The sequence below is a fragment of the Tenrec ecaudatus genome, chromosome 1 (genome assembly GCF_050624435.1).
Source record: "Tenrec ecaudatus isolate mTenEca1 chromosome 1, mTenEca1.hap1, whole genome shotgun sequence".
In the NCBI taxonomy this organism is placed as follows: Eukaryota; Metazoa; Chordata; class Mammalia; order Afrosoricida; family Tenrecidae; genus Tenrec; species Tenrec ecaudatus.
Genome location: NC_134530.1, coordinates 38850749 through 39054720, shown reverse-complemented (window position 1 = coordinate 39054720; position 203972 = coordinate 38850749). Strand labels below are relative to the sequence as shown.

Below are 203972 nucleotides of genomic sequence, written 5' to 3'. Positions count from 1 at the left end.
GTTGTTATAGTCAAAGCTGTACCCTGTAACGCTCACGAACTCTAAAGAATAGTACCATCAATTTTGTGTTCTGCTTCGGTTTACACTTGCTTAAATCCTAGACACAAGATAAATGAGGTTTTTTTTGCCTTTGAAAATGGACTGGAATGTCCACTCAGGGCTGCAATCAAAGAATCGCCTTTAGATTCGAGCAGTCCGGTTCCAACTAAATAAAGACTTTTGTAAAGTACCAAGACATGAGAGCGGCTGTCATTTATTCGAATGCCCAGCAGCGCTCAGCCCCAGGCAGGTGGACCATGCGTGAATGCTACTGCTTGTGGTCCAGCCACGCGGTGCGGCACAGTCACGACGCCCAAAGCAAACACTCTTCAAGCTGCCGGCAGGGTGGCTCTGCACCAACCTACAGGCTTCCGAGAATGTGCCAGAGAGGGGGAAATGGCCAATGAGGTGTGGCAGTTAGATTTTATGTCAACTTGTACTTGTGTCACAGTGGCGTCCAACCTGTCCATCAGGTAACAGCCTGTTGGTGCCTCCTGGGAGGTATGGTCTTTTTATGAGAGACCCTGGGGGCCCCTCCCCCTTCTCTCTGCCTCTTTTGCCTCCGTGCTTGCTGGTGCTCTGTGTCTGGCTCCAGGGGCAGTTGCTCCCACCTCGCCCTTCTTCATCATTGGCCTTCAGCTGCCCAAGTCTGAAGGGGGCTCAGGCTATCACGGGACCCATGGACTTGAGTCAGCCAGACTGGACTGCCTTTCTGATGTAAGAGGACTTCTTGATAGAAAGCTCCTTCTTAGCTGAGATTAGCAGATTTCCAAGAGCACCCAGCTAGACACTCCTATGGTTAGGAGTTCAGGGTGCCAACCAAACGTCCCCCGTAATAACTATCCTACCCTCACTGGACACTGGTCACTCTGTTGGCCCTACGTGCCCCTAGCGTCCTCCTCAGGTGAGTGCTCTGTCTCAGAGTCTCTCACTGCACATGAAAATGCCCGCCGATCAGTCCTTTCTTTCCTTGCTGGGTCTCAGTTTCCCCACCTGTCTGGTAGAGTCATGTCTTTCCCCGTCTGAGCCATTGTGCATCTGAATGGAATCCACTGCTTTCTTCTAACTTGGGTCGCTGAGGCCTGAACTGGGTCCTCTCCCTCCCCCTGCCTCCCCACTGCACCCAGCTCAGGCTGGGCCTGATGGCAGCACTCAGTAGACACTTCTAGAAACACAGAGCCAGGCTAATAGCTACTGCTGGATGCATGCTGGGGAGCCCCTTCCTCGGGGAGGCAGTGGGTCTCCTCCTGGGACGAGCCTCTCGGGGCCGCAGGGAGCTGCTTTTGGGAAGACCTCACCCCGCCTGCAGCTCGGGGACCTTGAGGACCCACCAGAGACCACTCTGGAGGTCGGACCAGAGACAGGAGGGGGAGCGAGTGTCTGATGTGTCATATCCCCTTAAACTACCTATGTGTCTTTCTGGGACAATCCCACCCCTGTAGCTCCCAGAAGCTCCTCCCAATTCTTAGGCAGGCCTAAGAAACTTCACTTTGGCATTTCCAGTATGAAAAGGGGCGGTCCCTTGCAAGTCTGGGGACAGTGCAACCCTCTGCCATCTAGCAGCGTCTGACTCAGAGTGACCCTATAGGGCAGTTACCACTAGTCTGCGAATCTTTGCAGAAACAGTTGCCATGTCTCTTTCTGAGGAGCGGCTGGTGGGTTACCCCAAACATACACACACGCACACACCCCGCCCCCCGCCCCGCCCAGGCTCCTTGGGGACCTGCAGGGAGGCACAGACAAGAATGGAGGCAGTGGGCATGAGGAGGAAGGAGTTTATTGTTGTGGGGACTTGCTCCAGTAGATCCCAGGGACGTATCACTGCTGCATTTTCTGTAGGAGCAGAGGACAGTGTGAGGGGCTTCGGATGCGTGTCCCCTTCTGGGGTGGTGGGAAGCTGGGCCAGGAGCAGGGACACACAGGCACAGCAGGCTCCCCTGGGCTCTGACTCACAGCATCTCAGACCCCTGCTGCTGCGAGCCAGGGGTGGGGCTGGGGAGCTCAGAAGACATGCTGCTGCAGGCCCCCATGGGAAAGTTCCCAGCCCAGGGTGGCTGCTAAGATATAGAGTGACCACTCACGCCACCCCTCTCCCCTGTTGGGCCTGCTCTAATAGGACCACATCTCACTGTGGGGCTCTGGTGTGGAAAGCGGCCACTGAAGCCCATAGACCAGGGGTCCTCAAACTTTTAAATCAGGGGGCCAGTTCAGTTCACTGTCCCTCAGACAGTTGGAGGACCGGACTATAGTTTTTTTTTTTTAACTATGAACAAATTCCTATGCACACTGCACATATCTTATTTTGAAGTTAAAAAAAATAAAACAGAGCAAAAACACCCAGTGGGCCAGATAAATGTCCTTGGCGGGCTCCATGTGGTCTGTGGGCTGTAATTTGAGGACCCCTGCATAGACCAAGCCTTCTCCGCCCCCCCCCTCGTGTCCCCCCACCCCAGGGCCAGTGAACGCTAGGCCAATTCTTGAGTGAGCCAGTGGCAGGATGGAGGAGTGAATGAGTGAGTGAATGTGTGATTGAACAAGTGAATGCATGGAGAAAGGGGTGACTGTGGCACAAGGGGTCTTGGTAGCACAGTGGTTAAGCACTCGGCTGCTAGCATGCAGGTTGGAGGTTTGAACCCCTCAGCCATTCCGCAGGAGGATGAGGCAGTCTGTGTCAGTAAAGATGACAGGTGGGGCAGCTCTCTGGGGTGGTTCTCTGGGCTGCAGCGTCTCCAGCAGTCGGTGCTGTGTGTGTGTGCGCGCGCACATGTGTGTGAGTATGCGTACAAGTACGTGCTTGAGAGCACGTGCAAGTGAGCAATTGAAGAATGAATGAATGAGTGAGTGAATGAGTGAGCAGGGAAGTGACTGAAGAAAGGAGTGTGTGAGGGGAGGGGCCATGGGTGTGAGAAGGAGGGGCCCCAGGCTGGAAGTGGGCACGCACCTCGTTGATCCAGTCGATGTAGGCGGACACGCGAGTGTAGACAGCGGGCTTCTTGTAGGTGTTACAGCCCAGGCCTGAGCCGAAGCTGACGATGCCACGCACCTCCCAGGAGCCGTTGTCAGCCTGGCAGTTCAGCGGGCCACCGGAGTCCCCCTGCACCAGGCCCAGGAGAATTAGCCACCAAGCCTTCCCCAGAGGCCGGCTTGGGAAGCAGGGTAGGATGGGGGGAGGGTGTGTATAGGCTGGCCCTTCAGCCGCTGTCCCCTAGTCGATGCCTCAACCTGTCCCTGGTGAGGGAGGTGGGGGGAGACTAGGGTCTGTCTTGGCCTAGTTCTGGGGGTCCTGGGATGTCAGGCTAGTTCCTGGTTTTCTGTGTGATCTGGGGATGCTGATAACTCTCTGTGCCTCAGTTTCTATACCTGACCAGGTTCACCAAGGCTAAGCTTCTGTGAGCGGCTCAGAGAGGTGAGGGGGCTGGGAGCCATGTCAGAGGCCAGGGGCAGTGGGGGACATGGAGTAGGGAGGGGGTGCTGCGTTGAAAACATGGCAGCCTCTGATTGTCTTAAATGGCTCCTGGCTCCACGTCAGACCTCCCTAAGCCCTCTGTCTTCCTGGACAGGTGGAACTGACCATGAGAAGGCCTAACTGAGTGTAGGGACATCTATGCAGTTTCTTCTCTATCCCATTTGATAGGTGGGAAAACTGAGGCTCAGAGACCCTCAGAGGCTGTCCTAGGTCACACAGCTGGTTAGTGGTGGGACTGGGACTCAAACTCAGATTCTCTGACTCAGCTCCCCTGCCCTCCCTCAGTGCTAGTGGAGTGGGCTGAGGCCCCCCCACCCCGAGCCTGCTGGTCCCCATGGTGCATAGTCTCCTCCCAGACAGGGTGTGTTCTTGGCATCTTGCGCCTCTTGTTGCCGCTGCTCCTGGCCACCTGGCCTAGGCACGAGGTGAGGAGCCTGGACACTCACGTTGCAGGCAGAGATGACGCCGTCGCCGCCGGCACAGACCATTGAGTTTGTCACCATGGAGCCCCACCAGTCGCTCTGCGTGCAGGTGGCGTGGTCCACCACGGGCTGCAGGCCCTGCTGCAGCTCATCGGCGATGGGGCCACCGGCTGGGGACACAGGACCAGGAGTCAGCAGCGGTGGCCTGGCCCCAGTGCCACCCCAGGCTGGTCACCGACTGGGCCTTGGGAACCACCTGCATGCCTTTAGCTAAGAGGCGAGTTTCTGAGCCAATGGCCTGGACTTCTCTGAGGGTGAGGAGTGCCCATGGTTTATTTACTTAGCTTATCGGACACTTATTTACTTAGCTTATCCTGAGCACTTACCCCATTCTAACCCATGTCCTCCTTACCCCACCACTTGGAGAGGGCCTGTCACATAGCTCAGCCTTACAAATAGCCGCTGTTATCAGGACGACGATGTTTGAGCACGAAGGAAAAGTGATGGGCAAGTGTATGTGAGGGGTGGTTGTTGGGGCCGAACCCCCAGGGAGGCACCCGTGGTTTGCCAGACATGATGCTCAGGGTGCTTGGCTGCAGACGGAAAGGTTGCAGATCTGTGTCCACCCAGAGGTGCCTCAGAAGAAAGGCCTGGTGACCTTCTGAAACGCGTGCTATTAAGCACCCCGTGGAGCACAGGTCTGCACACGTGGGGTCTCCAGGAGTTGGGTCAGATCAGCGGCGACTGGTACTCACTCCAGAGGCGGCCCCAGCCAGTGACGTAGCAGGGGAAGTCCTGGGCCAGCACGGTGCCCGCCTTGGGCAGGCAGGACACCTGGATGGTTTCGCTGAGTTCCACATGCTCTGCCAGCTTGATGAGGGCGATGTCGTTGCTGGAATGCAGGGATAGGTAAGTGGACCGGGCAAAGCTTCTGAAACTGTGGTCATGCTCCCATGGGTGTGTGTGTGTGTGGGTGTTGCATAACCAAATGTGGGGGTAGCGAAACATTTGGCAGCAATGAAAGGTTTCTGAATGCACAATGACCGAAAGTTAATTGAACATCAAACGTGGAATTGTGTGGGGGGAGGTCAGACGCTCACAGACATCCTCCCTGAGGGCAATCAGTTGCCAGACTATATGGCAGCCCCCACTCCCTGCTGTTAAAGACAATGGACGCCTGCAGTCATCTATTTGGTTCCAGCAGGTGGGGTTTACACCCTACTGATGATGGTTCCTGTGGAGATCTAGGGAACAGGTCAAAGTTAAGCCGCAATCCTAAACCTAGAATCTGCCCATCTTGTCACATGTATAACCCCAATCCCTCCCCTTCTTATTGCGTGTATGTCCCTAGACCACCCCCCTCTCATTACTGTATTACCCATAGGATAGCCCCTTCCAGTGACGTATGTCCTCACCTGTAATTAGGGGGCTTGCATGTCCCCAGAGCATATAAAGGGTCTGGGCTAGCATTAGAGCTCTCTCTCTCTCCCTCCACATGGACCATCAGCGGGGCTGAGGTGAGCATGCTACCATGAAATGTGTCTGACTCCATTTATTTCAATACTTCTATCTCTCATGCTCTCAATTTAACTCTACTATGATCTTTACTTATTATCACTGTACAATTGCGCCTACCAGACCCGTGATGATGTGTTAGGGGCTGGCTTCCCCTGATAGAATTGACCTGAGGTGTTCTTGCAACGCTTGCCTGGGGTTACAAATCTCTCAGGTGAAGGGGTCTTGAGTGGAAAAGGTTTAAGAAGCCCTGAGGGCTTGAGTTGTGAATGGGGGTGTGGGGTGGCAGTTGTCAGGCCAATGGGAGCCAGGGACCCCACATAAACGTCATGGAGCATCAGCTCCTCAGTTCCTGATGGATGTAGGCCGAGCCTTATAAGCCGATCCCCTTTCTCTTTAAGCAGAAAGACTTAACAGAGGAAACCAGAAGCACTGTACACCCCTGCAGTTGATGCATCTATCAGAAGTTAGGCAGAAGGCCAGGGGAAGTTGTACAGATAGAGGCAGGATACGGGGAGTTGTGGTTTTTATATCTTCATTTCACCAGGATGAAGGTGGGCAGCCCTAGACAAGCTCTGGCTTGATTCTTGGCTTGTCCATTGCTGTGCAGTGAATTATTTCATACGGCTCATCTAGCTATCGTCTGGTAACTCTCACTAACAAATCAGGTAGGACTATGCAAATAAGGTGCTTGTGGCCCACCAAGGGGATTGGATAGCTCGCCAATACTACAAACAAGGTGTATGACGCTCTCCCGTGGTTGGAACCACGTGAACAAGGTCTGTGGGACTCTAGGGAGGGGACTGATCTTTTTCGCCACCCTGCTGCTACGCTCGGTAAAAGCCAATTTCAAAGCAGATGGGGGCCCTGCACCACAACCAAGAAGGAAGAGATGGGAGCAGAGCACACCCCTTGGGCTGGGGGTCCCTGAGCTGGGAACCTCCTAGACTGAGGAGGTAGGAGCAGTAAGATGGAAGACAGCATGGCATTTGCAAGAACGACAGCAGTTCGAGATTCTCCGTAGTGATGCTTTTCAGACCCTCGGAGCTTAGGTTTGTGTGAAAAGGCTCTCAGCAGGACCCAGTGGCAGCAAGGCCCCAGGAGGGCCAGAGTGGGGGTAGGGGCAGAGAGCAGGAAGAAACTGGCCTGATCAAGGACTGCTATATCTCGAGTAGTTTCTGTTATTTCCAAGTTGATCCCTTGTCAAGTTATACACTGTTCCTTCTCTAATAAGCCATTGAACTGCAAGGGCGACTTGGGAGTTCTGTGAGACATTGTAGCAAATGACCGAATTCAAAGCAGGGCAGGAGAAGATAAAGGGGGTGGGGGGAGGAAGGGGTGGGGGAGGTGATGTCAGAGGTGATGGAGTGGTCCAGCAGTTTGGACAAGTTGGGCACTGGGGGCTTCTTCAACCCCCATCTCATAGCAACCAACTTGGTGCTGGTCTTTATTGAAGAAAGGCCTGACTTAACCGTGTCCTGAGATGTGTGACCCAGTACATATTCCTTAACCTCTCTGAGCTTCAGTCTCTTGTCTCAGGCTGTGGTGAGGACTGACGAAGTGGCTGGGAAAGTGCCCGTTGCACTGTGACCACTCAGTAGGTGTCCAGTAAAGGTGGGGACTCTTGACAGAACCTTGGGTCCTCCGTGTCACTAGGCCTCATGCACCGCCCAGGGACCCTTGACCCATGATGCGGGGAAGGGTGTCTGTTTCCATTTAGTTAATTGTCATTTTAGTTCATTGTCAGAGTGAGGATGGGGTGCTAGGGGCCGGGTGGCGGCAGGTTCTACCGTTCTGTCTCAGGAGGCCCTCCCCTTCCTGTGCTGACCGCGGACACTCACCGCACCAAGAAGGAGTTCCACTTCTCATGGACGAAGATGGTGTCCACGCCCACGAACTTGGAGCCTTCCTCATCCAGCACCAGGTTGTTCTTCCCCAGGCCCACGCGATAGGTGCGGCCATTACTGGGTAGAGCAAGGAGACAGGGTCAGGGTCGGTTTGGTGGCCGAGCCTCTTGTGGCTCTCATAGGAAGAGAGCATCCACCTCCCATGACCCTTCCTAGTGGGGTGCAGGGAATGGACTCCAGACCTGGAGCCAAAGGACTTGGGTTTGCCACCCTCAGGGAGTAGCCTTGAGACTCAGTGCCCTCATCTGCAAAAACCTCAAACCAAATCCATGGTGGTCAAGTGGATTCACAGAGTGAAACTGCCGTAGAGGGTGTTCTGGATTGACTTCTAGGGAAGCGGATCACCAGGCCTTTCTTCTGCACAACCACTGGGGGGTGGTTTAGAATGGCCAACCTTTAGGTTAGCGGCTGCTGGCAAACTACTTGTGTTACCTTTTCCTCACCTGTACCGTGCAGATCATATGAGAACTTGGGTGCCGGCTGCTGTGAGGACAAACTAACCCACACTGCCATCAGTCCATGCCTTCACCGTGATGACGGCTGTCCTACTGCCTCCCCCCGAGCCCCGGCCTGTCTTCGATGGACTCAGCAGGCCAGTAAGAATCTTCTCCAATAGAAACCACTCAAGGTCAAACCCCAAGTCCTGACACCCACCGGCGCAAGCTGGGCCCTTGTTTGCTCCCTGGCTGCTCTCCTCCAAAACAAAACCAAGCCACTGGCCGTCCAGTCAGTTCTGACCCCCAGACCCTGTCTGTCTGAGTGAGCCATGCCCCAGAGGGTTTCCACGGGCAGACATTTCAGCTCACCAGGCCTTGCTTCCAACGCACCTCTGGGTGAACTCAACCCTCAAACCTTCCAGCAGCTCACTGAACATGCGCCCCCAGCTGGTGTGTCTCCCCTCCGCCTCGCCCTTGCAAATGGGTTCCATTGGACTTCTCGCCCACTTCCTGCCTCTTTCTTTCCCTCGCCACTTGCTATGTCATGAGTTTGCTCGACTGTCTGTTGTCTTGGCTGGCAGTGGGCAGTAAGCTCCCTGGGGAGCACAGGCGTGGGCTTCACCCTTGCGGTATTCCCTGGCACATATTTGCTGCATGAATAACTGGACATAAATGCTCATTTAGCCCATTACAAATGAGCCACAGAGTGACTGGGATAAGGCGCTTATCTAGTGCGGGCCTGTAGGGAGGAGGGTCCTCTGATAAGCCATCCCAGCTGACCTGATGCAGTGGGCGGCGGTGAGGACGTAGTTGCTGGCGATCAAGGTGCCACCGCATGTGTGCCTCCAGGTGTCGTCCCTGAGGTACTGGAGGGAGATCTGGAGAGGGTGCCGAAGGGCCACGTGTCAGGTTCCCAGGAACCCTTCCCCATCCCCACCTTCTGCCCCTCCCCCCCACCTGTAGTGTACTTACCTGCCAGGGCCAGCTATGGGGCCTGGCATTCTCTCCTCCTACCACGCGGGTGGAGAGGTTGGGCAGGAAGCTGGGGACCCCACAGCTGGAGGCTGGGTGGATAGGAGGGAAAGCTCAGGTGAGTGTGGTAAGGATCGGGTAGCAGGTGGAAAGAGCGCCGGCTTTGCACCGGGCAGACATGGGCTCATATTTCACTTCCCGGCTTTGGGAAAGCCACCTGGGTTCTGGGACTCAACTTCCCTCTCTGGGAAATGGGAAGACCAGAGCTAACCTGGCAGGTTGAGAATGGAACTAGACAATTTCTAGAAAGGGCTTAGCACATCAGGTGCTTAGAACATTGGGGGGGATAAAAAGGGGCCTGGGAGGTGTACACAACTGTGTCCGTCCCCTTACTCTGTGTGTGTTGGACCCAGAGTTAAGGATGTTGCAGCAGGAGAGCTGTGAGGCTGGGTCACAAACACCTAGACCTCAATATTGGCTCCACCACGAGTTCATCAAGTGATCTTGGGCAAGACATCGAGCACTGGGCCTCAAGGTCCTCATCTGTACGACGGAGACCATTCATAGAGCTACCTCTTGGGGCAGGAGCCCTGATGGCACAGTGGAGAAGGGCTTGGCTGCTGACCAGAAGGTTGACGGTTCCAGCCCTGACTCGGTGGTTTGGAGGGAGAAAGTCCAGGTGACCTGCTCCCACAGATGACAGCAGGGTTGCTGCCTGGCTTGCCTCACAGTAAAAATGCAATAGACAAGAGCAGCTACTTTTGCTTCTTGTCACTGATCTTAGCTGCAAGAATTCCGAATGGAGGGCTCTCTGTGAGACTTAGAGAGGTGATAGGACTTATCTAAGTCCTGTCTGGAGTGACATTTGATTCCTGATCTGATGGAATGCCCACCTAATTGGTGGGGGTGGGGTGGGGCAAAGACTCCTGAGGTGAGCGATCCTGCCTGGAAGGCTCTGCTCCCCATGGTTCCTGGAGGGACAGTGAATGTGGCCCTGGCTGTGACCCTGGCCCATGCTCCATGCTTCCCAAATCTCATTTCAGTCCTCAGCTGACCTGGGAGGTGGAGGCTGAGCTACAGGGGGGTGGGGGGGAAGGGGGAGGGCTGACTCGGCTGACCCTCAGTGAGTCAGAAGCACTGAGCCTGAGCCAGTAGAGGGCCTGGACCCCATCCTATGCCCACGATGCCACCCCGAGTCCCAGCCCCTAGCTGCCTCCAGTCACCACTCAGAGCTTACCGCAGGCCAGGAGTGCGGCGAGGACCGTGATGCTCAACATGTTGCCAGTGTCCAGACAGAGTGGCCAGCGAAGGGGCTCGGGCACACTTATAGGCAGGAGGGGGTGGGCCCCACCAGGCCAAGGTTGAGCCACCCCTGGGGAGAGACCTGTTTCGATAAGGCCTTTTCCCTGACCTTGGGTAGAGTCTGTTTGACTTGGACAGGAAGGCAGAGCTGGCCTGCCTTCTGATTTTCCAAACATTCTGAAGTAGGGCCAAATCCCGAGTTCTGCTGCTGGCTCTTAGGGGCCCCTAGCACTCCAGATCAAGGAGCGTTGGTGGTGTGATGGTTAAACTCTTGGCTACTCCGGAAAGGTTGTTAGTTTGAACCCACCAGCTGCTCCACAGGAGAAAAGACCTGGCGTTCTGCACCTGTTCAGAGTTCAGTCCAGGGGCCCGTCGTGCAGTTTACTCTGTCCTGCAGGGCTGCTGAGTCGAAGCCATGCTACAGCACACAAGAGCAATGCCACCACTCCCCCATCTCATTTCTTTGTGGTTATCACTAATTGGGCGCCCGAGGCTTCTTACACGGCCACGTCCTTCTCCCAACACCATGGAGTCGATCCAACTCTCTGTTCTCTAGAGATGAGGAAGCGGGCACACAGAGAGGTCAGAGACCTCAGGACCATCTGAATCGTCAAAGAGCTGGAATTTGAATTCAGCGTGTCTAACACGATGCCGCGTGTGAGCCCTGGTGGGGTAGTGGTTATGCATTGCCTTGTGATCTGCACAGTCCACAGTTCAAAACCACCAGCAAGCAGCTCCTCAGGACAAAGATAGGCTTTCTACTCCGTAAACAGTTGCAGGCTCAGAAACTCACAGGGGGTCGCGATGAGCCAGCAATGACTCGATGACGATGCAGTTGGTATTGTTTACCGAACACAAGGCCAAAGAAGAACTGGTCGAGAGAACCGATGATACCGAAGGAAGAATTTCAAACTGCACTGAGTGCATTAGCCAAAAACAGGGCTCCAGAATTTGAAGGGATACCAATGGAAATGTTTCAACAAGCTGATGAAGCACTGGAAACACTTCTTGATCTGTGTCAAAAAATTTGGATGACAGCTTACCTGGCCAACCTGCTGCAAGAGGTCCATATTTGTGTCTATTCCAAAGAAAGGTGACCCACAGAATGCAGAAATCATTGAACAATATCATCACTATCACATGCAAGTAACATTTTGCTGAAGATCATTCAATAATGGTCGGAGCAGTACATCAACAGGGAGCTGTCAGATTCAAAAACAGATGTGGAAAGAAGGATATGATTTTGATATCAGGTGGATCTTGACTGAATGCAGAGAATCCCAGTGTGATAGTTACATAATTTCATGTTAACTTGATAAATAAAAGTGTAGGGTGGAGTCTAGCCTGTCAATCAGGTTACAGCCTGATGGTGCCTCCTGTGGGTGTGTCCTTCTCATAAGGAGGATCCTGGGAACTTCCCCCCTCTCTCTGCCTTCACCTTCCTGTGGATGAGCCATGCTGAGGCCTGAGCAAGCCCTGTGGTGCTTCTACGGCCATTGGATCCACACAGCTCTGCACCCGCTGCTCTGTGATCCCCCTGCATTCGGCATCACTGCATGTGGCTGTGTGAGTCTGAAGAGGGACTAGTATCAGACTTATGGGCTAGTATTGGACTCATGGACTTGAGGTGGACTGGGCTGGGTTGTTTTATTGATGCATGGCTACTTCTTGATATAAAGCTCTTTCTTTTACATAAATGAGTGGCTCTGGATTTGTGTCTCCATTCAACCTTGCCTAACACAATCAGAAAGATATTTACTTGTGTTTATTGACTAAGCAGAAACATTAGATTATGTGGACCATAACAAACTGGATAATATTGAGAAGAAAGGTGATTCACACTTCATGGTGCTTATGTGGAACCTGTATGTGGAATGAGAGGCAGTCGTACAAATAACATAAATGAATACTTCATGATTTAAAATCAGGTGTTCATCAACTCTCATCATACTTTTTCAATGTGGATGCTGAACAAAAAATCTAAGAAGCTGGATTACATGAAGAACAATGTGGCATCAGGGTGGGAGGAAGGCTTATTAACAACCTGCGATGTGCAGATGACACAACCTTGCTCGCTGAAAGGGAGGAGGACTTGAAGCACTTGCTGATGGAGATCAAGGATCACACCCTTCAGTAGGGGTGAAAACTCATTGTAAAGAAGACCAAAATCTTCATAACTGGACTACCCGGTAACATCACGATGAACGGAGAAAAGATCGAAGTTGTCGAGGATTTTATTTGGCTTGAATCCACCATCCATCCTCATGGAAGATGCAGTCAAGAGATCAGATGCCGCGCTGCGCCAGATCAGTCTACTGCACGAGACCTCTGCAGAGTGTTGAACAGCAGGCGGTTACTTTGAGGACTGATGTGCCCCTGACCAAAGCCATATTTTCAGTGACCTCATATGCATGTGAAAGTTGAACACTGATTAAGGACGACCAAAGAAGAATGGATACATTTGAATTATGATGCTGGCGAAGGATATTGAAAGTACAGTTGGACTGAAACAAGAATGGAGAAATCGGCATCAGAAGAGCTACAGCCAGAATGTTCCTTAGGATGGAGAATGGCAAGACTACCCTGCACATACTTTGAACATGTTATCAGCAGTGGCCAGTCCTTGGAACATGACATCATGATTGGCATGGTAGAAGGTCAGTGAAAAAGGGTTGAACTGACACAGTTGCAGCAATAATGGGCTTGAACAATTGTGTGGCTGGTGTAGGATTGGGCAGTGTTTTGTTCTGTGGTACCTAGCACTGCCATGGGTCAGAACTGACTGGAGGCACCTGACATCCTTATCCACAACAGCACTTCCAAACATCACATTTGATAAAGCCCAGGTTTGGTGAAAACCAGGGACGCCTTCAATGGGAAGGAATAGCGCAATATTCACAACACACCGACGACCTTGAAGAGTGTGCAGGTGCAGGCAATGGTTAGTGCCCGTCACAAGGCAACTGATAGCAGCACCAACGACAGTGATCTAGGCTTCACATGACTGGGCCGCACTGCTTCCTTCTGTGTTGCTCTAGCTTTCTGCTGTTTCCTGTCTTTCTCTCTCTCTCATTCAGCTAATATTGCCTAGGCTTGGGGCACCTTTCACACCCCAGAACCTGCTGAAGGTCAGGCACACTTGGGGAGGAGGGTCCTTGATTGGTCAAATGCCTACTTGAAGTCAGTTGAGTTATCTCCCTGCAAGACCCCCCAACCTCCCAGTCTGGAATGAGCCACCAGGACCAGATGCATGCTCAGGCTCCTTTAAACTCTAAAGTTCTGTGACTTGCATGTCAAGGTGAATGGATGGATCTGGGTTTGTGGTACTTGGTGTGAGTCTATTCTGTGTGCCCAGAAGTTCTGTCCAGACCAGAGGCAGGTGGGGGACCATCCAGCTCTGGTTTAATCCATTTAGCAGCCTCAAGTGTGGTGGATTACATTCTGTTCTTCCTCCCCTCTCCACTCATTCCGCATTCTCCCTGAGTGCCACTTTCTGAGGGGGACCCATTCGTTTTTGTGACAGTTCGTATTTTTGTGCCAACATGGCACAAAATATAGGTGGAGTTTATCCTGGCAATCAGGTCACCTCTTGATGACTTCCTTTGGAGGTGCCACCGAGATAAATGGCTCTCTGGAGGTGGACCAGTCTCTCCCTCTGCCTTTCCCTTCCTGTGGATGAGCCACGCTGAGACCTGATCCAGCCCTGTGGTGCTTCCACCGCCATTGGCTCCACAAGACTTTCATCCACCTGCCTGTGATCTTCCTGCATTCTGCATCAATGCACCTGGCTGCATGGATCTGAAGAGGGACTTATGGCCTAGTTTTGGACTTATAGAGTCACTTTAGACTGGGCTGGGATGTTTTCCTGATATACAATTACTTCTTGATATAAAGTTCTTTGCTACAAATATATGAATGTCGCTGGATTTGTTTCTCTAGTCAACCAGCCTAACACAGTTACCTTAGGAATTCTTTACCAGATGGTTAGTGGTGGCTAGCTGGGGGTGGGAGTGCTATAAAGAGGATTCTAGCCCTTGTTTTTTTTTTTATTAAATGAAGTTAACATTCTTTTCTAAATCAAGCATGTGCTATTTTTGTAATATAAAAAAATAACAAAAGTATTGATTTTAATATTTTAAAAGTTTTGATTTTGAAAAGGAGGCATGGAGGCATCGGAGTGAGTGTGCACAGAGGGAGGTTCTGTCCTGCCCTGAAGAGTTCAGGCCCAGATCTGGGGCCCCGAGGGTCTTGAGGTTCAGAGACGTTCTATCTATTTTAGGGCCTGGTCCTGGCAGAGGGGGTGGCCGCTACTGTCCAATCCACCTCAGGTCCAGAGCTTTGGGCTGCCAAATCTTGAAAAAGGGTCACCCCAAATCCTAGGGACTGACATCATCACAGGGCTATGGACTGAGTCAGGCGAGGTTTGGGAGGTCACAGGACTCAGGAGGCAAGAGACAAGGCTCCTGATTTCCAGCTCTGCCAGTGACCTGCTGGGGGACCTGGGACCTTGGGCCACCTCTTTGTATCTCTCGAGCAGTCTGGAGAAAGGGTCGTCTTAGTTATTGAGTGCAGCTGTAACAGATACATTGCTGTGGGTGGCTTTAACCACAGAAATCTATTCTCTCACACTTTCAGAGGCTCCAAATTCAGGGCCCTGGCTCTCGGGGAAGGCCCTTGTCCCCTTCCAACATCTGTGGGTCTGGTGTATCCTGGAGTTATGTCCCCACATGTCTTGGCATCAGTGCTCCTCTGGGTCTAGGAGGTTCTCAGCATAGGAACTCCTGGTCCACAGGACACACTTCACTCCGACCCTTCTTTCTTGGTATTGGGCTCTCTCTCTGCTGGTTTCTCTCTTCCTTGATCTCTTTTAAGATAAAAAGTGATGCACCGTAGGGAAACTCCTCTTACACCCACCAGGACTGTGGCTTGTGCTACTCCCCCACCCTAATCCCCCGATTGGCTGATCACATCATTACAGACTCACCAAATTGCATCATTACATAATTGCCAAACGACTAAATCATGGCCCATCCAAATAGACAGCTTTTGAGAGGACCTACCAATCCCTATCTCAGCCCTGTGCACACACTCATGGATATAAAACTATACTAGGATAGGGAGATAAGCACCTCTCGACACACAGACACCCCTATATCTGTACGCATTCAGATATGCCCCTACACAAATAGACACACATGCCCATACACATATTCATGTCTGCACACATCTAGACACAGCCACCCCCATAAAGGGCTCAATACCGATAGATAGGAAAATATATACTGTCTCACAGATAAAGCATTCAGTTGTACATATGTAGACACACCTGAGCCCTCCCTGCACCACACATTTAAACAAATATGTCAACACACAAGCATAGATAAAACCACAGATACACCGATCGGAAAGCCCCAGATGGGGGGAGTCATCGCGACTGGCTTTTAGAAACGCTGTTATGGGTCGATGGCTGTCCCCCTACAGGGCTTGGGAGCATCATCTTTGCAGCTGTATCGACGTTGGCATGGGGTTTTACTGAAGCAGCAGGGGCCCTGACCTAGACTGTCTGGTGGCCTCATCAGGAGAGACAGCAGAGACAGAGACAGGGGGGAGACGGCCCCGTGATGACGGAGGCAGAGTGCGGGATGGTGCTGCCACAGCTAAGAAAAGTTGGACGCGCACAGGAGAGACGGCAAAGTTGGCCCTGCCCACACCGTGCATGCCGACTTCTGGCTCCAGAATCTGAGACTGCACCGTGAGAGGACACCTTTCTGTTGCTTTCAGCCTCCCAGGGTGTGCACTTTGCTACAGCGGCACGAGGAAATGAACGCAAATGTTCACAGAGCAGCAAGCCTTTCGTGCTGGAAGCTGAAGTTTCCTCTTCGGTCCTCTTCACGCCAGGAGGCAGGGATGTGTCACGGACACGCGGCAGATTGCTCCGCAGTCTTCCTCCAATCTCCAGAACCCCTGCCTGATTTTACCACACAGCATACCCTTGCTCTGTTTGGACGACGGCCTCTTGGTTCAGGCACAGGCTCAGAGTGAACACAGTGAAGCGGTCCAGAATGTCCCCATTCTTGGTAATGTTACCCATAGTTTGTGATCGTCCACACCGTCAAATGCCTCTGCAAAGTCAATAAAGCACAGCCAAAGCTCTTTCTGATGTTTTCTGCTTTTCGCTAAAATCCGTCTGACGTCAACAGGGTGTCCCTTGTTCCACACCCTTCTCTGAATGGCACTCGAACTCTGGCAGGTCCCTGTCAACATGTACCCGCAGCTGCTTTGGAATCACCCCAGCAACATTTACGTGCTTTTGATAGTAAGCCACGTGGGTGAAGGACAGGGCTTTCTACTCCCATAAAGAGTGACGCTCTCAGAAACTCACAGGGCAGCTCCACTCTGTGCTATAGGATCGCTATGAGCCAACATCAGCTGGAAGGCAGTGAGCATGAGATTAACGATTTTGTTCAATAATTTATTTCAGCCTGCTATCGGTTCAACTTTCTATGGATTGGGCACAACCATGGTTCTCTTCCAGCCAGTTGGCCAGGTACCTGTCTTCCACATTTCTTGGCACACCCCCCAAATGGCATTCGTCGGTTGAAATGTCACCATTGGTATTCCGTCAGTCCCTGGAGTCCTGTTTTCGCGAATGCCGTCAGCGCAGCCTGGACAGCCTCCTTCACCGTTGGCTCTTGTTCCCGTGCTATGTCCTCAGATGATTGAAGACAGACCAAATCTTTTGGGGACAGTGACTGGGTTTCTTCCCTTTTCTTTGGATGTTTCCTGCATGGTTCAAGATTTCAACCAGAGGCTTTCTTTTCCCTTAGTTCTTTCTTTCGGCTATTCCACCCTTTTGGGATCGTAACTCCGTGTCTTTGCACATTTCACTATAACACCTCACCTTCTCAAGTTTCCTTTTGAAAGTTCACCAACTCTCATCCTTCGTCATTTCTTCCAGACGCGGTCGCTTCTCTGCATTCAAGAGCAAGCTTCAGTCTCTTCTGACATCCATTTTGCTCTTTTCCCCCCTTCCCTGTCTTTTTAATGTCCAGTGGCTTTCTTCATGCATGATCCCTGGACATCATACCTTCATGCATGACCTCTGGACATCATGCCAGAATGGATTTGTCTGGCCTTTAGCCCTTAGTGTTCAGTGCATCAAATCTTTAGCCCTTAGTGTTCAGTGCATCAAATCTGTTCCTTTTGGGGGGAAAGTTTCATTGTGGTTCAGGTGAAAGTTACAAAGCAAATAGAATTCCATCAAGTCTGTGTTTGCGACGGTCTCCGAATTCGGTGGGATAGAGTCAAGCTCTTGTGGACTTGCTTTCATTTTCTTCAGCTTGGACTTGATCTTGCAGTTGGACATTGGCGGGGCCCTGGCCTTGATCCCATTGCCCCAAATGTGTTGACCATTTCCCTTTGTCATTCTTTCCTGCCCCGCGCTGCCCTTGGATCTTGTGTGATGACGGTTCTAGTCAGTGCATCGCTCACGTTATAGGGCTGTCTCTCCTTTGGCTCAGAGTTGAGTCATCCGGGACAGTTCAGCTCCAAGCTAGAAAGGTGTCTACTGGCTGTGGTCTCCCAGGGGTCCCACCAACCTCTGTCAGTCCAACTAAGCCTAAGCTTTGTTGTGATGTAAAGTTTTGTTCCCACGCCACTCAATACCTCTTCTTAGGAATCTTTACAGAGTGGTAGCCAGGCACCATCTAGTTCTGGTCTCTAGCTCGTGGCTGCTGCGTTCACACTGTCCATTAATCCTGTGGGTTTATTGCGTCCTTGCGGTTTCTCTTTTTTCCACCCTCCTTTGCTTTGGATACAAATGACGTTTTGTGTTTGTTCGGGAAGAAAATGAACTGAATCCAGGCCAGGTGACATTCACTGGGTTCCGACATTCCCCCTGTGTTGGTCCCCTGGTGGTATGTATGGTGGGCTCCAGGCACGGTGACCAGGTCCTTGAAGGACGAGAAGCCCTTCCCACGAGCTCTCTGCAAGCGGATAATGTGGGACTAGGGGGCTGGGCTTGACTGTGGGGACTTCCTGGGAGTCAAAGAGTGATCCTTCTCTGTGGCCTTGGAGGCTGCCTTTAGCTGTGCCCTGGGCCACCAGCGAGAGCCATGAGAGCCACGGCTGCTCTCCAGGAGTCAACAGTGGGAGGGGAGTGCGGGAGGGGTCTCTCTGGGCATACCCACAGCTGGTGCCAGATCCTCCTGATGACTGCCCTAGTGTGGAGCAGTCACAGCCAGAGGGCTCAAGGCCATGCTCCAGTGTCCCTAACTGCCTACGTTATGGGGACACTTGGTTGGTTGACCCTCTTTTCTGTCCATGGTAACCAAGACTGAAGAAGTCATCCCAGGATAGTTTGGGACTCTTTGAAGAATTCTGGCAGAACGGCTTTCCTGTTGAAGGGTATGGGAGACTAGAGTATCTAAAGTTGTAACTATTTTATTTCTCCAGACTGTGGTACACAAATATATCCATCCATCCATCCATCCATCCATGCCTCCCACATTCCGTGACCACCACTGTGTAACCACCCTGTACTAGAGCTGGGGATCTAGAGAAGACATCACTGCTCAGCTCAGGGAGAGCCCTTGCTGGGCCAGCCAGGACCCAGAACCCCGGTGAGCCTTTCTGCAGGCCTGGTGTAAGTGTTCTTTAGGGAGGCATACAGGGGGAGGGGTTGGATGTTGGAAGCTCTGAATAAGGGGGGATTAGTCTTGGATGCACTTTGGAATCCCCAAGCATCCTCTCTGACACACATCCTGAGCAACTCAAGCACTCCCCACTGTACACAGATACCCCAAGATGTATACACATGTTCCAATGGTCTCCCACCACAGTCCTCTCACACCCAGATCCGCCTATACTGAGCGCTTGCCAGGGCTTGGGAGGACCTTCCCAAGACCTGGGCCCTTAGTGAGAGGCAGAATGTGCTGGAAAAATACCTTAGGTGTTGTTTGGGAAGCCCCCGTTTGGACTAAGCTGGAGCAGGTCCAGGCCCTGCACGTGCTTCCCTGCACATCCCCAAGGTCAGCAGCTGGTGCCAGATAAGATAACCAGTGAAACCAGATGTTCCTGGTTCAAAGAAAGCAGCAAGGAGTCCACAAGCAATTCTCCCTTCTGGTTTCCAGACCCCATATGCTAATTTCCCTACATTCCTCACCACCCCTTTAAAAAGCCCTGGCCCCAGCTGCTGGGTAGATCATGGAACCTCGTCTGACCGAGAGCTCCCCACACCTAATAAAGCTATTTCTGTTTCTGCTCTCCCGTGTCCTGTCAGTTATGTCCGTCTTCCTCCCTGTTCCTCAGTTTCGCCTTTACAGGTGTCTTGGCAGAAGGTCCCTGCAGTGACCCTGGGGCCGAAACGGAACCCTGCAAAGCCCCGTGACCACAGCAGGAAAAGCATCGCCAAGGCGGGTGGTAGGTGGGGTGAGAGCCTGAGAAACGGGCAGGTGCCGTTGGCAGGGGCCAGATGTCCGGGCCCTGGGCAGGACTCTCTGGTGGCAGGTGTTGCACTTCAGGGGAGGCCCACCAAAGGGGCCGCCTGAGGGTTGACTTCTCCTCAGACCCAGATGAAGTGGGGCGGGTTCTGTGAGAGAGCAGTGTGGAGAAGGGCCCGGAGGAGCGCTGGGGGCCTGTGAGACCATGGCTTCAGGGACCCCAAGAGAGTCCAGAGAGGAGTGGGGCTGTAAGGAACTGCAGCAGGGGCGCAGGGAGGGGCTGTTTTTTGGTGATGGGCATCAGGATTTCGTCGAGGCAGGGGGACTCGCTCCAATGATGACTTGGGGCTTGAGCGAGGGTGGCGTGCCTCAAGGTAGGGAAAACCGAACCAGAAGGCAGGACCTGGGAGGGTTCCCGGGCGGGCCTGTTTGTATTTTCCGGGAAACTTGACACAGCGGTGCAGGCCTGGAAGAGTCTAGGGAACTTTCCCTCTCTGCACTCTTGGTCCCGGAATCACTGTGCGCCTCCTTCATACGCCCCTGACCCCCCACCCCCGGCCCCGCCTGGGCTGAGACCACCCCTGTAGGGCCAGCTGGTCTCTCCGCTCTCCTTCCGAAGGTTGGAGGCCCGCGTCCACCTCCAGGCCAACTGGACTGGCGCTCTGGAGCGTGAACGTAAGCCCTTCCCTTTCCGACTCCCCTCCCCCTCGTTTCTGAGACCCTCCCTCTAGGTGTTCAGATCCCGATGTTGCTCTTCCTTAGGGGGAGGGGCAGTGCAAGGCAATGCTTAACCCAAAGTCTGGTGTTAAGGACAGCGGCATCTCATCCCGGGCTGGCATGGGGGGTGGGGAGGGTACTTCCGAGAACCGCCCCCCGCCCCTCCCCGGAAATTCTCTGCTCCGGCTCAGCCTTCCCAGAGGCTGGCAGATGTAGTACCGCTCACCACCACCCGGGGGCAGTGATGCCCAGTCTAACGCCAACCCCCTGCCACCTCGGGTAGCACCTGGGAGAGGGGCGTGCCCAACCTGCAACCGGAGCTGGAAAGACCCTGCGACCATCGCCTGCGCTCGCTCACAAGGAGCACGCGGGGCACTGAGACCAGTTGGGTGTGCGATCTGTCCAAAGCCACCCGCGGAGCTGCAGCTGAGCGCTCTCCGTGCCACTCCACCTGGGGGCATTTCCTCGGTGGCTCAGGACAGCCTGGGGCAGCTCTGGAGGGGTGCAGCGGGGTCTTTGTGATCACTGGGGATAGCTCTGTCTGTTGGACATCTGTGTGTCTGATGGCTGTGGTAGGGGGCATTTGGAATGTGTGAGGGATGTTTGGGGTGTCTATGTGCAGCGGGGATACTTAGGGTGCCCCTGGGCGTGGAGCAGCTCAGGGAGGATGCTTTCGGGACCCAAGGTAGACCCATCCAGAGTCCCCACACCCTTGGTGCCACCAGCCACTGCCCCATGGAGGTTCCCTGGGTTCCCAGGGAGGGGGACAGGGCAGCTCTGCGGGTCAGGGCACACATGGGCTGTGGACCCAGCAGCTGAGCCTGCCCTCCATCTGGGTCTCTTGCTTTCTCCTGTTTTGTATTTTTTTTCCCCTCAAAGGGGATGAAAATAAACCCCGACCCTGCCATGGACTTAGCTGTGAGGACAGTGAGTTCACACACAGAACACCTGGTGCACAGCCTTCCCAGCAAAAACTCTCCCCGCCCCCCCACCTTCTGCGGAGACCCGGTACCTCCTGGGCTATTGCTGCCCAGCACCCATGTTCCCATTCCTTCCCGGCCCCTCTCCATCCCCACCCTCCTGCCCAACAAGAACCACACACACATAGGAATATAGAATTTTATCTCATTTTAGTTAAAAAAAATAATCGTACCACCAGATGAAGGAGCTTTGTGTGTGTGTGAGAGAGAGGGAGGGGGGAAAAACACAAAATGCCAAAAGAAATCTTTATATTCTTCTGTATAAACATATCCGCTAAGGCAAATGCCCTGCAGGGCCCCGGCTTCGGGACCTCATCTATGTAGGTTCTATGGCCAAAAAAATAACACCTCTGTCAGCCCGACGGGACTGTGGAGAACTCCCGGGGCATCTTACTAAAATAAAGAGTTATCGAGTTCAAAGCCGCGATGCTGCCAGGACACACAGACAGTTGCATAACTCTGGGCCTCGGGCCGAGCTGTGGTTCGGACTGGGTGACGGTCACAGTTTCACGACACAGCAAGGACACACGCACACCACATGGACACACAGGTGAGTGAGCACACAGAGGGGCGGGGTGCAGCTCGGGGTTAGCCATGCCCCCCCAGGGAGGGGTACAAGGAGGGCCCATCCCCAGTGGTGAGGTGGACTTCACTTGGGGCTGAATGGTGTGGAGGGGATGGTGGGAGACCCCTTTGCTCCCCACCCACCACCCAATGCATGCAAGACACATAAAAGCACTTTCTGGAAGCTTCCTGGAGACCAAGTGGTGGGTGGCTGTCCTTCTTAACAAGGAGTCAATCCTCCCTCCCACCCTATTCTCTCTGGGGAGGCCCACAGCACCCTCAGGTTGTTGAGGGTCGGGCTGGTGTTTCTGTTCCCTGACATGCCCCACAGAGGGTGGGCCTGTGAGGTAGATTCGCACAGCTGCCCCCTCCCCTGCCCTGAGGGCCCTGAGGTCAGGACTCTGTTGTCAGTTTGGGGTGTCAGGGACCTGGGTCTCTTCGGCACAGTGCACAGCACTCACCCACTCCCGCCCCACCAGAAGTAAGGGTGGCAGGGCTGCAGGTAAAGCCTGGGCTCCATCTGCCCAGGGAGCCTGGCTCTTTCCATGTCTGATGCCCCCACCCTGGTCTCCTTCCTCCGGAGCTCTGTGCAGGGGTTATTGGGGCCCTGGGGCTGGGAACACAGACTTGGGCTGAGAGATGGGGTGGGGAGGGCGGAGGAGGGGCAGCACACGAGCAGGAGTGAGAGTCCTAGAGCCCAGAGCAGGGCCCCACAAGGGCAGCAGCGTGGGAGCAGGTGGCAGGGCAGCTGGTGTGACACGGAAGCTAGAGAAACAGGAATAGCCAGGGAGGGCAGGCCGGCAGGGCACCCGCTGGAGTCATGGCCCAGGATCGGTGGGAGGGAGCAGCGGAAGCTAGGCCCCTCACGGGACCCTTTGCTTGTTCATTCACAGACATCAGCTTTTTCCAAGGGGTCCCTTCCGAGGGTTGAGCACCAGGCCCGGCCCCAGAGGGGCCCACCCCGCCTGCCCTTGCCCACTGGGCTGGGCGCTAGGCCACTGCGGGGTGGTCAGGCCCAGCTGCTGGCTACTTGAAGGTGGACTGTAACTCCTTGAAGGCCGCCTTCCGCTGCTTCAGCTCCTCGGCCTGCTTCTTCCTCTCCTCCTGCTCCGCCTTGATCTCCTCCTCAAAGCGGCTGGACACGTTGATGGCCTGGACCTGGGGTGCAGGGGAAGGGGCGGTCCAAGGATTTAGAAGGAAAACCAAAAAACAAACCCACTGCTATCGTATTAACGTGGACGCAGCGACACCCTGTAACTGTTTACAGAAATAGAAAGCCCCGTCGTTCTCCCTCGGCTGCCAGCAGCTGATGGTGCTGAACTGCCAACCATGCGGGTCACGGCCCAATGTGTAACCACTTCACCATGGATATTCAGGAGTTGACACAGAGGGGCTGTCATGGCGAGTGGCCTTCAAGTCGGCCTACACTGGTCGTTACGTCATGCACAGAGCAACCAAACTGCCTGGCCCTGCACCACAGCAAAACCCAACTGCTGCAATGCCTGCGGCTGCCAATAGCGATGCTCACAAGAAGCTCACCAGGCCTTTCTTCCGAGTCTGTCTCAGTCTGAGAGCCCCGCTGGACAGCATCATAGCCACAAATCTCTGCTGGCAGACAGGATGAGCAGGGGGCTTAAGAAACTATCAAAGGCACTAACTGATGTTATCATTTCCTGCCCTGGGCACCTCCAGGCCCACTTGTGGGTTCTCGCATGTTCCATTGACACTTGGAAGTCCGGATTGGAAGGCGGGGGTGGGGGAGGGGTGTAACCTTTGGGAGGAATGCTCTCAGTTTAAAGTGACCAGAGGGAGAAGCATGGGAAGGTGGGGCCCTGGGCACCGAGGTGTGTGCTGTTAAGTGGGGAGCAGGCACTTGGGGTGCTGGTGTGCAGGGGGCTCTGGGCTCAGGGTGCACCCTCTGGGTAGGTGAGGTCAGAGGCCCCGAGTGCAGCCAGTGGTGTTTCATGGGCCACCTGCTCTCTAGGTTCTTCCTTCTGAAGGCCTGGAGCTCTGGGGTGGCAGCCTGTGTGCCTGGTTGGTCCCTGTGCCCTATTCATGAGAACCACCCCTCACTCGGCCCCTGGGGAGGACTGGAGGCTGGAGCCTCGGCTGCACCAGGGGGCCACCCCTCGCTGCTGTTGGCAGGGGCGCGGGTCCGGCCCCGCCAGCGCCCCCTCCTCACCTTGGCTTCGAAGAAGCTCTTGGCCCCCTTTACGCCCTCAGTGGAGACGTCAATCTCAGAGAGGCGGGCCAGCACGTGGAGCCCGCTGTCCTCCTGCAGCTCGCCGGCTGCGGCCTTGCGGAAGATCAGGAGAAACTGCGCAGAGAGAAGCAGGAGGCGTCAGGGGCCAAGTCCCTGCCACACCAGTCCTAGCCTCAGGCCCATCCTGGGCAAAAGGCACCTGGGATCTTGCCCCTCTGCGCTCCATGTCCCTCTCTGGTCCCCCCTTTGCCCAACTGTACGAGGAGAGGCTGGATGACCATCTTTTGTATGCCTACTGTGTGGTGTTTAAGCCAGGGACCACCCACTACCCAGAGCCAGGTTGGCTCTGTCCACTGCCAACTTCCAAGAATCCTGGTAACATGTCTTCCAATGCCCCCTAGACACATCTTCTCTAAGAATTCCATTTATGGAAGACAAGGGACTTTTCCTGTGCCTACTCTGCAGATGGGAACCATCTTGTCCAAGGGACAGGAAGTGACTGAAGAGGGATTTGAACCTGTGTCCTCCTGACTTCAAATTGTTATCCTGTCCAGCCCACACCTTCCTCTCCGGAGACATCCTCCATAAGGACACCCTGCTAACTTTCTCTTTTAGGGCCTCTCTGCAGCTTCCGGCCTGAGTCGCTGTTCCTCTACGGCAACCCATTGGCACATAAGCCTATGCCACCTGGGGCCTGGGACCATGGCTGTCGGCCTTTGAGCCTCCATTACCTGCTCTGTTCAGAGCTCCTGCCTGAGGAGTGAAGAAAGCAACAGAGTGCCCAGGGCCATCCTGTCCTTTCCTCTCTGTCCCTGCCTCGCCTCCCGAGTCACAGCATGGGGCGACTCCATGCTCCCAAGTCTCTGCTTCTGTACCTGGGATTTTGTATCCAGAGGGCCTGGGTATTCAGGGACCACACACGACATGCTCGTGTAAGGACAGTCTCGGTCTCTCTGGGCCCCTGGCGGTGGGTGGGGCCTGGCAGCAGGCCTTACCTCCCGGAAGCTGAGCTTGCTGTCAAAGTCCTCGTCCACCTCCTTGATCATGTTCTTCAGGCCCAGGTGGGTCTGGGGGGCCCCGAGTTTCTCCATCATGAGCTTCAGCTCCATCAGGTCGATGAAGCCGTCCCGGCCGGCATCATACCTGTGGGCACAGAGCAAGAGCCTGAGGATACCCCGGCCCACCTCACCCCTGCAGGGATGAAGACATTCCCCTGGAAGAATGTGGTGGGACTCTAACCCTGGCCCTGTGGCTCTAATCCCGGCTAGAAAGACTGCTTCGTTTATTCTGTTAGCTACATCCTACTGAGTAGGGTCCTAAGTCTAATCACTCCTAAATTATACAATAGTGGATTTGATATACACACACAAGGATCATCACCAAGTCCAGGAACTCTGGACCAAGGAACGCCCAGGGCTGACAGCCAGGAAGCAAGCTGCCCAGGTAAGACCATTTGGACCTTTCCCCTTCGGCCTGTGCACAACCGACTTCTTTTCTTTAGAGCCCCCGCTGGTGGGTGGGATGGCGGCACCAGGTAACTAAGACACACGTGACTAGCCAGAGCAGTCACAGCCTGGACGCACAGAGCTGGGGTGGGGGTGGGGGGCCTTGGGGAGCGCCTCATCAGCCGGTAGAGTCTGTCTGCATGGTTATCTCCCGCGAGGAGGAGCGTGTTACCAGCGGTCTGTGTTGAAGAGCGCTAACCTGGAGACAAGCTGAAATCGCAGCCCGGGCAAAGAATTCATGACATCATGGGGGTGTGGACTAACCAGAAGTCACTGAATGCCTCAGGAATAGCTCGCCATGGACACTATTGGGACATTCTCAGCACTGTGGTGGTGGTGGGGGTATCTGCCTTGGGCATTGTGGGAGGGTTAGCAGTACCCTTGGTTCCCACCCACACTAGAAGCAGGGATCCCTCCCGAGTCATGACCATCACCATGATCAGATAGTATCAAATGTTCCCCGGGGGCAAAATGGTCCCCACTTTCGAACCTTGGGGACAGGCTGTGCTGTGCATGGAACGGGCAGCCTCTTTATGGAATTAACAGCTCCCGTCATTCAGGACCCACGACTTGTCTGTCAGTCTGTCGTGCAATGGCGGCTGGGGGTTGCTGTGATGTCGGTAGCTACGCCCGACAGTGGTATTTCAAATGCCAGCAGGGTCACCCACAGTGGATAGATTTCGGCAGGGCAGTACCCTCTTTTCTGGGGTCAACTTTATAGTAGCCACTGGGCGTGGGGAAGGGAGGAAGAGGACACACAGCCGGAGCTCCGCACGTGTGGAATGAACCCATCACACATGAATGAATACATGAAGTCAGACAGGGAGGCAGCAGGTACTCTGTGGCTTAGGGCAGGACTGGGGCTTTGGGGAGAAGTTCTTTCAAGCAGAGGGGCGGGTGTGAAGGCGTGGTGAGGAACAGCAGAGGAGGGACAGACTACGCAGGGTGTCGTGGTGTGGAGGGAGACCCCACCTGCTGGACGGTTAGAGAGGCCTTGGCAGGGGATCAGGTCTAACAATGTCCCTTCAGTTCTCTGGCTACCAACTGCCCAGCAGAGAAAAGGGTGGGAGTGGTAGGCAGTTTCTCAGTGTCCCTCTACACTGCACTTCTTAGGGCCCCTGGCTGGGGAGGTGTCCCCGGGGGCTAGGAGGAGTACACAGCCCGGTAGGCCAGGGCGTTCTGTACACAGCCTGGCTGTTTCCTGCTTATCAGGCTAAACAAACCAAAGCCTGCCCCGCTCTTCTCTCCAGCTGGCAGGGCGACAGCACTGTGACCCAGGGGGCTGAGTTCCAGAAACCTCAGACATCTTTCGTAAACAAACTGTACCCTCCTTAGGGTGGGTCCCCGCCCGGGTGGGTCGCCGCCCCCCACCCTGCTCCTGTTCTTCAAAGGCTCCGCAAGGCTATGGACACCTCATGGTGGAAAGGGAAATATACCAGTCGAGTCAGCTCCAATTCATGGTGACCCCCTGTGCTTCGGAGAAGAAAGACACCCAGAGTTTAAAATGGCTGGAGGATCCCTGGTGGCGCTGGGCTGCTCATTGCGAGATCAGCAGTTCAAATCCACCAGCTGCTCCTAGGAAGCGAGATAAGGCTGCCTGTTCCTGCACAGATCAACAGCCCCGGAAACCCCAGGGTGCTGCTAGGAGCTGGAATGGGCTCCGCGGCAGAGGGTTTGGAGCCTTTGGAGTACATTGCCAGGCCTTTCTTCCTACGCACTCCAAGGGCATACTCAACCCGCCAGCCTCATGTCAGCAGCTGAGCATGCAACCATTTGCTCTACCCAGAGGCTCTGCTCGCTTCCTAAAGCCTGTGCCCATGCCTGGGAGCATTCTGTACTTCCTTTTACTCAATTCTCCTAACAACCAGGCTGAGGCGACAGGGGTGGCTCAGAGAGCTTGGGTGCCCTGCCAGGGTCACGCAGCACTGGATGGACTGACACCCTCAGGTCCGCCTGGCTCATTTTCCACACCTTTGCTTTGTGCCCAGTCTGCCCGCAGCCCAACTCCCCGGGTGTGCCTGGGCCTGTCAGGAGAACACAGCCGGTGCCTGGAGCCCCGAGGTGGCATTTGTGTGAAGGGTATAAATAGTTCCCCAGCTAGTGAGTCACTGGTTGGAAGGGACACAGCACAGAAGCCAGGGTCTCTGGTGATGCCTGTGGGGAACACAGGGTCCGGAGGCCTTTTCCCCACCCTGGCGTGAGGGTGGGAGCGGGGACAGGCAGGCCGAGGGCCCTGTGGGCAATGGCCCTGGTTGAGGTACTCTGAGAGGCTGAGAGTTGTGGGGGTCAGGAAGCCAATGCTCCCATGGCCCAACCTCTACTATGAGTGGTGGGGCCTGCCCCACGGCCTTGGGACAGCCCTGCGAAGAGTGGCCTTGTCCTTCCTGAGGCAAGTCACACTGACCCCCACTTCAGCGCCCAACAGCCCCACCAGGTTCTCACCTGGGGCTCCGCCTGTGTAATGGCACTGCTGGGCACAGTTCAGGCTCTGCCAGGTGAGGCTCCCTCTCCGCCTCTCTCTAACGGCCTGCCTGGACACTTCTGGATGTCCTGACTGGATGGATGTGTGCGTGTGCACATACGCTACTGGCATCCAGTGGGTAGAGGCCGGAGAGGCTGCTAAATGCGTTGGGGTGCACAGGACAGCCCCCACACCAAATGGCAACAGTGCTGGGGTGGAGAGCCTCCCAGTGCACTGAGCCTCGCAGGGTCACTGTGAGGACTGGCTGAGCATTTTAGCAAGAAGCTTGGCATGCAGCCCACTCAAACAGCAGCTGCCACGGCCATGCTGCTGCTGCGAGCGGCAGTGGTTACATCCGCCCTGGCTCACGGTGACGCCACGCACAGCTGCTCAGCCCTGAGCCACCCTCCTGAGCAAGTGTGGACTGGTCTGCTGAGATGCGGTTTTCACCAAGTCTCTGAGCAGACTGCCAGGCCTTTCTTCCTACTCTGTCCTTATTGGGAAGTGCTGCTGACACCTGTTCAGCATCATCACAACATGCACAAGCGCCCACTGGCAGACAGGTGGTGCTGTGCACAAGGCGCATTGGCTGGGGGTGGAACCTGGCTCTCCCACCCCGACCAGTGAACTGCCTTGCCGCTGCCTCCACCACCACTGTAATGAGACCGAATTACATTTATTAAGCTCCTACTATGTGCTAGGCAGGGACCTGGCAGCGTAGTGGTTATACATTGGGCTGCCAACTGCAAAGTCAATGGAGAAAAATAAGGCTTTTGACTCCTGTAAAGAGTTAGTCCCAGCAACCCTCGGGGCAGCTCTACCCTGTCCGGAGGGCTGTTAAGATCCAGCATGGACTCCGTGACAGTGAGCTTGGATGCTGGACACATTCCTCACGGGACAGGGCTGGGTGGAGGGGGTGGGCGGGCGTACTTCCCTAGGCCCCAGGGATAGGAACCTCCTCCCTCTGCTGCCCCGTTGCCTCTGAGTCCCGTCCTTGCTTGACTGAATGCTTAAGCCAGCGGGTTGCTCGCCTAGCCAGGGTGGTTCCCGTTTCAGAGGAACCGCCCATGGAGTGTCCACACTTGGAGAGAACTCCAGACTAAGGCGCTCTCCATCCCTGGCAGCTCTTGGGCCTGGCTGGGCCGCAGCTCAAACCACAGGCTGCATCAATCAAGGGTCAATCAATTACTGGGCTGGGTTCATCTCCTGCGGGCGGGCCCCCCATGGGGGCAATGCAGGGGTTGGCGGCAGTGCCAGCCAGCTAGTCAGCCACCTATGGGGCCTCTCAGAGAGATGACACTGGGTGGGGCTGCTCCCAAGAGGCGCCCCCACCCCTCAGGAGGCGACATGCCAGGGACTCTGACGTAGGCGCTGGCCTGACAGAGGATGACCTTGAAGGTCGGTGCTCGTAGCAACTCCTAAGACTAACCTGCGCTCAGACTCCAGCTCTGCCACCTTTGGGCGACTCTGGCCACGTTACTTGACACCCCGAATCTCACTTGACCCACCTACGTCATGGAAACCAGAGGAGCACACTCAGGATGGAAGGATGACCCACGAGCTTGTCCCAGACCCTGCACCCCAGCTGCACTGCAGACACCTCCCCGCCACAATGCCAAGCAGTCCCCCATGCACATCTGCTGAAACTCACTCAGTGATGGTGGTGAGTTTAGTTTTGGTATGGTCCATTGAAACAAAAAAATCACTGCCATCGAGTGGATCCCACACATAATGACCGTATAGCACAGGGTAGAACTGCCCCTGTGGGTGTCTGAGACTGTCATTCTTGATGGACGTAAAAAAGCCTCAGCTTTCTCCAGCAGAATGCCTGTTGGTTTCCAACTGTTGACCTGTGGTTAGTAGCCTACCCATAACCCACTACACCACCAGGGCTACACACACACACACACACACACACACACACACACACACACACACACACAGTTGGCATCAAGTCAACTCTTGACTCACGGTGACCCAATATGTGTCAAAAAATCAACAATATTTCAGAAACAATCTCCAGGTCTTTTTTTTCTTGGAGTCCACCTCTGAGTGGACTTGAACTGGCAACGTTTCAGTCAGTAGCTGAGCCTGCCCATCATTTGCACCCACCAGGGTGCCCATCATCACAGTGGTTGATACAGCTGAGAACTTGTATGTACCAGATACTATTAAGTACATTGTAGCTAAAGTATAAAAATGAAGATCATACGAATAATAAGGACAGAAAAGTACAATGTACAAGGCGCCCCTTCCAAGGGCTCAAATCCAGAGAGTGCAGGTTGGGTGGAATGCTTAGTGCAGATATGCTGGAGGGCAGGGGCTGGACAAAATGACCAGGAAGCCCCCCAGCATTCCTCTTCTTGGAAAGTCCCACTACTTGCCCGCATGAGACCTTAGACCCGACTTGGTGGTGGCTGCAGAGGACAAGGGGAACTCAGACCTGAGTGGCTTTCTGGCTCCTCCTGCCAGTCCTCCTCTGACAAAGGGGCGACTGCCTCTCTAGCAGGTGGACAGTGGGCAACACAGGAGACCCTGTCCTCTACACCTTCCTCTATGCCAATGTGCACGCTGGAACGGAGGCTGTGTGGCTCAGTGGACCAGGAACAGAGAGCTCTGCACACAAGATCTTTCTAGGGAGCCTGGTCCACGCACGTTATGATACGTGAAGTTAAGCCCAGAGAGGGCAGGGAGCAGCCCAAGGCCACACTAAGCTGGTGCTCAGCAGAATCCCAATGGCTGGAAGGTGTTCTTCCCTCCCTCTCTCTCTCGCTCTTATCTCTCAGCCCTTGAGGGTCCTGAGTTCGTATGTTTTCAGGGTGGGTAGAGGGGTCTGGGTTCTCAGCCTGGGAACTTAATGCCATCCATCGGCAGGGCTACTGAGAGCTCAGTATTTCCCTCAGTACAGGAGGGAGGTGAGGCCTGGCTCCTTGCCCACATTCCTACCTCCTCCCCCTCAATAGCTCCCATCAGGGAGGGCTCAGCAGCTGCTGCCCGGGATGCCAGTGACAAAGTCCCCTGCCAGCAGGCTCCCCCCACCCCGACGGAAAGTGGAGCAGCCAGCCACCACCCAGGAAGAGACTGTCCCTTTGGCCTGAGCATGGCTCTGCCAAGCTGGCTTGCGAAGCTGGAAGAGGGCAGTGGCAGGGCCTACTGTGTCCAGTAGCCATGCCTTGGCCACATACTCAGGACTTGTCCCATGTCAGAGCAATGTGGCTGCTCTTTGCTGAGCACTTACTATGTGCCAGGCACGGGGTGAAGGGCTACACACCAGTCTCACAAGAGCTCCATGGACGGGCGTGCCCACCTCTATTACACAGGCGAGGAGACAGGCTCCAAGAGGAACTGACTTGGCCAAGATCAGAGAATCAGAGTTGGCAAGGGCACAGCTGAACCCAGAGCTGATCAAGAACCAGTTCCTGCAATGACGTCGCTGTGTCCTTAGGCCTTGCAGGCCCGACACTGGCAACCTTTGAAGGCCTGCCAATCGGCCTTGTAGCAGGGTCCAATGCTTTGCACAGTTTCCCGGCTTGCTGCCTTAAATGCCTCTGTGGATGGAAGACCTCCTACCTGAGGAGGTTCACTTTGGCTCTGGAGGTGTCATTAGAAAGCTGCTCCTGGAGCCCCTCATAGAGGGGTTTAGGAGAGGAGATGGGTTAATTAGGGTGTGAAGTAGTATCGATGAAGAACACAGCTTTCCCCCAGATCCTGGATGCTTCCTCCCCCCAACTACCATGATCTGAATTCTACCTTGCAGGGCTGGATAGGACAGAGGCTGTACACTGGTACATATGAGGGTTGGAGGTACAGGGAATCCAGGGTGGATGATACCTTCAGGACCAAGGGTGTGAGGGACGATGCTGGGAGAGTGGAAGGTGAGTGGGTTGGAAAGGGGGAACTGATTACAAGGATCCACATGTGACCTCTTCCCTGGGAGAGGGACAGCAGAGAAGGGGGGAAGGGAGACTCCGGATAGGGCAAGATATGACAAAATAACGATGTATAAATTACCAAGGGCATATGAGGGAGGGGGGAATGGGGAGGGAGGGGGGAAAAAAAAAAGAGGACCTGATGCAAGGGGCTTAAGTGGAGAGCAAATGCCTTGAGAATGATTGGGGCAGGGAATGTATGGATGTGCTTTATACAATTGATGTATGTATATGTATGGATTGTGGTAAGAGTTGTTTGAGTCCCTAATAAAATGTAAAAGAAGAAAAGAGAAAAAAATGATTAGGGCAAAGACTGTACAGATGTGCTTTATACAACTGATGTATGTATATGTATGAACTGTGAAAAGAATTGTATCAGCCCCAATAAATTGTTAAAAAAAAAAAAAAAAAAAGAAAGCTGCTCCTGGTTTGTGAGCTGTACTGTGTGGTCTGTGGGGAGCGAGGCAGTCATGGCTCAGGAGACAGGTGAGGAGCACAGAGACCCCAATTCTGTCCCCCTGATGGCCTCTCTGGACACGAGGGTGCCCAAGAGGGACATAGCTGGAGAAGGAACTGCTCATGGGCTCAGGGCCCCCCACCAGACCTGCCTGGCTTTGGTCTCAGTAGTCACATAGACGTGCCTCTCCCCAGGTCCAGGTTCTAACTTAGGAGGTCCTGAAGGCTTCTAGACTCCGACTTTATCTGTCCTGCAAGATGGGAGGGCAGGCCCCAGAGCCTGCACAACAGAGCAGCTCTGGTCTTGCTGGCCAGTCTGGCTCAATGGCACTGGCCTTCCCAGGCAGCCTGGCAATGCCTGCTTCTCCAAGGAGTGAGGAGGAGGGTGGGTGTCTGCATGCTTAGGAGTACCCACCCCATGCCTGCCTGCCTCACTGGGGAAAGCCCCGCCACTCACCATTTCCTCCGGCCCAGTGTGGAATCTGCTGCTCCGAGTCAGAGGTGTGTGTGTGTGGTATGTGTGTGTGTGTGTGTGTGTGTATGAGAGAGACAGACAGAGGGACAGAGTCAGAGACACAGAGAGAGAGAGAGAGAGAGAGAGAGACAAGCCCAAGCAGGTGCTAGTGAGCATGCAAGCACCTAAGCTAATGGCAATCCGCTGGAGTAGGAGTCCCTGGGTGGTGCAAACGGTTAAGGAGCTTGGATGCTTACCTAAAGGTTGGAGGCTTGAGCCCACCCAGAGATGCCTTGGAAAAAAGGCCTAGTGATTGATCTACAAACACAGACAGATGGACAGTATGTGTGTCAGGGTTCCCTGGTTCCCTAACCCTGGGTTCATCAAGAGCTCCTGTCTCCCTCTTGCAGCCGAAGCAGCCAGTATCCCACCTGCAGCGTCCTCTGCCTTGTCCCCAGGCCACGCTTCATAATGACAATTATGACAGTGATGCAAAGAACATTTGTTGCACGTCTGGTATAACACCGTGTTTACTGGGGTGGCTTCATGTCCATTCCATTCATCCTGCTGTGGCCGTCTACTCAGACTAAGTAACCTGCCCGTCCCTCTCAAAGCAGAGGTGAGGTAGCTGAGGGCTTCTCAAACTGCAAAGTGCACATGAATCTGGTGAAATTGCAGGTTCTATGTCAGTCGGTCTGGGGTAGAACACGAGGCTCTGTGCTTCTATCCAACAGGTTCTCGGGTGTTGCTGATGCTGCTGGCCCAGGGGCCACGTTAAGTAACCAGGGAGTGGGGTTGGATGGACCCAGGTCTAAGGTCTGTTCTCTGTGAGGAGCTGAGCCACACACACCTGTTCTTATCTGCCAAGTGGGTGATGAGAATCTCACAGGCTGTTCAGGAAAGGTCACCGAGGAGGCAAAGTGCCTGGAACCAGGTGGGTGTGCTGACCAGCGGTGGTCTTTGACCGCAGGCAAGGGGCCCAGTGCTGGGTGCGGCTGATACTGGAAGGCTCAGAGAGGACCCTTGTCTGGCAGTGAACCCTCGCTTCTCCAATGTCCTTGAACGGCAGACATTAGCCAAGGAGATGCTGCTTGGCACACAGGGAACTCAGCCGGAGGAGGGTACAGCAGGGACTGTCCCAGCTGAGGTTGCAGAAAGATTTGGCCTTCTCCCACCAGCCTGGCCCTGCAGATGAGGCTTCCCACCCCCCAGTGCCTGGGTGCTCACAGCTGAAGCCTGGCTCAGGCCTTGGCCCCCAAGGCAGGCAGGAAGGTGCAACCCAAAGGGGAACTAAAATCCACCAGTGGGAAGGGAGCCAGGAGGTGATTCAGATGCCAAGGGAAGTGGGAGGGGGGAGAGGGGGACTGAATCTGGGCAACACCCCCTTTCCAGGTCTTCCAAGCCCAGGGAAGAAGGTGTAGGGTACTTCCTCCAAAGCCAGGCCTTTGGAAGGAGGAAGGACCGAACCTCCTAGGGCCCACACAGGGTTTTGAGGCTCTTTGAAGTCCTGACCATAAACCAGCCGGCAGAGGCCTCTGGGATCTCCTGCCGGCTGACCTGCCTCTGCCACTTGTTATAACCTTGGACCAGTCTCATCTGTCTTGATTGCTTGTCTGCCAAATGGGCATCAGGATAGTTCTACCGCCCTGCTGGGAAGGGGACAGAATTCAATTCCTTAAGTAAGGACTAAACATAGGACCCCTGGTGGTGTAGTGGCTGCTCGTTGGGCTGCTAACTGCAAGTTCAATGGTTTGTAACAACCAGCTTCTCTGAGAGGAAGACAGGGCCTTACTCCTGTAAAGAGGCCCCGTCTCGGAAACTCACAGCGGCAGTTTTACCCTGCCCCGTCGGGTCACTATGAGTCGGCATTGACTTGATGGCAGTGAGTTTGGCTTTGGGTTTTGGACTGGTGCCCTAGTTAGCGAGGAGAGGGTGTGGAGGGGGGGAGCGAGGGGGGCACATTGGCATGGCGCTGTCTCTGCAGGCTCATCCTCTCTACCTGCGACCCTGTGAGAACTTACAGGCCGGCGGTCCCAATAGAGAAAGGCACCGTGGGATCACCCTCTCCATCTACCTTTGTTCTCTCTGAGACGTTCCACCTCTTAAGGGCAGGGACCTTAATCTCCACAGAACTCCCGGGACCCTACTGCGAGGTCTGCGGGCATGAACTGATGCTGCTCCAGCACTTGACCCAAAGATGGGCTCTGGACAGAGACACCGACTTCCCCCACTGAACTCTCAGGCCTCTCCCAGGGGAAACGGAGGTTCTGAGGAGCTGGGGCCCCATGGGGTCACCGCTCATTCGGCAGTGGGAGCCCCAGTTCCCTATCACTCCAGGGCCGCTTCTGCCCTTGTTTCGGCACCCGCCTGCTACGTACATGATTATGAACTCACTTCCCCATTTTGGTGCTTTTACAAAGCCATACTTAGGTGTCAGCCAGAGCTTCTGTTCTCAGAAGGAGAAGAGGAAGGTCCTCACACTGTGTCCCAAAGCAATGAGGCTGTTTCCAGCTAGGCAGGCCCAGGGGCTCCGTGGGGGTTAAGGCAGCGAGTTGCTGTGATGGGGTTCCTCGATGCCTCATCAGGGTCCTACTAGGGACCAGGAGAGGGTGTGTAGAGGGGTTGTGGGCTGGGCGTGAGGATGGCATCACTCACAGGTGCGTGCCGGGCCGGGCATGGGGGTAAGCGTGCAGTGACAGCCCTGCACAGTGGAGACTGCGATCACGCTGCAGGTGAGGCTCGAGCTCAGGAAGGTTTTGGCACCTTGCCCCAGGTTCCTCAGCTGGGGTTCACACCCAGCACTGCAGATGCCAGAGCACCACACTGCCTTTCAGGAGCAGCGCAGGGGTGAGGGTCTAAGGAGAAGCCTGGGAGCTCAGCAGGTGGAAGGCAGGAAGGGGAGGGTCAGCGGGAACTTGTGAAGGGATGAGCTATCCAGCAGGAAGGGGACATACGATGGAATGGCTGGGGACAAGGCTGGGGAAGAGGCTGGGACCTAGGGCACCGTCCTCGGGTTCCTTGGCTCAGTTATGTGGCTGCTGACCTTTCTGGCAGGTCTCAGCTTACAAACCCTGCTGGAGCCCCTCTTGGGCTTGCTGCCAGCCCAGAGGTGAGTTCCCCCGACATTTTTGAGGTCCATTCCAACGACCCTCTCTTGCTTAGGAGTAGATTCCAGAGACTGCCCTGGGTGGATGGACACAGAAGGCTGCCTAGGGAAGGGGTGGGGGGTGGGGGCTGGGCTATGAGACCTAGTGTTGGGCACCCTGCCATTTCCTGTAGGCCTTTCCTCCTTGAGAAGTGGGTACCACTCTCCCCATCATATAGACACAGATGTTTTGGGCTGGTCACTGAGAGCTAGTCATGGTGCCTTTCTGAGCCTCAGTTACCTCATCTGTAAAATGAGGTGAGATTCTGGAAACTGCACAGCTAGCTGTGAGCACAAGTTCAGGGAGGGTGGCAGCCAGCTTGTCTTCCCTGGGCACCCTGTGCGCATGAAGGATCTGCTGAGGGCATATGGAGCGGACGAGCCTGAAGGCTCTGGAAGACTGGCTTGCCACCCACAAGGGCTCAGGCTCCTGGGAATCATCAGAGCAGGGTGCTCCTTTAAGCCCACCCAGAGGTACCTCAGAAGAAAGGCCTGACCAATCTACTTTCCAAAAACCAGTTCTTGAAAACCCTCACTAGCAGTTCTCTTCCGACGCACGGGGTTGTCTTGAATTGGAGCAGACTCAGAGGGTTGGTGGTCTTGTCCCTAGGCACTTCCATGGCTCAGCCAAGATGGAAGTTCAGACTTCCATGTTCCCCGCTTCCCTTGCTTATCTCTGGTGGGTGGCTGACCAGGAGGGCTGGGCTCCCCTCCTCCCTTCCTGGGAGCTGGGGACAGGGTGGAATCCCTGGGCAGTGCCTGGTTCCGATGTCCTGGCGGCAAGCCCCATGCCCTGCTTGGACCAAGGAGGCTACAGCCCCACTTGGACAGTGGAAGCAGAATGGGGTTTTGTCCTCGCCGAGAGCCCGTCTGCTGGCTGTTAACGAGCTGGGCTGGCTCTCAGGGACACTGGAACCTTGTTTCCTGGTATACAAAATCTGCAGCCTTTCACTCTTGCCAGGGCCTCAGGCTCTGGCCACTTCCTTCCCTAGAGGGCCAACTCTCTGGCACCCGCTCCACCATCCCCCTCTTCCAAAGGCTTGCAGGGGCTCAGCATCCCCCACCCAGCTCCATTAAATTCCCTCTTCATAAACACCCAAACCCCTCCCATCAAACTAACTCCCAAGCAGCCTCTTGCAAGTGGGCTGATTTTACTATCGCAGGTTCAATACATAGTCGTGGGCTCCCTCCCGCTTAAGTGCTGCCTCCCAGGCCCCTCCTGACTTGGGTGTGGGGGGGTCTGGGTTCTCCCCAGGAGCTCCAGCTTTCGTTAGTGCGTGTGTGGTGATGGTGGTGGTGGTTGGGGCAGAAGGAGGGTCTTGGGGGAAGGCGGGCATGGGATTGGCAGTGGGGCCACAAGGTGGGACACTAATCAGATCAGGGGGTGGAGGGGTGGGAGGAGTGTGCTGCCACAAGGAAGCAGATGATTGTGCCTGGAAACCAGAGTGACTACAGAAGGGAGGCACAGGCCTGGGTTCAAATCCCGGCTCCATCATTTTCTAGCTGTGTGGCCTGGGTAAGCTACTGAACTTCTCCGGGCTTCCTGCTCCCCATCTGCACAATGGGATGGCACTTGTTCCAGATGCCTGGAAGTACTATTACTACAGTACTGTTAATACTAGCTGCATTTGAGTAATTTCCCTTCATTCCCCCTTGTGGGGGCACAAGCTCTACAAGGAAGCTTCAGCAAATGAAGCCGCACCCACCCCTGGGCTCAGGAAGCCCTGCATCTAGTCCCTCCAGGAATCTTGGGAATCCTGCTCTCCTGACTCAGCTGCCAGTTTGGGGCTGGGAAGAGACATGAGGCCTTTCCACCCAGGATTCACAGAGGCAGGCTTCTTGGAGCCCCAGAACTCCCACCCATGGGCTCAGCACGTGGTCAAGCTTGGTTTGCTCCCAGGCTGACCCCTGGGAAATAAAATAGGGTTCCCAGCACTTCACTGGCCTCCTCTGGGCAGGGCCAAATGCAGAAGCGGCAGCTGCAGCAAGAGGTGAGCCTTTCTCAAGCTGTGGGCTTGCAAAACAGCCCCTAGCTGGCTTCCTGCTTGGTGTCTGGGTTCTGTCGGCTGCCAGTGGTGTGTGACAGTGGCCATTGTCCGGGTAGGCTAGACATTCTGACTCCTCCACCCAAGACCTCCTCAGGATGAGTCAACCTCTGTACTCCAGATCGGTGGACTCCCTACCAGAGCCAGGGGCCAGGGTGTGGGCAACAGGAGCGGAGGAACTATGTATGTGGGGGGACTGGACCTGAACATGGCTGACCACATCACACCTCGGGAGTGGGGAGAACCCGGATGAACCCCTTGGGGAACTGGAGCCCTCTCTCTCTAGGTTCCTCCCCAGAGACGGGAAGTTTGAGGGGCTGAGCCCCAGGTCTGGGGTTAGCCATCTAACCTGCAGTGTGTGGAACAGTCCCCTTATGACTGGTGTGTGTGGGCCCCTCAGGGGGTAAAGGGACACAGGGGGACAGGAAAGACACAGAGGTGGTTGTAAAGTGGTCGGAGGGGTGGCTGAGAGCAAGCGGGAAGGCAGGGCCATATGTGGAGGGAAGGATTCCAATCCCAGAAGGCACTGGCATGAAGGGGTGGCTAAGGGGTGGGATGTGTAGTAAGTACCTGCAGGTGAGGCCAAGGACTGAGGCAGGGTGTGTCTGATGGTAATAGGCCCAGAAGGATCAGGAAGCGGCCTGGGCTAACCCTGAGGTCAGAGGTAAGAGAGGGAGTGGCTGGAGAGTCCCAGCTGAGGGGGCTAAGCGGGGCAGGGGAGTCGCTGGAAACAGGAGGGGAGGCTGCAGGTTATTCAGTGCTGGTGGGCCAGGGCATGCCACCATGTCTCGCCTGGACACGGGGTGGGGTGGGGGAGGTGGGGTGTGGTGAGGTGTGTGTGTGTGTGTAGGGGGTGAGGGGAGGGTGTACGGGGCTGATGATTATCTGGCGTGGCACAGATGGTGTCCAGTGGGCCAGCGTCACTAATGAAGGTGATCGCGTGCCAGTGGCCGGGGGTCCCCAGACCATCATGCGTAATGGAGTGGCGGATCACGCAGCCTCGGGAGAATCTGGAGCTGGCCACGGGGTCCCCAACCCAGGCGTGACTGCCTAGGGGCAGGAGTCCCGAGGCGGTGCGGAATGGGGGTTCGGGGCCCGGGGCCGAGTGGCGGGGTGGGTGGGAAGGCCGGGTGGCGGCGCGGGCACTCACTGTTTGAACATCTTCTCCATGTCCTTGATCTGCTTCCTGGAGAACTCCTTGAACTCGGTGTAGGGGTTGAAGACGCGGCGGCTGGGCGACTGGGGCTCGCCGATGCCCTGGTTGAGGTCGGCGCGCCGCAGCAGCTTGGCGCTCAGCTCGTCGTCCGCGCTGCCCAGCGCCTCGGCCCCCTCGTCGGGCGCGGGCGCCCCCGCCGCCGCCGCCCCGTTCAGGTCGGGCTGCTCGGCCGCCTCGCTGCCGCCCTCGTCCTCCAGCTGCAGCCGCCGGCTCAGCTTGGTGGCCAGCTCGTCCGTGGCCATGGTGGCCCGCGCGGCGCTCCCTCTGCCCGCGCTCTTCCTCTTCCTGACACTCGCCGCGCTCGGCGCCGCCCCGGGAGGCGGGGCTTAGGCCCCTCGCGGGGACCGCCCCCGCCCGCCCCCCGCCCGCCCCGCGCTGCCCGCGCGGCTCGCGCGTGATTGATTTGCATCGTCCCGCGTTCAGTATGCCGGGGTCTGCGAGCCCGTCACCCCCAACCCCATTTAGAGTTGCGGAGGGGGGGGCGGGGCGTGCCTGCAAAAACAGCCCCCCCTTCGCATCCTCGGCGCAGCTGAGCGAGCGAGCGCAGGGAGCCGGGGCGGTGGGAAGAGAAGCTCCGCTGGGTCCACTGAGTTAGGTAGGGAGTGAGTCAGGGGGGCTCGGGGGAAGTGGGGGCGCCGCCCCCCCTTCTCTGGAATCCCCACGCCAGGGAAGTCGTAATCTTGTGTCTGTGACACTCCGTCTGTTGTCATGGAGACGGACTCGCACACTAATGAGCGTTCTCAATGAGGGCTGCAGGGGTGTGCAGAAGGTGGAATGGTGAGCAGGAACCGAGTTTACATTTAACTGCGGTTGCAGCGCTTGGCATTTTTTGGAAAAAAGGATGGACCAATGGCAGCCAGCCAGCGAGGCAGGTGGGGCTGGGCCTCACCACTCCAGGGTGACCAGGGGGAAAGGGGCGTGGGATGGGGCTGCACCCGTCCCCATCCCCACCCCGCCGGACTTCCACCCAATGGGCATATCAATGACTTGGCAGAATAGCTTCGGACCGAATTTCATCTCCCTGGATAGTTTAGGCACACTGGTAGGAAGATTATTTTATTATTATTTTATAAATACTATTTGTTTGGGGTGGCAGTAGACACAAGCAAACATCCATCCCCTCGAAATTTCTACACCAACAGCACAGTGACATTGTCTGCATGCTTTGTACTGTGCCACCGTTCTGTCTGCCCACGCGGTCCCATCACCAGGCATTGAGCCTCTCTAGGATGAGGTTGGTGTGGCCATTTTGTGGGCGCCCCAGAGGGGAATCGCCCTGCCCGAAGGCTGAAGGGCTAGGACTGGGGGGTGTGGGGTGGGAGGCCAACGAAAATTTGTCTCTGACCTGGTGTGCCACCCTGACAATGGCAAAGCGGCGGCCTCCTGTATCGGAACCAGGGGTGCGGGGCAATGGTGCCAATTCCCAGACCCTACTCGGGCTCTGCATTTTAACCAGCACCCATCTGGGAGGATGGTGCTCTGCACCTCCTCTCTCATGGGAGGACTTTTCTGTAGCACCCATGCCCCACCAGCTTGACCCAGGCAACACCTGAGGCTGCCAAAGCCAGCAAGCTATCTGGAGCGATTTGGAGAGAGCGGCAATGGACATTTGTCTCTCTGCCATCTTTTAAGAGCATTGCTGAATTAATTTAAAACACATTTTTAAAAAGACTGAAATTAAAGGGATAACCCCTCCTCCTTTTTTTTTTTTTTTTGGTTCAGGAAATGGGAACTTTTCATTAACTTGATTTTGGGCTTGTTTCCGAACCCATTAAAACTGTTCAATTTAAATGGCATGACTTTTTAAAGTTCAGAGTTAAGTTTCCATTGGGCTTGGGCACTTTGGGCCCAATTATTTCAAAGTACATAGTTGTAAAAGTAGACCTTTCAAAGTAGACCTTCGGAGACTTAATCGGAGTGCAATAACCCTAAAACTCACTGCCATCAAATCCACTCTGACACAGATTCTGTAGGACAGGATAGAAATGGCCTGTCAGTTTCTGAGACTATAACTCTTTAAGGGGTAGACATTCTTTCTCTCGTCGAGTGGCTGGTGGTTTTGAACTGCTAACCCTTGTGATTTGGCAGCCCATCTTGTAACCAGGCCGCCCCCAGAGCCCCAAACTGGAGTACAACAGTGGACACTGTTTGTTGAAAGCAAAGGACTAGGGACAGAAAGGACCAGGGACAAGCTGTAGCGTAGGCATTTCAGCTTTCCGTCTGTAGGTGCTTGGGGTTGTCAAATGCTTAGTCATCCTCACATACCAGGTCACTACTTTGTTAAACAATCTGGAGAGACTCAATTTACCCCTCCCCCAAACCAAACCGGTTGCTGGTCTCTTGATTCCAACGGATGGCAATCTCATCTGTAACAGTGCAGGAGGAGCTCCCTATGATTTTCTTGGCCTGAATCATTACAGAAACAGAACATCGGGCCGATCCTCCAAGGTGTAGCTGGGTGGATTCGAGCGAGCTTTTTGGTTAGTAGCCAGACTTAAATGGTTTTCGCCACCAAGGACCGTCAACTTACCTCTAGCCCATGATCTGAAGGCGCCCGGATGGTGTAGTAGGCTACGAGTTTGGCTGCTAACCACGAGGTTGGTTGTTCAAAACCACCAGCTGTTCCATGAGAGAAAGCTGAAGCTTTCTACTCCCTATAGTCTTGGAGACTAACCCTGTAAAGTAGTTCTACTCTGTCCTATAGGGTCACTATGAGTCTGGAATCGACTTGATGGCAATCTTGTTTGTTTTGTTTTTGTTTATGAGTCTACAGAGAATATGGTCACTTTCATTAGGAACTCTGCATCTGCTTGCCCTGGGAGCCATCTTTCAATGGCCCAGAGATTATGTGGGGGGTTTGCCTTCTTAGAACAACAACAGCAAAACAACTTACGTATATGAAAACCCGGGCGCTTTGGTTTGGCCTATTCAGATGAGTGACGTGTCCTTATCACACTTCCTGGTCAATGACTCATGTGGCTCTGTGGATGCCACCCTCTGGCTGGCCGGCAGACCCATACACGCACACACACAATGCCCAGGTTGGGGAGCTCCTGTTCCTACCTCTGTGTCTTGTCAACGGGAGCTGAGGGCCAGGGCCTTGCTGTTGCCAACTCAGAGCCCAGGAAATGGTGTCAGGGTTGCTGTACCCTGCCACACCTCTTGAGCTGATGTTCTCACTCTGGGGTTCTGTGACCACGGGAGAGGGAGGTGGGGGGTGGGGGGTTGGGTGTGGATGGTAGGTGAGCTGCTCAGGGCTCTGCCCCATTTTGCCATGTCAGAGGCCTGGGTGTCCCTAAGGGGTACAAATGGTTGGCTACTAACGGAAAGGCTGGTGGTTTGAACTCACCCAGTGGAACCTCCGAAGAGAGACCTGCTGACCCGCGCGTGTAGATTACGCTGAGAAAGCTCCTGAAGCAGCGCCCCCTCTGTAGTGCATGAGTTGACATAGAACTAGAGGACGCTAGTGTCTGGATCTGAGGCCTTCCCAGGACAACTGCTGATCTGCCCCCAAACGGCAGGTGCATGCAGGGGCTATCTTTTAGTTGAACTTCCCCCCTTTTGAGGGCACTGGACTTCTGAAAACGCACTCAATGTAGACATCACAGTGGTCACCCGGGAAGGGAAAAGCAGGGGAAACTGACGCGCACTGATGGATTGAGAAATTTCCAGGAAACATCAGTTGCGTATTTATTAGGGAACATCACTTTTGAATGACCCTGGGTTCTCTGCCCGGAGCAAGGATCTGGCAGAAAGAAATGGCCTGGACTCCTTACAGCATTTGGTCATGTGGAAGGGATGATCTTCAGGAAAGGTCCACTCTCCACAAAGGCATGTGACATACAGGGGCCCGGCCGGGTACGCGCCAGCTCGGATATGTCACAGGGAGGAAGCTAGGCGGACTTAGTCATCTCTGACTGTGGAGAGCTCCTTCCGCCCCCATCTCCTTGTATAACTTTCTTTAGGGGAGGGGTGGAATCTTGGGAAGAAAAACAGCAGCGTGTTGACAATGGGGGGGAGGGGGAGGGGAAGGGCTGAGAAGAGCTCTTGGGTGATGGGGTGAACACTGGTAGACATTCCTGAGCCTGACCCAGCCTATGGGCTGAGATGCCGGGAAAACAAGGGGGGATTAGGAAGCCGGCAGAGAGAAAGCACTCAATTTAGCACTTTACAAATACCAGCTTACTAATTAATCACCACAAACACTCTGTAGTCATCAGGAAATCCTTGATGAGCAGGACGGAGAAGGATGGGCAGGGGTTCGGGGTTCAGGCGCTGCCCAGATACTCATCTGGAGCCATCGGGTGAGGGGAGCAGACAGGCTCACAGTCTGGTGGGTCTCTTGCCTCTTGCAAAGCTGGAAGCCCTGCAGGCAGTGCAGGTGCACCTGGAGGGAGTAGGGGGCATGCAGACGCTTGCAGCTCCGGAGGAGAGAGGATGATGGGGACAGTGGCTGTAGGTCATGAGAGGCCAGCCAGGAACCCTGGTGGTATAGTGGCTGGGTGCTGGGCTGTTAGCCACAATGGCAGCAGTTCACACCACCAGTCCCTATAAGGGAGAAAGATGAGTCTCCTGTAAAAAGTCACAGTCTTAGAAACCCACAGTGGGCCGTTCCACTCTGCATAGGGCTGCTATGAGTCAGATGACTCAATGGCAGTGAGTTTTCAGTTTGAGAAGCCAACCTATTTAGAATAATAATATAAAACAACCCCAGAAGAGTGACTGTCAAGCTACTCTGGACTCACGAGGACCCCACGTATTGCAGGGTTGAACTGTGCCATGGGGTGTTCATGGTGCTCACCTTCCTGAAACAGGTTGTCAGGCCATTCTTCCGCGGCACCTCTGGGGGGAGTCCAAACTAGCAACTTTTTGGTTAGTAGTCAAGTGCTTAACTGCCTGTGCCACCCAGGGACTCTGTAACCTAACTATGAAACCTAACCAAGCCACTGTCGTCGGGGAGATCCCTGTTCCCCGAGAGGCTGTCATCGCCCTAGAAGCAGATGGCCACCTATTTCTGCTGCTGAGTGGCAGCTGGACTCAAAACAACCAGTAGTGAAGCAGTCAAGCATTTAACTGTCTGTGCCATCGAGGGCTCCTTAACCTCTCCATAACCAACCAACCAAACCAACCTCACTATCATGGAGTCAATCCTAACTCATAGTGACTCTATAGGGTAGAACTGCCCCCACCCCCGTGGGTTTCTGAGACTGTAACTATGGGAGCAGAAAGCCTCATCTTTTTTTCTTGGAGTGGCTGGTGGTTTCGAACTGCTGATCTTGCAGTCACCAGCCAAACATGTAATCACTCCTCCACCAGGGTTCCTCAACCTATCTCTTTTTGTGGTTCTCTTGGATGCTCAGAAAAAAAACAAGATCATCTTTCAAAGTTGTTGCCTATACCTAGTAGGATGGGCTGGAGAGAAAGAGTGGAGCTTGTTTTCTCCTTGAGTTAAGTTACGGGTGGTTGCCATGCCGGACCCTTTCCAAAGACGGTGACAAAATATGTAGCTGAGTTTGGTTTTGATCCGTGCACCCACTACGCAGAGAAAGCAGCGTGAGTCTGCATCCAGCCCGGCAGTGCATGTTTGTAATGGCTTGAGCTCTCTTGCTCGTGGGCAAGGCGGGCTGAGTTAGGGGCTGCAAGGGACAGCCAGTGTGAGGGGTGGGATTTGTGTGACCCCACTGGGGAGACTGAGAGAGGGCCCAACTCCTCCAGCTAAATCCTTCTCTGACTTGGACCCAGCGCTTAATACAGAGCCTGACAGGAAGTTGTTACTGTCATATCTCCCGTCCCCAGGGAACACAAGCTTCCGGAAGATGACTCCGGGGGTCAACTTTGCATCCTCAGGGCCCTGTGCCGATAAGTATCTGATACGTATTTGTTGCATGAACACAAGGCCTGGCTCTGGGCTGGGGACAGCGTTTTCTCAGTGTCCCCTTCAGAGTGTCCTGTGGCCCACTTTCAGGTCTCAAGGTCACTGCCAAGAAAGAGAAGCTGCTAAAGCGTCACCCCTGCATGCCCACATGACTCAACCCCAAAGTGAACACGAGCTCTTCGAAAACAAGCCTCTCAGGTGTCTGCACTCCATCCTCCGAGGACAGTGTCAGCACCATCAGATTGGGATCAGGCCTGGTGACCTGATGGTCCCCGGGCAGCCATGTGGCCCAGAGGTCATCGGAGCAGGTCTGCTCAGAAAAGAGGTGGAAGGAGGAGATGGAAGCTCCGGGTCAACAGTGCTGGTGGCCTCTGACCCAGAACTGGGGCTGCTGTCCCAGTAGCACATAAAGGACCAACACAGAGATAGGCAAAGTCAGGCAGAAGAGCTAGGTCGGTGTCCAGGCCAGGGACACCTGACCTGTGGTATTAACTGATGAAAGCAGGTGGGTCTCAGCAGGGGGTTAGTGAACCAGGACGCCTACAGGAAGCTACCCTCCATCAGGGCTTCAGCCCCCTGGGGAGCTCTCCCTGTGGAAAAGATGCATCTCTTGAGCAATGAAAGGCAGGGCGGTGTAATGGTAAGGAGCTGGGTGGTCTTGGAAAAGTTACTTTCGTTTTCTGGCTTCAGTTACAGCGTCTATAAAATGGGGCTGGCTACTTAGCTCTCTCTCGGGAGTCCTGTTCGAGTAGTGGTTACGTGTTGGGCTGAGATCCACAAGGTCAGCAGTTCGAAATCACCAGCCACATTGCGGGAGAAAGGCCTTTCTATTCTCTACTCATGTGAGCAGCTAGTCTCAGAAACTCACAGAGGCAGTTCTACCCTGTCCTATAGGGTCCCTGTGAGTCAGCATGAACTCGATGGCAGTGAGATTGTGTTTTTGTTTGGTGTTTCTCTCCTCCCTGAATACCTCAAAGGGTGAAATGAGGAAACGCATCTCAAAGGTCCAGGAGGCACATAAAAAAGGCTCCACCTGCTCTCAGTCATGCAGATAATAAAGCAGAAGACAATTCCACTTCCCGGTTGTCACATAACCGGCAGCAGCCCAGCAGATGTCCATAGTCTGGGCTAGATGGGTGTTTAAATGGGGCAGGCTAAATACCGCCTGTGAGTTCTGTCTGGACCACTGTCTGTTTTTGTAAATAAAGTTTTATTGGAACACAGCTGCACTTGTTTGTTTACGTATTGTGCTGTACTAACTGTCCAAATTAGTAGAAGCAACAGAGACAGGATGGTGCCAGAGGCAAAAAGCATTTACTCCCTGGTCCTTTCAGCAAGTTCCTGGAGCCTGTCCTCCTGGATTGGTAGCCAACCAGCTGGTCCCCGGACTTTGATGTGGGCAGCACTCTATGGGAACAGCTAGGAGCAGGTCACCCGGGCTCTGACCTTGGTCTGTGACCTTGACCTGGTTGCCCAGCTCCTCTAGACTCATTTCTTTCCCAGGTAAAGCAGGGTGCTGCACACAGGGAGGATTAATTTGGATAACACCCGGACTGGGCCGAGCACAATGCCCGCAGGCCAGTGAGGGTGCTATAGAGTAGTTGCTATTATTAGCTGTTGAACTTGGGCAGTTGATAAGCCTATGCAAGTTCCTGGAAGCTGCCTGAAGCTCTCTCTCCAGACCCCCAGCCCATTTCCTGAATGTCTACATACCCTGGACATGAACATTTCCAATTGCTTCCCTGTGAGCGCTGCGGAGCAGAAGGTGCAGAGAAGGGGGAGTTGCAGTCAAGGCCATGAGTCTCACCCAGTAGCCCCAGAATAGGGCACAGGGCTGCACTGTTGTGAGCTGCCCTCACGTGGGCTCTGACGCATGGCAATCCCATGCACAGCAGACTGAAGTGTTGCCTGGTCCTGTGCCCTCTTCACCATCTGGCCCACAGTAGGTACCCAATCTTCCTTGCCCAGCTGGCATTTGGTTGCTTAACCCAGAAAGTAATTTATTGGCCTCAGGGGACCACTGACCTCTAGGGCACTAAGACCTCCATTAGCCAGAGGTGGGGATGGAGGGTTCACGGCGATCTGAAAGCAATCCGAGAAGCTCAGAGCCAGGAGGTGGCTGCTGCTTCCCTATGGGTAAGAGGCGCTGCAATGGATTCCTGGGGAACAGATGGGAAAAGGGGAAATGTTGAAAAACAAAAGCAGGCACATAAGGTCATGCATTCACCCAAAATAGCTTGGGGACACTGAGCAGACGGATGTGAGAGGCACATCTTGGTGGAAAAGAGGCCAAGTTGATAAGCTGAAATAGTCTCCCCTCTCCGGGCACCCAAGCGCCTGTTCCAGGCGGCCTCGGCACAGAGAAGGGGAGCACATTAGCACGGGCAGGCCCTGAATTTTTCCTCTGTTTTTATGTATTGCTTTCATTCCTAAAACCCTAAAAAAAAAAACTTACCAGGAGCGAGCTTTGGAATTCCGGTCTGGAAGCTATTTTTCCCCCCTCCAGACATTTCATGACTCTGGTTTCTACAACAGCAGGCTCCGGTGGCGCTGCCAAGTTGCAAGAGAAGGGCACCTTATCTGTAAAGTCACGAATCTGAGGAGCCACGTGGTCTGCCATCGGCGAGGGGGAAAGGATGCTGTCTCAGTTTTTTGGAGGATCAGAAGAAGACTGGGAAGTTTGGGGAGGTTGCCGGTACACTGTCCCTTGGGGACATCAGGGTGAGGTCTGCTGATCAACTCAGTATTACCAGTGACCCCCACTGGGTAGCCGAGTTTGACTGCAAAGCTCGGTTTGGTGGCAAAGAACAGAAACTCAGAGAGCTGAAGCAAGAAGACACCTATAGCCATGAAGACGGACAGATGGGGCCTGCTACTCCCATCAAGAGTCACGGTCTCGGACCCCCTCCTGCCCCCCCCAGGGCAGATGATCGGCCCTGTCCTATAGGGTTGCCATCGACTCGATGGCAGTGAGGATGGGGGTGAAAAGGATGTTCCTGGCTGCCTCTGCCTGGCTCTTCAGCTCTGTTTCCCCTTTGACCTTTGACTCTCTGACCTGCACCCTCCTTTCTGCTTCAGCTAGCCGCGGTAGGTTTCAGTGGTTTGCTGCCAGAGACTCTTGAGTGAGAGGATAGGTCATGGTGGGACCCAAGGGCATGGCTTGGGATTGACTTTCACAAGGAAAGGAATTCAGAACCAGAGAGTCATCAGGAATCCAGGACCCTGTGCTCCCTGCTGTGTCCATTGGGAAAGCAGTCGACTTCAGACACGAACACTTGATGTGGGTAGAATCAGAGATGGATTCTGTCCAGTGACTCACTTTGTCCAGTGGGGTACTAGTTAATACAAGGCGGATGGGGCTTGCTTTTGCCTGTGGATGTTGGGAATCTGTCACCTCCACCACGTGTTCAGTGAGTCAGGACTAGTCTGCTGGGTGAGGAGAGACCTGCGGAGGAGGGATCTCTCCAGCTGAGAAAGCTCTTCTAGACCAGGGCTTCTCAGCCCTGGCATGTGGGACCAAATAATCCATCGTCTTGGGGACTGTCCTGTGGGTGGTAGGATGTTTAGCAGCAACCTTGGCCTCTACCTGCTACATGATAGTAGCACACCCCCCTCCCCCAGTAATGACAAACATTGCCAATGTCCCCTGAGCGGTTACATCACCCAGGCTGAAAACCACTGCCCTGATCCACATGCATGCCAGCATAAACCATCTAGCTCCAGCCCAGCCAGCGCAGTCCAAGAAAAGCACACAGCGTAACCTATGGGATTGTGAATCGTAAGGAATGTCGGTTATTTGATTCCACGAACTTTTGGGGTGGTTTGTTCCATAGCACATGTGGATCTACTCGATGTCACCACTGACCTAGGCTGGGACTTATCAGCCAGGAAGAGCTCAGGCGTGGTGCAGGGCTAGTTATGCCACTGGGACCGGCCAGGCGCCTTTTGTCTTTCCTCTTCACTGTACCTGGAGAGTGCTCTCCGTCTTCCTGTGTGTTGCCTGAGGATCCCCAAGGTGGCAGCTGTAAGTCAGAGCTCCAAGAGTGAGGGCCAGGGGAGGAGGGGAGCAAAAGGCTGTTTCCCAGGGGAGTCACACTTTTTGTTCTGGGGGAGCCTTCCACAGGAGCTTCCACTGAAATGCCATTGGCCAGTCCTAGCTGTTCAGGAGCCTGGAAAATCACGCAGTCCAGCTTTCAGTCTTATAGGAGAGGAAAGCAAAGATGAGGGTCTCCGAGAAAGCCGTTGGGAACCAAGGTCCAGTATCTGCTGCACGGTCTCCTCTCTGGGCTCTCGTGACTTCCTGCCTCTACTTGCACCTGTACTGAGCCTTCTCTCTTTGGGACGCCTGGCTATGTTTCTCTGAACCAAAGCAGGGGTGGGGTGGTCTCCTCTCCAGCCCTGGGACTGAATCAAGACACCCAGCTCCGGCCCCATCTTCGACCTGAGTGGCACTTCAGTGTCCCACTCCTAAGTCTCACAGAGAGAGCTGCTGAGAGGCCCAACCTTCAGTTAGGAGAGAAATCGGATTGGCTTGGCTTGAGTTGGATATCAACCACTTCGGCAATCAGCTAAGACCAAGGGAAGAGTGAATACAGGGCAAACTTCAAGGTGGATGTGCATCCTCAGAGACAGGGAGGGCTTGGCTGAAGAGACACCTGAAGAACTATCTGGTAGTTCAGGGAGAGTAGACAAGAAGTTGCCCTACATCAGTGGTTCTCAACCTGTGGGTCACAACCCCCTTGGGGGCAGTCAAACGACCCTTTCACAGGAGTCACCTGATTCAGAACAGTAGCAAATTTACAGTGATGAAGTAGCAATGAAAATAATTTTATGGTTGGGGGTCACCGCAACGTGAGGAGCGGTATGAAAGGGTGGCAGCATGAGGAAGGTTGAGAAGCATGGCCCTAGACCCTCCAGACTCCATAGCCATCAGATGGAAACTCTGGTCTGAGCGGTTAAAAAAGGAATAGTCGAATTGAAACGGATTTAAGTTTTATTGTGACACATGGTCCAATTTCAAACAAAACGAAAGAAAGAAGGAAAGAAAAGAAGTGGCCCTTTAGGGACATCGTCTTAGGGGGCACTAAGGTCAGTTGCGCAGCGTCGTCCACAACATTCTACATACATCCTTTGTGCTGCTTTCTGGTAGTGAGTCGTGACTGGGGTCTCCCCCTGTCTGGAGGAAAGGAGAATGATGGAAATCACAGATGCAGGACACGGTCAGTCCAATGGACCCAGGGACCACTCAGACGTTGGTCTCCAGAGTCCAGCAGAGCCAAGTGGTGGCTGGTCACTACGACCAACTGCACTGAGCAGTCCTGCATAGAGCAGGGCAAGGATATGGAGCCAACTCCAAATCACGAAAGAGACCAGGCTTCCTGGTCACATAGAGCCTGTGGAACCATTTGGACGATGGTCCTGTACCTTTGGGTGTAGATCTGAACTGCCCCCTGTGGCTCCATTTTCAGCCAAGCAGCAGACAGGTCTGGAAGGGGATTGGTCGCACGACTGATGCCTGGAGACCTTAGAATGATTGACCGTTTGGGATCAAAGGGCAGCATTTCCCGAAGGACAAAATCCGGGAAGATTTAGGAAAGAGGGAGGAAAGGAGATAGGAAACACAGGGAGGAGGTGGGAGGGGTGATGCTACATGGAAGTGGTTGCGGTGAATGAGAAGGGACAGAAGGTGCATGAATCACTGACTGTAGAATTGATGATCTCAGCAAGCCTTCCCCTCCATTCACAAGAAAAAGTTTGTTTGTTTTTTAAAAAGAAAGTAGATGTAATGTTTGATTGAGTACAAAATGAACACGTCCTTTGAAAGACATCAAAGATGGTCAGGTCTTAAATACGGTCATCACATGGGCATTCTATTTAATGGAAGCACATTATAATATATGTGCTCAACAAGCAAAGACATGTGCATTCATTGGCTCTCAAGTGCTGGCCAGGTCTTCCGAGGTGCTGCTTAACCACAGCTGTCTATTCCAGGGCTGGGTGACAAACGGATGACTGAGACTTCGGGGATATAGTACAGTATATTAAATAATACTAGGTAGGATGGTATGGAAAATGTAAGGCACTTTCAAGAGTAGTTTTGCGGTCAGGTAATGTTCACCTGCCTCACCGACTTTACATCCCAATCCTGCGTACGATGTGTGTTTACTGGAATATCCCACAAAGGGTTTCTCCTATGTCCTTGTACTTTTAATCAGTAGAAAGAATACATTTGGTTTTGAAATATCAAAATATGTTTATTGTAGCTTTTAAAAAATAGAAGTACGTGCTATTCATGGAGTCTGGCTCTTCCTCCCATTTTGTCTGGCTGTCCTGGTGAGACCAGAAAGGGTGGGGGATGGATGGAAAGAGGCAAGGACATTGAGAGAAGCAGAGAGCGGATCACGAGGAGGGCGGGGTGCACAGTGGCCTCTCCAAAAACCATCAAGGAGGGGTGGGTCCCCCTGGGCAGTGTCTGCTCTTTGGTGACTGGGAACTTGGTTCATCCTTGAGGTCTTGGGGCTTCAACTACTGGGCCATCTTGGTGTAGCAGAACGGCAGTGTGAGATGAGTTCGAAACTTGAGTTCAAGACCCAGCTCTTGAATGTACTGTGTGATTTTAGGCCAGCCATTTAACCTCTCTTGGCATCAGCTGCTGCATCTGGAAACGGGGCACCTAATACTATTTTTCCTCCCAGGGCTTAGGGGAGGGTTAAATGAGAATATTTTGAAAACTGCAGAATGCCCTAGGAAAGTTAGTCATTGTTACAGAAGGGATAAAACTGACCGGCGATCTAAATTTATTATCCTGTCATGGCCCCGATCATCCTGAGCGTACCATCTGCCCTATGGCCGGAGAGTACAGCTTGAGTGTTCTCTGGAGCTCCCTGGAGGTGTGGATGTTTACATGCATCGTGACCCAACCGTGGAGCCCTGTACGTGTATCCACCCAGGCCTAGGAATCTGGGTTACAGAAGTAAATAGATCCTTCATATGCCCAAGTATAGATATACACACACACTCATTTTTTCAAAGAACCCCTCTCCCTGCACACTCTAAAATATAGTATTATACAAAATACCAGTCTAGAAAGCAAAACACTAGGTTAACAGTCTTTAAAGTCCTATAAAAGCATCTTAGTATTTGGACACAGAAGAGTCGGTCTGACTCACGGCCGCTGGTGAGAGACTGCTGGGAGGCCGGTTCTCTAGCTCCTCCCACCTGGCCGAGCAAGCAGGGGATCCCGGCTGTACTTGCTGGGCACATCTTTCTTCATCACCCCCCTTTCTTGGTCCGTCTTTGGGGTAGTTTTCCTGGCTCCAGCCTTCAACAAACAAGAGAAGCACACAGACTATAAAATCCTCCTCGCGAATGGCCTTCGTAGTTGTTACACAAGTTAACATGTTTGTTGTGGGGGGTGGGGGAAGAAAACAACAACACCCAATAGACAGAGAAAAGAATGGGTAAGATGATTCATTACTATGACCCTGGCCCTACTCAAAGATACGTATCATTCAGGTTTTGGTAATGCCCTTCTTGGTCTACATGTGTCTTTGTATTTATAGGCTAAAGGTCTCTCTCTCTCTCTCTCTCTCTCTCGTACAGCATCATGCTTTTGAGACCAGGGGCTCCTTGTGAGGGCTAAATCATGGGGGTGGAGTTTCTTTCTCCTCCAAAGCTGTTACTGAGTTGACGGTGTCTTATGGCTCTGATGTCCTGGAAGCAAAAACAAACAGCAAGCAAACAAACAAAAACCAAAAAACACTACAGGCTAGTTGAGGGATTCTGCCTTGTCCTCTGTTTAGCATGCTGCCCCCTCTCTCATCGCACAGGAAGAGCAGAGTGGTTGAGACCCAGCCCCTCGGCCACAGCTGACTGAATACGTGGCCCCGGCAGAGTTAAGATGATCACTCCCAGGCTGGGGGTCATGAGAAACAGTGACGTAACTCCTTCCTATCACATGGCTGGAGGAGAAAATTTAGTTGATGCATGGAGGGCGGCAGAGGGGACATGTGGGATGTGGGTGTGTGTACGTGTACACATGTGTGCGACATGCGAGTCAGGGTGTGAGAGCTGGTGGCTGACCCATTCATGTTCAAGTCCATGTTTCCTTTCAGGCCTTCGTGTTCATGAAGCACCCACTCCTGTTTGAGTCACCTCTCCTCCTTTCTAAGTGGGGTTCTGTTCGCCGTCAAGAATTTCCAAACCCGAAGCACCAAACCCACTGCCTTCAAGGTGATTTTGACTCCCGGAATTCCATAGGACAGGGGAGACCTGCCCATCAGGTTTCCAAGGCTATGAATGGGAACCGATTCCTTGCGGGTGAGTTTGGTTTGGGTGATATTTACAGAAACTGCCAGCCTCATCTCTCTCCCTTGGTGCGGCTGGTGGTTCAAACCATGACCTTTTGGCTGGCAGCAGAACACTCGGCCCGTGGCACTACCAGGCATCCTTTCAAGAAACACGCGCGCGCACACACACACGGTACAATTCTAACTTGCAGGCTTTGTTCCCACAGGGATGGACAGAATTGACTTGACGGCAGTGAGTTTGGTGGCGGTTTTCCAGCCTCATGAAGATTTTTGACTCCAACGTTAGGACACAAAAATCCTTGAGGGGAAGAAGGCTGCGCACGGAGCTCGAGTTTCAGCTTCACCACTGCGCACCTCCCCTGTGGCCCTCCATTTCCACCTGCTCTGTCTTCCTCAGAGAGCCGAGGGGGGAGAATCTGGGGGAAGTCAACAGAAGGGGCCTTGAGGGCCATCTCTTCAGCTCTTTTGACTTTAAGACAGGCTTACAAATCACCTGGCAGACAGAATTCAACAGGCATTTTCAGGCCACGCAGTGAGTATTGGTGGGGATGCCCAGGGAGAGAGAAATCAGGAGCACATTTGAATGCTTTCTACCCCGAACAACCTTTGCTTTGTTGGTCTTTTCCGATGGGTCTTGGAGGCACAGCGTCCACCCTGGGTGTGGGTGTGGGCGCATTTATGGGGGTTGGAGCCAGGGAGTTTGTTAAAAATAAAGAGCCCTGTGTCCCCATGCCATGCCCACCCCAACCCCCTCAGTTCCCCACGCCCAGGAATGCCGGGAGCTTGGGGTAGGAAGCCCTTTTTCACAGGGACAAGGGGGATGGGGCAAGGGGTAGGGGGACAGGGGGGTAGGGGCTGACCTGGAAGAAGAGGAGACTGGGGAATGTGAAAATGCAAATGCTGTGGGCAGGAAGGGCTGGGGAAGGCTCGCAGAGTCCACCGAGCAAAGACGGCCAGGGAACCTCGGGCCTCACCCTTGGACTGCAAAAGAGGGAGTGAAGCCAGTCACGTGCGCAGCGACACCCAGGTGCAAGGTGCTCCTAACTCCCCAGTCCCCAGACTCTTGGCACCCAGTGCCCAACGGGGACCTGACTGCTGTGAAACACAGGACTTTTTTAGGCGGATCTCTGGAAGAAGGGTGCCAGGCCTTTCTTCTGAGTCTTTGTACCTCTGGAAGCTTTGCGGAAACAGGTCCAACATCACTGCAATTCAAGGTACACAACAAATAGCCTCCCGCTGTCTAGCTGAGACCGAGTCACAGGGACGCCCTAGGATAGTGTCGAACTGCTCCGCAGGGTTTCCGAGGCTGCACGTCTTCACAGGAGCAGACAGCCTCCTCTTTCCCTCGTGCAGCGGCTCCTGGGTTCAAACTGCCCACCTTGCCGGCTGACCTTCTGGGAGAGTAGTCGCTGAGGACTTATCCTGCTGGGCCCCCAGACCCCACCCCAGGAGAAAGAAAGACCCCAGTCTGTTTCCACACAGCCTCAGGCCTCGGTTTAAACATCCCTTCTTCAGGCAGGGTGGGTGGGGGGGCCCTCTCCTGTTCCCTGGCCTGGGGGCAGGGTGGCAGCAGGGTGGTGCAATAGGCTTAGTCCACTGGCCTTTCCCTTCACTACAGACATTTGTATGACCAATTATTTAATTAATGACTTGTATTTACTTTAAAAAAAAGGCAGGAAAGCAGGAATTTTTTTCTGTTTCTGTTTGGGCTAATCTAGTCTTTCTCAACCTTTCCCCCCATTATCACCACCAATGAGCTGCTGCTTTTTTTTTTTTTAACTTTGCACATGTCACGAGCAAAGACCAGTTGTTAGAAAAGTCATTGTCATCATGGTTGTACAGGAGGGTCAGCGAGTACGGGCTAAGCCCGCCACGGAGAGATGGACTCACTCCACAACAGCTGGAACAATGAGGCCAACGCCTCCGAGCCATGGAGACCTGTGGGACCTGGGCAGCAGCGCCCCCTGATACTTGAGTCAGAGCCGACCCAGTGGCAGCTAACAACACTGATGACGGTGGAAAACAGCACCAGTGGGTGGCCTTTTGGAGGACAGGAAGCCAAACCCCAAAGGGCCTGAAGAAGAAGGAAGTCCCAGCGCTGCAGCTGGCCAGCTGGAGAGGGAGCGCTTTCCTGAGGGCACTTTGAGTCTGCTGAGAGCAGGTGTTACACGTCCGGTCTTTGTCAGGGGGTCGCAGTGACCCATCGCTCTGAGGGCTCAGGGCACACTGTGGTGCACGGGGACCCTGTTGGAGGAGGCTGGCGGGGATCCCACACTCCAGACTGCCCAGCCTCCCCCGGACATGTGGATGGACTGGAAGACCCCTCTTTCGCTCTTAAGCTTAAGCCCCGTTTGACCTCCGCTCTGTTAAGCCTAGCCCCAGTACCAATCACATCCGTGGCTGTGGAGCGGATTCCGACTCAGGGCAACCACACGACAGGTGCGACAGCTGAGAGCTGGGCTGCGGGGTTTTCAAGGCTGGGACCTTTCCCAACAGGGGCCAGGGCTTTCTGCCGAGCTGCTTCTGGCAGGCCCAGCATATGACCACCTGCTGTGAGCCCAGAGGCGGCTTCCAATTCCAGGGGGCTTCACAGCGCAGGGAGGCGCAGTATGAGGGTGAGTCTAAAAGTATCGCTATAAATACAGAAATACCCAAATGTGAAGCTGTTGCTTCTCCACTCGCCTCCCGTCTCGTCTGCCCACGTGCATCTCCCTGACCCTTCCCGGAAGACTCCTGTGCCCCACCTTAGGATCGTCAAACACGTGGGACCCCACGCACAGCATTCGCACATCTACCCAGAGGACAGAGTTGGGAAGGAGGAGGAACCACAGGGAGGCGTGGGGGCAGTGATGCCGGCCGTCAGGGAGATGGAAACAGACTCGTCTGGATCGTTGAAACTCATCAGCTCTGAAGTCTTCATCTAAGTCACAATAGAACGTTTTTTAAAGCAAGCAAGCCAGAAAGGTTCTGTGCGCCTCAGTTTGTACCCCATCAGCACGGCAGTGTCCACATTCTCGAGGGGGTGCGAATCGTAGACCTTTGAAGTGGCACAAAGGAATCTGCAGGCAACCTCGGGGCTGTGTTCCCGTGGGAGCTCTCACAGGAACCCTTGCTACCTTTGACGAAAGCGCATGTGCAGCGTTGGGATGGGGAAATTCCTTGACACATCTTTCCTGGCCCTTTTCTCAAGGATGCAGTTAACAAAATTTTTTTGGGAAAAAAAACAACCCATAAAACAATCTTCATAATCAGCCCCCACAATGGCTCGATGCCCTTTGAGAACATCTGTCAAGATAAACTTTTGGGAGGTCACAGCCTCTGTCTTGTATATAACTGGGTTCTAGCAAATCCCCTTGGAAGCCACCGTTTTGATTGGACTTAAAAATATATTTTTTGAAGGCTCCCTAATGAGACTAAGACACACGTTATCACTCAGAGAACATGTCTGCAGCCATCCACGGACCCCGAAGGCACGTATAAACACGTCGTGTTTAGAAGAAACCTGTGCAGGAGCAGCCCTTTCTGACGCTCCCAAGCACAAGGCCATCCCCTATCTTCTCTGTCATCTTAACTCCCCCGGTTGGCTCTCAGCAAGTCTCCTCCCGCTTCCCTCTCCAGTGCAGAGGGGCACCTCTCGTGCTCTCCCAGCACCCCACTTCTAGTCTTAGGACAAGGCTTGGGCTGAGATGAGCCTTCTGCTTTCCACGGCCTTCCTCGGACATAAAATATCTTTGCTTTTTTCCAACGAGAGTTTTGTCTCCGAACAAATGGTGGCTTTTTCTCACATTCCAACACATCTCCTCTCTCGTGCCTCATCTGGAATGTGTTAGTTTTTGAGTCTTGAGAGCTCGCCTCTACTTTTTCACCAAGTGGGAAAGCGACTTGGGCCAATTCCAGTTCCAGGGCGGAACTGTGGATGGCAACGCTTCAACCTGCTTCGGATTTCACAGACTGGATTCTCAACTCTTGGGGAAAGAACAAGCATTTCTAGGGGATGCTTCCTTGACATCAATGAGATTCTTACCTCTGAAGGAGGGTGAGGAGAATTCACCTGGGGGTAGGTGAGTTTGTTTTCCTTTTTCCTACTTGCCTATGTGACTCCGGACTTGCTATGTCTAGTCTCTCAGTTTCGGACACCTCATCCTGAGTCGGGCCAAGAACAATGCCCTCCTCGTCAGGCTGTTAAAGGAGGCTGTGCGTGTCCAGGGCTCAGCTGTATGCCTGAACACAGGAAGCACTCAGCACATTTAGGGGCGGTAGGCAGTGCTGCTCACCGGATCCCCAGAGATGCTTACTGTGGTGGTGCAGTGAATGACTTAATATGGCCCTTTAAGCCAGGCATAGTCTTGTAGCCCTCACAGAGTGAGTGGGAGGGACTGTGAAAGTTAGGTTCTTGTGGCCTCCAGGTGCATTGGACTTGCTGATAAAACCAATAGGCACGTGGCACCATGCTGAGGGTGGGGCTGTGGAAATAAGGTCCACGAGCTCCTCCACAAAACGACTGATCAGTTTTGGCATCCAGCAAGGCTTAAGAGGGCCAGCTCAGAGTGGGACCTCACAGCCATCAGTCAAGAAAGAAGAGCTGGGAGTGGACAGAGTCCACTGGTTGGGAGTCTCTGAGCTGAGAACCTCCTGGACCTGAGAGAGAGCGAGAGAGCTGTCACAGTCGGTGATGGCAAGAGGAAGTAGCCAACGAACGTGGGAGCATCCGGAGTCAGAGAAATGGTGACAGCAAAATCAGGAAGCTCACTTGAAATGGGGCCGGGGGTCTTCTCAGTCCATGAGCGAGGCATCACCCATGGGCATGCAGATGCGGGCATCAGAGAGCTGAGTGCCCCACAGCCTGAGACTCCAGGTGGAGTTAGGTGCCTAGGAGGACTTACTGGCCCAGCTGAAAGAACTTCCTAATGCTTGTTTCAGCCAAGTGGAGGCCCAACTTATGAAATGCAAGAGAGGAAGCCTGTCCTGATGAGGTCAAGTGGAGCCTTCCTCTGGGGGCCCAGAGGGGCTCTACATGGCCAAGAGGAGGTGAGAGAGCTGCCTGGCATTGAAGGAGGGAGACTTTGCCTGCATGCTTCCTGATCTTGAACCTGAGCTGTAACATGGTGCTTCCCTGATAAACTCCAGCATTCTGGGTATGGTCTGAGAGTTCTGGTGGCCCCTGACATGAAGTACTGCACCCCGAAGGGAAGGAGACAGTGCAGTGGGAGCGGAGGCATAGCTAAGGATGGCGCATGCCTGGGTCCCCCTGAAGGAGGGTGGGCTATAAGTAGCTTCCACCGGCCAATGAGCTATCCATAGCCGGCTGTGAGAGATCACACAGTAATGGAACTGATTGTCACCGCGGCTATTTGCCTTAGCGACGTCTTGGTGTGGGAGGCACGGCTGGTGACAAACGTGGCAGACAGGTTGGAGAGGGGAAGGTCTGTTTGAGGAATAGCCTTGGGGTGTTGGGTTTGATGCTTCTCCACCCTCATGGAGACACGGCGGCCGACACCAGGCCGTTGGCACAAAGTGTTTTCTCTCCACTCTCTGGCTCACCTGGACATTTGAGCTCTGCATCTTGCTCTTCACCAGCTCTACAAATATCCGTCTCTTTAACACAGAAAGAAGAAGGACAGAATTTAGCTGCTACTCCTCTTTGCCTACGGCATCAAAGGGAAACAAACAAAGGATGTGCTTCACCTTTCAGGTGCTTCTCCTTTGGATTGTGGGGCCTGGTGAGGGACAGGGAGTGAGAGCGTGGGGGTATGGTGTCTTCAGGGGGGTGGTTTGGGGGGTGATGGTACAGTCAGTGCAAGACACAAAAGAACAATAATAATATATAATTGATCAAGGACTCACAAGGGTAGGAGGGTGGGGGGAAATAAACGAGGAACTATACCATGAGCTCAAGTAGAAGGAAATTATTTTGGAGATGTTGATGGCTACCTATGTACAAGTGTGCTTACTACTATTGAATGATGGATGGTTATAAGATTTGTAAGACCCCCTCCCCCCCAAATGAATAATTAAAATATCCTGCTGAGTTTCTTGGAATCTCTGGGGATGGGGTGGTGGCCAACTGTGGTTCAGTAAGAAATGACACACTGTCCTTGAAGGGCAAATCCGCTTTAGCTGGGAGCACAATCTCAAAGAACAGGTGGAAGAGGCTGAGAGCCTCTGGTGGATTTCTACCTAAGGACCCCAGCACCCTAGGTCTCAGTGAGTGCAGGGATGTCCAATGAGAAGGTCCCATCACCCTACCTCTGAAGCATGTGCTGTCCCTGGGGGTTGATTTCCAGAGGCAGACCCTGGTTTCCTCTGGGCCCTGACTCTCAGAGACTCACCCTGAAGAAAGAGTGTCCCCCGGGTATGAGGGACACCACAGTGGACAAGAGACCTGGGGCCTCTTTCCTAGCCTGATACCCTCCATTGGGTGAGTGGGCAGAGGCACTGGAAAGAGGAAGTTTTCAGAGAGCCTTGGGTTTCTGCTGGGGTCACCAACCTGATGCCTACCTGGGCTAGGGAACTTAAAGAGGTGATGGAGTGATAGAGGGTGGCAAGCCAAAGAAAGGGTCCTTTCTAAGGGGGCTGGAAGGAGCCCTGGTGGTGTTGTGGTTATGGGTTGGGCTGAGATCCTCATGGTCGGCAGATAGAAACCACCAGCAACTCCCAAGGAGAAAGACTGGGTTTTCTACTCCCGTCAATAGTTAACAGTCTTGGAAACCCACAGGGGGCGCTGTGAGTCAGCACTGAATCAATGGCGGTGAGCTTGGTTTAAGGGGGCTGGTGGAGGACCTTGTGGAAATGCAAGCCTAGTATCACCAGATTGTCTACATCTCCAAAAGAAGCTCAGAATCTAGAGTGCTCCATGAAAATGCCCTATTTTGGAAGAAAGAAAGTGAAATACGCCATGGCCTGCCATTTTTGTGATATCTGCATCAGAGCCTGCCCTTGACATTGAATTAGTTCTCAGTAAATATATATGTGGTGGGTTTTCAGATAAGATACAGGATACCCCATTGGATGCAAATGTGACAATTAGACAGTTAAGTTGGCAGAAGTATGTCCCATATAGTATTTGGGAATACTTTTACAAAAAAAGTATCCATTGTTTATCTGAATTTGAAATGTAATGGAATGTCATGTTTCTCTCCCCATCCTCCCACCCTAAATCTGAAGTCCTATAGGTTTGAGTAACCAAAACTCACAAGGAATGAGTAAGGTTGTCTTTTGGAGCAGGGACATAGGTGCTGGTAAGTTTCTTTCATTCTCAAAAAAGGGTGCTGATTTTATCCCCAGCACAACTGTCCTGGAAAGACAGTTTATGGGCCCACATTTAACTGATAACTTTAACTGTCCTGGAAGGTTTATGGGCCCACATTTAACTGATAACTTGTCCTCCAGGCATTTTCCATGGAGGAGGCCTTAAGTCTGAAGCCACTTAATACTCATATTTGCCACAATCTGAGCTGAGAGGAATTAAGCTGAGATGCTAGTCACCATGGGATTCCCTAGACCTTATAAAACAGTATTTTTTGTTGGTTTTCCATTTCACCCATGATCCAAGCAAAATCCCATGTGGAATCAGACCTGTCAATAGACAAACAGGATTGTGTGTGTGTGTGTGTGTGTGTGTGTGTGTGTGTGTGTGTGTGAATAACCTCATCCCTCTGTGGAGCCCGAGGGCTTCAGGAAACCCTGGTTTAAATGCTGTTTCCACATATATTCCTGGTTGAAGTCTGCTTAGTGGACACCCAACCACTGAAGTACAGAGCTTGTTCCCTGCAGAGATGCTTCCACTGAACTTCTTTATTGAATTCACTGGGATGTGATGACATCAGTCTGTCTCATGGGCTACTGATCAGAGATGATCCAGCCACCGCATCTGTCTTGCTTCTGTACTAAGGATATGCTTACAGATGTTATGTATTATGTCATGCAATGCTCTGTCTAGGGCAGTGGTTCTCAACCTTCCTAATACTGCGACCCTTTAATACAGTTTCTCATGTTGTGGTGACCCCCCCCCACCATAACATTTTCGTTGCTACCTCATAACTGTAATTTTGCTACTGTTATGAATCATAATGTAAATATCTGATATGCAGGATATATTTTCATTGTTACAAATTGAACATAATTAAAGCATAGTGATGAATCACAAAAACAATATGTATATATTGTGAAATGTTTATTTCTAATTACAATAAATGAAATTTTGTCTTGAAGCATGGTGTAGCATGGGTATCAGTCTTAATATAACAACAGTAAACTACATTGCTACATTTTGCAACAATATGTGTAAAAAGTCAATGTCTAGGTTCCTAAGACCATTGGAAATATATGTTTTCCAATGGTCTTAGGTGACCCCTGTGAAAGGGGGGTTCGACCCCCAAAGGGGTAACGACCCACAGGTTGAGAAGCGCTGGTCTAGGGGGAGAGCCAGGAGTCTTCTAAGAAATTTCTGAGCATCATGTCCAATGGTCTCCTGGATACTGCAACTATGGGCCAGGTTGAATTGTCCAGGAAGCTGCCAGGAAGCTTCTCACTGGCTGCCAGGAAGCTCAGAGTCAATGCAGGGCTCCCTCTTGGTGGGTGTGGAGGCCATGACAGTTGGCACTTGCACCCCCACCCCTGGCATCAGTTTACACCCACCCTTTCCCCGTCTTTCACCCACTTCTTTCACTCCGAGGGCAGGAAGCCCCTTTCCTGGCGCTCCTCCACCCTCCCTTCTCCCCTTCTTTTTTTCTCTGTTTTTATCTCTAAGTCCCCGAGCATCTCATACCTGGGATGGTTCCTCTGCCAGTCAAACCTGCCTGCCTTGTCATGCCTCAAAATACTGGGCTGGGTGTCTGTTTGTCTCTGGGTCCATTTGTTTAAGTTGCAGGGGAGGGAGGAGGCAGGGGAGGGAGAGGGACTGTGTATGTGCGTTGGCCTGTACATTCTGTAAGCTCTTACCTTTTGGGTATTCTGGGTCTATTTGGGGGCTAGCTGTCAGACTGAGAAACGCTTCCATACCTGCCTCTCTTTCTCTTTGAACGAACAGTTGCAAGATGTCGATTCTTTTGCATTTCTCTGTTGGTGGTCCTCTAAATGCTCCTGAGTGGAAATATCAGGTGGGCAAGAAAGTGTTTAAGGTACTCTGGCCTGTGGCAGCCTGTGAGACAAGTCTGGGCTTTCTAAGATAGGTTGACATTCACAGGAATTGGGGTGGGGGATGGGGTGGGTGGAGGGGAGGCCAGGTGGGTTTCGCTTCAGCCATCATCTGCCCCTACTGTGCTACGCCACTGGGTTTTATTTCTTTATCCTTACGTGGGCCCCAGGGTACCACCCCCAAGCCTCATTCCATTCTCATCCTACACAGCGTCTACCAGTTTATCAGCTTCAGCCCCAAACAGGCAGATGGCGCCAAGAGAACCCGGCCCTTGAGCCTATTTGGGAGCCAGTGAGCCTTGGGGAATTGAGAGTTAAGGAGCGTAAAATGTTGATAAAACACTCTTGGTGGTCCTACTTGCTAGGTCCTCTGCTAAGGGTTTATCTTCAAGATGAAGGGTCTGAGGTAACTAAGCAAAGGGACCCTTAGGGGTCCCTGGCCCCAGCCAGAATCACGAGGACAAAGCTCCTGGCCAGGTTTGATGGGCAGGAGCCCGGAAAGCGGCCTGAGCTGCTTCCTCAGCTCGCAGCAGTCCACGCACGTCCGCCTCTCTCACACTTCAAACCCGGAGACAGGGCTAAGGACAGGCGTCTGTGCCTCTGAAATAGCAATGTCTGTGTATTTAAAGATCGATCGAAAACCCCAGCCTTGACCCATTCACAAAACTGTCTTGGCTGAAATTACCAAGGGCACATGAGGGAGGGGGGAAAGGGGAGGGAGAAAAAAAAAAAAAGAGGACCTGATGCAAGGGGCTTAAGTGGAGAGCAAATGCCTTGAGAATGATTGGGGCAGGGAATGTATGGATGTGCTTTATACAACTGATGTATGTATATGTATGGATGGTGATAAGAGTTGTATGAGTCCCTAATAAATGTAAAAAAAGAAAAGAGGAGAAAAAAATGATTAGGGCAAAGACTGTACAGATGTGCTTTATGCAATTGATGTATGTATATGTTTGAACTGTGATAAGAATTGTATGAGCCCCTAATAAATTGTTAAAATTAAAAACAAAAACAAAAACAAAACTGTCTTGGCTGAAGTCCTTGTATTCACCAAGCAGAAAAGTGGGTTCACAGAACCCCTGCGGGCTTGAGGAGACTAAGGGAAATGTTCTCAGGGTTTGCTGAAGCATCAGCTGACGTCTCTGGAAGAAATACAGGTGGACCCTGCCCCCTCCCAGCCCCTGCACCCAAAGGTTGCCACTGAGCAACTAGCTGTGTGTGTGCTTTGGGGAGTGTGTGCATCATGTCATTGAACCTCCCCGCCCTCCCAGGAAGTAGGTCCTGTGATCATTTTGTTGTTGAGAAACCTGAAACCTGGAGATAAGGCCACTAATGGAAGGTCTCCCAGGGACAGCGGGAGGTGGAAACTCAATTTTGTTTGACTCCCGAGTAGGCCTCTTCATGCGGAGACAGACTGCTGCCTAATTTGGTGATGCAGAAAGTGCATAGACTGATCCCACTGCCACGGGGGGCAGCGGGAGGGCCCGGAACACTCCAGAGTCAGGAGGCCGACGGCCACGAGGGTCTCTGGGAAAGCCCAGCAGAGGGTTACGGCCGCATTTTCACAGCCAAAGGCGTTATTCATAGGGAAGCATGGCTCAATGCCGGTAAGTTCTGCTCAGCAATGAGATGATGTGATGCCCAGATATTGAAACCACCTCAGCTTCAGGGGTGGTGTGGGGTGGTTCTGGGGCTCAATCATGATTTAGTGAAACACCAAGGTGAGTAACTGCACTTCCATCACCCCATCTTTATGGGGGTGCACAGTTCTAACATTTTATACAAAGGCTTTAAAACCTCCAGTTTAAAAGTGAAGTATACTCCCAGGAAGGAACCGATAACAATAAAAACCTATAGATGTTCCCTTTAGAATTGTGCAAAACTTTAAAATCAGTCTGTCCATCCATCCATCCACCCACCCATCCATCATCCATACACCCATCCATCCACCCACCAACCCACCCACCTATCCTACCTATATCTAGATTCCTGGCAAAAGAATTTCTCTGATAGTATAGTAAGACCAAAATTGACCCACGGACTGAGGCCCCAAGAGGAATGGTGAGTGGAGTATGAGGGGGTACCTTACAGGAGAGATGAAGGCAGGACACAGGCTGGAGAGTCAGGAGATCTTGGTGGGCTCCCATCCCTATGGCTGGGTATCCTGGTAACACTATCACCTCCCCCACCCCAGCTTTCTCATCTCTCCAGTGGGCTAGCCCTCTGCAGCCTCTCTCAGGGTGCTGTGAGAGGAGGGGTGTGGAGAGAGGCGCAGGTGCCTGCCTTGGAGGAGCCAGCAGTCAGCCACACCATCGGGGTTGATGGGATGGTTTTTGGGGATCTTACCTATTCTTCCCCCACTTGTTAATCCTGCAGGCCTGAAAGTTCCCAACTCCAGCTTCTGTATCCCTGGCACACCCTCCCCTCAATGAGTTTCACGTGGCCACTTCAGCTCCTTCTCCCACGGAGAGGTGCCTAGTGCCATGCCGGCTGGCATGGCCCCTGAATTGTGTAAGAGCGAGGCAGCCCATGCATAATGCATCTGTAGCCTGATTATGTAAATCCTCAGGCTTCTTATGTCTTCAGCCAGCACATGACAATGGGCTTTGGGGGGCCCTCTGCTGTCCCATTCTGTGGTTTGGTAGGTCTGCTTTAGGGGCTAGCCTGCCAAGTGGGATGGGGGTGGGGATGGAGTAGGAGTGGAGTGCGTGGGACAGAGTCCCCATCAAAGGGGAAGTCAGGTCTCTGTTATTATTGTCCAGCTTGCCTGGCAAGAAAGGAGACCGTTCCTGCCTGAGGCAGCCCCAGAATGCATGCAGAGGGAGGCCTGTGATGTTTAATTCAGGACCTGAGTGCAGGGCCCTGCTTTCATTCCTGGGGCTGGAACTGGGGAGCCAGTCTGCTGAATGGAAGGCAGGATTCTGCATGATGCTCCCATAACCAGAGTCTTTGGCTGGGGGTGGGGTGGGGATGAGGGAACATCCCTCTATGCGGGCTTGGCCTCCTTAGAACTCATGTGAGGGCAACACACTCACACACGTGCACACATACATGCAATCATACACCCTTACCCACACTCAGACACACATGCATTCAAGTGTATGCATTCCCATGCACATGTTCTCACACAGTCATACACATGCACAGAGGACAGCCGTGCTCATACAGACACACAACCACATGTCAGAAAAACGAACAATTACAAGGAGGACAATTGAGGCTAACCCAGCACAGAGCATAGGAACTCAGGCCAAAGAGAGCTGGGCTCAGGGGACCGTCTACTGCACTCAGCTGCTGCGTGGGGGCTCGAGTCCACCCAGGTGCCTCAGAAGACAGGCCTAGTGATCTTGTTCTGACTCGCCAGCCATGGGAACCACCCTCTGGGGCATAGTTCCACCGAGGCACACGTGGGGCTGCCGCTGAGTTGGTATCGATTCTGGTGCTATTGGTACTTGTGCGAATTTGGGTCAATCACTTAGTTCTCTGGGGCTCAGTTTCCGCGTCTGTAAAATGGGGATCGCTGTACCCATGCAGCAGGGCTAGTATGGGCATCAATAAACTGGGCACGGCTGGAGCCCTGTGTCTGCCTGTAGACAGTTGTGAGAAATGGGGGTTAATTTGCCTGCATGCATGGTCCCAGCTATGAGATTTGCTTTACTTTGGGCAGGAGTTAAAGAAAAGGAATGATTTGCTTCCACTTAGAAGTGAAGCCAATATCATTTACCAGCTCTACCCGACTACCCCTTTGGAGGGCAAACTCTAACTCCTTTGAAGCACAACGCCGACATTGTTACTGTGGGCAGTCTTCTGCTCCAGGCTGGCATGAAAGCCTTTATGTGGTTAACAGATCCAGGGAGCCTCTGGCAGAACACTTACCCAGTTAAATTAACCTAAAGTCAGCTCTTCGCCTGTCTGTTCCCCACAAAAAGGGCACTCATCCATCCACCCACCCACCTGTCCATTTACCTACCATCCACTCAACAACCATGTATTGGTATCTACTATGTACCAGGCACTCAGAATAGTGAACTAAATCCCTCCTCTCAGGAGGGTCACTTATCTAAGCAGCCCTGGCACAGGGCATGACAATAATTATTCACTTAATAGTGTGGTGCAGTGAATTACTTAGTATGGCTATCTGTATTATAAACCCCACTAAATGGGTGGTGCTATGCAAATAAGGTGTTTATGCCCATCAAGCAGATTGGACAGTTTGCTAATAATGGAAATAAAGTGTAGCACCCTTCTGGGAATGGGACCATGCAAATAAGGTGTATGGAACTCTAAGGAGGGATGGGCCAGTTTTACCACCCTGCTGGGCTTCAAAGAATGTCCATCCCAGAGCACAGGGGGATGAAAGTAGATGAAAGTCGAGCAGGTCCTTGGACCTGAGGTGCCTGGGCTAAGAACCTCCTAGACCCAGGAAATGCAGAGCTGTAACATGGAAGGCAGCAAGAGAGCGTCAGAGCCGCGTCAGGAACATGGCCGGAGCGGAGGCAGCAGGACCAGGAGAGGCTGGCAGAAGGCGGGCCTGTGGGCCTTGCAGCCGACAGCACGAGAAAGCTGCTGTAGGTGGCAACATGGCCATGTAGACCCGGCCAGGCATAACTCCTCCAGGCTGGAGGCCTGCCGGCAGAGTGGCGGCACCCTGACTTAAAAAGCTCTGTGATACTTGCCTGGGCAGGACAGAGACCAGGCTGAGGACCAGAGAGAGGCCTGTCAGCTGAAAAGATGTTCTCTTGAGTCATTTCTAATCCTGACCTGTAAGGTCCTACTCCCCACCCCCCAGCCCCCCAATCAACCCCAGAATCCTGAGTGTGGTCTGTGAGTGGCCTTTGCCGTGAGTGATCGAACCCAGAAGAGAGACAGGAAGTTCTGGGGGAGGGCCAGATGGTATCCACATCTGCTGGAAAGGGGAAATGTGTCTGGCCTTCCCTCCAGAGGATCCGCCTGGGGCTGTCAAGGCTGATAATGATCCTTCGCCCACCTCGTGAAGTTAGAAGTGGGATACTGTTTTTATAGATGCGGATGCAATACCCTAACTCTCAGAGAGGTTAAGAAACCTGCACATGGTCACACAGCAAGGGGTAGAGCCAGAGTCTAAATCGAACACTACAGCCGCTCTGCCACCCTCCATACGCCAGCAAATGCCTTCCGCCCTCCTGGGCCCCTCCTTGGGCCACGCTGGGCTGTTTCCAAACCGGGCCTCTCACCTTCTGCTGCCGGATCACTCTGTTGGTTCTCTTCTCCTGACACAGCTGCTGCTCCGTGCGCTCCAGGGCCTCCTTCAGCAGGGCCTTCTCTTCAGCCTCTTTGTAGATCTCGTCCTCCAGCTTGGCCACCTGCGACTGGTACATCTGAATGGACACTTTGCTCTGCCTGGGCAGACGGGAGGGACTCAGGCTCTTCCCCTCCTAGACCTGGGGGGGCGGGGCTCTCAACCTACTTTCATATGCATCTCGCTCATTGGTTCCATTAGGAACACATCTGGCGGTCAGAGGGTGGGATACCTAGCCAAGGGGTGGACTGTTTAGCATGAGGGTGGCAACAGGTATGAAAACCGTCTCCACTAACTTCCTGGAGCGGGAGCCACAGGTAGGGCTGAACGTAGGATTGGATTAGCAAAAGCTCTTCCACTCACTGCCATCCAGTTGATGCCAACTCATAGTGACCCTGCAGGACAGGGTAGAACTGCTCCTGTGAGTTTCCGAGTCTTTACGGGAGGGGAAAGCCCTGTCTTTCACCCGCGGAAATGGTTGGTGGTTTTGAACTGCTGGCCTTGAGGACCACAGCCCAACTTGTAACCTCGACGCCACCAGGGTTCCAGGAGCAAAAGCACACACCTGGTAAAACCGAAGTCGTGGCTCACAGGAGACTGAGCTTGGGCATGAAGAGAGTGGAGAGAAGAGAGAATGGGTATTTCAAGGACCGCTTTCTCACAGAGAGATTCGCCTCGACCAGGTCCAAGCCATCCTCCCTCCCCAGTATCTTAAGAATGGCACCCTGGGCCTTCTGTCCTCTGTCACAGTCCTTGGTTTCTGCTGCTTCCCTGAGGGTCAGCTAGGAGAAGGGCGACTGGGCGGTACCTGAGCTGTTCAATGTCTTTCTCGTAGCCTCTCAAAAGCTCCTCTTTCCTCTCCAGCCGGTTCTTGAGTTGGGTGATCTTATCAAACACAACGTCCAGGTCCCTCTGTCGGAGCTGGTTGACTCGCTCCCTCTCTTTGGGGGACAGGTACTTCATGGACACCTGGCCTGGCATATCCTTGATGTTCATCAGACTCATGAGTGTTTTACTCATATCCAAGTACTGCAAGGCAAGCAAAGGATCCCTGGTGGCGTAGTGGGTTTCACATTGGGCTGCTAACCCCAAGGTCAGCAGTTTGAAACCACCAGCTGCTCCGTAGGAGAAAGATGAGGCTTTCTAACCCTGTGAAGAGTTCCAGTCTTGGAAACTCCCAGGGCAGTTCTCCCCTGTCCTATAGGGTCACTTTGAGTCAGAATCCACACTCGGTGGCAGTGAGTTGCTGTTGAGTTTTTCTGGTTTGCAAGGCAAGAGCTCAGGTCAAAGACATTGCCCATGACTGCTGGTGGCCGCGCTAAATAAATGAATGCCTAATTCTAGCTCATGCAGCTTCTACGGTTGTAGAGAACAAACACATGCTTTGGAAATGAGTGCCATTGAAGCCTCTAATTCCCTGGCCCCGTCCCCTCCCCAAGCCATTTACACTGGTACCTTTTTGTGAACTGAGAGTGTGGGGAAATGACAATGGATATAAACATTTATTCTAACTACCTAGACTTTCAAGGGATTCCGTTAGGTGATTCCTGGCCCACGCTGGGGTAGTCAATGGGCCGTGTGGAGTCATTATTACAACTAAACAGGTGCATAAGCTCCAGTGAGCCAACCCCCTGGTGAACGCTGACTGCAGGGGCTCTGGGCGCTGGGCAGGAGAGGCAGGGTGTATTTACATACCAGCTTCTCGCTGAGATCCAAAGCCTCCACTGCGTCCGTTTTCCCTGCCTTCTCAATGGCCGGGATGGGCCCCAAGTTGGAAGGGCTGTTTTGAGACTGAAAAAAGCAAAAAGCAAGAAAACATTCTCTCTTGGATGCCATCATGGCCTCTGACAGCCAGATGTTACAACCAGCTGTGGCTAGGGAGCAAGGGAACCTAAAGGAGTTGACCTTCATTTTCCATCCCTGACGACTCAGTCCGAATCAAATGCCTTTGTCACCTGCTTTCTGAGATCGGGCCCGCCAGAGTCCAGCTCTGATTGGAATGCTCCACACCTGGTCTCATTCGCTGAGCCTAACCCCCTCTCTACTGGACCAGTGGCGCTCAACACAGGCCCATTTTAACCCCTGCCCCCAGAGAGAGTTGTGGCTTTCACAACCGTGTTTGTGTAGGGGTGGTGGCGGCTGCTATTGGCATGTCCCAGGGGTACCGCCAGGCACACTGCAGGACATAGGGCAGTCCCCACAAATAAGAATCGTTATTGAGTATTATTGAATTAATTCTGAAACTCCTCCTTTTTTTAAATTGCCAACCTTGGAGGAGGGGGTGTTACTAACGAGCCAGGAGGTTTCATGCTCTGTGGGTCAGTGGTGGGAACAAGGTCCTCACCAAGAGGAAGGTACAAAGTGCTGAGTCCCAGCCTCCTAAATGGGACACTCGCAGCCCTGGAAAAAGCATGTTTGTCTTGATCAAGGAAACCAACACATTTCCTAGGGCCCCAGGATGGAGGGAAGGCCACTACAGACAGGGTGGCTCTGATACTTCTTTTAAAAGCCGCCGTATGGTTTACGTCTAGTCGTGGTTGGTGCAGACCTGAGCTGTTAATCACCATGTGTTACACAAACACCCATCCACCTGAGAACTGAATCACTTCTCAAAATCCCGGCACATAAAAAGCCACACAGCCCCCAGAAGACAGCAGGTTTGCTTGAGTAAGGATACATCAATGGTAATATTGAAGAACAGCCACCACCATTGAGTACATGTTTCCCATGAGCTGGCCACTAGGCTAGGTACGTTACACAGATGCCTCTAGTTTCTCCATCCTCTTTTGGCAGCCTGGGAGTGGTGGCCCAGAAAGGTTGAGAGACTTGCCCGAGGCCACTCTCAGCTGGCAGAACTGGAATCTGGACACAGGCCTCCTTGACTCTAGAACCCATGTCCTCTGACTCATGGCTCCTTCCTGAGACCAGTTAGGCCTTCCTGGTTTTCAGTTTACCGCAAAAAAGCAAATGCCAGGCAAATCCATGGCCTCTGTTCTAAGTCACCCTGCTGGGTATCCTGGCCATGGCTCCCTGTTCAGCCTTCTATAAAGTAGGCATCTCTCTATTCAAATTCTGGACAGTGGGTTTGGCCAGGGAAAAGGGAGGTCTTGGCCCTGAACCCCCAGTAGCACAGCCATGTCAGGGCACACCCCAGGCACCAACCCTCATGCCCACCCTTGGCACACGGGGCCACTGCAGAGGCAGCTGCAGCACCCGGACTTTCTCCAGGCTTGCTTACCCCTCGGTTCTCTATCCTTGAGAGAGTTGGAAAATCACTTCTGGAATCCAATAATACTTTCTGGACATTCTTTTCCATTCTGAAGGTCTTTAATTCTAGATAGGGGTCATCTAGTCGGTCCTTATGATCTACAGGAGAAACAAGGCAGACTCAAAAAGAAGGCCCAGTGGGAAGTTATTTTATGCAATAATCATAGCTGTGGATTTTCAGAACGAGGCAAGACTCTGATTCCCGGCTCTCACTGTGGGAACAGGACTTCCCTGGCTGGGACCGTCCAGAAATAAGTCACCAGGGCTTTCTTCTGCGGGCGTCTGAGTGTGTTCAAGTGCTTCACTGTTTGCAGCACTCAGGGATGCCTCTCTGCTAAAGAGCCCATCCTAAAATGTTCCCCAGTGTTCACTTGTGAACGGTGTAGGTTCTCGGTAAAGTGTCCACGGGGCAAAGGCGGGCAAGTACGGATCATGCAGTGAACTGTTTGGAAGCAAGGGCAGCACTTGACTGTGAGATCAGATCCTGCCCACCTTTTGGTTGTCAGATTGTCCCTTCTGTGATGGGATGGTGGGGATACAAGAAGGGACTCCTGGCAAATTGGTCTGTCCCCTGAGTGAACCCCCAGGGTCAGGTGTCCACTGCTCTTGGCACGAATCAAAACCTAATCCACTGCCACCCACTCAATTCCAACTCAGAGCGACAGGGTAGAACTGCCCCTCTGAGTTTCCGAGACTTTACATATTTAAAGGAGTAGACAGTCTCATCTTTCTCCCATCGAGTGGCTGGTGGATTCAAACCACTGACCTTATGGTTAGCAGCAAAGAGAGAGGAAAAGAAAAAGCCAAACCCAAATCCATTGCTGTTCAGCGCGCAGCATTCTCTCTCGGACTGGGTGGAACTTCCCCATAGGGGTTCCAAGGCCTGACCTTTATGAAAGCTAGTGGGTTTGAACCATCAACCCTTTGGTTCACAGCTCAGTGCTTTAAACCCCGCACCACCAGGGACACTTACTCAACAAGCAGGCCTTCTCAAGTTCTTTAATTCGCGCTCGAAGTTCAGATAGGGCCCTTTTCTGACGCTGGATGACTTCCTCATGCCGAGACCCCTTGCATTTGGCTCCCAGATCACTGAAGGCTTGCTCCTGTGGCCAGAATGGTGCAGACAACAGGTTTATTAGGGAACGATCTGGTGGAATAGTGGTTATGCACTGGGCTGCTAACCACAAGGTCAGCAGTTCTAAACCACCAACCGCTCCTCAGGAGGGAGATGGGGCTGTCTACCCCTGTAAAGAGTGACAGTCTCAGAAGTTCAGAGGGGGCAGTTATCTCCCTGTCCTCCAGGTCATTGGAAGTAGGCATTGAGTGGATGGCAGGGAATTTTATTCGGAGGAGGGGCATGATCTACACACAGCAGACGCCAGGATCTTAGCACCATGCGAAGGTTTTGCAGAAAAGGACTTAAATTTTCATCTCAAATATAGTGCTGTCTCAGGAAGACTGACAATTTCTGACCTACTGACCTTCCCTGTAAACAAAAGATCCCTGTTTGCTCATTGATTTTTGTTCTCCTGAACTTCTTCTCAGCCCGAGTTTCCCTGGATGTCATCTTGGTCTCATCTCCAAACAATCAAATCGATTTCTATGCATGACTCTTGCTTCTCACGGGGTAGAAGGATGATTGCCTAGTACTTTCTAGGGACATCTGATAGCCTGGCTCTTGGCTGGTCTAAACCCCCAATGCCATCGAGTTGATGCCAACTCATGAAGCCCCTCTAAGGTTTCCGAGGATGCCGCTCTTCATGGGAGCAGGCAGCCTCCCCTGTCTCATGAGAAGTAGCTGGTGGGTTTGAACTGGCTACCTGTGGTTAGCCGTCTAATGCTTGTCTCACAGTGGCATGAGTGCTCCCTTCGGTGAGTGTAGAGAAAGGAAAACCACTGAGCACCCCAGGGCTCCAGAGCAGCCGTGCCAACAGAACTCTCTGCAGTGGGGTGGGGGGCTCCAACCAACGTGGCAGCAACCGTCACTCGCACCCCCGGAGCATCTGGTAGAGCACTGGCAGAGCACAGTGCGTTGTCACTATTCCAGATAGCAACGGTGGCTAGCGGCTACCGAACTGTGTGGCATGAGGCTAGACGTGCTTTTATGGAGGACACAGACAAGGTTATCTACACGCCTTAACGAGACTCACAAGGAAGGGAGTCTCCTGCCAGAAAAATTCACACACACAATTGCATGCAACTCCCGGAGGCCCAAGGACTCCCAGAAGGCCGTTTGAGGACCCCAAGATGAAAACTGCTTCTCTAGGCGACGTCATTCATTCATTTCACCAAGCTTTATTAAGCAGCCAAGAGAAAGAGGGGCTCCATCTCCTCTGGCTGCACTTAGTAGGACCTCCTTTGTAGGACCTCTGGATCCTGGTTCCAACCTGTTTCGAGGCTGCAAGGTTGTTCTGCCTCCCAGGGAGGTCCTAGACTGGCCTGGCTCATCTCACCCCAAGGTGCCTGTTTGCTCTCGGAGTGAATGATCTGAAGTATGTGTGTGTGTTGTTTGCCAATGTGTGTGGGCAGGTGGTACTGAGCCCTGGGAAGTGTGGGGACAGCCACAGCAGGGAGGCTGGGTGACAGCCTCAAACTCTGAGGAGCTGAACGTGACCCTTACGCAGGGCTGCTCTGGGATTTATTTACTTAGAGGATAGAGATTCTTTCTCATACAACTTTTAAGCCCTCTGACCCACCCCTGGCTTACAGAGCAGGAAGTGGCCTGAAAGTGGAAAACTGTTCTGAGAAGCAACAAATCCTTCCTCCGGCCCCTTTCATCTTGCAGCCTTCCTCCCTCAGCCTCCACAACCACGCCCCTGCAGCCCTCCTCCCTCCCTCCCCCATCATAAAAACTCAAAACCATGGCCTCCCAGTTCAACAATCCAATTCAACCCACGTGACAGTGCAGAGTTCCAGGCAGGTGGGCGTGGGCATGGCTCCTGTGGGAACTCCTTTCTCTGTGCCCAACCCAAAGCAAAACCAAACCAGCGGCAGCCTTGGCGTCCCTTCTGCGCGGTGCCCAGCCCGTGTGTGCAGAGAGAGCGGTGCTCCATCGGGAGCTCAGGGCGGGGCTTTTCAGAAGCAGCTCACCGCCAGGCCTTTCTCCCCAGGTTCCTCGGGGAGGGCCTGACCAGCCAACCTGTGGTTCAGTGGAGAACTGCCTAGCCATTTGCACCGTGGGCCGCAGGCCTCCTGGGTCTCGCATCCAAGAGACACTAGTGGCAGTTGAGAGTGACGGAGTACAGGCCAAGTCTCACTCGGAGAGTTTCAGATTCCAAAAGAGTGACCCAGGCTCCCTGCCCCATGGGGCTTCGGGTAATGAGTGTCACCCCCACCCCCACCCCCCCCCCCCCCCCCCCGCTGCTGCTTTCCTGGTTGCCCTGGGAACGAGGAGACACTTCTATCACAGGACCCTGGACAATGACTGCTGACAGAGACTGGACCCCAGAGCCTTCGAGCTGCGGGCTCTCTGCAGTCCTGCAGGGAAGAGGCACCTCTGAGAAAGCAAGAAGGCAAACAGACACCTTTGAGCCTGTTTCCAACAGCAAGTCCCGAGCCGAGCCTGTGACTGAAATGCTGGGCACTCCCAGTTCAGAGAGCGCTTCTATGCACAGCCGAACCCCGGTTCTCGGCCTCATTCGTGCTCGACATCATCGGATTTCAACGCGAAAGGTCGAGGACATTTTGCATCGGAGCTCGAACAAAACCTTGAAATCCGACTGACTGTACGTGAGTTTGTAAACCAAAGCATTTGTGCGTCGGTCACTGGGTGTTAGTTCGCGTTGTTAGTACATGTTGTTTAAACCTTTTGTGGCTGCATTCCAAGCGGTTTGCTATAATTTTGTTAGTTTTTGTGGCTTCTTGTACTGCTTTTAGATAAAAAAGTTTTTTTTTAAAAGAATCATCATGGTAAGGAACTGGTTAATTGTGTTATCGATATAGTTGATGATAATTTAGTAAATCCTTTTAGAGAACACTTAAGGAAACACCAATAGCAGACCATATTAGACAGATTTTTTTTTATTTTTATAGAAAGTCAGCTAGGTCCTAGTGAAAAAAGGCAAAGAAGGGAAAAAAACTTGATTTTATGGAAGGGGATTCCCCTTCCAAACAATGACTCTCTCCACATCTGTGTCCACAGATCTAGATCCTCATCCATCTCAAGGTATGGGTTATATTGTAGTTATTAAAGACTTTTTAAATTACATTTTATTAGGGGCTCATACAACTCTTATCACAATCCATACATATACATACATCAATTGTATAAAGCACATCTGTACATTCTTTGCCCTAATCATTTTCAAAGCATTTGCTCTCCACTTAAGCCTTTGCATCAGGGCCTCTTTTTTTTTTTTTAAAGATTTTTTTAAATGTCGTGTTTCTTATTTAAATTATACTATTTAACTCTGAACTTATTTACTTTGAGATTTCTGCGTAATGTATTGTATAAAAAGGCAAGCTTAGGGCAAAACCTTGGTGGTCGAGAACAGATTAGTCCATTTTCAATTATTTATTATGGGAAAAATTGATTTGGAACTCGACTGCATTGCATGTCGAGGTCTGGGGTGCTACTGTATTCAGCCAGGGGAAAGAGGCATCTCTGGGCTCGAAGAACTGCCGTGCCCACAATGAAGAGGATCAGAGCCACAGGCATGGGGAAAGGGCGCTGACGACAGGCCTTCCCACTCAAAGGCAGGCTGTTTCCTGTTTGATGCGTCTGATTTGTCATGGGCTTCCAGGCAGGCACCCAGGGGAAACTCCCCAGGAGGCAGCCGCAGCCCTTTGGGAAGATGGTCGGACTCTATTGAGCACAATTTGGGGTGTCCTTTGGCCCCAGCCATTCACATCTCTAGGCGTCTGTTGGCTATGTGAACAAGGATTGTAACCGTAGCATCATGGAAAAGTAGAGCCCACCTAAATGCCCAGCAAGAGGGGACTGACTGAGTTGGACACACTGATCCTGGGAAGCCATGTCAAAGAATGAAGTTGATCTTTGTATACTGACTTCACAAGAGGACTATTAAATAGCGTTAAGGGTCGGGGAGGTAGCAGAATATACATGATACCATTATTATTTATTTTTTTGCAAAAGCCTATTAAAGAAATATCTATGGACATTTAATTTCTTTGTGTGTTTATGTGTATATAAATAAGATGATTTCTAATGAGCCCACAAAGTGGAGGACTGTCATTACAGCCACTTTCTGGACAAGGGCACTCCTGCACAGTAACTTCTCTGAGGTCCCAGAGTTTTAAGTGGAAGAGCTGGGATTTGAAGGCAGGTAGGCTGGAGCCAAGCCTGATCCTCCAACCACTGGGCATTCCCGGTTGTACATGCACCTAGTGGTCTCCGCATGACAGGCCTGATGGGGCACACGTCACGCTGGTGACAGGTATGAGCTCTGGGGACTGACTGCTGGTGAACAGGTGGGGCTTTCGACTTTTCATCTTTCCCATAATTGAATGATACACTTTTGGAATGGAGAAATAAAAATGTTTCTAAGCAAAGAAAGAAGGCCGCCACAGAACTCGCTCCTGCCATGTGCCCACTCACCTCTGGGCTGTTGGAGACAATATCTGTTTGGATCGGTTCCATCTGCACCGAGATGTCGCACATCTGGACCTTATCCTGGGGCTTCTGGTTCTTCTCCAGGCTCAGCTGGAGTTTGTGCTTCTCTTGGGAAGTCCTAGGGCAGAGAGGAGGGGGCAGCGGGCAGCGGGGTGCCAACAGCACAAGCTTCCCAGGCACAGGTGCCCACTGGCAAAACCAGAAAGGGGAGCTCGCTTCCGTAAGGAGCTGCATTTCAATCTTGGAGTCTTCTGCACCAGATTTCTAGAGAATCTGATGTCAGGGGACTTAGAATATATCAAGGGGCACCAGTGGCTCAGTGGTCAAAGCAAGCCCTTGGCTACTGACTGAAAGGTTGGTGGTTCCAATCCATCCAGCTTCTTGGGAGAAAGACCTAGTAGTCGGCTCCCATAAAGATCACCGCCTAGAAAACCCTGCAGGGCAGTTCTATTCTGCCCCATGGGCTGGCTCCAGCCTGCCCCCAACAACCACAGTGAGGACTGGCCAGAGCTGTCAGCACCAGTCCTCGCTCCCCACCTGGGGTCTGCAGGACAGCCCCTTGGGGTGTTGGTGGGGCATTGGCTGTGGATCCACCATTTCTAACTCCTTATAGACGGGACTCTGCTAGCTCTTAGAGAAGCACAGAGTTTGGGAACGGGCAGTCCGGCTTTGTGCCCAGGCTGTCTGGATCTGCAGCCTGTTCTTTTAACCAAGCCGGGAAGCTGCCTTGCCCGCAGCCTGGAGGCCCGGGGAGTATCTACCGAAACGTCACACTTCCTCAGACATTCATTCCTCTGACAAAATCGACAAGAATGCAAAAGCATTTGGTCTGTCTTAGCAAGGACCTGTGGGACAGCAAGGGCGTCATTTCGTGCTTTGAAGTTGACTTCGGACACCGCTGGTTTGTTCATTTTGGTGACTAGATGGCTCATTTTCCGCAGATACCAGTTATGTTTCCTTCCTGTCCCAGTGCCAGGGCGTCTGTCTATCATTGGTGGAGCCAGCACAGACCCTGTCCTCCTGGGGGAGGCAGGCAGTGGAAGAGCCATTAACCACACTGCTGTGTGATGATTAGGTCAGGCGGGAGGACAGATCTGAGGGACCCCCCCACCCCCCTCCAGGCTGAGCAGGAGCCCATGGCCACGTGGGTGAGCACGGGCAAGGCAGCGCTTTCCTAAGGAAGTGGCATTGCCCTGGGACCTGCCCTCAGGAATCTTGGGCAGGAGTGTTTGAGAAAACACAGAACTGAGCAAAGTCTCATTTTCCTGGATGAAGCTGGGAAGCTGAAACGCGACGGGTTCACAGCTCTCTCACTTGCCTAACCTTTCCGTGTAAGGCCCTCGGGCCCCCACACACCTCAGTGCCTCCTGGAGAGTCTCCAGCTCCCGGTCCTTCCTTTCCACCAGGCTGGTCATCTGCCCCATCTGCTCCTTGAGCATGCTCAGCTCGCTGCTCTGCCGCTGGACCAGCAGCACGTGCCGCTCCAGCTCCATCTTCTGCTTCTCGCTGAGCTCCCCTGGCGTGACAAGAAAGCCCGTGAGGGGGTCTCCTCCTAGCACCACAGCAGATCTACGATGCCTGTGAGAACTACGAGGCGGGCCCACCCTCCAGAAATTCTCAGGGGCTTTAGTAACACCCGCCAGGAGTCCTGGGGGCCCAGAGGTTAGCCGGTAGGTCGCTAACTAAAAGTCAGCCGTTAGACACCACCAGCCAAGAATGACGGGCCTTTCCACTGATGTAAAGTTACAGTCCCTGACACTCATCAGGGCAGTTCCAGCTGGCCCTGTAGGGTTGCTTTGAGTCAGCATCGACCTAATGGCAATGAGTTTGGATTTTTGGGTTTAAGAACAGCCGGAGAAAGATGAGGTTTTCTACTCCTGTAAAGAGTGACAGCCTCAGAAACCCAATGGGTCGGTTCTACCCTGCCCTGGAGGGCCACCACGAGTCGTGTGGACTCAGTGGCAGTGAGTTTGGTTTGGTTTTGGTTTCAGTAACAGCCAGGTGATCTGCTTACACCTTCCAGGACTGCAGCAATGTTGCCACAACAATGGCCGCTCCTGGAGCTCGGACTCTTGGAGGGACTGTGCACTCTTGCCTCGCGTGCTAGAATTGTACACATCCCAGTCCGAGTCCCTCGGGGCCTCGGGAACCTGCTCTGTGTCTGCCAGGGGCAGCCCCCTCCAGCCGACGTGAGGGAAATGGCTTGCACATCACCAGCTCCCTCCCCTAACACGGGTCACCTGGGAGGCCTATGTCCTCCTCCTTTACTAACAGTACTTCCTGGTAGAGCAAAGTGCTGGTAGCTCATCACGGTAACCTGGCTGATAACACACCCTTTGCTGGCTTTCTTCCCTCTCCGTCTCCCGTCCTCACTCCCACACTGGTGTTTCCAGGACTCGCCTCTCAAAGAAACGACTCTGAGAGCCCGACTCTGGAGGAGTCCCCCAACAGACACCTGCATCACCCACCATCACAAGGCAGGGACTATTAACACTCCCACATGACAGACTAAGGAACTGGGGCTCAGAGAGGTCAAGGGACTGGCAGCTGAAGCATTGAGCCCAATGTCTCCCAAGTCTAGACGCAGGCCTCGCAGCCTCTGTGTTATGATGTTTCAGGGGGCAGAGGAAAAAAAAATCACTCTTGGACAGATTCAGCTATCAGTGCCTTGAGGGTATTAACAGGGATAGCCAAAGGGAGACAATAGCCCTGAAGGGTTTGGGGTACGCAGGGTTTGAGATGGGGACAAGAGAAAAGGGCCTTCCTCTCCCGCCCTCCATCTTCCTGACTTCAGTTATATGTCTTCATGCCTTTCTATGTCTTTGACTCAAAAGGCAAACTCACCGTCATGGAGTCAATTCTGACTCCTAGCGACTCTATTGTCCCTCTGGGTTTCTGAGGCTATAAATCTGTCTGGGAGTGGTGAGCCTGGTCTTTCTCTTGTGGAGCAGCTGATAGTTTTGAACCGCTGATCTCGTGGTGAGCAGCCGAATGCGTAATGCACGTCACCACCAGGGCTTCTTGAAGACCAGGGAGGGGAACGAGATGGTGGCAAGCAGAGGGGATGCAGAACTAAAACAGAAGAAGAGCCAGGTGGGGCAGTGAAGCCACCCTTGCCTGTGTCCATCCAGGAGGGAGAAGAACTCTGTGTTCTTTCTCCCCTGTTCTAGGCGGCCCTTGCTGGGAAGGGCATCAGTGCTGGGAAGTAGGTGTTGTCTAGGACGGGAAGGGACACCTGGCCCTTGGTCCCAAAGCTAGTGAGTGAGGTTTGGGCAGACGGGCCTGTCCAGGTGGCCCAGGGCTGCTCTCCAGGCCTTTGCTTTCAGTGGGAAATCCCCAGAGGGTAAAGAAGACTCTGCCCCCTGCTCCGCCCCCTGCAAAATAAAGCTTCCTCTCCATTCCTCTGGGCCTTCGGCTCAGGTGGATTGCTGGCCCCAATGACTAGACCTATTGCTGCACAGGACTGACTGCAGGTTGACTACGGTTTTGAGGCCCGGGGTTTCCGTCTCTGAATCCTTCTTTCTTTCTTCTCTTGAAGAAGTGGCTCAGAATGTCCAGACACACAGACAATGGCACAAACCTCTCAAATCTGACATTCGGCCATGGGCTTCGGTAAGGTCTTTCCTCAACCTCACGATGACCTCCTGCTGGGACAGGATCTCCTTCTGAGCCGTCAACAAATCTTCTCTGAAACACACGGGAACAGGCAAAGTCAGTTTCATTTCGCTCTGCGCTCTGGCGGCCCCCGGGGACCAGTCTCAGCCAGGGGACCAAGGTCAAGCTTGACCACCTCCCACAGCAATCGTCCTTTTTGGGTGTACTGTCGGTGTTGTGCGTGATTGGTGCATCCGGCTGCTAACTGAAAGAGGTACCACGGGAGAAAGGTCTGGAGATCCACTTCCAGCAAATGAGCAGTGGAAAACATTGCAGAGCACCTGTGGGGTCGCCCTGAGCTTGGGATTAGCTCAACATCAGCTGGTGGTTTCAATGTCCATCAAGATGGAACAGAGGATCCCAGCTGGGTCTGGCCCGAGGTTGAAATTCGACCTGCATGCGGGTGAGGCCCCACACTGCTTAGGCATCTGCTGGCGGGAATGGGTGTATTTTCGGGCTTTTGATCGTGTTAGCCCAAGGAGGAAGGAGCACTCTGAGGAGGAGGAAGAGGAGGAGGACCTCTTCCATGCGCTCACCAGTGACAGAGAGTCAGCATCGAGCTGGCGCCAACTCACGGTAGTGCCCTGTGTGTGCTGTGGGGGTCCCAGAAATAGATCACCAGGCCTCTCTTCTGAGGCACCGACCTTTCAGTTAGCAGTTGAGCGTGTCGACCCTTTGCACCACTCCAGGGACTCCATTCACCCACGGGCTTGTGAGCCTTCCTGGCGGAGAGAGGTGAGGCCAGAGGCAAAGACGGGTGTCCACGTAGCCTTCGTGAGGTGTGGGCGTTGGGGCCCAGGTAATCAAGTGGCCTACAGGGATAGTGAGATGGGGCACTTCACCTACCATCTCACCCCGCCCAGAGAGCAGGGTACTGTTGTCACGGTGAAGCGCAGGGTCGGTGACAGGGAGGATGGCCGCACCCCGTGGAGCAGTGGCCCATGGGAAGGGGGCCTTGCAGAGGGGCAGAGGGGGTGCCCGAGTGAGGACTGAACTGGGAGATCATGGGATGTGGCTCTGAGCAATCTCAGCTCCCAGGAAGACGTGTTATGTGTGTGCGTGTGTTGATGGAGAGGTAGCGCCTTGGGGCAGAAGGGAGTGAGGAGCCTCAGGTGGTAGTAATGTTCACCTTTGAGTGCACAGGCTCCTGAAATTCAGACTTGACTCTTCAGCTATGGACTCTTGAGGGCAACGTGTGGATTTATTATGAAATTAAGCAAAATGGTGGTGGGTAGTATCTCAAAAGAAAATATTAATGATAATTGAACGGGATTAAAATACATGCGTATATTTTATCATCTATCTATCTATTTGATCGGCTAGAACTCTTCCAACTTGAGGATGAAACCTTAGACATTCAAACATGTCTGTACCCAAGGAAGGAGACCTGAGTGAGACAGTGTGGGTGCTAATTCTTCTTCAAGGCACAGACGCTAGATCTTTAGAGGGAGTTTTCCACCATGGAACGAGCCGAAGGCAGTGTTTCAAAGCTGGGACTGGAGTGGAGATGGATAGCTTTGTCTTTCTGGGTAAGACCCCAGGGGTGCACGGAGCTGAATGTGAGGGTCAGCCTGCTGGTCTGTCTTCTCCAGGAAGCTTTGGGAGGATTTCCCCTGCGTCACATGATAGTCCTCTTGCTTATATGCTGCTTCACAGTGGTTTCTGGGACCCTGCCAGCCATGGGTTTTGTTTCTCTGAAAATGGTCAATTCCTTCAGACCCACGTCATAGACTTAATGACCCCCGAGAGCCTGTGGAGGGACCTTTGAAGACTATTTAGGCCAACTTCGTAGCTCGTGCTTTCCCAGGACCCTGTGCTACCAAGTGGTCTCCATTGTTCAAATATTCCACCCTGCCCAGAGGCACGGGCCAGCTCTATCAGCCCCTTAGGAACGGCAGCTATAGCAGTAGTAGGTAGCACCCGCCCCAGCCTTCTGCGGACCAAGCATTCATGTCTGACATTCCCATTTTGCAAATGAAGAAGCTAAGGCTAAGAGAGGTGACTGGGTTTGCCTAGGGTCATGCACCTGGAGCTGGAATTTGAATGCAGACCTGTCTGGTTCTTCCAGAATGTAGCTATCATCAGCTCACTCCTGACTGCCCAAAGGAATCCAGAAAGCCAAGCAGCCATGAGAAGACTCCAAGCCCTCCTCCCGCCCCCATCATTTGTTGCTGTTCTGAAGCGATGGCCAGCAAGAGGGGCCGTGGTGTGCTTGTTCTCTGAGGACGTTGGGGCGCTCCCATACTCCCCCGGGTACTCACATCAGGTGGTTGCACAGGTCCTCTTTGATGGTGCTCTCCGACGGAGGTGTCCTGGGAGGGTCTGGCTGCACGTCCTCCTTTTGAACTGTGCCAGAGGGACACACAAGTGTTAGTAGGCCCTCACACGTGGGTGCTACCCTTACCGCTGCTCACAGACACAGGACATCTCTCCCCACGCAGAGGCCTGCCCTACACCTGGCAGCCCCTCCCACGTGCTGCGCCACGGGCTAGGGCGAGGCCCGTAGGGGAGGTCATGTGAGCTTCCCAGCCGGGAGCATTACCTGTGTTTACACACTGGGAAACAGATGGAGGAGTCATGGGCCCTTTTGGGACCGCTCAGCTCAGCTAGTGAGAGGCGGAGCCAGGGTTCAGACCCACTGAGTCCTAACACCTGTCCTTCTTTCTCCTTTCCATCCAGGCAGGAGACGTGACAAAGGCCACTCTACCCGTGGTTCGTCCCTGTCCTCCTCCCTGCTCACTCATGGGCCGTTGTTCCTGATGTTGACCCTCAACACCCAGCCACCTGCTCACCCCCAAATTTGGTCAGCAAGCACAGAATGCTTGCGTGAGGGCAGCACTGATCTAATGGCTGGGTGACAAAGCTGCCCGGAAGGTCCCAGCTTACACTCCCTCCCTTGGACCCGGGCCCTGGACTAGGAACCGGAGAGAGCCTTTGCGAGTGTCCTGTCCATCCTGTTCTCACACAGACTGCTGTCAGGGCACTGATTGAGTTAGCTATGGGTCCCTCACGGACGGCTCACTGGCCAGCAGGAGCAAAGAAGATAACCGATGCTCCACTGGAGGCGTGGAGAGAACGAATGCGGGAATGAATGCAGGAGGTCAGTCCTGACAGTTCAGCCTCTGGGCTCAGGGCTAGAGCTGTGGTCCTCCACCACGGGTGGGGTGGGCGTGGGGGTGACTTGCCCCAGGGGGCATTCAACAAGGAGACATTTCTGAGAGTCTCAACCAGCCCAACACCCGACAGTGCAGGAGGACAGCCCCGCAGGGAAGGCTCAGCTGGACCAATGTGCCCACAGTGTTCCGGAGCTCGGTGCCGTGGCCCCTTAGGATGAAGTGCTCATGGCGCTGAGCTCTTCTTTCAGCTCCAGCAGGGATCATTTTTAAAGACGAATCTGCATTAGTCGAGTCGTAAATTGCCGATGGCAGCGAGGCGCCTTTGGGAGGTTTTCATGGGGAAAAGATGGCTCCGCTCCACCTGCTCTCTGCACCCCTAGTGCCCCTGGCAGCTGCCACAGGCTGCTGGCTCCTTGGGCTGCCGCAGAGCCCATCTCCAGTCGTGACTTTTAGCTCAACTGGGTCTGAGAGCTCCTCACCCTGCTGTGTAACCAGGAGGAGGTGTGTGTGTGTGCGCGCGTGCTTCTTTTAAATGGGGGGGGGCTTTTTCTTCTCCATTAGTGGGAAACAGAAAGATTTCTCCCAAGTTGATCCAGAGAACAGGTCAAACCTGTTCAGTGACAACCAAAGTCAGAGGGCCATCCTGAATCTAGGATCCGCCTTTCTTGTCACATGTGTACCCCCAATCCCTCCTCTTCCTATTGTGTGTATATCCCTAGATTGTCCCCCTCTCATTGCTGTATAACCTATAGTGCAACCCCTTCCTGTGACACAGGTCTTTACCTATAATTAGTGGTTTGCACGTCCCCCAAAGATATATAAGCCTTGGTTAGCAATAAAGATCCCCCTTGGCCTCTCTCAGCACTCCCCTCCCTCTCTCCCCACCACCCTCTTCGCTCCCCTGTTCCCTTTAGCCTTGTCCTCCTTCCCCTCCCCCTCCCCCTCTGTCCTCCCCTCTGGTCTCCCATCTCCACGTGGACCACCAAGCGGGACTGAGGTGAGCATGCCACTATGAACTGTGTCTGGCTCCATTATTTCAATCTCTCTTCTCTCTCTCATGCTCTCTATGACTTTATTTTAATATATCTATATCTGAACTGAACAATTGCGCCTATAAAACCTGTGATTAGCCCCCCCCCCCACCAACATCCATCAGCCTCCTGGGTCCAGAAGACAAGGAGCAGCCGCCCCCAACACCGAGCTCTCCGCCCGGTCTCTCGGGGCCTACCTGGGTCATCGTCCTTCAGCGCCGAGATCTCGTCTTCTATTTTCCTGTGGTGCTGCGTCACGCTTTGGAGCCTCTCCTCCAGACTCACGATCGTCTGCGCGTGCTGCTTGATCTGCTCCTTGTACTCGGCGATCTCCGTCTCGAAGCCGTGCTTCTGTGACTGCCGCTCGTCCTGCAGGGCCTTGGTGGTCTGCTGCTGCAGCAGCATCCGCTCCTCCATCAGGATCTGGGGAGACAGGGGACCGGATCCAGAAGATCATGGGGGTCGGATAGGGGGGCAGCGATAGTAATGACCACACGCCCCTCCTGCTCCCACACAGGGGCTGCGTGTCGGAGGAACGAATCCAGAAGGCTCCTTCGAAGCAAGGATGGTGAGACTCTCACTGCTGGCTTTGGACACGTCACCAGGAAGAATCAGTCACTAAAAACGAAGATCATGTTTGCCCAGTGGAGGGCCAGGGAACAGGAGGAAAGCCCGCATGGAGATGGATTTACACAATGGCTGCACCTGGCAGCTCACACATCCCAGAGATAAGGAGGACAGTGCCGGGGCGGCCTGCCTTTTGTTAAGTGCAACACCAGGTCACCGGAGATGGAGTGATCTCAGTGGCAACTCACAACAGGTTCTGGTCTCCCCCGACACAGGCCGCCTTTGCCCGTGTGGGCCCCTCTGCCTGGCATGCCCTCCTGGTGTCTCAGAGATCACGTCACGTCCTTAGAGAGGCCCTCAACATCAAGCGAAAGGAGATGCCTCCACTACTGTCTCCTCCATCATCTGATTTCATTCCCCCAGTGGCTGGCTGCTGTCTGAAATAAGCCAGTTTCTCTATTTCTTGCTCCCGTGGGAGCAGCTCCCTGGGGGCGGAGACTCTAGTAGCTTGCAGGAGCCCTGCCAGCGGAGTGGGTGACCCGAGGGGCAGCTAACTGCAAGGTCAACTGCTCTGCAGGAGAGAGGGGAAGCGTTCTATTCCCGGGAGGAGTCCCAGCCTCGGAAACCCACAGACACGGCTGTATTCTGTCCCTGGGGGTTTTCGATGAGTCAGAGTTGACTTGATGGCATTGAATTATTAGTATTTTGGTGTGTGGATGCTATCTAGATTCGTGACCGGCATCTAGGCCTAGATGTTCCATGGACAAGAGTCAAATTACAGCAGACGATAATATGGAAAAGCAAATGGTTTTCTATTTCTTAAAAACAAACATCAGTGAGTTCCAAATGGTGAAAACTCTTCAGACCCTTAGCCATGACCACCGTCTCCTCTCTGAGGTTCTTCTTGGTGTCTCTCTCTTGGCTGGCCCCTGCTGCTCAGACAGGGCCTTCCAGGCTCCCGGGATGCCACGCTTCTGCCCTTGCGCCCCATGCTGTCCTGGGCCTCAGCCTCTAACCTTCTCCCCATGGGCCCGTCCTCAGCCGGAGAGCTCACACATGGCCATGGTTTCATCAGTCATGCCTACAGGGTTGTCTCCAGTTAAGACCCCTTGTCTTTTCTCTAAAAGGGATCCGACCTCCCTCAGTGTGGGGGACTTCTGAACGTGGGCACCCAGTGCTCACCTTGGTCTGGACTCCTCTTGTTCAAAAGAGAACCTCCGCCCCAACCTCCACGAACCCGCCCACAGGCGCATCCACATTCCATCTGGACGTCCTCACCCCCTTGCCTGGAAGCCTGCCGCTCTCCTTTGGGGTCTCCCTCTCCTTGGCACTCACATCCGAGAGGCAGCTATCCAGCCTTGGCATTTCTCTTACAGCCATCTCTACAGAACTTCCTTCCCTGATAGAGCTCTGCTCCTCCCAGGGCCCGGCACTGATGCTCCTGGACCACAGCATTGGCCACAGATGCTGAGAAGCAGCCGGTGCTCTGGAGAGCCCCTCCAACCAAGATGGATTGGGATGGAATGTCAACAGTGCTATTGAGGGTGGTGGTAGGGGGGCAGGAGGGGGGCGGGCCTGCTCTTGAACAAGCATTCCCAGGGGAGCATTGTCTTGCCTCCAGGGAAAACCGTGCCAGGCCCAGGGACGCACCACTTACCATCTTTGTCTTGGTCGTTTCCAGTTCAGCTAAGGTCTCGTTGATTTTGATGGTGAGGCCCTCGACTTTCAGACTTTCCATTGCCTTCATCTTCTGGGTCTCTTCTACCATGGCCAGTGCGGTCTTTAACTTGGTGCTTAAAATGTCCTCTTTCTGCACCTTTAATTCCATTTCCTATACGGGCAACAAACACCAGGTGAGCGGACCTGCAGGGATAGACACTGATGTAGCACCCTTCCTTTCTGCGGGCAATTTGGGGGTGTTATTATGCTGCTGACCCTATTGAAGAGCAAAGTCCACGCCATTTCCAGAAGGTTCCAGCGAGTACCCACCGCTTAATATTCAGCCGAATAATTTCTGGCTGCTGAGCTCAGTTCTGCCACCTCCCTGAGTAGGTTTTATTTATTTTTTATAGGATAGCGCTTTAAGTATTTGAGGGGGGCTGTCCTGTCTCTCACTGAATCTATGTTTCAGGTTGAATGGGCTGAGTTCCTTCCACCCTGTGTCATAGGATTTGCCTTCCAGATGCACCCCCACCTCCCTTCCCAGCCCCCTGGGCTCCGAGGCGCTTGTCTTTGCACACACACCTCACTCTTCCTCCTGGAGCGCATCCTTCCCGTCTCTGCCTACCTCAGTTCTACTGGCCTCTGTAACCACGCGGCATTTGGACTTCATGCAGGGCCCGGGTAGGGGCTTCCTAAACATTATTTCATCAAATTTTAAGTGTATCATTGGCACAGGGACTGGGCAGTCTGGGGCTCTGGGGCTGGCAGTGTCGATGACGATCCGTCTGTACAGCCAGAATGCTCCTTAGGAGGGTGGGAGACTTCATCTCACGTACTGCGGACAGACTATCAGAAGAGGCATCGTGCTTGGTAAGGCGGAATGGCGGGTGAAAAGAGGAAGGCCCTCAAGGAGGGAGTGGACACCGTGGTTGTCACCACGGGCTCACACATCACAACAATTGTGAGAACGGCACAGGACTGGGCGGGGTTTCCTTCTGTTGTACTCAGGGCCACCCCAAGCTGGAATGGGATCAACGGCACCTAACCCCAATCACAGCCTCCTGACCCTTTGGGGGAGCCGTGGCTCTTTGGTAGCATCCCTCCCCCCGCATGTGGGAGACTCAGGTTCAGTTCCTCTCATACTGAATCACCGTGTACTGAGCAGGTTTCAGCAGAGCTTCCAGACGGAGACAGACGAGGAAGGGTTGGCAAGTTACTTTCAAGGAACTAGCCAGTCATCCCTGTGAATCACAACTGTTCAATTGCAACCAACCGTGAGGCTGGCCGGCACTGGGCAACGCTTCCGTGTGTGGTGCATCAGGCCACTGTGTGCTGACGGCTAACTCAAAAGCTGCTCACGGCCACAGACGTGGGCCCTGCAGGTCTGTCGTGTTACTGTGTGACTCATCAAGCACGAAGCCCACTCCCAGGCACACACCCAGAGTCTGACACATAGGGTTCGTCAGCTGAGCAATGACTAGCCCAGCGAAATGTCAGAAATGGCGCCGGCATCCCATCATAGGGGAGCATGCAGACTAAATGGGGGTCCATCCAACACAGGGCAGGCCATGGAAGAATGCTCAAGGACGTGGGGGCATTTTTATAGCATTCTAAGTTTAAAGCACAGCTTCCAACTCACCGTGTCCACTTGCGCGGTCTCAAGTGCGTATTTATCGACATCTATAGAAAGACGAGGCTTTTTGCTCCCATGAAGGTTTACAGCCTTGGAAGCCCACAGGGGCAGCTTTACTCTGTCCTACAGGGTCACTAAGATTTGGAATTGATTCGATGGCAGTGAGTTCAAATAATAATCGCTGACGGGTAAGCATCGGATGGCTCACCATAAGGTCAGTAGTTCAAACCCACCAACCGCTCTGCGGGAGAAAGCTGAGGCTGACTGCTCTCATAAAGAGTTATAGCAGTAGTTCTCGACCTGGGGGTCGGGACTCCTTTGGGGGTCAAATGGCCCTTTCACAGGGGCCGCCTGATTCATCACAGTAGCAAAATGAGAGTGATGAAGTAGCAAGGAAAATAATTTTATGGTTGGGGGTCACCACCACATGAGGAACCGGATGAAAGGGTCGAGGCATTAGGAAGGCTGAAAACCACTGAGTTATAACCTTGGAAACCCTACGAATCTGAATAAACTTGTTAACAGTGTTGTTTTTTTTGTTTTGTTTTGTGTTTCCCATCACCATAATATCAACTATAAAGCTGTCAACATAGAGCTGTCCTGGAAGGAATCACATCAAAATGTCAACTGGGCTAACTCTGCTCAGTGCAATCCCAGGTGGCCTTCCATGGTTTCCCCACTCGCTACAATCAACAGCCATCCCCTTTATAATGAGAATGCAAAAGGAAATGGAGGATGTATAAAAAATGCAGTAAAAACTTTATTATTTCCTGAAAGGCTTGCCTGACTACCCCTCCATCCTTTCCGTGCCTCCCCTTGTCTTCTACCCAGTGTTTTTCCATGGTCTTCACAGCCATGTGCAGAGCTGGCCGAAGAGATGCTCATTAGCATCTTCTCACTGGCAGGCGCCCCACAGAGCAACCTGCCACACACCCTTCACAGCCAGGTGTCCCAAGATTCTCTGAGACCCACAGCAAACTGACATAGTTTCTTCGATGCAGCTACCCAAGGACGGAGCTTGCTGCCTGGCACCGTTGCTCCTTGCCAGCCACCTGGCTGCTTCCTCCAGGACAAGATACCAAAGTTCATCATCTCGCTCGGATTCCTCTCTCCCCTTTCTCTTATGTGAGGGGCACTGGCGAGTTTTCCTGTTCATGCAGGTTAATTCCAAACAAAACGTGTTTACCCATGTCTGCGAACAGCGGATGGCTGCAGACAAGTTCTCTGACTAACACACTTGGCCTGGTCTTGTGAAGGGAGGGTTTTCACCACAAGGATTCTCTTTATATCATTGGGTGGGGGTGGGGAACCAAACAATTTTGAAATCAGGGCTAAGTGTTTTCAGCAAAACTCAAGCGGTCATCTTCCCTAGTCACCGGAGCAACTAGACTATGGGACTGCTGCTCCTTATGACACAGGCTTTGGACTCATCAGCTGTCTTAGGGAAGACCTTGAAGATGAACTCAAGGCAGAGAGCTCAGCTCGGAAGGTGATGGCGACTGATTTTTGGAATTCCAAAGGGGTAATACTGGTAGAGTTTCTTGAAGGGCATAAGGTAATCGCAGGGGCTTGTTATGAAGACGTTTTAAAGAAAATTTAAAAAACTGCACGAGCAAGAAAAAGACCAGGAAAGTTGGCCAGGGCTTTGCCCCCATCCTAACAATGCACATGCCTACTCTCCGAGGGTGGCCATGCTGCCCAGGGAGAAGTCCACTGGCAAAGACGACGCCATCCACTGCTCTTACCCCTGCAGACTTCTTTTTGTTCTGAAAAGTTCAAGAGCAATTTTAAGAGAGTATGATGTGAGTCTCTCCAGGACGCTGACACTGCCACTTTTTTGCCTGGTGCAAATAGAAGAAGGCCGGCTTCGTTGGGGAAGGATTTGAGAGATGGAAACACCACCCTCAGGAGTGTGTAGATGGAGAGATGACAGCGTCACATCCTGCTATTTGTGTTTCATAAAGAGTTCTATGAGTTTTGTAGGAAACTTTTGATGTACCCTCCTATAAATCCTATATTTGCCTGCGTAGACGACATCGATGTGTGGATGCCTTTTCTGTAGACCCAAGAGAAACAGCCTGCAAAGAAGCGGCTCCTCACAGGTGGGTGGTGGGTGGGGGGTGTGCCAGAAGGACGAACCATTCTGTCTTGGAAGAAGCAAAGCCCAATGCTCCTTAGGAGGGAGGCCATGTCATCAAAGGAGACCTGACCCCGGAAAGGGACACAGCGCTTGCCGGAGTAGAAGGCAGAGGAAAAGAGGAAGACGCTCCGTGAAATGGACCCACCATATGGCAGTGATGGTCTCAAAGCAAACAACAATTGTGTGGACCAAGTCTGGGTCTCCTCTCTTGAGCATGGCTCTCAGGGGTAGAGATCTGCTCCTGCTTGTCTGCTGTGGTGACTCTAGGCTCCCTCAAAGGCTGTCAGGACCCCTCCCCCACCCTCTGGCGTCACCTTTGTTCCCCGTGTTGTGGACGACATTGCTCATTGTCTTATAAAGAATGCGCTGCAAGAGATCCTGGGGAAAGGTCACATCTGGGTGTAGTAACAATAATGGTCCAACGTCTATGAGCAATTGTTGTCCACTGAGAGGCATGATCCACTGGGGGTTCCTTCTCACCAGAGTAAAACTTGTGATCCAGTCATCAATACCATGACAGGCAATTCTTGTCTCTCTCTCTCTGTCTCTCTTATGTTCATTTCATTCCTGATCTGTTTTATGCCTTGAGTATTCTGCTTTTGAAGTGTTAGTTTCTCTTCTTCTCCTACCCCTAACTGAAGGCTTTCCCAAGAGATCCCGGGTAGATCCCGTAGGGAAGCAGGCGGCTCCCTGACAGCCTGCAGTGAAATACCCTGCTCCAGGGAAGTCCGTCCTACATGCAGCTGTCAGCCCTGAGCAGCAAGTCTTGCCTTGCGCCTCCATTCATCCGGACACTCTCCAGTTGGTGAAGGCCCAGGACGGACACACGATGCAGCTGCTGCTCACGGACACCATGCTTCCCCGAGCAGCAGTCTTGAGAGTGGACCAGCACCACTTGGGCAGTTGCTGTTGTGGGTTGGTATCATGTTGGCTTTGACTTGGGGGTGACCCCCGGAACAGCAGAATGAAAAGTGCCTGCTCCTGCACTATTGTCATGACTACCCATGCATTTGTGTTGGCAGTTGGGGCCAAGGAGCCCGGGTGATGGTGTTGGGTTAGGAGTTGCGTGGTTCTAACCCACCAGCTGGTTCTTGGGAGAAAGTTGAGGCTGTCCGCTCCGTAAAGACTTACTGTTTCGAAAACCTAACGCAGGGTCGCTATGAACGAACCAGACTGGCTGGCTGGGGGCTTAATTTGGGGTTTGGTGGTTCTGATCGCTATGTGTCTGAGTGTCTTCCATCGAGGCACCTCATCTTCCGTCAATATTCTGTTGTGATCGATAGGGGTTCCGTGGGCTAATGCTCAGAAGTAAATCACCAGGCCTTCTCCCTTGCCTGTTGTGGAGCCTTGGATGTTGCTGCGGTGCTGGAAGCGATGCCATTGGTATTTCAAATGCCGGCAGGGTCACATGCGGTGGACAGATAGACTTTCCAGGCTAGGCAGTGTCCCTTAGACTACCGCTTAAAGTGCAGATGCCCCAGTTCACTCTCCCTCATACCAAACTCCAGGCCATCAAGTGCATTCTAACTCACAAGAACTCCGTCAGACAGGCAGCAGGGCCTCTGTGGGTTTCTGAGACTGTAACAGTTTACAGGAGTAGAAAGCCCCAGCATTCTCCTGCACAGAAGCTGGTGGTTTCGAACTGCTGACTTGTGGTGAGCAGCCCCCCGGGAACCACTGCATCACCAGGGCTCCGTGAATCAGAGACTCTTAAAATAAACTGCCGGATGATTCGGAGGTGTGACAATATTTGAGAATTTTTCTCTGACACGGTGGTTTCGAGATGGACATGAATAGAATTGAGGATGGTTTGAGACTTGTCTGGTCTTGAAAAGTCTTCCAAATCAAAAGTCCTTGTACTGAAATGTAACCCAGTGCCGTCAGATGATGGGCTTGCCTGTCACCGACCGGCTTTGACCTTGAGATATTGGACTGTGTGTGGCTGCCTTGCACCGTGTGGACCCAAGAAGAATGACGTCTATTCTGTGGCTGCTGAGACATCTAGCATAGGATCTGATCATGTGCAACCCCCCACCGCCCCCCGATGGCATGGGCTCCTCCCAGTAATAGCACTGAACGTGTTCTCATAACGATGATATCATGTTGGAGCGGGGTGGGGGAGGGTGGCATCAAAGTGCTCAGCGAGTCAGACTTTCTTAACCAGAAAGAGGTGCGACCAGCGAGCACTGTGCAGAGCAATCAGAGAGCCTGGGGTTCGAATCCTGCCCCTCCACCTCCTGGCTGTGAGCTCTCAATAAAAAGACAGGCCTGCCAGGTTCTCTGTGGCTTTATGTGCGGGTTCACAGACACGTCTCATAGCGACTCCATAAGGCCAGTCGATTCAGGGTATCCAGGACACAGAGATGGTAAGCAAGTTACCTAAGATCCCACAGCCCGAGAGTGGCGGAGGCCTGATAAGCCCTCCCTCAGTCTCGCGGGACTGGGCCACCTCCATTGTTCCCTCTTTGAGCCGCGTACCTCTTTCTGCTTGGTTAAGTGGTTCTCCAGATCCTGCACCTTTTTCTTTTCCTTCTCGATGGCCTCCTTGGCTTTGTTCTTCTCGTACGCAATGCTGCTCTCTGCAATCTGCAAGTCGGTGACAAGGGGTTTGGGGACATGGGCATGAAAAAGGAAGGGACAGGACACCACAAAGGGGAGCCAGGATTAGTAAGCGTGGAAACCAGTGAGTCAGGGTCTGGGCGCGAGAGAGGAGAGGCAGGGTTTGTACTTGGCTGCTCATGTGCATTGTGTTCTAGGCTGGGTTTCAGGAAGGGACTTCCTGGTCAGTGTGGAGGTCAAGCCTGAGCCTCTGACCCACCTGGCACACGTTGGCACCATACGGCCTCTGCCTGGAAGCACTTGGCTCCTTGAGTAGTGGGGCAGGAGAGCCAAGTCCTAGGAGAGGTTTCTGGTCCTGGCAGGCCCGGCACCTCCCCAGTCTACAGAAGGTTCAACCTCATGCCCAGGAGAGTTTGGATCTGGGAACATGCACTGCCCTAAGCCTGGTGACAGGGAGGGGCTAGTGGTCCTGGGGAAGCCACGTGGCCAAAGCAGGGTAAAAAATTCTACCGGTAGCTGTTGAACACATTGCAATTATACTGCCCACACAAAAGAAAGTTCATAAGAAAACTACTTTTTAAATGTGTATTAGTGGTATTATTACAAAGCACAATGGAGGGAGTTGGTGTCAATGAATTGTCCAGGCAAATCATATTGAATTGGTAATGTTTTATATATAATGTTTTCCAGTTTTGGGGGGAATCTCCATATGGAGTTATGTTGGGGGGGGGAGCTTTCAGAGTACACATCTTACCCCCTAGGTGAGCACTGAGCAACTCGCTCTGAGTTAGTGCACGAGTGGCATCTCCTGGGAAGGTTCTCTCTGGTCACAGTGAATATTTTTGTAAATGCAGTTTCACTCAAACCTCATTTTTTTGTAAAAAAAAAACCTCATTTTTTTGGGATGGCTGATTTAAGAGAAAAGCATGTGGCTGGGAAATTATGTTTATTGCTCAGGAAAGATGCCTCAGAAATTATTGTGATGTTGAACACAGCTTACAAGGACAGAACTATGGGAAAAACTCAGTGTACAAGTGGTTTTCTTGTTTCAAAATAGGTGAAATGTCGATTGATGACAAACCTTGTTCTGGACATCCATCAACTTCCCGGACGGATGAAAATGTCAACTCATAGTGCATTTGGAGTGCATTCCAGGAGGTGAGACTGTTCATCAAGCTTTCTATTTAGAGCAGTGGTTCTCAACCTGTGGGTCATGACCCCTTTGGGGGTAAAATGACCCTTTCACAGGAGTTGCCTGATTCATAAAGTAACAAAATTACAATTATGAAGTAGCAACGAAAATAATTTTATGGTTGGGGGTCACCAGAACATGAGGAAGTGTATTAAAGGGTTGAGGCATTAGGAAGGTTGAGAACCACTTAGTTAGAGGTTCTGAAAAGATTTGTTGTAACAGCGTGTGACAAAAAAAGGCTTGGTTTGTGGCAGATGGGGCTCTGGTTTTGCCACCACAACAATGCACCTGCTCATGCAGCCATCTCAGTGTGCCAGTTTTGCTCAATACCACCCCCCCCAGCATTCCTCTCTTGCCTGATGCACCTGACTCACCTGACCTCACTCTGTCTGACTTATTTTTGTTTCTGCGAATACAGTGGGGGCATGAAAGCACGGCGACTTGAATATGTAGAAGAGGTGAAGAAGAAAATGACAGAGGTGCTGTCAGCCACCCAAACAGATGAGTTTGGAAAATGTTTCCAAGAATAGAATTGCAGATTTGACAAATACAGTAAGTGTAATGGAGAGTACTTTGAAGGTGATAAGGTTGGTTTGTAAAACAATTTAAATACATAGCTTTGAAAAAAATCTGGTTGGTGGTACAGCCTCATATGCATAGGTAATGTAAACAAGAAAATGGGAGACTATGTACTAGGATGCAAATTGGCGCACTCTGAATCAGGAGTTGGGACTATAGCAATTTATTGTTGTCTTTTCACTCGTCCATAACTTCTAAATTTTCTTTAGTGAGCATGCATTGTTGCAAAAACCACCACCACTACCAGAGCCCAAAAGGAAAAGAGCCCAAACCCCAGATAATTAACTTTTGTGTTTTAAAGAACTCTTCATCTTTCATCTGAGAGCTAGTGCCAGGAGACGGAGGCTGTCAGGAGGGCGGTGCCTGCGGCCCTGGAGAAAGGACTATTGTTTCCAACGGCCATGACCTTTCAGCCCAACATCCTTGGCCCTCTGCCCGCCTCACCCCATGTTTGTACCATTCTCCCTACCCACCCAGGACTCTGCCGTCACCTTGCTTGAGCCTGCCCAGCCCCCACGTTGCGTGTGGAGGGCCTGCCTGACAGCAGGTCCCTCGGGACTTTCCTCCTCACTGCCCCTTCTCCTGCAGTGTGGGGAGACCCTTCTCTCTCGACGCTCCTTGCTGTGTGTCGTTGTTAGGTGCCATGAGTCTGTTCCGACTCGTAGCGACCCTATGAACGACAAACCAAAACACCCCATGGTCCTACGTCATCTCACAATTGCTCTATGTTCGAGCCCATTGTCGAAGCCACTGTGCCAGTCCATCTCACCTAGAGTTCACAGCCCCCCGCCAAGCACGGTGGCCTTCCCCAGGAACGCATTTCTCCTGACAGCATTTCGAAGTATACAAGAAGTCTCGCCAGCCTTGCCTCTAAGGAGTACTCTGGCCCTACTTCTTCCAAGACAGGTCTGTCTGTCCGTGTGACAGCCGCTGGTACTTTCAATCTGTGTTGTCAGCACAATACCAACACGTGTATTCTCCTCCGGGCTTCCTTATTCAATGCCCAACTTTCATGTGCATATGAGATGATTGAAAATACCTTGGTCAGGCGCACCTTAGTCCTCAAAGAAACATCCTTGCTTTCCAACATTTTTCCAAGGTGTTGTGCAGCAGATTTACCTAATGCAATGTATCTTTTGATCTCTAGACCGTTGCTTCCATGAGCATATACTGTAGATCCAAGCAAGGCAAATCCTTGACAACCCCAGTCTCTTCTCTGCTGACCCTGATGTTATGTATCGGTCTAGTTGCGAGGATTTTGGTCTTTCCCATTGAGCTATAATTCAGACTGGAGACTGCAAGCCTTCACTGTCATCTGCAAGTGCTTCAAGCCCGCATCACTTTCAGAGAGCAATCTTGCGTTGTCTGCATTGTTAATAAATGTGTTAGGCTGGGTTGTCTAGAGAAACAAATCCAATGACATGCATAGATGTATAAGAAAGAGCTTTATGCCAGCAAGTGATTTTATATCAAGAAGGCATTCCAGCCCAGTTCAACTTAACGCTGTAGGTCCAATGCTTGTTGAGACCCTCCGCAGACTGGCTTAACTGCTGCCTGATGCTGGAGAGAGATGGAGTGGGATGCTGGAGGATCGGAGGACAGTGTGCGCAGAGTTTCTTAGATCCAAAATTGGTGGAAACATGGCAGGGTCGTGGACAGGCCACGTGGGGTGGCTCTCAGAGGCAGGCAGAGTTCCAGTAAAGCAGGAAGGCAAAGAAGCTGAGTGTCCCCAGTGTCTTTCACGCTACACAAGAAGGCGTATGACATCGCGGAAGTGACATCAGGCTGCAACCCAGTTGATAGATTGGGCCCTGCTCCTATTCTTACCCAGGAGTGAGTAGCTGACATAATCCTTAGCTATCACAATAAGCCTTCCTCCAATTCTGATGCCACATTATCTTCATATAATCCAATCTCGCTAATGACTTGCTCCACATACAGATTAAATCAATATGTGAGAGATACAATCCTGATGTACACCTTTGCTGACTTTAAACCATGCAGAAGTCCCTTGGTCTACACCAACAGCCTACCTCTTGCTCTACGTACAAGTTCCAAAGGAGTATAATGAAGTAATCCTTAATTCCCACTCTTCTCACGGCTATCCGCAGTTTGTTATGATTCACACAGTCGAATGTCTTGGCATAGACAATAAAATTCAAGTAGACATCTTTCTGGTATTCTCTACGCACAGCCAAGATCCATCTGCATCAGGAATGCTATGCCTTGTGCATCCCTCTTCTGAATCAGGTCGAAATCTCTGACAACTCCTTATCAATGTACCACTGCGACCATGCTGAGTAATCTTCAGCAAGATCGTATTTGCTTGATATCAATGACATTGCTCTGTAGTTTGAGCATCCTGTTGAGTCACCTTTTTTTGGAATGTGTACAAATATGGACCTCTTCCAGTCAGTTGGCCAAGTAGCTGTCTTCCAAATTTCCTGGCGTAGGTGAGTGAGTGCTTCCAGTGCTTCAGCAGCCTGTTGAGACATTTCAGTTGGTCTTCGATCACCTCCTGGAGCCTTGTTTTTGCTTTCAATGCTTTCAGGGCAGCTTAAATTTCCTCCTTCAGCACCACTGGTTCTTCCTCATATGCCACCTCCTGAAAGGGTGAAATGTCCACTAGTTCTTGTTGGTGCAGTGACTCTATTCTATCTTCTTTTGATGCTTCCTGCATCATTCAATATTTTATCCATAGGATCTTTCAATATTGCCACTTGAGTCTTGAATTTTTTCCCAGTTATTTCAGTTGAAGATACACTGAGTGTGTTCTTCATTGTGGTTCTCTAAGTCTGGGTCTCTGCATATTTCATTATCATATTTTATTTTGTCTTCTCTAGATGCCCTGTGAATTTTTTTGATCAGCTCTTTGGTTTCATTATGTAGGAGTAGGAGTCCTGGCGTAGTGGTCACGAGTTGGGCTGCAACCTGCATAGTCGGCAGTTTGGAGCCACCAGCAGCTCCGAGGAAGAAAGGCTGGACTTTCCACTCTCATAACAGTTACAGTCTTGGAGACGACCCACAGGGGTCATGATGAGCTAGCATTGACTTGATGGCAGTGAGCATGGTTTTTGGATCCTGAGATTAAGAGCACGTTTCAGAGTCTCTGCTGACTTCCGCTGTGATCTTTTCTTTCCTGTCTCTTAAATGACATTTTGCTTTCTTCATGAATGATGGTACTTATGACCGACTCCCCCACCCCTACCACACACACACACACACACACACACACACACACACACACACACACACACACACATCAGGTCTTCTGTCCTTAGTGATCAATCTGTCAAATCTGTTCTTGAGATGCAGGTGGGATAGACTCAGTGCTGTATTTTGGATCTCATGGACTTGGTTAAAATTTCTTCAGCTTCTCCCTGAGCAATTGGTGGTCTGTTCCACAAGCAGCTACTGGGTTGGTTTTAGCAGCGGATAGTCAGCCTAGCCATGGTCACTCCCCACAGAGGTAGTCAATTTGATTTCTGTGGATTCCATCGGGAGAAGTCCATGTGTACAGTTTCCTTTTGTGGTTTTGGAAAAAGGGATTTATTATGAACAAATTGTTGGTCTTGAAAATTCTATCACATGATCTCTGGCTTTGTTTCTATCACAAAGACCACATCTTCCATCGACCGTTCCTTCCATTCTGTTTCCAACGTTGACATTCCAATTGATGATCATCTCCAGAGCATCTGGATTTAATGTTTGCTCAATTTCAGACTCATGGCATTGGCTGATAGAATCCTTCTATTTCCTTATTAGTAGTTATAGCGGTTGGTGCACACATTTGCAGAGATACACAATCCTATCACGGACAGCATTGTGCTTGAAGATAGATCTGACATGTCCTTGTTGAGGACAGGCGCAACGCCATTCCTCTTGGCTGCGACATTCCCAGCGCAGTCAATCACACGATTTTCTGATTCAAAGTAGACAATACCAGTCTGTTTTTAGCTCACGAATGCCTCGGATATCGAACTTTATACGTGCCATTTCATTTTTGAGGACTTCCAGTTTTCCTAGATTCATTCTTCGTACATTCCAAACTCCCAACTGTTAGTAGATATGTTGCAGCTGTCTCTTCTCATTTTGATTCATGCCCCATCACAGATGATGGTCCTGAAGGCTTTACCTCCACGGGATCACTCCATTCACGTCATCATGGTCGACTCTACATTGAGAAGGCACCCCTTCATCATATGTCGAGCGCCTTCTGAGCTGAGGGGCTCATCAGCTGCCACTCTCCCCGACAATGTTCATCTTCTCTTCATTAGTCCTTCCACAGCCGACAGTGCTTGATGCTGTGCAGAGGCTTTCAGCGGTTAATTCCTTGGAAGCGGACGGCTGATTGCTTCTTTGAAGTCTGTTTGTCATCTGGACGCTCCGCTGAAACCTGCTCACTGTGGGCGACCCTGGTGACATTAGAAATCCCAGCGATGCAGTCTCCAGCATCACAGGTATCACACAAGCTATCACAGGGCAACAAACGGGCAGACCAGAGGTGGATGCAGCTGCTTGGGATCCTGTAAATGAAACAGAGCTGATGATGTGAGGTCCCTGCACTGCACGATGGAGGCAGACGCGCCTCTACTCTGCAGTACTCCGAACAGGGCTGAGACGGCTATCTCCATTTCACAGGTGAGGAGGTCAAGGCCAGAGCTGAAGTTGTGAGAGGTCAAGGAACATTGCCAAGGTCACACAGCTGGGAGGTGCCTCTTAGACCAGTTTCCCTGCCCTGCTCACTGTGGAATCCGGCCTCTGGAGCTTGCCTTACCTGCCCCCTGTTTCACACCCACTGCACCTGGAGGCAGGAGGCCTGTTTATATGTTTACACTTGGAGAAGCATGCCTGGGCCCTCCCCTCAATGAAGTTCATTCTGGGTCACTGGCTGCATCGGTGCTTCCAATGTGTGACCACACTGACGCCTCTCACTTCACCTTGCTACTTTACAGACACGGCGTGTTCGTGGTGAGCTGGGATTTGAACCCAGCGTTCACATGCTGGGCTCACCCTGCTCTTCTTCTTGGCAGCCCGTCCTGCCGCCCCTCCTCCTGCTTCTATGACCCCACTGTCTGCACCTCCCCTCTCTCCTCTACCCCCACTTCTCGGCCCACTTGCGCTTCTCCGCTGCACATGTTCCTTGTCACCCCAGGTCCTCCTTGGGCGGCTCCTTCTCCCACCAGACTCCATCCCTCCACTTATCTTTCCCGTGGCTCTCTGGCCTCACCTGGGGCATGGTGCATGGCTGTCGGGCTCCTGGGGAGCCTGGCCCTGGCCTGCCCGTTCACCTCGGGGCCCCTGGCACTCAAAGCAGGGCCGGCCACACGTGGATTCACAGAACCACTTTGCTGAATGAATGAACGTATGAATGGAGTAAACGGTTTATGAAATGATTGGCCCATTTCTGAACTTTCCATGAGGGCCCCCACAGGGCTGTCTGTGTCCACTCCTGTCCCTAGAGCCTGGGTCATGGCGGATCATCCTGGGGCCTGAGTGAACATGTCCCTGGCCTTCAGGATCCCTTCTGTGACATCCATACACCACATGGTCATTAAAGTGACCTGAAGTGACCTTCTTCTTGGCTTGGTCTGGGTCTGCCTTTTAGGGAGAGTATGCCTTTAGGCCAGGCAGGCATGAGAAGATAGATGCAGATGTCCCTGCTTGTCCTGGGCCTGGAGACCTCTCCCCACTTCCACCCTCTCTACAGTGGGGGCTTTCTTACCCATTCTATTACCCCTTGGGCTCACTTGATGTGACCATGATATGATCTGTTTTCATACATGCCTACTCCATCTCAATCTGTGACATCTGTTGTGTCTTGTACCACCTGTCCGTCAGTCTGGGGTAGGTCGGCTTGGGAGACCATGAAGCCAGCAGGCCAGAGAGAGAGGGTGTGTGCTCTCCCAGGACCACGCCACAAATACCTTCCTATGACTCTGGCTGAGAGGCCCACAGGACGATAATAATCCCACAGGAGGTAGGGATTATTATTGTTCCCATTTAACAGATGAGGAGACAGAGGGATAGAAGTCGCTACCCCTACAGCTAGTAAGGGGCAGATATCGACAGCTGTCAGCAGAGGCACGGTGGGGCAGGGAAGCTTGCCTCCGGCGCCGGGTTTGGGCTGGAGCGCTCTGCTCCTCGTACCTCCTTCTGCTGGGTCAGGTGGTTCTCCAGGTCCTGAGCTCTCCTCTTTTCGGCCTCCCAGGCTTCCCTCGCTTTTCTTCTCTCGTGGGCCATGCTGCTCTCCAGCACCTGCAAGCCGAGGACCAGTGCTGTGGGGCTGCCTGCACCCTTAGGTGGGAAATCGCAAGTCACGAGGAGGAGGATGACCACAGGTGGGGAACCGGGAGCAGGGCTTTTTTTCCCCTTTTTGACAACTGTTCATTACAAAATGTATTCAGCCGTATTAAGGCGTCCCCGAGGGGTGCCGGGTTAATATGCTCAGCTGCTCCATGAACCCAGCTGGAGTCATGTCAGAAGAAAGGCCTGGCAATCTGCTTCTTTAAAGCAAACTGGCCTTCATGAAGAAAACACTGAGGAGCACGGTCCTCCTCAGACACACGTGGGGTGAGAGGGGGAGGGTGGGTGAGCGGCCCAAGTGCGTGCTGTCTGTGAGCAACAAGGCCAGGACTTGAACCCAGTGAGGACAGATAGCCCACTGCCTACAGGCAGGGCCTTGGTAAGGAGCCAGTGAGCGGAGAGAGCCAGGCCGCTTTACCACCTGCTGTGCCAGACACCTCTCAGGTCCACACCCCGCACTTTCCCTTGATCGACCGAAATAATTTCTAATGCATCGGTCTTGGAAGAGAGCAGCACACCGACTGACATACGGCTTTCTAGAAAACTCGAAACCAAACTCACCGGCATCAAATTGACTCTGCCTCTTGGCGACCCAGTATGACAGAGTGGAGCTGCCCCGTGGGTTTCAGAGACTGTAAATCTCATGGAGTAGGAAGCCTCATCTTTATCCTTTGGAGTGCTGGGTGGAATTGAACTGCTGACCTTGGGGTTAGCAGCCCAAAGCAGAACCCATGATAGCACCAGGGCTCCTAACTGCAAACTCACTGGCATGGCGTGGATTCCGACTCATAGGGACTCTGTAGGAGTGGGTAGAACTGCCCCTTTGCGTTTCCAAGTCTTTAAATCAGGGGTCCTCAAACTTTTTAAACAGGGGGCCAGTTCACTGTCCCTCAGACCATTGGGAGGGCCGGACTATAGTTTTTAAAAAAAACTATGAACAAATTCCTATATACACTGTACAAGTCGGCTGCTAAGCAGGACAGGCAGCGGCAGCAAAAACACTCCACGGGCTGGATAAATGTCCTTGGTAGGCTGCATCCGGCCCGCGGGCCGTGGTTTGAGGACCCCTGCTTTAAATCATTGCAGGAGTAGATATCCTTGTGCCCTTCCTGGGATGGCCATTTAGGGAAGACAAGGGGCAGTGAGTGTTTGCTGCCCATCACCAAGGAAGGGGATCTTGCTGATAGGCTATTCTCCTAAGTGGCTTAATGCAAATGGCCAAAGGGTGTGCATGCACCGCGGGCCAGGCCCTTGTTCCTAGTGACTGCCGGAAAGGATGCCTGAGCTACCAAATGGGCTGTGCTTTCCACACTGCATTGACTGTCAGTCTTTGAGACATGGTACGTGGCTCCCATTCTAACAGGTGGTTGGGGGTCTCAGAATAGCCCACAAAAGGTATTTAGTCCGTTTTACTCAAAAGCCCCCTGGCTCCTGTGGGCCGGAGTAGAACAGTGCTCCGCAGGGTTTCAGTAGCTGACTTTTCAGAAGTAGATCTCCAGGCCTTTCTTCTGAGGCGCCTCTGGGTCAACTCGAACCTCCAGCCTTTCAGTTAACAGCTCAGCGCGTTAATCGTTTGCACGGCCCAGGGATTCCATAACATGACGGAAAGAATATATAAATTTGAACAGAAGTGGTTAAACGAAACACAGAAAGCAACATGTAGGACACCCTGAAGTTCCAAAGCCAGCCCTAAACAAAGCAGGGCAGTCGGGACTCGGTGGGAGGTGAGGGTAAGGGAGGGAGGGCGGAGAGTAATATTAACTTGGAAAGTTTGAGGGACGTTTTAGGTAAGATATTTTCCTGTAAACCGTGAATGAGACGTTCAGGCCCTTCCAGCCTCTGATCTGCTAGAATCAGGGCATCCCTGGACCACTCCCCACAGTTCAGGGAGCATGGGCCACCAGGGCTGGCTGTTTTGCATGACCCCGGTCCTAGCCCCCTTAGCGACTTTTCTCCATAGCTCAGAAGCCCTGTGCAGGGCTGAGAAGAGTTGGAATCGACTCCAAGTCCATTGTTTTCTGGCGGCAGAAGAGTTCATAAAGAGAAAGATCAGGTAACTACTTGAGGTGGAATGACGGGGTCCGATTTCCTAGCTTAAACCAGAGGTAGGGTTGCCTACAGGCCAGGGGGCTGACCTTCTCACAGACCTGAGGTGACCCGGTCACAGGCCTCCCCTCTGCAATCGGACTGTCCTTAAATCTCTCTGCTGCTGTGCCCCGTGGCCCTGGAATCTATAAATTCAAGGATCTGTCGGCTCCATGCTGCTGACCCCTCTGTGGCATTTGGCTCTGGTGACTCGTGGGCAGCCTCTCCTCTGGTCCCCATCCCTGGAGCTGTAACTCAGGGCTAGCCTCGGCGACAGTGTTCACAGAGGGCTGCAGGGCCTGGATCAACAGTGGGGGGAGCCCACCCGTTCACCGTGGAGCAGATCAAGCGGCCATGGTGCTCGGAGGAGTGGGGGTGAAGTGGGGCTTGTGAGAACACAAACCGCCTCCACCAAGGGAGAAGCAGTGGTGCCGATGATGAAACCCCAAACCAAGCCCGCTGCCAGTGAGTTGGTTCTGACCCACAGGGACCCTGTCCACAAGCAGGTGCCTGTCTCTGAATCTCGGAAAGGCGATGATATAAACGGGAACGGCAATATCCTGCAGGCGCCGGAGGCCAAACAGAGGACAGTGGTTTCTAGGGAGAACCCTAGCCGGCTAAGAGAAGAACTTTGGGCCAGCGGCAGGTGTGCCCCTTAACTGGATTGCCCCCGCTGTGGGAACCCCTTGCTGGTAGAGCCAAAAGCTGTTGCCAGGGAATTCACACTGCCCAGGAGCCCCATGATTTATTTGGTTGTCCCTTCTTTTTTCGGCTGCTGTCACCTGTCCAACTTGTCTCCCAAACTTTGTGGCTGGGTTTCACCCTGCTCGCCATTGTCTTCCCAACTGCTCCTCAAGGCTACAACCCCAGTCCTCTTGAGTCCCTCTGCTTTCCAAAGGAGCCTAGTCCACCCGAGGATGAGCCGCTCTACCCTGCCCCCACCCCACCCCACCCCACCCCACCCCAGTGTCCGCAGCCTGGAGCTTATTGCCAGGTGACTCCCCGCCCCCCCCCCCCTGCCCCCAAGCGGACGTGGGCTCCAGCCGCCTCTCTCCCGGAGCCTCATACCTCCTTCTGGCGGGCTGAGCGCATCTCCAGCTCTTGGAATTGCCTCTGCACGTCCTCCATTGCTGTCTTCGCCCGGGCTTTCTCTTGAGCAACGCATTCCTCCAACATCTGAAAGGCAGCGAGCGGGTTGTTGGACAGCCACAGTCACCGTTTGGTAAAGGAGAATCTCAGCTGGGCTGTGTGCCTGATCAGAGGCTGAGGTCCGCAAGCCCTTGAGGACAAGACCTGGGGTCTGGAGGCTGGCAGTGGGCAAGCGAGAAGCTAGGGAAGCCTCAGTTTCTCTATCTGTACAGTGGAGACAATAACCGCGCTTTCCGCAATGAGCTGTTGTGAGGACCGTGTGGTCGCTAAAGGTGATCTTCTCCTTCGCCTTCCCGTTATGTCTATTTGATGGAAACATACCAAGAAGAAATAATCTAACAATTTCAGCCCTCAGTTTTGCAACTGGTCACATGGTTGTGGCCGGTGTTTAGAACTACCTCTATGTCTGTGCCACCCGTTAAGTATCTCCATTACACTCAGAATACACCTCAACCGGGCCTGGTTCTTTGCCAAGGGCTAAACCCAAACTTGCATTCCCTTAAGGGTCTGCACTATGAGTGGTCATGCCAGAACTTGGCTGTTGTGTTCTGTTGGCTTTTATTACAGGGCTTGGTTGTACTAAGATACATACTCAGGGGGTCACCTGGATTCCTGGTAGATTCTGCTTCTTTTTCTTTAATTTATTATTAATTGCGCTTAATAAATATACATATAAGATCATTTCATATGTCAATCACATCCAGAAAAGGGAACCTTCTTGGTTATAAATGCAAACCACTTAGTCATAAGGATAAGCCACCTCTTTTGTCATTTCCACTTTGCAGAAGAAGAAATAGACTGAGAGAGATGAAGGGACCTGCCCAAACTACAGGTCAGTCACTCGAGCAGGGATTCACACCGGATCCATTTGACTCCCCAGCCTGTGCTCGAACTCAGGGGTTGGCTCACTGTGACCAATGGAGCAAATCCGGCCCACTGATGGATTTTGTAATAACGTTTTACTGGCACACCTCCATGCTCATTGCCTAAGTGTTGCCTCTGGCTGCTTCTGTGCTACGAAGGCAGAGTTGAGTCGCTGTAACAGAGACTGTCTAGGCCACAAAATTGAAACTATTTATTATCTGGCTGTTTGTGGAAAACACTGCTGAGCAACATCATGAGTGTCTGTACAAACAAGGTGTGGTGAACAATTCATAATAATTATCATTAAAAGAGATGCCATCTTGGTAAAGGAACCTAGAATTCCCTACAGTGTGTCAAAGTCTTCAAACAAAGCAGAGTCTATGAGCTTTCGCAAGGGTCGGGGTGAGGGGAGCCCTGGGATACAAGGAAGTCTCACTTGAAATGAGAGGACCTGGAAGAGTTATTAAGAGCCTGCGGTGAATGCAGACGATCCAACCTGGCTCGCTGAAGTGAGGAGGACTTGCAGCCCTTGCTGATGAAGATCAAGGAGTGCAGCCTCCAGGGTGGATGACAGCTCACTGTAGAGAAGGCCAAAGTCCTCACAACTGGGCCAACAGGTAACAGCAGGGTAAGCAGAGAAAAGGTTGATGTTGTCAGGGATTTCGTCTGGCTTGGAGCCACAGGTAATGCTCATGGAAGCAACAGTCAAGAGATCAAAAGACCCATTGCATCAGGTAAATCTGCTGCACAAGACCTCTTTCGAGTATTGAAAGCAAGGGCGTGTTACTTTGAGGAGTAAGGTGCCCCTGACCCAAGTTATAGTATTTTCAATGGCTTCATATGCACGTGAAAGTTGGACACTGGAATCGATTACAAGGATCTACATGTGACCTCCTCCCGGGGGCGGACAACAGAAAAGGGGGTGAAGGGAGACGCCGGATAGGGAAAGATATGACAAAATAATAATTTATAAATTATCAAGGGCTCATGAGGGAGGGGGGAGCAGGGAGGGAGGGGAAAAAGGACCTGATGCCAAGGGCTTAGGTGGAGAGCAAATGCTTTGAAAATGATTAGGGAAAAGAATGTACGGATGTGCTTTATACAATTGATGTATGTATATGTATGGATTGTGATAAGAGTTGTATGAGTCCCTAATAAAATGTTTAAAAAAAAAGAAAAGAAAGTTGGACACTGAATAAAGAAGACCGAAGAAGAATCCATGAATCCGTTTGAATTATGGTGGTTGGAGAAGAATACTTACTGAAAGGAGCATGGCCTGCTAAAAGGACAAAGCAATCTGTTTTGGAAGAAGTACGGCCAGTGTGCTCCTTAGAGGCAAGGATGGCGAGACTTCATCTTACCTACTTTGGCCACTTTATCAGAAGAGACCAGTCCCTGGAGAAGGACCTCATGTTTGGTAAAGTAGAGGGGCAGCGAAGGAGAGGAAGGTCCTCAGGTAGATGGACTGACACAGGGGCTACAACCATGAGCTCCGGCACGGGAGCAATTGTGAAGACGGTGCAGGGCTGGGCAGAGTTTTGTTCTCTTGTCCTATGGGTTGGAATCCACTCGATGGCACCTTGGTAGTTACATTCTGTCAACTCGATAAATTAGTGCAGGGGTGGAGTCTAGCCTGTCAATCAGGTCACAGCCTGAAGCTGCTTCCTTGGGGATGTGGCCTTTTCATGAGGATTCTGGGAACTTCTTCTCTTTCTCCCTGGAGGTGGGCCTCACTTTCTCTTCGATTCACTTTCCTGCTGTTGAGACTCTCGGAGAGCTGGAGAACCCAGGTGGGAGAAACGCCGCCAGTGGTGAGATGCTTCCACTGCCACTGGATCCACAAGATTTTTCACCCACCGGCCTGTGACCTTCCTGCATTTGGCATTGCATGTGCTGCGTGAACCTGAAGAGGAATTTATGGACTGGTATTGGATTTATGAGCTAATATTGGACTTAGGGACTTGATCTGGACTGGGCGGGGATGTTCCTTAATATACATTACTCTTTGATATAAAGCTCTTTCTTATACATATGTGAGTGTCCCTGGATTTGTTTCTCTAGTCAACCCAGATGAACACAGCATCTAAAATCACCACCTGTCACTAAAGTCTGAGGAGGTGTTCACAGGTGAACCCTTAAAGTTAAGCTGTCTAGGGAACAGAGACCCTCAAAAGGAGCTAGAGCAAATGGGAGCAGTCTCCGTTCTCCTTGGGCATACACCTGATGTGGCTTCCTCCCTACGTAAGGTGGCCGAGATTTGTTGTGTTTATAAGAGGGCCCTTGAAGGCCCGAGGGAGACGTGGAAGTTGCGTGGTGGAAATCTCACCTTCCACGAGGAGGCCCTGGTTCGATTCCCAGCCAATGCTGCATGCCTGGCTGCAACCACCTGTCCGTGAAGTGATGCTCTGACATTGGAGAGGCTCCAGCAGAGCTGCCTAACAAAACGGGCTGGGAAGGGATCCGCGTACGATCATGCAGATGATCAACAGCTCATCCTGCCACGTACGGGTCCTTGCCGTGAGCTGGGCACCAGTTAGCATTGGCACATTGTCAGGGACGATGCTATAAACACCACGTGCCGACTGAAGCCAAAATGTAAACAGATGAGGTCAGAGAGCTGGAACGCTGCTGCCGCCTGGGAGAAGTTTCTCAGAGAGGACTAGAGGGAGGAGGAAGAGCGTTTGGTTCCGGGTGGGCTTCTAGGTTCTTTTTGTTCCCTGCCCCCACTTTAGCACTGGCTTTTTTGATACCTAATCTGTCTTCAAGAGCCCTGGGCTGCTAATTGCAAGGTCAACAGTTCAAAACTAGGAGGCACTCCTTGGGAGAAAGATGGGGCTTTCTACAGTCTTGGAAACTCACAGGGGCAGTTTGACTCTGCCTGCAGGGTCACTATGAGTCGGTATCGACTCGATGGCAGCGAGTTTGATTTTTTTTTCTGGGAAAAAGTTATTTTATTATTATTATTTCTAATCCTTTTATTGGGAGCTCTTACAGATATCCCAATATTCCATAGTTCAACCACATCAAGCAGGATTGTATAATTGCTACACAATCAGTTTCAAAACTTTGCCTTTCTTCTTGAACTCCTTGATATCAGTTCCCTCTTATCCCCTCTCTCCCCGACCAAACCCCCTACCTCCAAGAACCCGCATTTATTTATTTATTGTCCCCTGTAAAAAATTTTTGTTTATTTGATTTTTTTGGTTTTTAATCCAGTCTTCATAGTTCAAACCCCCATCGATCCCTGTGGTCCCAGTGCTGGGATGCAGAGCATGACTGGCCTGGGCACAGTGGCTCTTCCTTCGTAATTGTTTACTTGACAAAAGGCAGGAAGCAGAGAAGGAAGAAGGGAGAGAAAGTGGCCAAAGGGGCAGGGAGCTTTTCTGAGCTCAGGGGAGACAAATTAGGGGACAGAAATAGGAGAGAGGAGGCTTGTGAGCATTTGTGGCAGTGAAGGCAGGGGTTAAGATAGTGGCAGTGGCAGGGCCAGTCCTCTGCAGGGCAGAAAGGAGGGGCTGGGGAAGACTTGGGAGCCCTGAGGGGCTGGGCTCCGCTGTCTTCATGGGGGCAGCATGCAACTGGCCCTCCACGTCTATACCCACAACAGTAATCAGTAATCTTACGCCGGTGTTCCTGGACCCTTTACCAGTCCCAGTACACGGGCTGCACCCTCACCTGGGAAGACCACATCTGGTGTAGGAGCCAGCACCAGTACGTCATAGCGACTTACACACTGAGCTGCTCACCACAAGGTCAGCAGTTCAAACCCAATCAATCCACCAGCGGCTCTGAGATAGAAAGATGTGTCTATCTGCTGCTGTAAAGATTTCAAGTCCCAGAAACCCCGCAGGGCAGCTCTATCTTGCTCTCGAGCCTTCCAATGAGCGGGAATCGACTTGATGGCCATGGGAGCGTGGGTGGACATTCTAACAGTGCAAAGTCACCAACCACCAATCTATGATGATGGCAATCACTGTAAGTTCAATTCATGGCAGGTCCCTAAATAACAAAACAAAGAAACGTAAGTCAATGACGAGACGTGGCTTATTACATACAGATTCCTGGCCTTGGCCATAACTTCTGGTCCAAGGGGTCTAGGGTGGGGACATGACTCTAGTTTTAACAAAGCGTCCAGGTGGTTCTTCTCAGGCACCTTTGGGAGAACCTCCCTCTAAGACTGGGTGATGCTCCTTTTATAACAGAGAAGGTTGCTGGGATTGGAACTGATAATCTCATCATTGAAAATGTGGCTTTGGAATACAATAGCACCTTGCCCTGCTAAACAGTCATTGCAGGATACCCATCTTCCCGACATGATCACTGAAGACAGATGTGTGTGTAAGCAAATGTGGTGAAGAAAGCTGATGGTGCCCGGCTATCAAAAAGATATAGCATCTGGGGTCTTAAAGGCTTGAAGGCAAATAAGCGGCCATCTAGCTCAGAAGCAACAAAGCCCACAGAGAAGAAGCACACGGCCTAAGTGAATACAAGGTGTTGAATGGACCATGTAGCAGATACAAAGGAACAAAAACAATCATTGTGTGATCACCTTCCTCACAAAATCGCTGAAGACGAAAGTGTGCATAAGCAAGTGTGGTGAAGAAGGCTGATGGTGCCCGGCTACTGAGAGATATAGCGTCTGGGGACTTAAACGCTTGAAAGCAAACAAGCGGCCATCTAGCCCAGAAGCAACCGAGCCCACACGGAAGCAGCACACCAACATAGGTGACCGTGAAGGACAGAGGAGACCAGGTCTCCAACAACAAAGGTGGGGTGGTGGTGAGAATCACATCACCGTGAAATAGGGGGAGTGCGTGATGGGGACCCAATGCCCATCTGTAGACATCTGGACACCCCTTCCAGAGGGGTAGTGAGGAGGAGATGGGCCACCCAGGGTTCAGTGTAGCAACAATGAAACTCAAAACCTTCCTCTAGTTCCTGAACGCTTCCTCCCCTCCCAATCATCATGACCCCAATTCTACCTTGCCTTGCGGACCTGGTTATACTAGAGGATGTACAGCGGTGCAGTGGGGACCTGGAGGCACAGGGAATCTAGGACAGACGAACCCCTCAACACCAGCGGTGGGAGTGGCGACACCAGGAGGGAAGGGGGTGTAGAAAGGGAGAACCGATCTCGGAGATCTATGTGTAACCTCCTCTCTGGGAGATGGGCAATGGGGAGGCGGGTGAGGGGAGATGCCGGGGAGTGTAAGATAAGATATAATAATGATTTGTAAACTATCAAGGGACCAGGGGTGGGACCGGGGAGGGAGGGGGATGGGGGGAAAAAAGAGAAACCGAGCTGATTCCAGGAACCCAAGTGGAAGATGAATTATGAGAATGACGAGTGCAACGAATGTATAAGGGTGCTTTACTCAATTGATGTATGTACAGACTGTGATAAGAGCCTTATGAGCCCCAATAAAATGATTTAAAAAATAAATAAATAAAATGTGGCTTTGGGACAGTTCTGTCCACACCAATGAGGTACTTGTTTGAAATGCAGATCCCAGACACTGCCCCAGAGTCACCGAGTCTAAATCTGCATGTTCACAGGAACATCAGTTGATTCATAAGCCACCTTGAAGTTTCAGAAAAGAGCTCTGGTGGAACTATGGGATATGCACTGGGCTAACCAGCAGGTTGGTAGTTCAAACCCACCAGTTGCTCCAGAGGAGAAAGACGAGGCTCTCTGCTCTGGTAAAGATTTACAGCCTTCAATGGGACATGTCCTCATAGAAGGGTCACAAGGAAGGAATGAATCAACCAGGGTGCAGTACAGCACTGATGAAACACACAATATTCCTCTGGTTCTTTGAGACTTCCTCACCCCCACTATCATGACCCCAGTCCTGCCTTTCAGTTCTGGCTAGACCTGAGCATGTACAGATAAGAGTTCATGACACACGGAATGCAGGTCAGACAAATCCCTCAGGAACAGAAATGGGAGTAGCAATTCCAGGAGGGTAGGGAGAAGGTGGGGGTAGAAGGGGAGGGAGGGGGAATCAATTGCAATGATCGACGCATAATCCCCTCACCCTTCAGGAGCATGAACAACAGAAATGTGGGTGAAGGGAGACAGCGGTAGGTGTAAGATATGAAAACTATAAAAACTTACAATTTATCAAGGGTTCACGGGGGTGGGAGAAGAAGAAGAGCTGATACCAAGGACTCAAACAGAAAGTAAATGTTTAGAAAAGGATGATGGCAACAGATGTACAAATATGTTTGACATAAGTGTTTTATGGAATGTTATAAGAGCCCCCAATAAAATGATTAAAAATAAAGATTTACAGCCTTGGAAATCCTATACAGGGCCAGTATGAGTTGGGATGGATAGGTTTGGGGGTTTATAGTTGGAGAAGCGCTGCTGTGATCCTCTTTAACTGGTTTGGTTTCCGAAGAAAACGAATAAACCAAACACCCTGTCATAAAGTTGATTTCGATGCATAGTGACCCTCCGTAGGGTTCCTGAAGCTGCGAATCTTTACGGGAGCAGGTACCGTATACACTGCAGTATAAGCCGATGCACCTAATTTTACCACAAAACCCGCATTAAACATGTGCTGACAAACTCGGTTTATGCATGAGTATATACGGTAATCTCATTTTTCTCCCCCGAGGTGGTTTGAACCAGCAACCTCGAGGTTAGCAGTTCAGCTACGATCTGAGAGTGCCATCAGGCCTTCTTGGGTTTGGAGAAAAGCAAGCAATAATTCTGGCCCCTTGCGGTCCCTGTTGTATATACAAGGAGGTTGGCAGTTCAGACTCAGCAGCTTGTCTCCCAGAGACTGGGAGACTGTCTGCTCATGGATAGAGTGATAGCCCCCAGCCCCCAGCCCCCACACCAAGGAGGGTGGTGATGTATAAGAAAGGACCCTGGCCATGCATTTGGCTTTTTGGCTTGGTGGCACTGTGGGTTAGACATTGCACTGTTAACTGCAAGGTCGGCAGTTCAAACTCCCAGTTGACTCTGACTCCTGGCGAACCCACCAGCGCAGGGCAGAGCTGCTCCACTGGGTTTGCGACCTGTAAAGGCTGTCTGCTGTCTTCCCAGATGGGGTTGGATCGCCAGCCCTGTTGGCTAGCAGTTGAGCGCCGAATCCTGTGCGCCGCCTTAGAAATTTCACTACTCTGGCCTTTCCATGTTGGATTCTGCCTTCATTTCAGAATTCCAGCTCCAACTTAATTCCTCAAAAACCGCCCAGCCTGTGTAATTAATTTAGTCCCATGGCGCCAAACAGGGAAGGGCTGGGGTTTCTCCCCCTAAGGACGATGCCCCTGCTTTCTCGTAGAAAAAGAGCGTTTCACAGGGTCCAGGAAGAAGGCGAGGGCTGGGACACCTTACCGCCTTCTCTGCCGTCAGCCGCTGGATCCTGGCTTTCAGCTTCTCTTCCTGCTCCAGCCTTTCCTGGGACAGCTTCTCCTTTTCCGCCAGGTGCTCCCGAAGCTTCTCCTGCAGCATGGCCTGCTGCGTTTCCTGGAAGCTGTCACTCTTGGCCTGCAACCAGGGAACCAGAGCTGATGAGGCACAGGGCTGACTAGTATCATAGCCACGCTTCTTTACACGTTCTTTTAGGAGAGCAGGGAGGACAGGGGTTCGCACACAGCTTTCTTCAAAACAGAAAAAGGGTGTTTAGCCTACTGACCGGCCGGACGCCGTAGGCTGTGCTGTCGTTGGGTGCCATGGCGACCCTGCGCTGTCCACACGATGCGGAAACAGTTAAGGACTCGCATTCTGGCTCTAGACCAGTGGTTCTCAACCTTCCTCATGCCGCGACCCTTTCATACAGTCCCGCATGTGGTGGTGACCCCCAACCATAAAATTATTTTCGTTGCTACTTCCTAACTGTCATTTTCTTACTGTTATGAATGGGAATGTACATATCTAATATGTAGGATGTATTTTAATTGTTACAAATTGAACGTAATTTAAAGCATAGTGATGAATCACAAATATTTAGTAATTATATATTGTGAAATATTTATTTCTAATGACAAATAAATGGAATTTTGTCTTGAAGCATTGTGTTGTGTGGGTAACACTCTTGAAATAACAGTAAATGATATTGCTACATTTTGGGACAATATGCATAAGAAGTCAACATCTTCATTCCTTAGACCATAGGAAATATGTTTTCTGACGGTCTTAGGTGACCCCTGTGAAAGGGCTGTTCAATCCCCAGGTTGAGAACCGCTGGTCCAGACCCAAACCCAGCTCTGGTTCTTTCTGGATGCCCCACTGTCTAGCAGCGAGCACGGAGACACCAGGCCAGAGCTTTTGTCTCCATCTTTCCCCCAGCTAGCTGCGTGACACTGGAAAGGTCACCTGGCCTCTCTGGACTTGGATGCCCATTAAGATAAAATGAGGAGCATGCACTGGGTCAGGGGTTGGACAATTAGGCTGCACATCAAACTCATAACTGCAAAGTCAGCAGTTCAAATCCACCAGATGACCCTCAGGGGCGGGATGGGGGTGGGGTGGGAAGTAGCTCCCTATTCCCGTAAAGAGTCCCAGTCTTGCACACCCACAGGGGCAGTGCCGCGCGGTCCTGGAGGCTGCTGTGCACTGGAAACGACTCAGGGGCAGTGAGGCTTGGTTTTGTTTGGGTTGTTATGCACATTATTGTGCGAGGAAGGGGAAGCTTTCTGCTTCTATAAAGATTGTCAGCCTCGGCAACCCGATAGGCATTTCTGTGAGGCGGGACTGACCCAGTGGCCATGGGTTTGGGGTCGGGGTTTATTATGGCAATAGTCACTGGAGGGATATGATCCCTAAGGATTGTTTTGCCTTTTTGTGTCGTGTAGCCTTTGACCATCCTGCTGCCCATCCTGCGATCCCTCTCCGTCGTCCACTGCATCTAATAAACTCAGCTGGGTCATCGGAGCCCTGGCGGGGTAGTCATCTTGTGTTGAGCGGCTAACCTCAGGGTCAGCAGTTGGAAACTCCCAGCTGGACAGATGCAGCTGTCTACTCCCGACAAGAGCTAGTCTCAGACATCCCCAGACACAGCGCTGGCCTGTCCTACGGGGTCTCCATGTGTCGGAATGGACTCTGTGGCCCTGAATTTTGGCTTGGTATTCTGACAGAGGAAAATAAGCAGTGTGATCTCCCCTTGCCCCCCCCCCCACCAGAAGGTCCGACAGGGAGGGGCCCACAGCCTGCCCTTGGCGGAGGATGTGGACAGATGCGCCCACGAGGGAACAGCCATGCTCTAAATGCACCAGGGTTCCGCTGACTGGGGCGTGGACCCCATGCAGGACGGCCCCCGGAGTCAGAACAGAGCTGTGCGTCTCGGCCTTGGCCGTGGCTGGTTCTAGGGGAGTAGACAGCCAGGTTTTTCTTCAGAGGGGCCCTTGGGTGGACTTGAAGCTCCCATCTTTTGGTTAGCAGCCAAGCACAGCGCTCTGTAAAGGAAATGACGCGAGGAGCGTAAATGACCGTGGGGTGGGGGGCGGGGAGGATGGGAAGAAGTGAGGAGATTACCTGAAGGTCCTGGATCTGCCTCATAAGTTTCTGATAATGTTCCAGAAGATATTTCAGGTACAGGGGCAACCCTTAAGAAAGAGAGGCGAGAAGGAGGCAGGGGTCAGTTCATTTCCACTCCCTTGCTTTCTCAATGTTGTCTCAGCACGTGCAGATGGGCAGAGGCGGGCAACGCTGCCCTCTCATCCAAATAATTCAGTTGCCACCCAACTGGTGTTTTAAAAAGGGTAGACCAGCCCTGCCTGGGCTCCTGGCTACACTCCCGCTGTTGGAGGTGGGTGGTGACAACCCGTCACGAGGACCGTGTGCGCACAGTGGGGAGAAGGCATGAAGAATCTGCCCTCCATCTTCAGGGACTTATGCTTTAGCCGAGACACAGGTGTACATGGACAATACACTAGTGGCCCTCGAGCCAGCTCCGACTCCTGGTACCTCGGAGTGTGCCAGCATGGAATTGTGCTCCACCGCGTGATCACTGGCCCATCGCCAGGCCTTTCTTCCAAGGCACTTCTGGGTGGACTTGCACCACCGACCTGTCAGTGAGCAGTCAAGTGTGGAAGCAGTGGCCGGGGTAAGCCCCACTCGGGGGACTTGGCACGCACACTGGGAGACATGGAATGACGGCGCAGGCAGCTGTAGGCCTGAAGGATGTGCGGGTCTCGGAGGAGGGAGAGACCACCCTCGGGAGGGATCCAGGGTGGAGCTATGGATTGAACTGTGCTCCCTTCTCCCCTCCCCCTGGTGCCTCGTGTAGACAAGGTCTCTGAGCATGTGAATAGTTAAGCTGACAGGGGTCATACTGGAGTGGGGGTGGGTCTTAATTAATCCCACCGGGGGGTGTCCCATCTGAGAGAAAAGACCCAGAGAGAAGATGGGCACAGGGCACAGGGTGATGCCTGGGAGACTTGGGCTTAACCAAGAGCTGGGGGCGGCCAGAAAGGACCTCCCTCGGGAGCCTTCTGAGGGAACATGATGAGTCAAGGCACCCTGAGTCTGGAGCTGGGGCCTCCCGAGCGGTGTGAACACTGGCTTGAGCTCACGAAGGCAGCCGCTCTGTGGTCCTTTGTGTCCGCAGTCCCAGGAAAGGCAGACAGAAGCTTGCTGCTGGAGGAGGCTCTGGGCCTGGATATTCTGGGAAGGCAAAGGTCAGAGAGGCCAAGGGCAGGGTGCTTTGGAATGGGGGATGTGGTAGGATGAATAATGAGCCCTAAAGACTTCAGGGTCTGGTGCCTGAATTAGGGTCAAAAGGGCCTTTACCTATGGGACTGAATTTGGAATCTCGAGGTGGGGAGATGATTATCTCAGATCATCTGAGTGGGCCCAACGTAATCCCAGAAGTTCAAGTGCGAGAGGAGGATTGAGCAGAAGACTGGCCTAGAGACAGAGAGGACTAGAAGCGGGAAGCAGAGAGAGATTTGGGGATGCTTTGCTGCAGGTTTTGGAAATGGAGGAAGATGGAGTCCTTGGGTCAAGGACTGTAAGAAACGTAGCTCTGAAACCTGGGAGGGGAGGGGGAAGTAAACCCACCCCCAAACAGCCCAGGCTGTCCAGTTGATTCTAACGCACAGAGACGTTCTAAGACACAACGGAACGACCCCGGAGGGTTTCCAAGGCGGTAATCGTCAGGAAAGCAGACGGCAATATGTTTTTCCCACATACTGGCTGGAGGTTCGAACGAGAACTTCTTCGAGGTCTTAGTGCGGACGAGATTGATAGTGTTGTGAGCTGTCATCAAGTTGGTCCCAGCCCATAACAACCTGATGTACAACAGACCCAACATTGCCTGGTCACGCTCACCATTGGCCTATCACTGTGGTGGTTACCCAACAGTGAAGGGGATAAAGATGCAGTGGGTCCCAGGGAATCATATTCCAGGAATATGATTTTCCAGAGAGTAGAGCCTACCAGGCTAGGAAGGCTGTGGATGCCGCAGACGACGGACCTTGTGCCCAAAGTCCCTGAGAAGGAGAGAGAGGGGAGATACAGTACAGCGGAAGTGGGGCAGGAGGGCAAGATGGGCAGAGAGAGTTGGTGAGGGAGTACAGAAGGCCACTTCCTGGGGCCGACATCACTGATGGCGTAGCTTTCTAACAACTGTCATCACAAGGAGTGGGACCAAGGTCATTGTTATGACCAGGAGCCCTGTTGGAGCTGTGTGGCTGTGGACTGTGAACTGCAAGTTCTGCAGGAGCTAGATGAGGCTGCCTGCTCCCATCAAGGTCTATAGCACTGGAAACTCTATACAAAGTCCCTAGGAGTCAGAATTGACACAATGGCAGTGAGCGGTATCAAGTATCAAGGACCACATTTACAACAGGGAGGATCATTGGTGGTGTAGTGGTTATGAGCTGGGGTGCTAACTGCAAGGTCAACAGTTTGAAACCACCAGCCACTCTGATGGGGAAAGATGGGACTTTCCACTCCTATAAAGAGTTCCAGTCTCAGAATTCCACAGGGACAGCTCTACCTTATATTACGGGATCACTCTGAGTCAGCATCGATTCAAGGGCAGTGAGTTGTTATTTTTTAATCAGGTACTATGCCAGGAATTATATATATATTCACTTATGAAGTCTTAAGCAGGACAAAGCCATGAAGATAAAGCATTTGGATGAAGGTAACAATAGGCCACATGGCGTTCCTAGTTTTAAAAATGACCTCTTCCACACTTCAGATCACCCAGCACGGAATGCATTTGCACTTTATAGGTGAAGCAGCCTGTGGTAATTACATAATCTGTCAACTTGAGGAAGGGGTGGAGTCAAGCCTGTCAATCAATTTATAGCCAATGAAGCTTCTGTGTGGGCATGGCCTTCTGAGGATTCTGGGAACTCCTATGTTCCTCCTTGGAGGTGGGACCCACACTCTCTCTGCTTTACACTCCTACTGACAAGCCACAAGGAGCTACACTGATGGAGCCAGAGCCCTGGAGCTGGAGGAGCCACCTGGAGACCCACACCAGTGCTGAGATACTTCCACCGCCACTGGATCCACAAGAATTACCACCCACTGACCTGTGATCTTCCTGCATTCAGCGTCATTGCATGTGTTGCGTGAGTCTGAAGAGGAATTTATAGACTGTTATTTGGCCTATGGGCTAAGATCACAATTATGGACTTGATCTGGACTGGGATGGGATATTTCCTTAATATACAACTACTCCTTATAGACAGCTCTTTCTTGTACACGTGAGTGTTTATGAATGTGTTTCTCTAGTCAACCTGACATCAGGACCCATCAGGGCACAGTGGGTGGTGGGTTGCATTGCTAAGCCCAAGTCAGTTCAAACCTACCAGCCATTATTGGGCAGGAAGTTGAGGACTGACCTTGAGCTCTAGGACCACCATGCACTCGATGGCGGGGAGTCTTTGGAACCACAACAACTATCAGCAGGGATGGGTCTGAGACTTCGGTCAGCTGCAGCCTATGACAGGCGCAGAATCAGGTCACAGTGGGCTCCAAAGGGCAGAGGAGGGGGAAGCCAGGGTGCTGGCCGGTGAGCTAGGTGTCTGAGTATGTTTCTAGCTCAGGTGACGAACGATAACATAACTGGGTTTGGTTATGAATCCATCTCTTTCTTCCATTTCTAGTTACAAAAGGTACTCGGGCATGTTACAAAACTGCAAACCCAGGGATGGGGAGGGATGGGGATTCCTAAAGTGCTCTTGGTGCTCTTGCTGACCAACTAGATCACAGTAACTGTCCTACCCAGCCCTCTTAACAGCCAGGTGTCTCCCATCCCGCGTTTTTTTGGTTGCTGCTTTTAAAAAAATGAATGGAAGCACATGCTGCATATTATATGACTCCATGAGAACGTGAGTCTCTTCTCCTTCATTCAAAGATACTGTATATATTGGGTCTCTGAGACAGCATTTTTTCCTGCTGGCAAGGAAGCCTTCTCTGGGCAACACAGCCTTGCAGAAATAGACACAAACAACTGAGCTAGCCGAGAAGAACATCAAAAGTCCTTTGTTTGCCTTAGCTTCAGTTGTCCAAGAAGCCTGAGAAGGTAGGCGGGGTGGGGGGCTGGGGGGGTAAGGGGGGAGTATGGAGCTAATTTTCCAGCTTCCTCCGTGGACATCACTGTTTCTTGAACCCCCAGCTGGACCACATAGCATACTCTTCAATCAAGAGAGGCTCAGGCCCACCCGCATGTGAGCCCTGCACAACCTCCTCGCCTTCTCTCTGAAGCCTCCTCAAGTCACGGACACATTTGTTTTTGCTGTTTGCTTCCATTTATGCAGCGCCCCCGCCCCCCGCACCGCACAGTGCATGCCGAGATGCAAAAGGTTTTCATTCTCTGATTTTTGAAACTTTTATTGAATGTTCTGGCTTGAAGGCCATTCATGATAGGGAAGATAGGAGCGATTGGTCCTGTGTCCTTTCCGGTTTGTAAATTTTCACTCATTACCTTTTTCGTGTGACTGAGGCGAAGGGTTCTGTCCCGTCCTTTGGTTACTCCATCTGCCCCAAGGTGGACCAGCAGCTGCTCTTCCTCACGATTCTCATGCAGCACTTGGCCTCCAAAGATGCTGTTGCTTTGTTGTCGTCCTTGGCAGTATTTTGGCCAAGACGCAGCATTTTCCGGATTTCTAATTTTTGTGATATATATATATCACACATATGTACAGATGTCTGCCAGTTTTTGTATTTATAAGCAATGATGTGCCTTTTTCAAGATAGACCTAAGTTATCATTACAGGTCATCTCGTGATGACTGATGGTGAATCCCTACCCTTGTCTGATATCTTTCTCTCTCCTCTTGCTAGACGCCAGGTGAACAGGTTCTGACTCATAAGGACCCTTTCGTCTCAGCTGAGATAAAGGATGAGTAGCTCATGAGAAATTCACTAGAGACATCCTGTTCTCAGCTGCCTATCCCCTGGTACTGTCCCTGGCCAGAGACCACAACATACTTTTCCTCTGGACGGACTGAAGTCTGTTCCAAACTGAGAGGTTGCGTGTCTTATTCCCAGCACACGCCTCGGCAGGTCTAAGGCAGAGCCCCTCCCCTCCCCAGTCTCCATCACCGCCATCGCACCGCACGGTTCTTCCTGGTTGGTGGGAAGCCAGTCTCGTTGGCTGATTTTTCGAAAGCAGATCTGCAGGCCTTTCTTCCTAGTGGGTCTCAGTATAGAAGCTCCATTGAAACCCCCTGGGGCAGCGGCTGAGGCTCGGCGTGAGGTTAAACGAGCAGTTTGGCCATGAGACACAGGCCTCCTGCCTGGAAGCTGAGAATTCTGTCTCGGACCCACCTCTTCCTCCTCATCTAACAAGACAGCCTGTTGTTTCCCTTTCTCTTGATTTGGGCCTGATTATTTCTGGATTTGTAGACTGAAAGAGAAAACGCCTCTTCGCATCTGCTCCCCCTCTTGTTGCGGGGCTGAGGGATGGGCTCTACTCTTTAACCTTCCTGTCCCTGCCCTCCATCCTCCTTCTCTGGGCTTCTTAGAACCAAGCACTGGGAACACAGACACAGTCACTAGGCCCCTGTGCTCTCTCTGGCAGTCCTGAGCTACTTGAGGTCCAGCTGGCTCTGAGTTGGGCAGCCCCACGCAGGTCCAAGCAGAACTGTGCACCATGGGGCTTTCAATGGCTGTGATCCTCTGGAAGCAGATAGCCAGGCCTTTCGTCCGACGGACCTTTGGGTGGGCACAAGCCTCAGGCTTTCCATTAACAGTCCAGCATCCCATGAACTGTGTGTACTACTCAGGGGCCACCGGAGAATGTTATTCCCCAAAGACAAAAGAGGAGAGACCGTGTTGTGGAAACATCCTTGTGCTCCAGGCCCGCTCCTCTTCCCACTCAATCATTTCTTCCCAAGGGATGGCCAGCACAGTCAGTCTACAGCTATGAATGAAGTGCTGCTGTATCAGAGCTCACACACTGAGCACTCCTGGTGGCAGGAGGCTGTGGAGGGCAGTGACAGCCCCCCATCCATTTGCAGGGCCCCCTTGGGGATGAAGCCTCCCTCCTCTGGATGAGGTGTTTGTGTCTTTGTCTCTTTTAGGACTTTCTCCGTACTCTCCATCCATTCCATTGGAGATGAGGTCTCTATTGCGTCCGAAAGTAACACTGCTCACAACTGGACTGATAAGCAATGGCCTGATAGATTGGGATATCATCGAAGCTGCCAAGGACTAGGTTTTCAGGACTAGGTTTTACTCGGGTCCGTGACCCACGCCCACCACCCGCCGCCGTCAAGAATCAATCGGTATACCGCACGCGGCGAGTCTGCAGCCCAAGCACTCTTTATGGCATTAACAAGCAAAGATGACACTTTGAGGGCGAAGGTGTGCCAGACCCAGGCCCGGTATTTCCAGTCACCTCACACACCTGAGAGCCGGACACCGAGCAGCAGGGATGCATTTGAACCCCAGTGTCGGCTAAGTGCGCGGATTGCCAGAACGAAATCATCCGGCTTGGAGGCCGGCAGGCTCGCCTCTCACGCGTGGGGCCACGTTCTCAGGAGAAGGACATCATGTTTGATGAGGCGGAGGGTCCCAGGACGTCCTGCCAGGAGATGGACCGACCCAGAGGCTGCAACCACGGGCTCAAACGCAGCAACACCTGTGGCGGTGGTGGGGACCGGGCAGGGCTTCGCCCCCTGGCGCGGGCGTCCCTGTGCATTGGTCTGACGCGATGGGGCCTGACAGCAGCGTGTGGAGAGTGTGCCTCGAGGTGCTGAGGATCCGCCACCATCTCCAGATGAGGCGTCCGGCCTGACAGCTGCCTCCTCGGCACGGGATCGAGGATGCCTCGCAGACACTGCATGCACACCATCCCCCTCCAACTGGGTCCTCACGCAGCGTGCCCGGTGGAGCAGAGGAGCTGCAGCTGTCCTTTGACACAAGCCAGACACGGAGAGGGTGCAGGACGTGTCCTCGGTCCCTGACCGCCGCCTTCAATTCTCTTAGAGGCCTGTTGCTTCTCCTCTTAAACATCCCAACAATCCTCTCTTTTCCTCATCTCAACTGCCGCCCAGGCACCACCAGCCATCACCTCCTCACTCCTGTTCCCTGGTCTTCTCTGGGGGCCACCTTCCGTATCTGCGGGCAAGATAGCCGTCTCCCAGTGCAAGCCCAGGCCGTGAGCTCCTTACTTAGAACCTCTCATCAGCTTCGGGTTGCTCTAGGATCAAGTAGAATGTCTCGTCGGGGCCACGTGAGTCTCTGCAGGGCTCCGGCCCTACTGGCCCAAGCTCATCAGCCTCACCCTATACCCACCCTCTCGCTTCTTTTAGCCCCTTCTCTGCTCCGTGCCCCTCCACGCCACAAGGCCTTTGCCAGGCCACTCCCTCTGACCAGAGTGTGCCCCTTGCCCCTGTCTGACGGAGAACTCTGCACCCTGCAGACTCCCTGCCCTCTGGACCAGGGCCGCCCCTGGCTTCTGCTTTTGAGCCCTTGACTCTACTTCAGTCTTGCATCTGTTTGAGTGATGGGTGCTTAAGGGCCACTCCCAACCCTGCTCTTCCCACTAGACTGTTACCACTGGGAGGGTGGGGCTAGCACGCGACTTGATTATGGGGAGTTTCAAACCTCCAGCAAAGTTGGAGCAGTTTTATAGCAGCCCAGTACATGCCTGGCCTATATTCTACCTGCTTGCACCCCATTCTTCCTCGGCCCCACGCGGTGCTAGCTGCCTGACAGGCAGCAATGGGTCTCCACAAAAGGAGAGCAGTTCACGGCCTCCCGCTTTTAGGACAGGGCCTGAAGGAAGCGCCGGGGGAAATGGGCCACCGCGTTCGTCTCAGGATCGTTTGTAAGCGTGGAAAATGGGAAACCAATGCTCACGGTAAACCCGGACTCTGCTGTGGAATCCGTTCAGACACATAGTGGCCCTGAAGGACGGAGGCTTGACCGCAGGCAAATCCTGGCACAGCCCACCCAGTGGGAGTCCTCACCACCCATGATGGCGATGAGGCTGACCCACATGATGGGCATTGTGGTGCAACGATGAAGAACTCCAAGGATGATTTCGTGTAATACTGCTTTAATGCATTCGTTTTTACATTGTGGTTCAAATGAAAAAACAAACACGGAGATGGTGTGGGTTCTGTGCCAGAATAGCAACAGGACAGAATAAAATAACAAGACCCCAGCCTGGGTTGAGAGGATGTCCACTCACAGGACCGAGGAAAACTGCCCGCCCCAGAGGGTTCCCCCCCTGTCATCTTAACAGAAGCAGACTACCAGGTCTTTCCTCCGTGGGGCTGCTGGTGGGTTTGAACCTCCAGCCTTTTGGTTAGCAGCTGAGTAAGCTTAACCATTTGAAGTGTCCGGAGACTTCCAAATGGTGTAAAAACTCATTGTCATTGAGTTGATTCCAACCCATAGCAACCTTGTGTAGTACAGGTGAGAGCTGCCTCGTGGGGCTTCCGAGCCTGTAAATCTTTAAGGACACATCACATGCTGCCCCAGCCCACTGACCTTTCAGTTAGCTGCCAACGACGTAACCACTGTGCCACCAGGATTCCTCCGTGCCATTGCTGTTGATCGGTGCCGTGAGTCTGTCCTGACTCATAGCGACCCTCTGTCCCACAGAACGAAACCCATCCTCACCATTGGGCTTATGCTTCAGCCCGTTGCTGCAGCTGCTGTGTAGATCCAGCTTGGTGAGGGCTTTCCTCTTGTCCGCTGTCCCTCTGTCCCCCTCCTCACCATAAAGCTATCTGCTTCACCAAGCACGATGTCCTTCTCCAGGGACAACCTGACATGTCCAAGGTATATGAGACCAAGTCTCACCATCCTTGCCCCTCAGAACATTCTGGCTACACAGCACTTCTTCCAGGAGATCTGTTTGTTCTTTTGTAAGTCCATTGGAGTTCCAATATTCTTCTCCAGCGCCATTGATTCTTCTCTGGCTCTCCTTCAGTGTTCACTTATATGTGAGGTGATTGAAAATACCATGGCTTCGGCCAGGTGCACCCATGCTTTTCAACACTTTAACGAGGTCTTGTGCAGCAGACTTACCCAGTGCAAACGTGTCTTTTAGCCTCTTGACTGCTGCTTCCATGAGCATTGATTGTGGATTCAAGTAAGAAAAAATCCTTGACAACTTCAATCCTTTCTCCATTTATCGGGATGCGGGATGATGCCTGCTGGTCCGGTTGTGACGATTTTGATCTTCCTTCCATTGAGTTGTAAACCACACTGAAGACCGCAGTCCTTGGTCTTTATCAGCAAGCGCTTCAGGTCCTCCTCACTGTCAGCAAGGCTGGGTCATCTGCGTACTCCAGGCTGTTAATAAGCCTTCCTCCAGTCCTGATGCCTCGTCCTCCTTCCTGTGATCCAGCTTCTGCGAGGATTTGCTCAGCGTACGGATTGGCTAAGTATGGTGAGAAGATACAACCCCAATGCACCCCTTTCATGATTTTACACCATGGACCACAACAGACAGACGTTAAAGTCGTTGACGGGAGCCCCGGTGGGGATGTGGGCTACTCCTTGAGCTGGTGACAAGGCCAGTAGTTTGAATCCACCAGCTGCTCTGAGGGACAAATGTACAGTCGTAAAAATGTACAGTCGTGGAGCAGTACAGGGGCAGTTCCACTCTGCCCTAGATGGTCACTGTGAGGCTGCACGGACTCAGGTGGCAGGGAGCTTTTCTGTTGTGGTTTATTTTTTAATGTAGATCATGTGTGTTCATGTACTTTAATCCTCACCACAAACCAGGAAGGTGAGCACGCCTATCATTCCCCTTTTACAGGGAAGGAAACTGAGGCACGGGGAGGCTAAGTAAGTTGCCCTGAATCCTGTGACTATTTCTGCGGGAGAATGTCTTTGGTGTTATACCCCAAATAGTAAAGACGCTAGTGCTAAGAGGTGGGGTCTGCCAATGTTTTCATTTCATTTTGCTTTGGCCTCGGTCCCGTCTCGTTTTGCTACCCTGATCCGGTCCTGTGTGTGCAGTGTGTTTACAAAGGAAAATCACTTCTCCACTGCAGCAAGGAAAAGATCGGACTTCGGCCACCTGCCGAAGGGGCCTTTCTCCACAGGTGTCCCCTCCTGACAAGATTCCACAGGACACCTGAAGCCTGGCAACTCTATGCGGGAGGGAAGCCCAGTCACCTTTGTCGGAGCTGGGTAGGTGGATGCCGACGTCCCCCAGGAGCCGCTCGGTCTCCTCCAGCCAGGACAGCGAGAGGCCCAGGATGTCCAGTGCCACCTTCTGGAGCTCTGAGACAGGTGGGCTCACCTGCAGGCTCTGAAGAAGCTCCACCTCCTTCTTGAGGTCATGGCTGCAGCCGGGCTTCTTCAAGCAAGCCTGCAACGAGGTGAGATCATGAGGGCCCTGGCCGGGGGGGCGGGGGTGGGGGGGAGGGTGGTGGGTGGCCAGAAATAGCATGGACATAAGGAACAGGAAAAAAGACTCCCCCCCTGGTCCAGGAAGCAGGCCCATCCCCCCTTTCCCACTCTGCGGCCTGCACGAGCTTCTGACTCATCCCCGTCCTTCTCCCCACGCGCTCCTCTGGGCTCTGAGGGCCACAGGGACCCCGCTTTGAGGTTTGCCATCTATGATTCAAATCAGAACACCCACTGCCATTGGACCAGAACGACATCGGGCTGCTTCTATTCATCGGTTCCTGCCGACACTGCCGCACAAGCCTCCCTGATTAGAGTGTGCCGATGAGCCTGCATCTGCACCGACTCCGCAAATAGCCGCTGCTGATTTCCACAGAAAGCAGAAGCCGCTGCCTGCTTAGATAAGCAGCTCCCCAGTGGGGGGAGGGCGCAGGGAGGGGGCACTCCGGTCCTGCCTTCTCTGCATCCCAGGGCCACTGGGATGGAAACAACTTTCCTATTGCTGGACCCCAAGGACACAGGTAAAAACCAGGCATGTTGTGTCAATTCCTCTGGAAATTACAGGGGCCGGGTTCCTTTTGCTGGGGTTCAGGGCCTCCCGAAGTAAGTGCCTGAGGGCACTCAGGGCCACCCGGGGCTCACCTGGGAGCTGTGCCTTGAAAGCCTCTGTCCTCTCCTTACACACGTTTCTCCCGCCAGAGAGACATCTGCCCAGCCTATTCTTCACACACACACATGCACACTCACACGCACACACACGCGCACACACACGATCATTGCTGTTCGGGGTTCCAGTCCATCCATGCCACAGGGTCATTCCAGAACGCAATGTGTGGAAACATGTCCCGCAGTCAGTGGATGGCTGCAGCCACCGTCCCTCAGCACACGTGTCCTAGTCTCGGGAGGGCGCCCCCAAGAGGAAGCAGCCCAATCAAGACAGCGGCTCTGAGGGGAATCTCCTGGGGCAGGTGAGGCCAGGCAGAGGGGTCCCTTGGAAAGCTGCCGTGACTGTCTGTTTTCAGTTTGGAAACTGGCTAGCGGGGATGGGTTTTCTCACCACAGGACACAGGGCGATGCTTGGAGAAGAAGTCCTCAGAAAACAGAAACTGGCCTTGGTGAGAAAAGGCCCTGAAAGTCGTGCTGAGGGATGGTCCGCCCCCACGGGGCAAGGCCTGTCCTTCGAGAGTGGCCTTGGGAAACCTTCCGCAGCCACCCGACAGGCCTGCGCCTGTTCCTGCAGACTTCACGGCCGTTTCCAGAGGCAGCAAACATTTCAGAGGGACACGCCTTGAGCCCCTCCAGGACTCCCAAACTGCCATGGTGGCCGCAGCCTGCTCCAGGGGCCGGGGACGGATGGAAAGGCCACCTCCACACCGGGAGGGGATGTGGGGGGACAGCAACTTTTGATACTCTTGTTTCATAAAGGGGCCTAAGGTTTCCTAGCAATGCTTTCTGACTTACCACCCTGTGGAAAACAAAGATTTCTCCCAAGTTATCTCCCCCAAATATATGCCAAACTGAGCTGCTTGCTTCACGTGGTGAATGACCATACACTTGGAGGTCAGCAGAAGTAGGTCAGGGGTTATTCTCCCTAAGGGTTATCAGCCATCTAGAGCAAGCAGACACCACTGTTTATCTCGCAACAAGTAGGACCCACTCCCTTCTGATTAAAGATAGTAGTTGTCTGTTTCCTTGTAGAAGACCCCAGAGAGGTCAAACCCGCCTTAGGATGACCAAAGTTAAGGCCACCATCACGAATGAATCTAGGGTCCGCCCACCTTGTCACATGTATACCTCTAGTCCCTCCCATTCCTATGTGCACACCCCTAGCTCATCCCCTTCCTGTCACACTTACACCTTCCGTACATCCCATTCCTATGGTGTGTATGCCTATTGTACTGCCCCTTCCTGTGACGTGTGGGTACCTGTAATCACACACCCCTAAGTAGTTATAACCCTTGGTTAGCAATAAAGTTGGGCTCTCCTGCTCTCGCTCCCAGGATCTCCCCACGAGGACCACCAAGCGGGGCTGAGGTGAGCATGCCACCATGAATTGTGTCTGACGTCATTACTTCAATCTCTCCTCTATCTCTCATGCTCTCTATGACTTCACTATCATCTTTACTTATCACTGTACAATTGCGCCTGCCGGACTAGTGATGATTTGTTGGGGGCCCTCCTTTCCCCCGCCCCACCCCCTCCCCGTGTGTGTTGGCCACGTATATGTATGTATGTCCTTTCCCCTTCCCTCCCCCCTAATTGCTTCTGAACCAATACTGGCTCCACCCGGTGTGACAAGGACATGAGTGAGATCTGTGAGAGCCGGAACCTGATGAGCTGCCTTGCTTTTCCAGTTCTCACAGGTTCACTGCCTGGCAGCTTCCCACCGTGCCCGGGGTCTGGCTTGCTCAGATCTCACAGTCCTGGCTACTGGTGCGAACGGTCAGACACTCAGCTACTGAATTGAAAGGCTGAATTGAAAGCTACTGAATACCTGTGGGTCTCTATCTGCGAGGGCCACCGTCACTGACCACTCTAGGGAGTCCGGTTCCAGTCTGCACAGAGGGGGTTGCCTCAGTGGCAACTGGTTTGGTTCTAAACCGGACAAGTCAGTTCCCTGTATCCCCACCCCTGAACAAGAAGCACCGAGGCCAAGGGCGGGGGGCATCTGTGCGGAGCTCAGGAGGGGCCACCTGGCAGCTGTTCAGGGACGTCCCCAGCTTCTCGATGCTCTCTGTCAGCTCCTCCTGCTTCGAGTCACTCAGCTGAGTCCCCTTGTGCAGCATCCTTTTTTTCTGCTGGAAGGTGACGCTGTCCTCACTGACCTGGGTGATCTTCTCAATTAGCTGGGGAGGAGAAGGGGGAGAGGGATGAAGCCATACGGCCATGGGAGGAAGGGGCTGGCCACCACCCATGTGAGTCCCCATCTTAGCAGACCCCCGTCTCACCAGGTGGCACACGCGTGGGGGAAGGCTGAGAGGAGGGTGCCGGCCCTGCGTCCAGGAGGCATGTCCTGGGTCAGAAACTATGGCTAGACGATGGCTAAGAGTCCCAGGCCCCTACTGGTGTCGCGTGTGTGTGTGTGTCCCAAGCTCAGCAGGCCAGCGGCAGTCAGTCATCCCTAACACCGAGTCTGTCTGTCACACAAGGGCGGGTTTTCCTAAGCCCATGGCGTGCTTCTGTATCTGTATGTCGGCGAGAGGAGCCAGAAAGGACCTCTCTGAAAGGATCGCACTCCGTGCCCCAGAGAAGGACTGAGCCCAGCACGCCCCGTGTGTGTGTGTGTGTGTGTGTGTCGGGGGGGGGGGAGCCTCTTTTCTCACTGTCAGAGAAGGTTAAACGCGGGTGTCCGGCGACCAGAAAGAGGACTGGGTGGTTCCTTTTGATTTTTCTCGGAAACATTTCAAGGGAGTTTAACTGGCTTTTGCTGTAAAAGCCAGGAAATTCCATGAAAGCAAAACAACGCCTCCTGGTGTAGCAACAGTGTGAAAGCTGTGTGCCACCAACCAAACACAAGCATATGCTCCCGGGGTCTGGAGTCCCAGCGCCCCGAGGGAGGGCGTGAAGAGCCTCGGGGCGGGGGAGCAGACGCACCTGCTGGTCCGTGATGAGCTTGTCCTGGAACGGCTTGGCTCGTCCGTAGGTGGCCTTGATCACCTGGTTTCTGAAATTCTCCAGCTGCAGACAAAGGGCGGTGACAAGGTCAGGGTGGCTGTTGGAACCATCAAGCCTGGGCACCTCGTTTCCAACACGTGTGTGTGTGCGTGTGTGTGCGTGCGCGCGTGCGTGTGCGTGTGATGGGGGGGACGTCTGGGAAGAAAATTCAGAAGGGTCTGCCTGCCTTTAATGGTCCCCACGCGCTACGAACATCTCGATTTCTCCCTGGAAGTGGCGGTACCCACAGAAGAACGAGAACAGCAGGTCTTAATGGCTTGCAGGCCGGCCTATCTAACCCGACCGACACACATGTGGTCAGAACACACGCGCCTCGAGTCCTCAGAAGAGGCGCGTGCTGTCACTGAGCCAATGGGAAGCTGTGGCCGGGGGCGCTTTTCCATAATTGCGAGGGTGGCACCAGACTGTGAAATAAATACTGAGGCTGTCAGTCTAAGTAAACGGTGCGCACAGCGAGGGTGCCCACGAGGGGAGAAGACTGCTCCCCGTCTGCCATCCTGCACCGGAGACGGTAAGTGGGGTGAAGACTGTAACTCTGGAGCCCGGAACAGGGCCTGGCACAGAGGCGGCGCTCGGACCCTACAGCCTGGAACAGCAGAAGCGCTCAGTACGTATTCGTTGACTACGTGTCTCCAGAAACACGGGTTCAAAGGCAGCGTCGCTGAACTCAGTGCAGCTAGCTTTCATCGAGTGCCTCCGCGGTGTGAAGTCGGGGCTTAGGAAACCCCAAGGCCGAAGGGTCCGGGCTTCCATCCAGAAGGCGGAGCTGCTGCAGCCTCTCTCTGGGAATTTCCCAGCATGTGGCCTTGGACCCTGGGTGTGAGGTTAACTGGCAGAAACGTGTTCATTAAAGCAACTCACACAAAGCCCTGAAGGAACCGAACGCCTGGGCCCCTAAAGCAGTATAAACGTCAGGGAGCCCCATGACCCTACCCTGGGGCTGCTGCCCACCAGGGAACGTGGCAAACCAGGCCAGTGGCACACTGGTCTCTTCAGGACCTCTCCGCGGCCAGCCTGGGGTGACTGGAGGCACGCCACCCCAAGGTCACCCTCCGGTGTCAGTGTCAGCCGGGAGGTGCTAGCTCACCCAAGGAAGAGGCTTCATAGTGGGGACCCTGTGACCGTGGCCCAGTTACCACCTAGCAGGGAGATGACTGGTAGGGGTGGGGTGGTGCACGTGATGGCTCGCCCAGCTCTCTCGGGAGGGTGAGCTCAGTTCTGGAATCCCTGGCTGGGGAAGGGCAGATCCTAGACAGGGGACAGGGCCTGGGAGACAAGGCGGGTGACACAGCAAGGGCTCATCTGCCTTCTCTTGAGTCTAGACTTGGGGCATCCATCCCAGTATCTCCCAGGATCCTCTTGGATGGCCTTGGCCCAGAGCGATATCTCTTGGAAATGGCGAGGCTCATATGTGTGCAAGGGAAGGAGGACAATCAGGAACGGTGGGGCGGGGCACCATGGGAGGCACCTGCAGGACAGATGGCCCTGGGCAGAGTGGCAGTAGAAGTCTGTCGAAGGGGCTCTGACATCTGCACAACAGTGAAAGTTGTCCTTGAACCTGCAGGTGCCTCTGAGCACCAGCACAGTAAGACAAAGCCGGGGGATGGTCCATGACCCCTCAGAGCCAGGCCAGCCTGCCCAGGCTGAGGCTTGGACAAGACTGAGGGGAAGGGCCCATGGAGTGGGCTGGGCACACTGGAGGGGACCCTTTCAGGGTGGTAACCTTTGTGAGGGACTCACAGACCCTTCCAAGAATCCCATGAGTGATATGGAGGCTCCTCACTCCCTGGAGAAAGCACACACACACACACACAAACACACACACAAGCACATCCTTCCATGGACACCCCCCACCCCCACCCAAGCCATACTGCCAGGAGAGGGCCCTGGTCGAGGAGCCCCCCAAGAGGGGCTGCCCTTAGGGGGCCACATGCTGCAAGGCCCTGTGCTTGCGCCCTCCTTTCCATGTTAGTCTTGGGGCAAAGGCAGCCTGGCCCTCCTGCTCCTCCTGGGCCATAGCACTCCAGGGGAAAGGTGCTGCTGAGGAAGCAGGTTGGCCGGGAGTATGTCCTCCTAGCATGGACGGGCACGGCCTGGGCTTTCCTTTATTTGTACAAAGTGGCATTTCCCAGGGACACTGACTGCGCGTACTCTGAGGGGCCCGGGGCAAGTCTGTGGCACTGGAGATGCGAGGGACAAAGGACTGGAAAGGTCAGTGGGGTCAGGGCTATGGGCGATATCTCTCCCCGGAGGGACGGGCACGGCCGGCCCATTGGGGGCAGGCGTGGAGCCAGGCCTGGCTGCCCGGTTAGGCCTTAGGCCAGTCGAAGCCATTAGGTGGGAAGCTTCCCGGTAGGAAAGCCCCATTTGGTGCGCTCCGCTGGGATGCAAAGGCTGCAAGGAGCCTCGGAGCGTGAAACCAACAGGGGAACGGAGCCTCTCCTGCCGCAGGCTGGCCGCCACCTCAGCAAGCCCTGCCAGCCACCTGGGTGCAGAAATCCTTGGAGACCGTGGGCCCCTGAGGGGGCTCTGGAGCATGCCTACCTGACCTACTGCCCTTTCCAAATTGACTTTAATGAGGTTCTCTCTGCTCCCCATTTCTTGCAGATGAAGCAATTTCCTCCTGGAGTCCTCCTGCAGCTTCTCTTCAACCTGGAATGATGGTGAAAGGGGCGCTGGCCTGGCCGCTAATGCACTGACAATGCACTGCCAGCAGGAGTGGGGGGGGCGGGGCAGGGTAGGCCCAGGGGGCTAACGGGCACAGGGGAGGCCAGTGGACTCGGGCAGCTGCAGCCTGAATGCTAAGGTCACTCGGGCGTGCCTGGGCGGGAGGCAGGCTCCCAAGGAGCCCTCCCCTGGGGATGGGCCTAGCTCTCCACCTGAGCTCCGCCATGGCTTGTCCTACGCCAGGCTCCTAGCAAGCCGCGTGTCCTTGGGAAACTGCATGGCCCCGGGGTCCAGTGCCTTTTATCTATCAAATGGGTCTGACGACAGCAGTGCCCACCTCACAATTACTTCTCTCTCAGAGGGGTGAGCGTGTCCAGGGCTCAGTTGGGGTTCTCTAAGGCACGAGGTGTTGCTGTGACTGGTGTGGACAGGAATGCCTCTCGGGTAGCATCTAATGCCAAACTCTCCCAGCACTAGCCGGAAGTGGATCCTCGGGAAATGCTATTAGGATATTATCACATTCACCAGTGGACACACCTCCCACTAGGCAGCAGCTACTAAAGAACTGCAGCCCATGAAGCAAAGTGTTTAAACCCTCTCTGCCTGGACTCTTGCAGCCCACAGTGAGCGTGGGAGTGTTGGATGCTGCCCTCTGCTGGTCACTGCCTGACCTGCAGTGTTTACCGGTATGCTCTGGGCTGGAACCTTTGTTGGCTATGAAGCCAATTCGACAAACATTGCTTGAGCGTTAACAGAGCCTGGAGCAATAATGCTTTGGGGAAAGGCGGCAAACTCTCTTAAGTGTAAGGAGGCTGTGTTGAAACAACATCACGCTGTGTACTACCCAAACCCAACCCAACCCACTGTGACCCTATAGAGCCTGTAAATCTTTATGGGAGCAGACAACCTCTTCGTTCTCCCTTGGAGCAGCTGGTGGGTTTGAACAAGCGACCCTGTATTTAGAAGTCCAGTGTTTACTTGGCAGCACTACTGGGGCTCCTTAGTAGGGGCTGAAAGAGGGACCCCAGACCAAACAAGATCTACTGCCCTCAAGTCCAGTCGGGCCCATAGCCACCCTTGAGGACAGAGCAGACTGCCCGGTAGTTTCCAAGGCTGTAAATCTCCATGGAAACAGACTGCCACATGGGTCTTCCTCAGAGCGGCTGGTGGATTCAAACTTCTGTCCTTTTGGTTAGCAGACCCGTGGTTTAATCACTGCACTGCCTGGGCCCTTTAAAGAGGGATCACATGGATGTTAACTAAAAGCCCAGCAAACTCTAATAGAGCTTCTTTTCCTGGGCAGTGTGGCCCAGGGACAGACCCTCTAAGGACCTGCAGTACTTGGGAGAAGTCATGTAACTTCCGGGGCTTTAGCTTCCTTCCACCTCTAAGCAGTACTTTCCCACAGGCTTCAAATGCAAAATCTAATCCTGAACTTCACTCTTATCCCAATGAATGGCCCCTCTGTTCCTCCATCCCAAACCTCACACCAACTTCAACTCCTGCCCGGCTCCGTCTCGCATATCCAAGGCCTCTCCCTCCTCTCCATTTCCCATACCAAGAGCAGTGACCAGAGTAGGCCCCAGTCACTGTGGGCAGTGATCAGAAACTAACATGTTCTTACCCTGCCCAAGGAGCTCGGCGGCACCTCAGTGAAGCATTCGGCTGTTACCTGAAGGGTCAGTGGTTGGAAACCAAAAACCATCCCCTAGGAGGAAGAGGTGGCAGTCTGCTTCCGAAAAGAGTTACAGCCCTGGAACCCCGTGGGGCCGAGGCAGAGTGGATGGGACAGCAGGGGGGCTTTTGTGAGTGACTTTGGCCAAGGTTCCAGGCCAGGCTCAGAGGATGGCCTCTTTGCCTCTATTTTATCCCCCTCCGATAGTCTCTCCATGGTACTGTGGGAGTTACCAAGAGACAGAGCAACATTGTGTGACAGAGTTTGTGGGAACGATGACATGTTCTGACTCTGCAGGGTCCAATGTGGTTAAGGACTAGGCATACTCTTCAGGAGGGTTGGTGGCAGAGCAGGTTACCAGCTGGGCTGCTAACGGCAAGGTCTCACCCACCAGCTGCCCCAGGAAGGAAGAGGAGGCTTCCCACGGGCTTGGAAGCCTACAGGGCAGGTCTACTCCACTCTGTCCTTCGCCAGGAGTGGAACAGGCTCTGTGGCTATGAGTGAGCCATGTGTTTCATACTTGAAATGTGACCACGGATTACTTGAGATGTGGCTGTTGATAGTGAGAAACGCATTGTTTTTACATGTTACTCCATTTTAATTGAAATGGTCCCATGTGACTGGTGGCTAGAGCATGTCACTAGAGGCAAACAGACTTGGCTTCTGAACTTGGCTTTCACCACCTCCTAACATTTGTCTGACTTTGATTAGTTCCTGTACTTTCCGTACCTTGATTTCCTCATCTGTACAGTGGGGGTGTGCCTTTCTAGATCATGGGGCTGATGTGAAAACAAAAAGAGCTCAAATGTTTGGCATACTATGTAGAGCATGAGAAATGATGGCTGTCATTTTCATTATTGTCATTAATCACAAATTTAATCCTATCCGTCATCCTATCTGAAAGCCTGCAGTCCCCATTGCCTCCATGGTATGCAGCTCCAACTGTAAAACCATTGGGAGAGGGGGAAAAAAACCAAGGCAATCCAAAGATTCAAGAAACCTATATGACTCCTATATAAATAAGACAGATGAAAGTAACTCCACACCTAGATAAATTATGATAAAACCACTGACAGCCAGAGGAAAAGAAAATCTTAAAGGCAGACAGAGATAAAAGACAAATTACGCCAAGGTGCGACAGTTAGCTTATGGCTGACTTTTCGACAGAAACAATGGAAGCCAAAAGACAATGGGGTGACATGCTGCATGCTTTTATGATGAGCTCAAGGAGAATAATTGCCAATGTCGAATTTACTTCTCCATCAAAATACATTTCAAGAATGATGTTAACTCACAGAAGGTCCCAAGGAAGGGACAAGCCAGCCAGGGTGCAGTACAGCACCGATGAAACATACAACTTTCCTCTAGTTCTTTAATGATTCCCACCCCACCCCCACCATCACTATCATGACTCCAATTCTATCTTACAAATCCGGCTAGACCAGAGCAGGAACACAGATAAGAGCTGGCAACACATGGAACCCAAGGCAGATAACCCCCTCAGGAACAAAAACGGAGTAGCGATACCATGATGGTAGGGAGAAGGTGGGGGTCGGGGTGGTGAAAGGGGGAACCAATCACAATGATCAACGTGCAACTGCTCCTCCACCAGGGGGATGAACAACAGAAACGTGGGTGAAGGGAGACAGCAGTCAGTGGTAGATATGAAAATAATAATTTATAAATTATTAAGGGTTCATGAGGGATGGAGGATGGGGGAGGGGGGAAATGAGCTGATACCATGGGCTCAAGTGGAAAACAATGATGGCGACATATGGATGGATGCATGGATTGTGATAAGGGGTGTAAGATCCCCCAAATAAAATGATTTTAAAAAATGATGTTAAATGTAGAAATTTTCAAACACACACAAATTTGAAAGAATTTTTTATCAGCAGAGCCACATTGAAGAAAAATACTAAAAGATGTTCTTTAGGAAGCACACAAGCCTACGTGAACATGAGGTATTGAAGGGACCAGGTAGCAGACACCAAAGAACAAAAACCATCATTGTGTGATCACCTTCCCCACATAAACGCTGAAGACGAATGTGTGCATAAGTAAGTGTGGTGAAGAAGGCTGATGGTGCCTGGCTATTGAGAGATATAGCATCTGGGGACTTAAAGACTTGAAAGTAAACAAGCGTCCATCTAGCCCAGAAGCAACAAAGTCCACATGGAAGCAGCACACCAACATGTGTGATCATGAAGGGCCGAGGGGACCAGGTTTCAAGCAACAAAGGCGGGGGGTAGGGAATCATATCACCGTGAATGAGGGGGAGTGCATGATAGAGACCCAATGCTCATCTGTAGACAGCTGGACATCCTTGGAGAGGGGTAGTGGGGAGATGAGTCACTCAGGGTTCAGTGTAGCAACAATGAAACTAAAAACCTTTCTCCAGTTCTTGAATGCTTCCTCCCTCCCAATTATGATCTCAATTCTACCTTGCGGACCTGGTTAGTCCAGAGGATGCACAGCGGTGCAGTAGGGATCTGGAAACACAGGGAATCTAGGACAGATGAACCCCTCAGGACCAGCGATGACAGTGGTGACACCGGAAGGGAAGGGGATGTAGAAAGGGGGAACCGATCTCGGGGATCTACATGTAACCTCGGGCATGGGCAACAGGAAAGTGGGTGAGGGGAGACGCCAGGCAGTGTAAAAAAAAGATGCTCTTCAGGTAGAAGAAAAATGGTCCCCCAAAACAGTAGATCAGAGGTGCAGAAGAGACAAGCAGTCGAAAGGGTGAGAGATGGATAGACACATGAATATTGACCACATAAGAATGCCAATAATGTCTTTCGAAGTTTTAAATAAAGAGAGACATTAAAAAAACCCAACAACAATGGCACCTAAGTGTAGAGAAGCAATAAATGACGTTAATGTTATTCTAAAGAGGAAGGTATACCTATCAAGTAATATGCGATTTTGGTAAATCAAGAATAAACGATATTGTCTTATGCTCACTAAAAGAACAGAACAAATAGTGAAAAAAAAGAAAGTGTAAGTGAATTGGAAGGGCAATGGGATGATGGAAAACCATCCATTCAAAGGGTCGTGAGAAAGGAGGGAGAAGGGGACACAACACAGGTGGCTGAGTCCCCGGAGCCAGTGTCTCGCCAGCTACAGTGGACAGACGTAGTCGCACAGTCTCAAGACACAGACCTAGAAACAAAAAGGAGACCTGCGCATCCATGATGGCATTGAAGGGAAAACATAGTAACACAAAAACAACAGCTCAACATCTGATGGAGCACACAGACAGACAAACGATCAGGAACATTCAAATTCTGAACAACCTCGTTGGCAAATTGGATCTAGTGGACGTACGTAGATGCAACAGCCGACGCTCAGAATACGCATCCTTTTGAAGAGCACCCTGGGAGCATCACCCTGGGAGCATCACCCTGGGAGCATGGGACGGGCCTGACTGCAGGCAGGGTCACAGAGGGAGTCTGCAGTCACGTCCAGACGCTGCAGCCACCCAGAAGGGGTTCTCTGAACACAGGGCCTTTAAGCTGGGAACCAACAGAAAAGTAACCCATATCTTTAGAAATTAGGAAATCACTTTTCACTAGGCATGGATCAAAGAATAAGTCACAATGGGAACTGGACAATATCTCGACCTCCATAATAATGAACATCTATATACGAAGAACGTGAAGGGCGCCCCCCTAGAACGCATTGGGAAGTAGGCTGTTGCAGATGCAGCCTATCCTGCGATCTTACTAGGGTCCATTTAAATTTGCTCTAGTTTTCAGTATTTTCTATTTTCTTTTCAACTGAGGTTTTTTATCTGTTTTACTTTTTATTGTTTGTTCTTTAATGTTTGTTTTGATTATGAAATCCAAGATAGGTAAATCTACGGAGACAATAACTGGATAAGTGGTTCCTGAGGGGTATGGCCGAAGAAGAGGTGGGGGAATGAAGACAGTGTTCTAACACCAACTGCAGTGATGATGTACAGCTTTTATGATGTACTGAACTACTTAAATGTATGATATGTGAATTATACGCCAATAAAACTATTGAGGGGGAGGAAATGCAGCTAAAGCCTCATTTAGAGGAAGAGGTATAGCCCAAGGGAGCAGTCTGAGATCATGTGCATCGCTACAACTATTTTCAGTAAAACTGTATCAAGGTAAATTTGTTTTCGCTGAGAAAGTGTTTTCTAGAATGAAGCTTACAATGGTTTGGGAGAGTTCCAAATACTTCTATTTTCATCTTTATTCTTTGAGATGATTTTTCTCTGGGTCAATTCATTACTGGGTCAATTAGAATTAAGATCGGATCCACCCATAAGTCTTTCTTTTCACCACTCAACTTTGTCGCTCTGTTTGTGTGTGTGCATGTGTGTTTGTGGCCTCCATGTCTGTCAAGTCTATTTTTTCCTCCAGATTATATTTTATACATATAATTTTTTCAAGAATATTTGATTACTCTCTGAAGCGCTCTTCAGTAACAGATTTCACTCAGTGTAGACACAGCATCGAGTGTCATTCGAATGGTTTCCAGCATGACTACTGATGCTCGGGCCACTTTCCTGGCCCTTATCAGCATCATCGGCACAGTCGGACTTTCTAGGCAGTCTCTAGGCCACTACGGATGTTAACCTGGGGGGTTCTGACGGTCAGTTTCAGTTTCTGGTAATTACTCTACTGCCCGAATTCACTCAAAATTGGAGAACAGAGTCACCTGCCTTGATTTCTCAAGTCATCCGTGAACGATTCCCTGCCCTCAGGATTGTGCCGTCGTCTAGATTTGACCTTCACGTGGTTTGTTTTCTCAATAATGACTGTCTTCTCCTCAGGGAGGCAGAGCATCCGAGGGGAAAGCGTGTAGCTTCTCCCCGTGCCCTCAGGACCCTTGGAGACATTTCATGCTAAGGTTTTAGGGAATGCGCCCCAGACACACACTGCGTTTGTCCTCAGTTGGCCACACCACCCTAAGGAAGCACTCTTGGTTTACAGGAAGAGGCCTCCGAGAATAATGGACATGCACTTTGCAACGGAGTAACCACTGACCACATGTGCCGACTGAGCACTCAGGTTGTGGCCAGTGCAATGGAGGAGATGGATTTTAATGGCCTTGCACTTAATTTCAATTTCCATAGCACGTGCACCTGGTGGTTACTGTGTTGGGGGCCGAGGTCTACCATAGTCAACTCTTCAGCGTTTTCTCACGATGTGGAGGAAACGCAAAAACAACTGGACAACAGCATACCCACTCGGGTCTGGGAGGAACATGATCTCATTGAAGGGGTGGAGGGGAGAGGAATGATTCCTACGCATCAGACAGACCTGGGTTCAAGTTCTATGTCATTACTTTATCCAAGTGCACATGAAGGGCTGCCTTTGCCTCCATAAGCCTTCGTGTTCCCAGCTGGGAAGTGGGGTTGAGAACGGACTGCACCCAGTGGGGCTGATGAGAGGGTCAATGGCGGGGACACGTGTGCGGGCCCAGCCCAGAGCAGACAGTGGGCCGAGGCTGCCCTGGCCCTACCTTGCTCTTTTCTCGAATGCTCTTGGAGATCATGTTATGTTCCGTGCAGTTCTTCCTCAGATCCTCCTTGAGTTTCTTCATTTCTCGATCCATGTCTTCGATTTGCTGAAAGGGTTTCAACCACAGACATGTCAATGCTCCCAGTGAGCAGCAGGAGGTGGACAGGGGGCCTGAAGCCTCAGGGCCCCCTTGATTGGGTTCACTGGGTGGGGGGAGAAACCTCATCTGGCACTGGAGACCTGTAGCCATACCCCGTGAGAGGGCAGAGCATCCTCGAAGGGTTGCTACACTGTAATCCGTACAGAAGCAGACCGATGGGTCTTCTGCCCGTGGAGTCGGTGGGTGAGAAGTTCCCCTGGGGGGTGGAGGGCAGCTGAGTGCTTAATCTTTGTGCCCCCAGGACTCCTCAGTCTCATATTAAACTCACAGCCATCGAGTTGACTCTAGCTCGTAAGGACCCTGTAGAGGCCCCATGCTGACTTGTGACCGTGGCACATAGGACCACAGGGGGAGCAGCGTCCAGGGGCAGGACACCAGCAGTTCTGTAGATGAGAGCAGACAGCCTCATCGTTCGCTGAGGTGCAGCCGGTGGGCTTGCACCCTCCCCCCCTTAGTTCAAGGCCTAACTCACAGAGCCACCAGGGCTCCTTAGTCTAGTCTTCAGAACTCAAAATGCACTGCCACCGAGCCAATGCCGTCTCAACGGGGCCCTCTCGGGCAGGGTGGGGCAGCCCTAGGAGTTTCAGAGCCTGTAACTCTTTCCGGGCGTGGAAAGCCCCATCTTTCTCCCAGGAGTGGCTGGTGGTTTCATGCTGCTGGACCTTGTGCATCGCTGCCCAAGGATGAGCAACCGCTCCACCACCAACTTGTTTTGTCCCTTTCCTGCAGGGGCAATTTGATATCTTTAAGGTCAAGCAGACTTTTTCCATTGGTTAGTTACAGTGCTGGGTCAACGGAAATCGTTCATTTCCTTGGAAAACAAGCAAGATCCGGGACTAACTGCGTACTATCCATCAATGCATCGGAATCCTCGCCTGGGGTGTTTTCGAGAACAGCCTAAATACGGACATGTGTTGGGAAGATGGGCTGGGCACAGCTTTGGGGGAACAGAACAATGAACCGATTCTTTCCTTTCTCTATCCACTTGAGGCCGGGAATGGGAACGTTCCTGGTGTGGCGGAGACCGGCCTCCTTGCCTAGGGCTCAGTAGCAGCGCACGAGCACCGAGTGGGAAGATGAGAACGATGTGGAAATGGGAGATGGTGATGGTCCAGCAGCAGTCGTGGATGCCACTGAGAGCTACCCTCAGACAGAGTTGAACGGGCAGGTCTTAGGCGCTCGACATTCGACCCTCCTTGAACTTGTTCTCAAGTGAAAAGGAAAAAGGGTCAAGAGTGGGGGTGGGGGGGTGGGGAGGAGGGGCGGGCTATGGCAAAGTTGTAACAGTGAAGACGCAAGCCCAGGATCATGGTGCAGGGGCAGGGCAGCAGAATGAGCATGGAGCAGCACGGGTGGCTACTGATCAGCCTCTGTCCCAGCCCAGAGACCGGACCCACGCCCTGAGAAAGTGGGTAATGGAGCTAGGCAAGGGTCCTCAAACTTTTTAAACAGGGGGCCAGTTTAAAAAAAAGATGAACAAATTCCTATATATACTGCACACATCTTATTTGGCAAAACACCCGGCGTGCCGGATAAATGTCCTCCGCGGGCCTCATGTGGCCCGCAGTCTGCAGTTTGAGGATGTCTGAGCTAGAGCCACATGCCTGGGGAATCCTGGGAGGGCGTTTCTTCTATGCTTCCTCCCCACCTACCTCTTCCTTGGAGCAGCAAGACCACCTAACCAAGCACCACACAGCAGGGACCCCAGCTTTCCCAGGGGGCCCCTATGAAGGCTGAGATTAAGCTCACCGTTTTGCAGAGTTTTAACTCTTTTTCTTGGGCTTCCCTGTGGCCCTTCTGAGCTTCTTCCTTTTTCAAGTCTTCTCTCAGCGCTGAGCACTGTCGAGAAAAACCACACAGAGAAAGGCCTGCTGTTTAATCCAACCACGCGCCCAGATTCGGAAAGGGAAGGGTATTCTCGCTGACAGGGCACGGTGAGTCTTACACAACAGAGCCTTCATCGTGCATCCCAAGGACCTCTGAGGAATAAACTCCTCTCAAAGGCTAGCGCTTGGACCACAAGAAAATCCAGTTTGGGAGAGTCTGAGTATCCGCGAGGGAGGATTAGGGATTGAGTTATTTTCTCTGTGACGAGTGGTTTCTGTTGGCCCCTCGGGGGAGTCACCCGTGAACCTGGAAGTTGCTTTGTTGTAGTTTTCAACCAGGGCAGCCTCACAATCACATCCATCTCTGAGCCTATTTTTGCAGCCACTCGGCCAATCCACTGCACTGAGGTCATCCTCTGACGTTGAACGTCTTGATTACCAAGCACGATGTCCTTCTCCAGGGACCGGCCCCTCCTGATAACGTGCCCCAGCCTGTGAGACGAAGTCTCACCATCCTCACTTCTAATCTAAGGAGCCCTCTGGCAGAATATCTTCCAAGACAGATGCGTGTGTTCTTCTGCCCGTCCCCCGTCCTTTCAGTGTTCTTTGCCAATGGGAGCCTCCTAGCGCTTTGAAAGAAAATGAAAAAATCAACTGCCCTGGTGGTGGCCGCATCAAGGGCCACTTGATCAAGTCTTCCGGGGGGCAATTTGGCAATGGCCATGAAGCGCTTACAGAGGAGCACTCTTTTTGACCTAGAAATTCCACTTGAGGAATGGATCCTCAGTCCAGTAAACAGAGCAATGAGAAAACCTGTAGGTTCCCGAAACTTCTTTACAGAATAGTTAACCAGAAAGCGGGGAGGAAGGGAGGGGAGCAGAAAGAAGAAAGAGAAACAACTCAAGCGTCCAACAGAGGACTGCTCTACGGCCCTGTGCACAGACACACGCTTATGGGCTAGCACGTGAAAGAACGCTGCTATTGTGAAGCCTGTTTTACTTACTGTGGAAAAATAACAGAGGGTTTTTTATGCGTCTAATATAAATTCATTTGATTAAGCATATGGATACATACACAGACATACATATATCTCTACATAATAAATAGAAACAAGACCGGCAGGTAATGAAATAGGAGCACTGGTTGCTCTCTGCATTCTGCCTTTTCATGAAGCACGCTGTGCCCTCCCCCAGCCCCCCACCCCACCCCCAGCTGTAAGGAGGGGCGGGGCTGCTGACACTCACCCTGGAGCTGAGGGCTTCCAGCTGTTGGTCCTTCTCTTGGTTCTGGCTTTGCAGCTGAGCCAGCTCCTGTTTCAGTTGTTGGAGCAGCTCGTCCCTTGCTAACATGTCTTTCTGCAAAGACGACACCATCCCTGCAGACAAAGACTCGCCGGGTCAGGGATGCTCATCCCCAGCACCTGCCGGCCACAGGGGCTGTGCCTGGGACTCTGCAGGGACACGGAGGGAGCGGGTCCTCAAGAGCCCAGAAGCCACAGTAGGATGAGACCTATGTCCACCGACGGGCTCAGTGAGGACAAGGCCAACTCAGTGGGGTTTGCAGGGGACGGGAACACGTCTTTGGAGCTTTCCAGCCTCCCATCTGGATTTGACCTGTGAGCACCTGCCAGGGCTGATTTTCCAAGCAGGACCAAGGTCCATGCTCAGTGTTGTCTTGAGTGAAATAGGGCTCGCTGTACCAGATAAAACACCATGCGCCTTAGAAGGCACTAAGGGAAACTCGAGGAGTCTCGTTTGTATCAGCTTGTCATTTAGGGGCCCCTCTGCCCCTAAATGCCCCTTTTCTCAGAGCCAAGCAGAGAAAAGAATTCTTCAAAGCAGAACCACGATGCTGTAGAACACCTTCCCCCAAACACAACAAAATAGGATACAAGGGGAAAAGAAAGAAAAGATATGCCATGGAAGAAAGCAAAATATTATATGGGAATTGACCTTTGCTCTGTAACAAAAACTCATTCAATTTTAAATGCATTAGAAGTATAGCACATTATATAACTGCATGCATGTATATATGTGTTTAATAGGATGTATGTGTGTACATAGATAAACATATGCACATATATATCTCCAAAAACAACAGGCTCACTGCCATTGAGTCAATGCTGACTCATCATTGATCCAGTTGTGGGTGTCTGATACTGTAACTGTTTATGGGAGTAGAAAGCCCAGTCTTTCTCCCTCGGAGCTGCTAGTGGTTTCGAACTTTGGACCATGCAGATCGCAGCCCCACATGCAACCACTACACCACCAGGAATCTCTCTCAACGCATAACTAATTGAATAGGAAAAAGACTTTCTAGTGGGGGGAAGTCTTTAAAATACCCAGGGTTTCCTTTCCTTGAGTTTCTAAATCACCCCTCCCTGATAATAGACTTTTCACTTAACCAATTAGTTTTTTGTTCACATAACCAATCACTTAAAATGTCTTGGCTATTAGCCAACTCTGAAACCTCTTCTCCCCTTTTAGAGAGAGAAATTAGGTGGAAGGCTCTCTGGTAGCCGTTTAGCCACCGAGTAAACATTTTGTTGAAAGCACTCTGTCTTTTGCTTGAATTCAAAGCCGGCACAGGCCCCGCTGAGATCCGAGAAGGAGCCACACACGGGTCTGCGGAACCAGGCCCAGTGGGGAGAAGGACCAGGAGTTCCCTTCTAGAGCCCGAGAGATGGGCTATGGTGGAAGAGGGCAGGGTGGAGGCTGCTGATGGGTGAATGGAATCATGCCTGTCTGAATCTCTACCAGCTATTAGGTCAGGGGTCTCAGGCAATGTGCTTAAACTTCTGCTGTACTGGCCCTATAGGTTTATCATAAATAAAAACCAGACTCACTGTCATCGAGTCAATTCTGACTCATGGGGACCCTGTATGGTAGAACTGCCCCTATGTGTTTCCAAGACTGTAACTGCTTATGGGAGTAGAAAGCCGCGGTTTCAAACTGGCAACCTTACAGGTAACAGCTCAATGAGTCACCTCTACGCTACCAGTGCTTCTCTGAGGGGTGAAACAGATGCGATGTCTGGAGGCTATAGTCAGGGGCTGAGCACCTGGCGCTGGATCTGTGCTCACTATCATAATTTATGATTGCGAGCTTCCACAGTGGCCCCATGATGCCGCCTCCTGGCGCAGCCCCTTCTGTATTGAACAGCTGTCTGATGCCACGAGGAAAGTGTTCTAGAAGTGATGGCATGTGGCTTTTAGGGCTAGCTGTAAGAGACATGGCCACTCCTCTCTGCTCTCCCTTGGGTCAGTCACTGGGGGGGGGGGGGTGGCGGGGAGGAGGGTGGCTGCCCTGCTGAGCAGACACTCAGCCATTGCATTGTCAATCCCTGGGATTCCGGGAGTCTTTGTTATAATGGAGCCCAGGGCTTCTCAAACTTGAATGTAGACACGGACTCCCTGGAGATCTTGTGACAGTGCAGGTGCTGGTGAGAAGCCAGATGTTAACAGGTAGCAGGGACCAGAGGTCTCCGGCCAATAGCCAAGTGCCTAAGCTATCCTCAAAAAGAACCTTCCAGCCCTCAGCAGGCTTAAGAAGACTGAAATCCAGCCACATCTTAACTGGTCCAGACCAAAAAAGGCCAAATTCCTGGCCTACAGAAACTGGCTGAGATGATAAATTTTATTTTAAGGTACTACATTTGGGGACCATCCATTACAAATCAATAGATAATTGGCTCAGCAATATTGGGTAATCATACAATTTTTTTTTCTTGGAAGAGCATGGGGCCCAGCTTTATTGGCAGGCATTAATCAAGGTGGATTACAAGTTGGGCTGCCAACTTCAAGGTCAGCAGTCCGAAACCCTTTTCTCCTCAGGAGAAAGACGGAACTTTCAACTCCCTTCAAGCGAGTGTTCCAGTCTCCGACCCCCAGGGCCAGTGCTACCCTGTCCTGTGGGGTGGTGGTGAGTCGGCATGCCCGATGGCGGCGTTTGAGAGGCCATTGCCGTGGCTCCGTCAAGGACGTGGATAAAGGGAGGGACAGCATGGCGCAGAAGTTCACTTCTCAGAATGCGCTTCCTCTTGGGATGCAGGCAAGTTGCTTGGAACCTGTTGGATGCTGTGGAAGCTTCTTCCAGCGCAGCCTTCCCTGGCGCCCCGAGCTGGCTCTGACTCATGGCGCCCGCTGTGCATGGGGGTAGAAATAGATCCCGGGGCCTTTTCTTCTGGGTGGACATGGGCTGGTCACTTGGTTTCAGCCCAGTATTGGCGGCATGGCTGCTGCCTTTGGTCCAGAGCGGCGAGCTTCGGCTGGCGCTGCATGCTGCTCTTTCGGTGCACGCCTGTGGCTCTGCAGTTAGACAGAAAAGGGAACGAAAACCACCAGGTTCCGTAAGGGATAGTCTTCGGAGGATGGTGGCTTCACTTGTCAAAACATTTACGGCTCTGGAGCGATGGTAAACTGCTCTCAGGGACAGGGCGGGCTCTTGCGTCTCAGGAGTGTGCCGTCCCCTGCTCTAGAGCTAGCTGGGCCTCGTGGCTGAGGCGGTCTGTCTGAGTACTCAGCCAGGCACCCAGGCCTGAGGCCCCTGCTCCCTCCTGGGTGCTGAGAAAGGGATGTCTGCTCGGTCCGGTGTGAGCTTCGAGGTGGTTCCTTCTGCTCCTCTGTGTGGTTCTTGTCCCACCCACACACGTGTATGGATTGGGACTGGGCTGAAGACTTTCGGGGGATCCTGTGCACATTTGGGGTGCTTGCCCTTCCCCATGCGCATGCTCTTCTCTCAGGTACGCTGCCTGGACACCTCGAGCTGTGCTGGGGCTCCTGCTCCTCCACTGGGTAAGGCGACAGGCCTCTGCTGGGCTTCCCCCTTGAGCCTGTGGCCCGGGGGGGCTCCCCGCTGGGGCTATGGTCAGACTCCTCTGGCTTACCTGCCCCTTTGTGGGGGTCCTTCTCATGCATTTGCGGTCCAGTGTATGAAAGCCCCCAGTTCGGCTGTTTCTTCTGTGTTGTCTGTCTGTCCAGTCCTTGCTCCTCCATCTGCTCGGTATGCTTTCCCAGCTTCTGTCGTGATGGTGGCCAGAGTTCCCACGGCCTCTGCTGGCCAGGGTCCCCGAGGAGCTACAGAGAGCAAAGCTCCCCTTGGCCCCGATGGACCGAGGGCGGCAGCAGCAGATGCACCTGTGCTGTTGTGAGCCAGAGCGATCTGGGGCCATCTGTTACAGCAGCACAACACAGCCCAGTGCTTCCCAAACTCGAATTTGCACACAGGTCCCTGGGGCTCATTACAGATCAAGTACAGATTCTGACCTGGGGGGCCTGCGGGACAGCCAGACACTGTTTCTCACAAGGACCCAGGTGGTGCGGCTGCTGTGGCCTGGGGGTCAGGGGGCAAACTTTGAGTGGCGAGCTCATGGCCTATCCCAAGTGACCCCCAGGTCTATCAGTCTCCCTCATGAGAGAAGGCAATGTTTAAGAAGGCTCGAGGCACAAATGGGACTTGACAGGCCGACAAAAGGGAGGGAGGAAGGAAGGGGATGTCCGGGGACCCCTAGGAGATGCTCAACAAATATTCTAGAAGCTTACAAGTTAGGGTCAGTTATAGATTGAGGCAAAGGAAAAGCCAGTGGGAAAACACCCAAGTACAGCACGGAAGAGACCCCCGGAGGCTCACACTGTAGCTCACGGTTCCGTTAGCTCTTACGACTGTGGACGTATGTCCTGCTACAGACTTGGACACTTTCCGAAATGCCCCCAAATATCCCAGGCAGACTCGTCCCCTCCTGGCAGTCCCCTCCCTCTTATCCTTCTCTCTCTGCTGGGGCCCTTGCTGCTGAGATCTCCAGATGGGTCATGTGCAGCCTTCTGGAGGGACAACCCAACCCCTCACCAGGCCTCTCTGAGCATCTGCTGCCCCCGATCCTGCCACACCCTGATCCTGCCACTCCAGACAGGTGCGCCCTGTTCCTTGCCCCAGGGCCTTAGCACAGGCGCTTGCCACCCCCACCCCCATCTGGAGGGCCCCAGACCAGCTTCTCCCACGTCCTCAGAGGCCCCGCCCTAGCCGGCCCACTAAGCTAGTGTCCTCTTTCTTCATACCCTCACGCACGTCACGGCCACTTGGCCCAGCTGGATTCTCCTCCAAACAGCTCTCACTCTCTGAATCCACTCACTGGATTCATTTATCGGTGGACATGGTTTTCTGCCACCCTCTCCCCAAAGGAAGCCCCACGACACAGGGCTCTTGACTGACTTGTTGGGGGCTCTGTTCCTAAGAGTGTAAGAAGGGTGGCTGGTACTTGTAACCAACCGACCAACAAACAAACAAGATCGAAAGCCGAATTCACCGCTGTCGCTGGGTCCATGCTGACTCATGGCGACCATCCAGGACAGGGTGGCACTGTCCCTGTGGGATTCCAGGACTGTCACTCTTTACGGGAGGAGGCAGCCTCATCTTCCCCTCACAGAGTGCCTGGTGGTTTTGAACTGCTAACAGCGTGGCTAGCACTGTGTCAACCGCTACGCCATTGGTAGCAGATGCTCAGCAACTGTGTTGAGGGAACAAATGAACTCAGGCTCTTAAGGAACAGCTGTGCCAGATGTGAGGGCCACCTGGCTGCGACGTGTGCCACCCGTTGATCGCCGCGGTCGATTCAGCTGGTCTGGCTGGCTGGGCTAGACGGGTGTCCCCTTCCTCCCTCACCACTCCATGTGCATCCCTCCTGAAGCTGGGTGCTCGGTTGAAGAAGAGGACAACCTTCCCCGATAGAAGGAGGACCATCCTGCGGTCAAGGGTGGAGGAGTAGCTATGTTCCCCGGCTGGAACCTCCAAACAAGTCTCAGGAGACAGCTGTCCTGGCGAGGGTGGACCAGGAGGTGGCTGCCCCTCTCCATACCCTGGCCCCTTAGCATCGCATTGGCTCTGCCGATCAGTGAGAGGAGCGTTCTCACTCAGGCCTAAGGAACTAGGATGAGACGGGTGAGACAATCGGTGCCTGAAAGCAGTGACCTCAATTTGTTCACAGCAGTTTACGTTCACGTCTGACTGGCTTATGGAATGGTCCCGCCCACAGCGAGTCCTGTGTCCGACCTGGTGGAGCCGGTTGACAGATAAGACCGCCCAGCTAAGAGATAGCATTGGTTCCGGTATCTACTGTGGGCTGGCCTTGGGCCACACCTGCACTAGCACCTGGATTCCACACAAGCCTCTCTTGAGGGAGAACTCTGATTTCCCCCACAGGGACTCCCTGGAGGGCTGCTGAGAAGGACTCAGATTAGTGAAAAAGAAATGTGCAGTGATCGATTGTTGATGTCTGCCATGGCTGCAAATATCAGGGGGTAGTGGTGGCCTGGGACCCACCTGTGGAAAGCGCTCACCTGAGGTGATGGCATTGTCCCTCCTTAAGTTCTCGCCTTCGTTCTTCAGGGATGTGATTTCTGAGTTCCGCTCAGACAGGGTCTGGCATAGCACCTGGCTGTAGCCCTTCTGGAGAGCACTGATCTGTGGGAGGAGGCAACACACAGTCAGGCCTGCCAGGCACAGGGGGACTGCTTCCCAGTTGGCACAGAAGGTCTGAGGGCTGGTCTTGAACTGGGGGGACAGGGAAATCCAACTAGCTAGTGGGAAAGAAAGCACCGGTTCCTTCAGTGACTACCACTAGATAAGCAATCTGAGCACACACTTTATCTTTGTGCCCACAAAAGCACTCAGGTCCGGCTGCTGCTGGGCACGCCTGACTCCCTAACGCACACTGCAGCCGCATTGCAGCCCCCGGTCCAACAACACGGATCTGAGACAAAGCCAAGTTCAAGAGAGGGGAACCGGTGATAGGATGAATGTGGCTGTTGCCCCAAAGGCTAGAGGTTCAAGTCCGCAGAGCGTTGCTCCAGAAAAAAGTTGAAAAAGCAAACACGGAAAACCATGGGGCCACTCAAATACCCACGGGGTCACCACGAGTCTCCGAGGCAACTCTGAAAGAACTGGGTCAGGACAGTAACAGGAGCTTCTATCACACAGAAGGGGCCTTAATGGCCCAATGGCTAAGGGCTCAGCTGCTCACTGAACGGGTGGTGGTTTCTACACATCCCGCAGCTCTGTGGAAGAAACACCTGCTCATCTGCTTCTATAAAGGTTACACCCAGTCTGAAAACAAGCAGCCAGCTCAGCGAGGTGTCAACTAAGTTCTCCCGGAAGACTCCCAGCCCTGTGTGATCTGTGGATTGTAAAAAATAAAATCCCAGTCCAGAGGAGGGAACTGCATCAGAGCTTACATTCCGAGCACCTGCTTTGCAGAAGGCTGTGGAAGGCCCACATCCATTTTGGTTGGTGCCCTGTGGTCATTGACCAGGAGTGAGAATAGTCTTGCTCTCGGACAGAAAGTGGGTGAATGCAGACATAGTTAGGTTCAAATTCACCACCGTATCAAGTGTTCTGCCTTTTCACGCCCACGGAACATTTATTGTAGTGTTTGTTATTTTCTACTTTCCAGTTGAGGTTTGTCTCAGTTATTGTTGTTGTTGCTTGGAATGGTTAGTTAGTTAGTCAGTTTTTCCCTCTGTCTCTGCCATCCAGGATAGGCAAATCCACAGACAGTCCCTGGGTGGATAGCTTCCTGCTGTCATGGCAGAGGATGTCAGTGGGAAGTGGGAGTGATCAGAATGGCATGTTCTGAAATTGTGGGGATAGCTGCACAATTCTCTTGTGAAACGTTTAAACAACTGAATTGTATCATGTGTGAATTATGTCAATAAAACTTAACAAGTTGAAAATATTAAATCCCCCCCTGAAAAAAAATTCAACCCTAGGCAGCCCTGTGAGGCAGTTCTACTCTGTCACATGGGGTTGCTATGCATCTAAATAAACGGACCCCGTGACATCCAACAACACAGCTCACAGGACTCTCTAGAGCAGTGGTTCTCAACCTTCCTCATGCCGCAACCCTTTCATACCGTTCCTCACATTGTGGTGATCCCCCCCCACCACAAAATTATTTTCATTGCTACTTCATCACTGTCATTTTGCTACTGTTATGAATCGGGCGGCCCCTGTGAGAGGGTCGTTCAACCCCCAAGGGGTCGCGACCCACAGGTTGAGAACCACTGCCACTTGCACATGCTACTTCTTCCAGAGATCTTCCCAGCATCCCATGGGAAACATGGATTTCCAGGTGAGGGAAGCAGGGCTCAGAGAGGCCAGGCCACTTGCTCAGACTCCGTTAGTCCACCCAGTCTCCAGCTGCCTGGTTCCCTTTCCTCCCACCTGAGCACGTGGCTTTGGGCAGTGACATGGAAGCCAGAGGCTGGGAAGCCTGGCACAGATACGGCTGCCAGACCACTACCCCTGGTCTGTCTCTGCCTCTGACGGGCTGAGATTGCGTGGGGAGAGGGGTGCCGCCTTCTGCCCCATTCTCTGACTGCTGGTGGCGTTGGTTGTGTTGAGTCAGCCCCCCATGCTTGGAGACCCCAGGCGCAGTGGAAGAGAATGCTGCCTGGCTCTGTATCATTCTTACGATTGGTTGCTAACTGGACCGCTGTGATTGATCGGGTTCTCGCTGGCAACCTTTAAGAAGTAGGTCGCCAGGCCTTTCTCCCTAGTCTCTTTTGGCCAGGAAGTTCCACTCAAACCTGTTCAACCAGTCAGTAGCGCCATGCAAGCCTCCACTGGCGGATTTGGGTTGGCTATGCAGGAGGTGTGTGAGCCAGGAACCAAAACCGGTTTCCTGCGTGGAGGGTGGGAGTCCTCTCGGCAAGCCCCAGCTGTTAAAGTCACGCCGTGCCACTGAGTGAGGTCTGACTCACAGCCAGTCCCTGTCAGAGGGTCCTGGGCTGTGTCCTCAGCGGGGTGAGATCTCTGTGCAGCTGCTGGGTGGGCTGGAAGCCCCAACCTTTTAGTTGTGCTGTCAACATAAACAACAGCAACAGCTAAGACATGCAAACCCACTGCCTTTGAGGTGATCCGGACTCCCACCCGACAGGACAGAGTTGAGCGGCCCGGAATGCTCTCCTGGGCTGTCATTTTTACTGAAGCAGATCGTCTGCCTCAAGGGCCAGCTGGTGGGCTCAAACTGCCACCCTGGTGGTGAGCAGCCGAGCTCTTTAAGCCCGGTACTACCAGGGCTCCTGTTACGTTGCCTGTCGTGTCTTCAACCCGAGCTGGTCCCTGACTGCAAAGCCAGCAAGTCAGAATCACGAGCTCCACGGGAGAAAGACCAGGTTTTCTATTGCGGCAGAGTGACAGTTTCAGGAACCCACGGGAGCAGTTCTCCACTGCCCTTGAGGATCCCCGTGGTCAGAATGGACTAGGTGGCAGGCAGCTTCAGGCAAGTACAAAAACTGATGGCAGCGAGCATCCCTGGAGGGAAGATGCGGCTAAGGACCTGCCGGGCTTTGCCACTAGATGGCGCTCCTGCCTTTGTCGCTGGTTCTGCCCCCACAAACCCGGTGGTTCTTGGCTTAACAGAGACATCCACGTTTGAGATGTGTGCCGCTGATTTCATGCATCACGGTCACTCAGCCTGATGACACTTGGCCCTGATACACCTGGTCTTATCTCGGGAAATCTGGAGACACTGGGGAGGTTGGGGGACGGGTGCTATGGTAGAACAGGATGGGATTTGTGTCTCTCTACTTCCTTACCTTACACACACACACACACACACACACACACACACACACACACACACACACTTCTATTCTTTGGAAAATCTGAATGAACAAAAAGAGTCTCTCACCTCCTACTGTTCTCTGGGTGGGAATGCAACTTCCCACCCAAGGATCTTTAAAGAGTGCTTTTAGCTGCTGTCAGCTCAGCGCACCGTCATTTCAGAGGCCCACCCAGCAGTGGAAACATGCGTGTCCTGCTGCGCCCCCTTGCCTCCTCCCCGGAGGGGCTCCCCTGCTTTCTGACAGCAGAGAGAACACATTTCAATCCAAGCCTCGGGGCTGCAGCACCGCAGATTGTGGGGAAACCCCACATGGTCCTCCACCCTCTGCACGGCTGTCAGGACCAGAATAAACGTCAGAGTCCACCACCGGCCTCAGGCCCGCGGTGCTGACTGCTGCAGACGGTGTGCGCCGGCTCGGGGGACAGCTAATAGCGCTCGGAGGAGTACTGGCTTCAATAAATAATTTGGCTGCTGGTAATAATAAAATCCTAATAATCACTTCAAGGTAATCATTGGGCTGCAAGGTAATCATGACTTAGGGAGGCGGTACCGTGCACCCGGAGGCAGGGTCTTATCATGGTTTTGTGGCAGATCAAAGGGCATTGAGAACAAATCTTTACACACACACACACATATACATACACACACACACACACACACACACTTTCCAGGGATGGGGAGGAGTGTGTCAAGTCATCAGAGTGATCGGTCAATCGGCTTCCTTCTGAGTGCGTGCTCTGCTGCCAAGTGAACATGTGAACACGTAAGGGCCAACGCTGCAAGCAGATAGAACCTGATCTGGGTCTAAACCCAGGGCGGCCAGGTTTAGCTGCACCTTGCAGTTATTGCGTGAAGACCCAGAGGGAGCTAACCGCATGATGCACCAGAGTCTTGCCATCTAAGGAACGCCCTTGGAAGGAGCCCAGGGCTGCTCCTCCTTAGAAGCCTTCCCGTAAAGATGGCAGTCACAGGGCCCAGTGGGACAGCTCTCCTCTGACCTAAAGGACCACTGGGGTCAGATCAATGCACTTGATGGCACCCAATGACAATTCTTTCAGATAAAAAAACAACGTGACAGAAACAAGTAGCTACTTTAAACAATGCTCAAATCGTGAGGCTCGGACACAGACTCCTGGGAGTGGAGGTGGTTCTGTACCCTTAACCCCAGACCCGGATGAGGTGCTTTTGCTCAGCAAGGCTCTGGAATGGGAGCCCCGTGCAGCTGTGAGAGAGGGATCGGCTCTCTCATCACCGCGGGAGTCACATGCCAGGCAGCTGTGCAGCCGCGGTGCCTGCGACTCCCATTGCCCGCGGGCAGGTATTCATTCGTCTATTGCTGATTTTCAGTGTGTCTCGGGATTAGCCAGGGTCACATGCACCTGGCTCCGTGCTGAGTCTTCAGAGCCAGAAAAGGGAATGGCGGGGTGGTGGTGGTGGTGGGGTGTGTGTGTGTAGCAGGGGGGTGGGCACTCAGAAAACAGTTGTTTATTTGAATGAATGAGTGAGCCCATAAAGGAGCAAACGAAGGAGCAGACAAGGTCCTGCTAGAGTTCTGAAAAGCAACTGGACCCTGTCCCTCCTGGAGTTTATAGCCTCAGAGTCTCCTGGGCTCACTACCCACCACTCCATTCCTTTCCTACGACACCCTGTGCGGGGTTGAGCCCATGGGCCTAGAGCCAGAGGTGGGAGGGAGAGGCAGCGAGCAGGAGACCAAAGACAGAGGCCCAAGCATGGCCACGATTTAGCATCACACGTTAAAAAAAATCAAACAAACAAACAAACCGACAACCCACTGCCTTCAGCTTCGGGCTCCTAGCGACCCTCTCGTACAGAGTAGAACTGTGCAACGGGGTTCCCCAGGCTGCTGATTGCTACAGACGCCGAGTGCCATCTCTCTCCCTCAAGGCAGAGCAGCCAGTGGCTTCAAACTACCAACCTTCCCATTAGCCGCCAAATATGTTATCCACTGTGTTACCAGGGCCCCTAGCATTTTTCAGAGAGGCCAGCTTTCCCCAGTGGTCAGTGTCTTGTTTATTGTTCTTGTTGACACAGCATCTATGAACAGCATCGTTTATAAACAACACCGATTTTAAAACAGTCCCCCTTTTTAAAACAAGGGAATTTGGATCTGGTTTCAGGAGCAAGGACTAGGGTGACGAAAAGATCCAGGTGGGGGATTGGCAATGAATGACACCCTGAGTGAGCCAGGCACTCCCTGCCCTTGGGATTTGGGGACTGGCCTCTCTTCGAGACACTGGGACTTTGCTTCTCCCTTGGGGCTGGTGCTGAGTGGGTGTGGCGGCAGGGACACAGGAGTGATGTACCGGGGAGGAAATAGAAAGTGGCTGTGAGAGTAAGGGGTCTGCCACAAGGCAGAGCTGAGTTCAAATCCAACCACTGCCTTTAACTTGCTGTGCAAGCTGTAACGAGTTGCCGCGTGTCTCTGAGCCTGCTGCAGCCTGTCTGAGGGCTGTGAGGTTTCAGTGAGGGGGTATTTCAAATACCAGCAGGCTCCGGTTTGGGTGGAGCTTCCAGATTAAGGCAGACTAGGAAGAAAGGCCTGGGAGTCTATGTCTGACCAGGAGCCACTGAACACTCACAATCACAGCAGGACGCTGCACAGCATGCTTGCTTTGGACATGTCGGCGGGAAGCAGCAGCCATCTCAGGAGGTCGCCGTGTTTGGGGAAGTCGAACCATCGAGGCCAGGGAGACCCTCTGTGATGGATCTACTGAGACCACAGATGTGAGGGTCAAAAAAAAAAAAAAAGGATGGGTGCAGATACGCTGGCGATTGCCAGGAAGGTACCAGCCTGGACAACGGTGCCCACCTGGCAGCCACAAGTCAGAAGGGTCATGAGCAGCTAACACCAGCTGTTCTACTGGGCCGGGAGCAGGCGGGCTTGTTTCCTGGCCCAGCAGGCTCGCTGTGGGAGTGCCCAGGCCCGGTGGCTCTGAGGACACGGGGACCTTGTTTCTGTACTATACCTGGCCCTTCAAGCTCTCGATCTCTTTCTGGTTGGTGTTGGCGGCCTCCTGGGGAGCCAGAGGCGTCTGCGGCAGGGCCCGCTGCTCAGGGGGGGCGGCGGCAGCGGCAGTGGGGGCGGCGGCTGTGCAGGACAGCTTCTGAGTCATCTCAGCCACTTCGTTCTGCAGGTTGGCGATCACGGTGTCTTTGTATCGGGATTCAATTTCAAAGTCCGAGAGGCGGCTGACTTCTTTCCCGAGCAGCAGAATGATCTCATCCTAGTGGAAAGGAGAGGGCACGTTTACTGGGTGTGGGGCACCCCAGGGGGGCAGGGAGGGACCAGGCACACTCCCCAGGCGGTCTGCCACTCGGAGAACCCTCACCGAGACGGGAGTTGGGCTACAATTCTGTATGTGGCTGTGGCTCCCGAGGTGGCGTCGAGTGGCCCAAATGATTAAACACTTGTCTACTAACGGAAAGGTCGGCAGTTGGACCCCCCTGGAAGCACCTGCGTCTGAAGAAGTCACAGCCTTGGAAATCCCTGGGCGACATTCCACCCTCGACGTGACTTCCACAGCATCGGGCTCTGCATCGATTCTGACACACGGTGACCCTCACCCCCATGTGTTACAGAGCAAAACGGCTCCATGGGTTTTCTTCATGGAAGCGGATTGCCAGGTATTTCTGCCATGTGCTGCTGGGTGGCTTCAAACCCCCCACCTTCCGGAGAGTGACCCTGTCGGACAGAGGGGATCTGCTCCACAGGGCTTCGGATGCTGTCGGTCTTTGCAGACACACACTGCCACATCCTCCCCCACCGGACAGCTGGTGGGTTTGAACTACTGATCTTCCTGGTTAACTGCCCACTGAGACACCAGGGCTCCTTTTAAGGCTTGTCCCCCACAAAAAGCCTCCAAACTCACTGCCATCACATGGAAGCTGACTCAGAGCGACCCTACAGGTCAGCGTGGGTCTCCAAGACTGTAACTCTATGGGGGGGGGGAACGACCAGTTGGGGGTTTCAGATGGCTGACCTGGCAGTGAGCATCCCCACCTGTGGCCACACCTGCACCAGGGCTCCCCTTTCGATTGGTTATAGATGAGCACTTGAGTGTGAGCCCTTTGCCCCACATGGGAATCCACGCAGGCAGCCTCAGCTCTCTACAGCAGTGTGGCTGGTGGGTTCGAACAGCCCACCTTTCAGCTCTCAGCGCAATGCTGGGTGCTTGCTTACACCTCACAGACATTGAAATGCACCTGTCCCCTACAGTGATACTTTTCACACAGGAATAACCAGCCCACTGGGGAACTTCTGTTTCCAGACACTTGATTCACAGACATTTTGGAATTAACGTGCTGGACCTCTATCTGGGCACTGGAGACCTAGGCAAGGTAATTAGCAAAAAGCAAAAAGGCGGAGGGAAGAGTTTCCCTGAGCACATCCTGACTCTAGTGGGGACGATTTTCAGATTTGAAAAACAAAATTTAAAACATTTTCTAAATTCTGAAATCTCTCGTTTCCTCTTTCTTCTCTCCGGGTCCCCCCCCCTGCTGCTTCGATCAAACAGGCCGGAGGGTAAATGAGAGAGCAGCGGCCATTGAGGATTGCTGGGGTGGACTCGCGTCAACTCCACGTTGGAGAAACAGAGAACGTTTTCGCCCAGACCAGACCCACAGGCTTCAGAGGTCACCATACAATGTCAGGAAGCTTAGAGACAGGAAGTCTTCAGATGGTCTCTCCTAAGCAGCTACGGCATATCTTTCCTTTTAAAAAAGATGTATTTATTGGGGGCTCTTACAGCTCTTATCACAATCCATACATATATCCATTGCATCAAACATATCTGTTTTCATCATCTCTTTCAAAACATTTTCTTTCCATTTGTGCCCTTGGTATCAGCTCCTCATTTTCCCCTCCCCCACCTCTCTCTCTCATGTCCCCTTGATAATTTATAAATTATTTTTCCCCCTGTCTTATACCAACCATTGTCTCTTTTCACTTACCTTTCTGCTGTCCTGTCCTCTGGGAGGGGGGCCACATGTCGATTATTGGGATCAGATCCCCCTCCCCACTCCCTTCTCTTAACCTCCTAGTATCGCTGCTTCCCTTACTGGTCCTGAGGGGTTTATCTGTCCTGGATTTCCTGCGTTGTGAGCTCTTCTCTGTACCAGTATGCATGTTCTGGTCTAGCCAGATTTGTAAGCTAGAATTGGAATCATGATAGTTGTGGGGGGGGGGGGGTTAGGAAGCACTAAAGATCTAGAGGAAGGCTGTGTGTTTCGTCCATGCTATACTGCACCCTGACTGGCTCATCTCCTCCTTGTGGCCCTTCTGACAGGGTGTCCAATAGACGACTGATGGGTTTTGGGTCTCCACTTGGCCTTCCCCCTCATATAGCTTTGCAGTTGTTCCCCTTTTAAAAAAATTCATGGAAATCCGCCTAACAAAATGAGCCATTTTAAAGCCGGCAGCTCAGTGGCATTTAATCGGGGTGCCCCGAGTTACAGAGTGCTTCCAGCCCCCAAAGTTAACCCGAAGCCGAGGCAGACCACCTGCTCTGAGAGGCGTCCCTGCTCTCCCAGCGGTTCTCCATTCGTTGCCAGAAGCCCAGTTGGTGGTTTCCAGGTGGGCTCATTACACCGGGGGCCACCAAAGCAGGCCCCTGACCTTTCTTGGCTCCACGAGCGGAGGAAGCACAGGGTCACGTGGGAGCCCATTTAGGGTTTCCCACTGCTGCCAAGTGTCTTTCTTTGAGTCCTGGGGACACCCAAAGGCAAACATGGAAGGGTCAACCTCAAACCGATTCCTGAGCAGCCCTATTCTACACCCTATTGTGAGTTACCTAAAGCCTCAGGCTCAGTCCGCTGTTCATTGAGCATCTACTATGTGATCAGCCAGATGTTTATTGAGTGTCTATGTGCCGGGCCCTGTGCTGGATCTGGAGTACAGGGAAACCTGCAGGGCTGTGCCTCTGTCATTCTGAAGAAGACTCTGGGCCCTTCTGTGGGGAAGTCCATCCCTACCATTGCACATGGTCTTGGTAAGTCTCTTTTTCCTGTCCCACCTCCTCATGTGACCCCCAGCTGGCCAAGTGGAATTTTTTGAGACTTTATATATTGAGTCCAGAGACGTAGAGTCTCCCTCACTTTTGGATCAAAAAACGTTAAATGTACAGCAGCGGTTCTCAACCTGTGGGTCACAGCCCCTTTAGTGGTCGAACAACCCTTTCCTCAAGGGTCACCAATTCTTAACAGTAGCAAAATGTCAGTTATGAAGTAGCAATGAAAGTAATTTTATGGTTGGGGGGTCACCACAACATGAGGAACGGTATGAAAGGGTTACGGTTGTATAGTATAGGTGTGGTGTTGCCTGCAGCCATCTTTTCCATCACTTAGAGCCAGCCTTCTGGGAAAGGCAAACTATCAAGGACTGAGAGTGGAGAGGCTGGTAATGGGAGGGTTCTGATGGCATCGTCTAAGCTCCTGGGTCCAGCCATGCCTGAAGCTAGACTTATCAGTTTCCAGTCACAAGAGGAGTAAAAAACACTCTCCTCTCCTTTCTTCCAGCCGATTTGTTTATTGCCACTTAAGCCCAGAAGAACAGTGGCAGGTCAGGCACTAGTGGCCCATGAATAACCGAAAAGATAAACACGTCTATATTGCATTTCCGGTTTAACATCTGCAGCAGGTTTTTAAATGGCTACAGATTCATGCATGTTTCTGCCGCAATGCAGCAAGCGAAGTCTATTCCCCCGCCTTTTAAATCTGGACTGGCTCTGGGACTTTTAAATCTGGACTGGCTCTGGGATTTCTTCTAAGAGAAGTGATGGAAGTGGCGGATGTCCAGGACACCTACATCAGGACCACTCAGAAACAGGCCCCGGCTCCCAGGCATGCCATTCCTGTGTCTACCTAGAACCCCAGGTGGTTCTGGTCCTTACAGACTTGGAGAATCTCCGCAGGCTTAGGGCCTGATCCTTAAGGAAAGCAAACTATTCGTGGACTCCCTTCAGAATGGTTCCCAGGCTAAATGGGGAGCAACCTACCTGGGTTCCTGCCCGGGCAGCTTGCATTCTTTCCTTGCTATCCCCACTCCTGCTGCGGCATCTAAGCCTCTCTCCTGAACGCGGTCCTCTGGCCGCCACTCTCCCTGCCTCCTTCCGCCCTCACTCAGAGTTGAATGCACTTTCATCTGTAAAGTGAGGGCCATGAAATCATTTGGAGACCAGGGAGACTGAGGCGGTGAAAGTGAAGTTTAAGAAGTTTACGGGGCACAGTCTAGCACACAGTAGGTGCTCTGTAAGGAGCCAGTGGGTGTGGATGCCGTTGCTCTCTGGGATAAAATGAGCAAAGCTTTGATGGAATCTCCTAGGACTAAAGTGGTTTCTTGGAAGCGAGAAGTCCTGGCGGTGCAGGGTTAACTGCTCGACTGCTAACCAAAAGGTCAGCAGTTCGAATCTGCCAGCTGCTCCATGGGAGGAAGATGAGGCAGCGTGCTTCCGCAAAGATGACAGCTTTGGAAACCCAGCGGGAAGTTCCACTCTGTCCTGGAGGGTCGCTATGAGTCAGAATGGTTCAACAGCAGTGGGTTTTTAAAATTCTTTTTTAAGAAGAAACAAAAACAACAGGGAGGGGGTGGGGCACTTCCAAACTTTCAGGCCACAGAGAGAAAACAGTCAAAAGCCCCCCCCCCCCACCTCGCTTCAGTTGCTCTGTCCCTTCAGAGGCCCCTCACCTTGTCCTGCTGGTCCAGGTCCTGGTTGGCAAAAATCTCCCTGGAAGTTCCTGCGCTGGGCAGTCCCTCGGCCTTTGCTGGTCCGGGCAGATCCACAGAGTTGGTCCACACTAACGCACAACATCAACAGGGAGCACAAAACAGGACTGTGAGTTTCCAGGTTCACCTTCAAGTTCATTTCCCCTTTTCACATCTCCTCCAATTTCAAAACGATTAAGTAGCATATATGTCCACTGGAAATCGATGAAAACGTTACAGAAATCTTGCAAAGGGAAAGCCCCGTCCCATTCCTCTCCCCCAGTGCTAAGAGTGCTGTTGTTTGCTGGGCGGGGTCTCTTTCCAGAATTCTTTAATGTCACATGACACTGAACAGAACATTTAGCGAGCTAAGCCTTAGTTTCCACAGGTATAACAGAGTGACACTCATAGTCTCAGTTACAAAGGACTTTTGCAGGAAGTAAGAGGCATCCTTTAGAACAGAGGTTAGCAAACTGCAATCCTGGGCCTGAAACTGGCCCCGTGTTGTTTTTGTAAATAAAACTTTATTGTAACGCGGTTGCTGTCATTTGTGTGTTTCGTAATTGCCAATGGTAGCTTTCAAACTACCTGAGCACTTGCAACAGAGACTGTACGGCCCAGAAAAATAGTTAGTATATGGCTGTTTGCATACAAAGTTTGCTGGCTCCTAATGTAACACTATTATATCACTGAAGTATTGATATCATTTTAAAAGTAAAAATGTGATCTCATTGCAGACATTCTTTTCCAAGTTGCTTTTCTCACTTGGAAAGAGAGCCAGGCACCCTCCCACGTCAGGATGTGGAGAGGTCCCCCGTTCTCTCTAACGTCAGTGCTGTAGCCCCTCGTCCAAAGGCAGCAGAGCTTAGATGGACACGTGATGGACACGCATGCTTCTCTCACGAGTTTTTCTTCTTATTTACCACCCAGTGTTTCAAGAGCTGATTCAGCAACCTCCAAAGGTTCTGGCATTGCTCCGTCCCTATCTCATATCAAATGTATTACAATTTATTCAAATCAACAGCGAATGCATTTGTGGATATACGCTTTGAAAAGGTTTCCAGAATCCTGCATCTGCGAGTCCTTGGCTCCCACTTGCATACTGTGAACTTCCAGCTAACTGTGATTTCTGAAAAACTGGACTATGCGAAGAAGCCTGTGGCATCAGGACTAGAGGAAGACTCTGTAACAACCTACTGTGTATGATGACACAGTCTTGCTGATGGAACGTGAAGAGGACCTGGAACATTTGCTGATGAAAATAAAAAACTTTTGCCTTTATTGTGAATTACACTTCAGGGTAAAAAAACAAACACAAACCCAAATCTTTATTACTTGACCAATAAGCAACATCATATAAAGCGAAGAAAAGAGTGGAGTTGTCAAGGGTTTAATTTTACTTGGGTCCATGATCAAGGTCCATGGAAGCAGCTATCATCAGATTGGGCACATCTGCTTCAAAAGACCTTTCTAAAGGGTCAAAAACCAAAGACATCACATTGAGGACTCAGGCCCACCTGATCCAAGTCCTAGTGTTCCCATTTTCTCCATAGGCATGCAAAAATTACCCAGGGAACAAGGGACGTCAAGGAAGAATGAATGACTTTGAATATGGTATTGATGAATAATATTGAGTATAACACAGACTACAAGTAGAATGCATAAAGATCAATATCCTAGGCATTAGCGAGCTGAAATGGATTGGCAATTACCATGTTGAATCTGGAAATCATATGGTTTACCATGCTGGAAAGTGACAAATTCAAGAGGACTGATGTCCCATTCATCGTCACAAAGGACATTTCAAGATCTACTTTGAAGTACAGTGAGGTCTGTGACAGGATAACATCTACCCACATACAAGGACATCAGTCAACACAACTGTTGTTCACGTTTATGCACCAAACACTAGGATGAACGGTAAATCGGAAAATTCTACCAACTTCTTGAGTCTGAAATTGATCAAACATAAAATCATTATGCACTGATAAATTATTGGTGCTAGAATGTGAACACTGGAAGCAAAGAGGAAGAAATAGGAATTGGAAAACATGACCTTTGTGATAGAAATGAAGATGACCTGATAAAATTTTGCAAGACCAACTACTTCATCACAAATAACTTTTCCCCCAACCACACCAAAGGACTTCACCAGACGGCATACACAGACATCACATTGACGGCATCTGTAGGAAGATGCCGGCGAGAAGCTCAAGATCAGTCGCTCTGTCAGGTTGTCATCCTGTGGTGGCTCCAGCAGCGATGTCAGTAGAGTCAGTCACCCAAAGTGAACAGACTTCCGGATGGAGAACAGACGAAGGAGGAGGATTCGGCTGTCTGCTTCACAGGAATCCGCCACTGAAAACCTCCTGGGTGGAAGCAAAGCGTTGTTGGAGGGAATGCTGGAAGGTGAGGCCCTTGGGTGAGGAGGCGCTCCGAACCTGACTGAGGAGGAGCTGCCTGCTCCCAGTCGGGTCGGCCATGACGAGGAGGACGGAGTAAAGTCTACAGGAATACAGCCCTCAGGACCTGCATTGCTGAGGGGCAAGACTCAAAATGGGAAGAAATAGCTGCCAACATGCATTCATAATTAGAACTCGGAATGTAAAAGGTGTAAATATAGGAAAATTGGAAGTTGTCAAGAAAGAAATGAAAGCATAAAGATCGTTTACTATCCCGCTTATCAGATAGAATAGTGTCTGAGGTCTGAAAGGCTTGTTTCCAAACAAGCAGCCATCTAAGTGAGATGTCAACTAAGTCCACATGGAAGAAGCACTCCATCATCAGTCACAAAAGGACTCCGTGTAATTCGAAGTCAAGGGAGGGGCTAGTACCAGAGCCTAAATTCTGAAAATCCGGAGTACAGAAGGCTACGGTTGACAGTGGGAGCCCAAGATTCATCTGTGGCTCTACATAGGAAATAAGGCTCAGAGAATCTCCTCTATCTACAACTGAGGGATGGGAGGAAAGTGCTTACTAAACAGAGAGCTTTGGGGAGAGGAGTGCAGAAGATCAAAGGCATAAATCTGACTCCAACAGTTAAAACTGTGTCAGTAGATCCCCCTGCGATGCATGCTGGACCTGAACTGGTTTCCAAAATTTTCTGTATTTTTGGTTCGTATTGTTTTTGTTTGTTCATATTAGGGTGTATCTCAGAGGTGTCTTGTTATGTTATATATATATTTTCCATTTTTCAGTATATGAAACCCAGGATTGATGACCCTAGAGAGACAGCCAGTAGAGTATGGGGTTCAGGGAGAGGGAGTAAAGTGGGCATGGGGCGATGGAGGAGTCCATGTTTGGAAACTGTGGTAGCAATTGTACGAATCTACTTGATGTGATTGAACTATGAAATTATATATATATTAAAAATTTTTTAAACTAAAAAAAGAGATCAAATGATGCATCACATTGGGTTAATCATTGGGTAAATCTGCAGCACAAGACCTCTTGAAAATGTTGAAAAGCAAGATGTTACTTTGAGGACTAAGGGGCACCTGCCTCAAGCCATGGTATTTTCCATTGCCTCATATGCACATGAACGTTGGACAGTGAATAAGGAAGACCGAAGAAGAATCGGTGAGCTTGAATGGTGGTGCTGGAGAAGAATACTGAAAGTGCCATGGGCTGCCAAAAGAACAAAGAAATCTATCTTGGAAGAGGTACAGCCAGAAAGCTCCTTAGGAGGGAGAATGATAAGATGTGACGTCTCACCTATTTTGGACGAGTTATCCGGAGAGACCAGTCCCTGGAAAAGGACATTATACTTGGAAAAGTGGAAAGGCAGCGAACAATAGGAAAACCCTCAAGGAGATGGCTCGACACAGTGGTCACACAAGGGGCTCAAACATGACAATACTTGTGCGGATGGCCCCGGACTGGGCAGCGTTTTGTTCTGCTCTGCACAGGATGGCTGGGAGTTGGGACCAACCCCACCACACCCCACAGCAACAACAGCAGCATGGCTTCTGGGAAATCCTTTTTCTTTCTCTGTCTTCTAGGCAAATAAGAAATCGAATCAGCTGTTTTCCAGTGTTATAAATCATTGATGGATATTGCCATTAACAATGACGTCTACACCCTCACACTTGTGGATCTTTTACATAATCATTTATTCCTTTTTTATTCTGCATTGGTATTCATGTACTTTCAAGCCAATTATTTTTCCCCTCCCGTGTCTTAAACTTGTCTGTGGACCCTGCACAGCTATTGGACATAGGCACTGGCCGGTGGGGCATGGGGAATGCATGACCTTGAAAGTGGCTGAGACTGAACTTGTCCATTGTGCTCCTGGAGTCACAGGAAGAAAAGGGGCTGAATGCCCAGCCTTCCTTCTCTGTGTACAGCCCAGGATAAACTGGGATCACAGGAAATTCCTGCTTTCGCTTTGTAATGGGCTGGGTCTCTCCTATGATCTTTTATGAGGCCATAAGCCAAGGCTCTTGAACAAAATATTTCCAAAGAGGAAATTATTGTGTCAAATGTATTCAAACTCTTGGTTGCCCTCAGACCTTGCATCACACTTCCTGCCTGCCTAGCACCCTCGGTGGCTTCCCGCGGCTCCTTGTAGGAGGTCCGGCTCGTGCTAAGCTCCTTCCTCATGGAGCTTATGTCTCAGCTACCCTGACCATCTCCTGGAACCCACCATAGGGCCTCTGTACACGCAGTCCCTCCCCCACCAACCACAGGACGCTTGCACACACGGTCCCTTGCCCTCCTCACTGAATGCTGACTGGCCTTTTAGGCTCAGCTTGTGTGTCACTCCCCTGAGGACACCTTCCCAAACCCCTAGCCAGGTTCCCCCTCCCTTCCCCCTCACCGGCTGGATGCTGTTATGAGTCTCACATCAGATTTTTTTCCCCCTTTCAGTTAATGTTTGTTTCACTGGTAGGACAGCCAGTTATACGCTTGGGGACCACTGTCCAGCTAGCTGACTGCTGCTATGCTGTTGTAAGGTGCCATTGAGTCAGTTTCAAAGCACGACAGAACGAAACTCCTCCCGGTCCTGCGCCACTCTCGAAATTGTCCCTAGGCCTGATGCCACTGTTGCAGCCACTGTGCCAACCCACCTGGTTGCTGCCCTGCGCTTTGCCAAGCGCGACGTTCCTTCTCCAGGGACTGCTCTCGCCTGACAACATGTGCAAAGTAAGTGAGATGACATCCTGCCACCTTTGCCTCTCAGGAGCCCTCTGGCTGCACTTCATGACCGAGCCGTCTGTACTTTAGCCGTCCGCGGTGTGTTCAGTATTCTTCTCCAGCACTGCCACACTTCAAAGGCATCGATTCTTATTCATTGTTCAACTTTCACATTCATACGGGGCCATTGGAAATCCTATGGCTTGCGTGGGTCAGGCGCCATAGTCCTCTAAAGAGGTCTTGAGCAACCGATTTATCTCATGCGTAGTTTGATCTCTTGACTTTTGCTTCCATGAGCATTGATTATGAATCCAAGCAACACAAAATCCCGGACAACTTCAACCTTTTCTGTTTGTCATGAAGTCCCCTGTTGGTCCAGCTACGAGAGTTTGGGTTTTCTGTACACTGAGTTGTAATCCCCACTCACGGCTACAATCCTGATCTTTTTCGGGAAGTGGCTCAAGTCCGTCTTACTCGCAGCCAGCGGGGCTGCGTGGCGTTGGGGTGATTCGCTCCGCAGCACTACATGGTAAAGTGAGCTCAGGAATGAGTGTTGCTTCAATAAAACCCTAAACTGTGGAAGTGGCTTTGGGGTGGAACAGTTGGCAGAAGCTGAAGGGACCTTTGAAGAGAATTTTGGAGAGTCTGTTAATAGAAACCTGAGGGTCACCCTTGAGTGAGTGTGTCAGTCTGGGTGACTTGAGAAACAAATCCAGAGACACTCATATGTATCTAACAGAGAGCTTTATATCAAAGAGCAATTGTATATTGAGAAGACAGCCCAACACATTGCAGATCAAGTCCACAAGTCCGATAGCCCATATGTCTGATACTAGTCTATAAATTCCTCTTCAGACTCACACAGCACATGAATGATGCCAAATGCAGGAAGATCACAGGCTGGTGGGTGGAAAGTCTTGTGGATCCAGTGGCGGTGGAAGCATCTCAGTGCTGGCTCTCATCTCCACATGGCTCCTCCAGCTCTCAGAGTGTGTCCCTTCAAGAGGAAGATGCAACAGAGAGGGAGAGAGAGAGAGAGAGAGAGAGAGAGAGAGAGAGAGAGAGAGAGAGAGAGAGAAGCCCACCTCTTCTGATGGCAAGATCAAGAGTGAGAGAGAAAGTTCCCAGAATCCTCATGAGAAGGCCATGCTCAAAAGGAGGCATCATCAGGCTGTGACCTGATTGACAGGCTAGACTCCACCCCTTCACTCTTAATTCCCTGAAGGTGACACGAGATTATGTAACTACCACAGTAAGCAGAGTGAAGGTTTAAAGGAACGTGAGGAAAGTGTTCTTGAAAATTGAGGGAAAGGAGATCCTTGCTATGGAGTGGCAGAAAGTTTCATACATGATACTTGTAATGTAGACAGTAAAATGCATGCCTAATGAACTAAGGAGATTACTAGGCAGAGTGTTGGAAGGTTACTTCTTGCTACTTAAAGTAAAAGGTGAGGAGAGGGATAGGCTACAGGTAAAACCAAACCAAGAAACGCGGAGCCGTCAAGCCGACGCAATCCCATAAGACAGAGAAGCGCCGGCTGTGAATTCCCTAAGGCTGTCATCTTGACCGAAGCAGGCTGCCATAGCTCCTTCCCACAGGGTCTGGTGGGTTTCAGCAGCCAGCCTTTCCGTTAGCAGCTGTGGGCTCAACCACTGCGCCAGTGGGACTCCGTAAGCTAAAGGGAAAAACGCTCAAAAAACAGGGAAGCAGGACTCGAGGTACTGGGTTTGAAAATTCTTAGCCTTTCCAGATGGGCAACAGAATTTGAGGAATCACTTCGGGTGAAAAGTCACATCAAGGACACTCTCTAAAAGACATGATCTAAAGATGAAGCCGCAGGTACGAATGTACAATCCTTTGCAAAGAACTCAGAAAGATCCAAGGTCGTGCTCAAGAGAAGTACTCAAACCATAGAGCTTCCGAGACTTACTCAATCGAGCCGTACAGTTGAGAAATTAAATTACTCAGGCAAACTATACAGCTTCTAAGAAGCTTAAGGGTGTTGCCCTTCAAAGGTCTCTGCAGAATCCCAAGGTGGAGAGGGCTTAAGTCAAAGAAATTTGTGGGATGGCTTTTGTCAGATAGAGTGAACCTCAACAATAAACACTGCCAGCTTGGACTGAACGTAAAAATAAAAGAGGCCTGAAGATGCCCCGCAGCCTCCATAGGCAGGAAGCAGACTGAGAAAACCATCCCTTTCATAGCAAAAGCAAGGTGGCTCAAGGGGCAGAACCGAGAGCCCAGCGTTGTCGGAAAACCACTCTTGAACGGAGTAAGACTGAGGAACTCCCAACATTTTCCCCGCTGGGTTTAATACGGGCTGTGGGCTAGTGGCTCTTATCTGTCTCCTGTTTCCCGCTTTGGAATGGGAGTGTCTGTAGACGCTGTCCCAGGTTGTTGGATGTGTGCAGGAGAAACCAGTGGTCACGTTAGTTCACAGGTCTCCAGAGCAGGAGAGCTTGCCCTGATGGAGCTACACCCAAGGAGGCTTATGTGGTGAGGGCGCGATTTATCTGATGGGATTCTTGACTTGGAACTGGCGCTTTAATGGGATCAGCAGTTCAGGACTCTCCGGAGGGCATTTTAGATGCAGGAGGGATGTAAACTGTGTCAGACCTGGTTGACTAGAGAAACAAATCCGGGGACATTCATGTATGGGTAAGAGAGAACTTTATATCAAGAAGTAATCATGCATCAATAAAACATCCCAGGCCAGATCAAGTCCACAAGTTCAATAGTAGCTCATATGTCCAACATTAGCCCATGAATTCCTCAGACTCATGAAGCACCTGCAATGATGCCAAATGCAGGAAGATCACAGGCCAGTGGGTGGAAAGTCTTGTGGATCCAGTGGCTGTGGAAGCATCTCCAGGGGTCTGGCTGCATCAGCGTGGCTCCATGTGGCTTGTCAACAGGAAGGCAAAGCAGGCAGAGCAAGTGGCCCGCCTCCAGGGAGGAAGAGGGGAAGTCCCCAGAATCCTCATGAGAAGGCCACTCCCGCAAAGAGGGATTGAGGGGCCTGATTGTCAGGCTAGACTCCATCCCTTCATTCTTATTTATCAAGGTGACATGAAATTGTGTAACTACCACATAAACCATTTGGGATCAGAGGGCAAATGTAACAGGCAGTCTCCAAAAGGCCCCCAATAATCTTTCTTTCTGATATTCAAGCCCATATGTAGTGTCTCCTCACATGGTACGGAGCTAGCCTGTGTAACAAATCAGGCGGAAATGATGGGGTCTGAATCCAGAGGCGAGATCATAAACGATAGCACAACTTCTTCCATGCACTCTGGGATCCCTTTGCTCTGGACAGGACATTTGCCCTTTCGTGAGGACACTGCCAGGCACCCCCATGGAGATGTCCACCTGATGCCTCCTGAAAACAGCCAGGTAAGTGGGGGCCACCTTGAGAACAGAAGCTTCGGCTCTAGGTGAGCCTTCAGATGAGCGTGGTACTGGCCCATTGTTTGATTACACCTTCGCCAAAGACCCCGAGTGACGCGTCTTGCCAAATTCTATCGTGCCATCTTCAACTTCCATTTTATCTGCTGGCCACATTTTCCACCCCCAGATCCTTCCTCTTGGTTGCCAATGTTCGCATTCCCATCACCAGGAATTACATGTTTGATCAGTGGCAGACTGAAGACGTCGGTGGAATGCTTCAATTTCTGCATCACTGGCTTTAATGGTTGGGGCGCAAACTCAGATAACGGTCGTATGACCCGGTCTTCTTGTTCACATATGGATATGATGTGGTCACAGGTACCATTGTTCTCCAAGATAGAGCTTAACATTCTCTTTTTGGTAGTGTGATGCCATTCCTCTGAACCGTGCCACATTCCTGGCCCGGTAAACCATGTGATTGTCTGACTCAGAATGGCCAACATCCGTCCATTGGAGCTCTCGACTGCCAAGGATATCAATCTGTATGCATTCCACTTGACTTTGGAAAGTCTTCCTGCATTCATACTTGCGCACATTGTATGTTTTGATTACGAACGGGCGTTTGCGGCCGTCTCTTCTCATATTGAGTTGTGCCGCATCGGCGCGTGGAGTCCCCATTAGCTTTGACCGCTCTATGCCGTTAGGGAGGCAGCTCTTCCCCAGCGTTACAGGGAGGTGTAGAGATGTCTGAAATTCACTCTGAACTGCGTGAGAAATAAGGTGAAACAACGAAGAGGGAGACAGGTACGCGGTGCAGTGTGGCAAGAAGCTGACAGAATCCCGCGGTGGATGTGTAGTATTCACCATAAGACCATTAGACGTGCCTTTGCCTTTCTGTCTGTGTGTGAACATGTTCAACAAAATGCGGTGGGGAAATGGCCGAGTCATTTCTTGGGGGGTGGATACAGGGATTCATCTGAGGATATGATAAAGAAGCAAGGCCAACGGGAGTGAGCTATTTCATTTGCTCTCACTTGGTGTTTTCTAACAATACGGATCTTAATGGTTGGGGAGAGTGTCTCCGTGAAGAGTCAGGAGTGAGACAAGAGGTGGTTGAAGGTACAAGAGGGAGCTGGGGAGGAGGATGGAGAAGCCGGCCTTGACATCAGAAATCAAGGTGAAACCAAGTCATGTACCCGAACATCCCAAACTAGTGTTGTGGTTCGGTGCTATCCAGTTGGTTCCACCCTACAGTGACCTTATGCACAACAGAGTGACACACGACGCGGCCCCGCCCCATCCTGGCGGCTTCCTGTGCCCGAGCCCATTGCTGCTGCCACGGGCGGCGTCAACCTTGTCGAGGGCCTTGCTCTCCTTCGCTGCCCTCCGCTTTACCAAGCATGATGGCCTTCTCCAGGGACTGCTCTCTCCTGACCGCATGGCCAAAGCACGTCAGACGAAGTCTTGTGATGCTTGCCTCTAATGAGCCCTCTGGCCATTTGAGAGACCTGAAACCAGTGCTCAAGAATGGAGTTGACCTGGTGACTCTGCCAGTGAGTCTGGTGAGGCAGGAAGTCTATCTCTTCCCCAGAGGTCAAGAGATCTTCAGGGGAGTAGGTGTCTGTGGGGTGGGCAGGAAGGAAGGCCTAGAGGCCCCGCGGAGCCCACGGCAGCCCCGCAGTGAGTTTAATTATCAGCCTGGCTGAGATAATCCTGTACTTTGAGCACAATTAGATGAGGTCATATAGGTTTCTTCCGGGGAAGTGACTTTTGATAGACCCCAGCCTCCTTCACATGTGTAATGTGGTAAGAAACTTATTTTAAAAACCTTCTAGAGCTGTGGAGGGCAAGGCGAAAGGGGGGGGGCGGGGTTCAGTTACAGAGAATTCTACGCATTTAAGTGAAAGTGTCTACGTTGACATGCTTTTACATATTTGTACGTGTGTGTACACATGCACACACTCACCCAGGGACTGCCTGATGTGTGCATCTGGCCAGAGTCTGCGAGGACGTACACCAAACAGTCAACGGGGGGAGGGGGGTACCAGTGCGATCAGGATTGCAACTGATTTTCAACCTTTGCCTTAATTTAGGTCCATTCCTGTGTGTCCCCCCTCCCCGTGGACTCTGTCTTGCTTTTAGAATAAGACAAATAAGAACAAGATTCAAGAACCACCCTCATGCCAGGAGAGCCACCCATAAGCCACAAACAGTAAGTGCCGATGAATACCTTGATTGATGGTCGGAGACTTTCGGGTCTTGTCCACCACAAATGAGAACATCTTCCCGCCGGCACTCACAGGCCGCTTGGAGGAGCTTGCCTGGACCCTGGTGGGCCTGGGGAAGCTCTGGGACCAGCTTCGCTGCACTGGCCGCATGCCCTGGTGGATGGGAAACTGAGGCGGCGAGGACGACTGGTTCAGCTGCGGTGTGGTCCAAGGTGGCTGTGGCCTTGGCCAGGGGGATGGACTCCTCACCCATGGGTAGGAGGCCTGCAGGGTCAGACAGGAGGGGCCAGGTTACAATCAGCTTGGGTGGTCTCCGCCCCTTTGTTCCAGGCATAGAATTGTAGCCTGGGGCCTCTGCTCATGAGTGACCTCCCCCAGGTAGGCTTCCTGAACTTTCCATAGGCCACATAGCAGCCTGTCATGCCCTTGTTTCCAAGGTGTGCCCGTCCTTCAAGCCTGGCGGCCACGTGCATTCATGCATTTAATAAACCCAACACTCCAACCCTCTGGAAGGAGGCTGAGGCTGAGCGTGGTCCTTCTTCAGGTCTCAGGTCTGATTGTGAACTGCCGAGCTCATAGAGAGTCACTTTTAAGAGATAAGGTACCCTTTGCCTATCTTGCTCACCATTGTAGCCACACCAACTAGAATGAACGCCTGGCACACGGCAAAACCCAGTGGTCCTCGACCTCAGTCAGTGTGTGGAGAGTCCAGGCGTGCCCGCTGGGCTCCACAGGGCTCTTAGTGACTGGTTTCCAAGAAGAGCATCAGGCCTTTCTCCTGAGATGCCCCAGGGTGGGCTCGAACTGCTAACCTTCCGGTGAGGGGTAGAGTGGGTTCACAGTTTTCACCACGCAGGGACTTCTGGCGACAGTAGATCCTCACATGGAGGGAGAAGAACAAATGGGCACAACACCGTGATTCCAGAGCAGCCGCGGGCTCTACCTCCTGCTCTCTCTTCCTCGTCCGGAGAGAGGCTCTGTCTGGAGGGGAGCTCCGTCCGTTAACGCTTCACTCTGCACACTCCCACACCTGACTCTCAGCAGCTGCTCCGGAGCATCGGTGCTGAGATCCCTACGGGGTCCCACCTGGAGGTACACGTCTGTCTGCAGCTGCTGCCAGTGCAGCGCACATCAGCGTCCACCTCTCCTGGGAGCAAGTGCTGAGCGGGCCTGCCGCCTGGCTCTGGTCTGGGTGTCATGCTACCCCTTCTTGCCAGGCAGTTAATGATGACCCTTAAGAGTGCTGTCTTTCATGCACTGAAAGTACCCAGCCTTCACCATGACCTTTCAGGGCGGGCAGGAGAGCACCTCGCTCCTGGGTAATAAATGAGGCTGGGGGAGTCGTGGTGTTTGCCAGTGGTGGAGGTGGAGCTGGGATCAGGTCTCAGATCTCTCTCTCTCTGATCCCTTTCTTCCTCTTCTCACATTCCCCTCCCCTTCCCTCCCCTCCTCCGTGTCCCCCTCCTTCACCAGTGACTTTCCCTCCCTCCCTCTCTATTCTCCTGCCAGAAGAACACACTTTGGAATCCAGCAGCCACGTTCAGCCATCAGCAGGGGCTTGTGGTCCATGCAGGCCACATAGCCAGTCTCCCTGGGTGTAAGCCACTCTTTCTGCACATGGAGACAGCATGCGCTCTGAGACTCCTAATGAGGGGGCAGATAGGATGCTTCCAACATCCGGCACCGGCAGACAGAACTCAGCCTGACCCAACCTTCACGTCTTGACCAGCAGGTCAAGGACCCCATGCAGTCATAGATGGACTCGTGGAGTCACTGAGAAGGGTGTCAGGGGAATCAAACACCCATGTGCCATCACCAGGGGCTACCTGGGCCAGCTCTCACCACAACATTGCCCATTGCCAATCTCTTACCAGGCATGGTACTTAGTAAAGTTTGGGGAGGCACCTGTCAATGACATTTTGCACTGGGCAAATCTGCTGCCCAGGACCTGTTTAAAGAGCAAGGATGTCACTTTGAGGACAAAGGTACACCTGGCCCTCGTTATGGTATTTTCCATCACCTCGATGAAGGTGACATTTGGGATAATGACTAAGGAAGAATCGAAGCATTGGAATTATGGAGCTGGTGAGGAATATCTTCAAGTACCCCAGACTGCCAGAAGAACAAATACACCTGTCTCTAAGAAGGTACAGCCAGAGTGCTCCTTAGAATTGAATGTGGGGAGACAAAGTCAGGGGAGACCACCCCCAAAACTCACTGCCATAGAGTAGATGCCAACTCATAGTGGTCTTAGACAGGCTGTGAATCCTTAAGGGAATAGTTCCTCTTGTGGGGCGCCTGGTAGGTCCGAACCACCAACCGTTTGGTTTGCAGCCCAGTGCTGACCGGATAATGCCACCGGGGCTCCTGTCAAGAGAGACCAGAGCCTGGAAAAGGACATCGTGCTTGGTCCAGCTGAGGGTCAACAACAGCAAAAAGGGAAGGACTGGGCGATGCACTGACAGAGAGGCAGCAACCACAGGCTCAAACCTAACCATGACCGTGAGGGTGATGCCGGCCTGGGCAGCGTTCTGCTCCGTTGTACAGTCACCGTGAGTCAGAACCTCATCCACAGCCTCTAACAACATCAGCAGGAGCTTAACGGTCATTTTGATTTGTCTATTAACATGGTCCTAGTCTCTCCAGGAATTCTTTCCTTGAGTTTCTGGAGGGGAGGCACCCCTCCTGCCCCGCACTCACTTCTCCATCCATCCTGTTCTCACCCCGCCCTCTTCAGGAGCTGCCTGAACTCCACCACACCTGTGACCTGTCCTCACTGGCACATAGCTATTGACTGATCCACAGAAGTCCAGAAGGGCCAGAGTCTGATGCTTCTTACCCCAGGCTTTTAGAAAACAGACAGAGAGATGGGGGCAATGGTACTGGCGTCACTGTTGCTCTGGGGCATCTTAGGCAATTATGAAGGGGCTTCAAAAAGCTCACGGGAAAGTGGAATCAACAGACAATAGAAATCCCCCCACAAACAATGCAAAGCCCCCTCTTATACCTTGCGAAGGTACCGCAGAGGGAAAGCATGTCTCAGGACCAAAGAGCTCCACTTCTGTAGCAACGTGGCGGAGCGCAGAGAGAGCACGTGACCCCACTTAGTGGTCTTTGGGTTTTATCCTGCAGTTTCTCTCTGGGGCAGCCCCGCCAGTGACCCCCCTCCCTGTGGTTCTCAGCCAATCGCAATCTCTGGCCATCGTGATTGGCTAGTACTGGCAGAGCCTCAGCCAGACAGAGGACAAAACCAGGAGCTATAGGTAGCTTTTGGGGACCTCATAGGACTTGAGAGAGTAAGGCCAAAATACGGTATGTGTCAGGCGTTGGGGGCAGGGGACAGTGGAGGGGGCTGGTTTGCGGACCCTGGCTCAGGTGGAAAACCTAAACTGCTCCTTACGGAGCTCAAGTTAGAGCTGGTTTCTGTGACTTGCAGTTCCCAGGACCCTAGTTAACAAGAGCCCCTGAGAGGGTCTGCCAAGGATGCTTAAATGCAACAAAGGCTGCAGCTGGCTTTTGGGGTTCAACATTTTTAAATGAAGGGTTTTTCTTTTCTTTAATGGTAATGGTTGTTTCTTTTTTATAAGCTTGCTATTTCAGACAGGGGAAAGGCCTCAGCTGGACAGTGGAAGTTAGGTCCCTCTGGTGGGCAGACCTGCTCGGTCATCAGTAAGGTCAAGATTTTCTCAGAAATAAATAGCTGCAGTGGAAAGTAAGTAAGTAAAGCCATAAAAGCTCACTCCTGGCTAGGTCCAATTAAGATAAAAATGGAACTTTATATAAAAAAAGGGAACTTGGAGTCAAGGTCACTTGTCAACAAGCCTATTTTCAGAGAAGTTTCATTTAAAAATCCATGCTAATGCCTTTTCCCTTTTAATTTTTTTCTTCCTGTTCCTTCACCAAATGGTATGTTGCGTGGTTGGCTTTTAAATTTTTGTTCTGGAGGCAGCCTGTGCTGTAGTGTAATCCTGGGTGACCCCCCCCCCCCCCAGCTATCTTTACAGAGGAGCAGCGGTTCTCAACCTTGCTCATGCAGCGACCCTGAATACAGTTCCTCTTGTGGTGGTGACCCCCCCCCTCCAACCATAAAATTATTTCCGTTGCTACTTCATCCTTGTAATTTTGCTACTGTGATGAATCGTCATGTAAATAGCTGACAGGCAGGATGTATTTTAATTGTTACAAGTTGAACATAATTAAAATACAGTGATGGATCACAAAAACAATGTGATTGTATATTGTGAAATGTTTATTTCTAATTACAAATAAATGAAATGTTGTTTGGAAGCATGGTGCAGCTTGGGTAACAATCTTACTATAACAACAGTAAACTACATTGCTACATTTTGCCACAGTCTGCATAAAAAACCAACATCAGTGCGAGGGCTGAGAAAGGTTGAGATACATAACTTCTTTCTCACCAGATCAGCATATCTGCATGTGGGCGGACCCGCCTGGAGACGGATAGAGGAGCCGTGTCTTGGCTCCTAAGACCATCGAAAAGATGTGTTTTCGATGGTCTTAGGCGACCCCTATGAAAGGGTTGTTCGGTCCCCAAAGGGGTCTCGACCCACAGGTTTAGACCGGCTACAGTAGCGGCTTTTCAAATGCCGGGACTCGCCATGGTCACACCCACTGCTGAATGCACACTTAGCAGCCTCAACACACTCTGGTCAATGATGTACCCAAGAAATCCGAATCCACTTCTTTTTCTGATTAGCAACTTAGTTTTCTTGTATGATCACTTCAATGTCTGCTTTTTAACCTTGTAAAGGGGTGAAGATTGAGCGCTACACCCTGAAAATTCAGGGTAGGGTTGTGTACACCACTTTGCCCCTGAAGAGCTGGTTGTATGCTCTGCCATTTGTAACCGTTGGCTACCGCAGGGAGGACACACCTGTGGCAGAGCTGTGCTGTGGTGTAACACAGAGGGCCCCTTCTCATCATCCAAGCAGTCTGCTAGCGGAGGGGAGAGGCGTGTGTATTTTAAAGCCCATTTTATAGAGTAAGAAACAGAGTTCTGTGAGCCTAATGCTCCTAATGTCCTGTAGCCGGGAAGGGGCGATGCTGTTTGAAATCCAACACCTGTACTCTCAGAGCTTCTGGGTCATTCGAAGTCATGATTTATAACTGCTTTCAGCGCTCACAAAAGGATTTCAGGTGATCGGGCCATGAAAAATGAAAGATTTCATGATTCACGAAAAAGGTAAATAAGAAATAGATTGTATGATGGACTGCAAGGTGTCCAGTGGGCTATTTACAAATAGATTTTTCTAGGAACACTGGCAACTCCCTTCTGGAGTTAACTCGTGCTGCACACAACTTCCTGGAAGCAGTTTGGAACAACACAGCCTCCTGGGAGTCTGGCCTGGGCTTTATTTACCGCTGTGCCCGAGGGGTGCTGGGCCAGCTCGGACCAGCTCGTGAGAGCTGGTTATTAACTTCTCGGGAATTCTGTGAGTGTTGGCACCACATCGATCCAGTACAGCGAAATAACTTCGAGAGCACGGATCATAGTAAAATAGGACCAAGTAATTGCAAAGTATGAGTGACACTAATCCTAAGTACCCTAACTTAACAGTCTAAGTTTATATTTCAATGTTGGTGAGTGGCAGTACTCACCTTAAACCTAAAACCGAGAAGCCTTTGTGGAGCATTGAGTAAGCACGGGCTTACTAAACGTCTTCCCGACAAGTTACCTTACCCTACGTCAGCATCAACTGTACTGGGGGTTGGGCAGTGGGGGCTGGCTTGATGTCCTAGTGGGTTCCATGCTGGGCGGCTGACTGTAAGGTCAGCAGCGTGAGCTCCCCAGCATTCCTCGGGTGAAAGATGGGGTTCCCTTCTGCTCCCATCAGGATGTGCCGCCTCCGCAACGCACAGGGGCAGTTTCACTCTGTCCTGGGGATGGGGCTGAGTGGGAGCCCCTGAAAAAGCAGTGAGCTTGGTTTGCCTTTTTGTTTCATGCCCAAGAAAGAACTTTTTTTTTTTGTCAGCTGTGCGATGGTCGGCTTGCAACAGAAAATCACAAGGCGTGCTAACGGGCAGAACACACAGCTGAGGCAACAGAGGAAGCATCAGAACCAACTTTTGAGCTGACAGAGGTTTGGGGATCAGAAGACAGGGAAGTGGAAATTGCTGCAGTGCCTAGGCGAAGGTGATGGGGTGGCCGACAAAACCAAACAAAGGCAAGCCTAGCTTCCACATGCAGCTCACTCAGAGAAGAGTTCCTTGGATCCCCTTCCAGGGCCGAATTCCTCATTGTCCATTCTCCTTGGGACCTGGTGATGCGGTGCAGGGGTTTCCAAGGCTCACATCTGCATGGCAAGCAGACGGCCACCTCTTTCTCCTAGGGAGCAGCTGGTGGGTGTGAACTGCTGACCTTCTGGCTAGCAGTCAAGCGCTTAATCACTGTGCCACCGGGACTCCTTTACTTGTCACCCCACAATTGTCGTGATGGGAGGGAGCACCTCAAGGTGGGCGGAAGCACATAGACCATAGCACAGGGGAGCAACTTTCTGCAAAAGTCAGGATAGAGGGATGTGTCAAAGCAGAGCAGACACTGCAGCTGAGAGGTAGTGACAGATGGGGCTTCTGTTGCAGTGGCTTCAGATTCACCTTGGGGGTCCCCTCAACTCAAACAGGACACTCTTTTTCAGACCCCACGAAAAGGATAAATAATGCTCAGGATTTTCATTTTGAGAAACCAGATAATACATTTTACAACACCAAAGAGCCCAGTCACTGCCCGACCGAGCCCACTCCTCCCAGGCTTAGTTAGCCCTGTGCAATGTAAATCCGCATAGCAACATGCAACGTTGGGCTATGCTGACCCTACAGGACAGTGTAGACCTGTCCCTGGGCATTCACATAGCATCTCATGGCAACACGGTGATCAGCTTAGAGCAGTAGACTGACAGGTGGTTTAGGGAGCTCATTCTGCTTCTCACGGGGAGTACAACAGAGCGAAACACTGCCCGGTCCTGAGCCACCCTCACAACTGTTCTCATGTCGGAGCCCATTGCTGCAGCCGCGGGGTCCAATTTCTCCTCGACGGCCTTCCTCTTTCCACTGGCCCTCCTTCACCTGGCACGAGGGTCTTCTCCAGGGACTGCTCTCTTCTGACAACACGTCCCAGGTGTGCGAGACCAAGTCTCGCCACCTTTGCCTCTAAGGAGCATCCTGGCTGTACTTCCCCCGAGGCTGATCTTTCTGTTCCCTGGCAGCCCACGGTATCTTCAATATCCGTCACCAGCACCGTCCTCCAAATGTATCCACCTTCGGTGGACTTCCTATTCCACGGCCAACGTTCACAGGCATGTGAGCCAGCGGAAAATACCATCGTAGCTCAGTCCTCACAGCCGCATTCTCGCTTTCCCGCACTGTGGAGAGGTCTTGTGCAGCAGATTTATCAAATGCAATATTGGAAAATCTGCTGTTGTGATCCATAAGGTTTTCGTTGGCTCATGTCTTGGCCTTTCTAACTAATCTTCGTTCTGAAGTGCTGCTGAAACCTGCTCACATGGGTGATCCTGCAGGTATCTGGAACATGGGTGTCACGGTTTCTAACATCATAGCAACATGCAAGCCACCCTGGTACCATACACTGACAGATGGGCTAGAGAAGCTGAATTCAGTCCTTGTATCTTAGACTTTTACCTCTCTTTCTTTCTTTCTCAATTTGCCTGACCTACCTTCATTTCTCCTTCTGGATTTGCTCCTAATTTGGGGGAAAGAGACACAATCCTGAGTCCATGAAACTCTGGTGGCTCCCTGTGGCTCCAGGGGAGGCAATGTGACCCATGCCCACTTACTGACCCTACCATGAACTCAGTGGTTCAAAGTTGCCCAGATGGGCCTTGGAAGAAAGGCCTGACATTCTATTTCCGAAAGGTCACCCCAAAACAAAACAACCCAAACTCACTTCCATCCAGTCAATTCCAACTCACAGTGGCCTTGGAAGGTAGGGTGGAACAGCCCCTGTGGGTTTCTGAAACTGTAGCTCTAGAAGGGTGTAGAAAGCCTCATCTTTCTCCCACGGAGCGGCTGGCGGTTTGGAACTGCTGACCCTGTGGGGAGCAGTCCATTGTGTAACCCGCTGCTTCCCCAGGGCTCCTAGCTGTTGAAAATCCTGGGATCAGCAGTTCTACTCTGTAACAACACATGGGGTTTCCAGGAGTTGAAATGAACTCACTGGCAACGGCTACGGCATATTTGGAAGGCCTATTTCAAGCTTCCATTTGAAGAGGCAACGAACATATCGCTCAAAACCAATGAAGTAGCGCGGCTCCTGGAGGATCGCAGGGGTTCTGTGTGGGTTCGTTCTCTCTCTCCCATCTCCACTTCTGCTTTTAAGCTCTTCTTTCAGAGATGGTGCAAGCACACGTGAAGTGCCGGTGCAGGAGCAGTAAGACTGTTTCTGGAAACGGCCAGAGAGTAGAGACTGGCATCCTGGCCCAGCCCATGCCATTTTCGAAATGACTCAACTCTGCCCTTGAAGAGGGAAAGCAGCGGCACACAAAAATGGCAATGGATGGACGTGGCTGCTTTCCAATGAAAGGTCACTTATAAAAACAGGCCTTCAGTGTGCCACCCTCTGGTTAAGAGCTTGGTGCTTATTGTTAAACAGCTTCGGTCCTAAGCCCTCCGCTGGCCCTCAGATTTGGCTCTGGGAGGCCGATGAAGGCCTTCCTCTTCGCTCCTCTGAAGAGCAGCTGGGCCACAGCGACTGCTTCCTTCGTGAGATGGGAATGAGATTGGACGTCTAATGTGCTCGGAACATCTCTGCCCATAATGAGTGTTCAATAAGCATTAGCTACCAGGCATTATCATTGTCAAAGAAGAGGTGGAAAGGGAGTAATTGAGTTTGTCTGGGGAACTGCAGTGCATCCCAGGGGAACAGAGGCCGGGAAGGGAAAGGAGGGAGGAGAATATCAAAAACAGAGTGTTCTCATCCAGGCCTCCTGTGTTTCCCTAAGGGCTCTCATCCCTCAGCTGTACATGAGATCACAGATGGGCTTGTAGAAGTGGGTTTACAGAGCCTTCCTGAAGTCTCCTGCAAGGGAAGACTGGTGCCCTGGGCTCTACTATTAGGAAAATCATCTAGGCAGGGATTCAGAATGTCTGGATTTCATCCTGGTTTGGCTGTAACAGACACATAGCCTTGGGGAAGTGGCCGTGCCCCTGAGGGTAGACACCCATTAATGAAACAATAGTGGTGGTCCCAGTGGCCTCTAGAAAAACTCTGAAGGGTCATGGGTACCCTGTCTGGCAAGCATTGCAAACTGAGCTCTGAAGGGTTTAAGTAGGCTAGCCTGGTGGCATTTGCCCTTGGATCTGTCTGACTCCACGGCCTGCTTTTTCCACGACACTCCAACAGAACAAAAACCCAGCCACATCCGGGGCTGTTGAGTCTGTCTCATGGTGAACAACCTCACAGGGCTTTCTTCTCTGGAATCTTGGCAGGATCTTTCTGGAAGCGGATCACCAGGCCTTTCTGGCCTCTCTTCTGTACCCCCATCCTGGCGAGCTCCCATTGCCAACTTTTAGGTTAGCAGCCCATCCCAAAATGTCCCCTTGAAGGAGGAGCAGCAAAGACTACAGGCCAACAGAGGGCGCTCTGCACATCTGGTGTGATGTCATGAGGCGGCAGGAAGGAAGGACCCAGGAGATACAGGTGAGTTTCTGGCTGGGACAGACACAGGGCTATTGTTCTTAGGTGCTGTCAGGTTGGTTCTGATTCACAGGTACCCTTGCAATGGAGTGAAACGATGCCCGGCGCTGCACCATCCTCACAGCCGTCCTTCAGTTTGAGGCCACTGATGCAGCCACTGGGCCAATCCACCTCATCCAGGGCCTTCCTCTTTTTTGCTGCACCACCGCTTTACCGAGCATGATGTCCTTCTCCAGGGACTGGTCTCTCCTGATAACATGTCCAAAGTAAGTCAGAAGAAGTCTCACCATCCTTGCCTCTTTTCCAAGACAGATCTGTTTGTTCTCTTGGCAGGCCACGGTGCTCTGAATATTCGACAACACTGCAGTTCTACGTCAGCCTTCTTTATTCAATGCCCAGCTTTTGCATGCGCATGAGGCCATTGGCAATGCCATTGCTTGCTCAGGTGAACCTCAGTCCTCAAAGTGAATCTATGCTTTTCAACACTGTCAAGAGGTCTTGTGCAGCAGATTTGCCAAAGAAGAGCATCGTCTGCTCTCTTGACTGCTGTTTCCGTGATTATTGCCTATGGATCCAAGAAAGATAAAGTCTTTGATGACTTCAATCTTTTCTCCAACTATCCCTTGGCGGTGCAATTGTCAGGATTTGGGTTTTCTTTACAATGAGTTACAATTCGTGCTGAAGGCTGTAGACCTTGAACATCATCAGCAAGTGCTTCAAGTCCTCCTCCCTTTCAGCAAGCGTGGTGGAATGAAATTTCTTAATCAGGTTCTTCTGTTCAAGCCTCTGTAATTCCAAACAAGTGACTGGGTTGGACTAGGGCATGTGAAACATTAACAGAAGGGATTGGTCAGTTTTAGTTATGACATCCCTGCCCCCCAGACTATAAGCAGGAGCAGACAGAAATTCCAGGACTCTTGGAAGAGCATGTTCTAGATCTCTGTCTGCTGTCTGTACTGGCAGAGGCAGACACCAGCGGCACCAAAGACAAGGAAATCCTGAGGCAGAACAGAAGGGCGATGCTGACACTATGGGACTGGGAGGCACTATGGGTCAGGAGGACTTCCTGGCCCACAGAAGAGGAGGTGGCTGAGAAGCTGAGGCCTGGAGAGAGATTTGGTTGTTGGCTAAGGAGCGGTGTTGCTGTGGACCAATGACTACATTCTTACGGTTAACTGACTCCAGCCTCCTAATTGCGAGCATTATTGGTGAGTTCTGTGTGGCCCTTAAATGCGTTGTGGAAGTCAGCGTAGAAGTAGAGTGCTGTGGGAGGAACAGTGGGTATCAGAATAGGGTAGAAAGATGGAGACTGGAGGCATGCCTGCCCTTGCCTCCTGGCAACATGGAAGCCAGAGGAGGTCAGATCTGTCCATGCCCCCCTCCTCCATCCTCCCATGCTGTTTTCATAGCAAGCAAGGCATGTCATCAGCACATTGCAGGTTGTTAATTAGCCTTCCTCCAATCCTGCTGCCACTTTCTTCTTCATATAATGCAAATTATCCACTCAGCGTGCAGATTCATCGCGTCCGGTGAAAGGATGCACACCTGACACACACCTGTTCTGATTTCCAAACACGCAGTGTGCCTTGTTCTGACGGAATGATTGCCTCCTGGTCCGTGTGCAGGGTCCTCAGGAACACAGGATGTGTTCTGGAATTCACATTCTTCTCCATGCAATCCGTGGTTTCTTATGATCCACATAGTCAAACGACTTTGCATGTTCAATAAACAGAAACAAGTAAACATTTTCCTGGCATTGTAGACTTTGAGCCCAGATGCATCTGATTCCATCTGAGTGACACCCTTCTTTTCACATCCTTTCCTGAATCCGGCTTGCATTTCTGGAAGCTCCCTGACAATGTACTGCTACAACTGCTGTCAAATGGTCTTCAGCAAAACTTTACTTGCTTCTGATATTAATGATTTTGTATTCTGTGAGGTACCTTTCTCTGCCATGGGTACAAATATGGATCTCTTCTAGTCGGTTGGCCAGATAACAGTCTTCCAAACTTCTTGGTGTAGGCGAGTGAGCGCTTCCGGTGCTTCACCAGCTTGTTCAAACCTATCAACTGGTATTCTATCAATTCTTGGAGCCTTGTTTTTGAATAATTAATGTCCTCAAAAGACCTAGGGCCTCTTCCTGTAGTACTATTGGTTCCTGGTCATATGCTACCTCACGGAATGATTAAATGTTGATCAATTTGCTTTGGTACAGCAACTTAGTGTTTTCCCTCCATCTTAAAAAAAATCATTTATTAGGGGCACATACAATTCATCACAATCCATACATAAATCAATTGTGTCGAGCACATTTGTACATTCATTGCCCTCATCGTTCTCAAAACATTTGCTCTCCACCCAAGCCCCTGGCATCAGGTCCTCATTTTTCCCCTCCCTCCCCCTCACTCATGAACCCTTGATAATTTACAAATTATTATTTTGTCACATCTTGCACTGTCCGACATCTCCCTTCACCCACTTTTCTGTTGACCGCCCCCCCAGGAGGTTTTATGTAGATTCTTGTAATCGGTTCCCCCTTTCCACCCTACCCTCCCAGTATCACCACTCTCACCACTGGTCCTGAGGGATCATCTGCCCTGGATTCCCTGTCTTTCCAGTTCCTATCTGTACCAGTGTCCATCCTCTGGTCTAGCCAGACTTGTAAGGTAGAATTGGGATCATGATAGTGGGGTGGGAGGAAGCATTTAGGAGCTAGAGGAAAGTTGTATTTTTCATCGTTGCTACATTGCACCCTGACTGGCTTGTCTCCTCCCCAAGACCCTTCTGTAAGGGGATGTCCAGTGGCCTACAAATGGGCTTTGGGTCTCCACTCCACACTCTACCCCCTCATTCACAATGATATGATTTTTTGTTCTGATGATGCCTTATACCTGATCCCTTTGACACCTTGTGATCTCATGGGCTGGTGTGCTTCTTCCATGTGGGCTGTGTTGCTTCTGAGCTAGATGGCTGCTTGTTTACCTTCAAGCCTTTAAGACACCAGATGCTATATCTTTTGATAGCCAGGCACCATCAGCTTTCTTCACCACATTTGCTTATTCACCACTCTGTCTTCAGCGATCATGTCAGGAAGGTGAGCATCATGGAAGGCCAGTTTAATAGAACAAAGTATTCTTGTATTGAGGGAGTACTTGAGTGGAAGTGGCCACTTCTTGAGAAGCGAACAGCCTCTTCACCTGGGGCCTGTATGAAGATACTTGCATAAAAGTCTCCACCTAGCTGGGGCAGGGTTGGGGTGGGGAGAGAGGAAGGTGGAGGGAGGGCTCTGCTGGGAAAAGCTCAGCAAAACACAGGAGATGCCATGCCCCTAGGGGAGCAGCTGTGCGGGTGGCTGTAGGCCTCGTGGAAGAACAAAGGGTGTGGCTGCCTGTTGAGACTTGGACAGATTTGATGAGCCATCAAAGAGTGTGAAAATGTCAGTGTGCTTCACTGGCTCTCCAGCCTGAGTCTGTGCTATTGCACCAGATTAAATGGTTTCCTCCACTCTCCCGTCTACAGGTGTTGAATGTGCACTGACTCGCTGGTCTTTGGAAAAATCGCTTCTCGTCTCTGGGTGTCTACTCCTTGTCTGTAAAGTGAGGACCATCGAGGTTGTTGTGAGCACTCAGGGGAAGGCGGTCAGTCGTTTTGCACAGTGTCCCCATCAGCTACCCCACACACCCAGTCCCTGTGGGGTGCATTTCAGCTCAGGGCAAACCCACGGGTACAGACTTTTCAATGGCTGATTTCACCTCCCCCCCCCCGCCAGAAACAGACCACCAGGCCTTTCAACCAAGGTGCTTCTGGGTGGACATGAAGCTCCAACCTTTTGGTTAACAGCCAAGTGCATAGCCCCCCAGTTACACAAAAACACCAACCAACCACTGGGTCGTTTCTGGCCCGTGGTGGCCCTGTGTGCTGTAGGGTGGACCAGCTCTCCACAGGGCTCTCGTGCTTGTGGCCCCGGGGAAGCAGGCCACCAGGCGTTTCCCCAAGGTTCCTCGGGGGGGAGGGGGTTGAACCATGAACCCACTGGTTAGTAGTCTCCTGCTTGGCCGTTTGTACAGCCCAGCGATTCCTCATGCCAGTGGGAGATCCTCTGCTTTCTCTTGCTACAGGTCAGCCTCTTGTCCTTCCCCGCCAGGCGCCAGAAGCCTTTGAAGGCATGGTTCACCGCTTCCCAACATTGGTCTACATATAAGAAGCACATCTTAAGGGACGTTCCCCCAGAGTTTCTCTGGGGGCGATGGAAATGTTCTTAAAGTAGATTGTGGTGGCGGCTGTACATATCTTTCAGTCTCCTAAAGCATATTGGATTGTGTACTGAATGTGGGTAGATTACATGGTGTGTAAATGACATTCCTCATGCCTCAGCTAGCGGTCAAGTGCTTAATCATGCACACCACTCAAACATTGCAGGGCACAGTGCCGCTCCGGAACACGGGCTGTCCCACTAGATGGCAATGGTTTTTGCGTATTTGTAGCACCATTGTCACGTGACGCATGCTACGCTTGAGTGTAATTCCAAGAAATGACCAGAGGGAGCTAAGACTCTCCTCTGACCCCAGCTTCCCCAGAGACAGCGAGGAATCCGTGGCTGCCCCTTGTGTGAGGCCACAGAGCGAAGCCAGATGAAGACTCAAGGGTCCTCTTGGGCCCCCTCTGTGCCCCAGGCTGCAGGAAGGCGACGCCGCACAGCCCCTCCTGCCCCACTGCCCGGCGGTGGCCACACTCACCGTGGGTGGGTTTTCAATCACCAGTTCGTGGGTCAGCCCTGTGGCCCCAAACCTCAGGATGTCCCCGGGCAACAGCTTCACCGCCACATTCTGGATGTGGCAGTCATTGACGAAGGTGCCGTTTCGGGAATTGAAGTCCTGCAGGATGAAGCTGTGCTCCGACTCGTTGTATTCGATGAGCGCATGGTGGTTGTCGATGTCAGCAGACTGCAAGGGAGAAGGGGGCGGACAACCTTCATCGTAACCTGGCCGTGAACACGACTCACCCGCGTCACCTCGCCAGGTGCTCACCACCATCCTCATTTTACACGAGGATGCCGAGGGTCAGAGAAGGTCAGTGACTTGCCCACGGCCACATTTACTGAATGGCGGAGCTGAGCTGTGTCCCATTTGACTCGATGCCCTGGAAGAGGTACTCAGGTGGCTAGGTAGAAAATCAGGGAAAGCAGAGAGGCAAAAGGACCTCGGGGGCATCTCAGGGGGCACATGGTTGGCCAGAGAACTGCCTTTTCCCACACAGGGTGAGTTTCAGGTCCCAGACAGAAGGGTGGGAAGCAGAAATAGCCCAAGACACCACTGTTCTACAAACATCAACTGTTGGACAAACCTACAATGATAAAGCCAAGGTCACGGCTAGGGTACACACACATAGTTGACCAGCAATGTAATGACGGTCATACGTATTCATTTGCTCTGTACACTTTTTTAGACTAACTTCTGAAAAATAAAGCCAAACGAAAACCACGGCCTTCGAGTCGATTCTGACTCCTGGCTGCCCTACAGGATAGGGTGTAACTACCCTCGTGGGATTCCAAGACTGTAACTCTTTGCGGGAGCAGGAAGCCTCGTCTTTGTCCCTAGGAGCTGGCAGGTGGTTTCGAACTGCTGAGCTTGCCAGCACAGCCAGCACGAGACCCGGACTCCATGCTGAGACTCACTCACGGAGATGAGATTACCAGCGCATAAAGTGCCCACTGGAAAGTGAACGATTCAGTGGCACTGGCTCCAGTCAGTGTTGTACAACCACTGCCTCTATTTCCACCCCACCCAAGTACAGCCCAGCACCCAGAAAGCAGTTTCTCCCCATTCCCAGCCCCTGCAAGCACCCATAAGTATTCTGTCTCTCCAACTCTGCCCAGCCTGGGCATTTCCTATAAACGGGACCCAGACGACACATGGCCTTTGTGTCCTCTTGACGTAATATGTCCACATTCGTCATCATGAATCCCCCCACCCCACTATGCCTACAGAACGCCGTCTGTTTATCCACTCATCCCTTGGCGGACAAGTGGGAGGGTCCCACCTTTGGGCGAGTGGGAATAGTGCCTGCTTTCCCTTCTTTTGAGTATTTGCCTGGGAAAAGAAGTGTAGGATCAGATGGAAATTCATACCTCAACCCCCGAGAAACCATCAACCTTTTTGTTCCCCACAGCAGTGCGACCATGTGACACTCCCACGAGCCGTGTACCGGGGTGGCGATGTCTCCACGCACTGGCCAGCACTCGTTAATGAGGGTTTGCTTGGTGACAGTCACAGCCCCAGGCTTGAAGCGTGCCTCAGCGTGGTTCGGATTTGCCTCCCCCACGTTACTAGTGAAGGAGGAGCCCTGGCGGTGCTCTGGTTGAGACAGCCAGCCGTTCTGACCTGGCCCCCAGCCCCGCAGGAGGAGGATGTGGCCGCCTGCTCCCAGAAAGATGGGCAGCCATGGAGCCCTGTGGGTGGCGGCTTCCTGTTGCCGTGAGTCATAACTGACAGGGAGGCAGTTGCTATCCTGTGCCATTAGGTCGGTGCCGACCCCTAGAGACCCTATGTGCCACAGAAGGAAGCACTGCCCGGTCCTGCCACATCCTCACACGTGTTCTGCTGTGTGAGCCTAGCGTTGCAGTCTGTGTGTCAGTCCATTTAGTGAGGGGTCTTCCTCCTTAACCCCGGCCCTCCCCTCGACCGGGCATGACGTCCTTCTCCAGGGCCCGCTCTCTCCTGACCACACGCCCAAAGTATGTGAGCTGAAGTCTCTCCCTCCTTGCCTCCAAGGCGCACTCTGGACACTCTTCTTCCAAGACAGATTGTTTTTTTTTTTAGTTCTCTTGGCAGTCCATCCATCTGTCAAAAGTATTAGACAGCACCATAATCCAAGGCATTGATTCTCCTCCGGTCTTCCTTGTCCGATGTCCAACTTTTTCATGCATACGAAGCGACCAACAATACCATGGCATGGGTCAGATGCACCTTAGTCCGCAATGCAACATCCTTGCTTCCACACTTCAAAGGGGTCCTGGGCAGTGGGCTTGGTTTCCATGGGCAACGATGTTGAGCATCTTCCCATGTGCTTGTTGACCATTTTGGAGAAATATATTTTCAAGGCTTTTGCCCATTTTAAGAACAGGGTTGCTTGCCTTTAAAACAAACCCACTATCTTTTGTTTTTTGTTTTGGAAATACACACAGCGAAACAGACGTTTGAAGCACAGAGATAGCTTTATGTGACAAGGATGACAATTTGATGGCATTCTTCAGGTTGGGCAGCTGTTTTCACCCTCCTTTGCTGAAATGTGGCCCCGAGGGTGCCCACTGCTGAGGAATCGGCCACTGACAACCTTCTGCATACTGAAGCCCCCGCGAGTGGAAGAAGAACACGGTCAGAAAAGGTGCCAGACTATGAGCCTCTCGGGTCAGAAGGCACCCACAGAATGAGCGAGGAAGAGCTGCCCTCTCAAAGTACCACCGACCACAATGACATGGATGGAGTAGAGCTTGTGGGGGTCAAGACTAGAGGGTCTTCATTTACTGATGAGGGAGACTCAAAATGAAAAGAAAGAGCTGCAAAATTCTACTAATAATCAGAACTTGGAATGCATAAAGGACGGATCTAGGAAAACTGGAAGTTATCAAAGATGAACTGGAGCTCAAGACGACCACAGTTCTAGTCATTAGTGACAGGGAGGCAGCGGGCATTGGCCATTTTGAACCAGAAAATCATATGTTTTACTCTGCTGGGAATGACACACTCAAAAGGACTGACCTTGAGTCATCATCCAAAAGGACATGTCGAGATCTACCTTGAAGTAAGTGCCAGTGCTGTCTGACAAGACTGTATCTATCTGCATTCAAGGGAACCCATTCAAAACAACTACTATTCAAATGTATGCACCAAACATCGTTGAAGGATTCTGTCAATGTCTTCAGTAAGAAGTTGATCAAACGTGTAAAGATGCATTGATAGTAGTTGGCAACTGGAATGCAAAAGTTAGAAACAAAGAGGAAGGAACAGTAGCTGAAAAGTAGGGTCTTGGTGAGAAAAATGAAGCTGCAGACCCCATGCTAGAATTTTATAAAACCAACGACTGTTCACAGCAAATACTTTTTTATCCAATAACACAAACGATTACTACACATGACCTTCTCCAGAAGGAACACACAGAAATCAAACTGATTACATCTGTGGGAAGAGACTATGGAGACGCTCAAAGACAACAGTCAAAACAAGGCCAGAGGCTGACTGTGGAGCAGAACATCAATTGCTCCTCCGTAAGTTCACGTTGAAGTTGAAGAAAATTATAAACAAGTCCACAAGAGCCAAAATATGACCTTGAGTAAATTCCACTGAATTTCAAGAACATCTCAAGGACAGAGTTGGTACACTCAACACTAGTGATAAAAGACCTGATGCGCAGCGGAAGGACATCAAGAACATCATTTATGAGGAAAGCAAAAGGTCACTCAAAGGACAGGCAAGGAAGAAAAGGTCAAAGTGGATGTCAGAAGTGACCCTGAAACGTGCTCTTAATAGTAGAGTAGTGAAGGCAAAGGAAGAAATGATGACGTCAAAGAGGTAAACAGAAATTTTCAAAGGCCAATTCAAGAAGACAGAGTAAAATGTTATAATGAAATGTACAAAGAACGACCGTTAGAAAGTCAAATGGAAGAACATGTTCAGCATATTTTAAAGTAAGAACTCAAGAAAAAAATAAGCCTTGAGTTGCAAGATTTTGTGGGCAAAACATCGAATGATGCAGACAGTATCAAGAGAACGTGGGCCTTTTTGTTCCCCTCTTCACACTCGACCCCGATGGCCTTCACCTCTTCTTTCCTCCATTGCCACCCAGCTCCCGAGACAGCCAACTCTATGAGCTTCAGACACCTGAAAGCCCCCGCAGGCCCCCAGGTGCTCAGTGACGACCTGGCAGACAGGCGTCACGCCAAGGAGCATGTGCCATCTCAGCAGATGTGGCAGTGTTTGAAGCCATCTCCAGCCCTCCGCCAGCCGACTTGTATCATGCCCTACGTTGGTAGCATCACTTCAAGTCTTAGGAAAAGGAAAAGGCCAGTTTGCCAGGAGTAAAGAAAGCTCTGGGCAAGGACGGCCCTACTGACGTGGAAGCCACCACAGCAAGTGGAGATGCCGGCCCTAAGGCCGATGATCTCTTTGGATCTGATGAGGAGGAAGAAGGTGAGGAAGCACAGAGGCTCAGAGAAGAAAGCCAGAAAGCCTGCCCTTGTTGCCAAGTCTTCCTGCTGCCTGGCTGTGAAGCTGTGGGACGACGAGGCCGAAGCAGCAGCACTGGAAGAGTGTGTCGGAGCATTGAAGCCGACAGCTTAGCCGGGCTCATCAAAGCTTGTTCTGGGCTGGTAAGGAACTTAAAATCTTCTAATGCTGTGTGTGTTGAAGATTGTAAAGTTGGCACCAATCTCCTGGAGGAACAGATAATTTCTTTTTTTTTTTAATTTTACACCATATTTGTACAGGATTTGAATGGTTTTTTTAAAAACATTTTATTAGGGATTCATACAACTCTTATCAGATAATTTCTTTTGAAGACTATGTGCAGTCCGTGGATGTGGCTGCTTTCAATGAGATCTAGAAGCCATCTTGGATAGTGGCATTTAAATAAATGATTCTAAACAAAACAAAATAGGGAAAGAATGCACAGAGTCACTGTACCCAAGAGACCGAGTCAACATCCCACCATTTTAGCAGCTAGCATATGAGCAAGAACCAATGGTGCTGAAGGAAGACGTCCAAGCCGCACTGACTGAAAGCATCAGACAAAAACAAGGCTCCGGCAATGGGTGGAATATCCATTGACATGTTTCAACATGCTGATGAAGCACTGGAAGCAGTCATTGTGGTAAACACGTAATTTCATGTCAACTTGAAGATATAAAAGTGTAGGGGTGGAGTCTAGACTGTCAATCAGGTCACAGCCTGACGGTGCCTCCTTGTGGGCATGGCCGTCTCATAAGGAGGGTCATGGGAACCTCCCCCTCTCTCTGCCTCCACCTTCTTTTTGTTGTTGTTGATCTAGTTTTTCCCAGCGCTTTATTCTTCACTCCAACAGAGTCTGCAATAATGGCTGCAAGCATCACAATCATCAGGAGGATGCAGGACTGGGCAGTGTTTCGTGTAGTTGTCCATGGGGGCGCTATGAGTTGTAATTGATTCAGGGGCACCAGCAACAACACAGCAGCAGCAGCAGTGAGTTAAAGAAATGATTGTTAGGATAAGTTATACATGATTGTTAATACTAAGTCTTCTGTACTTTTTATTTTTCTGTAGTTCTTGTGAGGAGCTTTTTATATCACTCTTGATAGGTTTTAGTGTTTCCAAAATCCAAAGTGTCACAGTAGCTCCTACCTATTTGTAGTTTCAGGAACAGAATACAGTAACTCTTAAACGTTTCTAAGAGCAAATTACTCAGGAAACGCCCCACGTTTCTCCCTCAGAATGCCTGGTGTGTTCAAACTGACAACTTTTGAGTAAGCACTATGTTACCAAGGCTTCTTGATCATGAACTCAAACTTAAATATATTCTTAAATCATCCTTTTCATTGTTATATATCACTCAAATCCCCAATCTTGTCATGTAACCGAAAGTGAGAAATAATTTTGAAAAAAAAATGGTGCTGTTCTTCAGGAGAGATAGCCATGGATTGCCTGCCGAGTTTGCTATCCCTGGTAGAGTCTCTTTTGGTTCCTCCACAGATGTGGGCCCTTGACTCATGGCGCACCTCCCCGAGTCTCAGCAGTGGGTCTTTTTAGATGTGTGTCATCAGTCACTGCTAGTCTTCTAGATTTGCCTTTGGATGTTCATGGCCTTGCTCCATCTTCCTAGACGTCCAGAGAGGTTCATCTAGGTTAATCGCCTGGATGGTCATGACCTCAACAGCCAGGTTTGCGCACAGCATGGGCAGAGAGGCTAGGAGAGAGTCTCTCCCTGCCTTCACCTTCTTATTGGTGAACCACGCCGAGACCTGCCAAAGCCCTGTGAAGCTTCCACTGCCATTGGATCCACAAGACTTTACACCCACCAGCCTGTGATCTTCCTGAAGTCTGCATCATTGTACGTGACTGTGTGACTCTGAAGAGGGGCTTGTGGACTAGTAGCAGACTTATGGACTTGAGTTGGACTGGGCTGGATGTTTTCCTGATATGTAAAGCTTCTTAATATATAGCTCTTCTTACACATATAAGAGTGTCACTGTAATCAACCCGCCTAACACATTCATCTGTGAAATTTGTAAGACTTGGCCAACTGACTGGAAGAGATCCATATTTGTACCCATTCCAAAGAAAGGTGACCCAACAGAATGCTCCAACTATAGAACAATATCACTGATATTACATGCAAGTAAAATTTTGCTGAAGATTATCCAACAACAGTTGCAGCAATAAATTGACAGGGGGCTGCCAGAGGTTCAGGTCAGATTCAGAAGACGACATGGAACAAGGGATATCATTGCTGATGTCAGATGGATCTTGACTGAAAGTAGAGGATACCAGAAAGGTGTTTACTTGTGTTTCATTGACCACACCAAGGCACTGGACTGTGTGATCATAACAAACCATGGATGACTGTGTTAGGCCAGGTTGATTAGAGAAACCAATTCACTGACACTCATATATGTGTAAAAGAGAAAGCTTTATATCAAAAAGTCATTGTATATTAGGAAAACATCCCAGCCCAGTGCAACTCAAGTCCATAAACCTGATATCAGTCCTTAAGTCCTATCATATTCTGAAGTCCCTCTTCAAACTCACAAACCCACATGCAATGATGCAGACTGCAGGAAGATCACGGGCTGGTGGGTGCAGAGTTGTGTGGATCCAAAGGCAGTGGCCACATCACAGGGCTCCACAGGGCTCCATGTGGCTCGTTAACAGGAAGTTGAAGGCAGACAGAGCGAGAAAGAGAAAGTTACTGGGTTCCTCCTTATGAGAAGGCCATGCCCAACAGGAGGTTCCATCAGGCTGTGACCTGATTGACAGGCTAGACTCCACCCCTTCACTTTTATATCTTCAAGTTGACACAAAATCATGTAGCTACCACAATGCCCTTGATAAGAATGGGAATTCCGGAACACTTCCTTGTGCTCGTGTGGAACCTGTACATGGCTCAAGAAGCAGTTGTGTGAACAGAACAAAGAACAATTTTGCGGTTTAAAATGAGGAAAGGTGTGTGTCAGGGTTGTATGCTGTCACCATACTCCTTCAATCTGAATCTGTATGCTGAGAAAATCATCGGAGAAGCTGGATTATATAAAGAAGAATGAAATATCAGGATTGGAGGAAGACTTATTAACAACCTGCGATATGCAGATGACACAATCTTGCTTGCTGAAAGTGAGGAGGACTTGAAGCACTTGCTGATGGAGATCAAGGATTACAAGCTTCAGTATGGATTACAATTCATTATAAGGAGACCAAAATCCTCACAACTGGACCCATAGGTAGCATCGTGATAAACGGAGGAAAGATTGACGTTGTCAAGGATTTTGTCTTGCTTGGATCCACAATCAAGGCTCATGGAAGCAGCAGTCAAGAGATAAAGGACACTCTACATTGGGGGCATCTGCTGCACAAGACCTTTTTAGAGTATTGAAAATCAAGGAGGTTACTTCAAGGACTAACGTGAGCCTGACCCAAGCCATGGTATTTTCAACTGCCTCGTACGCATGTGAAAGTTGGGCGATGAATAAGATCGATTGAAGAATCCATGCATTTGAAGTGTAGGGCTGGAGAAGACTATTGAAAGTACAAAAAACAAAAGAAAATGATTAGGGCAAAGAATGTACAGATGTGCTGTATACAATTGATGTATGTATATGTATGGACTGTGATAAGAGTTGTATGAGCCCGTAATAAAACGTTTAAAAATATATTAAAAAATAAATAAAATAAAATAAACAACAACAACAACAAAGAAAAAGAAAGTACCATGGACACTAAAAGGACAACCATCCGTCTTGAAATAAGTCTGGCTAGAATGTTCCTGAGTCAGAGACAGATGACAAGACTTTGTCTTACATACTTCGGTGATGTTGTTGAAAGAGACCGGTCCGGAGGGAGGGGGAAAAAAAAAGAGGACCTGATGCAAAGGGCTTAAGTGGAGAGCAAATGCTTTGAGAATGATTGGGGCAGGGAATATATGGATGTGCTTTATACAATTGATGTATGTATATGTATGGACTGTGATAAGAGTTGTATGAGCCCCTAATAAAATGTAAAAAAAAGAAAAGAGGAGAAAAAAAGAGAAAATGATTAGGGCAAAGAATGTACAGATGTGCTTTATACAATTGATGTATGTATATGTATGGACTGATAAGAGTTGTGTGAGCCCCTAATAAATTGTTTAAAAAAAAAAAAGAGAGAGACCAGTCAATCAAGCTTAGTATAGTAGAGGGGCAGCGACCTGAGGAAAGAGATGGTGTGGCACACAGGCTGCAACAGTGGGCCTGGAAGGATTGTGAGGATGGCGTAGGCCTGGGCAGGGTTTTGCTCTGTTGTGCATAGGGTCGCTATGGGTTAGAACTGATTCGACAGCACCTGACAACAGCAACAATAAGCTGGACCAAAGAAGAATGAATGCCTTTGAATGATGATGTTGGTGAAGAATATTAATATACCATGGACTGCCGGGAGAAGGAAGACATCCGTCTTGGAGGAGGCACAGCCAGAAGGCTGGACAGTGAGACTTGGCCTCATGTCCCTTGAGCATGTTTTCAGGAGAGACCACGCCCCAAACTCACTGCCATCTAGTCAGTTCTAACTCATAGCAAGCCCGAGTACAGTTTCTGAGACAGCACACCTCTGTGGGAGAAGACAGCCTCAGTAGCTGATGGATTTGAAGCACCGATTGATTCGGCAGCGAGAAGCCCAGCGTTGATTCGCGGCACCCCCAGGTCTCTGGGGAAAGGACCCCGTGGCTGGTAGTGTAGCGAGAAGACTCGCAACGATCTGGATGGATACAGCGGCTCTGACACTGGGCTCAGACATGGCAAGGCTCACGGTGAAGGGCGGCTCTGAGCGGAACCCACGTGGTGGCCCCCAACAACACAGCACACACACTGAATGCAGACCCATAGATATAATCGCAAGAGACACATCGCCAACTGTGTATAGTTTGGGGTGCTGGGGTGCAGTGGGCCTTTGCACATGTTATGCCCACCCACCCCTCCTGTGACTAGGAAGCCTCCCTCCTCCTCATTCCTTTTCTGTAGCGCCCCAACCTCAGTGTGTGGCCAGACCTGCCTCTGTGGACTCCTTTGACCTATGTCCCCCTCTCCTTGCACCTGCCAGACGGTGGGGACCACGTCCACTGATGAACTACCCGGGCTGGGCTCAGGAATGCGGTTCCAGGTCACTATTTATGGAACAAAGGAGTAATGAGAGCAGCTATCCCTGGACCAGTGGCAACAGGTCTCCTAACTCTTTGCAGGAGTCTGGAGGGCAGAGCCCTGTGCAAATGTTGACTGTCCCCGAGTCATGCAATTACAAGTGACTTCTCTATTCTTGGAGAAAGAGGAGGTTTCCCGCTCCCGTAAAGAGTTACAGTCTCAGAAACTCACAGGGGCGGGTCTACCCTGTCCTGTAGAGTCGCTAAGAGTCGGCATCGACTCGATGGTAGTGTGTTTCTTTTCTTAGCTGCAATCTCTCGATTCTTTTTTTAAACAATAAGCATGTAAGTACCCATCACCAGCAGGGGAGTTAAGTGGTGTCCAAATACGACGATAGCCCAGCCAAAATAATAAGTCAGCCTCGCAAAGGAGTATGAGTTGGCAGAAACGCAGCCGCCTAACCTTTAGGTTGCACCCAGGTAAATAAAATAAAACTCTCTCTCGATTGTCTTGGTGTACCTTCTGGGTAATTGCAAGGCTAACTCTTTTATTTATTTTTTCAGGTGGAACGCTTTTATCTAGTGAAATGACAAATAAGAAAAATGAGAAATTTGGGGTGAAGTGTTACTTGAGGCGGCCTGTGGCTGGTCAGGGGTGGTTCGAGCGTTGACGAGAAAGGGCTGCGTTTCAGCAAAGAGGCGGTTTTCACCTTGACTCTGCTTATATCGCTGTTAGGCGCCACCAGATCACCTCCAATCCGGAGCCACCCCCAGTTGCAAAAGGATGAAACGTGCCCCTCCTGCGCCGTCCTCGCAAGTGTTGCTGCGTGTGAGTCCACTCGTGCGGCCACGGCGTCCATGCATCTCCCTGAGGGGCGTCCTCCTCACTGTCCCTCTCCTTTGCCAGCTACGGCGGTCTTCTCCAGAGGCCGGTCTCGCCTGACCCATGTCTGAAATACGAGAGGAAAAGTCTTGTCATCCTCGCTCCTCGGGAGCTCTCTGGCTGCACTTCCCCCAGTCCGATGAGTTTGCTCTTCTGCAGCCTAGGGGACCTGCAATATTCTTTGCCAAGTGCGTCAAGTCTCCTTTCATACACCTGGGAAACGTTGACGTGTCTGCAGGTATCGGTTCTTTAAACAGACCTGTGCTCCCAGCACAGCTTCTTAGAACTGGATCTCCTCGTCAAACTCCCTTTAAGCGCTGGGGACTGAATTGTCAAAGAGAAGGCCATCCAAAGTCTATCCACCAGCACGTGGCAATTCCTGTACCATCTGTACTCGGGGAAGCCAGTGCCTCTGGAAGTACCCCTGGAGAGTGCTTCTGGAACTAAGCTCCTGCTTCAGGAAGTACAGCAAATCCCCCCTTACCCCCTGAAATCCACGTGGCCGTTGCTGGCAGTAGGGGTCGACTTCTCAATTATCTTTATGAAACTCCATTTCTGTCTCCATCATGATTTCACCTTTTGAGTTTTCCTTTCCAAACATGGCTGGACTCCCATGGCAACACGGCGGCCCCTGAGTTCTTCTCAGTCTTCCTTTTAAGAGACCCTAATCTTTAATGATCCCAGAGTCTTTACTGAACACCAGGCACCAGGCGCTCTGCATTTTCTTCACTGATCTTCATCACATGGGCCCCTTGGCGGCATAGTGGTTGGGTTCCTAGCCACAAAGTCAGCAGTTCGAAACCACCAGTCACTCTGTGGGGAAAAGAGGAGGCTTTCCACTCCTGTAAAGATGTACAGTCTCAGAAACCCCCGGGGGCAGTTCTACTTCGCCCTATAGGATTGCTATGAGTGAGAATCCACTCAATGGCACGAGGTTGAGTTTCTGAGCTCTTTGATGTTGTAAATCTCTACAGGAGCAACCAGCCTCGCCTTCCCCCTGAAGAGTGGCTGGTGGTTTTGAACTGCCAACCATGCAGTTAGCAGCCCAACGCTTACTCGACAGTAAGTGTTCCCAAGGCTTCTTCTGGTATCACCAGTGGATGCAAAACACCAATTCCCTGTCTCCACTTTGGCCAGGCAGAAAGCGAAAGTGCCTAAAACCTGCCCCTGTAATGAGAAAGAAGAAACTGCAACTTGGCTTCCTCTCCCCCCCCCCCCCCCCGCTTTGAACCCCAGAAAATGTTCTGTGTCCTCTTAGGAGGCCAGTGTTGTGGGCAAGAATCTCAAGGGTTCTTGGAGTTACTTTCAACTAGGAGTAGAGGGGAGCTTCCTCACCTGGACAAAGCAGATCCGCAAAGAACCTACAACTAACATCCTCCTCCATGGTAAAGGGTTGGGTGCTTTTACATCTGAGACCAGGAACAGGGCCAGAATGTCTACTCTCGCTACTCTCATTTAACACAGCTCTGAAAGTTTGAGCCGGAGCCCTCATGGTGTAGTGGTTTTGCATTGGGCTGCTAACCACAAAGTCAGATGTTTGAAACCACCAGCTGCTCCTGGAGAAAGAGGCTCTCTACTCCTGTAAACCGTCTCAGACACCCACTGGAGCAGTTCTTCCCTGTCCTGTAGGGTCGCTATGAATCGGAATTGACTCCATGGAAGCAACTTGGTTTTTTGGCTTTGGAAGCTCTAGCCAGTACAAGAACAATGCGAGAAGAGAGGATTAACAGTATACAGATCATTAAAGAAGAATAAATTTGGCCCTACTGGCAGATAAGTGTCTATGATCCCAAGAACCCAACAAGGCTTCCTAGAACTACTGAGTTCAGCAAGTTCAAAGACATTAACATAAACACGCCTTCAACCGTGTCTACATACTGGTAATCAACATGTGGCTATCGAGGTGGGAAGTGCAATAGCATTTGTAATTGCTCAATAAAACACTTATGTGCAAATCTAACAAAATAGACACAGGACGTGTATGCTAAAATACAAAATTAAATTAAATTAAATTAAAAAACTCACGAATGGAATCAAAGAAGACCTGAATAAACAGATTGCCACACCATGTTGCTGGTTGAGAAGACTCAACAGAGCGAAGATACTCATTCTCTCCACAGTGAGCTATAGGTTTCAAATCACAGCAAGATTCTTTGTGGCTATAACCCACTGCTGTTGAGCCAGCTCTAACTCATAAAGGCCCTGTGAATTACAAGGTAAACCTGTGTCATAGATCTTTCTTGGCTGCAATCTTACAAAGGCCGACTTCCAGGCCTTTCTTCTAAGGTGCTGCTGCCAGAGTCCAAACTCCCAATCTTCCTGAGTAGTCAAATGCAAGCCATTTAAGCTACCCGTTTGTGGGAACTTTGTAGATATATATGGATAAACTGTAAACAAAACAAAAACAACAATCTCACTTCCATGTAGTCAATTCTGACTCAGTGACCCGACAGGACAGGGTAGAACTGTCCCTGTGAGTTTCTGAGACTGTAATTCTTTACGGAAGTAGAAAGCCTCCCCTTTCTCCTGCAGAGCAGCTGGTGCCTTTGAACTGTTGACCTCGTGATTAGCAGCCCAACACATCACCCACTATGCTACCAGGACTCCTTTAAATAAAAATCATATTATTGGACATACATCAATTGTATAAAACACGTTTATACATTCGTTGCCCTCATCATTCTCAAACATTTGCTCTCCACTTAAGCACCTGGCCTCAGCTCCTCAAATTTCCCCCTCCCTCCCTGCTCCCCCTCCCTTATGAACCCTTGATAATTTGTAAATTATTATTTTGTCATCTCTTGCCCTGTCCGACGTCTCCCTTCATCCACTTTTCTGTTGTCCGTCCTCCAGGGAGGAGGTCACATGCAGATCCTTGTAATCGGTTCCCCTTTCCATCCCACCCTCCCTCTACCTTCCTGGTATTGCCACTCTCAGCACTGAGCCTGAAGGGATCATCTGTCGTGGATTCCCTGTGTTTCCAGGTCCTATCTGTACCAGTGTACATCCTCTGGTCAAGCCAGATTTATAAGGTAGAATTGGGATCATGATAATGGTGGTGGTGGTAGGGAGGGGAGGAAGCATTTAGGAACTAGAGGAAAGTTGTATGTTTCATTGTTACTATACTGCACCCTGACTGGCTTGTCTCTTCTCTGCTACGCTTCCATAAGGGGATGTCAAATTTCCTATAGATGGGCTTTGGGTCTCCACTCTGCACTCACCCTTATTCACAATGATAGAATTTTTTGTTCTGATGATGCCTAATACCTGATCCCTTTGACACCTCGTGATTGCACAAGCTGGTGTGCTTCTTCCATGTAGACTCTGTTGCTTCTGAGTTAGATGGTCGCTTGTTTACCTTCAAGCCTTTAAGACCCCAGATGCTATATCTTTTGATAGTCAGGTACCATCAGTTTTCTTCACCGCATTTTCTTATGCACCCATTTGTTTTCAACAATCGTATAGGGAGGTGAGCACACAATGATATGATTTTTTGTTCTTTGACGCCTGATAACTGATCCCTTCAGTACCTCGTGATCACGCAGACTACTACTAGGACTTCTTAGACAAGCATAAAGTTACACTAAAATTTATACCAAAAGGCAAAAGAACAAGAATGGGTGAAAGAAAAAAAATTAAGGGAAGAATAAAGTGGGAGCAACCTTGAATTCTAAGGCTTATTACAATTATAGCAATCAAAACTCTAAGGGATTGGTGGAAAGATAGGTTTAAAGATTAAAGGAATTGAACAGAAAACCCAGAAATAGCCCACACAAGTAGAGCTAGCTCATTTTGGACAAACAAGCAAGAGCAATTCAACGCAGCAAAGGCAGTCTTTTCAATAACTGGCACTGGAGCAACAAGACACCCACAAACGGTCCTTGATACAAATCTTAGGTGAAATTAAAAAAAACTAACCCATAATGGATCATAGATTCAACTATGAACTCATAAGCTGTTTAGAAGGAGCTGTGGGAGAAAATCTTTAGGATTCAGGGTTTGGTGAAGCATTCTTAGGCATGACACCAAATGCATGGACCAGAAAAAGAAAAGAAGCTGATAAAATAGCCTTCCACAACTTCCAAACTTGGCTTTTGTGACTCTGTTATGGAAGTGAAAGATCAAGCCACAGAGCAGGAGGAAATGGTTTACAAACCCCTCGGCTGGCTTAGCCAACCTGTCTGCTGTGCAAATCATCCGAGAAGCTGGATGTGGCAGTTGCATAATCTCATGTCAACTTGATACACAGAGTGGAGGGGTGGAGTTTAGCTTGTCAAGATGATGCCTCCTGTGGGACGTGGCCTTCTTATGAGGATTCTGGGAACTTCCTCTCTTTCTCCCTGGAGGCCGGACACGTGACACTCCCTCTGCTTCACCTTCCTGTGGAGGATCCCCTGAGCTAGCCGGAGGAGCCACGTGGAGACCCACACCAGCATCGAGATGCTTTCACTGCGACAAGATCCGCAAGACTTTGCACCCATCGGCCTGCGATCTTTCTGCATTCGGCATCATTGTATGTGACTGTGTGAGCCTGAAGAGTCATGTATGGGCTAATATCAGACGTATGGACTTGATCTGAACTGGCTGGGATGTTGTCTTAATATTTGATTGCTCTTTGATGTAAAGCTCTTTCATATGCATATCTATCCTTGGATTTGTTTCTCTAGTCACCTGGCCTAACACACTGCACTCCATGGAGAAGGACACCACGTCGGGATTGGAGGACGGCCCTAATCCAGGTGGTGGATAAAACCCTGTGATATACAGATGCCACAACCGAAAGTGAGCAGGACTCAAAGCACTTTTTACAGCTTCACACAGAAAACAAAACAAAACAAAAACCCTCACAACGCAACCAGGGAGCAAATCGTGATAAACACGGCAAGGACTGAAGTTGTTGAGGATTTCCTCTTACTTAGAGCCACAGCCGTGCACAGAAGCAGCAGTGAAGAACTCAAACGGGCGAACTTGCAGCCAAGACCCCTTTAAATGTTAAAAAGCAAAGCTGTCAACTGGAGGCGGGCCTGACGCAAGCCCGGCATCCTCCATCGCCTCCCATGCAGGTGGGAGCTGGACAAGGAATGAAGAAGGCGGAAGTAGTGATGCATTTGAAGGATGCTGTGGAGAAGACAGTGCAATATGCCCTGACTGCCAGACAGAACACATCTGTCTCAGAAGTAAAGGTAGGATGCTCCCCACAAGCCAGAATGGCCGGACTTCTTCTGACCTGCTCAGGATGGGTCATCAGGAGAGACCAGTCACTTGGTAAAGTCGAGGTATCAAGGGGAACGAGGAAGACCCTCAATGAGATGGATTGGCACAGTGGCGGCAACAGGCTAAAGCACAGCGACAATGTGGGCGGGGCCGTCGATATTTGCTCTGCTGCGCAGAGGGTCCCTGTGAGTGAGAGCCAGCTGGACGGCCCCTGGCCACAGCAGCCTTCTGACCACAAACTTGTCCCCTGACGACAGAAAGAACTCCACAATCAAAAGACAAAGAGTTCAACTGGAAAATGTGCAACAGACATGGAGAGACATCTGTTGCCACCAAACAGGATATCCAGGTGGCAAGTAAATACACCCAAAAGCCATCAATATCAGCAGCCAATAGGATGACGCCAGCTGAGGTCACGACGGGCTCTCACGACACACCTACTGCGATCAAAACCCACTGCCACTGAGAGATTGCAGCTCCCAACAGCCCTCTCCGGACAAGAAAGACTGCCCTCGGGTGTCAGAGGCTGCAGATCTCTACAAAGACAGACCGCCTCACCTTTCCCTCAGGGAGTCACTGGTGGATTCAAACCAGCAACCTCTTGGCTAGCGGCCTAGTGCATAACCTGCTGCACCGCAAAATTAATGATACACCTACTGTGGTTGGTTCTTTGAGGTACCGTCGGGTCGGTTCCGACTCATTGTGACCCTATGCACAGCAGAACACCACTGCCTGGTCCTGGGCTGTGCTACAACTGTTCTTATGTTTGAGCCCATTGACGCAGCCGCTGTGTCAATGGGGCACGCCTAGCAGAAGAGCTGAAATCATATCTGTCTGTCTGTCTATCTATCTATCTATCTATCTATCTATCTATCTATCTATCTATCTATCATCTATTTACTGGAGAGAATGCGGAGAAACCGAATCTCTTCTACATTGCTGGTGAGGCTGTAAAAGAGTACATTCTGGAAAATGATTGGGCAGTTTCTTTGCAAGTCTAACATCAGACCGACCTGACCCGGCGGTCACACCCCAGGGCGTTTACCTCAGAGAAATACACACCTGTATCCACACCGAAACCTCGGGCACATTTATTTTCAGCAGCCTCAAGATAAGAAGCAAGGCTGAATGGTTAAGCCAACGAGGTAAATCCCCGCCCCGGAACAATAGAACACACTGCAGCGACGGTAACGACCTACATGGATCTGCAGAGAATTACGCTGAACCTGTGTGTTGGGGTTGGGGGCGGGGGGGAGAGCCAGCCTCAGGTCACGCAATATTGTACAATTCCATTTACACAGCATTCTTTGTAAAACATATTGTTAAAAATACATCGTCCAGCAATGGGCCACTATGTTCAGGTGTGCAGGCCTGTGATGCCAATTATATCACCTGTGGAACCATCACCCATAATGACGGCCCAATCCCCCATCGCCAGGCCCATGTATCTAGCATGCTGGGAGTGACCGAACCGTAGGGAGGGAGAGGAGAGGTGTGGTGGCTCTGGGTGAAGGGTGGCAGCAGGAGAAGGTGTGTGGCTTCAAAGGGGCAGCATAGGACCACCTTCCTGGTGGTGGCACCTGGGTGTGTGTCCTGACTGCGGTGGGGATTACCTCCCTCTTCACAGGTGATGAAACAGCCCACAAAGAGGCGCACAGAGTGGACCAACACCCATCTCCTGGTCTTGATGTTGGTATCCTTACAGGTAAGTAACAACTGAGGGAACTGGGCGGAACATACACAGGATCTCTGTAGACCATTTTTGGAACTTCCTGTGAATCAACAATTACCTCGACATGGACGGTTACCCAAAGAGGACAATTATAAAATTCGAATATGGCGAAGGGAAAAGTAGCAGAGGTGAAATGATGAACACTTAGTTTGTAGAGGGCCATGGAGGGCAGTGGGAGGCCAAACCCCATCTGCGGAGTACCTGGTCAGACCGAACCACTGGCAGACCTGCCACAGCCAAGGCGAGAGTCTCAAACAGCCCTACCATCAGGTAGAGACCACTGCAGTCTGGATTCTGCTGGATTGACCTAGACACTTGGCTGGCTGACCTCCCTATAGTCTCAACCTGAATTTGTTCTGGGTGCAAGTATGTCTTACTTGTTCCATGACAGAAATTTCTTCCCTGGGTTTTTGAATGTTGATGGGAAGGGGGGGAGGGGTCCTCTTCTTTCTTACTCGTTATTTGTATTTTTGTCCTTACAAATTTAGAATTATTTTCTCCTTACCACCATATCTTGATTTTATTTTTTCTGCTAGGCTTCCCAGTTTGTGAAGCACAGGAGTGGATTCATAGAGACAGTAACTGATGCAGGGTGTATAGGGGTGCAGGGATGCGAGGTGTAGGGATGCGAGGTGTAGGGATGCGGGTGTAGGGATGCGGGGTGTAGGGATGCGGGGTGGGGAGGTGGGTGATAGGGAGGGTGAGGGGATTTCAGGAGTAAACGATGAAGGTAGGACTGGGGAGGGAGCACTAGAACTGACTGTGAATGCACAACTTATTTTAAAGGTGATTTAACCATGAGGCAGGGTGGATGTTCTAAAATTGATGTGGTGACGATTGTACAATTCTTCTTGATATGATTGAATGATCGAACTATTGAATTGTTTGATATGTAAATTATGTGCCGATAAAACAGTTGGGGGGCAAAAGCTCCAGAACACTAAAAATCATGTGAATACTCTGTTGAGTGGAGTCTGAGAGATCCGGCTTTCATGCTGAGAAAGAGATTTTCCACTGCGGGTTCCCTTCCCTGGCAACTCTGAACTCCCTTTGATGTCTAGAGGAGCCCAGTGGTGTAGTGGCTATGAGTTGAGCAGTTAACTGCAAAGTCAGCAGTTCAAAACCACCAGCTGGTCCCCAGGAGAAAGATGAGGCTTTCTACTCCTATAACACAGTCTGCAAAACCCAGAAGGGCAGTTCTCCTCAGTCCTGTAGGGCAACTGTGAGTTGGAATTGACTTGGCAGTAGGTGTGGTTTTGATGTTTAAAAAGGCTCCAGTCCATTGTTCCTATCATCCTTCTTCCCTCCTTGGCTGTCAGCGAGTTGAGTCTCTGGACCAGACTCCAGCTAATGCGAAAGATGAAACTCAATGGGAGAAGACTGAGGCCACACTAACCCTTACCCTGCTTGGAGGTCCATGGGTCCTAAGGGCCCATAACTGTCCCCAGGAGCTCTAAAGAGGACAAGAGGCCTGTACCCCAGCTGGACACTCCTAGTGACCCTGACTGACCATCCAGAACAGGGAGAGGCCATAGCACCCCTTTTTGTCACCCACCTTCTAGATGGCCCATCCAGCTGCTGGGGCTGGAGCCCCGGATGGTGGGGAGACATCTGCAGACAAGTGTGTTAAGGACTTTGCTTCATGGCCATTTCCTGCCTCTGCTCAGGAAACCCAGGACCCTGGGTGCCTGGGAGAGTCTCAAGGGGAAAAGAGGCTGTGGGAGGCGGGACTTTCCCAGCACTGAGTGCACAAGTCAACCAGAAGCTCTCGGGTCAAGGTCGAGGGAGTGCCGGGGCATGAGGAGGAGTTCTTACCTTCAAAACAAGGTCTGAATCCTCGTGCCTTCCAATCGTCGTGCTTTTATTCAGAACAAAGAAGCCTTCCACGCTCTTCAGGTAGGCTTTCATACCCTCTGTTCTCCCTGCAAGGGGCCCGGAGACAGACTCTCTGAGAAAAAGGCTCTACTCACTCAGCGCAGCCTAGGTGGTGTAGTGGTTACGCGTTGGGTCCTCACCGCAAGATCAGCAGTTCAAAATCACCAGCTGCTCCAAGGCAGAAAGACGGGGCTTTCTACTCCCATAAGGAGTTCATCTCAGAAACCCACAGGGGCAGGTCTGCCCTGTCCTGTAAGTCACTATGAGTGGGCATCACTCGGTGGCAGGGAGTGACTTCTAATCATTCAAAAGCATAGCATTTAGATTGGAAGACAGCCTGGGGCAAAGGGCAGCTGGAGAAGCCAGCAGAGGTGACAGCGGATGGAGGGACTCCACAGTCAGTCATGACAGTGACCCTTCTGCAAGGGTCAAAGACCGCCTTCTTAAAGGGGAGGAGTTTGGTCCTGATTACCAATCAGGGCACACTACTTATATGACTCAGGACACAAACAAAAGATGAAAGGACCTAACAGGAAAAATCCAGATGCCACTGATAATGGTTCTCGACCTCCCTGTAAGTTCACTACGGGGTTCGTTACCGGACTTGATCGAGTCTCTGCTCATCGGTCCTGCCCACCGCTTCCTAGCTGTTGTCAATTGAATTGTGTCCCCCTCAAATACGAGGGGGCTTCCAAAAGTTTTGGGGGGGCG

General features: G+C 51.8%; 3 protein-coding genes across 3 annotated transcripts; all 3 read right to left on the bottom strand.

The window, feature by feature from the left end:
* Positions 1-1333: 1333 nt before the first annotated feature.
* On the bottom strand, positions 1334-10035 carry LOC142459811 (chymotrypsin-C-like). The gene is made up of 8 exons (XM_075561785.1): positions 9996-10035; positions 8759-8850; positions 8567-8664; positions 7284-7406; positions 4683-4819; positions 3952-4097; positions 2981-3133; positions 1334-1381 (listed from the first exon to the last, which is right to left on the bottom strand). Exons 1-8 carry the CDS (start codon positions 10033-10035, stop codon positions 1334-1336), a joined length of 837 nt encoding a protein of 278 aa, XP_075417900.1.
* Positions 10036-21330: 11295 nt separating this feature from the next.
* On the bottom strand, positions 21331-39472 carry EFHD2 (EF-hand domain family member D2). Its single transcript, XM_075550936.1, has 4 exons — positions 39110-39472; positions 24960-25107; positions 23944-24078; positions 21331-22919 (listed from the first exon to the last, which is right to left on the bottom strand). Exons 1-4 carry the CDS (start codon positions 39415-39417, stop codon positions 22788-22790), a joined length of 723 nt encoding a protein of 240 aa, XP_075407051.1. The 5' UTR covers positions 39418-39472; the 3' UTR covers positions 21331-22787.
* An 18429-nt stretch (positions 39473-57901) lies between these two features.
* On the bottom strand, positions 57902-203294 carry FHAD1 (forkhead associated phosphopeptide binding domain 1). Its single transcript, XM_075561659.1, has 32 exons — positions 203202-203294; positions 183945-184151; positions 169538-169799; positions 158766-158875; positions 154051-154308; positions 147777-147900; positions 141691-141821; positions 140370-140459; positions 138462-138566; positions 131162-131269; positions 128537-128620; positions 127636-127788; positions 124709-124904; positions 114639-114709; positions 112500-112652; positions 104207-104314; positions 100898-101005; positions 92896-93003; positions 86640-86813; positions 84613-84838; positions 82530-82614; positions 80195-80301; positions 77971-78130; positions 76600-76732; positions 72016-72145; positions 71014-71141; positions 69471-69566; positions 68584-68804; positions 67711-67876; positions 62360-62440; positions 58901-58954; positions 57902-57997 (listed from the first exon to the last, which is right to left on the bottom strand). The coding sequence occupies exons 1-32, from the start codon at positions 203292-203294 to the stop codon at positions 57902-57904; spliced, it is 4326 nt and encodes a 1441-aa protein (XP_075417774.1).
* Between the last annotated feature and the right edge of the window lie 678 nt (positions 203295-203972).

Coding starts and splice junctions, on each gene's coding strand:
- LOC142459811 (XM_075561785.1), bottom strand. CDS start 10,035: ATGTTGAGCATCACGGTCCTCGCCGCACTCCTGGCCTGCG. Junction 8,851..9,995: donor CGCCGCACTCCTGGCCTGCG/GTAAGCTCTGAG, acceptor CTATCCACCCAG/CCTCCAGCTGTGGGGTCCCC. Junction 3,134..3,951: donor GCGTCATCTCTGCCTGCAAC/GTGAGTGTCCAG, acceptor GGCCTGGTGCAG/GGGGACTCCGGTGGCCCGCT.
- EFHD2 (XM_075550936.1), bottom strand. CDS start 39,417: ATGGCCACGGACGAGCTGGCCACCAAGCTGAGCCGGCGGCTGCAGCTG. Junction 25,108..39,109: donor ATGGAGAAGATGTTCAAACA/GTGAGTGCCCGC, acceptor CTGTGCCCACAG/GTATGATGCCGGCCGGGACG. Junction 24,079..24,959: donor GCAAGCTCAGCTTCCGGGAG/GTAAGGCCTGCT, acceptor CTCTCTGCGCAG/TTTCTCCTGATCTTCCGCAA.
- FHAD1 (XM_075561659.1), bottom strand. CDS start 203,294: ATGAAAGCCTACCTGAAGAGCGTGGAAGGCTTCTTTGTTCTGAATAAA. Junction 76,733..77,970: donor ACTCTCCAGGAGGCACTGAG/GTGTGTGGGGGC, acceptor TCTCTGCCCTAG/GACTTCCCAAGAGAAGCACA. Junction 68,805..69,470: donor TGGATCTCAGCGAGAAGCTG/GTATGTAAATAC, acceptor CTTGCCTTGCAG/TACTTGGATATGAGTAAAAC.